Raw genomic sequence first — 261,616 nt, forward strand, 5'->3', positions numbered from 1 at the left:
CAAACATGTCTAAAAACACTCGCACATAAGTCACCTTTAATACAAATAAAACTACATTGAAATCGCTTCATCGGCTCGGGAGCTATGGTGCCACAGGCAGACGGACAGACAGACACTTTAAACTTACAACAACCCTCTTTTTGCGTCAGGAGTTAAAAAGAGACAGATCATCAACAATATTATTTATAACCAACTACAGAACTAGATGGTAACGATCCATTGTAGCGGAGTTGTCACGCGATTGATCCGCTTGGAGCTTCAGCTCTTTGTACCACCAGGTGTAAAAGGATACAAAGAAAAAGACGACAGAGCTAGATCTCCCTCTTTATAAGATCTCTGTTTTTGACAGTGAGTGGTATGCACAATAGACTTACAAGTCGGAGGTCCTGGGTTAAATCCGCGGCGGGGCCGATTAAGGTTTTCTTAATTGGTCCAGGTCTGGCTGGTGGAAGGCTTTGGCTGAGGCTAGTTAAAGACGGTACCGCCAAGCAATTTAGGGTCCCGGTATGAAGTCGTGTAGAAACTGAAAGGGGTGTGGATTTTCATCCTCCTCCTAACAAGACGAGGGGAATCTCGTAGATAGTGGTGTAGCTGCCCCAGAAGGGGGAGAAAGCGCAATAAGGGACAAGGACGAAGATTAAAGAATTTGTAGGGAGTCAAGAAGGCGGCCCGGGAACACGCGAAGAGCAAGTACCGGGCCCGCCCTCCCACTGATTCGGCCCGAATGACTGCGAAGTCGGTGGGGCCATGGGAGGTGATGGGTTGTCCCTCCTCCTAACAAGTTAGCCCGCTTCCATCTTAGATTGCATCATCAATTACCATCAGGTAAGATTATAGTCAAGGGCTAACTTGTCAAAAATAAAAAAAAGTTTATTCGTAGTGACCACAATTACAGGCGAGTGATGCCATTAGTGTCGATATTACCGTTGTTAAGTAATACTGAATCCTTTCTAGATCTTTCGGATGTATATAGCGGTAGTGTTCCTCTTCAGTAGCCTTCAGCATTTCGACTTTTTGCACATCGGGGTCGCGCGGCAGTTCAAATTCCAATTTCGCCAAATGTCTGAAACGTGGTGATTTCATATTTATCAATCGTATAGTATAAATTAAGAAATACTGAAATAGGAAAACAGCTAAATGTTATTGTTGTCTCACTAGTTTTGAACCTAAACGGGGCCCTTAGTCATAAGTTAATTTCATCCATTTTTCATTTCAATGTTATGGAAAACACACACAATAGTTGGTATTCTACCCGTCCATACAATGTTACCATTACATATTATTACGATAGATAAATACAATGTTTATCCTACTTCTTATTTTCTTATATTCTTTGTTACCTTGCTTTGTGGTGTACAATCTTAATATATAAATAGAGAGAGTAGAGGTAATTCGTAGGTAGTAGACATCTACTAAAAACGGATTTTGCGAAAGGGCCGTATTAAGGAGGTCTAATGGCGGACGAAGTCGCGGGCGTCCGATAGTAAAGTGTATAAATAATTGTTTTAATTTTACTAATGTTACCTTTTTAACGCCTCTTTGGCAGCTAACTCTGCTTCAGCCTTTTCTCTCCGCCTTTTCTCAATTCTCCTCCTTTTTGCCTCAGCTTCAGCTGCTTTTCGTCTCTCGTAAGCACCAGACACCAAATCTCCTAATAGTACTAAGCCTATAAAGAGAATATCTTTAGTACCTACTACTAAACTAAAAATATAATTAATCCTCGGGACTTTACCTCCGACAATTGCCCTATTGCATGCTTATTTCATTAAAAAAAACTACAAAGACAACTAAAGATCTACCTATATATCTATCTATCTCAAGATTTACTAAAGATCCAGTTTACATTATACCTCTGACTCAGTATTTATATTTGTACCTTTAGGCAACTTATTCTTTTCTTTTTCTTTCTTTATAGCTTCTAATCGTTCTTTCTCTCTCTCGGCATAGGTTTTCACAGGTGGAAATTGTAGTTCCCCGTTAGGCCCCAAGGGTCCGTACAGCTGCGGCGGCGGTCGTCTCTTGGGTGGCATATTGATCGCCCTTATGGTTTTAGCAGTTCTTGTGTAACAGTTGCCTGAAATTAAATATCATTTTCAACAACAACACAAAAATTTACAGTTCTCAAAACAGTTCTCAAAGAGATTGTGTCATATTCCTTTTAAGATGTTTATTGCAAACTAATGATAGCAAATAGAATATAATGTACTTATGTGTCTTTAATAAGGTTATTGGTATTTAAGCTAATAAAACTGAGGCTTAGTAAGATTTGATACTTCAATTGTTCATTTTATCTTACTGATAATCACGTCATGTTAATCGATCCACCTGCACTTAGGGTTAATAAGTATTAGAACAAATAGCGATTCTACGCATCCGAAGTAATAAGCATTAAAATATAGGTAGATAATACAGTTTGTTACTTGCCTATAGAATCTGTAGGTTTGACATGGTTATAGCTATCTCTGTACGGAATCCCTCTCGTCCAAGATTTGGCCTGCATCAGAGGAGGGAATTCGCTGCAGGCACCTTCACATTCACCTTTAAATACCATGAATGAATGAAATTATTTAAGTTGGCACTTTTTTATGGGAAAACTTGTTTAGAATGAAACGAACTTTGAGGGTATTTCGTCAGACTCAACCAAATATGCCAAAACATAGCCGTCGACATTTACTTTATACTAACGCTGTATGTTTATATGTATACCGCTGTATGTATGTATGTATGTATAACGCTGTATGAATACATTAAAGCTTTACGTTTTACCAAAGTATACGTTAAAGCTTACCAAGGTTAACCAGTCCTTTCTTCTCCTTGCAACAAAAAAGAATATAAGGATATAGGTTTTATAGACAAACGAAAAAGTAGGAAAAAATTAGATAGTGTTGTTAGTGTGTTGTGATCAGATCTATAACCAACAAGTGCGAGTAGGTATCCTCCTCATCCATCCATTCTCCTATCCTTTTCCTTCTATAGTATCGTGTTAGAGAAAAAAAGGTTCGTAAACTCACACTTTTGACTTGTACAAAATATCGTTACAGCTTAGCCCTGACTATGCTTGGAAGCAAATCAACAGAGTCCATATTTAAGGCCTGCTTGATAATGCCACTAACCTTCAGGATAGTAATTTTTCGCAGCTCGCAATAGCGCACTGTCTCTGTCCAGCTCATCATCATAGCCGGCCCTGGGCAGCCAGGGTAGAGTGGGTTGTTTCTTGGCAGGCGCGGGCACGAAGCGCGACGGACACTTGGCCGCCCTGCTGCCTGAGATCGAGGGAGACGGCCGCTTCCTGTCGCCGCTTGCCATTGTTCTACTTAGAGGGTTGTACTATAAAACAATTTGTCTGTCTATTCATTGTTTCAAGATTCAAAACTAAGTGAAAACTAAATATCCATCTACTAGTGAATTCGTTTTCATATGGCTGTAATTTCACAGTGTTTTCATCAGACAGTAATGCTAGGCAGAATAAATAAGAATGGCAGAAGTATGTAGATAATAACTAACTGCTGACTGGACCATGGGAACGCTTATGCATGCAATCATAACCCAGCCAATAAACCCCACGAAGCAAACTTAGTGCAAAAGTTTTTGAAAGCCTCCGTGGCACAGTGGTAGATATGTGCGGCAGATTTACAAGACAGAGTTCCTGGGTTCGATCCCTGATTGAGGTTTACTTCATTGGTCCAGGTCTAGCTGGTAGGAGGCTTCGGCCATGACTAATTACCACCCTACCAGCAAAGACATACAGCAAAGCTATTTAGCGCTCCAGTACGATGTCGTGTAGAAACCGAAAGGGGTGTGGATTTTCATCCTCCTCCTAACACGTTAGCCCGTTTCCATCTTAGATTGCATCATCACTTATCAACAGGTGAGATTGTACCCAGGGGCTAACTTGTAAAGATTAAAAAAAAACACAGCGTGGTCGTACCAAACAAACTTCGTCCTTTCTGAAACACGAATACACGCGCAGTAAACGAAGAACTATCCCAGCCGGGTTATAATATCAGAAAGGACTGGAAGTTTGGCGCGATCTATACCTATATCGAAGTGTTTTCGTGTTGGTTTGCTTTCGGAATATAAGAGAAAGAGAATAGAGAGTGGACCTAATGGGCATACAATTGAGATTATATCTCTTGCGTAGATGGCTAATCTCGACATGAGATTGTCCGGGAAGGAAACTATTATTATAAAATAGACCGAATTCGAAATCAGTATACTTTATCCTCAACGTTATCGATATAATATGTTAAACACTACTTACATATTGCACCTATATACATAGTTTATTGTCGCTTGGCTCTAATGCAAATAGATCTTAATTACTTACCTATTTTAGATATTTTCTCCAAAATGCACACAATTAATGGTTATTAAACATTAATGTAATGTGTACATACATTTCTCTATTTTAGAGAAAACACCTTTACATGAACTTATCAGGAAAATATCTACACAAGTCACAACAAACGACGCGTTGTCATAGCAACTGGGCGCCATGGAAATAATCTGTTTCAGCCAGTTTCAGTCGCTATTATAGATACTGTATTACCAGGTATTACCTCATTTAAAATCTCGCGCGAGCGGCGAGACGGCCGCGGAACCACAGAACAGACAACGCTAAAAACTAACGCTTTTAGCAATAGAAGTAACAAGGGGGCGTGGCCCGCGTACACCCGGGTGTGCGGAACATCGCAAGCGTTTCCGCGTGTATACTAGCAGTCTTGTTTTGTTTTGTTCTGTGACAAAAGGAATAAATAATATTCAAGTCTAAAGTAAGGGTGACATATTTCATTTTTCACTAAATATTAAAGAGCTATTTAGGCCACGCCACTGGGTACGCTGGTTTCAATACAAAGAATTGGCACTTTATAAATCTAGTTACCTCTTATATCTCTGCGCGGGTCGAAGTACGGGGCGAGTGTGTAAACAGTGCGCTCGTAGTTCGTCTCGCGGCGCTCGCGTTTAGAGCGGTTACTATTAGGTCTCCCACGGGTCACAACCACAAAACGCCGCTACCGGTATATTACCTGTAGTTTTCATACATTTTATAGTTGACGCCGTCAACCGTCGCTGCTCGCTTCTTGTGACCCGCACCGGCCACTAAACGCCACCACACGCCACTCACGCAATTATGATACTGCATGTATGGTATGGGTTAAAAAAATAGCAGCCACCGATCACAAGTGTCGACCACCGGCCACAAGTGGCTGTCGCGCGCTTCAGCTACTTTATGGCCCCTTCTTGCTTCTTGTAGCGGCGTATGTGGCTGTCGCGTGTAGTGTGCGGCGACACTTTAGCACGCGAGGTGAGAACGCATCGAGGTACTGAACTAAGAGTATAGCGCTTTTCAACCGACGAAAAACGGAGAAGGTTAACAATTTGACGTGTATATTTTTTTTATGTATGAACACGTGTATCTTTTTACTGAGTAGTCTAAATTTGATATTTTTTTTAATTGGAATTTTGAATTAGGTCCCATATAAATTTGGAAAAAAAATCCAAATTACAAATAAAGGTAGGAAAACATGGGATGATTGATTGCATACCCATCTCGTACCTACTATAAGTATTAAACGGATTTTAATAAAAATTGCACAATACTTTTCAATTGCAGAACAAAAATACAATGGAGTCGAATTTGAAATAAAAGAATTAAAATTATCGAATAATATAATTTATTGTTGTATAAAAAATATAAATCACACAAAATTACATAATGCCGTATAACATTGTACTTACAATTTTATTATTTTTTTAATTTATTAAATTATTACAAAATATAGAATAGTCTGTAAAATATAGAAAATTATAGGTTATTTTTTGTGAAATTGATCGAAAATTATAGGCTATTTTTTGTGTAATTGATCGAAACTCCTTAAATATAAAAACCACTATTTGAAAATACGTATTTGAAAATACAAAATCCATAACAAGTCGATTTTATAGAAGCAGTCAACATTTTCTTAAAACTATTGTTTATTAAAACTCCTTTTGGCACGTTATTATTGGCACAGTGGTTAGATAGTTAGTATAATGGTCCAGTTCTCTATTTTATAATATGTATATACCACAGTTCATTATTATGCTAAAAACTGATTTTGAATCACAGGAAGACAAATATTGACTTAATTATAGAAGAATTCATATAATTTTCTTATATCATTATGTACTTTATGATTATGCTTAGTTTATTACATTATGTTTTACATAGTCTATATAGTCATAAGAAATATTATAATTAACCTAAATATTAATAAATGTATCAAAGATTTGAATCCGCCAACTTTTGATACAGCAAATACTGTGATTGTTTTTTTTAAGTGAGATCGTAATATAATCGGATGAAATCTCTATGACGTTTAAGAACAATAAGCTACGCAATACAATAATTTAGGTATAAGCGGCAGATCAACATCCCGCGCGCGCCTCCCACACATAAAAGGTTTCATCCGACTGTATCTTTTAAATGTTTATACGAGAAAAATATATTTTTTTTAAATAAATAGTAAATTGTTTATTTTATATCAAAAGTTTTACAAACATAATAATTTATCACTCTTCGATTGTCGTTGTTCTGTCATGGATACTTTAAATGACAAATTCTTGCTGATTGTAGGCGTCGTACTAACCCGCGCTACAGACGTGCAGTTTTAACTGTACAGTTTTATCTAATCGAAATTTAAATCATTAGAAAAACTGTACAGTTATAAAATACTACACAGTCCAAGCTGAAGGTCTGTAGTCCGCATTAGTCTACAATGGTAAAATTGTCGAATATAATAATCATTTATAGCGAATTATAATTAATTGAAATGTATAAAAATTTCAAGGTATTTATTACAAGTTTAATTGACGAAATTCTAAACAATATTCTTTATTAAAGACTAACTAGAGTGTACTTTTGTAAAGTTAATGTAACCATGGACGATAGAGGCAAAATTAAACATCACTGTCTGTGAAAGTACTCGTCAAAAGTGCATGAAATTAATAAAACGAGGGTAGTTATTTTAAACCTTACAGTACTATCCCCACATAAGTTATTTTTCAGAATCTCTATCCTCCATGTCCTTGATTTGGCGTATTTTTATACATTACCCTCATAACTTCTTTTTTATTATCGATCTACCCACATCACTTTAAAGGTTATCTCTTCTCTTCAGCTTCACCCTTCTGGTTCAAATAACTGCTCGAGCCTTGCCAACTAAAGGAACTATCAGTATCACCGTCTTCAAGAGACTTTGGTCTTTCCGTATGGTAGGATGTAGGTCGGTTTTCCTTCACATATGACTTTGGTCTTTCTAGGAACGAATGGCTAAGTCTGGAGCCGTCAAAGTGGAAGCCGGCATTGGAAGGTTTGCGAACTTCATTCAAGTACTTCCATGTGTGACTGTCTTCGCCGTACTCCTCAGCCTTTGGACTGTACAGCCATTCTAAAAGTTCGATTGTTTTCACTATTATAAAACTGTTAAGATGGTGAACGGTTCTGCATGAAGTGGTGAAAATAAAAATTAAGCTTAACCTGTTGGATGCGTTTTAACGTTCTTTGTACAGAAAACTGATAGCGTGTAGCTTGTAAATACAACGAATGATCACTGTGATAAAACACTGATAGTTAAGTATTTTGAGATGATTATCATGGTTTTTAATGACTGTTAATTTTTTGGATGTAATGGTAAAAACAGTCAGTTATTATATATTTGGCTGCGGTTTTATAGACCGTAAAAACAAATACATGACTGATAAATGATAATGTAATCTAAAAATTACCAATTTAATAATGATAATGATGTTGTTATACCCACATTAAATAACAAAGTCTTTGTCTGCACGATGCAGGGGTGCGGGCTCTAACGACAGAGGGGGAACAAAGAAAGAAAGAAAATAAATTTATTCAATTATTGTAAAAGTTACAGACAGTAGCCTAAAGACAGCACGTCTGTCTGTAACGCTTAAAAAGAAAGGGCAGAACGAGCAGCAGTTGTATTAGTATTGTATAGTTATCTTTATTCGTTCATTTACAGATGCGAGTGTTGTGATTGTGCTCTCGCTCCCCTCTGTAGTTAATCCTCGCACCTATGTATTGTGCAGACGAGGACTCAATTATGTACGCCTATTTGTAAAGAACTTACCTCCATTGGACACTTTCTCGATGGCATTAAGCAGGAAGTCCTTATCCTTGGCCTGCAGGCGCAGCATCTGCCGCAAGATGGCCGCCATCGAGCGCTGCGCAGCTGCACGCGCACGCATTATGTACACGCACACACTGACGAGCAAATAGTGTTTATTTATTTATTTATTTAATATCAAGCAATACCATACATTACATTATACAATATAATAATAATAATTACAAGTTACATTTTATTACATAATGCAAGTTATGGATACCCAGTCTGGGTGTAGCCTTAGCCAGTGATAGGGAGACCGATTTTATTTTTTGTTTTTATTTATCATTCAAGTAGTCATTTACCGTGTAATAGCACTTTTCGACCAGAAAGTCCCTTAATTTCTTTTTGAAAGCAATATCTTTCGCCTCATTACGTATACGTGTTTTAGCCCCCACTTCAGAAAATATTAAGTGTGGATATCACAAGAGTGTAAGGATAGTCTATTTATTTATGTCAACTAATCCTGCGTTTAGTCTTGTCGCTAGTCATCATCATCATCATTTTCAGCCGATGGACGTCCACTACTGGACATAGGCCTCTTGCATGGACCTCCAAGCACAACGATCTCGAGCCGCCAGCATTCAGCGATTTCCTGCAATCCGCTTGATGTCCTCGGTCCACCTAGTGTGGGGTCGACCAACACTGCGCTTTCCGGTGCGGGGTCGCCATTCGTAATAAGTTTAGAATCATACATACTGTTACGAACTAGGGTTCGAGGATTTGGAATTAAACACCTGGTTACTCGTATAAGGCTTTATTCCACTCCTTAGTCCAAGTATCAATACACACTTCCAAAAGCAGGCAATTCGTAGTCCAAAATCGTAGCCTAGTTCATTTGTATCGCTGGTAATACTTGATGTTCACTTCACTTCGTTTCGAAGTTAACTGCCACGAGCGTCGTCTCTGTTGCGTATTTATACCCATTCAGACCGCTTCCAGATCGTTCTGGGAACGCCTACACGTGTGTTGTTTATTCCACGAGTTCGAACACGTGCTGTACTGGCGGAGCGGGCCGCACGACACCGACTAGACCTGCCCACGTGTGCTCACCACAGTCCCAGCAGCACGAAGGCGATGGGCCCGGGCCGCACGATGAAGTGCAGCACGGCGCGCAGCGTGTGGTGGCGCGACAGCTGCAGCAGCCCCTCGCTCACTATCGCGAACACGTGCTCGTACTGGCGGAACGGGCCGCACGACACTGACGACGACCTGACAAAGAAAACCATGTTTTATAATAATGGTTTAACGAGAAAAACATTCGTCTTGACGAGTACTTGGATACAAGCAACCAGGGTTTGATGATGGATCTGGAAGGTGGCCATAGAAACTCCGTAATCAAACGACGCAACCCCAACGAGTTTGGGCTCGTTTAATTCGTCTTGACGAGTACTTGGATACAAGATGGTAACCAGGGTTTGATGATGGATCTGGAAGGTGGCCATAGGCACTCTGTAATTAAACGACGCAACCCCGTTGAGTTTGGGCTCGTTTAATTCGTCTTGACGAGTACTTGGATACAAGATGGTAACCAGGGTTTGATGATGGATCTGGAAGGTGGCCATAGGCACTCTGTAATTAAACGACGCAACCCCGTTGAGTTTGGGCTCCTTTAATTCGTCTTGATGAGTACTTTGATACTTGATGATAACCAAGGTCTGATGATGGAGCTGGAAGGAGACCATAGGAACTCCGTAATGAAACGACGAAACCTAATCGAGTTTGGGCTCGTTTGATTCGTCTCAAGAAGTACTTTTATACTAGATAGGAACCAGTTTTTGACTTTTAAGTTCATATTGTTAACAAATAATAAAAACTTGTTTTTAAGAAAGTTGTTTAATGGTAGACTTGTCCTTATGCTAACGCTAAAAGCTATTACTAATTCTGCAGATGATAGAATAACATCAACTTTCACATTTCACATAATCGCCGATCATAATATAGGACCATGGGTACATTATTCAATCCAAAAAGTATCAGATTGAATATGTTAACACAAGCCTGGGTCCGACTTTCTAAAGGATCCGCTTATTGTGATTGAATAGTTATTTGTTATGTTTAGTATGGAAGATGATGTACCTTAAGAATACAGATCCGATGGCGAAGAGCATAGTGAAGAGCGACAGAGTGACCAACATGTACAGGACAGTCTGAGTCTGCGCCGCGCGCCATACCTGTGTGGAAGAAGAATAACAAAATTGAGAGAGAAAACTTTTAACCCCTAGACCTAAGATGCACACCCGGAGATATTTCTTTTTTATCGACTGTGTCGATAAAAGAAAAGTGTCCTACGTATTTTCAATGTTGATTAATGCCCTTTCGGTCAGTAAAAAGAGATCAACCCCCACTAGGTGGCCTGACAACAAGCGAGTCGAGTTTACAAAATGCAGCAGTTTACAAAGTCCATCAGTGGACGTCCATCAGCTGATCTAATGATGAGTAGGGTAAGACCTCAGACCAATCATTATTGTATAGAACCTGCTCGTTAGACGTTACTTTTCTGTCAAAGTATATGATCCACGATCTAATGCGATTATAAAAATGGGTCGGTCGGTCGGTGAAAGTAAAAAAACCTTCATGTGTAAATTGATTGGTGTAAAACGGGTCAAACCTTCTAGTTTAGTATAAGATATATACCAAAAGCCAAGCTCGTTTTCCTCAAAAAATGACAGACAATTTTGTTCGTGAACTTGGGCTCGATACTGGTCTTTCTATAATTTTTTGCATAGAGGCAGTTTAGATGCTTAGAGACTCTAATCACATTTTTATTTGTGAAAATAATCTCGTAATTGTAATATTTTTATAAATCAAAATTGAATTTTTATCACGTCACCGCAAACGCCAATCAAAAACTGTAACGTCATTCGCTGAAAGGCTTGATTTTGTGATTGGCGCTTGCGGTGACGTGATATAATCACATCACTGCATACGCCAATCACGCTGTTATCTCTATGAATTATATCTCTATCTATTTATTGAGGGGACAAAATAAAATATAGCTTATAATACTTCCATAATTCAGTGAAAAGATATACCTTCTTCCCGGTGTGGCACATTCGCAGAGCGCTCTCCCTCTTGACGTAGAACAGCAGCAGGAACTTGGCCGTGACCGCCACGACCAATAGCGGCGAGAACAGCATGCCGAGCCACAGCACTGACTGGTTGTAGATCAGCGTCAGCGAGTTGTACGTGATGTCGAACTCCGGCGCCGCCTCCAGGACCTTCCATCTGGAGGTACAACAATAGGCTGTAGCTTGGCAACTTCGTTCGTAACACTCCCGATGGTCCGCGCAGGCCGGGGGGCGTGTACTTCACTTCCCCGCACGCACGATTCCAGAACCGCGCAGTCTTTCCCCCCGTCGCCCGTATATCATGGGAGTGTCATCAAATAACTTCCCAGACTATAATCAACCCCCATTAAAGTCCCTTCAACGAGAAGATATACCAGACGTAAACAAACCAACTGCCAGGTCAGTCGCCTATGCAGGGTTGCGAAACCTTTTTAACTTACACTTGTAGGAATTTTCGTTTAAGGTTCGCTGCTCAGGAATTCAAGTGAAAGACACGATTCTTTAATCGGAATGTAATAATTTTATTGAATCAGTCTTAGTCTAATATTTACATTTTTGCTTCACAAATAAAGAGACGCGCGCGAGTTGTATCGGTATCAGCTATACGTATTTATAATAAGTTGCCACCGCACAGTTATGATATGTCATTTTTGTCTTTTAAAAAATATTTATTGAAATTATTATTATATAAAAATTATTACTGTGTAAAAGACTTTTTAAATGACAAATTCTGAATGCAACAATAAATGTAATCAGTTATGATTTTCTTATAAATTATTGACAATTTTAATTTTTATTCCTGACATTAATTTTTAATTTTTGACTTCATTTTTTTAATTATATGACATTGATTGATTTAATGTTGCATTACACCTGACATAGCATTTATATTGACATTGTTTAATGGATTCTGATAGTATATTAATTATTTTTATTTGATGTTAAGAATGCTTCGTTAAATTATGCTAATTGTACTTGTATTTTTTTTTTTTTTTATTTAAACCATGTTCACCGATTGAATATTTAATTATTGGAATTATGGAATTATTAGTTAGTATAATATTATTTTTAATATTCATACACCTGTCAAGGTAGAAAGTATGTATGTCTATAGCAAGTTCTGTAAACCTTCTGTACTTTCTTATGAATAAATAAATTATTATTATTATTATTATTATTATTATTGTCGCACAACCATCCATGTACACAGACATGCAAATGGTTTACACACACATATGCGGCAATACGCGCGGAGCGCCTCTCGCGGTCTCGACACCGCTCGCCCGTTCCCTAGCAGTCACAGTCGGCGCGCGGCAGCGAGGGGACGTTCAGTGAAGTGCAGTGCAGACAGTGTGTTTCAAGAACATTCCACGAGCCACGAAGCCACGAATCCACGAAGCCACGAAGATATTCTAGCCATCAACCATGCTATCGTGTAGACCCATCAACATGCATACGTAACCATGTAAGGCTCAGATACATTCCAGTGCATAGTGTATTCTCTGACACAATGCAGGTACGTAACAATAACTATTATTACGTGTTTGCACGTCTTGCGTTTTATTTATCTCTTGTTGATAATAAAGTGCTTTCCTTTTTCCTTTCCTGTGTTCCTGTTTCCTTCTGTAATCGACGGGCAGGCGGACGGCGCCGTGACGTGATAGAACGAGTTCCACGCGGTCGTAAGTATGTAGGTAGGTAAGGTAAGTATAGGTGAGTATTACTAGCACCTATACACTAATTATTCAAATATAAAATAAATTTACATTTCGAAGGCAAGGTATTTGATTTTTTTTAATGATATCTTTTTTTTTTATTATTGATTTACTTAACCAATACCCGGGAAGACATTACAGTTGCCCAATTTGTCTTCCCAGGCTATACATACATCTTGGAACTAAGTAGATTTAATTTGAATTATGAAAAAACCAATTAAAGCGATCAAATAACAAAAAGGCTTTAATATTTTACGAAAACAACCCCCAAGAGTCAAGGGAGTCCCCTAAGGAGAAGTTCCTCACTTGAAAAGCATCCCGCGAACTAACTCCACAGTAGGGATGAGCAGCAGCGACACCAACACGTCGAGTATCACCAGACGGTAGCCTTCCTGACCCACGCGCGTTTCCCAGCACTGCAATCAATCAGTCAGAAAGAAAATATCAATATATGTCTCAGACCAATTATAGAAGGACCTGTATCGCACTCATAGTCACGAACAAAATTGTCTGTCATTTTCTGAGGAAAACGAGCTTAGATTTGGTATATATCTTAAACTAAACTAGAAGTTTTTGCCCGATCGATCGAGTTTTTACATCGATTCTATAGAGACAGTTTTTATAATCGCATTTGATCGTTGATCATATACTTTGACAGAAAATTAACGTCTAGCGAGGCAGGTCCTATACAATATTTGGTAAACTGAGATGTAGATATCAAATGAAACTGTAGCAACTTTGTAACAAAATGTTAGTCGAAAGGAATGAAATGACAAGAGAATAGAACGAACGAACGAATAATAAAACAGAACAAGGAAGAACGTTCCGATATAAAATCATCAATAAACATCTTACTGTGTTGGCTTATTTGATATCTCCAATTTTAGGCCTGTCTGGTTTTCAATAAGAAGAAACTAGACTTTCAGCTGATTTTGAGACTTTAGATGAACTGTGAGAAAAGGAAAATTAAGAAATAGCTTTTATTTCATATAAATAATTCCAATTTGGGAGAATCATCATTTGACCGAAAACTGAACTGAAACGAAACCTCACTATCTCAAATTATGTTTCTGAGGTCCCAAATACTCTGAATATTTTTTTTAAATGTAAGGTAAAATGTTTTATAATTTAAAAGTCCATGTCATTCTGTCTATGTATACAAAGGAAAGCAAAACAGATAAATTTGATGTTATGTCATTAAGGTGTCTCACCTCATCGTCAGAACGAGACCAATAGATAAGCAGGATGACCAATATGCCAATGTCCAACAGCCAAGTCCTGGCCAATGTCACGTAGAAAGCGGTGCGGGCCTCATAGTACTCCAGCCTGTAAATTATATTCTTCGATCATTAAATCCATAAATGTATGTAACTAGCGGACGCCCGCGACTTCGTCAGCGTAAAAATTTATGTAAACTTTTCTACCTCTACCTTACCCTGCTCGTAAACCTACCTAACCCTACCCTACCCTACCCCTACCTTACTCCTACCCTACCGCTAACGCTAACCCTACCCTCCCCCCCACCTTACCCCTACCCTAACCCTACCCGTACCCTACACATACCCTATCCTACCCTACGCCTAATCTACCCCTACCCTACCCCTACCTTACTCCTACCCTCCCCCCCACCTTACCCCTACCCTAACCCTACCCGTACCCTATACATACCCTATCCTACCCTACGCCTAATCTACTCCTACCCTACCCCTACCTTACTCCTACCCTACCGCTATTCCCTAACCCCTCCCTACCCCTACCTTACCTCTACCCTAACCCTACCCTACCCGTACCCTACCCCTACCCTACCTTACCCTACCCTACACTACCCCTACCTTATCCGTACCCTACCCTACCCTACACTTTCCCTAGATTACCCCTACCCTACCCCTTCCCTACCCCTTCCCTACCCCTATCCTATCCCTACCCTCAGCAAAATTGGTCCAGCCTTTTGAACGTGGTGCAATGACCAAAAGACTATAATTTCCCAAGCGACTTCTATGCTAATACTATAAAGAGGTAAAGTTTGTGTGGTTGTCGGGGGTAATCTCTGGATCTACTGGATCGATTTGGAAAATTCTTTTACCAATAGAAAGCTACATTATTTGCGAGTGTCATAGGCTATGTTTGGTCCTCGTATTCACACGGAAACGGGAACCACGTAATTGAAACCGCGGGGCGTCATATAGCGGCATTTCTGCGACTTTCAGAAATTTTGTATTATCTCCGAAACTATATAACTAATTAACATACTGTAAAGGGTAAATCTTATCTCTATAATATCCTTGTGATTATTAAATCATTTATTTTGATAAGGTTTTAAGTTTAGTTGTGTAAATAATGACGTAAACCTTAGTTTAAAATTTAAATCATTTATTAAAGTACTAAAGGTACTATATCTGCTAAAATATAAAAGATAGATATATGGTGTCGCGGACTTTTTTGTAGAACTTTTAAAGGTTCGAAAAGCCTCCATACATTTATTTCAGTTATACGCAATGGTTGAGGCAGCGTATGCGAATAAGTAAGTTTTCGGTCTGACCTGTAAGAGAAAACCCGCGATATCTCAGTAGTTATATATGATAGAAATATAAAATATAGCCTATAGCACTCCCCGATAACGTAGCATTCTACTGGTGAAAGAATTTTTAAAATCGGTCCAGTAGTTCCGAAGATTACCCCATTTCAAAAAATTGTTACAAACTTACAAACTTTACCTCTTTATAATCTATACTAATATTATAAAGAGGTAAAGTTTGTAAGTTTGTAAGTTTGTCACATTTTTTAAATGGGGTAATCTTCGGAACTACTGGTCCGATTTCAAAAATTCTTTCACCAGTAGAATGCTACATTATCGGGGAGTGCTATAGGCTATATTTTATATTAGTATGATATATATTCGCCGAGTTAACACAGTTTTTGTCATACAGGTCGGACCGAAAATCCTCTTAAGCAGACTTATTCGCATGCGCTGCCTTAACCATTGTGTAAAATTGAAATTAATGTATGGAGACTTTATGTATCTTTAAAAGTTCTACAAAAAAGTCCGCGACACCATATATCTATCTCCTATATATTAGCAGATATAGTACCTTTCGTGTTTTAAAAATTATAAATTTTATATACTTAGGTTTGCGTCATTATTTATGCTGCTTAACTTAAATCCTTATCAAAATAAATTATTTAATAATCACAAGGATATTATGGAGATAAGATTTGCCCTTTATAGTATGTTAATTAGCTAAATAGTTTCGGAGATAATACAAAATTTCTAAAAGACGCAGAAATTCCGCTACATGACGCCCCGCGCTTTCAATTACGTAGTTCCCGTTCCTGTGTGAATATGGGAATCAAACATAGCCTATGACACTCGCAAATAACGTAGCTTTCTATTGGTAAAACAATCTTTCAAATCGGTCCAGTAGATCCACAGATTATAATTTTAGCATAGAAGTCTCTATTTTCCTTTGTCATCGCACCACGCTCATAGGGCTGGACCGATTTTGCTAAGGGTAGGGGTAAGGTAGGGATGGTTCAGGGTAGGGTAGGGTAGGCTACAGGTAGGGTAGGGGTTGTGTAAGGGTAGGGTAGGGGTAAAGGTAGGGTAGAGGTAGGGTGGGGTAGGGCAGGGTAGGGGAGTGTACGCCTAGGTTAGGGGTAGGGTAGGGGTAGGGTCTACCCCTATCCTAGGGGTAGGGAAAGGGAAGATTACGGGTAGGGTAGGGGTAGGATACAGTTAGGGTACGGGTAGGGTAGGAGTAGGGTAGAGGTAGGAGATCGATACTGAAGCCTATTTTCTATTTTTTCTCTGTCTGTTTGCCTTTTTTTTGACCGGGCATCACGCTGAAACTACAGAATGAATTCAAATGATACTTAGTCGATTTGAGACCATAATACGTAGAAGGATAATAGGATACTTTTTGTCGCGAAAACAAAATCAGAAATGGGTGAAGTAGGGGTAGAAAGTTTGTACGGAAAGTTCTTAATTTTTCTAGGTACATTTGTAAATGTAAAATGATAAGTGGACTATTTATTAGGTATAAGTTATAAAACTTGCAAAATAGAATGTGAAATAGGGGTTGAAAGTTGACATCGATTTTTACGCGGACGAAGTCGCGGGCGTCCGCTAGTATTAGTATAAGTATACTCGAAATTTACTTAGATGACTTTTTTACACAACAATAATGGCCGACTATGAATCAAAGACAATCAGTAGGGTTGAGAAGTTAACGGCGGGCATCGGAACGATATCAAGTAGGTATCGTTATAACTGAAATACCTAAACTAAAACATGCGTTACTATACTACGTTATCTTAAAAGGGAACGTATAGTAACGTTTGTCGGTTGTGTGCATTTTAAGAAATTAAATATCACGTGTCACAAACGGTGAACGGTGCACGGTTTATGCCTATGAGTACGCGTGGTTAAGAAATGGGGTAATCTTTTTTTATTATTATTATAAATATACTTTAACAATACACATCACTATCTAGCCCCAAAGTAAGCATACAGAGTAGCTTGTGTTATGGGTGCTAAGATAGTTGATATTATAGTATTAATATACAATTATATACTACATATAAATACTTATATACACTCATGCTCATCACACAAATATTTTCCAGTTGTGGGAATCGAACCCACAGCCGTGGATGCAAAAAGCAGGGTCACTACCCACTGCGCCACGCGGCCGTCTCTTTCTTTAATCTTTTGGGGACGTACTAACGTCCAAGATTTGCTTATACTTCAAAAAAGTGTGCACGTATCCACGTACATACTGGGTGTAAGGGACATGATACCGAAAACTGCGTGAAGAGGTTAAATTTAGTTTCCACAACGATATTTTAAATAACAATTACGTGGGAAATGAGAAAATTCAGATTTTGAAAATTTTGAGCACGCAATGTACAGCGAACAATGCGATAACAACGCTCCGCAATCTACTGTGTACGTACGAGTAGGTACGTACGCATCGACAGCAAATCGGCTGGCTACACTTACCTATCTAATACCTATTTTTTATACTTTACAAGTTTTTAACTAGGTACAGGTAATTAACTTACTTCAGGTTGTTTCTCGTTTACGAGACGTTCTGTCGTCATAGTAGGTACAATATTCATGAGTACTGAATTGATTTGATCTAAGCATTTCAAGACTTCTCAGTCAACACACACAAACACACACAATACAAACGACACAATTGTATGAGTATTCGTTACAGAAAATCACTACTAACATAACATAGATCATACACAAAGGTTTTTGAATTTTGGTTTGTTTGTCAACAGACCGCCGAACACGAACTAAAGAAAAAATAGCGTAGCGTCTAGCGAAAGGACCTAAAGTTTCAATATTTTGAAAATACCTATTAACCACGCCGCGCGGCTTAGGTTAGAGAGAGATAGCAATTATTTTCCTCGGCACCGGCGGCTGTCGGCAATACAACGTCGCGCAGTTTGTTTGTGACTTTGTATAGATAGATACCTATTAGTCGTGACCTGCCTATTTGACCTCTTGGAAAACAGCTGATCGCGCGCATTTTGCAAATTAAATTTACATTGCTAGTTTTTGTTAAAATCTTGATTTGACGATTTTTATTAAAAATCGTATTGAGATAATGTTATCCATACCAGTGTTTGAATAATGCTACTATTCGTAAGATATCTTTTACGCTATAGAATAACGTGAGCATATGTATTGTATAACATTTTTATTAAAAAACTATTTTTTAAAATAAAATGATTATAAAATATTTCATTTTCCCATCTTTAAACTAACAACATATCAATTATTAAAGAATTCTTCATTATCATTTATCGATAAGTTAACGCTCGATGTTATTTACCCGTCCTTGCTTTTCAAAGACAATCTAGCGTTACGAAATGTCAAATTGCCGTAATCGTAGTTAAGCTGTGCAAATTAATCTCGTTGTGATTTTGTTTTTCAGAAAATAAATGTGAATAAATCGTAAATTCGGTGTAGTTTTTGGTGTAATTCGTACTGTATGCGTATAATAAAGGATTTAGACACTTTGTTCTTTAGAAATTACGTATAACGTAAGTGAAATATGTGATTTTAGTGACAAGACGGGTTTGTTTTGGTGATAAGACTTCTAAGAAAATTTTCGGTATATAGATATAGATATAAAAAGTATCAAATACATATAATATAACATATAATAAAAAATAACATCACTTAAAATTTGGTACACAATTTATTGTGACCCAAACGCAATGTGAATAAAATAATAATTAATAGTGAATAAAACAGTGAATGTGTAAATAAAATAGAATCTGAATATATGGATAATTTTTGGGGGCAATGTGGAAAATAAAAATTGTAAATTACATCATGTGGCATACCAAATGAAAGAGCTAGCGAAGATCTTAAATATATACTTGTTTTGTAATTTTAAAATAATTAGTTTCCAAGTTATTGTAACGCCAACACCAAAACAATGTATTGCTAAGAATAAGCAAACGAAAATATATTTAAACTGGCACTGCATAAAGAACTGCATAAACGCAAACAAAAGAAAAATACATGACAACTCACTTAACTATAAAATGTAGTAACACAGGACACAGGCTAACCACAGCAGTGATGGCCAAGGATATGTATATCTCTCTGTTCTCCGTCAACTCCTCAACGGCCAGCAGAAGCCACAGGCCGTACAGTATGCCAGCGATGATGGCCAATGCCAACACGGTGACCAACACATTGGCCAAACGCTGCCAAACCCGCACCCAGGCTGAAGTTATCATTTTCTTCCTGTTCTGCTCGTTTAGCAACTCCTGTTTCCAAAACCGTCGAAAAATTGATTAAGTATTTTTAGGCCAGATTAGACAAATTTAGATCATATATTGTGGACTCGTAACAGTCAATTGAAACAAGGACTTTTGCAAATTTAAAAAGCTAAGAACCTGTTCCTAACAATCTGATCCTAAAAACTTAATAGTCCTCTTTTTCATCAGGATCGATTGCGATATTTAAATATTTAGTAAAATATGTTTACTCTAACCATCTACACTTTTGGCGTTGGGGAGACCCATTGAATGGAGTTGACAAGAAGAACAAGAAGAATATTATCTTCTTCTACTTCTTGTCAACTCCCTTACCCATACCTTGAACTCCAGATACAGAGCGTGTGCAGCGAGCGCGGCGCCGGCGGGCGAGGCGATGCCGAAGTCCCAGCCGCAGAACAGCTTGGCGGCCAGCAGCTGTGACAGCGCGCCGGTGCCGCCCGACGGCTCGATGAAGTTGCGCCGGTACGAGTACGCCGTCCTGATACATCATCATCATTAACATCGGATGGGCGTCCACTGCTGGACATAGATCTCTTGGAAGGACTTCCAAACAAAACCGTCGCCAGCTTTCAGCGGCTCCGTGATACACGATACGTTATTAGAGCTCGTAATGCTGGCTCGGAGGCTGCATGACATGTGTCTTAAACAAGTCATAGAAGGGGATCTCCGCTACGCCCTGTGGGAGTACGAGACCCTTCAGCATGAGCTGCTGAATGGAATTGTTCGTAATGCAGATCTAATCTACTTCGTCTTATCTCGTGAGCGAAACAAACTTCGGAGTTTATAAGCCGATGGTACTAGAGAGAAATTCCTAGAGCAATGATCACCCGAAAGTAACGGTGCTGTGAAGTCAAGTGACAAGAAAAGTCATCCAGCTTTAGAATAGTTCGGAGCATGATAAGAGGGCCAGCGACAGTTAGAGAAAACAACTTGAAGGGAGTCAACAGACTTCTAGAGATCCAGATAAGAAAGAGCAAGTAATGGGCGTTTTAGATTCGACGCAAATAAACGAAAGTGGTGAGTTGTCCTGATACAAGGTTTATATTTATCATCTCATTTAAATAGTCCAGTAATAAAATGTTTTCTCATTCAATAGTGATGTGACCAAAATTATGTTGAATAAAGGACATTAGTAAAATTAGTGACAAAAATACACGGTTAAACAATATAGAAGGTGCCAATTGTTTTAGACTCACCTGTAACACAGCACGGCGAAGAACATCAGATAGAGGCAGAACATCGTGTAGAAGTAGGCGAAGGGCATGTAGTAGCGGAGCGGGCCGGGCGACGCTATCTCCGCGTCGTGGTAGTGCCCGTAGAAGAGCAACGTGTGCTCCAAACCACCCTGGGAATTTGAATTCGAGAGCCATTGGCAATGAGGCAATAACAAAGTCTAAACTTCAAATTAGAAATAGAGCATCGCAAAAGGTTGCTTGTCTATCGGTGTTCTACAAAATATATTTCGGGGAGTGCGCTTAGGAGCTGTTCGATGTTGTGCCACCTTCGCCGTTTAACCACAGGACTGCTAGACTGTCACCGTCAATATTCCTCGGACATGTACTAAGCGGTTCAGGTCCTCTTTCCTTATACGCTCTGCAAAGTTATGGAAAGCTCTTCCAGCTTACGATTTCCCCACCACCTACAATATGGGTATCTTGAAGTCAAGTGAATAGGCATCTTCTAAGCAAGCGTGTTCCACCCTAGGCTGCGTCATCGCTTACCATCAGGCGAGATTGCAGCTAAGCGCTTGCTTACACATAAAACCCATACCAATCCTGGTTAGTAGTTTCAATTTAACTTAAAGTGGTCTGCCAGGTCATCTCTGGGCTACAACTGAGAATTTATTGGATGTTTTGCTGAATGACTCATTGTTTAATGGGAGAACAACATACACAATGAAGGTGAGTGCTAGTTCATAACAAACAACTCTTTAAACCTACACCCAAGGTCACAAGTCCCAGGATCTGCTTGAGGATTTTCTCCCTGCCATGTATGATTTTTGTTTGGTTTTTGGTAAGAAATATGAAACCTAGTTAGCTTTTGTTTAGCTATTATGTTTTTGCTTTTAATCTGCTTCTGAGTTTTATTACATTAGTAAAGATTGTAAACACTGGATTTTATCTCATTTATTTATTACTTCTTTTTTTTTAAATTTTTAACAATATAAGTATAAAATACAAAACATTATTAAAAATTTATAAAAAATATTCACCCTCCCGCTGCGGGACATTTCAGTGCCCAAGCAACCGGTGGTCAGGGCTCCAGAGTGAGGAACCTCCTCACAATACGCGCCGTCTCAAGGATTACTGCCTTTTGTATCCGACTCTTGATCCAACAGTTAAGCGAAAGCTTCTTAAGGTGTTGGTCGAAGCTTTTCGCTATAAGACCATTGACTGAAACAACTATCGGAACAATAATAGTTGACTCAACATTCCACATGGCGGTAATCTCGTGAGCAAGGTCCAAGTATTTTGATACTTTTTCCTTTTCGGCTTTAACCAGATTATCGTCATGTGGAACAGTAATATCAACAATTATTGCACGACGCACTGACCGATCGACTAGCACTATATCAGGTCTATTGGCTACAATATACCTGTCAGTGATAATCGTTCGGTCCCAGTAGAGCACTGCTATTTTCAAGAACTGACGCTGGGTCGTACCTATAGTAAGGCATCTCAAAATCGATAAGGTCATATTGAAGAGCAAGCTGTTGGTGGATTATCTTGGCTACTTGATTATGTCTGTGCAAGTATTCGCCGTTAGCAAGGTGAGAACACCCGGACACAATATATACAATCGGTTCAGTAGTATACACTGGATAAACAATGCAGTTTATGTCGAGCAAAATAAGCAGATGATGTTTAATTAGATTTTATAATAAAAGTTTAAACTTACCCTACCACTTATAAAATCTAAAGCTCCCAACTCAGTGGTACCGTTACCAGCTTGGTCGTGCAGAGCTTGAGGCACCACCACGAAACACAGTAGAAATGTAGTCAGCAGCAGATTGAGTCCGAATAGCCACCTCAAGAGATGGAAATAGGATCCCACCGCCGAGCCTAGATGCCCTTCGATATTGCGAATGGCCTCGTACCACAGCTCTATGGAGAATATGAAATCGCGGAATTTGTCGCGAGTCTGTGTGAGAGAAAATAAACGTCTATTTAAAGGCAAAAGCGTCTAAAAGTGCAGGAAGTTAACATAAAGTATTGATCTATTTAATATAATTATTTATATTAACAAATTCACTTTTACTTCTGTCATTAAGTGTATTAATAATGGATTGAACATTTGGACGTTTACTGTTAATGGATAGAATGCCGCATTCTGGTAATATTCCAAAACTTTTAGGTTGGAGAGCATATTATATTTCTGGTGAGCCTCAGGATAAACAGCAGTTAAATCTCCATCCAGAAACTAATACACTTGTAGCTTTTGTGCTATTCTGATAGGTGTACACAAGTACTTTCATTCAACATCATCATCATCATTATCAACCCATATTCGGCTCATTGCTGAGCTCGAGTTTCCTCTCAGAGTGAGAGGGGTTAGGCCAGTAGTTCACCACACTGGCCCAATGCGGATTGGCAGACTTCACACATGCAGAGAATTAAGAAAATTCTCTGGTATGCAGGTTTCCTCACAATGGTTTTCCTTCACTGTTTGAGAAACGTGATATTTAATTTTTAAAACGCATACAACTGAAAAGTTGGAAGAGCATGCCCCGGACTGGATTTGAACCCACACCCTCCAGAATCAGAGGCAGAGGTCATATCCACTGGGCTATCACAGCTATACTTTCATTATTTATTTTAATTACTGTTAGAAGTTAAAGATCAATATCATTTAGATTGTTCAAATCATCATGAAATTGGATGTCTTAAAGATCCAAATGCTGATGAAAGGATGATGTCACTGGCATAAGCTATTAAATTTTGATGATTTGATAAATTAATGAATATTTAATATGATTGTATAAAAAAGTAATGATTAGTAACTCACTCGTTTCCACGCAAAGCTGATCCGATATTTAAGCCTCTTAAGGAAGGAGATGGGTCTTCGTTTGGAGCGTAAACTGACCGAGGCCGACAGCTTGGCGCGCACGTTCCTCTTCATCGTCAAGCACTGGGGGAGGTCGCGCAGCGCTTCCCTGAACATCCATACTTATATTATAAATTCGAAAGTAAGCTTGTCTGTGTATCTGTCTGTTACCATTTCACGGCTAAACCACTGAAACGATCTGGATATTGGTATAGTTAATACGACCTTGGAGCAGAACATGGACTACTTTTTAAACCAGAAATATCCACGGTTTCAGCAGGATTGGTTTCAGGAACGATGTCGCGGCCTGCGATGTTTTCATTTATTTTACTGATTTTTTCATTTATAAAGGTACCCCTTCTCAAGTCTTCAGACACAGGGTTGTCCTCCATCAGCGCTTGATTCTACTCTATCTAGCGCACAATGATGTCCGCCTGTGCGTCCGCAGCATCCGGCGCGCCCAGCAGCGCATTGTGCTCGCTGTTCACTCGCCTCAGTCGGACCGTGTCCAGTTGTATTTACCTCCTCAACTCTTCAGACACAGGGTTGTCCTCCATCAGCGACTGATGCTGCTCCATCTCGCGCACGATGATATCCGCCTGCGCGTCTGCTGCGTCCGGCGCGTCCACCAGCGCGTCCAGCAGCGCATTGTGCTCGCTGTTCACTCGCCTCAGTCGGAGCGTGTCTAATCACAAACAAGATAAAATACATTTAAAAAACGAGTATGCTTTAGATTACACGACTGACTCCCACTCTCTCAACGTCCGTTCGCCTCGTCCGATTACACTTTTCGTAATGCATTAATTTCATTTATATTTAAAGCCTGAAGCTTGTTGCATTCTATATACATATTTATTTGGCACTAGCTGACGCCGCGCGGTTTCACCTGCGTGGTTCCAATACCCGTAGATATACGGAGATAAAATATAGCATAAAGCACTCGATGATAGTATAGATTACCAACAGTAAACGAATTTTTCAAATCGGCTCAATAGTTCCAGAGCCTATTCAAACAAACAATCAAATCTCTCTTCTTTATAATATTAGTATAGAAGTATAGATTATTGAATTGCTTACTTGCTTGCATTGTATTTTAGTATTTTATACCCTTCTTCCTATAAAATCCTTTAATGCAGGAATGAAAACACTATTTATACATTACAACATTGACTTCACTACATGTTTCCACACAGCTAGAAAGCGCAAAACTAAAACACACGCGTGTTCCACAAACTGTAGCGGCAAGTGATTCAGAGTAATTATAATGCTAACTTGATTAGAGCTTGTTAAGGTCTCGGCCACTGCAAGAGCACACTTCACGTGAATTCGTTGCCCGGCTTTGAATAAGCGTTACGCTTTATTGCTTTTCCAAAGGTCATATGTCCATTGGTCTAATCTATCTAGTTCAATTATGGATAATGAGGTCCAGTGTTCGATTCCCTGGTCGTAATAACAAAAAAAAGTTATTCGGTTTTTTTGGATTCTCCAAAAAGAAGGCAGGCAAAACCGTTTCGGAAAACGCCGCCTGCGCCACTGCTGTACCGCTGTTGTTATGTTATTTATTATATTGATCTTGCTAGCCGAAACATGCATAATGCAATACACAAATAAGGATCTTCATTCCCTCTGTCCTAATATTATTTATTAAAATCTGATAGCGATCAATACAAAGTCAAACTTTTCTCCCTGTTTTTCAATCATTACCACCAAGCTTTAAAACCTCTCTTCCATTAAGACCTAGCTATTAATTGAATAGGTCGCAATGATAATCATGAGCATGGCTAAACTGCTAAACAATGCATTTCTGCCTTTCAAAATGATTTACAATGGACTTCCAGTTCTTCTTGAGGTTCACACCACACATTTTGTTGACACAGCATATGTATGGCACATTCTGCTATTCCTAACTATTTTAAGTATCTATTTGAGATACCCTGATATATTAAATTTGTTTTTTGATAAACATTCCTCATCGAGTTTGCCTTTAGCCTATCATCTGCCAACAAGCTGTGGGCAATTAAATGCTCTTTGGACTTGTACCAGACCACTGGTGGTCAGCTTTCAGCAATTGAATAAAAATTTAATTTTGTTAAAGATAGTTTAGTTTTTTGTTACAACTTTTGTCCATTGTAAAATAGATTGTTTTTCTCTATTCATTGTAAGAGCACAGAGGCTCCTTATGTCAAAAATGGAATAGTCTAGGTCTGAGGCACAGAGTAACCAGAGTGAGTCTTTACCAGAAACATACTGAAGCCAGCGAAACTCATTAAAAAAACAAATGTCACGTTTCTCCTTGACAATAGCATATACAAGTATTTAACAATTACGTAAATTAATATAATAATCAATAATTACCAGTAAAAATATGCTTCATCTTATTTCTTTAGTTTTTGTAGAGTTTTTAAAATATTTAAAAACATAAGATGCCATTTTTCTTGAATGAATATATCAAAATTACTGATGTGACGATTGATGTAGTACTGACTTGAGAATGTTTTACTTTTTGAATTTCGTATTTGGAACAGCTACGACACTGTCGTGTTCCATATGCTCTATCTGTATATTATTAATTAATCTGTAGTCTGAGGACAGTGAAAGCATGAAGTAAACTACACAAAAATAGTAATACTCACTGTGTGCAATCTGCCGGGAAGGCATGAAGTTCACAGCAACCTGTCGAGCTACATTGTTCCTCAAAGTGTAAGCTCTGCGGGCACTAGATGTGTTCATTTCTATACTTTCTACTTCTTCTTCCATTTTTGTTTTAATTGTCTGTAACAAAAAAAAATATTTATTTATTTAAACAGCACAGTTTGTTACAGTTGTATTTTACTTGACTAAAAGATATTTAACCGTTTTTATACAGAAATGTTAACCAACTTCCCTGTTAGCTTTGAGTAAAAACATTTCTTAAGGCTACCTGTTTAGAACTACTTGTGTTAAATTGGAAAAAGTATAAATAGATAAACAGTGTACTTCTTTACCGTTCATTGAAGTCAACGCACAATTTCTCTTAATATAATGATTCAGTAATTATCGAAGTATATGGCCGATAATTTACAGCAATGCTGTTGTTAAACAAGTGGACTTCATGTGCTAATATTGACGCTCGTCATTAAGATAATAGAGTGTTTGATAAGATTTCATGAATGTGATTAGATTACTATTTAAATTGCTGGGTTTTTTCATAATCCTAATTCCTAAACACTCACAGCAACAAACAAAAATAAAAATATTTCTTTGACATTGACAATCAACATTGACATTGACAATCGACATGACACGGACCATAGATATATAACTACCAGATGTAGCATTAAAGTGCCTTTGGATTCTAGAGCATGACAGGCTTATGTCACTCGGCTTTAATTAAAAAGGGACACAAGATTTTTTTTTGTCACTTTCAATATGGCCGATTTTTTCTGTTTGGCAAACGCGAGTTTTTGATTGATGCTTGACAAACCAAACACGTATCCAAGTAGATTATTAATTTTTATTAAATTGAGTATTATATGGTACAAATTTGCTGTTACGACATTAATTTATAAGTTATCGTGCTATGGTGGGGTGTTGTATTTTAGGCTGCAAAAGCCGCAGCGAACGGAAAATCGAAGGAATTACATTTCATAAGTAAGTAGGCATAAACTTCATTGTTTGATGGTAAAAAGCCTAGATTTGTTGGATTTTGTAGCAAATTGCATGTGTTAAGCGTTTATTACAGTATCTTCAATGGTAATATTTCGTATTTCGAAATGTTTTAAAACCTAACCTTTCTTTTATATACTTCAAATGATGACATGTCCCACCTATTAAACTGCCACTATTTTATAAAAGAATTAAGAAAATTTTGCTAATACGCTGTAAGTATTTATTATTATAGTAAAGATTACACTGTTTACCACGAGTCTAGTAAATAATTTTTATATAATACTAGAGGACGCCCGCGGATACTCCCATGTAGTTCCCGTTCCCGTAGGAGTTTTGGAATAGCGTATGTGTTATTCCTAGTTATATCTATTTGTATTCCAAATTTCGTCAAAATCTGTTTAGTAGTATTTGCTGAAAGATTAACAAACACCCTCACAAACTTTCATATTTATAATATTACTAGCGGACGCCCGCGACTTCGTCCGCGTAAATTTCGATGTCAACTTTACTACTACCCCTACCCTACCCTACCCCTACCCCCAACCTACCCCTACCCTACCTCAAACCTAGCCCTACCCCCACCCTACCCCTACCCTACCCATACCTTACCTACACCCTACCCCCATCCTACCCCTACCCCCATCCTACCCCTACCCCCATCCTACCCCTACCCTCCCCGTACCCTATCCCTTTCCTACCACTATCCCACCCGTACCCCTATCTCACGCCTATCCTACCCCTACCCTACCACTTCCCTATCCTACCCGTACCTCTACCCTACCACTACCCTACCTCTACCTCTACCCTACCACTACCCTAAACCCGGCCCTAAACCTACCCTACCCCTACACTACCCTTACGCTTCCCTACCCGTACCCTACCCTACCCTGTAACTTCTCTATGTTACTCCTACCCTTAGCAAAATCGGTCTAGTCCTTCGAGAGTGGTGGTATGACCAAGAGAAATAGAGACTTCTATGCTAATAATATAAAGAGGTAAAGTTCGTGTGGTTGTAGGAGGTAATCTCTGGATCTACTGGACCGATTTGGAAAATTGTTTTACAAATAGAAAGCTACTTTATTTGCGAGTGTCATAGGCTATGTTTGATCCCCATATTCACACGGGAACGGGAACTACGGAAATGAAAGCGCCGGGCGTCATATAGCGGAATTTCTGCGTCTTTTAGAAATTTTGTATTATCTCTGAAACTATTTAAGTAATTAACATACTGTAAAGGGCAAATCTTATCTCCATAATATCCTTGTGATTATTAAATAATTTATTTTAATAAGGATTAAAGTTTAGTTGTATAAATAATGACGTAAACCTAAGTATATAAAATTAATAATTTTCAAAACACAAAAGGTACTATATCTGCTAATATATAGAAGATAGATATATGGCGTCGCGGACTTTTTTGTAGAACTTTTAAAGATACATAAAGTCTCCATACATTAATTTCAATTTTACACAATGGTTAAGACAGCGCATGCGAATAAGTCTGTTTAAAAGGTTTTTAGTCCGACCTGTATGACAAAAACTGTGATAACTCGGCTAATATATATGATACCAATATAAAATATAGCCTATAGCACTCCCCGATAATGTAGCATTCTTCTAGTGAAAGAATTTTTAAAATCGGACCAGTAGTTCCGAAGATTACCCCATTTAAAAAATGTGACAAACTTACAAACTTACAAACTTTACCTCTTTATAATATTAGTATAGATGAAAGATCAGCTGAAATTTTAAAAGCCTGTGCTACCTACTATAGGTAAGAATTTTAGTCAACTACGGACTGGTATCATATTATTATGTTAACACTGAAAACATAATTAAATAATACAAAGCTAAGTTTCTGGTGACTGGAGTAATTATTTGTTTTATTATCTGGAAGAAAATATAAAAAACTTAACCATAAATGGATAATTTCCCGAAGCCAGTAAGGTGTAAACTCTTCAATCATTTACCGATTTACCAGTCAAGAAAGGCATGAGCTGACAAACTTTCAGCATTTATGAAAAGACAAATTTCTGGTTATCCAAGATTCGTAAATCTCTAAAAGTAAGATTTATGACTTTGAATATCAAATTCAGTCTTATTTTTATTAAAGTCAAACAGAATTTATTCTGCGTATAAGTGTGGTTATGTGGTCACAGTCAAGACTTCTGAACATCTCATGATTATATTGCATAAAATTATTTGCTGTGCATTGTAGGTATATAGATCAATAATAATTTTGTATTTTTATCATTAGCTTTCCACATGATGACGCTGAAAAAAGGAAGTGGATAGAAGTTACTGGTCGAGTCAATTGGCAACCTACTAAATACTCAAAAATTTGCTCAGAAAATTTTTTACTAGATAGTTTTGTCAAAACAAAAAAAGCTACTCACTTAAAACCTTTTTCTTTTCCAAATAAGCTTGTTCATGTAAGTATATTTTATACATTACTTTTATATTTTATTTAAATGTAGAAAACTTGTGACCTGTTTAGCACAAAAAGTACCCTGCTTAAGAACTTATGCAAGGGTGAATGATGTCCCCCACTATGGTGGATGGATGGATGACATTAAGCAGGAGCCAATGAATCAGGGACTGACAATGAGCCTTTGGAAGTCCATATAATGGGAATTATGAGGATGGTGATTCTTATCAAGTTATTTATTGGTTTTTTATTGTACCAGGTAGTTCGAACAGAGCTGATGAATGAGACAATTCAAAATAGAAATATTACTGAGAGTAATCTACAGTATAACATTACACAAAATAACCAGGTAAGTAAACAGAAGCAATCAACAATATTAATTTCTTACTAAACTATAACAACAAACTTTTTTACCTTAATAGTTACAGTTGTATTAAATATACCCAATCTTAATATTTTCAGTGTTTACTAGTATTCTAATCTAATAGGCCTAGGTTTGTCATAGAAGTAGGTGTATACATTTTCATATTGTGGTTTTAATGCTATTTAAATATTATTAGTTTTTGTAACAGTGTAACCCATACTGTGCTATTCAATTATTTAGCAGTTACAGTATTTATTACATAATACACATTATTTGATGTAACAGCCATTTGGAACCAGTATAAATTTAAAATTATTCAATTCATATAAATTGAATAATTTTAAATTAATTTTATAAATTAATATTGTGAATGATTATTATTGATCATTGGTTAAAAAGAGCAACTGCTGAGTTTCTTGCTGGCTCTGCTCAGTAGGATTTATCTCCTAAGGGGTATTTTTATTCCCCGCTTATGAAGTCCCGGACATCTGTTAGACACAAATAAAGTTAATATGAGAAAAATCTTGTGCTATTCTTTGATAATACTACTGTATAGATTATTTCATTTATACCACCTCAAGATAAATACAATAATTAATGATTTACATCATAATACAAAATGTTATATATACAATCAGAAACCTGACTTTACTACTACTATATTGCAGGAAGACACACATATATTGCAGCAGCCCATTTGCTCCCAAAATATTATAGAATGTGGCACTTCTATGACTTCACAAAGTAAGGATACAACTTTACAAAACAAACAGGCTAAAAGACCATATGAAGTAAGTAAATATTAACAAAAAACGATATGTGCTTTGCACAGAACCATATTAACGTTTTTTCTATTTTGCAGAACATTGGGCCCATTACAGTTTCTCAGAACATTTTACAAGATATACAAAATATACCATGTAAAAGGTTACGCTTGGTAAGTAAATATTAGTGATTAGTATTATAATATAATTTCTTCTCTGTTATTCATAAGTAAATAATAAATCAGAGGCACGACAGTGCCCACGCCAAGTTGAGAAAACGCACTGCCGTTCCACGTTTTCTCGAAATAATGTAGTATAAAGAGGAAAGAATTGTTTGTGTGTTTGTATGTAATGAATAGGCTCCGAAATTGCGAAACCGATTAGAAAAATTCTTTCACTGTTGCGAAGCTCCACAATCCTTGAGTGGTATAGGGCTATATTATATTTAAAAAAAAAAATCCTTCCTAATGCAACCCCTTGGTTTGCATTATTGGAGTTTTAGGAAGTGTACAAAAATTACCTTAAATATTGTTTACATCGCATGCGCTGCAAAAACTATTGATGTTAGAAAAAATAATTTACCACAACTTTGTAGAACAAATAATTTTCTTCAAAAAAATGTTGCGACACCTAACCTAACTATTATAGTCATGATACATTAAGTATTCTTTTATTAAAAAAAAATGGAAATGAAAATAAACTACTTCAGATTCTAGATTGCTTCAATACCTAGGACATTTCAAAGATATCAAAAGTTTAAAAAAGTAAATATTGGAAAAACGGTAGGTGTAGGCTGGGAGTAGAATACCGAACGGATAAAGCGATTTCAATTAAGTATTTTTTGTATCAAAGCGACTTACGGGCGAGTGGTCTTAGATATATTTGATGAAAATCGGTTGAGCCGTTTAAAAGTTATTCAGGTTAAAAGCGGGGAATAACAACCGAGTATCTACAAATATACTCGAGTGGGGCCCCAAATGAAAACGCGCTAAAAGAGAATATCGATGACTAGATTGAGAGTGTAATTAATAATTTCGTGACAATCGGGGGTTTTCAAAATTTTTAATTTTATATTACGTTGAGATTAATATACTTATTTCTTTTGTTTCAGGCTAGTGATGACACAGCTGTAGTTAAACGACTGTTGGCCAGAGAAAAGGCTAAATCTTCACAAAGATTAAAAAAAATACGCGCTTTACGGGAATATAAACGAAGATCCACAAAGAAAGTAGCTCACTTACAAAATATAATCGCAGACTTGAAAAGCAGAATATCTGATGAAGAACTAGAACTACTTAAAACTATAGATACAAAAGATGAAAATTTTTTGAAATATATCCCCAACAAAAAGGGCTTCCCAAGAAAATATTCTGAATCTTTAAGAAAATTTGCTCTCTCTTTACATTTTTTAAGTCCTAAAGCTTATAATTACGTAAGAGATAAATTTAAGACGTCTCTGCCTCATCCGAAAACATTGTATAGATGGTGTACGTCAATTAATTGTGAACCAGGTTTCACAGACGAATCTTTTAAAGCAATCAAATTAATTTCTCAAAAATCACAAAGAAAGATATTGTGTAGCATTTGTCTCGATGAAATGTCAATCCGTCAACATCTTCAATGGGATGGTAAGCAGGCTGTAGGCTATATTAACATAGCGGAAAATTTTGACTCTGATAACTTACCACTTGCAAAAGATGCCTTAGTATTTATGGTGACAGCTGTCAATGATTACTGGAAATTGCCAGTGGGCTATTTTCTCACTGCAGGTGTTAATGGTACGCAGAGAAGCGTATTATTGCGTAATTGTATTAACTTGCTTTTAGAATGTAATGTAGAAATAATTTCGGTAACTTTTGATGGTTGTCCTGCAAATTTTGCCATGGCAAAAATTTTGGGTGCACGTATTGATAACGATATTATAAAATCAGAAATTTGTGTTGCAGGACAATCCATAGTAGTTATACCAGATGCCTGTCACATGTTAAAACTTGTACGAAATACTTTAGCAGATAAAAAAAAAATTATTAATTGTAATAACGAAACAATATCGTGGGAGTATATCGAAAAATTAAATATTTTACAAGAAAATGAAGGCCTACACTTAGCTAATAAATTAAGACGTCGTCATGTTGAACACAAGAAACAAATTATGAAGGTGCATCTTGCAGCTCAAACTTTTAGCAAATCTGTAGCTGATGCTCTAACATTTTGTATGAACGATTTAAATATGGATGATTTTCATAATTCGGGTGCAACTATAGAGTTCATAAATTATTTTAATGACATATTTGACATATTCAACAGCAGGAGATTAACCACATACAGTTTTAAGCAACCTCTTTAAAAAAATAACTTTAATTTAATAAATAGTAAATTGAGTAATTTTGAGGCATTTGTAAAATCTTTAAAGTTTTCTGACGGGGAAATGGTTTTAAAATCAGGGAGAAAAACTGGCTTTCTAGGTTTTTTGATTTGCATCAAGTCAATCAGAGTTATTTATAATAAGTACATTAATATTCAAAATGCCCCTCTTCAGTACATATGTACATATAAAATGAGTCAAGATCACTTGGAAATTTTTTTCAGCGCTATTAGATCAAAGGGGGGTTTTAACAATAATCCGACTGCTTTGCAGTTTAAATCAGCGTATAGGCGTCTTTTGATCCATGGGGAAATAAAAAAATTAGCATCTGGAAATTGTATTCCCTTGGAATCTATAAATATATTAAAATTGAATAAGAACTCATTATGTAGAAAGTTTAATTCAAGAAAAGAAATATTACTATCTATGGAGGCTGATAATTTAGATGAGGATGATTTAAAAATTGTGGATGTACCCGATACTCATGACTATATTGGAAATAATCAAATGACAGAGTACACTAGAGAAGTAACAATATATATAGCTGGTTATATTATTATGAAAATGTTTCGATTAATTAAGTGTACAGAATGTCTGACAGCATTGACATCGAACTACAAATTTAGCAGCTTCATTTCAAGAAAAGATGTTGGTGGATTGCATTATCCAGCAGAAGATGTTATAAAAGTTTGCTTATACGCCGAAAAAATATTAAGAAACGCAGTAAACACCCATGGCCTTTCTTACTTTTCAACAAAAAATTGTATGCCAAATTTAATTTGCACAATTTTTAACCATTTTATATCGACGAATCTATTCGATAATTTAAAAGAGCACATAAAACAACAAAATCCTTTAGATAATCATATAACCTTACTTATTAAAGCTATTTGTTTAAGATATTTAGAGGTGAGAATTCATTTTTTAATGAAAAATATTCAAGCGCAAGAAAAATTATTACAACAAAATAATTTTATTTAAAGGACAATAAAAATTTTTAGATTGAAGGTATTTGAAGTTTTATTTAAAAATAATATAAATGCATGAAATATTGTATTATGTAACTTGAATCAAAAAAAGTGTGTCAGCTCCGACGCACGAATGGAGTTTACTCTTTTCAATAGCAACGCCTGAAAAGTGAAAGGTGCGCAACCGAGGTGCAGCGCTGCGTGCGCGCCCGCCAACAGCGTGCACGTGCGTGCGGACGCGCTAGGCATGTGCACGCTATGGCGGCTACGTACGGTGAAAGGTGCGCAGAATAGGTTGCGCACAAAAAACGTACCGAGGGGTATAAATGAAAAATCGATTCTTAAGGAGTAAACTCCAATAATTATAAAAATAATTGTAATGCTAACTAAGGCTTTATTACTTTACTACCTTTATGTGTACAATTTATTCTACAATCTGTAATGTAAAACAGTTCTTACTATAAATACAGTCTCAAAATAAGTACAGGTACAAAATAATAGCGTTAATAAATTTAAGAGTCCGAGCCCAACAATCTCTTTCAAAATTATTATTGTTGCTCTTGGTGATTAATTGATGGCATATAATATATATTATGAGTAGACATACTAAACTTTATTAAGTTTATAATAGTACGATTATAAAGCATTTATGGCTGACGCTCCTGACCATCCTAATAAGTTATTTGATTAAACGCTAATCCTCTCCTCTTTTCCTTATATTCTGGTTTAATATCAGTAACGAAATATAATTACAAACATTATTATTTAATGGGTTTTATCCTTGAAATACAAGTTTTTTTTCTTAACAATAACAATGTTTTTAATACTGGTAAAAAATAGCTTATATTTAATTCAGGGTATCTCCATTTAAAGTTTCAGACAAATCGGGTCAATTATTGTGACAAGGAGTCACACACACAACGAGTGTAACCTCTATGCTTTATTCGTAAATCTTAATGATGGAGCCTATGTTGGTCAGACGGTCAGACCGTTGTAATTTCATTATCTATTAGTTTGAAAGTTCTACCCACCGTCGTCTTAAACTAGGCTGGGACCCTTAAACAAAAGAATTTAGGCCAAGAAATTGAAAAAAAAATATTAATTAGTAGATACATTAGGAATAGGCGCAGTCATCGACATAATGGCGTAGTATATGCCTTGTAAATGGCTTCTGATAATGCTTCGGATATTTCCGGTAACAATATAATTGGTCAAACTGATCCTAATATTTTATTATTATAGCATTTTATTGTTTGTAGATTACCCCAAAAACATGTAAATAAATATGTATGGCAACATTTTGTTATGTAATTTATGAGTGCAAGTGTAGTGTACATAATAATACAATACACGCGCACACATTTAACTTTATATAAGGCTGTCTCACGTGCGGCCACGCTACGGCTACGTCTAGTTGTTCTAAGTCTATGACACGGACAGTTTGTTATTGGATTTTTTTTGTTAAAATGTCTTTATAGCTGCAAATTCTAGTCTTTTATAGCCTAATTTTAATTTGATTTTTTTGAGCCTTTGTTACTAATTATGAAAATAATTAGTAACAAAGGCTCAAAAAAATCTATATGTTTTGGTTTAATCTGTCTGTGGTTCAACTAGTTTAAAAAAACGAAGTCCGTGTTCTTATACGCATTCATTTGTGGTCTGTGCTTATACGTATTAATCTATGGTGTTCTTTCTGTGTCCTGTGTCAGGGTTCCCAACTTAGGGGTTTTCCCCCCAGATTACAGATAGACACGGGCATAAATTAGTTATTTCTGCGTATCGTCTCCAAAGAGTTACAAAATCTTTTGTAGGTTTGGGTGTACTCTTCTATAACAAGATCCCCAAGACTGTGATGGACTTGCCAATGCACAACTTCAAGCAATGTGTTAAAAAAACATTTACTTAGCCAAGGTTACTACACTATTGATGAGTTCCTTAACGATAAAGGTGCTTGGAGGCCATTGGATCAGCTTCCACCAGCTTACACCACAGGAAGTAAAAGTATAAGAAATTGTAATTGTTATCAATTGTAAATTATAATACTGTATGACTTTTTCATTTCAAAAGAGCAACTGTTGAGTTTCTTGCCGGTATCTTCTCAGCAGAACCTGCCTTCCGAACCGGTGGTAGAATCATATAATGATTTATTTATTTTGCTATCATCCGCGAAAATTCGGCGAACCCATGCGACAACGTCACCCAGGTCCGACAAAATACTCTCTACGTACGTTTCACCCCGAAACCGGAGCATCCTCAGGAGATGTTGACTCTACAACGTGCAATTGCACGTTGTAGAGTCGTTCGGGGTGAAACGTACGTAGAGAGTATTTTGTCGGACCTGGGTGACGTTGTCGCATGGGTTCGCCGAATTTTCGCGGATGATAGCAAAATAAATAAATCATTATATAATCATGATGAACTTCCGCAAAGTAACGCCTGCTTCTATCCGGTGGTAGAATCTTTACAAATAGTCAACTGACGTGTCAAAAGTGCTTGTAAATTGAGCCTACTTGAAATAAATGAATTTTTATTTTGATTTGATTTGATTTAGGGGGCAAATAAGTGAAATGGGATTTTTTAGGAGTATTTTCAGGGATTTTTTGACTCTTTAATATTTTTAAATTGATGATAATTCTAATATTTCTTTATAACGATATATAATACGTTATTCTACAACCACTCTCGAGGCAATTGGCGGCAATTTTCATCGAATAAAAAAAATTGTTAAATTTATTCATTGTCAACATGTATGATTTAAAAAAATCTGAATCTTCAGATAAAGACGTAATATTTTGTCTGTATGAAATATAGACTTTTGAAACATAATATGCTGCAAGCATATTATTTCTAAATTATTATGAATTTATGTTTTTAGGGGGACAACTCAATAATTAAGGCGATTTTAGGGGTTTTTGACACAAATACTTTAGGGAAAAATATTTTGGATAGTTGGTAACACTGGTCTGTGTGACGTAAATCTTGTGTTTTTTTAGCTCAATAATTTTGGTTTACAATTTTTCACAAATGAATCAACAGGATGATTATGAAAGAATAAAAGTAAAGTGAGTTTAACTCAGTCAAGAAATACTTGAAAGTAGATACCGAGCAAGGTAAGATGACGAAGATTCCATTAACCATTCAATCACGAGCATTCGACTCTCGATAGATATTCTTGCTTGAGAGTATTCAGAGTGGTTCAACTTGGGTGATTACCAATTTTGGTAACTGGCTGCACCTTAAATGGCGTTCTGTATCAATACAGCTTATTATTATTGCAGATTTGAGAACATCATCATTAGTAATAATATGGCCTCTCCAAATGTGACTGTTGACCAAGTGAGAGTAATCTTAAACGAAGTTCTCGATTCCCTGGAGTCTCCAGACTACGCGTCGAAGTTGGACGAGGCTAAGGAGGCTGCGGGCAATGAGATGCTGAAGATGATGCAGCTGGTCTTCCCCATGGTGGTACAAATTGAGACAGAGACTATTAAACGACACGGTTTTGCTGGCTCTAGGGAAGGTAAGTCAGTGTTATTGTGAATAAATATGCACTGTCTCTAGAATCACTCCCTTCTGTATCCAACTGTTGATCCAATAGTTAAGCGAAAGCTTCTTTATGGTGTTGGTCAAAGTTTTTTGTGATTAAATTTAAGCAAGAGGAGCATTTATTTAAAACATGGAATCATCTGTTTGAGATATAACAAAATAATGCATGGTAACCGCACTCACAGAATATTCAAGTTTGAATATCATAAATTTGACTTATACTTTGAATTAGTAACAAAAAAATTTTTTTAACCCACTCGTCTTTTTTAGGTCTTCAATTAAGTCAGTCTATTCTGCTACCTCGCATTAAAGCACTATGGTGGGCAATCTCCCTCCTCATATAAGGAGGCAGCCTGTAGTGGGTCATTAAAATAGATTGATAATTTGATAATGATGAAATAAAATCGCATATATCTATCATTTTAGGATAGCTCACTTACTCATTCTATCTTCTAGAACATGGTCCTAAGCAATGAAAGTTTCTACCAATTTGCTTACAGATGATATAATAAAAACATATAAACTTATAAGCTCACATCTGCTACTTTAAAGATTATAGAGATTCCATTACTCATCACACTGTCAATATCTATTTTTAGGTGTGATGCTAAACAGGAAAATGTGTAAATGGAATATGTTTGTTGCACACTACACAGAGTTCTTCCTGTAATTTGTTTTCATAATTACAATAACATAAGTTTGTTTTGTCTTGAAGTACAGAAAAATAGTTGTTGAATTAGTGTTTTTTTTTAGCTTTTCAATATTCATCTTCATTTTATTTATTTATGTATTTTTGTACTGACTATTGATATAAAACTGCTATTATAAATTGTAGTTTGTGAACTAATAAATTCAAAAGGTTCAATTTTAAAGGAGATCATTCATTTTGGGCCCTTTTTGAAAGTGCCGGCCAACGAAAAAAAATAGCACGAATCGTTAGATCTAGTCATTTGGAGTAATAGGTAATATGGCATGAAAGTTGTAGGAGGGCTCTGAACCAAGTTATACAGGTTCGACGATTCGTTATTTTCATACATTTTGTCAATTTTCAAAAGTGCCCTCCAAGAAAAAAAACTGGTACGTATCGTTAGAACTGTCCATTTGGAGCAATAGTTACTACGGCTCAAATGTTGTAGGACTGCACTGAACCAAGTTATATAGGTTCGATGACTCGTCACTTCTATACATTTTACTGAGTTTTGTAAGTACCCGCAAACAAAATAAATCATACGTATCGTTATAACTAGCCATTTGCAGCAATAGTTACTATGGCATAAACATTGTAGTATAGCTTTGTGTCGAGTTATACAGTTTCGATGATTCGTCCAATCCATTTATTTTATTGATTTTTTAAAGTACTGTTTAACAAAAATATGGTACTTATGGTTAAAACTGCCCATTTGGAGTAATAGTTAGTATGGCACAAATGTTTCAAGATTGTTGTGAACCAAGTTATACAGGTTCGATGTCTCATCACTTCAATGTATTTGATGGAGTTTTGTAAGTTACAAAGTAAATGCTATTTATCGTTATAACTAGCCATTTTCAGTAATAGTTACTATGGCATAAACGTTGTAGTATAGATCCGAATCAAGTTATACTGTTTAGATGATTTGTCACATCCATATATTTTACTGATTTTTAAAGTACCGTTCACCTAAAATATGGTACCTAACGTTAAAACTAGTCATTAGGAGCAATAGTTAGTAACACGTTGCACACGCTTAAAAAAAATTCTAGTACTGAAACAAGTTATATAACTTTCATTCATTGATTTCCAAAAAAGTTGGAAAACATAAAAGCAATAATATAAAATATAGAAATAATGATTCTAAGCATTTGCACAAATTCAACATTATGGTGCAAATGTAACTAAAAATTGTGTTATTGTGCATTGAGAGAAAAAAAACGTTTTATTAAGTTCTTCAAGTAATGGTAATTTCGGTTTACAAGCTTGAATAACATAACAAATACACGCACAACGGCGAATCACATGGCCAAGTGCAGAAACGGTCCAGAAGGAAGAACATAACAAATAATGATGACACAGCTCTTACACCATAATGACATTTATTTCATATTATTAGTTAAGTATTCATCATTATTATCTATTTATTGTTCCCCATTACATTCAGATATCAACAAAATCATAAGTGACGAATCATCGAACGCAAATAACTTGGATCAGAGCAATCATACAATGTTTCTGTCATACCTACCTGTATTGCTTAAATCGATAAAATGCATAGAAATTAAGAATCATTAAACTTGTATAACATGGCTCAGAGCAGGCCTACAACGGTTGTTGTACTATACTAACTATTACTGCCCGTTCCTATTACAGCCAGTTCTAATGATACGTACCATTTTAAAGGTTGGCACTTAAAAATCAAGAAAATGTATGGATATTACAAATAGTCATACCTGTATAACTTAGATCAGAGCATTTATACAACGTGTCTGCCATACTAACTGACAAAGTATGTCTAAATGATCAGTTAAAATGATACCTGTAAGAATTTTATTGGCAGAATTTTATTGGCTTTTAAAATTAATAAAATGTATAGAGATGACATGCCATTTAACCTGTATAACTTGGTTTAGAGCAACCCTACAACATTCGTGTTATACTAACTATTGCCACAAATGACCAGTTAAAACGATACGTATCATGAATATTGTCGGTGGGCACTTACAAAACTCATAAAAAGGAATATTAGTGACGAGATATCGAACCTTTATAACTTGGTTCAGACCAAACCTACAGCATTCGTGACATACTAAATATTACTCCAAATGGGCAGTTCTGACGATAAGTGCATTTTTTTGTAAAACGGCACTTTGAAAATCAATAAAACATATGGATTTGACGAATCATCGAAACTGCATAACTAGACACAAAGCTATACTAAAATGTTTATGCCATAGTAACTATTGCTGCAAATGCTAGTTACAACGATACGTATTATTTATATTGTAGGTGGTCACTTACAAAACTCAAAAAATATGTATAGACGTGACAAGTCATTGAACCTGTATAACTTGATTCAGAGCAATCTTACAACATTTGTGCCATACTAACTATTGTTCCAAATGGGCAGTTCTAACGATACGTATCAGTTTTTTTTCTTAGCGGGCACTTTTGAAAATTGACAAAATGTATGGAAATCACGAATCGTCGAACCTGTATAACTTGGTTCAGAGCCACCTGACAACTTTTATGCCATATTAACTATTGCTCCAAATAGCTAATTCTAGCGAGTCGTGCCATTTTTTTTTGTTGGCCGGCACTTTCAAAAAGAGCCCAAAAATGTATGGAGCGTGAATGATCTCCTTTCCTGTAAAGTGTATGAATGTTACACAATAAATTATTTTACCACTAAGTAGAAATGCACATTCATTGTGAATGTCATCATCGTCATCATCGGCTGAGGTACGTCCACTGCTGAACATACACCTCTTGCATGGACTCCAAGCTTAAGAGTCTTGAGCCGCCAGCATCCAGTAGTTTCCTGTGAACCTTGTTGAAGGAGAGTTGAACACTGCACTTTCTGGAGCAGGGTTGCCATTCCAGCACCTTGGGACCCCATCCACGACCATCAGCTCTTTGAACTATTGCCACTTCAACTTCGCGACTTGTTGAGCGACGTCAGTGACTTTAGTTTGCCTGCGGATCTCCTCATTTCTGATTCAATCACTCAGACCCTAAGCAGCTCGCTAGATCACATGTTGACTGATTTTGAGCCTTCTAATAAGGCTCATAGTTAGTGATAGTTAGGATTGTGAATGTCATAGGCTCTATTTTATGCCCATATTCTCACAAGCAAAAAAAAAAAAGCAAAAATCATTTCTTTCAAGTAGGCTCAGTTTACAAGCACTTTTGACACGTCAGTTGACTATTTGTAAAGATTCTACCACTGGTTCGGAAGGTAGGTTCTGCTGAGAAGATACCGGCAAGAAACACAACAGTTGCTCTTTTGAAAAAGTCATACAGTATTATAATTAACAATTGATTCCTGTCAATCAATGTTGTAGTACCCTCGACTAAGTAAATGTTTTTTAACACATTGCTTAAAGCTATGCCCAGGAACAGGAACTATGCAAGTGAAACTGCAGGGCATCAACTAGTTTCTAATATTTGACAATCAGGCATAGTATGTGCCAAACAGTTCCCTTCTACTGAGGCATAGCAGTAGTTGTAGTGTACAAAAATATATTCCAGTATTGAGCATATATCTGCACAGTTCAGCATGTTCCTACTTCAGAGCGGACTAGAAGTTTGATGCATACTCTGATAGAGACATTCTGAGCACTAAAACTACTATGGTTCATTTTTTATTGCTTCTTAGTTACAAGGTTTACTATTGCACATGTAGAACTGTTTTGTATTGTTAGTTTATAACTATGGTGTATGATAAAGAGTTTTTATTTTGTTTAATTATGATAATTTTTATTCCTTTTTATTTGCAGGCATTGTCCAATTCACACAGCTGGTCCGTGACATGGAGAGTCAGGACAATGAAGTAGCTCGTCTGCACAACCAGATCCGCAGTCACTATCTGCCTCCCGTGTCCATCAGTTCCACTGTGGACACTTCTCTGTAAGCTGCAGGTAAGTTTTTGTAAACTGGATCTCGTCAAGGTTGATTTATCATTTTTTTTTTCTATCTCATAAAAATTACTCAATAAAGTTTGTCTGCCTTGCGAATATTACATAAGTGGCGCAAACCAAACAATCATATCTTTTAATTGTCTTGAGCATTGTACATCACTAGTCAACACAGTTAAGTTATGATATTTAGGAATATTGATAGTATGAAGTTTAATTTTTGACAATGTTTAGCTCTGAGAGCTTACAGACCTGAAGATTTGGTATTAATATTAACCCAGCGCCAGCCTTAATGCATTTCTGAAAGAATGAAAGTCTATCTATAGAAACTAAAAACAATCAGGTTGGTTGTATGGGAGACTGCTTAACAACTAGAAGACGCCCGGGCTTCGTCCGCGTGGAATTCAGTTTTTCACAAATCCCGCGGGAACCATGGATTTTCCTGGAATGAAAAGTAGCCTATGTGTTAATCCAGAGTAAAATCTATTTCCATTCCAAATTTCAGTCAAATCACTTCAGTAGCTGGAGCTTAAAAGAGGAATAAACATACTTACACACAAACTTTCGCCTTTATAATATTAATGTAATTTAAAGTGAATACATAACTCAACATTCTGTCAATATTTACAAGCGTCTGTTGCTGTTATCAACACGAGCAAAAACTATAAAAAAAACACGTTTGTTGTATGGGAAATTCCTTAAATATTTATTTTACTCGGTTTTTTAGATTTTATTCTGGTTATTGTAACAGAAATATATCATCTGTGAAAACTATAGTCCAACTATCATGATACAGCTTCGTCCCGTTTTATCCTTTAGGCGCGGAACCCTAAAAAAGATCAAAGTAAACTGGCGAGCCTGACAATGCAAACAAATAAAAGCAGATGATAAGATAACGCAGTTTGTAGGTAAACACTGCAGTGTATTGCAAACATTCCAACTGAGAACTTGGAAAATGTAGCACTTTTAATTATTCATAGTTAATAAAACGTGATTATTATAGAAAACATGAAATTCATGATTAAGTAACATAAAATAGTTCAACGTTTTAAAATTCAATGTAAATAATTAGGTAGGATATTTGGAAATAATCTTTTACTCATTACAATATTTGCAGCAGTTATTTAATTATTTCTGACAGTTGTAGAATAAAGTCTATTCTAATTATATGTTTATCTAAATGGGGATGCCCGAGATTTCGTCTGCCCTTAGACCTCCTTAATCCGGCTCTGTCGCAAAATCCGTTCTTAGCAGGCGTCTACTTACTATAAACTACCTCGATGCCAATTTTTAACTTTCTATGTCCAGCGTTTTTTGACCTTTCGCTTTTTCATATACATATTAATAGATTTTCGTTTTTTTTTATACTCACTATGAGTGTAGTAGAATGTTGTTTTTATGGATAAATGAAAAAAAACACTAATGTAGTATATTTATAATGTAACCAGAATGAAAACTATCTTAGCTAAGTCGAAATTATAATTGAAAGAATTGTAGTCAACCAATGAAAAACCGCCGTTCTGACTTTGGTTCACCATTCTAGCATTTTACCAACACACATTCCACATCCTAGCATTAGTGACATACTTTGCTCATAGCTGAGTTTTTCAACATAACATTAATACAAAAATGTTGCTAGACGACAGTAAAGTACCTTTTTTTTCTCTTTCAGACAGCAGTTACCCCAGTGATATAAGAATCTCAAGTGAAATAGACAATTTAAAACAATGAGGAAAAGAAGAGTCTACTTGTACTGTGTGTGTGCGTGTGTCCTTGTGTATATGTACAACTTCTTAGGTGTGAGTGACTACGTCTTCTCCAAGAGTTACGACGATAATTTCGACTACCCGCTTAATATTGACGTAAGGCCTTTGGTTAATGAAATCCTTAATGGGAAAAAGCCGAGCGTTGCACCGATAAATGTGTATCCGTACAGGTTTTTGACTAATTCCGGAAAATGTTCAACATTGGATAGGTTAGATCTATTCATAGTCGTAAAATCTGCTATGGACAACTTTGGGAAACGGAACGCTGTACGACAAACGTACGGACAAGAGAACCACATACCGGGGAGAATTGTTAGGGTTCTATTCTTTTTGGGCATTGAAGATCCTAAGTCGATCACCCAAGTGAGGGTAGAACGGGAAATGGCTGACCATAAGGACATTATACAAGTTGATTTTCAAGATAGCTACTACAACAATACAATAAAGACAATGATGGCGTTCCGTTGGCTGTACGAACACTGTTCCACTGCTGACTTCTACTTGTTCTCCGATGATGACATGTATGTGTCTGTCAACAATTTGTTAGACTATGTCCACGATAATCCCACTTCTGAAACTACGAATGAGATAGATAAAAGCAAAAATAAAGGGAATGGGAGAGATAGCATCCTGTTTGCCGGCTACGTGTTCAATTCAGCACCTCAGCGTTTTAGTTGGAGCAAATGGAGGGTCTCCTTGCAAGAGTATCCTTGGAACAAGTGGCCACCGTACGTCACTGCAGGTGCTTTTGTCCTTTCAAACCGTTGTATGAAGATGTTTTACGTGGGTAGTTTGTTTGTGAAAAGTTTTAGATTCGACGACATCTATTTGGGTATAGTCGCCAAAAAGTTGGGGGTTACCCCTACACACTGTCCGAAGTTCCATTTCTATAAGAAACACTATAGTCTGAGTGGGTACAAAGATGTGATAGCGTCCCATGGATTTGGTGATCCGGAGGAGTTGTATAGAGTTTGGAATGAACTGAATCCTTATTAGAAAGTAAATTGTCTTTATCTTTATTGATTACCCTGTTGACAGGATTTAGATTTCAAATTAGGCAGCTATTATAAAAAATCAGCTCTGTGTATATTGTTCAATTAGTCAAATACAAAATCCTTTATTACAAGTAGACATAAATGCCAATTTGAATCTGCTTTAGCATTGTAAATATTGTTGTGCTCATATAAAAGCTCATTAAATTACTTAATTACTATAGCTTTATTTATGATTTTTATCCTTAGATTAAATTAAAATCATAATGATTCTTGAAAACCTGGTCAAGTCGGAAACTGAAAACTAATAATACCATTATTAATAGTGAATTTGTGAAAAGTCTATCGAAAGAATTTTGCACTAGTGTCCCTAAATTTACACCATGACATGACCTCGCTGGAAAAAAGTGACAGTAATGATGACAGAGTGAAAAAACATAACCCTTCTTGCTGTCAGGTAATAAAAGGACCTTTCAATTAATGAATAAAGGGACAAAACTCATCGCCTCGGACACAAACCGACTCCGTATCGCCTCGCCGTCCCGCTGCGCTTGCAACTTGACGTTTACTTTACTTATGATATTTCTTGGGGTCCGAGAGAGAGCTGATAAACATTTTTGGATAGGTATTTGAGTCAAATTGAAAACTTGTCGTGTAACGTTCCTGTGCTAACCTAACACAAAATTGGACTCCTAACTGGAGCAGTAGCAAGAATTATTATTTTTGCCTAATGAAAATTTATCCTTGGATATGAAATTTTATACGAAAAACACTGAACGGCTCGAGACTATTCCTATATTGGAGCCGGTCCGTGTCTGTGGTGTTATATTGAGTTTTGAGCTTAAAACATTTAATTTAATCTTCCTCTGTCATATCCCCATGTACCGAACAGACTCAGTTGCCCGACTTCATCTCACTCGCAATCGATATACCTAATTAAAAATAATTTATAAGTAGTTGTTAAGGTGTAACCCGTTATTTTCTTCACTATTTTAATTTTTCAACAATAGTAATATTATATTGTATGTAACTACCTACTTATATTCAAAGGCAAAGTTGTATTAAATATTTTTAAACATTCATAGAGTTTCTTGAAATATGGAAGGCCTAAAATACATATTACCTACATAATACTGATTATTATAACTACTTTAGAATTTAGACATTTTCATAATTACAATTTTGTGATTTATGCAGTGATCTTATTAGTAAGAATAAAACAAAATGATAAAATCTTGTGTTTTATTTATAAAATTTTATACAATATAACAAATATGTATATGGAAATTGCCGCTACAAATTAAGAAACAGTAGGATTTTCTATTCTCTTATTATTGTTTTAATCTTAGAAAATGGATTATGATAAAAATTTAGTAGGTATTAGGTTATACATCAGAATGACACAGGCTACTGTAAAATGTACATTAAGTTCGTAAATGAATTTTAATAGTTATCAAACGAGACATCTGCAATGCAAAACAAGGTCTGTTCTGGTCTGGTCTTCTTAGATTTAAATAATAAATATCGAAAGTTTTACAGTCAAATCTTATATCTAAAACTATAATTCTGGAAGACTAGGATTTTTTTACAGTGGTCCCATATTGTATATACATGTATATAGTTCTAGGTATAGGTACCTATCTACTTAATATAAAAGGTTATCATCCTAATGGCAATACAGGTCCAGGCCTCCCTAGTTCTAGGAGATATGGAGCTTAGACCCACCACGTTGCCCCAATAAAGGTTAGGCTATAAATCTTGTTGTGTTTTTACTTTTTATCATAATTCAAGAATACCGCGCTCTATAACATAAATTCCACCAATACGCATTGAATCGGCGTGGTGGGTCTAATTTCCTATAAGAAGTGAACCCTGGGCCTGTACTAAGCTTTTAAAATAGGTTAATGATGACGAAAATTTACATGGCATATAAAGCTTACTGAACTGGCAGTTAAACGCAGACAATCATAGTCACGGTATTTCATATAAAAAAACAAAACATATCCATTTCAATAACACAATATAAAAATATCACGTCTTGGTTAAAGTAATTTAATTATACTTTAGTAATTTCAAAAATAAAGCTTAAATCGACTTCAGCTTTCAGATTCTCTAAGACAAAATGAGTAAACAGTTCCCGAAACTATACTCCATACCACGCTTTTAATTGTTAGTGAATAGAAATTAGAATGCGTTTTTTAACAATTGGATTCTATGGTGTAAATAAACTGTTAACAATAAAATTGTATAATGTAAATAACAGTTAACAATAAAATTGTATAATGTAAATAACTGTTAAGAATAAAATTGCAAAGTGTAAATTAACTATTATATATTTCTGAAAGGTCAATATAGGACGTCTTACAAGGTCAAACGTGATCACTCCTAAATCTAGGGACTATTCCACCCAATTCCCTCGACAGTTTTCCCCCCTCTAACCTTCCGGTAGCCTTCGTGAACCTGACAATCGCCTATGGTGAGATTCGCCAGGTCTGCTTCATTTAATGTGTCCTACCTAGTAACTCCCATCGTACCAGCGCGAACATGGGACACTTCGCTCCTCCTCACCACAAACATTTAAAACCTACCCTTGAAACTTACCTTTACACAAAAAAAAACACACAATTAACAGTATAATTGCATCATGTAAATTAACTGTTAACAATAAAATTGCAAGACGTAAATTAACTTTTAAAATATGATTGCATGATGTAAATTTTAACTGTAACAATAAGTTTGCACGATGTAAATTAACCGTTAACAATAAAAATGCATTATGTAATTTAACAATACAGTTGCACGATGTAAATTAACTGTTAACAATAAAAATGCATTATGTAAATTAACAATACAGTTGCACGATGTAAATTAACTGTTAACAATAAAAATGCATTATGTAAATTAACAATACAGTTGCACGATGTAAATTAACTGTTAACAATGAGGGTTGCATGATGTAAATTAACTTTTAATAGGATAAGCGGCGTCTAGTTCCTTGAACACGAAGGTGATCTTCATGATGGCGAGCCAGAGGTCTGCGTCCGACACCTCACAGTGCAGCGTGAAGCGCATCGTTTTGTCGTTGAAGCATATCGCCTTCACTATCACGCCCTCGTCGTTGGGCGTTTTGCAGTCTCCCTGACACCATCATTACATTGTTAATTGAAAACGTTTTTAAAACGACCTCTCATATTTTCTATACCTTACTAGTGGATGCCCGCGACTTCGTTCGCGTGAAACTCGATGTAAACTTTCAAATACCTCTACCCTACCCTACCCCTACCCTACCCTACCCCCACCCTACCCCTACCCGTACCCTACCCTACCCTACCTCTACCCTACCCGTACCCTACCCTACCCCTACCCTATCCTACCCCTACCCTACGTCTACCCTAAAATTTCATCATTAGAAGCCATATTATCCATGATTAATATAGGCTATATTTTATCCCCACATTCCCACGAGAAAGGCAACTACGCGGGTGAAACCATAAAGCGTCTGCTAGTAGTAAATAATATGACTGCCTCGTTGATCCAATCCATATTTGGCTCACTGCTGAGCTCGAGTCTCCTCTCAGAATGAGAGGAGTTAGGTCAATAGTCCACCACGCAGGCCCAATGCGGATTGGCAGACTTCATACACACAGGGAATTATGAAAATTCTCAGTTTGAGACATGTGATATTTAATTTTTTTAAATGCACACAACTGAAAAGTAGGAGGTACATGCCCAGGACCTAATTCGAACCCACACCCTGCGGAATCGGAGGCAGAGGTCATATCCACTGGGCTATCACGGCTCGTTAATCCAATTAGCCTAGGATATTACGGGGCATTAGGTCCTTGGAACAATTTACAAGTAGCTACCCGCAGTTTGTTTAATTGAACGCTCCATACCTCGAAGATAAATTTAAGCTGTCGGTCCCGTCAAATACATACGATAATTCTCGTTACAAAACTAAACATTATCTGTAGAGATGTCTAGCCTTGTAGTGGGCTATATAAATGTGTTGATCTTCTATGGGCCAATCCGCATTGGAGTACCGTTGTAAGTTGAAGCTTCATATTTCCTCTCGTGTTAGCCCACTAGTGGCCCGGTGACATGGGCTGATAATGATGATAGCTGACCTGTGTCTCGGCGAGGCTGACCTGTGCCAACCGCGTCAGAACCTGGTCAGCGTTCAGGGAACTGCGCTCCGATATCCGCACCAGGACTATGTTGGTGTGTTGGCTTTCCACGTCCACGGAGAACGTCTTGAGGAACAGCCCTTCGACGACTGCGGATGAATAATAATTTATAATGAATTTTTGGTGGTTTTTAAACGTGACTATTTTTTTCCTGTCACCGCAAACTACGACTATAGTTCGACTTTTAAATTAGAAGCAGTAAACTGATTTCTTAATCATTCTGTGAAAGTTCACAAACACGATGGGTGTCGGTGATCACATCTGGATCTTTTTCTTCTTAATGCAAGTTGCTTTACAGCTTTTTAAGCTGCAGTCCTCATCCTCCTGCAGTCGAAATAAGTTGTTTCTGGTTTATTATTTTTTCTGTTTTGTATATTTTAGCTAATTCTAATTAATTTTGATTAAGTGGTAAGATGACAGACAAAATCGCATTCGTGTGTGTAAATTGAAGGTTTAATCGTTTTCCACAGTTTTACACACCATCACGTTGTCTGTCAACCGTCTATTATCTTGTCCATACGACCACTAGCTCATTTTTCTCACAACATGACTGTTACTCACTCCTCTCACAACATGCCTGTTACTCACCCTTCCCCAGCCGATACGCCCGCTTGTGGTCGAGCCCCAGCTGCGGCGCGATCTCGTCGAGCGCGACGATGGCGGCGGCGGCCAGCACGCCCGCCTGCCGCCAGCCGCCGCCCAACATCTTGCGCATGCGGCGCGCCCTGCATGCATGCATATTAAGTTACTAGACCGACGCTAGTCGCTGCTGGTGACTAAAGAATTGGAAAGTTATGCATTTCCGCGCTGGACAGCCAGGCTGATCCTTTGCGCATAAAATGAGTCAGCCCTCCTGTCACCAGTCGAGGCAACTAGCCGCGGTGAAATAATTATTGACACTGCGACTCCATGGCCCAAGGGTCTCCACGGCAAAAGAATATGTAACTCTCAGTCAGAGAGGCATACTTGTGCCACTTACCAGTTTCAGCTTTTTCTGCTGCTTTGGTCATTATTTCTGTCCAAATACAAATTAATACCTAGTCTTTAGCTAGATTTAAGGATGCTCTCTGTGCTCTAGATTTAAGGATGTATTGCGGAACGGAACCAGGAAGTGCATATTTTACACTTCCTGGTTCCTAAACACACAACTCGACATTATAGATAATATTTAGCTATTATTTGTTTAATTTCTTTCGTTGTTTATTATGCGAACAAATGAAATTAAGAAATTTTTGTTCCTTCGCCTTCCTTCGCCTTTATTCACCTCAGTTTCGACGCGTTAGTGACAGATATCTAATAGTATAGAACATTTGCTACTGACTGCTGTATGAAGTGGTAGGAGCCGACGAGCGCTGAGCCGACGGGCGCCGACAGCCCCTTGCTGAAGCACATCGAGACACTGTCCACGCCGCGCACCAGCCGCTCCGGCGACGCGCTCAGGTACGCTGCAGCGTTCATCAGTCGCGCGCCGTCCAAATGCAATGGGATGGAGTGTCGCTTGCACAGTTCTGACAGATCGTCCACCCACTGCAGTGGTAGTACCTGCAACGATGTTAGTCATTCGCATGATCTACTTGGCACTATGCCACGTCAGAAGGTTCAAAGGCACACCAGCAGGCGTTGAAACATGTAAAGGTATACTTGCTTCATCGCTTGCTCGTGATCAATCAAAAGTAACGAAATCTGCACAACAATCATTTCTAAAAGCCCATTAGAGCACATTGACCGAGACTCCAAAGGTGCTGGAATGACAACCCCGCACCGGAAAGCGCAGTGAAAGTCCAACCTGTACAAGTTAGACTGATGATATCAAACGGCTAAGAGGCTGTGATCGTGGTGTCTGGCTTATTTATGTACTTCGGTGAATATCGGGTGACCATAGTGATGATGACAATAATAATTCACAATATGGGATAAACTGGGCAATGGACCGAATCTCAAATCCCACCCTCATAAAATTCTCAGAAGCATAAGAAGCTAAGCTAAGATAAAAAGTTCGTTTCCCATCTGAATTTGACTTTTGTCGTGCGGCGTGCCCATTCCTTGGACGGGATATTCCTAATTTAACTGATACAAGGAGGAAAGAATACCCCGATGAAATGAAGCCACATAGGCTAATCAATGGACCAACCAGACAGGAAGGAAATAGCATAAAACAGTAATATAATTATTCTTATAATAAAGAAAATAAGGAGATCCGCAGACGAACCAAAGTCACTGACATAGCTGAAGTGGCAATAATGGGCAGTACACATAGTTCGAAGAGCCGATTGACGTTGGGGTTCTAAGGTGCTGGAATTGCGACCGCGCACCAGGAATCGCAGTGTTTGTTAACCCACCCACCACTAGGTGGACCGAGGACATCTAGCAGGTTGCAGGGAGCCGCTGGATGTTGGCGGCTCGAAACCGTTGTGTTTGGAAGTCCATGTAATGGGCCTATGTCCAGAAGTAGACGTCAATTGACTGTTAATGATGATGACGAATATGACCAATCCAAAATGATGAATTTAAGATTTTTTAAAACATGTAAAATGGATAACTGTTAACTGCAATAATAAAACGTATGGATAGAATATTCAAAACTCGTAGGCAACTTTATCTGTAAATGACTGTGTTAGAAATATAATCACAGTCATTTCGCGCTAATGAAACAAATGCCTGGTCAAAGGTGTCTGATATAAGCTTATTTATAAATAAAAAATGATTATTATAACTTTAAGTAGTAAGTATAACAGATAGTGCTATGATTACATGTGTATTATTTTACATAACTGTAAAATACCTAATGATAAATTCAGAATATTCAGAATAAATACTAAATAGTTAAATAGGTAGGCAGTTTTACAAGGTTTTATTTTATTTGCCGTCTGTATGTAGGTATTGGGTAAAGTTTAGACGCTAATAGCATTTTCTGTGACTAGGTATTCTTTAACACCTTGTGGTCAGTGTGACATGACAACAGAAATTCCTCAACTAATTAAGATAAAGCATGATTATTTAATTACCTTCCCACCACACACATTGTGTGTGTTCTCAATGGCTATCATGGATGTGATGGGCTCATGGATGTCTGAGCCACGGATCCTGTTCTCCACTTCTTGCAGGTCGAAGGTGCCGTCGGGCTTGTTCTGGATTGTGCTCAGTAGTACCCCGGCCACATGCGCTGCACCACCTTGGAACACCATAATGGAATGCTATAGACATAATTTAGATCCTGTGTCCATCAACAAGTGGCTCGTTGGTCTCGTGGTCAGCCTATGAGGTTACGGATCATGAGTCCTGGGTTGGAATCCTGGCTATATCATCAAATTTTTATTATTAGTTTGAGCTAATAGTCTCCCTGCCTATCTAAAGTTCACAAGTTGTGATTTGAGCACTTTGTCAGAATTGTCATGTGTATAGTCGATGTCTTCTCGATTCGGAAGAAAAAAACAAGGAATCATGACAAGCTACTTAAAATTTTAAAATAAGCTATCGCTATAAATAAGCTAGCTATAGTGTTAAATATTTGAATAGACTAATAGGTGACTAACCTCCCATGTAAGAGCCTTATAGATGTGGACTAAAAAACAAAAATAAATTGCTTTCAATGCTAGTTAAACTGTAAGTTGATTATGTAGGTACCTAGGAAAGTATCTACTTAATATCTTCTAATCTTAAAAAAATCTAGTCTTAAAAAAACGATTTTTAAAGATCAATAGTTCTGACTGCTACTTTTGATTTGTTAATGAAGATAAAAAGTATTTGCTAAAAGCCATACCGAAGTCGGATCTTAATGAATCTAAATGAATGAACGCATCCAGGCTAGATTACACATTTTAAGTCTGGATTCAAGCAGAGCTATGTCTAAAAGATTCCGTCCTCTGTTGTCAAGGACTCAAGTAGTACTGGACAGCACATGCGGCATGTTGGTGACAGTGACATGTTAGTACCTATATCTACTCGAGAAAGAACTCCTTTAGGTCGGTAATTGTGAATGATTGACTTTATCTCCTATTTGGAGCTACCAAAAGAGCGTTGGAGGTGTAAAGAAGCCCTAGCTACCCTAGCCTTTAATTTCAGTCTTGGCTGAAGACGTCGACGAATAGGCGGTTTCGACAAGCTATCACAGTTAACATTGGCTAGATCGCTGACTTTGTACTGGAAAAAAAGTTTACTTTTGGTGTTCCCATCACCTTGAATGCCCGAAGAGCTACATAAGTAGCATTTATGTAGGCAGCATCTGCAGTCTTCTCATCGCCTATACCACCATAATGTTTAAACACGAAAGTATTTGACCAGTGCATTCTACTTGTATACCTTACGACGCCGAAGCATAGACACTAACAGCGACACTAGTCCAAAGACTCCAAATCGCTCAGCGTGATATGGAGAAAGCTATGCTTGGAATCTTGGCATTGAGGGATAAAATCCAGAACGAAGTGATTCGCCGAAGAACGAAAGTAACCGACATAGCTCTCAGGGCTAATGCATTGAAGTGGCAGTGGGCTGGTCATGTCTGTCGGACGTCCGATGGTCGTTCGAGTATAAGGTTCTTGAGTGGAGACCGCGTCTCGGTAAGCTGACCTCGACCTAAAGAATATGGCTGGCATCAATTGGATGCAAAGAGCCAAAAATAGAGCGGGCTGGCGCTTAATTGTCAATCATTTTGTTTGTTTTTGAAGTATTAGCGTTTGTAGATAGAGAATCGACATGTTACATGGCTAAGGCCTCTGGTAGGCTGCCATCTACATATGTTATACACGTTATACATTCCATCATCTAGAAAGGTCAGCATTAAACACTCCAATTACCAAGGCCACTGGACAGTAATTATACTATGACCTTGGTAATTGGAGTGTAGTCAAATACGCGCCATAAACTTCAGGTATCCAGGAGCTGTCAGAGGTCACACGGACAGTCCACTGCGAATAGCTGACAGCTGACAGGCATCTTAGACTACGGCCATCCCAGCCGGCGCATTGGCCGTCTCTCCAGGTGACGTCACTGACGTCTCAGCCTGTGCACCAGCCACATGGCTATAATTCCAGATGACGTCTTAGTGTTCATTTACACGAGCGGCAGCTGCTACCGACGACTCTCGACGACGGTCGGCGACGCCGTCGCCTGCCGCCGAGACGTCGCCGATTGCCGTTGGCTGCCGCCGTGACATCGCTGACTGCAGTCGTCGGTAGAGTTGCCGCTCGTGTAAATGAACCCTTAGTTGGTGCATCGGCGACGGCATCTAGACGACGTCTCAGACGACGCGTCATCTGCTCATCAGTCAGTAGGTATACTATTTAGCGAGTCTGCCGTCTGAAGAAATTCGTTAAGATGAAAAAGAGAATAAACACTCGTTCAATATACTTAGATCTAAATAGCAAATCTGCCGTCCGAAGAGCGGGTATTCGCAAAGATGAATATCTGTCGGCTATGAATCGCCTGTCAGAAGTGACACGGACCCTCGAAATCGAGCAGCCGATACATAACACTTCAGATGTTTAAGATGGCCACGATTCCATATTCTTTGTCATTCGGCCTTCGACATCTAGGTCTATACAGCAAGTCTGCCCTGGAGAGCGGGCATTCGCTTAGAAATTAAAATAATCTCTCATCAAAAAAGACAGTGGACAAAAATATATCCAAAAGTACACACATACATATTTTAAAATTACCACCCATTAAAAATTAAATAGACAGGTCACTAAAGGCCTCCAAACAGAGGCTTGAGCGCCATCAAACAGCCTGACCATCAGATTGTTAGACGTCAGTTCCACCAGTCAATTCCGCCTGAAAAAGATACAACTGGCCAGGAAAAGGATACAGCAGGACAGGGACGCTGCATCAGTGGATGTGCATCAACATACTATACTGATCAAATACACAAAGAGAGAGAAAAAACATTTAACACTGTTCACTAAACAAAATTTGAAGACCTAGATAAGTGACAGGTTGGGGTGGTGACGTGACTGTTATGTCAAACAACCCCTTGTATCCTATAAAATGTAGGGTAGCAGCCAATGACTTATTTTGTACATATGGAACTCTGTGAATATACAAAGTATAGGGGTGTTATCCCAAAAGAGAGTCAAGCTAAAGCTTGAACACCTAAATGACAAATTTTTATCTTTGTCATTTGACATAAAGTAGCAAAGTGACAAAATTTACTCTGTTTATAAAATTACGCCACGCTGTTTCACCTGCGTGGTTCCCTTTCCTGTAGGAATACGGGAAAGGGAACTACGCTGGTGCGGGATACTGTGCGGAAATATGGGAAAAATTCTTTCAGGTAAATAAACTTGAAAGAATTTTTCAAATCAGACCAGTAGTTCCTGAGATTACCGCGTTCAACCAAATAAACAAACAAACTCTTCAGCCTTATTATATTAGCATAAATAAAAAGAACTCACCCTGCTCATATCTGAATATGTGTGATAAGTTGCCTACCATGGCTTCGGAGCCTCTTTTGTTGCAATGCACCATAACTAAAGAAAATTATACATAATTAATTATAAAACACTCATGTAAAAATTATTGTAAAGAAAATGTGCAATAAATTTTTCATTAACTTGGTTATTTTCATTTAGTTATGTTAATAATGTACGGATAAGGCTGAAAAGATATTTTTAATTTCTGTTACTATATTGTTTTTACAGCAAATCCAAGGATGCCTAAAGCAAATCTTAAAGTCTTAGTGTAGTGCACTTAAATCAAAAACTTTATTTTAAATCATAGCACAACTGTCTTCTTCTTTCCAGGGCATTTTTGCCCTTGGTCATGGTGTTGGTAGTTGTGCGTAGTTAGACTTGCTATCTTTTATTATGTGTAGTACTTTTTAGTATTAGTTAGTTAGTTAGTAATTTGTTGCCGGTTTTTGTCCATTATTACATAATATACATAAATTATGGTATATGATAACACTTACTGGCAATAAGGTTAGCCATTGTGCCGCTGGGAACAAAGAGAGCTGCTTGCTTGCCCAATAAGTTTGCCAGTTTACTTTCAAGAGCGTTCACAGTGGGATCTTCACCAAATACATCGTCACCAACCGCAGAGTTTACCATAGCATGCTTCATAGACTCTGTGGGCTTGGTAACAGTGTCTGAACGCAAATCTACGATGTATGCCATGTCTGATACTCACGATTACTCGGTAGCAACTGAATAAAACTAGTAAACTTCGCTGTGAAAGGAAACTCGACCCCAGTCAATTAATGAAAGAAGTCGTAAACACTTGAGATAATTGCTTTAATCGTTGAAATATGGACACAAAGATTATCGCAATTATTTAAAATGGCTTGTATTAATTATAAACATTGCTTTTTATTTACATATTATTATGAATTAAAAATTCAAATTAGTTTTTTAGGTTATAATTCGATACAATATTATTTTGAATCTAATTTTGAGCTGTATTACTATAATATTTAGGGTTGAAATTTCATTGACGTGCTTATTTTGTAAATCATATGATGTGACAGTGACAGACGACAGTTGACGTCTAATATGTCAGAACCGATAGTCACAGATAAAAAATTATAGATGCATTCCCAAATCGTAATTTTAATACCCGACTTTAAAAAAGGAGGAGGTTAACAAATCGTTGAAATCGTTTTTTATGTTTGTTCTAATTATATTATATCAAATAATAGAAAGAAAGAAATATCACTCCAAAAGTCAGAATAATTAAATTTGGACTAGTATCATCCCCAAATTCGCGAACAAAATAAATGTCGTTTTATGAGGCGGACGACGTAAACTCAGCCATCGAAAGTAGTGAACACCAAAAAATATTTTTTGCATCCTTACAGTACAAAACGCACGCGTGAGCAAAACGCTCACAGTCAGTCTTAATGTCTTATTTTGTGGAAAAAAAATTGTATTACAACTTATGGTATTAATAATAAATTAAAAGTCCCGTTTATTTAACTAAAATATTATATAACAATGAATAAAACTAAAACCTTTGAAAAATTAAATTTTTTATGAACTTTAAAGATATCGGTCTCGCCAAAGGTCTCACCTAATAATAAGTAGCATTTAAATATCACATGCTCGGTTTAGATTAATTTTCTGTACAAAGTGCATGTTTTTTTAGCAGGCCTACTTAATAATCCGGGTTCACAAAAACTTTTTGATCTATCCTTAAGTACGTCATCTACTCACTTCTGGACCTTAACTTCAAGATTTATCGTCTCTCCTTCTAAAGAATCTGATTTTACTAGCTAAAGACTAATTTGAGAGATTGGGATGCTGAAAATATTAAACAACACAATATTAAAACAATAAATATTTATTATATTATATTTATATACGAACAGTATGAATCTATATCTAAACTAATATTGTAAATGGAAAGTAAGCCTTTCTGTCTGTTACCTTTTCACGGCTAAATGGATGAACCGATCAAGATGAATTTTGGTATGACGGTAAATGGAACATAGGCTACTTTTTTTCTCCTTAAAATAAAAAGAGAAGCGGGTGAAATAGGAGTTGAAAGTTTGTATGGAAAGACGTCATTTTTTAGAATTACATGAAAAATATTTTTTTTATCTTTTAGTAAACTAAAAGTTGTTAACGGTTTCGTACGCCATCCAACTTCACAGAAGGCTTTAATTTAAGTCAAATTGGTTCAGTAGTTGCGGCGTTAAAAGAGTAATAATAAATATCCAAACATCCATACAAACTTTCACGTTTTTAATATTAATCAAGGAATAGCCATATCGCATATATATATCGCAGACCATGTAGATTTTTTAGTTGGTATTTTTAATTTTGAACGCGTCTTTCAAAATAGGTACGTTTTCGTTTACAGGTTTTTTAATTGCATTGCGAATAAAGCGGCACATGATTGGTTCTTATTTCTACAGAAATACTTCACCACAACTATCGACCAATCACAGACAAGCATAACGGTCACGGACTCACTGTCACACGCGTCAAATGAAAATTGTGCGACGTTTTCGTTTGACAGAACCAGAAATTGAGGTGTGATTTGAGTTGTGTTTTATCAGCGCTTTTTGCGATAAATATCGCATTTTACTACTGGAATACTTCCTAGAAGTGCGCAAAACAGGATCGTTTAGTGAATAATATAAGTGAAAGAACTTCGCCGTCCGTTTAAACAACGAAAACTCTGTACGTATTTCGGTCAAAACGTGAATTCGGGCGTCGACCGGTCCATCCCTCCTACTCAGCCGCTGTCACTCGTTCGTGGATCGTGGGTCGTCAGTCGCGTTTTATCCTCATTTCGTGTGTATCGTGCAGTCTGCGTGCACGACAACCCCGGTGTTCTCTCGACGTGTGGTGTGTGTCGGTCTTGCGACCGTTTAATGTGGTACTCAGTGCCGGTGGTAGGTTATCGCCAGGGTCGCGCGTGATCTGGCGCGATGGTGGACATGGATAGGAACGACCCGGAGCTCCGGTACCTGTCGGTGGACCGGAACAGCTTCAATGACCCGGCGACGCAGGCGGAGTGGACCCGCAAGCGGCTGGTATGGGTCCCGCACGCCACGCAGGGCTTCGTGGCCGCCGGGATCAAGGGCGAGCATGGCGACGAGGTGGAGGTCGAGATCGCGGAGTCCGGCAAGCGGATGCTGGTCGCCATAGATGACATCCAGAAGATGAACCCGCCCAAGTATGATAAAGTTGAGGACATGGCAGCGTTGACCTGCCTGAACGAAGCCTCCGTGCTGCACAACATCAAGGACAGATATTACTCTGGACTTATCTATGTAAGTATTTCAATCTAAAACTATTTCTTTATTAGAAATTAATAGTTGCTCCCACAAACAATAGACAACAACTTACAATTGCTCTTCTATCTAGATATATTATTAACTTCTACTAATCTAAATTCTATTCAAAACCTCCTTGACTCTATAGAGAGGCATAATAGTGCACACAATTAGTTGACAAACCTGACATCACATTCATGTTGGTATTATTTATGTGTAGGTCTTACAGAAATTTCTGTGGATGCTTCCTTTCAATATTTTGTGTGATTCAAAGGAATAATAAATATTTGATACAGCAAATTCTGCAGGTATCATGAAGGATACCCTACATTTCTTCTCAGACAGCTGCTCCTATACTTTTAAAATACATTGCTTTGTGTTGATACAAATGAGGTTCTCACTTATTATTATGAGGTTTGATATCAACATTATCAACCCATATTCGTCTCACTGCCGAGCTCGAGTCTCCTCTCAGAATAAGAGGGGTTAGGCCAATAGTCCACCACGCTGGCCCAATGCGGATTGGCAGACTTCACACACTTAGAGAATTAAGAAAATTTTCTGGCATGCAGGTATCCTCATGATGTTTTTCCTTCATCGTTTGAGAGACATGATATTTAATTTCTTAAAATGCACACAACTGTAAAATTGGAGGTGCATGCGAACCAGATTTAAACCCACACCCTACACAATCTGAGGCAGAGCTCATATCCACTAAGTTATCACGGCTCTAATGGAGGTTTGATATAGGTACTGGCATTTAATTAATTATTTATTTAGAGTTTAAAAATGCTGAGAAATGTGTTAATAATATGTATCCTGTATGTAATTAAGGAACAAAAAATTATGTTTTTAGATACAAAGAGGCAGACTGGGTGTCTGAAATCTTAAATTTATAATGCTTAGGTAGTACTGGTATACCAGGATTAATAGTGCTCACAACCCAGGAACAACCTATTAATAGGTTCTCATTACTTATTACTAGGTATTTTTAGTTTTTACATTTAGAATCTACAAATTTGTGTATTTAACTAATGTAAGGATCCATAAGTAATCCATTTTAGGATGTCATGGATGGCAAAATGCTGTGTGCCTACTGTCTGAAGGTGCCTTGGGCCCTAGAGATTTTGAGCTTAGAAGTAAGCTAATAAAAAAAATATAGTCCCAGTAAAATGGCCTCGGTTTTTTAGTTATTTCACTATGGTATTTGAAGAGTGGTTATGCAGAGTGAAGTTTTTGGAAAAATGTTAATTGTTTTTGTTAATGAGCCTTTACTCCCGGTAGCTCTTAATCTATAAGTAATTGGGGAAGTAGGATTTTTGGCGGGAATCGAGAAGCGCGCTTTAAAAATTGAAAATTTTAATTTAAAACTTTTTCAGTAATATACGTGTGAAATAAAGTGTACAAATGTAAATTAAATCAGGCAAAATGCCGTCAGACAGTGATGGTGATGCCTACGAAAGGCTAGACAGAAAAAAACGTAAAGTGCATAAGTCTGGTGAGGACGAGAGTTTAAAATATAAACCCTATATAAAGGCAGGTTATAGCAGAGCCTACACGGATAATAGCACTAACGCGGAATTCCCAGTGTTTGTGGAAAGCAGTGAGGCGGAAATTAAATTGGGGAACAAAAACCCATTAGTTGTGTCCAAATACTTTAAACAAGTAAAAGGTATCTATGAGAGCAGGCGCATTAATGCTAACAAAATAATGTTAGTATTCAAACAAGCAACAGCAGCCAATGATTTTCTCAAACATGAATGCCTAACGGTTTACAATCTTCGTGCCTTCATCCCGGCATCTTCTGTGGAGAGGGTGGGGGTTGTCAGGTTTATACCTAAAGAGTCCAGTAACCATGAACTATTTAATAAACTTTCTTCAGAGTGTGAGATTATTGGTGTAAGACGATTCATGAAAAAGGTTGTAGACGATGTTGTTCCTTTGTCAACTATTAGTGTAATTTTTGCAGGAACAACTTTACCACAATATATATATTTAGACAATTGGCGTTATAAGGTCTATACATATATTCCTCCACTAATGCAATGTTTTAAATGTATGAGATTTAATCACTATGGGAAAATATGCAAAAATATACAGGTCTGTTCACGCTGTGCTGGTGAACACCACTACAAAGCATGCACGGCTGATACATTGAAGTGCAGTAATTGTGGTGGAGCTCACTTAGCCATATCCAAAACTTGCCCTATAAAGGCAGCGAGATTAGAAAAAAATAAACAATCTTATGCTAAGGTAATTGAAATTAATAGTGTTAATTTTCCTACTCTCCCGAAGCCTCAACAAATACAGCAAAAATTCCACCAATCTAAACTAGACACACAAGAAAATTTAGATATTTCTTATTCAGATATCATTAATAATAAAAAAATATTATCCGCAATAATTAATACATTAGTTACTATAGGAAACTCAAATGACATAAAAAGCACAAGTAAAATTAAAGAAGCATTTTTGAAACATTTGAATAAAGTTTAATGGCTTCAAAGCTCATTATTGCTCAACATAACATTCAGAGTATTAATAATAAAAAACCCTTAGTAAAAACATTTTTAACACAGGAAAATATTGATATTTTATTATTAAATGAAACTTGGCTTAAAAACTCTAGTAATCTTGTAAAAATCCCAGGCTATAACTTTGTTGGAAAAAATGCAAAGAATGAACATGGTGGTGTAGGTATTTTATTAAGAAATACATTTAAATATAAACTTCTGAAAACAAAATTTTATGAAGATGTTCAATCCATAGCAATTTCTTTAGGAACCAATGTTGGTGACTTATCAATACTTTGTGTTTATTGTCCACCTAAAAATAAAAATAAATGTAAAATCAATAGACTTAAAAGTATCATCAGTGATATGCCAAAGCCCTGTTTAGTAGCAGGAGACTTTAATGCACATCATATTTCTTTTGGTTGCCATAGTACAAATTCAAGGGGTAGAAGCCTATTTGATATTTTTGATGAACAGGATCTGTGCATATTAAATTCTGGTAGGTCTACTACACTTCAGAGACCATATGCAAATAGTTCTGCTATTGACATAACTGGAGTGAGCCCAGTGCTCGCTCCGTTATGTGAATGGACAGTAGGTGTAGACACTTTGGGTAGTTACCACTATCCCACATTCACAAAAATTAACTTAATTCCATCTAAATATTCTGTCAATGATAAAGTAGAGAAATTTTTATATAATAAAGCAGATTGGGATAAATATTTTAAGAAATCCAAGGAGTATTTTGAGTATATGACATTTAATGAACTAGATCCTTTACAGTCATATAACAAATTTTGTGAAATTTTGAACATTTTAAAAAAAGAATGTATTCCGTTTGTTAAATTTGAGGGTCCAAGAACTATTAAAGCTCCCGCTCCTTGGTGGGATGAAAATTGTGCTGTAGCAGTTAAAAATTCCAAAGAGGCTTTACAATTATATAGGCGAGTAGGGTTAATGGTAAATTATATAAATTATAAAAAAATAGATGCACTTAAAAAAATAATCATTAAAAAAGCAAAGAAAGATAGTTGGAATAAACTTTTTTCATCATTTAATAGATACACTCCTATAACTTATATATGGAATTATATGAAAAGATTTAAACGAATAAATAACCAACCGAAACTTAAAAATGATGTATGGATTCCAAATTTCATCTCAAAACTTAAACAGAATAATAATAACACAAACTTAATCAACTCTGTTTTTGAATACAACAATGACAATGAAAATTCCATGTGGCTACTAAATCCATTCACCTATGCAGAATTCAATATAGCACTTCAATCAAGAAAGGAATCTGCACCAGGATTAGACGACATTCCTTATATAATGTTTAAAAAGTTACATAAAGCAGGTCAAATAGCTTTACTTAATATTTTTAACAAGTTATGGCTTTCTCAATGTATTCCAGAGAGTTGGAAGATTCAATGTATAATACCAATTTTGAAACAAGATAAACCTGAAGACGATTGCAATTCTTACAGACCTATATCGCTGACTTCTTGCATAGGAAAATTGTTTGAAGTAATGCTTAAACTAAGATTGGACTACTTTGTAGAAACTAATAATTTATTACCAGGTTTTCAATATGGTTTCCGTAGAGGTAAAAGCGCATCAGAGAGTATAACTTCATTTATATATGATATGAAGAATTGTCAATTGTCTAAATCCACAGCAGTATGTATATTTTTGGATATAGAGGGGGCTTATGATAATGTGGACTTAAACCAGCTCATCAATTGTCTTCATGAAATCGGTATCCCTGGAAAAATGTTAAAATGGCTTTCAAATTTTTTTAATAATAGACACTTTTATGTTAAGTACAATAATATACTCCATGGGATAAACCAAACTAGTAAAGGTCTTATGCAAGGTTCAGCATTGTCACCAATTTTGTATAATTTATACACCTCACAAATTGAAAATTTTTTATTAGGAGATGTTAAAATTTTACAATTTGCGGATGACTTGTTAATGTATAGTGTAAATAGAAATATAGAAATAGCTAAAAATACTATTAATTCTGCACTGTTCCAGTTGCAGTCTTATTATAAAAATTTGTTAAAATTAAATATCAATACTTCCAAAAGTTCATGTGTGATTTTTGGCAGCCCAGTGGGGAATAACATCAAATATAATGGTACAGATATTCCATTTGTAAATCAAAAGAAATTTTTGGGTGTAATTATCGATAATAAATTAAAATTTGACAGACATATTAATTATATTAGCAAAAATGCGTTAAAAGGCATTAATTTATTGAGATGTTTGACTGGAACGTTTTGGGGCTCTGATCCTAAAGTCCTATCTCTATTATATAAAAGCATGGTCAGAAGTCACTTTGATTATAGTTTCCTTGCATATATGCAAGCCAATTCCACATTATTAAAAAAACTTGATGTTATTCAAAACATTGGCTTGCGCATAATAAGTGGGGCTATGCGCTCTACACCTGTTAATTCAATGGAAGTAGAGACTTGTATTTCTCCTTTAATTGTAAGACGCATATATTTAGCTGAAAGATTTTGTTTGAAAGCTCTATCGTCGAGCTCTTCAATAGTGAACAAACTTTTGCTTCCAAATAGTCTACTAACTGTAACTAAATCTACAACTGAATCTTTACAAGCGACTGCAAATTCACTTTTGGCAGGTAAACAACCTACCATATCTATTATTATGACATATATGCATAATATTGCCACTAACATAAATGTTAGTAACGCCTGGCCCATGTACTCTTGCTCCTTTGAGAGCTTGATTATGAAAAATAAAATTCATTTGTTGAATATTACGTCAAACATAGACTTCCGGATGTTTATTGATAAAAATTGTAAATATTATTATAAGTTATATACAGATGGATCTAAAAATCAGCACTTTGTAAGTGCTGCTTTCTATGATCCACAAAAAAAATTTAGTAAAGCGTTTAAGTTAAATTCTCGATGTAGTATTTTTACTGCGGAATCTTTTGCAATTTTAAAAGCAATTTCTTATATAAAAGAGGAAATTTTACATAGTGTAAATAATTGTATTATAGTAACAGATTCCAAAAGTGTTCTTTTAGCTATTAACAATTTCAATTTTAGTTATAAGTCTTCATACATTATTTTTCAAATTAAAAATGTATTACTAGACATAAGAAAAACTGGAATGAACGTAGAATTTGTCTGGGTACCCTCCCACAGAGGTATAGCGGGCAATGAACTGGTTGATTCTGTAGCAAGACAAGGATTGTTTAATGAAGATTGTTCAGACAATATCAAAACTCCATTTACAGACTTTTATCATGAAGTGAAGAAGAGACAGAAGTTGCTTTGGCATGAACTTTGGAAAGAAACTAGTAAAAGTAAAGGATGTTGGTACGCAGACATACAAAATGAAATACCGGTGCAGCCATGGTATAACAAAATGAGTTGGGATTCAAGAAAATTCATATCAATAATAAACCGACTAAGGTTTGGTCACTGTTTAGTGCCAAGCCATTTATTCAAATTAAAAATTTATAAAGATAACAAATGCATGTACTGTAAAAAAGACGACGCAGATATCAATCACATAATTTTCAAGTGCTCAGCTTTTGGTATACAAAGAATAATATTAGCAAGTTCGATAGAGTTAGTAAAGGAAGAAAACGAAATTAAGTGTGATCCCCGCCACATTAAGGAATTGTTGAGGAACCATTTATTTTATAAGCCTGTTTTAGATTTCGTTAGTAACACAATAGAAAAATTGTAAAATACAGTAGTAAATTTATATTTAGACGACGACGACGATAATTTTAAGTGCTTTGTATTATTTTTAAGAAAAATTGTAATATTTAAAGCAGGGCCTATAAGGACTTGTATCCAAGGCCGTTAAATAAATTAAAAAAAAAAAAAAAAAATAAGTAATTGCTATGGATGGTTACAGAAAAATAGTAATTAACAAATATTTCTTATCACTGTAACTAGAAAAAAATGTTTTGTTTATGGTTATCTAAAGCACCCTTATCTAAAATTTCACTTAGTCAACATAATTACCATATAATTATTATTATTTTTAATAATAGTAAGAAGAAGTTAATATATAGTATCAGTTTTAAACTGATATTATACATTAAGTACCTACAGCAGTTATATTAACTACATAATATTATAAAAATAAAAAAGGAAATATACTAAATTTAAAATATATCTAAAGACTCAGGCGTCATAGGATTCGTCCAAATTGATGTTCATTGGTTAAGTGCCCAGAAGGCTGGCAGTATTGTCATATAAATAACATAACTGTAGTGAAGTTTTCATAGATATCTACTGATGGCTGCATTCTTGGTTAAGTTATGATGAATCATTCATTATGACAAACAGGTCACATGCAATGTAAACTTTTTTGGTATGACTATCTATTGTATTGTATTCCATGTTATTATAATCTTCAGTGTGGTCAGAGGATATGTTAAACTGCTCCAACAAGTTAGCCCGCTTCTTGCGCTTAGATTGCATCAGCATTTACCATCAAGTTAGATTGTATTCAAGGGCTAAGTTGTAAAAAATAAAAATATATGGATGGGATACACAATTCTTTTTTTTTTCAACAGAATATTTGCCATATCTTTTTATTAAATATGACCATTGTTCCAATTTCTCCTCCTGGATTTGCCAGAGTGGGGATCGAACCACCACCTTTCCGTGATCAGTCTGAACGCTTTTACCAATGAGCTTCTTCTTCTTCTTTCCTGGTCCTTTTCCTCATTTGGCCATTTGTGGTTGGCCGTTGTACGTAATACCAATACCGTACCAATGAGCTATTGAGACTCTAATTAATAATTCCCCAGTCACTAAAGTGCGCTTAACTTTGAGGTAACCCTTTACTTATGAACCTTAAAGTTATTTTTTTAACAATGTTTTCTAAGGTTTCCTAGAGGAAACTTGTAAAAATTTCCACTTTATACTTACTCTCATACTGAACCTGGATATTTGGAGGCATCACTCTGACTCCAAATAAGGTTTGACCTCCAGATTAGAATAACAATACAACTTGAAACACATTTGTTTATAGTCCTCGGACTCAAATTGGCTGTACAAGACATTAAAAAGCTTCATATGTAAGCTTTTGTGGGTCTGAACTTTTGAAATCTGCTCCAAACTCTATAATTGGCTACCATACTTACTAATGGGAGGGGTATGGGCTGACAGACTTCCATAGAATGATGTATGTCTGGCTATTGTTCTAAAACTAAAATTTAAATAATAGAAAAAATAAAAATAAAAATTAGTAAATAGCAGTTTTATTTTTAGACCTTTTATCAGGCATGTTATTTTAATATTATAGGTAGATGACTAATGTGTAACTAAAATACATGGAATTAAAATTTAATAATGGTATTCTATTTAAGTTGTTGGTCATATTAATCACTTTTTGAAGTATTTCCTTATTAATTTGTAATATTTCTATTAAATTATTAACTACTAGCTTTGCTCAGGAAAATCTAAAAATATATTAAATATAAGTAGTAGTAGGTAGTATTCTAAAGTCATAGTAGTTCTTCACATCAACTGTTTTTATTGCCGGGAAATTCATCAGCATCTGTATCCATTACACTGAGTATACAGCTGTTTCTGTCTTTCCTTGTTCTTCTACCTTCAGTAATAACTCTGGCAGCTCTGCTTGCTAGTTTCTGCACTCGCCTAAACCTCCCAGAAGGTGCTGTCTTATAAAGCAATCAGAACCATTATCTTAATCTGGAGTGCAAGTTACAATAACAATTAACATATGAATTAGAACCTTGCACTTAACTCTATATTGTCACTTACAAGCAATTGATAGTTCTATTTGTGAAATATATTTTTTCATGATCAATGAATTTAATAGTTCTTTTGACAATATGGTTAGTTTGTACACCATTGAAGTGGGTGTGAATGGGTTTCCAGTAAACTCTCTCTAAATTGCTAAAATGCCTAACTGGTATACAAAGCTGCTCTAGTAGGATCTTACCAAGTTTGGCTGGGAGAACAACACAAACAGAGAAGGGGAGTGTTAGTTGAATGTCAAGGATAACCTTACACAGTCGGTCACAAGACTCAAGCTCTCAGATTTGAGAATGAGTCCATCCATTTTATGATGGCCTCTTGGCACAGTGGTATGCATAATAGATTTACAAGATGAAGGTCCTTGGTTGAGCCCTGGCTGGGCAGATTGAGGATTTCGTAATTGGACCAGGTCTGACTAGTAGGAGCCTTTGGCCGTGGCTAGTTACCACCCTACCGGCAAAGATGTACCGCTAAGAGATTTAACATTCCAGTATGATGTAGCGTAGAAACCGAAAGGGGTGTGGATTTTTAACCTCCTCTTAACAAGGTAGCTCGCTTCCATCTAAAATTGCATCATCACTTACCACCAGGTGTGAGGGCTAATCTCTAAAGAATAAAAAATAAAAAAAATCTATGAAGTTATGTTATGTAATGTTAAAATATCGAAAAATTTTGTATAAATATGCCATGGCAGCCCATACTAAGTGTAATTATTAACTATAGTTAAAAATTCAAGTAGTTATTGCTACCTATTTTCAAGTTTCAAGATCATACCCACTTAAACATAGCTCTTTCTTTTGTGTACACAATACAAAGACTAATATAACATGTCCACAGTATTATCAACTGTTGAGTCACACATACCTTTGCATGTTGTCAGTTAGATAATTTTGTTATGTTTTCCCTATATAGCTATTTAGGCTTATCTTTCATGCCATATTTTTAAGTGTTGAGTAATTCCAAACAATTATTCTGATGAGAATTGCCTGTAAAGTGTAATCTATTGAGATTTCCCTACTTACAGTTGAATTTGATTATGAACATATTACCTTGCTAGCTGTGCCTCGCGGTTTCACTCGCGTTTCATATTTGGTGTATACATAGTAGCCTATTGGCTCATTACATTTTTATTTTCATCATAGTCCTAACAGATCTCCCTCTTTATAGAAGGAGAAATAAGGTTCTTAGTAGGTCCATTGCATTGCCCCATTAAATTGTTTAACTACCACTATTTGATGTTATTGATAACTAGCAGACGCCACGCGATTACACCCGCGTATTTCCCGTTCCTGTAAGAAAACGGGGATATAATATAGCTTATGACACTCACAAATAACGTGACTTTCTAGTGGTAAAAGAATTTTCAAATGTGGTTAAGTCCAGAGATTTGCCTCTAAAACACCACAAACTTTACCTCTTTACAATATTAGTATAGATGAATGGGAGTAATGGTTTTCTGAGGCACGGTGGTCTAAGGTATTGTCACAAACTTACCTTGGATTCTTAACTATTTTCATAGATGTTGTAGGGGCATTCCCAGGCTGAGTGTCGAATTTTCAAACGTATAGAGCTTAAATTCGACACTCAGCGATTGAACGATCCCCTGGGGGCGCCCCCACAACGTCTATGAATTCCATTGTTAGTATTCCACATCCGGAAAAGGACTCGAATCCAGGTTCGTGATCTGAAGCCATATAGACACTGGACCATCAAGGCAGTTTTATTATTTATTCATTACCCATAATTATCTTCTGTCAAGTAATGTTTGCTTCTATTCTTTTCGCTTTATCAGAGAGTAACAAATCTTGATTAAATTCTAGACAATCGTTCTCACTCGGTCGTCGATCGCAAATGAATGGTCGGCCACTTTTGTCATTCAAATTAACGGATTTCACGCTCCATTGCTCTGCGCTGATTAATGGCACACCGCTCCATGGGACGGCGCCGGACAAATGTGACCCATTACAATTCATTAGCCAGTGGATGCTTGTTTTACTCGTAGGTCGTGTGTGTACCAATATTGGCACAAAAATATGGTATATAGAAGACCCTCATAGTTACCCCATCCACGTAGTTTCTAGTAGATAGATATGTAACCTTTGTTACTCGCTAATAATGTTTCTTTCTATTGGTGAAATATTTTAAATCTCTTCAATAGTTTCGGAGCCTATTCATAACAAACAAACAAGAAACCAATTCTTTTCTTATTAGATTAGTTTGACATATTCCTCTTTACATATTTATACTACTGCCATACTCAAAGAGTACTGTTTACCAACAAACAAATTAAAATTGAGGGTATAAATCATAATTATTTCACACTTAATAATAATTAACTTGTTCTTTTATTAATGAAAATAAATTATAATAATGAGCTTAAAACAATTACTTAAATACAGAAAACTGTCATCATCATCCCTATTCCCTGTGTGGTTAGATGGTAGTTTTTATTAGTGCTCTGAAACTAATGGGCCGATTTCAAAAACCTTTCACCTATAGAAAGCTACATTGTCAGCGAGTAACACAGACTGTATTGTATTCCCGCATTCTCGCAGGAACAGGAACTTTGCGATGCGTCTGCTTAAGTATACTAGTTAAGTATGTATAGTAGACATATTATACATACTTAACTAAACTTCAGCTCCACTGATATAACTTGGCAGGTTCGTTGATGACATTCCCATGATATGCGGGCGACGGGGGAAAAAATGCGGGTGTGAAGTCGTGCGCGCGGGGCATCGCTACCCTCTCGCGGGCCGCGCGGACCATCGGGAGTGTTACGAACGAACTTACCAAGCTATAACAAGAATATATAAAGAAACAGTATAGAAACAGTATAGCAAAAAACATCAATTCTGACCCGTGGACTTCCCCAGTGTCCTTTGTGTAACGCGTTCTGACTACAGTCATCACAGGTTCAACGAACACACGACATTGTTATGATTTAGTATAGTCGAACGTTTATTTATTGACTCGAGGCATTAGGTAGTCGATGAAAATTGCACTCGAGTTCAGTACGTCCGAATCCGATGATGTCACGCTTCGTTGCATACCAAATTAGCGCTGCAGGTTTTGAAGGAGCGGCCTTTTTGTATATATTTTTTTTAATTTCACGAACTACAACCGTGAAATATGACTCAGTGTGAATAAATTAAATTTATTCGCTAATTTTGAGTTTTGAAAGAAAATATTTTTTTTTATCCCACTTCTGAACTTCAATGATTCATCACGAATTACAAAAAAACAGGGTTGTATATACAACTAGTGGACTATATTGTTATAGCTATCTATTCCGGGAAGTCCGGTAGGCTTTGAATGTAGTGGTAAGATGACAGACAGTGCGTTTGTGTGTATAAATTTAAGGTGAACCGCCGAATACAACTCGGCTAGGCATCTGGGAAACTTTGCAATAAGAATATTATCATTAAAAATATTGGAAAGTTCTCAATATATTCTCGTCCAAAATTCCTGAGTGCCTGTAGACGATAGTCTTCGAACAGTGCCTGTTGTCAGTTCTGACCTATGGTTAAGAGACTTGGTCGCTAACTGTGGACCTCATAAGAAGGCTCAGAGTCACACAGGGGGCGATGGAACGAGCTTTGCTCGGAGTTTCTCTGCTTGATCGAATTAGAAATTAGATAATCCGCAGAAGAACCAAAATCACCGACATAGCTCAACTAGTCGCGAAGCTGAAGTGCCAATGGGCGGGGCAAGTCCTAAGTTTTGTGTCTGAATTTCCAAGGTGCTGGAATGGCGACCCGGCACTGAAAAGCGCGGTGTCGGTCGACCCCTCATCAGATGGACTGCCGACAATAAGGGAGTAGAGATTTAACGAGCGAGCAGGTATTTGCTCGCAAGCGGCTCAGGATAGTGATGTTCTGCAGTGAACGTCTATCGGATGATATGATGATGATGATCAGGTAGGTCAGGGATGAGCCACAGTTGCCGCAGACGAAACTGATGGCATAATTCAGTTATACATAACATTGTTACACTATTTATTACATATTATAACGTGATTTACGAGTCGGAGTCGCCGTGTCGGGCGGCCGCGTAATTTTAACCTCCACAAACGACGTTGCGTAAACACTCGGCTCATTCAACTTTTCAGGGACAAATCTAATTTACGCGGTCATCATTGTGTTGCTAATTTCAGGGACAAATCTAGTTCGCGTGGGTATCGTAATATAGTTGCTAATGTCAGGGTTTGATCTGGTTTACGTGGCTCAATTTGTTTTGTTGCTAATTTCAGTTAGAAAGCTGATTTAACTTTCTATATGCATCATCGAGTTACTTATAGGGGTAAATGTTATTTACGGTCGAATTGAGAAACCTCCTCCTTTTTTTGAAGTCGGTTAAAAATAATTATTGATATTTTGCTATCTTTGACTAAAAAACGACAAATCCAAACGCAACCGACAAATATCGAAAGCGATTAAACATTATAGTCAAATTACAATTAAACATTATAGTCAAATCTCATAAAGGATGCTCCGGTTTTGTGGTGTAATGTATTTATTGTTCATAATGAACTTCCGCAAAGTAAAACCTGCTTCTGTTCTGTAGAATTTGAGTTTCTTAGTTTTATACAAGTAATTTCGCGTATGTGACAAGTAAGGACTAAACAAAGTATACGTCGAGGTACCAGGGCGGCAGAGCGCCTGTGGAGGTTAAACGCGGCGCATATATTCGCGTGGGCAGCCCCCCGCGCCCCGCACCCCGCGCCCGCGCCGCCGGGTCGACGACCGGCGCGGCCGATTCGGCCGACGGAACGCCTCACCTTGACATTCATCTCAAGAGTCGAGTACGTTTTGACCAAACGCTTCAAATTAAATTCTAAGAGCTCCCGCAGATAGGCAATTGTTTGTTGGCCAACGAAATCGTTGAGTATTCTTCTTCTTACTCGTGCATTCTTGGTAACAGATGTGGGTGCTACGATGCGTAGTGCCACTTTTGGCTGGTGGTCGGCTTTTGTGTTTTGGGTTTCCGCCGTTGAGTACACAAGATAACTACGTGTTGACATATACTAGCCCGTATATTTTCTCCAACTAAATCGTACAACTATAAACTAATTAGGCAGACGCCGATCGTATCAGAATCATATTTGATTTAATTGCACAATTAAAAGGTTGTTCTGACCAAATTGTAAAAGACTCCAATTTAGTCGTTCGATAGTCGGTCTTAGTTACAATTGAAAGTCTGTGGGAGCTCTTAGAGCTCATGACCATACACAGAGTTCAGAGTTCAGACTCGAGTTTACTATTCTCGTACTCGCGATCTTTAAAGCACTTAACTTGGCCATAACACGGGACAATGCCAAGTGTTATTTCAACCTGATTATATGGTTATTATCTTATTCAATGCCAGTCACTTTATCGAACTCATAAATCTTATATGCGATTGTAAGTTTATTGGTTTGTTACATACTTATAGCTCAATTGATAAACCGATGGCTTTAGAGATCGATTAGGTTATGGAGAAGTTCGTAGGATTAAAAAAACTCAGAAATCAAAGGCGTTCATTGCTAATTCATAAATGCAAAGCTTACTTAAGTTTAACCACATAGAGAAATAGAACTACCATAAATTTAGGTAATTAACCTTCAAGTCCAATGGATCTAAACAAACTCTTAGTCGTATTATAATAGACATCATTAACTTAGATATCAGATAAAATCCTTTGTAACGTTACGTTTGTCTGTTTGTATATTACTACCACCGTTCTGAAGGTTTACTAAAAAAGCCGACAAGAATTGGCTCCTGAAAAATCGCGTGTTAATAGTTTTTAATTTTTGATATAGGTTGAAATGTAAGTCCTAAAACTCATTTTCAACAGGACTCCATATTCTACAAAAACAAAAGATAAGTGTGACGCCCGCGACGTGAGAATAATAATGATTCCATTTCCAAACCCCTATGGTGAACGCACGTTCATGGTTGTAAACTTGCAACATTGTATTGAAAATGAGTCACAGTTCACAATAAATACGCTATCATGATAGTGTTGAGGAAAATGATGCTACATTTTGGCGTTCAATTACCTACGTAACTTCTAGTTTTAGTAGACTTTGATAAAGCTCGCCTACAGTCATGTTTGTATCCGCTGTTCAGCAACATCGCTGTTCTAGCGAGAAATGTATGAAACATCAGGCTTAACTTTTATGTCTGAGATCTGGGGTGTGATTCCGCTATTTAATACTCGTCGATGTAACATTCGCCTCTAACAAGTTTTATTAGAACTTCAACGTTATTTCTATGGGATGCCAAAACTAAAATGTCACTAAGAACGTAGTTTCCATGGATATGAGCGATGCCACATCGCTGTTACTTTACAGAATGCAGGGGCTGAAATTAATGGACTCGTATAAGATCTTTTAGTCAGATGTACTTCTTAAATGCCCTGTGAAGCAAGGCTCTGATAATAAGCGTTAGTTTCTCATTTGTCATCTGCTGTAAAAAAGCAGAGTCTTAAGCCTCAAAGCCGGCACTCACCTGAGTGATCCTATAGAAGTTAGGTTCCTGTAAAATAATCGATGATTTTGTAGGGACTTACCCTATCTATAGTATAAAATTATCATTGTCTTTACCACCACTCTTATATCCGTGGTTAAAAACCGTAGTGCCAGTAATTGCAAACGCATCCATTGCACTTGAGGATATTGCGTTAGCAGATAGAAATAAACAATCGAGATCTATGTAAATGTTATCTCCTCCATCAGAAATGCCAGGGTTATCGGCGTGACCATCGCTTATCGGCTAGCGGTGACGTCACAACCGGCTGCATACAGAGCCGCTAGCCGGCGCGAACGTTGGCCGGTTCTATTTCTGACGCCCAACGGATCGCACTCCCATTGTGATACGCTGATTAGTTTATAAATAGGGGGTATACATTGCAAAATTTTATTAATCGCCCTTATTCTATTGCATTTTGTAAACTTATCAATAACTTATCACCATGATCTAGGCCTTAGATAAAATTTTCCGCCACAAAAGACTTGCTTCCTATATTTTCTTTACCTTACCTTATCAGCCGATAGACGTCCACTGCTGGACATAGGCCTCTTGCATGGACAACGGTCTCTTAGCCGCCAGCATCTAGCGACTCCCTGCAACCCGCTTGATATCCTCGGTTCACTTAGTGGGGGGGGTCGACCAACACTGCGCTTTCCGGTACAGGGTCGCCATTCCAGCACCTTGGGACCCCAATGTCCATCGGCTCTGCTAACTATGTGGCCTGCCCATTGCCACTTCAGCATCGCAACTCGCTGGACTTTGGTTCGTTTTCGGATCTCCTTATTTTCTTTATTAAAAGAATAATTACTTCTTTGTGTTATTTCCTGCCTGTCTGGTTGTTTCATTGGTTAGCTTATCTTTTCATCTGGGTATTCTTTCCTCCTTGGAATAGTTAAATTATCAAAATCCCGTCCTAGGAATGGGCACGGCAAAAGTCCAATCCAGATGGGAAATGAACTTTTTATCTTAGCTTACCATATGGAGCTTTTGAGAATTTTATGAGAGTAGGATTTGAGTTTCGGTCCGACCATGTCGTTCTAATGCTTGTCCGCGGGTGATAGTTTATATTCAGAAAACTAAAGCCTTTGACCTCAAATTTCATAGGTCGACCCAGGAATGCAACTGAGAACTTAATTCTCCCTTGCCGAATACGGTACATCCTTTATGCTAGCCACTCACCATCCAATAAGTTCACGTGCCTGATCGCTAACAGCATTACAAATGGAGGTACGACTAAAATAAAATGTTTAGGTAGTAATACGAAATCAGAAAATCAAGGAACCTGGGGCATTAAAACCCTCAAAATCATAAGGTGCCTTGACAGACTAAAAATACGTCAATCAGTCTTAATTAAGTCCTTATGGAAATGTACAACGGATATGCTGAAACCCTTATTCTGTAAAGTTAGCTGAACGCACGAGTTTCACTTGAAAAGCATTCAGTTCTTAAAGCTTTATTCCAAGGTTATAAAGTCTATATTTCCATGAACATCTCTCATCCAATTCCTATAAGCACGTTGAGCCTCAGCCCACACGACACATTGTGGTAATATTTTTACAGTATTATGACCTTAATGCCGTTGGGATTAAGTATGCAAATTGCAAACATTTTTTGTTGTCAGCTTCGGAGCGAATATCTCGATAAGTGAAAGAGTTGTAGGGTTGATAGATTCCTCTCGTTCAACAACGAAAGCCGAAAAACATTTTTGATTTTCAAATATTTTCAGAGTTATCCTTTAGTAAGGTGCACTGAAGGTTGCTGAAAATTTAGAAACAAATGTATTAGTTCGAAAAACGAATTTGGAAAATGGTTATTTTTATGAAGTGATACCCCAGTGGATATGAACTCTGCCTTTGATTTGGAGGGCGAAGGTTCGAATCCGATCTGAGGTATGGACCTCCAACTTTTCAGTTAGGTGCAATTTAAGGAATTATATATCACGTGTCTCGATCGGTGAAGGAAAAACTACGTGTGGAAACTAATGACATTTTATAATTAACATCATTGGTGGAATCCTGTATACCTGAGAATTTTCTTGTCTTGTAAAGTCTTGTAAACTCTGCTAATCCTTATTGGGTAGTATGGTGGACTATTAACCCAACCCCTCTGGTTCTGAGAGATAATGATGATGACTCTGTTTATAGACCGTGGATTTCCACTTATCTGGTGAGCCTTTTAGTAACTACAAAAATAAGTGGCAACAAAATCCTACCTTGTTAATAATAATCTTGTCTAAATTCTATAAAAGGTTCCTTCCTTCGCGAAAGAGGTAGTCAAAACTGGAAAGGTTGTCAGCCCTTGGCACCCTCTGCAGTCTAGTCAGTACCCCCGCCTACCCTCGCGGGGGTAGACAGGGCGCAGACGGGGTCAAATGAAAGTTTCAGACGCGAATAGATTGTTTGTATTAACGGATACGTATGACGCATGGGTCCGTTGAGGAGCGAGGGGAAATGGAGGTATCCTCTTTAACTTCACTTGAGAAATTGTTTTCAAGTCGCTCCCCTTTCCCTATTTGCTTGGTTTACAGTTTTTACTGTACTAGTGGGGTATTGCGTGCTAGTACTTCAGAGGGCGTTGGTATTTGTAGCCAATGTTTCATTCAGTTGGTATTGATAAGAGATTTTTTATCTTATCACTTAGATTCTAAAGAATCCTACTTCGCAAGATGACTTTTCAACTTTTCTGATTGTTTTGAAAACTGTTGACTTAACTTGTGTGCTGCTTAAGTGCAAATACACTGTCTATCCTAAGGACTTATTACGAATCTGTACTGAAGAAGAAATTTTCCATTATGTACAATTTCTCCGTAGAGTGCCTACCTTATTTAAAAACTATGTGCACAATCGATTGAATGTTCGACTGAACAAGTCAGTACTACTAGTGCTCTTTCTGATACAGCATCCAAAGTATCATAATGATTAATTTATTTATTTTAACATAGTACCGCTATTCTGTACCGATGTGTTTATAAATTGACAGTGTGAAACTCGAATTTATCTCTATATATGTCTCTTTCTAACATGATACCAGACTAGCCAAAGAGAGATATAGAGATTTGAAAACACCGTCGACAAAAACATCGATACGCAAAGCGTTACAGATCTGGTTCAATTTCCGATGAAGCAAAATAGTTTTCCCGGAGTTAAGTAGCCAGCAAAGAAAACAATTTATCTAGCCACCCCTCTGGCAGTCGATCTCCGCAGCATCCCGTACTTTTATCCGCAGTGCGGTGATCTGCCTGTGCGGTGCAGGTGAGCCAATGCGTCAAGCTCGCCTTTGAATATTACATGCATAGGAAAACTTGCGGCTAGACGTAGTGTATGGAAACCAGGTCACACTACTACATGCAATCAATTAATACAATATACTAGCTGTTTTATAGCGCGCGGTATCACCCGCGTGGTTCCCGTTCCCGTGGATATACAGGTATAACATATAGCCTATAGCCTTCCTCGAAAAATGGGCTATCTAACACTGAAAGAATTTTTCAAATCGGATCAAAAACAAATAGAGAAGACTCTAAGAAAAAAAAGGTACATGGTAGTAAATAAATATTTCAGGCACTCCTAAATGGTCCGCGTATGTATATAATATAGGTATGTGATGTTAACGGCTTTTTTAAATACAATTTATTTTGAGAGGATTCGTCATGCAATCGACGATGGCGGATGTCCTACGCAACACTATTTGTTTGGTATAGTCCAGATCTGAATTATTTTCAGATGGCTGATGTAATGTGTGCCATGTTTTAGATTTGACGGAGATGTTTCACCGACATGTGACTCTTCAAGTGGTAGAAATCACGTTACATACTAATGTATGTAAATAAATAATTAAAAAGCAAGTTAGTAAGTATGTAAATTAATAAATACACATAAACTTTTTTATGTTTTCTTGAATTATCTTAAGTAAAGTTAGTAACTAATATTGGTTAGTATCTTTTAATAATATTTTTTTTTTAAATAAAAGAATAGAATAGAATAGAATATCTTTAAAAAGGTAAAAGGTAATAAGGGTAAATAAAGGCTTCTTCAACAACTCCCTGACTTTGCCAGAATTCATCCATACGCTTCCTGCTAGCGAGTAATGTCACCAGCTCACCGTCTTATTGTCTCGTCTTCCAACATTTCTTCTCCCTGCTACTTACTAATATACCTTACTTAATGTTATTTATTTTATAAAGCCTACTCGTACATCAATTTTCAGGGGGCCGGCCGGCCGGCCATGGTTATCGGACATACCGAAGTCTTGGAATGAAAACAGCCTACCACCCTGTTTTGCATCGTTCATAGTTTTGTCTGACTGGCCATGAATATCACATCACTAAGTTTGAGCACTATGGTCATGAATAAATATTTTGTTTTGTGTTGTTTGTTGTTTATCAGTATGAAAATTAATTATGTACTTTACATTCTCAAGTCATCCCAAATATGAAACATTTTACACGAAACTTCAGTACATGTTCAAGTTGCATGACAGTGTAATTTGTAACTGTCAGGAAACGAGAGTACTAATAATATTTGTGGTCATTAATCCCCCATCACGTTCAATCTTGAGTGTCCGAATTGTAAATGAATGAATCGCTTGTAGTACGTCGCTGGGTTACATGGCGCATGGTTATATTGGTGCTATTTCCATCTGCAGTTTAAACGTTTCCATTATCTCGTTTAACTGACGCCCGTGTTTTATAAACGTCGTCTATCTGAACTCCAAAAATTTAGAATAGCGGAAACACTATTTTTCTGTTAGTTAAAATTGTATTACGTTTCCGTCAACGAAGTCACGGGTGTACGATAGTATTTTCTAATATCGGATCGTATAATGAAGAAACCCCCAGCAACTAACTAACTTCGTATCTTTTTCGTTCACAATTAACGTAAAAAACTTGCGGATTTCATCCAGACTGGATCTTATTAAATCCGTTTTTCATTCCTTTCACGACTGGAGATCTCATCCCGATTTAACAAAACCGCTTTTTCTATCTCTGCAGTTATTCCGCTCTGCATTGTCCTTTATTCTTTAAAAGTAACTGAAAAGTAATTAGGCCACAGAAGTAAATTGTCTTCCGTTGCTAGAATGCCACAATGCAACATGAAGTATAGAAATTTAGACTTAATAATAATTTATGTAAGTATTATGAGGCTTATATTTGGAATAAGGAGGTTCTAGACCTTTGTTTCCCTGCTACAATTACCTAGCAAAACCTTAATTGTAATGTTTATCGGAAAATCGTTATGACTTCCCCATTGAACCTGGAGTCAATAACTTCTAAAGATGCTTCGGTTTCAGAAAGAAACGTACGTCGAAAAATTTCTATCGGACGTTGTCGATTGGAGTCGGTCGTCAGTTTTTCCGTGGATAATATAATAAATCAATTAATAACTGTACTAAACAAGTAGAAAAAGTATCTCCAACTACACCAGTATTATGGGACATCGCAAAAATTCTCCGTTCCACGACTATTTTCATTTACTTTCATCAAAATCAGCACAATAGTCAATAACTCATCCGGAGTCGCCATTTCACCAAGTTACCAAGAGGAGCTATTCATTCTGAAACTTCATTCGTAACTTTGTGGAGTGCTTTTGAATTATTTATTTGACATTTCGTTGAAAGTAGCTGTATTAGCTCTGGGTTTCCGAGTTACGAGTTACAGTTGTTATGTTGTCCCGTTTCTTGTCCTTTGACTTGTTGGAAGTCCTATTATATTAACTTTCTATTAGTCAGTAGCATTGTCAAGACTTGGTAGTTTATCTTCTTAGTAATTCTGTTGTTAATAATGGTACAAATTGCTTTAAGAATTTCCACTTTTCAGAGACAGTTGCTTTTGTAATTGAATTTGTAAATTATTCTTGAAATAAAGTACTTTAACGACCACAATTATTTATGGTGTGGTAGTCAACAGAGAGGTCCTGGGTAGGATTCTCAGCTTGAGTTAATTTAGAGTCTGGTGATGGGCATCGATCGTGGCCAGTTGCCACCCTTTCTTTCAACATTTTAGCTCTTACATTATTGTTGTTAAAAAGAAACGTATAAAAACTAGCCTTTTCCCATTAAATAGAGTGCATAGTAAACGTGTCCGAGCCACTATTGCATCACGGTTACACACCGTTTTACGTTGTCTAGACGGCAAACCTTCTACTTCCCCTTTCGGCATTACCGAAAGCTTATGACCAGCCATAACCACTTGCTCAATATCTTGTACTTTATTGTGGCCGTTAAATACGCGATATATTAAGGTCGAAACGGATTTTAAAACGACAGGATCAATAAAGTTCGCATCAATTTAAATAAACCGTCAAGGTTTCGTTATGTATGCACATCCTTTGTCTGATTACATTGGGCACCAAGATGTTTAACTTAGCTTGAGGTTATTAATGCTCATGAACTTTTACTCGCACAATTTTGTTGAAGACGGTAAATATAAATATCAATGTTTAATGGAAGTTATATCATTTTGTTGAAGTAAACGTTATAAAATGTTCAGTGGAAGTCATAACATTTGGAAATAATCTAAAAACATTCATATACATTATCAGTTTCCTTGTAACCATTTTTTTGTCATTTAATAATCACAATAAAATGTATAAAAGTAAACGGTTGAATAGAGAGTCTTGTGGGGTTCTTATATGAGGACTTCATTAGCTCAAGCCTAAACAGATCTTTAACTTATTTTCATGATGTTTTTGATTTATGAGGAAGCATAATTTATTCGTAAGCTTCAATGTGCGAGTCCTACTCGCATTTATCCGTTTATTTCCTTTAGACGTACGGAACCCAAAAAATAAGTTTGTCAATTTGCGGCGTAAGGTAAATAATAACTAATATAGCAATGGCTTCATAATTCGGGTCTTTGAAAACAGTCGACATAGTGTATTGCTCAATCAACTTGAAATGTATGATTTCTGTCAGACGAGAACGTTAATGATCACAACACACTTTTTTACCGTTCCATTATTCGCATTTATTATATGGCGAGCTCCTTATAAGCTGTTTTTATGATGACCACATTTGGCACATACATAACATAGTGGACCGAGAACCTGAGACAGCCAGACACACCTCATTTTAGGGAGGCTGAAAGTTTGTCCGCCTGTGCTCCTACCGTCTGTCGCGTATACTTCACATATGCAAAAATTAAAGTTACAGTTTTAATTTTTTGTTTATAAATCATAAAAAATACGTAATATAATGTAATTCAAGATTTTTTATATTCAACCCCTAAAGTGGTGAAATAGGGGTCGAAAGTTTACATTGATTTCCACGCGGAAGAAGTAGCAGGCGTCCGCTAGTATACATATAAAACGATATTTTTAAATATTGACCTTGGCATAATATGAGAAACCATGTCCCCAGTCGCCAGTAGCTACGCGACAAGCCTTCAAATAACACCGTTGATTCTTTTTTTTAAATAAGAACATCAAAGGAGTCTAGTGAAAGGTTGCTACGAATTTCTGCCGGCTAGATACACAAATCCTCATAATATCTAAAAAACTTACTCTTGGATATTTGAGGGTCTGGAGTCTAGAAACCTGCTACCTGCCACAGTCACAACAGTTCAAACTCTATAATAAGCTACCGTACTTACTTATAGTGTTGAATACTGTACTTACCTATGTTGTTGGCCATAGTCTATGGCAGAGTGTAAGAGTGTATGTAAGAGCCATATATGGCGCACATTCTGCCTTCCTAAAATGTGGTAAGTCTGGCTATGTCAGGCTGTCGGTCTAGAGCTGTCGCGTAAGAGAGAGGCAACGAGCCAGTCGATCAGATTCTGCACAACTGGTATTTTGTAGGATCACGACTTTTGTACGCAACACCCACGCTAATATTGTTTGAGTTCTCGGTACGGTAACATTTTGTGTTCACTTGCGAGTGTGTTTTGTAGAAGGGATTGTAGTTTTGGCCCACCACGCTGCGGCATTGCGAGTTGGCGGGTGATAATATTTGATATTGTTTCGATAGCTATCAGATGTTAATGACAATGACCAGCAGTTGACGTATGTTAGTTGACATGTACGAAATTGAGATTTTATGTGACAAATATCATCCTGACAACCCTTCGTGGATATCAGACAGTAGGTAGATTACAATTATCAGTCGATTTGATGTTTATTTTAATAGGTTGTTAATAAAACCAAATTAGTGAATATTCAGGATTGACGGTTTAACGTAGTCGCGGCACGGGGGTGTAAAATTAGCAACTTCTTAACCCCAGACAGAAAATTTCTAAGAAGAAGGAAAATCTCATCATTTTATAGCGCGGCCCAGAACTCCCCAGAACTCGAGTCCAGGGGTGTGATTCCACTATTTTATACTCGTCGATGTAACATTCGCCTATGACAACTTTTATTAGAATTTGAACTTTATTTTTATAGGATGTCAAAAATATTTTTTGCCAATTTGGCATCAAGTTACCATGGAAATGAGCGATGTCACAACACTGTAACTCTACAGAATGCAGCGGCAGGATTTCGATATCCTTTAAGATCATCGGCCAACCACTGAACTTATCGAAGCGGTTGTAGATGTCTGTTATAATAGATATATTACTTAATTGACTTGTTATATTACAATTTAGCTCCAATATACAGCTCCTTGTGTTTTTATAATTAATTGAACGTATGAAACCAGATACAAGCACTCAGTGTATCATTATTATTAAATGGTTTGATACGGCGTCCGATGACTGGTCTTTTTAATTAAGTAGGTCTATGAGGTAATTCATTGTAAGGAGTCGAATCAATGGAAGTTCTTTGTGACTCTGTATGGTGACTTTCTTCCTGAGTATAAAAAGTGTGTCATCGAGGGGTGGTGGTTCGATCCTCGCCCCGTTGGGTGTCGTACCCACTCCTAATACAGTCTTTCCCGACTAGTTGGAGGGGATTGGGAATATTGGTCATGTTTAAAAGATATGGCAAATATTCTTTTAAAAAAAATTCGCATTCAATTTTTAATTTTCGAAGCGTTAGCGTTTGTAGAAAGAGAATTGACGTGTTACATGGCTACAGGCTCAAGGGCAGTGCAATTATTTGACTACTTCTCTGGTTCAGCTAGCCCAAGCCCTCAACAATGAAGTTCGATTCCGGAAATACGTACCGCCAAGCGATTTGTTTTAACCATGTGTAAACAGTCAGATATATGGGTATAGAATAAACTTTGATCTCTATCAAGTAAGCCCGCTTTTAATATAAACGACATCTTCACCAACCTCTGTTAAAATAGCAATCAAGGGCTAACTTGTCGTTAAATAAAAAAAACTGCTAAAAAGCATTATATACTACTAGCGGATGCTCGCGACTTCGTCCGCTTAGAATTCAGTTTTTCACATATCTCGCGGGAACCATTTGTTTCCTATCCATCCTATGTGTCTATCTATTTAGAGTAAAATCTATATGCCCTCCAAATTTAAGCCAAATCTCTTCAGTAGCCACAGCGTAATGGAGGAACAAACATCCACACTTACACACATTTACACACACACTTGAACACAAACTTTCGCCTTTATAATATAAGTGTGATTTAATATTTGTTCCAATAATGATCGTAAAATATTCTCAGCTATGCAACATGCCAATGCAACGACCAGAGGCGTGTCAGCAAAAATGTCTGAACAATTTCAAGACTAACTACTTTGCTGACGCGTTTTTGGGTCAACTGTGTAACATACTAAACCCGCATGTATGGCGTGATACCGAACCGAACAGACATTCCTTACTGATTGTCCATATAAGTATACGTAATCTATATTATATATATGTAAAAAAATATATACAGGTTGTCCCGTAAATAACACTTCATACTCTACGCTTCTACAGGATGAAAGCTGGACATCAAGGCCTTGTTAAATAACGGAACATTATTGTTAGCCGAAATTTTGCGGTTTTTAAGTGATATTGATTTCTACAAAATGTAATAATTTTTACATTCAGAGAAATATTACAACTATATTTCTCTGAATGTGAATGTGTCGGGATTTTTTTACTGTTTTACGATTTTATACTGTATAATAAAACCTGGTGGTAAATAATTTAGCTAGAATGAGTAATACAGTTTTGTGTTAGTAAGTAAATTCGTTTCGTCTAAATGAAAAAATGCTGACATTTTCGGAATGGCTTGAGTTTTCAGAGGCTTCAATTCATAGACGCAAAAACGCACTGCTTTACCTTGAGGACGAATTACAAATCTGTATTGGATAATGGATGAGGAATTTTCCATTTTATATAATTTATAAGTATACTCGTAGAGCTTACCTTAGTACAACATTGTGCACGCCATTGGTAGAGATGTATACGGTAGAGTCCTAATGCACACATGTAAAACGAAAATACATGCACTTCTTGGTAATCTCCTCATTGTGAGAATCGAAAAATAAAATAACACAAGGTAATACCACGGACTGCATGCTCGTGCCAACATAAAGGCTTTTGATTCAAAGTCCTCTGAAAAGTGAAACATGTACGGGATACTATGAATAGGACATTCAAACGGCCGTCGTTTGTCACGGTATCACACCATTGTCCTATAAAAAGTCGCCATTATGCCGTGTATGGCTTAATTTGTCAAACAATCTATCAGCATGACTCGCCCCCATATGCGCACACCATATATGGTCACGTTTTAGCCGCCATATGTCAGATTGCTTGTACAACTGGCCGGAACGGTTCTACTGCATTAAGAAACCAAGCGATTATAACACTTAACGTTTATCATATTAAGCTCTATAATCCTGTGGGTGGTCTCCGCATTTTGTGAGTGCGTACAGGTGATAGCCAAGAAACCGCGTTACAGATGGTGCAGCATTGATTAACTGTAAACGGCTTTGGTCGGCAATCAGCATTCACATTCAGACCTTTGCCTTTTTGGGAATCTACAGACGTACCGACAAACTCTGAAATGTTTTACTGATTTGGGAGCTAAATCCATCTAACACAGAAACAGTTTGCTGTTGAAATTTTAGAATTTTGAAATAATTATTTAATAACCACGTTATGCTTAAAATCGCGCTTCTGCTTTTTATCTTCGTAATCTGCTACTTTTCTGATATTCTATTAGTCTGATATTCTACTAGTCTGTCTCACTTTTTAAATAACTCTAAAGTATTTAGCAGATGCAGTTATCATTTTATTTGGTAAAGTTATATAAGTACGTAGAGATGTTTCCACGCCAAGTCTTCCAATTCGAGAGCCACTTAAAGAAATTATTTGCCAACATAAGTCGGGAGTTGCAAGTCAGGATGTCTGTAGCCGCTGTTGGTTCGAGCACGGCTTGGAACTCGTTTGGTGCTTAAAAATCTTGTCGGCGACCTTACGAGAGATAAATGATTGGCGCCATTGTGATTTTCTGTAAAGTTTGCCGTGTTATGCAATTGGGTCACTTGGGATTGGCGATTTTCTGGTTTTGTATGCAAAGTGCAATAATTTTCGGCAATCATTCCACTGTAAGGTCAGGACATAAGGTCATGATATGGTTGATAGGCTTTAAAAATGCAAGATGCTCTTTTATGTGTTTAACGATGTCGCTTTGCTTATCTTTTTCATGTTTCTAAGAGGAAATAAGTCTTGCGATATAGCAGGGTGTGTTTGATGTGTGATTGTATTTGCACAATACAACTCATCAGGATTTTCAGATCTCCCTGACGGTACAACTGTGAATGTCTTTATTCCTGTAGAGCATTTTCTCTTTAAAGAAATCGTGATACAATCTGTAAGCGAACGGTATACTCTAATGGGTCTTACCAACCCTAAATGTAAAAACGAAGGGTCAACCTTTAAAATTTAAAGTACAATTTAAATTCAACAGTTAAGTACAGGCTTTCATCAAGCTTAGAAAGCGTTGCCTCTTGTATTCGTCGGTTTATTGAGGAGAATAACAAAATAAAGTAAAAACTAACTAACAATTAATTGCTTAGGTCATACCCAACGATGTTGCTGATATGCTAATATAAGGCCAATGACATTAAAAAAAAACTGGCATTAAATTACCAAGGTAACACGTTAAATGTGCCGTCACTACGGGTTTGTACGATATTACATAGTTTGCGATAAAAATAAAAACGTTCGCTAAGTTGCGTAACCCTGCAGAGCCTTAAAAGGGCACCGGTCGGACCTTCGCGAAGTGGGTCGGCTCGATACCATCTGGTCGCTGGACTCTGATGTAACGGCACATGCTGCGTAAGCGTGTACTACAATATCCTTAATTACTACGATCTACCCTCGTAATTTATAATAGCATGATAATACAATTTTGGTCTTAATTACTGGTATCATTAAGTAAAAAAAACGGCTAAGAAAGGTCCAAGATATCCTGCATTTTCCGTCATCTTGAAAAAGGGGTTGAATTCAGTTTTTTTTTACAATAACTCGGTTCTCCGATGAGATATGAAAATTTAGACTTATTGCTTTTTTGTTGCCCTTTATAAGCTCTACAATTAAGGTCCTTTACATTGTTTACCTATTGAGAATTTGTATATGTCATCATCATCATCATCATTACCAACCCATATTCGGCTCACTGCTGAGCTCGAGTCTCCTCTCAGAATGAGAGGGATTAGGCCAATAGTCCACCACGCTGGCCCAATGCGGATTGGCAGACTTCACACACGCAGAGAATTACGAAAATTCTCTGGTATGCAGGTTTCCTCACGATGTTTTCCTTCACCGTCTGAGATACGTGATATTTAATTTCTTATAAAATGCACACAACTGAAATTTTGGAGGTGCATGCCCCGGAACGGATCGAACCCACACCCTCCGGAATTGGAGGCAGAGGTCATATCCACTGGGCTATCACGGCTTTTGTATATGTATAATAAGATAAAGATAAGATAAATATACTTTATTTGCACACCACAAAGACAAAAACAAGTGAAATAAAAAACAAATTAGGAAAAGATCAGCATACAAAAGGCGGCCTAATCGCTAAGTAGCGATTTCCTTCAGGCAACCTTCGGTTTAGGAAAACTTAAGGACATCAGCAGGTGGCGTAAAACAAAAATAACCATAGTATTAGTAATACACATACAATAATAACTGGACTAAGAATATTTCCTACAAAAAAGCCCCAATAGGTCAATGGTAAAGCGGCCGGATTCGTATCATCGAGTGCCCCGAGTATGGTATTGATCCCCGTCAATTGGACTATTGTCATACCCACTCCTAACACAATCTTTTCCTGACTAGTTGGATGGGAATTTAAATATTGATTAAGATATGGAAAATTAAACGCTTATTTATATTACGCTAGAAAAAAATTCTATAATAATTTTATAGATGTCACTCCTTAAGCGAATGAATTATGAAATGATGGAAACATCTGAATCATTCCAGCAATTTATCATCTATCGGTTTAATTGACACACTGATATTATCTGTGGTTGTAATTTAATTAGCTATATTTGGCAGAGTATCCCATATATAGCGTATGTATCTTAATACATAAATCGAGTGTCTCGATTTATTGAGAGTCTGTTTTTACTCTTTCATTCCAGACCAGTGGTTAACCTATGGACCCTGGAATCAAGTGGTCCTGGTTCAGGTTAAGGAATATGAGAAATTCTCTATAGCAGTCTGTTTCTGCACCACGAATGCTCAGTTCCAAACCAGATTTAGAAACATACCCTTGTTCTTGGCGGGTATGAAATGCGAAGATATTTCCAAGTCTTCTGTGAGACTAGGACCACAAGGGCTGTTTGGGAATAGTATTGTGGCCTAACTTTATCAGTCTTGACGCCTCTGCAATCGTGTCTCTAAACAGCATATTATATCGTCCTTAAGTTTTGCTACTCGTAGTTTGTTTAAAAAGCAGATGGGAGGTAGAGTCTGCGATATTTGAGAAATCCATGTCTCCAGTCGCCATTCACTTAGCTTTGCGGCAACCCTTTGATACCGTTAATGTTTAACCTTTAGGGGTCTCTAATGAAGGGTTGTCTCGAAGGTAAGGATCTAGGAACTGAAGATTTCTCATGTTATTCCGTAGAAAACCCTTGAAATCTCCTATCTACCAAAGCCAACACGATCCAAACTACTTCATTGTTGTAGGTACTTAAGTACCTATCGTTGGAGTATGAGCTGACGAACTTTCAGCCTATGTATGTATGTCTCAAACAGTGAAGGAACAACATCGTGAGGACACCGACATACCTGAGAGTTTTCTGAATACTTTACGTGTGTGAAGTCTGCCAATCCGTATTAGGCAAGCGTGGTTGATTATTGGCCTAACCCTTCTCATTCTGCGAGAAGACTCGTGCTTAACAGTTAGCTGAAAATGGGTTGCTAATGATGATGATGTTTGGCTACCGTAGACTCTTCTTCAATAATATGAAAAAAACAACGTATCACAGTTAATCGTCGCGTGCAAGACATCGATACACTCGTCGCTTCCCATTTATAATTTACAATAGTTATGGTGATATGACATCACACGTTACGTTGTTATGTGCATTGATCTCGTTCCCAGCATTGTGGCGCGGGCACACGGTGCTTAGAATTTTTGTTCGTTACCATCACGCATTATCACTATCATCACATCGCTATCTAATTCCAGATCTATAGTTAGCTGAAGATTTATTATGTTTTAGTGAGTGAGAAATCTCTACCGCTACTAAATTAATATTCATATATTGTAAACGGTTGTAAGGTTTTAAATGTGCTCATAAAATTAGACAGTGAAGGTACAAATGTGCGCGGCATGATGCCTTGCCATTACAGAACACTATCTAAAAAAACATTTATTTTGAGAAGTGGCTGTTTTTTGTTTTTAGTTATAAAAACGCTATTAGTTTCTAGTTTAATATTAAGGATATTAATACATTGGAAATGGTATTTTCAAGTCCATTTTTTTTAATGACAGAATTATGATAACGAGTGTGTGCGAGGAACTCATTCGCGCAAGGCAGAGGTTAAGGCAAATCGGTTTGTAGTACCTAACTAAACTTTATGCGTGAACATGTAGGAATCATGTATAGAACATAAAACAATATAGAAACTGCGTGATCCAAACGACCTTCGTGTTAGACCGAGAATAGCCGGCGCGTCCGCAAACATGCTAATACGGACATTTCTTATGTGATCGGCGTAAGTTCCGAGAACAAAGGCTAAATTAATAGCACCCGCTTAGAATTTTAAAAAGGCTTCTTGGCTAATGGATGTTAATTGTAGATTTGATCATATAAGAAGACAAGACAAACACGAGAAAATAAATTAAAAGCTAAACCAGTAAAAATATTTAGCTCCACTTAAATCTAAACATTGACAAGTGTTGTAAAGAAATCCGCAATATCTTGAATAGTAAATCAAAAGACAAGTAACGAAAAATTCTTTCATGGGTACACAGTCAACATACGAGTTACTAACTAGCAGTTAACTGGAGAAGGAATTTTGGAAATTATATTTTTTAGGGAGAAAACAAGAGTAGAAAGTTTGTGTGAAAGTCCAAGTTCGGTTTAATTCGAAATTGGAATGCTTTTAAGTTGAATATACATACATTTACTATGGAGCACGCATCGTAATAATTTAGTAAAAGCAAATACTGTAAAAATAATAAAGCTTGTTATTGAAGCTTTACTACTCGTAGAGATGAGAAAATGTTTTTTGAAGTTTTTGACAATGGTAAATATTATTAAACTATGAATTTCAAATAACGTTTACTTTGAGATAATGAAAGTAAACGAAGTTATCCTAGAATAAGTACTGCACAGAAAAATTATCTCTGGTATAACTGTTATAATCAAGAATAGGATATAATTGAAATTGTACCTTACACTTAAGCTTTATAGAAAACCATACCTGTTGTAATGCGGGTTGGTGAACGAACTCTTATCAGTAATGATTATTGTCAAGGTGTTGGTGATAATGGCCTCACCGACCTCTTTAAGCGCACTTGAATTCTGGTGTACCATTTGGAAGGGAAATATTAACACTGTATTTAATATTATAATTTTGTTTTTCAGGTAAGTAGCTGTAAAACACAACATTGCCGCCTTAATTTTACTGGAAATGGGTGTAATTTGTAAGTCTGTAAGTTTTAAGTTTTATTATTTATAACAATTCAGACATTTAGATAATCTATGCATCAGATGACAAAAAATGAAATCTCAAATTGTAAAAATAGTATGTCTTTAATTACATATCGTCGGTCTAGATGTGATAGCCCGTAAGTGCAAGCTGATAAAAGAGACAAGAGACAATAAACATCTTTTAGGTATCACTAAAAGTCGTTTTATGCGACCAAAAACGTTTTTAATGTACGTACTACAAGATATTTACGGGCTACCACCGGAAAAACTGTTTGAAGCTTTCTGCATCAAAATTAATTTTTACCAAAAATTGTTAGGTATCACATCTAGACCGACGATAAAGAGTCTGTAATTTCGTGCAATTGTCGTTTTTTTAATTCCATTTGCAACATTTTCACAAAAAATGGTTTACATAAATTTCATTTTAACTCTATTTATGATTAATTGCTATTGGTATAAAACCATTTCCCCTTCATAGATTAGTAGGAGTTGACGCTTTTTGTTTTCCATTATCGTCCTCTATGGGGTATCGTCAGCCGGTCATTGTCGTCCGGCCAAGTGATACGGAACGGGTCGGAGGTTGACTTGTCTTGTCCGGCCTTTTTTGTTCTTTGTTTTCATTTTTTTCCACCGTCAGCTTAAAAAGGGTATGACGTAAGCGCATTTACGGGTCAAGCTCTCTCTTGAACGAACACAATGCCATCATTAACGTGTTACATTAGTTTTTTGGACCCCTACAATATCTTATGTACGCTGAAGTTTGCTTATTGTTTGGTTAAATATTTGCTTGTTTTATAATGTACTAGCAGACGTCTCGCGGTTTGCCGTACCCATAATTATAGGAATAAAACATAGCACCCGGGTATAGTGTAGCTTCCCAACAGTGACAGAATTTTTTAAATCGGTTAAATAGTTTCGGAGCCTCGTCAATGCAAACAAACAATCAAATTTGTCCTCTTTATAATATTAGTATAGATTTATTAGTACCGCTTATTCTTTTTATTTTTTTCGACGTCTTATTTGTCTGTGCTCTTTGTTCTCTCCTCATTGCAGAAAGTACTTTCGTATTAAGCTGAAGCACTCTCCTAATGGAACTGTCCAAATAGAAGATCCTAATATTTAAAACACATTAGTAGTTGTACATAATTATCATTACTTACAGTCAAGTAAAAGTTTTCCAGCCAAACATAACTTTATAGAGGGTACTAGAAGACGATTATGAGAATAGGTGTTCTTAGGAATTCAACAAGTTAGTAAACGATGGACATCTGTTAGTAAGGACATGTGATGCACAGGTCAAGCATTTAACGCAAAAGACATTTTGTAACGCTCACTTTAATGCTTAAAGCCAGTTTACCTTAAACTTACTCGTAATTGTGAAACTCTTACAAAAATGCCACACAACACCTTTTAGGATAACCCGATTGCTAAGATGGCATACATTTTAAGTGCTACGTTTACACGGTTATGTACTTTTTAGTGACTACTTACAGCGACTACAGTAATACTTTTCCAGAGCGATGCTGAAATCGTAAAACGGATTTTTTACATTTAATGCAATTTAAGTGGGATTTTCTGTTTGCGTATTGACACTTGATTGTGAATATGCTTTCTGCGGTGGCTTACGAAACATTTTCGTGGCTCATTCATTAGGTGACTGACCCACGTTAGAACACCGTGGGGTTTTAGTAGATTGAAGACTGACATAAACCTTCTTGCCTCTCCATGGTGAGGGGATATATACATACCTTATCCATGAGTATTTCCCCACGCAAAGAAGGCTTGATTGTGTATTTACCGTATTTTCATTAATGGGTCAGTAGCAGCGTTACTGAGGGAATTGGGCGAGCACAGAAGCTCAGCCAAAGTTGCGCTCAAGGACTAGAGGAAAGTCTAAGAAAGTCTCGTTTGAGACAGTTACCTTACCTTACGTTATAATACTTTGGATTTTTGGCATTATTAAGATCTGTCCTGAAGCTCCGTGTGGTTGGAAGCAACTTCCGAGTAATGTAACAAGTCGGGGATGGGTTTACTTTATATTTATGTTTTTATATTTTAATGTCCTGACCAATTAAATTTAAGACACCATATTTATTTCACAATATCAGATTGAGGTTTATAGTTACACCTTTAAGTGACACGAGTAACTTTCCATAAAATATTATAGACCTTAAGGTTTAGGAATAAGGCTTTAGGATTAGTGGCGATTATGATCTAGGTGGAGTTGTAACTTGGCACGTCAAGGACGTCTTTGGGCGTGCCTGTTGTTTTAATGATTTGGAGTTCCTTGTAGCAATTACCTAGGACTCGCTAAAGCTGCCTTTTGTTAGATAAATTTGACGTTTATTTTATTTCCCTATTTTCTTTCTTCCTTATTGATTAATTATGACAATCACTCCTCAGAAATTTTACAATAAAAAATGACACGCGTTTGCCTTAAAAGTAAAGTAATCATACTTTTATGTGTTCCTTGCCCAAACCGCAGGAAACGCTGCTGCAGTCCCAATAAGAAAGAAGAAGCCTACTAGTAAATACACACAGAAAATCTAAATAGAAACACTTGTTACTTTGCAGAAAACTATCATGAACAGTGATGATTGATTGATTTATTTTACTATTTTCCGGAAAAACCGAATCCCATCCTGGCCTGATACAAATCCTGTTGTATCGGAGGCTCGTTCTTTTCGATTGGCGAATAAAGAAAACTCTGTGTTTCACAGCTCGACCCAGGACCGTGTGATCAGAAATCACTAAGGCTAACGTAACACTCCGTAGACCCCCTTTAGTGGTTCATAAAAGGTTTTAAAAAGTAACGGTACAGGGTACAGATAACACACTCCAGCGTATTCGTGAGTGGTACGTCTTATCATTTCGGTGAGCCCCGTCGGAATCCTGTCGGCTCAATCTTGACCGGTTCTTCGACCAGTTCGACCCCGTGCCCCCCTCCCCACTACGGGACGCCCTCACAGAGCGAAGGTCGTCGCTCGCGCACGTACGAGTATACAGTGTGTGTGACAATATGGCAGTTTCGGTACCGGATGTTGGGCCGCGAATAAATTTTATTGATGGGCTGTATTGGTATTGGTTACATTTTTTCTTTTTTTCAATCCAATCGGGAAGAGTTTTGGCCCAGAACTGAAGGTCTGGTGTGCTCTCGGAGGTACATAGTCAATCAACTACCGAGAATTTCTAGAGAGTTTTAAAATATTATTTCTTTTAGTAATTCCATTAGTTGGTTGTGCCATTGCAATTGCTAACTAATTATAATTGCTCAAGGATCGTTATCAACTCTATACAAATAATATGCACGAAAAGGTCGTCCGAAGGTCACTGACCCGTGATCATTCCCTTATCTAACACTAATTGAATAACATGTCTGTATATAGTAATTAGTCGTAACGGAATATTGGGTGGCGCTGATTACGACTCATCGAGCAATTATTGTCACTACTGCTTTCGTAATTCAGGTCAAATTCCATTGGCAGTGTCGTGGTACCTTCGTCGAATGTTTTCCTTGTAACAATTGGGCTCTGTATGATTGATGTTGAATAATAGTTTATTTCTGTGTGTATAGAAACGAGTGTGAACTAACAATTAGGTCTTGTATAGAATCAATAACTCAAAGGTTAACCGAAATCCGAAAGGTCCTGTATCATCGCCGCCTTTCGCACTATTGTGTGTTGCCGTACCAATTTCTAGCGTAAACTGCAATAAATAGGTCGACTGACGACCCATATTCGGCTCACTGTCGAGCACGAGACTCCTCTCAGAATGAGAGGGGTTAGACTAATAGTCCTCCACGCTGGTCCTATGCGGATTGGTAGACACACAATATTTTTCCGTTACCGTTTGAGGCACGTGATATTTAATTTCTTATAATGCACACAACTGAAAAGTTGGAGGTACATGCCCCAGACCTACGGCCGCCGAATCTTTTTTTTTTGTTTATGAAATACTAGCGGACGCCCGCGACTTCGTCCGCGTGGAATTCAGTTTTTCAAAAATCCCGCGGGAACCATGGATTTTTCCGGGATGAAAAGTAGCCTATGTGTTAATCCAGAGTAAAATCTATTTCCATTCCAAATTTTAGCCAAATCGCTTCAGTAGCCGCAGCGCAAAAGAGGAATAAACATACTTACACACTTTCACACTTATACACTTACACACTAATTTTCGCCTTTATAATATTAGTGTGATAGTCTTGAGCTTGACTACAATTAAGCGTGATGGAAAGCATTAATGTAGTCTAACTTGGAGCACGCTTATCTAGAAGATGCCTGTTCTTTCTTGTTTTGAAGATGGCAGGGTAATTGTAATACGGTATTATCATTAGTTGTGATGCAATTGATTAGTTGGCTTGAGGCGTTAGTGTTATCAATTTACTAATACATCTAAATGCAAACTGTCCTTCTAGAACAGAAGAAGTATAAAGTATTCTAGTACGTGAGCCTACATATTTTATAGCTCAGTCAAATCGATAATGCTAATTCGAAATGGCATCTAAATGAGATTCAATTAATTCCGTCGGCACTTAACTACAATAATGGCTGATCTTGCCAATAGTATTGAAGGTTGTCTGTTATTGACTGGTTTCCAGTTTTAATACTCTACGTTAGGCTGTTTAGTTTCTATTTCGTAGGGCTGCCAATGTTCATTTACTAGGTAATTGTTTTAAATTCACAAGTTATAAATGTTTGAAATGTAGGCAATGGTACAGAAGAATGTTAAAGATATCATCTATATAAAGAAAAGGGTGGAACAATGGAAAATTTGAAGTACTATTAAAACAGATCATGGTTTTTTATATTTTTAAATTGAAAAAAACCGAATTCGTGAAAAATTAAAAAAAATTCAAACTACTTCAAAAACAGAAATATGTACCGTACCTATCCACTAAATTAAAAAGCGTAAAGTATTTTTCTGATTTCATCAATCAATTTGAAGCCGGTGCCAAGCCAGTGAGATTTTAAACAACTATTAGAAAGAATCGTGTATGAAAAAACAAAATCCTTATGATTTTTCAATTGACTAAAGGAATTTCTGACATATATCTTTGTTGTTAAATTGTTGATTGTTAATTCGACTTCTTACAAAAAGTAATAGCTATAAAATTTAATTTAAAAAAAAAGAACGTAATTCGTGTTGTGACAAGCGACAACCCTATTAGTACGGCAGTGGCAGGAGCTCCGCGGTGGGTAGCAGGAATATTACAATTGAATTATTGAAATGGCGCCAGCTTCTTATCGGATGGGGTCGAAACTCTGAATTGAATCCGCTTATAGGCTTGTCGGTTGCGTAGAGATGTCCAGATAGATCTCTGGGTAGACTGACAGTAAAATACACATATCCGCCTATCTACGGAGATATTGTAATCATCACTATCAGCCTATTTTAAAGACCCCCACAGGCCAGGTCTCCTTCGTTGTAATCGTTAGTAAGAGGATAAGCAGAACACAGTAACACTCCAGACTTATTTTACTCTGGCTGGTTACTATTGCCAAGGTTACTTAAACTACATTTTGATTTTATTGTCAACGTCCATACCATGTTGAATACACCGGTTCTCGTCCGATCACCGAAGTTAAGCAACATCGGGTGCGGTCAGTACTTGGATGTGTGACCGCTTGGGAAAACCGCGTGATGTTGGCCTTTTTCCCCTGGTGATGCCGCTGAGGTCCCATCAAAGAGCCTACGGTATTTATACAATCAGAAACAAGAATTGATATTTTCCGTAGTCAGGTTACAGTTTACTATATGCTAGTTTTTAATAAGTAATTATTTGAGGGAATGCGATTGATGCTTACTATTCGTCTAGACACTTCTCTGTCTACGCTAGAATGCCTATCAATTGACGTAAGCGTCATTCAATGTGTTCGTATCGTAATGATTTGGTGGAGCCCACCGCGTGTGCCTCGACTGCCTTCGCTCCGACATTCGCGCAGCCGTGACTCATAATAACGGTCTCATCGGCCGGTTTTTACGAACAAACACAATAACGATTGTGTCCTTAATGTTTTTTTAAATTTTGGCCGCTTCGAAAACCTTTTTAAACGCCTATCCGCGTTTCTTAATGTACATAACAGTAGATGGAACAAGGATCTTATGAGAGTGTAATGGAATTGCTGTAACAGAATAATAGTTTTACAGTCCTAGTCTCAAAGGAGACTAGATAGTCCTAGCTTTAGAGAGTCGTTCCGCCCATCACTACTTTCCAATTCCTTCGGGCCCCATCATACGATTCTTCTGTGCTCGCCTCGCCTCGCATTTAAGGTGGCACTTACACTATCAGAATAAGAGGAAATAAAGCAATATGGTTCACAGCAATATATTACTGACAATGCGTTGCCCTACGCCTGTCAAACTGCTACCATATGCGTCAGCAACACTGTACACACTACACATGCATCAGGGAGGACATGGAATATAAAAGAAACATGAAATATATTATGAATAAAAATGCCTATAGTGAGGATATCTTCAAGGCAAGAGTGAATGAGCACTTTCTAGGCAATCGTGTTCCACCGTAGGCTGCTTCTCCAAGGGTGATCCTGCTTCATATAACATAAAAATACCCAGTAGCCTAATATAACGTATAAAACATATTACAAATCTTTTGTTTTTAGTTTTTGAAAATTCTTAGCAAGAAGGGATCAAAAGCGATGTTGAGAGTTATTGTCTCTGAAAATATTTTTTATTCGGAATATTGTTTTCGCGTGGATGAGGGCATTGTTTAATGCAAATAAGCAGCAACAGCGGGGTCGACGACCGGAGGCGTTCAGGGTTGGTAACTGACAAAGATCTCAGGATATAATACTCAATTGGGTCCTATTCGTCATCAACCCATATTCGGCTCACTGCTGAGCTCGAGTCTCCTCTCAGAATGAGAGGGGTTAGGCCAATAGTCCACCACGCTGGCCCAATGCGGATTGGCAGACTTCACTATAATTAAGATAATTCTCTGGTATGTAGGTTTTCCTGACGATGTTTTCCTTCACCGTTTGAGACACGTGATATTCAATTTCTTAAAATGCACACAACTGAAAAGTTGGAGGTGCATGCCCCGGACCGGATTCGAACCCACACCCTCCGGAATCGGAGGCAGAGGTCATTTCCACTGGGCTATCACGGCTCTTCATTGGGTCCTAGAACCAGAACTAAATTTAACGAAAAAAAAATGTTCCTAAAAAACTTAATCTACTTTTCTATAAGAATATTTTTTATGCATCATATCAAAAGAAGGCCTTGTCAGCCTTGTCTTAGTTTCACTTAACTTATAGGTAAAGCCTTGGCTTAGTAAAAAGACATACTTATTAATTATAGCATCACTTTAAGCTAGACCTTTATAACAGACTCTAGCTTTACCTTAATGGCGTCCACGAATCCGCATTATACGCATCGGTCGCATCGCATCAAATGGATTTTAGTATTCTTTGTATAGAAAGTCATACAAGATGCGTCCACTGATCCGCATCGAACGGATTTTATCTACTGTAAAATTAAAAATCCGTTTGATGCGATGCGTTAAGATAGAGCTCGTCCTGGGAAGTAATAGTCTCATAGTTATTTAATTTTCATCGCCAAGTATTTCTTTCTTCTGTATTCCCGGTTTCGTCCTGAAAGTTTTTGTAATTTTGCTCTGTTATTGGCGACGGTTTTACACTCGCTAAGTGAAAAACCTTAGTAAAAATGATCTTATTGCGTTAACTTGAAAAAAAATAGAAGATGATTAGATGTCACACAAATACACATTTAAAACATACCAAAAGTCGAATTGAGAAAACGTGATCATGCTGAGATAATCTTTATATAAACTTGTAATTAAAACACACATTTAATGTAAACGTTATGATTCATGCGATTGCGACAATTTGACCCACATACCTGGTTGATGACCTAGTACAGCTGACAGCTGACGACTTGGTAGTTGGCGACATAGAATATTTAATATTAACCATTTTCGACCTAATGTATGGGTAATTTTAAATGGGTAGTAAAAGTAAAACACCTTTAAAAATATTGCTTATTTTTTCTCTATGAGCTGATGAACGATGCTTTTTTTGCATGTATTTGGGATGCAGCCTGCTAACCTGCATTTTAGCAGCGTGGTGGACTTAAGCTCTATATCTTCTCTTTTGTTTGGAGACAGGCCTGGCTCTGTAGTGGGTCGTTGAAATTGGCTAATAATGATTATTCAGGATTGCGGAAACACCGGTTTGTGGTGAATTTTCGATTGCTTTTTTTCCACGTCATTATAAGTATCTGCCTGTATTTCAGCTCAATCCGGTCAATGGTTTGAGCTGTGTTTTGATAGATCTGTAAGAAACAATAACCTTGACCTTTTATGATATACAGTTTTTGACGGCCTCCGTGGCGCAGTGGTATGCGCGGTGGATTTACATGACGGAGGTCCTGGATTCGATCACCGGCTGGGCCGATTGAGGTTTTCTTAATTGGTCCAAGTCTGGCTGGTGGGAGGCTTCGGCCGTGGCTAGTTACCACCCTACCGACAAAGTCGTATCGCCTAGCGATTTAGCGTTCCGGTACGATGTCCTGTAGAAACCGAAAGGAGCGTGGACTTTCATCCTCCTCCTAACAAGTTAGCCCACTTCCACCTTAGACTGCATCATCACTTACCATCAGGTGAGATTGAAGTCAAGGGCTAACTTGTAAAGAATAAAAAAAAAAAGATTTTACAATAATTTTCTGGATCGATATTAGTATTGTTTTTTGGTTGTTGGCATATTTCTTTTCACCGATTTTCCTTGCATTATTCACAACATATACAACTATTTTTGGTAACCCTTGTTACCGACTTCTGGAGGTCATTCACTCGTCTTCGCACAATAAACAATCGGCCAAAACTAAAATATTCTTACCAACTCAAATCATTCGAGATGGAAAGTTTAACTAATTTATACTACTTATCGGCTTGGATCATGTGATACCCACTACATTGCTAAGATCCTTTTATGAAAACGACACTTCTCGTACTGCCTCGTTGGTCCAGTGGTTACGCTATGGATTCAGAGGTCCTGGGTTCGAATTAATAAGTTCTAATCATTAGCAGCAGTTGAGTCGTGCTATGATTACACCTATGTGTATGTCTCGGAGAGCAATTTAAGCCGTCGGTAACCAGTCATTTAACGTATCCAGTCATTAAATCGTATAATCTAGGAGTCGGTTTGTCACTTAGATTAAGTCATCATTTGCTTGTGCCATCCTTTAGTAGGTAGGTATAGCTTTTAGATTTTTATTACTATTAAATAAAACAAAGACCTCCAACGCAACGATCGATTACGTTTAGCTGTGGTATCATTACAAAGAAATTACCGAAGCGGCCTTGGCTACGACAGTATTACGTATGTCTTTGTCTCGAGCCTCCGCAACGTCTCCATGTCTATTGCCTATTAACCTCGGCAGGTCCTTTGGAACGAGTCCAAATTGAGGTTTGTGTTACAAAGAACCTAAACAGGAATAATTCATACTTGAATACTAGTCATAAATGTTGTTTTTCTCGACGCGAATGCGAATAATTTCAACAGCTTGTTTTGGGTCGAATTCTAGGTCGGGTTTGAAGTTATTGGAAAATACCATTACAGCATTTTTTATAGTAGGGCAAGCAGAGGTGTGCATAAGGTTTTTGGCTAGGGTAGGCATTATACAAACAACCTGCATAATGAAAAAAATTTTCTACAATACAGGTTCGTAATGAGTCCTCAATGAAGGCAGTGCATTTTTACATCTATAATTTACTCTAACTAATCAACTACTACTACCCTCAGTAGTTGTAGTAGTAGATTGGGTGATTAAACCAATAGATAGCCAAACTGGATCATCATCATCATTACCATTATAAGCCGAATATGGGTACATATATTCAGCTCACTGTTTAGCAATAGTTCCCTCTCATATTGAGAATAAAGAAGGGTTAGGTTAAAAGTCCACCTAGCTGGCCCAATGCGGATTTATAGACTTCACACACGTAGAGAACTAAGAAAATATATACGGTCGAATTAAGAAACCTCTTACTTTTTTTAAAGCCAATTAAACATTCTCAGGTGTGCAGTTTTCCTCACAATATTTTTCCTTCATCGTTTGAGAAATTTGATGTTTAATTTCTTAAAATGCACATAGCACAAAAGTTGGAGGTGCATGCCCTGGGCCAAATTTGAACCTAAGTTAGCCCTTACGATCTCACCTGATGGTAAGTGATGATGCAATCTAAGATAGAAGCGGGCTAACTTGTTAGGATTAGGGTGAAATCTTTCGGTTTCTACACAACATCGTACGGTACGTCTTTGTCGGTAGGGTGGTAACTGGCCACATCCGAAGCCTCCTACCAGCCAGACCTGGACCAACTAAGAAAACCTCACTCGGCTCAGCCGGTGATTGAACCGAGGACCTCCGTCTTGTAAATCCACCGCGCATACCACTGTGCCACGGAGGCCGTCAAAAAAGCTATATTATAAAGGTTAAGTATAGGATCAACGAGGCAGCGACCTACTCGTAGATGAGAAAACAAATTAATTACGGGGAAGCATTGCTAACACGTTTCTTGCACGGTGTACGTACGCAAAACACCTTATTTCGGCATTATCGCACGATACGTAGAACTTTGTGCCAGTATTTATTGAGGTCGATGACTAACGAAGCTATTCGTGAATATTAGCACGTTAATGTACATTAAGCAGATAGCGTTATGGCGTTTATTATATTAATAACCAGTTTTTGTTTTGATGTGTTTTGTTTAATAGTAGGAGAGCTGGCAAGAATTTTTGGGTAGGTATTTGAGGCAAGCTGAAAACTTGTCCTGTACCTCTCCTATTATATCCCAATACGAAACTGCAGACCTGGCTGGTGAGTAGCGGGGCTAAATCAACCCCCAAATTTTTAAAAATATTTTTTTTTTTTATCCAAAAATATACTTGAGGCAATTTGCAATTTTTATATGTTGTAGTTTAATATTTATAGAATATAAAAAAAAATAAGCCAGACGATTCAGTCGGGGTTTTAACATTGCCAGGCGCGTTCAAAAATATTTTGCAAAAAAATATAAAAAATGTATTTGAGGCAACTTGAAATTTTAATAGAGTATTATTTATAACTAAAAAATAAGACTCTCAAAAAGACAGATCATTTCGGTGGGACTTTTTACCTGCCAGGTGATCTTATAAAGTAATGATTACAAAAATATAAAATTACAAAATCAGATTTATTGAAATAGAAAAATTATATACTAATAATACAGCTGCAGAATTATTATGAGTATACAAATATCAATGTAATTAATTCCCTGTCATATCAGAAAGAAATTGTCATTCTTCTTCTGTAGATGCTCCTTCATCAGAGCTATCAGAATCAACTTCAGATTCATCTGTGTCTAATTCGGATACCCCTGAATTATCTGCGAAAAGTAATATATATGGATTGATTAAATAAATCATAGTAATTAAAATACAGCAGTTAAAAAAAAAAACTATGTATACGCACCTGTAGTATCATTTCCAATATTATTTTGTTTATTGTTTTCATGAACAATAGCGTCGAATACTGATTGCGGCATACAATCTCCGTCGAACCAGTGGAAATGTAGCGTATCCTCATGAAGTGTCCATCCGTTTCTATTCGGTGTCAAACTGCTGGGGAATCGCAAATATGCATTTCGCCAAATACTCGTTATATATTGCGTTCTTAAAAGATGTTGTTGTAATTCAGCTTTGCACGGAGGTAAAGTAGAGGGATCACAATTTTTTAAAGTTTTTTTGAAAGGTTCATCTTCAGTGTTAGCTTTGTAAGTTACACAAAATTTTTGAAACCGTGCTGCATTTATATTTGATATATTTTTATATCCATAAATTTCACAAATAAATGCTTCCAAAATTGGCAAAATTTCTTCACGTGACCCGGTAATATGTGCAACTCCAAGATCTGTTAAAGCTTTTTGATAATTTTGATTTTTTATCAATATTTTATATGGCCTTATTTTTCCTTTTTGGAAAAATGATGGATTATAATCGCATCCTGTTAATGCATGAAAACCAGGTAAACTTGCACATAAAGATGGCCCTAATTCCATGTATAATTTTGTTACATTGATGTACCTTTTAGAGTTCCCAGTGCAATTTGTATGATATTGCATCCAATTTGTATGATAACCGTCTGTAAGGTTAGGAATCACTGGCAAAACAATATTATTATATTTTAATCCATGATGTTTACGGATCTCTAATACTTCGTGACTTTTTTTTAAAGTTTTCTCTACAAACGCAATCACTTTATCATCGTCTTTTTTGCAAATGACACAAACTAATTTTCCACTAGACATTTTAAAATAATTTAACTTATAAATCGTGTAGCACAAATATTAGAATACGACTGAGAATAACAACTCCGAAATTCCAACTAAAAATCACATGGTAGTATGGCTGTAGTAAGTCACGTGACCTCGCCAGAGCCAATAGTAACGCAGCTAGCAAGAACGCAGACAGCTGCCGATAAACGCTCTATCTCACTCTACAGTTTGTCTATAGCGCTTCGCACTCGCACCCATACAAAATTTGTTAGATCACCTGGCAGGTAAAAAGTCCCACCGAAATGATCTGTCTTTTTGAGAGTCTTATTTTTTAGTTATAAATAATACTCTATTAAAATTTCAAGTTGCCTCAAATACATTTTTTATATTTTTTTGCAAAATATTTTTGAACGCGCCTGGCAATGTTAAAACCCCGACTGAATCGTCTGGCTTATTTTTTTTTATATTCTATAAATATTAAACTACAACATATAAAAATTGCAAATTGCCTCAAGTATATTTTTGGATAAAAAAAAAAATATTTTTAAAAATTTGGGGGTTGATTTAGCCCCGCTACTCACCAGCCAGGTCTGCAGTTTCGCATTGGGATATAATAGGAGAGGTACAGGACAAGTTTTCAGCTTGCCTCAAATACCTACCCAAAAATTCTTACCAGCTCTTGGACTATAATAAATGTGTTTTTAATTAAACTGCGGTTAATTATGTAAATAATTTTCAGCTCTTGTTAACTTAGCGTTTAGGCGTCTATAAATAAAAGGCTCTTTTGTCGATTACTTGGAAAACCTGGACTATTGACTGAGAAAACGAATATTTTACTCGTAAACACAGAACAAAGTTGCATCCGCTAGAAGACGGCTAGAGTCTAGTCTACCGAACAAACGTACGCGTACAATATTTTCACTTCGGCACGTCCCACCGATCACAAATTTCATTATGCATTATGAAAAAAAAGTGAAGTCTATGCCGAGCGTTTAAAATTAAATGTCATCTACCTGCAGCAAAAGAAGTCATAGTGATTTTATTTCGAGTTAAACTAAGCGTATAATTTGCAAAATTTTTGTTAAACAAAAAAGTCGTAAACAAAGGAGTTTTGAGTTGATATAGTTGTTGATTTATTGTTAGTTGTATTCCATTAATCACAAAATTAAAATAATTTAATGGCTTGACTTCACAAAACATTTCTTTAGCAACCGATCGGACTCGGTCAAGCTTCGTTTTGATTTATGTGCACTTCTTCCCTGTCCCCTACCTTACCCTACTGTTTTTAGTCATAAATAATCTGGATACCAATTAGTAGTACAATAATAAAGTAGCCATGTCACTCTCCAATCTTACAACTATTTAAACTTAAAATCACGTCAATTCGTCGCTCCGTTTTGCCTTGAAAGACGGACAAACAAACAGACAGACAGATACACACACACACTTTCACACTTATAATTTTTGTATTATGGATAAGGTTCACCGAGGGAAATACGAGCCGCTCTTTATCTCCGTCGTGATTCAATCGGTGAGCTTCAATGTGATTTAAGGCCGTTGGATCGAGCTGAGTGTTTTTTTTTTATTTCGCTCGTACTTCGTAGATAGCGCACGGTGGCCGATGATGAATCAATCTGTGTGCGTTTAGGAGAAATGTGCGTAATTGCGGTCCGTGAGTCAATGTCTTGGAAAGACATTTACGGTTATGTTTTGCTTAATTAGTCAGTATGGCTTTTTTACAGCTTGTCCTATGCCACTGTGGTGTGTGCAGTGGTTTGCATAGGGCAACTGCTGGCCAATTCACTATTTTGGTCTTTGTCATCAACCTATTAAAATAACCATAGCTGGGCATTAACTCGTTAACCCGTTAATCGTTAATTAACGAAGTTAACATTTTGATTAACGGATTAACTTTTAAGTTCATTTATAAAAATGTTAACGGACACGTTAACTTCCGTTAATATGCAGAAGTCCGTTAATCGTTAATCTAATGCCTACTATTTACCGCGCGATGCGAAAAACAGGTTCAGAGAAGTAAGAAATGATGAATGTTTTTTTTCTTCAAAGAAATCAACAAATTACTATATTTATTTAACATATAGATAAAATCAACAAAAAACAAATTATGGCACTTTTCCCCAGTGCTCATCCTTATTTTTCCAATGGTGATCACATACAATGATATAAAAATGTAATGTTACACAGTCATGTTAACGGATTAACGATTAACGGTAACTTTCGTTAATTCTTCCGGAATGTAACTTTAACGTTTAACGAAGCTAACTTTTTCTGTAGCGGATTAACGATTAACGAAGTTAACTATTTGATTAACGGTGCCCAGCTATGAAAATAACCATCAAATCAATTGACAAACTGTCATTTACCGACTGTGTGATAACCACCAGTAAGCACCGGATGACATATTTACATCAAATCTCCATTTCGTATATGTCAACTTGCGTATGTCAAAGATAGTGACTAAGCCTGCTGAACCGTTCTGAAGACAGACGTCACTAAGTTGTTACCACCATTTTTTCATTAAAATATTTCAGGTGTTATAATCTATACTGATTTTGTAAAGCTGAAGAGTTTGTTTGTTTGAATGAACGCGCTAATCTCAGGAACTACTGGTCCGACTTGAAAAATTCTTTCAGTGTTAGACAGTCCATTTATCGAGGAAGGCTATAGGCTACATATTATCCCCGTATTCCTATGGGAACGGGAACCAAGCGGGTGAAACCGCGCGGCGTCAGCTAGTTACTTATGATACTCAATAGCTCGGTGGTTAGGAGGTGTACTATAAATCCTACACGTCCTAACTTCCACACCTAATGTTGTAGATTCGGTCCTTACGCTTAGCACAAGGCAAACATTAACTTTCTGGGTGCCCGTTAACGATCAAACATGTTTGTCAAACTTGACTTTTTTTTTTTTACAAAACGCTTTAAACAAAGCCGCAGATGGTCAAATTGTTTGACAAACTTGCTTAGTTTGAAGTTTACGGGGTCTCTGCAAACAAAAATTGTAAATGAAAGTTATTATAAAAATATTTTAAACGTCTTTAAAATCATTCAGCGTTCATTCGTCATCGAAAAATTCCAAATAAATTGTTTTTCGTTTTGTTGAGGTTTTAGGGGAAAGGCTGCCGACTGAATCATGCGCCGCGAATGCCTCCCTGCCCGGATGCATCGCCTCATGTGTGAGTCACACACTGCTTTGGAATACATTTTGCTAAAAAAAAATGACAATATGTGAAATTCTGCTTACATTGTTCTATTGACGATGGACAAATGCCGCATCGTTTTGGCCTGTTTGATTTTACTAGAGTAAACCAGTACGGCTGCGTTGTGATTAGTCCAACTTTTATTATATACTAGCTGACGCTGTGTGGTTTCACCAGTGTGGTTCCTGTTCCCGTAGGAATACGGGAATAATATATAGCCTATAGTCTTCCTCGATAAATGGGCTGTCTAACACTGAAAGAATTTTTCAAATATGACCAGTAGTTCCTGAGATTAGAGCGTTCAATCAAACAAACAAACTCTTCAGCTTTATAATATTAGTATAGATTATGTACTTAGTTCAATTCGCGAACTGTTCCAAATTGTGGATTTACAATCCAAAATACTTGGCTTTATTGTAGTAATTGTTCTAAACTTCTTTGTTTTTATGAATACAATAGGAAACTACATGCATACATTTTACATGTATCGAATAAGGTAGGTATAACATTTTTATTCCTTCCTATCTATTTGTGCTGTACAAAAATTGGACCAAATGCTTTTAACTCTTAAGATTTTTTTTAATTAATGGCAAGTTGACCCTTGACTGTTACCTTTACCTACCGCCTAACTAGCGCCTTTCTAACAACATTTTTAAAATTTTACTTATAAGATAATTAATTCGATCGTCTGCGGCTTTGCGTTTATTAAACATTGGTTAATGAAAATAATCATGTTTGACAAACAATTTTGTCAAACATGTTTAATCTCCCTAAGAACCCTGTTTGACAAGTATGATTTGACGAAAAGTTTAATCGTTTACGGTGTCCCTAAGACGTTACTCCTCCTTCATAAACTATATTATTATGGTGTTAATATCACTTTGTACGTTGAGCAATCGTACCTATTAAGAGCAACATTATTAAAGCCATCAACAGGGCATGTCGCACGGCTGAAATAGGGTTGCCGACTATACTGTTTTTCACTAAATTATACTTTAACTGTTGAACAAAAATGAAGTATACAAAATACTGTTTTCAGCATCAAAATTCAGGCACATTATTATCATTTTCAGTAATTAATGATAAGTGGCGGGAGGATAGAAATAGAGCCACTATCAATTTAATAAAATTGGGCTCCTCATTTATTTAAATTTTCGTATGAAGTTTTTAAAAAAATTGTAAATTAGTAAGTTGTGCGAGAAGCTCTAAAAATATATATATAAATAAATAAATAAAATACCGTTTGTTTTTTTTTTAAATACTGTTTAATAATCTTCATAGTCTGAATATACTTAATTTTTGGAAAATAGTTGGCAACCCTAGGCTGAAACGAAGTTACAATAATTAAATCCCACCCGTCGCAGTGTTGTCGTCGAACAATTTTCCAGTCTAATGCGGAGCTCCACGCTCCTATATCCCACTTTGGGTTTGAAACGTCGAGTAAAGCTGCCAGCTGTAGCCCAGTCAAATAAGGATTTCACCTCGGATTGAGACATATATATATATATATATATATATATTAATCTGGTATTTAATTTTGGAGTTCTAAAAGTTGTATTAAAAGTCTCATAAAATATCGTTTTTGACGCCGTTCTCTGTCCTCTATCTCAAAAATGGTTGGGCGTATAAAAAGTTCTTCAAAAGAAACATTTGTTGTAAGTTTCATTCCCTACAATTTAAAATATAAATTTTAACATTATTGCAGCTATAGAAGCTCCGAGATAATCACGAAAAGATGATTGTTGTGACCTCTTAAGTTGATTAAACTACGGCGCTTATAAGACACGATATACTCGTATGTGACATTTTTAGACGGCTATTAGAACATGGATACTTTTGTACGTCTAATGTGCGGTGAAATAATGTTTCAAATCGGTCCAGTAGTTTCACAGTCTAGCCAATGAATCTATGCAAATAAATAAACAATCAGACCTTTCCCCCTTTATAATATTAGTATAGAAAAGAAGACTTACCGTTGAATCAAATTCGAAATAGCAACTTTTGATAGTGTATTTTAAGTCCCTCCGCCGTGCCCTCGGGAGGCAGGTGGCACTCTCCCCTCCGTGAGGCCCAGCAGGTGCATGCGCCTCACTGTAGCGATTTTGTAAATCTTTAATAGCCACTTGCTGTTGCTTTCCAAATACTTTATTTTTAGACACTCTTCGCTAAACTAAAATTCGATGTTTGATGCCGCTGAATATTAAAAAAAGTAGACAGTGTCCCGTATACTGTGCAATCGGTTAATCTGAAATTTTGCATGTACTACTACAATCATGCGTGATGGATAGAAATTACGGTCGGAAGTTTCTTGCCTTGGAGGTTAGATTGCAATTACATTTGTAGGTCTTTACAAATGTAATTGCAGGACATTAGTAAGTAATTTTAGCCGTAATATATAAAAATATGGCATTAAATTTGAATGAAAAAGCATACCTAAGTCAGTGACGTCATTCTAAATCCACTATGGCGTCTCACTCCCAAAAAGAAGACTAGTCACTTATATAGCATGCACCCTAACAAAAATGTGTATCTAAGAAGCTAATAATTACGAAAATTTAATGACGTCACTCGAAAAGCTTTAAATACAATTTGGAATCTATGACATGCCTTCGAGCAAAGCAAACGAAAAAGTACAAGATGATGATGTAATACAAGATTCATAAGGTCTATTTATACGCCAATATAATTAATTCTCAGTGTAGTAAACACGTTACTGGCTGTCAAAACCTTACGCACAACGCGCTATTATGTCATATGACGGATATGACGTCACTGTTCTATCTAATCTCTGCCCATATCTGTTATCAGTAAACACGCCAGATTTAAGATCGTGTTACATGACAGAATTAGGCTAATCCGTCCGACTAAACTTAATGCGAGTGATCGTTGCTGTAGGTTTGTTAGACTGACGAATGTAGTCATAGTTCAGAACATACGAGTAGACGGAGTAGATGCATATGCATAAATGATTTTATATCGTAATATTTTCAATTTTAAACCTTAAACCATATAACAAAACTATTCATTCCTACTGGTCGTTTGGTAATGTTCATTACCACCCTGCTACAATGATTTTTTGTAAATACATAGTTCCATGACATTAGCTACAAAAATTCAGGCATAAATAAGAGACGAAATAAAGGAGGCCACGCCGACCAAAACGCCAACTATATTATTATTTACCAATTTTTTTGCTAATTCTTTTATTTCTTTTTTCATTGTCGTAGAAAATAATTGTATGCCATTTCACGTAATTAGCCATTGTAGCACTCGCGTCATTTGGCTTTGTCCACAAAAGTCACTCGTGCTACAGTGACAGTGATATAAATAACTATTGGATTTTTAACAACACCTTGTTATTCAATCACAAGAGCACCCTTGGCTGCGATCTTGATCATGAGCTAGTTTATGCTGCTTCAATCTAACTAGACGTAGGACTTCCTGGGGTGTGATTCCGCTATTCTAAACCCGTCGATGTATTCGTCTATAACAAGTTTTATTAGAATTTGAACTTTATTTCTATGGGTTACCAAAAATAAAATGTTACTAACAACGAAGTTGCCATGGAGATGAGCGATGTCACATCGCTGTAACTTTACAGAATACAGGCTGGTTTTTGTAGCAATGAAGAAATGAGCAATAGAGGTCGTCAATAAACCTCGAGATATCTTGTAAACCCAAACAATGTAAACTACGAGTAAGTATCCCGATCACTAAGTCTACTACTACTTGTACTATCAGCGGATGGTGATAGGGACGAAATTGTATCCTGCAGCGGGTTTAATGACCCGTGGAGAGACACTTTGCCCTGACAGTTACCGGGGGATGTGATGCAAGCATTGCGTTGCAGTACCTACTACTTTTGATGGTAGATTTGTATGACAGCAGCGACAGTGATTGTACCATCATTTTGTGATAGAGGAAACACATCGAGCAGGTCCCAGGACTTGTGATCTTCATTTTGTGGTAGAGGAAACACATCGAGCATGTCCCCGGACTTGTGACCTAGGGAGTAGACCTATTACTATTTATGATAGGTTTGTATGACGTGACGGATAGCAACGACAGTGATTGTACCATCATTTTGTGATAAAGGAAACACCTCAATCAGGTCCCAGCACTTGTGTCCTTGGGTGTAGGTTTAAGTGGCGGGAAACGACGACAGATTGTTTGTTTAGCCGATTTGAAAGAGCGTGGGTGCGAACTAAACCCTGCTTCTCAGTGCACCCGCAGACATGCAACTATAAGCGGGAGCACACTATGCGTTGCGGCGCCGGAGCGGTGTCGCTGCGTCGGCCTACGTAGAAATATCTGTGGCATGTCACACAATGAGCTCCGGCGCCGCACCGGACTTGCAACCACCGAGACGAGGTGCGGAGGGGTAAATGCGTTGCGACGTCGGAGCGGCACCGCTCAGTTGTTTATGCGCCAAGGATTTACAGACTGACCAACGTTGCTACGACGCCGCTGCGATATAACAACGTTGCGGCGCCGCACCGCTCTTGTGCCGGTGATACGGTAAAATCTTTGCAATGCCAAGTTTGACTACAATCTCACCTTATGCTAAGTGATGATGCAATCTAAGATGGCTAACTTGGTCGGAGGGGCGTGAAGATTCACACCCCTTTCAGTTTCTACACGGCATCGTACCGGAACGCTAAATCGCTTGGCGGTACGTCTTTGCCGGTAGGGTGGTAACTGGCTACCTCTGAAGCCTCCCACTGGCCAGACCTGCGCCAGTTAAGAAAACCTCAATCGTTCCAGCCGGGGTTCAAACCCAACTCCATCTTGCAAATTCACCGCGCATACCACTGCGCCACGAAGGCCGTCAAAAATTATACGATTAGGTATAGAATAGATGCATAATATACTATCCCGCACATCTCCGATTGCACCCTGATCGTATCACAATCGAGATTCATTGTGCAACTAAATTATAAAACTACGGAATTTAGTCGTCCGATACACTTTAAAATTGTACGTCTGCGGGAGCTCTAATCCAATTGCGCAAAGCCGATTATACGCGGAGTTGTTCGTCAATCCGCTCCTAAGCCGAATATTGGGGAGACTAATTAACTCCTGCTCCATATCATTAGTGCATGTCTCGTGGATGAATGCTATTATAAGCTCTCGTCGTATATGTAGTGTATGTTTTAGCCGCCAACTCACATTTTTGTAGCGTGGTGGGTAATGTACGTATCGAGTAATGATGATAATTGACTAAGAGGAACTCTCAGCTGGCCTATTCACTGATTTGGTTTTCATTAACAACCTAATAAAATAAACATCAAATCAACTGAGAAATGTCATCTACCTATTGTATGATATCCACGAAGAATTGTCAGTTGGCACCGGATGACATTTTTTACATAGAATCGCAATTTCGTATATTTGTCAACGTTAGTGAATTAGCCTGCAGGACTTTCCAATTCTAGTCATGTATACCTACTGAGAATTTCTTATAAGAAAGAAAATCCCAATAATTCATTGCCCATGAACTGCCCAAGAAGTGGACCTTCTACCTATTGATCCGATGCGGCATCTACCAACCACGAGACCAACTGTTATGTAGTATTATGTATTTGTGTCTTATATATTCAATTCACTTATAAGACCTATTGCTCGTACATTGCACAAATCAAGTTGGCATATTTTGAGCACGACACTAAATAACCAAATATGGGTAACTACACAAGTCACGTACTTTAAACCTTCGGTTGTACCCATAAATGTCGAATATGACTCACATTTAGCGAAGGCAAGGGAAATTCAACTTAATTCTTATATATTTAAAGCTTATGGAAGTGCTACAGAAACAATATGGTATGTAGGCGATAGATAAGGATTACCTCGTCTGCCGTCAGTTAGTCTAAAAGCACACTAGAGACTTTTTGTTTTAAATACATACTTCTGCCCTACGTCCTTAGAACTTCTGCAACAAACAAACAAACACAATTGAGTAGTAACGATTCTAATAAAAAAAGTAATAAGTTTGACAATGTATTTCAAATGGTTAATCCGTTTTACAGTGACCATACATGATGATGATGATGTTGGAAACTGGGTTTTCACTTTTGGGTAATCTGGGCGACAGACAAATCCAAATGGGAAAAATAACTTGCATTAGTTAATGATAATATTTATTCATACATGTAATATTATGTAATTACTACGTGAAACTTTTAGTCGATAGTCCAAGTCGCCAGTGTGGTGTAGACGGTAGCTTGTCGACGTTTTCCCTCTGTTTATTTTCCGTTGCTACTTCAATTTGTTGTTGTTGATTGTGGTGCAGTTTTTTAGCGGGTATAATATCGATACGTGGTAAAATTACTTTTGTCAAAATTATAGCTTTCGGATTTGACATAAAAGCATACTTTTCATTAAATGGAGCCAAGGGTGGTCATCTATGCAGAAAAAATTATTAACGTTTAATTTTTTTTTATCAGGTATGCCGGTTATGATCATGTAAAAGCTCTGTTAAGGTGACTCTCATTAACATTCTTTTAAAAACCCCGTCTGAATAGGTCCTTCCGTTTAGTAGCCACGAGGTCACATAGTTGTCACAAATCTGTCAGAAGCAGCCTTACTTTCGAAGGGGTACAAGTTTAACTAAACTGACGCGAGTTGGGAATCAAACCCCGGACACACTACAAAATGCACCACAGAGGTCGTCATAAGATGCCAATGAAGCAAAAACGCAGCAGAAACTTACTTACAAATGACTGCTTGTTTAGTTACAATCAACAATTCACACTCTCACGTAACACGTTACTATCCGCGCGCTCGCTGACTCAGCAGGAAACAATTATGCACGCTCCGTATTCTAGGACGTGTCGGATATTAGCCGCATTGGCATTTCTGCGCCTCATTATAACTCTGCGATGGATTCTTAGATGCACATTTGCATTGAAACCTTGCAATAGGCGCCATACATGACTCAGTTTCATGGAAGCAATGTGCTTTGTTTTCTTCTGCACACAAGAGAAGATGACTTTAAAATTGTAACAGATATATATTTTTTAAGAGAAACTGCGCAATTCCTAGTTCCTCGGTAGAATCAGCTTGTATGGAAATCTACTTGAAATAGACAATGCGTTGTCCTGTAAGGTTAAGGCACAGTAGTGGTTAAGGTGTTGAGTCTTAATATGTGTCTGTAATTTTACTTTCAACCGAAACACAGTAATGCTGATGGTAGAATAAATAACTGGGTAAACTCGTTGGTTTTTTTGTTGGTTGTAGATTCGAGTATTGGGTTAATCCGACTAAGAAAGAGAGAAGACTAAAACGATTTTAATAATAAACTCCTTTCTTTCCTCTTTCCACTTTGAAATTGAAGATGGATGTTTACTATTTTTATTATTATTTATTCATGTAAGAAATACAGTTACTCTTAACTGTTATCTATTGCGGAATGTTCTAATATTTATTTAACAGAAAAGTTAATCGCAGATCTGCCAATAGGTACGCCAGTAAGTATCGACTAATGAGTATTCTATGAATTTTTTGTCCGTTATGTGCCAAGGCCTTCTGCGATCACGACTCACTCGGTCGGTCTTGTTTTTCCAGATTTCTTAATGCTTTTACATAACGTGACTCATACGTTACATGTAACAATGGTGTACCGCATGGGCGTGGCCTTTGAGTTGTTGTCATTTTATCTGAGCTCAAAATATGTGGAGTTTTAATTATTCAATTACAGAATTATGGAGTTTTAAGTTTTTCTTCAATTTCTATTGAAGTTCCATAGTCGTATCTTGATCTGTTATTTGATCTCGATAAATATTTTCTGTGTTTGATGATACGAAAAGCGTAAAATTTGTAGCTGAAGTGGGTTTTCCGTAAAAAATCTCATATTTCACCGTCTACCGTTATGCTACAAAAAATAATAACATTCGTCTCTTGAGTTCCTAATAATCAGCTCATCATTCATCATTATCAACCCATATTTGGCTCACTGCTGAGCTCGAGTCTCCTCTCAGGATGAGAAGGAATAGGCCAATAGTCCACCACGCCAATGCGGATTGGCAGACTTCACGCACGCAGAGAATCGAGTAAATTCTCTGGTATGTAAGTTTCTTCATCATGTTTTTCCTTCGCCGTTCGAGACACGTGATATTTAATTTCTTAAAATGCACAGAATTATCAGCTCATGTCTCTATAATTCACAGTTTCCTCACAAGTTTTTATTTAGTATTCCTTTGGAATTGTTTTTCTTTTTTGTCATTTATTACATTAGTATTTATATCTGACTTAAGCCTGCATCAAGCGAGTCGCAGGGAATCGTTGAATGCAGCTGGCTCAAGACTAGTGTTTGGGTGTCTCTACAAAATGTCCTGCATTGACGTTGATGATGAGTTTTAATTCAGAAAACATTAATATTGTAATATTGATTGTTTAGTGCTGCTTTGCACTGTGATGAAGATGAAAATAAATCAAGGTTTTCACAAATCGAGTTCTTCAAAATATTCTGTATTACCATATTTTAAACGGCCATCATTACGTTTGCGGAGCGGAATTCCGACCTCGTGACTCATCACAAACGTGCCGGCGCCGCGCTTTTCTTTTGTGAACGCATATTTTGTTTAACAACTGTTTACACAATGGTCATACAGACGTTTCTGGGGTACTCGCCTCTGTGGATGTTTTCCTCTTTGGAGAATTTTCATAGATTCAACCGGCATTATTCTTCCTGTAAGGTACAGATGATGTAAATGATCTGGCAACTCACCCAATATTGATTGAAGAGGTTACCTATTTCGGCTTTGGATTAGTTACTGTTTAATTTGGTTCACATTCGCACGACAGCTTTTTTAACGGACGTTAAAAAGCGTTCAAACAAATACATTCCCAAGTATATTTTCACACGCCAGCATTTTTAAAACACGACCCTTTATTTCGAGCAGTGTTGCTTTTTCAATTTTAGGCGTTTAAATAGACCTTTATTTAATTTCATACTATATTTGAGCGCGTTTTTAACTTTTTAACGTCTGTTAAAAAATCTCTCGAGCGATTAAGGGCTTATTTTATTACGTAATAAATTGACATTGCTTTGTTCTTGATTTATAAAACTGGATTAACTTCGATGCCGTTGCATCGAAAGGAGATGTTGATTCGGCAATATTCACTTTGCAATTTAATTTTGTATTAGTGTGAAATAAACGGAATTTGCCGAAACTGGGCCATTTTTTTTTAGCAGAAAACAGTTAAAAATTTTCATTAATTGCCTACCCAATGTACCCTATTTGTAAGGTTTTTTGGTTGATATATTTTTTGAAATTTTTATATTAATTAGATTTTATGGCATTTTCTATAAAATCACGTAAACTCTCTCAACGAGTGAGTACATCGGATGCAAGTTAAAGCTCACAATTATCTGAGGTCGTGGTCTTGCTGTTACATTGTAATGACTGATGACTCGACGATGTACTTTTACCATGACCTACATGGTACAGAAGGTTACCATGCTCAACCGAATACGGTAACTTATAGCCCAGATCTTTTTAAAAACAGAGCAAATGGATGTTTTTTGATATTTTGTCCTAAATCCCTCATTTTCATTTCAATTTTCATAAAAAGTAACTATCATCCCTCTTATCGCAATAATTGCAATGATTCATGAAAAAAAATCGAATAAGATTATTTTTTCATTTTGTCAGTGAAACTCAACGATATTTTATACTGAAAAAAAAAAAAAAATACCGACCGAATTGAGAACCTCCTCCTTTTTGAAGTCGGTTAAAAATTGTTGTTTTATACATAAATTACCTGTACCAGTAGTAGATTCACTACAAAACCGATCCGGCTTTTGAAAAGTGCTTGTAAAAAAACGGCACCCAAGCTGCTAAAGCAGCTCCATACATACAACAACCAGAGTGTATCTACTATGGTTCTTTGAGACAATTACGCAAAGGCGACCAAGCCAAAGCCTCAGCGAAGCCGTCCACAATCCGTCAACAGCGATTACTGATGCAAGGCACAGGCCGGCGCGCCATAAGCACAGCGCGGCACAGTTTCCACGGCACGCCTTCCTAATTTGGGCTCTGGCTTAATGGACTTGTACAAGTATAACATGTCAACTGTTGAGACTTGACTCACTTTGGTGTGTAGTAATATCTCAGTTTTTAGGTGAACTAAGTAATATCTCGTTTTTATAGGACACAGTTCAGAGATTCATCGTAGGTACTAGAATGCTGTTAGTAAGCAGCCTTGAAATAAATTTTCTTCTTGCCATATCTTTTAAGACTGTCCGTGTGTGTGACGATCATAGGCGTATACCTATAGGAGGGACGGGGGGATTATGGACCGTGCCCACCCTAGAATTTTAAGGCTACAGATATGAAATTATATTAAGATAATAGACTTCATGTCGACCCCCTTCCCCCCTCCCCCCTCCCCCCTCCCCTCCAGGAAATAATCCTAGATACGCCAATGGCGATTTGTGGGAATTATGTCTTTCTGTGTATATGTATGTATTCTTACAATTTACGCTAATGGTGTAATTCGCCATATGATGATGCTTTTGAAGCGTAAACTATATTGTATTTACAGAAAGTAATAGTGGTAGGTATGTGAATTCTGTAAACCTCCTCCCAGTTAAATAAAACACTTTGTATAAATATTTATCATATTCTAATTAATTTTATTCATCGAATTCTAACATACCTAATTAATGTTTATTGGCGAATGTATGCAAATGCAGCTCGTCTCACTGTTTACATAACTTTACTCTGCCCTCCAGACGCTGGGTCAGATCGCAAATTGATTCGCAATAACAATCGCCCCGCCCGCTATCGGTCACTGATAAAGCGCTGCCGCTTTGATGTTGCCGCCCTGTCGAGATTGTTAGTTTCTAATACGTTAAGGGTTTCCTTATTTGACTAAGGGCCTGTGTCTGCCAAACATACTTCATTCTATGAAGGCTGAAAGTTCCTCACCCTATGCTCTTACCACAGGTAAGTGCGGTTGACAATTATGGAGCCAAGGATGGTGAATAATTTATACACTTTGTAACAAGAAAAAGCTACTTACTGAGCAATATAAGTAAATATTTAGTCTAGTGTAAGGAAGTACTTTTTGTTTTTGGTCAGATCATCATCAAAAAAAAAAAGATGAGTAAAAAGATGAGTTTGCACTGAGAAGTTATTAATCTAGAAATTGATCTTGATTGATTATTTTGACATTTTCCAGTAGGTAATAGTTTATCTAATTTAAGTACATAATATTTGAGACAAGTGTTAAAAATATTATAAGCTATGTGGAACACAAATTAATTTATCGAATTGTCGTTTTTATCTCACTTAGCTTTTAGTACTTACCTATGTTAGTAGTATTCATAAAAATGTGGTAGGTATGGGTATCGCAGGCTCTAATTATAACTATATTTCCTAAACAATAGACCAATGTGACAAGTGTATTTAAACAATATGATAATAATTTAATTTGAATCGGCAGCTTTACATTCGGCATAAATCTATTTCATTCAAATAACTATTGCAGAAATGTACGCGGTTTGTGGTTCAGCACAATTACCATGGCTATTAGAATTTAGTATAATTCTGAATTTGAATTTGAATTGAATACTTAATTTAAATAGACTTTTAGAAATGCAGCTATTTTATAGTCTGTTGTTAGTTGTGATTGATACGAGTAGATCTATTCTAAAATCTAGTAATAAATTATTTATTTTAGAACATAGACTCTTGAATCTTTTACTTTCTGCATGCTCTACATATCCATTAGCTTTGGATACCTATATGCTTATGTATCCTGGGATACATAAGCATATAGGATATAAATCTTGCTCCTGTCAGGCGCAAATGCCGGATTGAGTATAAACGTTTAAACTAAGTTGATGGGGCCAAAGGTTTTTTTTTTCAATGACAAGTTAACCTTTCGCTGCGATCTCATCTGATGTCACGTGACAATGCATTCTAAAGCAGATTTCTACATCGTACTGGAACGCTTAATCGCTTGGCAGTAGGCACGACTTTGCCGGTAGGATCGTAACAATCCACCAATCACCCAACCAGACCAGAGCTAATTTAGATAATATAAATTCTACATTGACCTGAGCTGGGAATCCCTGGACCTCTCTGTTGAATGGTTGTGGGTTTTGAAACTAACTGACGTCGTGCGGTTTCACCCGCGTGGTTCTCGTTCCCGTAGGATAATATATAGCCTTCCTCGATAAATAGGCTATCTAACACTGAACACGACTTTTTCAAATCGGAGGAGTAGTTCCTGAGATTAGCGCGTTCAAACAAACAAACAAACTCTTCAGCTTTATAATATTAGTATAGATTTGTATATATGATAAAGAATGCCCGATTCTCGACAATCGTCTTGTGAAAATTATAAACGATATTAAACGATTTCTAGTAATATCATCATTCATTATCATTCATATAAAAATACCCTCTTTGTTATCACGCCTCTCATTGACTAGTGAGGCTCATAATAAAATACTTTAGTCTATTACTATGGTCACATATTACATAATAGTACAAGCTATGGTCACCATACGAACGTGCGTCGTTCCAACAAGCGTGACTTATCGACCGTGACCAATTCCATTGAAGTAGTCCCGGCGTCCTTTGCGGGCGCTGTCCAAACAATCGACTGACACTGAACCACTTTAAGAACTCATAGACAATTTATTTTATAGAGTAGTTTGATGAATCTACTATCCTAAATAATTCCGATTTCAAAAACAACAATGCGTTAAAGAATGTTTAGTGAGTATCTCAAGTGTGTCATTAAGGTTGTCAATATTTTGACTACGATAATCCTATCCACTGCTAGTATCTCGGTTTAGGCCAAAAAATGATGTTATTAGGATATGTTTGGCTGCAGTTGAAAAGTCGGCGGATTTGGTACATAACTTGGCGGATAACAAGTAAAGCTGTCAATCATGTACCTTGTAGCTATCCCGAAGGCGTCATGTCGATTTGCCGTTTCATCGAACGATCAGAGTATCTACTTGTGTTCGCGCAAAATCTGAGTTATAATATTTCCTGTAAATGTCATGCCGTCAAAAACAGAACTTGTAAGAAAACCAAGTCTCGCAACTCTGTTCTTTTCCGTAAAAAGTTGTGAGATCCATGTAATACCAAGTCGGTAAATTTATTCAGCCTTTGTCTAAGGACCTTTCTGTTTAAAGTTATTATGTAATTAGCTTAACAACATCTTTTAATGACCATAATATGAATAATAAAAGATTTTTATATTTTAATTAATGTTTATTGACTTGGCACTCCTACTAGCTGGAGAAGAATTTGAATATTGGTGATATTACTATAATAGCTTTTTTGTTTGGTTGCAGACATACTCGGGGCTGTTCTGCGTGGTGGTGAACCCATACAAGAAGCTGCCCATCTACACGGAGGCCATCATGGAGCGCTACAAAGGCATCAAGCGCCACGAGCTGCCACCGCACGTCTTCGCAATCACAGACACTGCGTATCGGAGCATGCTGCAAGGTACACTACTTTCTCCTTTGTTTCTTTTATCCATATATTTTCTTTGAGTTTGTTTTGGCTCTTCTCGGACCAAGGCGCTTTGGAACCCTTGTAACTTTAATTTTAAGTTTTCGACGAATTATTATCACCATTATCTACTAATACCTGACGTTTCGAAAGTGCTTGTAAACTAAGCCTAATTAAAATAAATGATCTTTGACTTTTGTTACTGGACTAAGTCGGCCGCGGCTAGTTACTTCCCTACCGACAAAGACGTTCGGCCAACCTTTAGCGTTCCGGTATGATGCTGCGTACAACTAAAACCGTCAGAAGTAATAGATAAAAGAATAAACTTGTACTAGTATATCTTCCAACTTCATTTGATGCATACTTGCATCAAACGGATTGTTACATTCTATGTTAGATAAAATCCGTTCGATGCGATCCGTACGATGCGGATCAGTGGACGCACTTGTATTATTTTCTATATACAAACGTACGATGCGGTTCTGTGGACGCCTACCATTATACTTGTCATTGAGAATTGAGATTTGTGGGAGTGAGAATTGAGAATTGAAAGAACAGAGATTAATTGCTTGTCTTGCGCGGTTGTTCGTAGTCCGTAGTTGTTATGTGCGGAGACGCACCTGGTCGCATCATTAGTATGTGCGGTGCAACTTCCGCCTCGTAAGTCGTGTAAGCCGCGCATTACGAAACGTAAACAAGTTGCACAGTGGGCGGTTTCCATACTGTGATAATAGGCTGCGCTAGTGGTGCGCCTTGACTGAACTAATTAGCTAAAACTATCGATACTTTGACAGACCTAATTAACAAAATCTGTCGATACATTGAGCGGCCTAATTAGCTGAATCTATCGATACAATACTCAGAATACACTAGAAACTACGTTCAGCCGTCGTTATAAAGCACGCACTGTGTCCAAAAATTGATATTGAACATCACACAACACGGCATACACAAAATGACTAATCGCTTGTTTATGAAATTACACTAAAAAAGATTAATTTGAATGGCTTAATTCCTATGCGCCATCATACCTTCTGGAGCTTTCTATGTGTAATTTGTATAGAACGAGAGCCAGCAATGGTTACATATAGGGAAATATTTCATATTTTTATGTTATTATCATTATGTGTGAGGCTCTCTCATATACATATTTTGTTGAGGTACATATCACAAGTAATTATTATTCTAACTAGAGGTTAAACTTAATTGCTACTTACCTGAATTTTATAGATTAGCATTGAAAATACGTTAAAAAGACTTGTAATTAATTATGGACCTATTTGAGGTCAATTGCTGTAGTTCTACGATAAAGATACTTAATAATTATTTATGAGCTCAATAAATAATGATAGGCAAATGCCATTGCATAGATATGCGTATAGAATTGAATACGTTTACGTTTTTAATGCTGTCAAATTCTTATTGTGGAACTATTTTTGGAAACTATAACAAATACCGCCCGGAGGTCGTATCTACTATTTTATGGTATCAACTACGAAATAGAAAAGTCATAAAGGTTAATTGTGGTTATAAATATTTGTTCAACTATTTTTGCACGATGTATAAAAATTATTCATTTATTTTGTAAAATAAATGAATAATTTTTTCATAAAATTACTTTTTTCATTCAAGTTAATAAAATTACTGTTATTCGATGAGTTCTTGTTAGATGTCGTTGATCTATTTGTTATTTTACTAGCTTAAAACTACATACATTTATCCTATTAATAAAACAGTATAAATACATTAAGTACGAATATGACGTAGTGGAGTCCACGTCAATAAATTCTTTGCAGAATGTTTTTTTTTATTCTTTACAATTTAGCCGGTGATTACAATCTCACCTGATGGTAACTGATGATGCAATCTACGATGGAAACGGGCTAACTTGTTAGGTGGAGGATGAAAATCCACACCCCTTTCGATTTCTACACGACATCGTACCGGAACGCTAAATCGTACGTCTTTGTCGGTAGGGTGGTAACTAGCCACGGCCGAAGCCCTCCACCAGACAGACCTGGACCAATTAAAAAAAACCTCAATCCGGGGATCGAGCCCAGGACCTCCGTCTTGTAAATCCACTGCGCTTACCATTGCGCCACGGAGGCCGACAAAACTATGTCCTACTATAGTTCACTTAAAATGGTTCTCACCACTATGGTTACAAAGTGTAAGTTGTCGATGTTTCACACAGGCATCCCTAGCCGGTGGTGGAGGCGACAAGTTGGAAGCAGGCCATTTGTCTAATTGTGCACTAATGGCGTGGGCACGGCCGATAGGGGAGTAGGAATTTACTGAGGGCGTAATTAGAACGATTATCTTTACTTTTTGTGAAAACTCTCCTTAAGAATAGTTTTTATTTTATTTTATTCATTGACAAGTAAGCTCTTGATCACATTGTCACCTGATGATATATTATGATGATGATGCAGTCTAAGATAGAAGCGGGCTAAACCACCCATTTCGGTTTCTATACGAGATCCTACCGGAACGCTAAATCGCTTGGCGGTACGTCTTTACCAGTAGGGTGGTAACTAGCCACGTCCGAAGCCGAACCAGCCGAAATTAAATCTTAAATCCACTTCGGTGTTGCATTGCTGGTTGGCGAGCTAGGGGTGACAATGTTTATTTGTCTAGACGACCTCCGTGGTGCAGTTGTATGCGTAGTGGAATTGCAAGACGGAGGTCCTGGGTTCGATCGCCTGCTGGACCGATTGAAGTTTTCTTAATTGGTCCAAGTCTGGCTGGTGGGAGGCTTTGGCCGTGGCTAGTTACCTACCGACAAAGACGTACCGTCGTAGCGTTCCGGTACGATGTCGTGTAGAAACCGAAAGGGGTGTGGATTTTCATCCTCCTCCTAACAAGTTCCATCTTAGATTGCATCATCACTTATCATCAGATGATATTGTAGTCAAGGGCTAACTTGTAAAGAATAAAAAAAGATTTAAAAAATTGTGTTGCGACCACTATCAGTTAATGATAATGATCGAAAGCGACGGCTTAACATGCTCTCTGAGGGTGTAACTGTAATACTATTAGCTTTCCATCACGGGATGAACATTTTTACTGAAAATTTCTTAGAAGAAAAAGAAATTCAGTATTTTTTAACCCAGTCCAAAACTAAATCCACTACCTAATCGCTGTGAAGATCACTTTAACACGTCTAAATTCCATACCTCTTCTGTAAAATAGACCCTGTGGTCCTGTAAATTAGGCCGCTAATGATGACGACAATTGCTTCCAGACCGCGAGGACCAGTCCATCCTCTGCACGGGCGAGTCCGGTGCGGGCAAGACTGAGAACACAAAGAAAGTGATACAGTATCTCGCGTACGTCGCCGCTTCTAAACCTAAAGGCTCTGGCGCGGTAAGTTTACACCACAATCACATTCGTATTAAACAAATTGCACTTCCATTGGCATACGTTGTAAAGAAAATTTTAAATCCTTTATACATAAAATAAATCTGTAGAGAGGTAAATTCTATACATGAAATATATTTCCAAAATAACTATCAGGGGGTGATTAGTGATCGATACTGATGCCAAAAATACAATCAGTAAAATTTTCGTCTGTCTGTCTGTCTGTATGTTCGTTATAGAAAAAAAAAACTACTCGACGGATTTTAACGAAACTCGGTACAATTATTTTTCATACTCCTGGGCAGGTTATAGTATACTTTTCATCACGCTACGATAAATAGGAGCAGAGCAGTGAAGGGAAATGTTGGGAAAACGGGGGTTTACTCCATTTTTACAGCGATACAGTAAGGGCTTGATTAAAGAGGTCTAAGGGCTGACGAAGTCACGAGCGTCCGCTAGTTTTTAATAAACTAGTAATGGATATACGTACATAATAGTCTGCGTCAAACAATTAAGCTATGATTTCTAAAGTTGCAACATGGCTACATATGCAGAGCCTGACTGAGAACTCGGATTTCAGAGTAGACTAGAAGTTTGGCGTGAAGTTTTGTTATTCAAATAATTAATTTACATTTATTTAATGTCATTGTTGTTGTTACACATTTATTAATGTAAAGAAAAATTGTTGACTTGAAAATCTCTAAGGGCCCACGTATATCTGGCGTTACTATTAAACTGTCATTGAGATTGCTTGTGTTGAAATAAGGTCGTACAAAAATTTATTGACAGTTATAGTAAATCTTTACCTTAAAGAATCAGTATCAGGTTTAGGTTTCTATAGTATTTATACTAAATAGGCATTGTTTTATAGTATTTAATACTGAATTGGCATGATTTAAGCACTTCACTTTTTTGTTCTCAAAGAAGAATTCGAAAGATATTGTTGTATTCTTATATAACAAGTTATTATTCTCTTTAGAGATATTAGTTTATAAGATGCTCTTAGTATTTTGAATAGGAATAGGTTAGGAACTGTTACTGATTATTATTTTTGTTTTAACAAAGCGCGTTCAACGTTACTGGTTCGATTATAGGATTCGGGTAAGGAATACAGTTATTGTTTTTCCCTGAACATCGCTTTAGGCATACCTTTTCCATGTGTTGTACATAATATTCATTTTAGAACACTATATCAAGGAAAACTCATATACATTACGCTGAAATAATTAGCAAATGGAATACATTAATGCATCAGTAAATTAATGAGTTGTAAAATGTATATTTTTTTGTTGAAATAAGTAGGTCACCTCATCACGCTAGATGGACGTAATATTTGCTAAATAATGGCAGGTGTACAACAAATGTCACGTCATCAACCCATATTCGGCTCACTGCTGAGCTCGAGTCTCCTCTCAGAATGAGAGGGGTTAGGCCAATAGTCCACCACGCTGGCCCAATGCGGATTGGCAGACTTCACACACGCAGAGAATTAAGATAATTCTCTGGTATGCAGGTTTCCTTACAATGTTTTCCTTCACCGATTGAGACACGTGATATTTAATTTCTTAAAATGCACACAACTGAAAAGTTGGAGGTGCATGCTCCGGACCGGATTCGAACCCACACCCTCCGGAATCGGAGGCAGAGGTCATATCCACTGGGCTATCACAGCTCTCAACAAATGTCAGCATATAATTAAATATCTACATTGTATGTTAAGGTAAAAAGTAATTCAGTTTGAAAAATTATAAAACTTACCTACTGTACTGGAACTAGTTTCCTGTTACTTGAATCTTAAAGTATTTAAACTACAATTTATATAATTACAATTGTTTCCGATATAAGCGATTCCCACTTCCAATACGTTTGACATAGATACTCATAGTTTAGGGATAATAACGTTGTTTAAATGAATAATTTTATTAGGCTATTTTATTACTAAATAAACTAAATAAGGTGTCTGGGGGACCTGACATGAGGCCTATGTCTAGTACATGACATCCATCGGCTTAAATTGATAATCATGAAATAAAACAAAAGAACAAATCTTGGAAGCGTTCTCTTTCAAGACGACCTTAGGCTTATTAAACTAAGATTCAAAACGATTTAAAAATACTAAGTTAAATAAAATAAAATAACTAAAATGTCTTTTAGTAATTAGTTTGTGATCCTCCGCCATCGTTGTAGGCTACAGTTTTTGCTTCCTCGGTAACTTTTTGATACGGTAGTTTATAAAGCATAACGAATTCGAATTGTAGAGCCGTTACATTTAAATAGTATAACTGCTTCGCTTGACGGTGAGACGACATAAACAACGGCTGAAGTTTAGGACCACCGGGTCTTTTATCTATTCACCGGTGTGTTCATAAATTGTTCTATTTACGGTTAGATAAAGAATTATTAAAACATTTTTTCCAAATTGATACAAAACAGTTTAATTAAACAGTGTAGTAACCGATTAAACAAATTGTATTTGTTTTTTACAGCTGATGTCAGAATAAAGCATTTACACTGTACTCATAAAGGACAGTATAAATTCTCATTTATAAAATGAAAAGGCGCATTGTAGACCGCGTTCCTGTAGAGTAAGCTCTATAAGTTGATCTTTTGTTAGAAAGGATGGTTTTCCAATTAAGATATAGTGTATCACCAGTTGTTCAGTCAATCATTGCTACAAACAAATCGACTTCCTCTCATAAAGTTAGAACTGATGAATTTAAACATTATCATTTACTTACTTAAATTAGTTCCACCAGGGCAACCAATGCTTTTCTACTTATAATAAGATGAACTATGAGTTTGTTCTGTCAAGTATTAGTATATTTCTATGTCTTCTCTCAAAGTCGCTTGTTGACAGTTAGAACTGATGGACCTCAGAATTTTCAATTATCTCGCCTAAATTAGTTCCACGGACGCGACAGATGTATTGTTCTTAGAATCTTAATTTAGCTGTTAGTTAGACGAGATAAGAACCTTTTACAATAACACTTTGTTTTTACTTTTTAGAGATACTTGTTAGATTAACAAATTTCAGTGGAAACTTGAAGTATTCTGTTTTTATTATTTACTAGCATTGATCGTGCTTATAAACGGTAATAAGTATTGTTCTGGGGAGAAGAGCCATAGACTTTCACACAAGCATCCAACGGCCAAATACAGCATTATATGAGTACCCTACACAGGCGTGCTGCCTGTCTGACATCTTGAAAATAATTAAAAGAAAACCACAACACTGTTTATTTAGATCTGTCTACGTTAGAACTTTCCAGCACTCTATCAGCACACTGTGTAATATATTTTCTCTATTTTCTATCTTCTGCGGGAACCGGACCTTCGACAACAGGGGCCTACGCCACAATTGATAATAGTAAGTGAAATTTTACCCAAAACATAAACAATGGGGCATTTTGGAGTGTTATCATAACTTGGTTTCACAAGGTTCATGGCTCAAATAACATTTTTCGAAAATCATTTTATTTTCATCTGCTTTCGATGTTGTAAAAGAGTTTTCGACGGCAAGTTAGCTTTCAAATGCAATTATTGTATGTGACTATGCAGCCTAAGATGTAATAGTAGAAATGGTAACTTGGAATATCATAACTATGTATACAAACCCTTTAAGGGTTTAGATATGGTTAACGCACTTCCATCTTAGACCGCATGGTTAAAAAAGAATGTAAATATAAAATAGGTATCATGAAACCTATTTGACAACAATATTGGCAACAATCGAATCTAGAACCTCTAGGATTTCAATCCAACCCCTTTTCTATTGAGCCATACGTTTATGAGGTATGTAATTTAAATAAACCTTCAAAATGAAAATTTTATCAGTCACAAGTCAGGTTTTCCAATTTATATGCTAATATTATGTCTGGTTAATCTTGCTCATGTGCTAACCGTGCTTGCTAAAACGCTAACTGGGTCTCCATTTTAATTAGTAAATTCATTTCACGCTGCTCTTTGTATCTGATCACAGAGCAATGGACCAACCCTTGCGACTTTTGAGGTAAAATGCTTCATATAAATAGTATTAATGTTATAACAGAACCACTTTAGTAAGAAACAACACAATCCATCTATCAGTAGTATTATAAATATGATGAAATTATGGAATGCACTTCCAGATATCTTTTTCCACCACCTACAATGTGGGTATACTCGTATACTGCGAAGCTGTAAGCGCAAAGGCTGTATTTTGTTTTTTAAACAATATTTTAATTATGACCAATATTACTATTGCCATCCAAATAATCGGAAAAGACAGTGTTAGGAGTGGGTACTACAATAGACGGGGATCGACCTACCATCTCTTGGTCATGCATCCATGTCCTCCATTGTCCTCCTCCATTCCTTTGCCTCTGAACTATTGAGGCTTTTAATTTTAATGACCCCAGCCAAGAGCTACGAAAAAAACCTACATTGAATGAAACCATCAGAATTTACATGGGACAGTAAAAAAAAATTTGTCAAAACAAAAATCCACCGTGTTTCGTTGTTAAATGTTGTGTCATATTAACGTGGTTCTAATTAACTATTACATACTTCCAATCATCAATTCCATTAACTCAAAAGTAAGCTAACTGTACTGTAACATAACTAATAACTAATCCTGAATACCTGTTTGTGTAACTAAACTGTTTGTGTTGACAATATGCCTTGTGTAGTCTAGTCGATGATTAAAAATTTGGTGACTTTTGCAGGGAGAACTAGAACAACAGTTGCTACAAGCGAACCCGATACTAGAAGCTTTCGGTAACGCGAAAACAGTGAAGAACGACAACTCTTCTCGATTCGTGAGTAATTACGATAACTTACTGTTTCAAATAATATCTTTTAATAGTAAAATATTGTGTTCTGTAAAATATCTTGTCTTGTTATTAAGTACACAACAACGAATTTACATGTAAGAAATACGCAAGCGAAAGAATCCTAGAAACTACATTGTTCAAATCCATATTTACAGTTCAGAAATAACCTTCAAAAGTTCAAAAAATATGAATAATTTCTTTCATTCTAGGGTAAATTCATCAGAATAAACTTCGACGCGTCCGGATACATCGCCGGTGCGAACATCGAAACGTACTTACTCGAGAAATCGAGAGCAATCCGACAGGCCAAAGATGAGCGGACATTCCACATCTTCTACCAACTTCTGTCCGGAGCGACGACGCAGCAGAAAGCTGAATACATTTTAGAAGACCCTAAAAGTTACCCCTTCCTTTCAAACGCGGCTCTGCCGGTGCCGGGCATCGACGACGCTGCAGAGTTTCAGGCGACGATCAAATCAATGAACATCATGGGAATGAACAACGAAGACTTTAACTCGATATTCAGAATAGTGTCAGCGGTACTTCTGTTTGGATCGATGCAATTCAAACAGGAGAGAAATTCGGATCAGGCCACGTTACCCGATAACACCGTTGCACAGAAAATTGCACATTTGCTTGGTAAGATAATAGATAAGACAATTGTAGTTATTATTCGATATACCGAGAGTTAGCTTCGTGACTTACAATTCTTTAATGTTTCTTTTTCCAGGTCTTTCTGTAACGGAAATGACGAAAGCTTTCTTAAAACCTAGAATAAAAGTCGGTCGGGACTTTGTAACGAAAGCACAAACCAAGGAACAGGTAGAGTTCTCAGTGGAAGCCATAGGCAAAGCTTGCTACGAACGGATGTTCAGGTGGCTGGTCAACAGAATAAATAGATCGCTGGACAGGACAAAGCGACAAGGTGCATCTTTTATAGGAATACTCGATATGGCCGGTTTCGAAATCTTCGAATTGAACTCCTTCGAACAGCTCTGCATTAACTACACTAACGAGAAATTGCAGCAACTCTTCAATCACACTATGTTCATCCTTGAACAGGAAGAGTATCAAAGGGAAGGAATAGAGTGGAAATTTATCGACTTCGGATTAGATTTACAACCAACGATCGATCTCATCGATAAACCAATGGGTATTATGGCGTTACTGGACGAAGAGTGTTGGTTCCCTAAGGCGACAGATAAGACTTTCGTCGAAAAGCTTGTGGCGTCACACTCTGTCCATCCCAAATTTATGAAGACTGATTTCCGTGGCGTCGCTGATTTCGCCATTATTCACTACGCCGGCAAAGTCGACTATTCCGCAGCCCAATGGTTGATGAAGAATATGGACCCTCTGAATGAGAACGTAGTGTCATGTCTCCAGTCTTCACAAGATCCATTCGTCTGCCACATTTGGAAAGACGCAGAAATTGTTGGCATGGCGCAGCAAGCTTTGACCGATACGCAATTTGGTGCCCGAACGAGAAAGGGAATGTTCAGAACCGTGTCCCAACTGTACAAAGAGCAGTTGACAAAGCTGATGGCAACGTTAAGGAACACGAACCCCAACTTCGTCAGATGTATAATTCCCAATCACGAAAAGAGGGCGGGGAAGATCGAGGCGCCTCTAGTGCTAGACCAGCTTCGTTGTAATGGTGTTTTGGAAGGTATCAGGATTTGCCGACAAGGTTTCCCGAACAGGATACCGTTCCAAGAATTCAGACAGCGTTACGAATTGCTCACGCCCAACATCATAACACCCAAAGGATTCATGGACGGAAAGAAAGCTTGCGAGCAGATGATCAAGGCGTTGGAACTCGACCACAATTTGTATTGCGTGGGACAGTCGAAGATCTTTTTCAGAGCGGGAGTGTTGGCGCATTTGGAGGAAGAGAGAGATTACAAGATCACAGATTTAATCGTGAACTTCCAGGCCTTCTGTCGAGGATACCTCGCGAGAAGGAACTACCAGAAGAGACTGCAGCAGTTAAATGCTATTAGAATCATCCAGAGAAATTGTGCCGCATATCTCAAACTCAGAAATTGGCAGTGGTGGAGACTTTATATTAAGGTGAGATTTATTAAAATAAACCATTTTCCTGAAACATGTAAAGCTGAAGTTAATCACCAAGTACATGTGTTCTCACATTGAAGCTGAATTTAACATCTACTGTTAGCACTTGGCATTAAAGTACTCAGTAACATGTGCCTCGCTTTGTTTAGAAAACATTCCAGTGGTATTATTATAGAAATTTCTATTATAATGCCCATTGACTAAACAGAGAATTGTACAAGGCTCGTCACGTAATATGGAGCTTGTTTTTGTTAGGAGGCCCATTGTTATTGGAAGTATGAGTGTTATTATTATAGAGTAACATGACATATGAATACTGTAATATTTTTGATATTTTGATAAGTTTAAACTGAATAATATATACAATATTGATTTATTAACTAAACTGAATTTGGATTGTCAGTTTTGTGTTCTTTGGCATAATCGAAATGATTGTTAAAAGTTCTTAATCAAAATTTGTGTATAGGCTAAAGAAAGTAAGCTTAGTTTACAAGCACTTTGAAACTTTAAGTTTTGACTACTACCATTTCAAAAGGCTGTTCTACTAATTCTGAATTCATTAAAATTAGATTCTTCTTTTACTGTGTGAGATTAAATAACTGTTTTATTGTAGGTCAAACCTCTGCTAGAGGTTACGAAACAAGAAGAGAAGCTGACACAGAAGGAGGATGAACTGAGAACGATAAGAGAGCGATTGGATACTCAATTGAAGCGCTGCCAAGAGTTTGAGGCCAAATACCAGCAAGCCAGCGCTGAGAAGACCCAACTTGCAGAGCAATTGCAGGTGAGACCGGTTTTAAACCATTTCAGACAACAGGATCTTTAGGGTTTCTTTGACTTTCTGGATTAACATCATTAATGTGTATGAAGGCTGTTTTTGGGACTTGCAGAAGAATATAAATAGTTCAACATTGCAATCCAGTCAATTTTCATAAATCACCTCTTCAAGGTGTAATCTAAATTTGACTCGATTATTTACTATTATCATAAGACTACAGAACGCGAAAATCTTGAGTCGTGTAATCGAGAATCGTTGCTTACTGTATTTTATATTTTCACAACTATTGTATCATCATTAGCCAATGTTACAGGCCAATGTTCGGCTCTATCTTTCTCTTACTATTGTATTGTGTTAGACAGTGAGAGAGAGAGAGAGATATATAGGTGACATCGCCCCAATCAATAATGATCAGAACCGACCGTGACCGGCTTAAAGAGCGCTCCAAGGTACAGCAGTATCATCATCAGTATCAATCCATATTCGGCTCACTGCTGAGCTCGAGTATCGTCTCAGAATGAGAGGGGTTAGACCAACAGTCCACCACGCTGGCCCAATGCGAATTGGCAGACTTCACACACGCAGAGAATTAAGAAAATTCTCTGGTATGCAGGTTTCCTCACGATGTATTTCCTTTACCGTTTGATACACGTGATATTTAATTTCTTAAAATGCACACAACTGAAAAGTTGGAGGTGCATGTCCCACCCTCCGGAATCGGAGGCAGTGGTCATATCCACTGGGCTATCACTGCTCTACAGCGGTATGACCACCACCAAATTTCCAGCTATTGGATAACCACATAATATTATTAATTGCTTTCAATTCCAGGCGGAACTAGAACTGTGCGCGGAGGCGGAGGAGAGTCGCGCGCGCGCCGCGGCCCGCAAGCAGGAGCTGGAGGAGCTGCTGCACGACCTGGAGGGACGCATCGAGGAGGAGGAAGAGCGCTGCAACGCGCTGCAGCAGGAGAAGAAGCGGCTGCAGCTCAACATACAGGTGGCTGATCTAGCATCATCTCTATACATATTTTATTAGCCCTCTAATCTTACCTGATGGTAAGTGATGATGCAATCTAACATGGAAGCGGGCTAACTTGGTAGAAGAAGGATGAAAATCCACCACATCGTACCGGGACGCTAAATCGCTTGGCGGTACGCCGAAATCTCCCAGACCTGAATCAATTGTTGAAGGGGAATGGAAATATTGGTTATATTTAAAAAGATATGGCAAATATAAAAAAATATATAAAAATAAATAAATAAATAAACCTCAGACGGCTCTTGTAAATCCACTGCGCCACGGAGGCCGTCTAATGGTTGTTTGTATGACTTAGAGCGAAGGCTATTATACTTGGAAATAATCCTCCGTGGCGCAGTGGTATGCGCGATGGATTTACAAAACGGAGGTCCTGGGTTCGATCCCCGGTTGGGCCGATTGAGATTTCTTAATTGGTCCAGTTCTGGCTGGTGGGAGGCTTTGGTCGCGGTTAGTACCGCCAAGCGATTTAGCGTTCCGATGTCGTGTAGAAACCAAAAGAAGTGTGGATTTTCATCCTTCTCCCCTATCAAATTAGCCCGCTTCCATCTTAAATTGCATCATCACTTACCATCAGGTGAGATTGTAGTCAAGGGCTAATTTGTAAATAATAAAAAAAAGTTATTTGACAAGCTGTTGCAAGCCTATAAAACGAGGCTCACTGTTAATAAGTCATTAATTGGAAATTCCTCCTGTTTTCTAGCTTATGACATATAAAACTCTTTGTTGTCCAGGATCTGGAAGAACAATTGGAGGAAGAGGAGGCGGCGCGCCAGAAGCTGCAGCTGGAGCGAGTCCAGTGCGACTCCAAACTGAAGAAGTTGGAGGAAGACCTGGCCCTCAGCGACGACACCAACCAGAAGCTGCTCAAAGAGAAGAAGGTAAAAACAGCGTTGTCTGGAACTTAGTTTCATTTTTAACTAGCGGACCCCGCGATTTCGTCCGCGTAGAATTTAGTTTTTCACAAGTCCCGCGGGAACCTTGGATTTTTTTGGGATGAAAAGTAGCATGTGTTAATCTAAAGCAAAATCTATTTTCATTCCAAGTTTCAGCCAAATTGCTTCAGTAGCCGCAACGCAAAAGAGGAAGAAACTAAACAAAGATAAACTCTATATCTATAGCTTAGGACTTGAACCCAGGAATTATGATCCGAAGCTCAACCACTGAACCAATGAGGTAGTTGATGTAATGATCAAATTGTGTTTAATTCTTTCAGATATTAGAAGAGCGAGCGAATGATCTGTCCCAAGCGTTGGCGGAGGAAGAGGAGAAGGCCAAACATTTGAGCAAACTGAAAACTAAACAAGAGTCTGCTATCGCCGAACTCGAAGAGAAACTACTGAAGGTACAGATTTATTTTAAACTATTTATAAATATAGAATAAAAAATACTTTAAAAGACAGTTTACAATAAACATGTACATTTGCAAATTAAGTTTGAAATGACAGTAATTTGGGGAATTTACAGAAAAGAAACTTAATTATACCGTTTCTGTATACTTTCAAGAGTAGTCTGTTAGAGAGATATCCTTTGGTTACACTAAAATCAAGCAATATTGTTTTTTCTTGAGACATATCCAGAAAATGACCTATATTTTATTTATTATCGGTATGGTATTTATCAATTTTTATTTCTCCAATCTTAGCTAAGTGATAGTTTAAATCATGTGATACTTATAGACGGTTTATTAATTGTATAGGATCACCAATTAAGACAAGAAGCAGACAGAGCGAAGAGAAAGTTGGAGACAGAGCTGCAAGATGTGAAGGAACAGCTGTCAGAGAGGAAAGCTCAAGTCGAGGAGTTGCAGATTGTATTGAGTAAGTTTTGATGATTTCAAGACATTCACAATATTTGCCACTGTCATACAATGAGGGTCATTGTAGCACGAGTAATTTTTGTGATAATAGACAGCACGAGTGCTACAATGGCTAATTACGTTCAGTGGCATACAATATCAGTCTTCAAATAAAAGATGTCCAATGGTAAATGATATAATGAAATCTCCTATTCTAACCATGCATCTCTTTGCTTACAGCAAAACGCGAAGAAGAGCTAGCAGCCGCCATGGGCCGCGTTGACGAGGAGAGCGCCCAGCGTGCCGCCGCACAGAAGGCCGCGCGCGAGGCCGAAGCCGCTCTGGCCGAGGCGCACGAGGACCTTGAGGTGGAGCGCGCCGCGAGGACCAAAGCGGAGAAACTCAGGAGAGATCTCAACGAGGAGCTGGAGGCGTTGAAGAGCGAACTGCTGGACTCCCTCGATACTACCGCTGGTGAGTCTGTCTATACATAAGTTACATATTATTATAAAAAGGTGTTATTTGTATGAAGTTTTTGAAACATTGATGGTATAAGTAAGTGGATATTTGATGCTTTGAGTTCAGTTCTTTGTTAGGCAGCGTGCACACCGTTACGCTGCTAGTCGCGTTAGTGATTTTGTAATGATTTGTGTCGTAATTATTGAATTTGTTTTATATTGTAAATGCTCATGCCCACACTAAACAATTTGTAATCAATAAATTATAAATTGTTTAGTGTGGGCATGTAGAACATGTTGGGTGTTATTGTCCTTAATCTAAGATGACTTCCTCAAAAAACGACAGACAACTTTCTTCGTGAATTTGAAAGTAATACTAGTCCTTATGTAATTAGTCCGAGTGTTGTGCAGCTGAAATAAAATTGTAATAAGACCTTATTAAAAATTAGTTATAGTTGTCTTTAGTGCTCCACTGTTTGAGTGGACAGTTAAGCCGTAATTATGTTATAATTTAGATTTAATGTGATATGTGGCATTACTTAAAAATAAATATCTTTTCTTTCTTATCTATTTCTTTCTTCTTTCTTTTCTTGTCTAATCGTCTAATAAATATATAATTTCTGTTTCCAGCGCAACAGGAGCTGCGGTCGAAGCGCGAGCAGGAGGTGGCGGTGCTGAAGCGCAGCCTGGAGGAGGAGGCCAGCTCGCACGAGGCCACGCTGGCCGAGCAGCGCCACAAGCACTCGCAGGAGCTGCAGCTGCTCAACGAGCAGCACGACCAGCTCAAGAAGGCTAAAGCCGGTGAGCGCATTCCGCTACCATTTATTTATTTCTTTAATAAGGACAACCAACAGCTGATACAATGTCACATGTCAATAATTTACATTAATATATTAGTTATTGCACAGCTAATTACAGGTTATCACAGCATTCACTAATTAAAATAACTTATGTCAAAACTACAGTTGTCAGCAATGAAATGTCAAAATATACAATGCAAATCAATAAAACCATGCTACCAAACCCTTTCTAAACATTCTCCTAAGGCAAAGATCAACAATCCGAATAACTGTATGTATGTTTTGTGTTGTTGACTCTTGAAATGACAACAAGATCCAGGGTATGAATCCCGGTCAGGAAAAAAAAACATGTTATTAAGATTTTTCTTAGAAGAAAAATTTTAATAGCAACCTGGAGTTGTTGAAGTTGACAGTGTTGGTACACCTTGGATTTACGCTCTAAGCAATGTTATTGAATATAATATGTATTAATTGTGAGATGTATTGAGTATTCATGCAATGGTCTATCTATGTTATTTAAAACTAGCTGAGCTAGTTTTACTCGCGTGGTTCCCGTTTCCGTAGGAGCCGGGATAATATATTTCCTCCTTTCTCGATAAATGGGTTATCTAACACTGAAAGAATTTTTCAAATTGGACTACTAGTTCCTGAGACTAGCGTGTTCAATCGAACAAACAAACAAACAAACTCTTCAGCTTTATAATATAATTTGTGGTATAGATATAATATAATATGGTCACTATAAGATGTCGTTAGGTTAGCTAATTACGTAATAACATGAGACAGAAGATCCCTTAATTACGTCTTAGAAGTATTACATGGATCTCACAACTTTTTATGGTAGAACAACTTGTTTTTGATGGCATAGTTATTTACGCCATTGATGTCTACGACAATAGCAAACCTCTATATTTTATATTACTGGCACGACAACAAAAATTCCAAATTTCAAATCCAATATTGACATACCTATCATCAATCAGTCACCCTTCAAACTTTTAGAAAATTATCACATACACAACTTTTATGCAATTTTTTACTGGAAATTTTTAATGTATTTTGTTATCGTTTGATATCTCAACAATGGCTAACATTAGGGAGCGCGGCAAGAACGTAAAATTTGGTTTCTCCAAGGATGATAACTTTGATGTAGAGAATGCTGCTCCCAACGAAGACAGCTTCAGTTCCATGCGCGATTATTGGCAGCACATGTCAGCACATAATACTACGCCGCGGCAGCAAAAACAAGATATCGAGTATAAATGTTAGTCCGGATCTCTAGATGTTAGGCCTTTTTAATGGAAGTAATAACTAGCGGACGCCCGCGATTTCGTCCGCGTGGAATTTAGTTTTTCACAAACCCCTCGGGAACTATGGATTATTCCGGGATAAAAAGTAGTCTATGTGTTAATCCAGGCTATAATATATCTTAATATCAAATTTCAGCTAATTCGGTTTAAAAAATTTAAAGAGTAACAAACATTCAAATCATCAAAATCATCAGTTTTCGCAAATCTCGGGAAACCATGGATTTTTTCGGGATAAAAAAGTAGCCTATGTTTTAATCCAGAGTAAAATTTATTTCCATTCGAAATTTCAGCTGAATCGTTTTAGTAGTAGCGGCGTTATAGAGTAACAAACATCCAAACATTCATACAAACTTTCGCATTTATAATATTAGTAGAATAGGAAGTAGGATGTATTGTGAGTGCTCTTATGGAATAAAAAGCTAATAATGCGACACTTCTCGCCTAAAGGGTTCTTAACGTTCTTCAGAATGATTCGCATGTCGGAAAGGATCTGTCGGACTATAGTACAGGAGATGACTTTAATTTTAGTGTTTTAGCAAAATAGTGTTTTTGTGATATACATCTAAGCATAGGCATTGAAATAAAATAATGATAAATATATGTTCGTTCCAGCTTTGGAGAAGGCAAAGCAAGCTTTGGAAGCGGAGAACGCAGATCTGGCCACGGAGCTGAAGTCGGCCAGTGCGGCCAGGGCGGAGGGCGAGCGCAGGCGGAAGCAGACGGAGGCGCAGCTGCAAGAGGTCACCGCTAAGCTGCAGGATGTGGATCGTGCTCGGTGAGTCGAACGCTGCCTGGCCACGGAGCTGAAGTCGGCCAGTACGGCCAGGGCGGAGGGCGAGCGCAGGAGGAAGTAGACGGAGGCGCAGCTGCAAGAGGTCACCGCTAAGCTGCAGGATGTGGATCGTGCTCGGTGAGTCGAACGCTGCCTGGCCACGGAGCTGAAGTCGGCCAGTGCGGCCAGGGCAGAGGGCGAGCGCAGGCGGAAGCAGACGGAGGCGCAGCTGCAAGAGGTCACCGCTAAGCTGCAGGATGTGGATCGTGCTCGGTGAGTCGAACGCTGCCTGGCCACGGAGCTGAAGTGGCCAGTACGGGGGCGGTTAAGACTACGAGTATGTTCAAATGGCCAAGCACTAGTCGCGCGTTCAACTGTTCAGATTGAAGAGCAATGTCAATCCAAACTTCGACGTAGCGGCGGTGCATCCGCTCGCAATGCCTTGAATGTTATCTTCTTGTAAGCAAATCGAGCTAACACTACCTATAGTCAGATCGGGTAGGTATTTTAAACAATGTAAATAAACAAAAACAGCTGACTCAGGGGTGCTCAACATTTTACTACAGCATTATTTACGAATATTGTCATGAAATAAAACTTCCTTTGATAACCAATATTTTTTCTATATTCCTATATCCTGTTATTTATCTAACAGATAATGTTTCACTTATATTCAGGGTTCCGTAGTCAATAAAGAACCCTTATAGTTTTGTTTTTTATTATGTATAAGCAAGCATAAGGTATCCTCGACATATTTAAACACATTAATCAAAACGGTTTTCTCGGAGGACGATAAGGGTGCTAGCTTCGTACGTTTCTTTTTTGGTGACGGAAACGATAGCAATGCGGAATAACTGCTCCGGCTAGTACCAGGCTCCGCTTCACTCATTTTCGTACTAAACTAAATAAAATTAATAAATTAATTAATTAAACAAATAAAATACCCGACTGCCTATATGATACAAAAACTGAAAAGAAAAAAAACAAGCTCAGTCCAGAAGTGTAGAAAAAAATTAGAAAACAGTCGGGACCTATTATATTGAATATAATGATTTACGTCTACATTTTTTAATAGGTCCCCACTTTAGTTTAATCAGTTTTTGTATCATTTATGCAGTCGGGTTATTCGTTTATTTAATTATTTTATTTCATAATTTTTAGTTAGATAGATGGTGAATTTCGGATTTATTTGTTACGTTTGTTACAACGTACGATAGTGTATACCATACATACGATATATACCATACGTCCAACCGAGGATAAGTAAATATTCAAAAAAATCTACGGAACCCTCGGTGGGCGAATCCGACTCGCACATGTCGAGTTTTATAATCAATATATTTAATTTAGTCTATTTAAGGTATTTTATAACTACACTTCATAAACCTTATAGTCGTCCGCCTCGCGTATTATGTATATACAATTAATAAATAACGTTTTTCTAATTGTAGTTTTTTGTTGGCCATTATATACCATTTTGAAATTCTCACAAAAAGCCCTTGAATTTGATTCCCTTGTTGCAATATTTAAAAAAAAATCACCTCGATTCTATAGCATCTCACAGTCGTCTTGTTGGTTTTTTTTTAATTTCACCTATCTAAGAACACTTGGGTTATTAAAACAAATCTAAGGATATCTGAATTACGTAAATCCGTTCAGCGGTTTCGAAGATATGAGGTAATAAATAATACATACAAGATACGCGCGAAAAACAAACAACAAATAAACAATAATTAACAACAACAACGAAACGAGAACAAAACGAAATAATAAAAATTACAAAGGAAGAAAATACGCACAACAGTCTGGATTTAGTTAACGAATACTGTGAGGTAGGAGTATTAGTCACAGACAACAAATAAAGTAGTGTTTTGTGCTGTGAAGTGTGTGTGTGTGAAATGTCAAATCTTCTTTCACTTAATAACACAAAATCAAAAAAATAATCATAGTATAGGGTATTTCTGCAATAAATGAAAGGTAAAATTCACATTAAAATAAAAGAAAACATCTTCTTTTGATATGAAAATACGACATTTATAAAAATTATTAAAGTTATTATTTAATTTTATAAATGCACATTTAATACCCATAAAACTCAATATCTTTATTTTTCATAATGGTTTGTGACTCATGTCTGCTTGGGTTCTTTTTATGTCGTTTGTATTGTTTTTGTGCAAACTCTATATATTTAACATAGAGGAATTAGAAATGGAAATGCATCGCACCCAAATGCAGCAACAAAATTGTCTGTCGTTTTTTGAAAGGGACGAGGTAAACTCAGTCATCGAAAATATTTAACAAGAATAAATAATAAAATATTTAACAAGAATAATATAATCTGTACACAGAACGTTAAATTAATGGATCGATGTTCTGTTCGTTCGTTCGTTAGAAGAATAGAATCGATTTTTCTTTTAGATATTGTTTTTATTACAAATTTATTATAAATTATAATTATGTTTTTGACGACCTCCGTGGCGCACTGGTACGCGCGGTGGATTTACAAGACGGAGGACCTAGGTTCGATCCCCGGCTGGGCCGATTGAGAATTTCTTAATTGTGCCAGGTCTGGCTGGTTACCACCCTACCTACAAAACGTACCGCTAAGCGATTTAGCGTTCCGGTATGATGTCGTGTAGAAATCATACCGTCCATCTTAGATTGCATCATCACTTACCATCAGGTGAGACTGAAATCAAGGGCTAACATGTAAAGAATAACAAAAATAAAATAGAAATATTTTCAAATTGAACGTCACGTCATCTTTTACTGAATTAGAAGTTGTTGGCCGTTTTTCATGCCATTGAACTACTTACTACACAAACCGGAATATTTAGGGAGTTTTTTAGACGACGAAAACGATTACAACAATGAAACATCGATACAATCGAACAATCTAACGCGTTTGTTAGTTTTTTTACACGCGTTAGCCGCTCAACTATCCCAGTCGATTTTACAAACACTTCTAAATGCCCCGCTTTATATAGATAGATCGTTGATTCTTTGACAGAGAGGTAACGTCTTGCGAGGTAGGTCCTTCTATTATTGGTCCGAGATAATTAATTTATTGTTTGTGAATCCGGGCTCAAAAGGGCTAGAACCCAGAGCCGTAAAGCTTATTATTAAAAATACAATGTATGTGAATCGAAACGAAAAGTGTCGCCCTAAAAGAACCTTTTTGAGAAGTGATATTGTTGTGTAAAAAGCCTAAAGTTGTGGACTATAGCTCCAAGTTTGTTATTTGTGACATAGAATGAACGGCAGCACCCACCCATGATCACGATTTTTTTTTTCTTGTGACTATGTTAGTAGAAGATCTAATTAAGGAACGACCTACACCCATTTGTTAAAATGTCTCCCTAAAAATGGTTGATAAATAATGATAAGGCCAGGAGACACCTGTTACTTGTTTCCGAGATATCATAAATATTGCTGGCTATTATACATCAAAGCTGTGATAGCCCAGTGGATATGACCTCTGCCTCCGATTCCGGAGAGTGTGGGTTCGAATCCGGTCCGGGCCATGCACCTCCAACTTTTCAGTTGTGTGCATTTTAAGAAATTAAATATCAGGTGTCTCAATCGGTGAAGGAAAACATCGTGAGGAAACCTGCATACCAGATAATTATCTTAATTCTCTGCGTGTGTGAAGTCTGCCAATCCGCATTGGGCCAGCGTGGTAGACTATTGGCCTTACCCCACTCATTCTGAGAGGAGACTCGAGCTCAGCAGTGAGCCGAATATGGGTTGATGACGACGATTATACATCAGAAACCTCCAAAAACGCCTTATTCTATTATTTTGTACATTCCAGATCGGAGCTGGCGGACAAGTGCATCCGTCTGCAAAGCGAGGCTGAGCAAGCGCTACAACAGTTGGAGCAGGCCGAGCTCAAGGCGTCCGCCGCCGCCAAGCAAGCGGCCACTGCGGGCGCGCATCACACCGAGTTACAGGTGACCATCATATGATAAACCTCCTTAATCCGGCCCTGTCGTAAAATCCGTTCTTAGCACGCGTCTGCTGACTATAAATTACCAGCCTGCCAAATTTCATCTTTGTACTTCGCTTTTATACAGGTTGTCCCGTAATTGATGGATAAAACGCAAATGGTAGATACACCACCTAATTATCTAAAACTAATTTGAATAGTTTTGAAAAAATCCTTAGGGTGACCAAGTTATAATTTCTTTATGGATTTTTCAAAGTTTTCTATACTGAATCAGCTTTTTTAATGCGCGCATCTTAGACCTATTGATGAAAAACAGAGTCCATCAGAATATCCAATATATATAATTTTTACCAAGAAAGCTATAGTAGTTCAACGCACAAATAGACTATAATTAATATTTATTTGTTGTTATAGTTTTATTAATATTCGTTTGTTCATATTTAATGCGTTGCCATATTATTCATCCGATTGTGATGAGATTTTGGTGAGTTGTATTTTAATTAATACATGAAGGTTCCTGAGTTAGTGTAACCACTAGATGGCGTGCTAGTCTTATTTTAACTGACATTACTGTGTTCGTTATGTATATGTGTTCATAAATAAATAGATACATTCATAAACATTATAAACATTATTAAATAGATATATAATAAATACATACATTCATACAAGTAAATACTGGTTGCAATACATAACATTTTCATTTCATTTTATTTATTATTTTATAAAATAATACATAATATTGAAATTAAGCCTAACCATAGTGCAACATTAACCACAGTTGGTTTATGTTGTTTTCTTATCAGTATTAATAAAATTAAATATCACATGTCTCAAAAGATGAAGGAAAAACATTGTAAGGATACCTGCATACCTGGAAATTTTCTTAATTCTCTATGTGTGTGAAGTCTGCTAATCCGCATTGGGCCAACATGGTGGACCACGGCCTGATCCCTCTCATTCTGAGAGGAGACTCGTGCTCACCAGTAAAGCGATTAAGTATGGGTTGTTAATGATGATTAATAAAATAAGTTTAATTTGGCACATTTATTATTATTTAGTTGTAATTTGTCAGGCGCTGTTGGAAGAGGAAACCAAACAGAAGCTGGCGCTGCAGTCGCGGCTGCGCAACGTGGAGCAGCAGCTGGAGCAGGCCAGAGACCAGCTCGAGGAAGAGGAGGAGGCTAAGAAGAACCTCGACAAGCAGGTACACCATTTGTCCATTTGTCTTTTGATTCTCGTCGCTGGGAAATGCGCTCACACATCACACTGAGGACGAGTCTGTGATGTCTTACGTAAGGCAAACTAGACAATTATCTCTTGACACACATCCTAGGTCTTCTTCAGAGCGGGTGAGTCGGCCTCGTGCTCTCTCTTGGCTATACAGGGTGCTCGGGAGTATTTCCCATAACATCAAGGTGTTGACAAGTCCACTTATAGGAGCCGAACTGCATAACTAATATTTTTTTAACTAAAAAAATAAAAACTTATGTTTTCATATGTAATCTTATGTAACAAACGCCTTTGTGTATCCTTGCATTTTAAAATACGTAAAACTTGACTACGTCACTTCTAAGAATGGGTTTATTATCTTAAAATGTATCTCACATTTTAAGATCTATTTACAAAAGAAATAATATTTACCCAGACAATATTAATTTTAACATGTTCCTTGAACATATTAAAAATAATTTTCGGTAAAAAATATAACCTAGAGTCATGTGAAATGCTCCCCAGCAACCTGTATAATATAAACTATATTTGGTTATTTTTTTTTATAAAGAAATCTCGAATCACTCTTTAAGAATATCTTAGTAGCGGGTACACCAATACAACAATGTCTGTTCATCGGACCCATTACCTCTCGATTATTCTGTTCTGCCTCTTTACAATATTTTCGAGTTGTTCTTTCGTTTATGAAGCTCAAACTGTAAAGTGTGTTCAAAGTAGTTTTATACTAGCGGACGCCCGCGACTTCGTCCGCGTGACATTCAGTTTTTTACAAATCCCGCGGGAACCAAGGTTTTTCCGGGATGAAAAGTAACCTATGTGTTAATCCAGAGTAAAATCTATTTCTAGTCCAAATTTCAGCTAAATAGGTTCAGTAACCGCAGCGCAAAGGAGGAACAAACATATACACTTACACACACACTTACACACTCACACACAAACTTTCGCCTTAGGAGGAGGATGAAAATCCACACCGCATTCGGTTTCTACACGGCATCGTACCGGAACGCTCAATCGCTTGGCGGTACGTCTTTGCCGGTAGGGTGGTAACTATCCACGGCCGAAGCCTCCCACCAGCCAGACCTGGACAAATTAAGAAAATCTCAATCTGCCCAGCCGGGGATCGAACCCAGGACCTCTGTCTTGTTATATCCACCACGCATACCACTGCGCACCGGAGGCCGCCTTTATTATATTATTGTGATTTCTATTTATCAGGTGACAGCCCTCACCCAACAAGTGGCTGACGCTAAGAAGAAGGCGGAGGAGGAGGCCGAGGTGGCCGCAGCGCTGGAGGAGCAGCGCAAGAAGCTCAGCAAGGACATGGAGGGCCTGCACCGACAGCTGGACGAGCTCAAACAAGCCAACGATAAGCTGGACAAGAGTGAGTTCTACATACTAAGAATAACTGTACTATCGCTAATAAGATACGCCACTTAATCATCTAAAACTAATTTGAATAGTTTTGAAAAACTCTAGGGTGACCAAGTCATATTTGTATACTCAGGGATCCGTAATTCGTAAGTGTTGCTTAATTAATAGTTATACAACTTAACAACCACAATGTCCTACAAATTTCGTAGTACATTATCTCGTTCCGACGCTCAGAAATTTTCATTTATATTAGCTACCAAAATTAAGAATTTTTGTAAATAAAAATGTTGTTCGTCTCATCGAGATGAAGCTACTCACGAAAACGTAATCAGTTGTAAAAAATATTCTACGGATTCCGGACTATCAGCTATTGATCGACAATATTATGTCTCGCGATAAGTTGATGAAGCATACCTATTGTGCGCGCTTACAATGGTTATCGCTCTGACCTGAAGCACTGTTCTGTAACATTTCGAAGCAAGTTTCGAATACACTTCTATCTTTCTCCGTCTAACATGATACTGTAGAAAAAGAAAGCTAGAGATGAATTTGAAAATCGCACTTGTGAGTTATAAAAACATTGATAAAAAAAAAACATACATACAGCCGAACGTAGAACCTCCTCCTTTTTGGAAGTCGGTTAATAAAATAGCACTACTTAACTGACCGGACGACTTCGCTGATCATTATCTCAAAGTGCAATTTATTTGTAGGTAAAAAGAAAGTTCAAGAAGAGTTGGAAGACACGAACATCGAGCTGAAAGCACAACAGGCCAAAGTGCAGGAACTGGAGAAGAAACAGAAGAACTTCGATAAGGTACTTACTTATCATTGCTTCTACTGCCCAATTTACTCTGCAACTTTGGGCAGCTAGTGATAATTATGTAGAAGAAGAAAATACTTTGATTTTCTGAATCTAGTACAGCTTGTGCCAGGATCTTATGATTGTGGACAAACAAGATGATCTAATAGGTGTAAGAAATGGGGCCACCAGTGCGTTCTGAGAAAAGCCATTGAAGGGGCCATCCATCAAAATCCCTGTCAAAAGCTACTTAATGAGTTTCTGAGTAGAAAGTCTTCCTAATCCCCTATAGTTATGTCTTGAGATGGAGATTTCTAAAGGAATAATAGCCATAGCACTAGTAAGCGCAGTGTTGGCCGACCCCCCACCAGGTGGCCTGACGACATCAAGCGAGTCGCAGGGATTCGCTGGATGCAGGTGGCTCAGCATCGTGATGTTTGGAAGTCCCTACAAAAGGCCTATTACCTGCAGTGGACGTCCATTGGTTGATATGATGATAATGATGATGAAGGTAGATAGCTGATTTAGTATTCATAAGTATTAAAAGAATGTTAATTTGTTGAGGTGGTGGCGGAAGAGCGCGCAGTGGCGGAGCGGAACGCGGCGGAGCGCGACGCGGCGGAGCGGGACGCGCGCGACAAGGAGACGCGCCTGCTGTCGCTCACCAGGGAGCTGGACTCCGCTGCCGAGAGGGTGAGTCACACAGCGAGATCAGTGGCGTGCATAAGGTTTTTAACTAGGGTAATCCTAGTCACTGTACATTCATTCAGTACACATTGTACTGATGAACGGTCCTTTATTCAATTCAATAGACGTAGGTAAGTTTGTAATGAGACCTAAGGGTAGCCAATGCATTGGCAGTTATGAAGTGCACGCCACTGCACGAAATAGTATGTCTTCAACAAATCTAGACTAGCAATAATAGTGCGAAAAAAAACAATTCATTCGGTTTTTCTAAATTATTCATTAAGACAATTCATGGAATCGCCTACCGAGACCGCGTGCGTTCGCTTTCACGTGACAACGCGAGATAAATTGCAATGATAGATTACTGTCGATTCTTCTGCCTTGTATCAACTGAATTTAAATATTATACTACTCTGAATAGTATGATTTTTACGAAGTCTGATATAAGTAGTTGTGTTTAATCTTAATTCTTCTTCTTAATTCTAGTTCTTTAATAATTTCTAGCAGTTAAATTGCAATATATGTGACCTTAGTTCTAAACCAAAAGATGGGGGGAAATGTTCTATGATAATGCTCAAAAAGACAAAAAAATAGTGTGACAAAATGTATGAATGGCCCCTAACCGTGTTTCTATTTCCAGATCGAGGACTTGGAGCGCTCGAAGCGCGTGCTGCAGTCGGAGCTGGACGAGCTGGTGAACTCGCAGGGCACCGCCGACAAGAGCGTGCACGAGCTGGAGAAGGCCAAGCGCGCGCTGGAGTCGCAGCTGGCCGAGCTGAAGGCGCAGAACGAGGAGATCGAGGACGACCTGCAGCTCACCGAGGACGCCAAGCTGCGCCTCGAGGTCAACATGCAGGCCATGAGGGCGCAGTTCGAGAGGGATCTGCAGGTGAGGACTTGCAGTAGTTATATACGAGTAAAGGCAACTGAAAGTAAAGTATTTCTTTTTGTTTATGTTTAGAAATGCAGAATGTTCACTTTCACAGAAAAAAAAACAAAAACAATCAAATATATTCACAATAAAAAAAATCATATTTCTTGTATTTCAGGTGTTAATGCATAGTTAATGCATAGTTAATTTAAACAATAATAATAATCTAACCCAAACTTGAAGGTAAACTAAAAATATATTCAATAGGTTTCAAAATTCTGCAACTACATTAGGACATAGCTAGAGTTTTCTTAGTTAAAATACTTGGGATTTATGGTACAGAAACTTGGGAGGATGTTACTAACTTTAATAAAGATCCTCGCATTGATTTACCGAATTCTAGCAAGAGTTTTTTGACCCAAATTACCATATAGTCTGGGATCATAGAACATTTTGTATACCTGATTACTAACAAGCAAATTTTTCGTGAGTAGCTTCATCTCGATGAGACGATCAACTTTTTTATTTACGAAAATTCTTGATTCTGGTAGCTAACTGAGATACCGGGAAATGAAAATTTCGAGTGTTGGAAGGAGAGGTAGTTTATCGCTGATTAGAATACTAGTGTTGTGGCATGTTCTCAAGTGTTTTTTTTGTTTTTAGGCGAAGGAAGAAGCCGGCGAAGAGAAACGGCGAGGCATCGTCAAGCAACTACGAGAACTCGAGAGCGAACTGGAGGAGGAGAGAAAGCAGCGCGCCGCCGCCGTCGCCGCGAGGAAAAAGCTTGAAGCTGAGCTCAAAGACAACGAACAGGCGCTACATCTCAACAATAAGGTAACTAATTTATAACTATGGTTATAAAACTATGGATATCTGGGGGCACGGGAGTGCCCCCGCAAGTCGAATAAAACATAAAGTCAAAAGTCAAAGTCAAAATTCATTTATTTCAAATAGGCTTAGTTTACAAGCTCTTTCGAAACGTCAGGTAATAATATTAAACTTAGGATAAAGGTGATAATAATTATTCGAAAACTTAAAATTAAAGTTACGAGGGTTCCAAAAGCGCCTTGGTCCGAGAAGAGCCCACAACAAACTCAGCCAGGTTTATAAAAAAAATTCATAAAAAAGGAGCACGGCCGTACTATACTTTTCTCGAAGCCATTTTCGACCCCCTATAACTTTGTTGTAGAAGAAATCAGAAGCCTGAATTTTCAGTATTTATAATTATATTATAATTGATGTGGCCACTTTAAGATGTTGTTGGGTTAGCTAATTACGTAATAACTTGAAACAAAGATCCCTTAATTCCGGACAAAATAAAGTAATCGATTTTGTATTACATGGATCTCACAACTTTTTACGGTAGAATGACTGATTGCGAGATTTGCTACATTTTACAAATGTTGTTTTAATAACCTACCGAAACATATCAGAAATGAACGAAATGTTAAGGTATTTTATAAAATAATTACTTTCAATTTATTAAAAATAATACTTGGTTGAAAAGTGCTACTACGCGATAAACGAATATTTAAATAACGCAGAAAATAAAAAATAAATCGTTTTCCCTGCCACCTACACTGACAATAAAGACTGCGCCCATGTTTCACATTGTAAATACTAAATACATTTCATCTGATCTGAACCTCATAAAGATCCAAAGTCCAAAACAGTTATAGTGCTAGAACCGAATCGTGTCCCTAATTCGTTAATATCGTCTCCTTCCCTCTTGCAAAGGAGATGGTCTAAAATTGTATGGAGCCAAGAATCAGTCATTGTACCCTGGTGGAAATAAAAATTTTTTTTTTAACTATTTTTGATTAATCATATCGACGAATTTACTTTAATTCTTTCGAAATAATATTTATTCTCTCCCAAGAAATGCAACACTGCTATGGGTAATAATGGCGGATTGATGACGTTTTCAACGCAGTAGTCGATTTGATGTTTGCTGTCAATTGTCATGTCATAGTTGCTTTAAGGGCGCCATCTTGTTAAAATTCAAAAACTTGGGTTTTAATTTTATTTACATTTATTCACATATTTAGATTTTAATAAAATCCTTGTATTTTTTAAATTATAATGATACGGGGTACAAGAGTGGACCTACTAGGACCATCTACTTTTCATGTATTTTTTAATTTGACATAAAACTTTATCAGTAATGTTTCGTTACACAGTTAAAGGAAGACGCCATCAAGCAAGCAAAGAAAGCGGCCGCACAGCTCAAAGAGGCGGTGCGCGAGGCGGAAGAGGCACGCAGCGGCAAGGAAGAGGCTGTCGCGTTGGCACGCGAGGCGGAGCGGCGCGTCAAGGCGCTGGAGGCCGAAGCGTTGCAGCACGCCGAGGAGCTGGCCGCGGCCGAACGCGCGCGCCGGCACGCTGAGGCGGAGAGGGACGACCGGGACGACGAGCTCACCGCTGCAGCTGCCAAAGTAAGTCGTGAGATCAAACAAACTTAAGGCTATTACATAGACATGATATTATTACTTGATATTATATTATTGTGATGGTTTTTTTATATGGTGAGAAACTTGAATCTTAATGAAGACCTAAAAGGTCAAAATCATAGTTACTCACTCTCTAGCATATCATCATTACCAACCCATATTCGGCTCACTGTTGGCTCGTGTTTCCTCGTGAGGGGTTAGTCCACCACGCTGGCCCAATGTGGATTGGCGGATTTCACGACACGCAGAGAATAATTATAATAACTTGGTTACAGTAGATAAACTATAATAACTTGGTTTAAAGTGACATGTTTTTAACATGTACAAAAAACTAGGGTACGCTAAATGTTGTGCTAAAGTTCAATTACAATAAAACATACCTATCAAATTGAGAACCTCCTTCTTTTTGAAGTCGGTTAACAAATGGAAAAAGTACGAGACAGTTTGTAGTATGAGTCGTGTTTGTTCCCAGGTGACTCTGCTGGTGGACGAGAAGAAACGTCTGGAGGCGCGGATAGCGGCGCTCGAGGAGGATCTGGACGAGGAGCAGTCCAACAACGAGATCATCAACGACCGCCTGCGGAAGTCACAGGTATTGGAACGACTTCTTCTTCTATTGTAACTCGTTGAACTGCCCAGCTAAGTACATGGCTGGGATATGTTTCCCTTACAAAACTTCGCAAGTGACTACTGCTAGACTAGAAGAAGCTGCTAAAGTCGAGGATAGCAACGCTCGAGGGTAATATATTGGAGGATTGATGGCTAAAGAGGATACAGTATAAAACACTCTTAAATAAAAATGATTAACTTTCCATTTCCTAATCCTTTGAAAACGATGTATCGCATAAAATTTGAAGTCAATCATTAAGATTAAGACCAATTCGACATTTCTGTAAGCCTAACATCCGTCACAAGAGATCTCGTAATGACAAATTGACCAAAACCGGCATGAAAGTATCGCTCTTTCTTTTTTTGCGTTGACACGAAAGACACGTATATTTCCGATACGGCTGTAATTGGTCGTTGTGTCTTTACGAGATATGTGTTAGGTTTACTGGGCATCATAACTATGACTGTTTTATACTTAGTTCTATGCGTTTGTCTGCAGAACCAGATCGACCAGCTGACGATGGAGCTGGGCACGGAGAAGGCGGCCACACAGAAGCTGGAGAGCAGCAAGCTGGTGCTGGAGAGACAGAACAAGGAGCTGAAGGCCAAGCTCGCGGAACTGGAGACCGCCGGACGCGCCAAGACGAAGGTATCGTATCCCTGCTCCTGACCAACATGACATGTTGTCTTCTGCCATTCACTAGTCATACGTTAACTTGTCATCTACTTCTCTTGCACATTCTCTTATTTCCCATTCTCTTCATTTGTTCTTCCTCTCTTTTTTTAATTTTCCACAAATTTAATATTTCTTTAGTAATGTTACTTACATCCCCCCTGGCAATGGTACTTGAAAAGTTTTACCAAAGCCTCATTTGAGGAGTTGCTTTATAGGTGGTCTACAATTACACTGTTGAAAAAAGTTCTTTGTAGACGGTGTTTTTTGAATGCATTCTAATCGCTTTCTCAGTGATTTAATCCAAGACAATTTTTCTAAGGAACAATTTTTATAATGACATCCAAGCATCGTCGTGAAATATTTGCAAAAAATTGATTTTCGTGACCTTTTGACCTTTGTTACTTTTTTAGTCGGCACGATATCGATGTTGATTTTTCACATCTTCATAGTAACACCGTAATAAAGGTGTATACAAAAATTCAGCTCATTAGGAATTATTCCCCAGATAAAACCTTATATCACTGGACTAGTGGCTGTATGTATACTTTCAAAACGAGAAAGTTAAATAAAATAAACACTTGCAACGTTATTCCAGGGCGTGATAACATCGCTGGAGTTGAAGGTGTCGAACCTGGAGGAGCAGCTGGAGGCGGAGTCCCGCGAGCGGCTGGCGCAGCAGAAGGCGTCGCGCAAGTTGGACAAGAAGATGAAGGAGCTGGCGCTGCAGCTGGACGAGGAGCGCCGCCACGCCGACCAGTACAAGGAGCAGATCGAGAAGGTGACGGCTCTACGCTTAATTAGAACTAGCAGAAAAATTCTCGTGAAAATATGTGGAAGAGTTTTTCTAACTGTTTCAGTGGTTTTTGAGCAGAGTTTGAATGGTGATTGTGGCAAAAACAAGAAATATTGTTCCTTCTGAGATATTTCTTGCGTGCGCTGCGTAAACGGTTAAAATTACCGACAAATGAATAACGGAGTAGGTCCCCTTTAAAAGTTTAAAAGCGTTTTCCGCTAGTCTTCTAAATACAAAAAGTGATTGATAACTGACTGATTGACATATTAATATGCCCGGTAGCTGAAACTACTGAAGTTTCTATGATATAAGACTGGATTTTCGAAAATTTCAATTTAAAAACTTGGAATGGAAAGGGAACAAGGCAAAAGGTTATTGTTCGAAGTAAGTTTTCTTAGTTGTTACTGTAGACGATTCCGTCAGTTGATAGCATGGTATGGTACAGATGAACGCGCGCGTGAAGGCGCTGAAGCGCGCCGTGGACGAGGCGGAGGAGGAGGTGCAGCGCGAGAAGGTCGGCAAGCGCAAGGCGCAGCGCGAGCTCGAGGACCTGCTGGAGACGCACGAGACCCTGGCGCGCGAGTGCTCCAACCTGCGCAACAAGCTCAGGTAATACTTGACATCAATACCTAGGCGTTCCTGGCTACACCGTTTCAGAGGCGAGCCCATCGTATGGCGTGTGACTCACGATCCAATAAGCTCACGTCCTGCCGTTAGTAGGTCAACCGATAAAACTGTTTTTGGTTACCTACAAAATCCTACGTGTGTTTGGGCCGATAGAGCAAACCTTTGTGGCCCATCTGCTGCTGCTGACTGCTGGAGCCTACTGTCGGATTGCCAATAAGTGTTCTGTAGTATTCCAGCAGCACGCCCGAGGGCAGAAGCGAGACATGCACATTGCACACGCTAAATAGGTCGAGTGCGAAGGGGGTTAAGAGAATCGCCATCAGAAACAATAGTTTTAAGCTCACTGGTAATATTTCTTAGAATGTGCTGCTCTGCGCTCATCAATTTGAGGCATATGTGGAGAGCCGATTCAGAGACTTGTGTCACGCGTCTAGGTTTAAAGAACTCCTTTAAGACATCAACGTTGACTATCTCTGCTCGTGTTCTATGTCCCAAATTTGGTGGGATCCTACAAGAGCAGATTTTGGTGGTATGCCTTTGCAACCCCGTGTATTGTTTCACCTCTTTTCGAAATGTGTGCAAATGTAAATTTCCAGGAAACTTTGCGTATGAGACTGTCGGAAATGAGACTCGCTTCTCGAAATGCTTGACACTTTGTATCTCGAGAATTGCTCACCGAAATTCGGACAACTTCATGCTTTTTTTCATGTTACAAGAGGGACAGGCTATGAAAATCTAATGCCAAAACTCGCACAATTATTTAAACAAACATCAACCAATGATTTTTAGGAAAGGGATATTGAGATGCTGTTTTCATTAGGTAATAATAGAAGCATCTGGTTATATTTTGAGAAATTCTTCTTGTGTAACTTAGCCTTTAATAAAATTATAATAGCAGTGCTTTATTTAAAAGAAATGTATTTCAATGATATTTTAGTTGTGTTATGATTGTCCAGGCCGACAGTCTCGGACGACAGCGAATAGCTGCAAGACGAGAGAGGTAACTGAACTGATGGTTTGAGGTCTGACCGCTTTGCAAGTTCGCAACACCAGTATAGTTTAACATTATTAAAATTTAGAAAACTAAAACTTGCTCTTTCATTCTTGTAATAAAATAAAACAAAAACTTCTGCCGAAAGGTGTTTTTTGAAGATTTAAAATATTTAATTGTAAAGTCTGGTAATAAGCGAAGATGGGATTGCTTTTAAATTTCACATTGGACCATTCGAAATTGATCATTTAGAAACCATTTATTCATAGAGATTGGAATTAAAAGCCTGTCATTTTTGAAAATGTGTATATTGTCTTAAAAATAGCAAAGCGCTGGGTGTAACGTATTCGTTTGATTTGATGAGCTTTTTGTGTTGTCTCTTTCAATATTCTTATCGCTGTATCATTTACTTCATTTTACTCTGCTGCAACTGGCCTTAATTTTCTTTATCTACAATAACTTTAATAAATTTTTAACTTGTTTTTAAATGTTGAGTATGTTTACCTAGGTTATAAAACGGGACCTACTCGTATAAAAGAATACAAACGAGGATAAGTCTAAAAATGGTTTAAATAATGATCCACAATTTTTTGCAAAATATTTACTCTTGCCCATAATAATTATAAGTCGATTATATTTTTTTTTCAATTGATAGAAAAATGTTTTGTAAATAATTAGTAGTCTTTGACAGGTGTGAAATAATGTTCATCGGGTAGATACGACACGACAGGAAGGGTCGGCGCATATCTGCCTGTACGGCGTGGCATAGAGAAACGCATTTGTTAATACTATAATTTAAATTTATGTTATTTTAAGTCAAAAACTAATTAATTCTACAAATAATCGTCGAGATGCTACAAGAGTATAGTTTTTGATTGATTTTCGACTTTATTGCCAGCCAGCAATGTCAGACATGCGTCGGCCCCAAATTATACGCTTGAGACTGAATCAAGCATATATTTATCAAAAAATTAATCATATCTAGACCCAGTATGTGTCAACAACATATCTCATTACGAGAGACATATTGACGACGACATAGCGCGCAATCGAAAATATCGCATGCTTTCATCTCATCGCAACAAAACAGTTGATATCGATAATATGTCTCTCGATACGAGATCTCGTGGTGCTCATCACAAGCCTAATGGGGTTACATGGGCGAAATCAATGTCTTTGGGATACCCTGCTACAGTGATACGATTAGATAATGTTACGTTGTTTGTACCCACAGGCGGCAAGGCGGTCCCATAGGCCTCTCGGGCGCGTCGTCTTCGTCGCGCGTCAAGCGATCGTCGCTAGCGCCGGGCGCCGCGGGCGCCGCGTCCGGCGACGAGTCCTTCGACGACGGCACGGATGCTGCGAATTCGCTCGAATGATCCACACACTTCGCTTGAAGCCTCAAATACACTACTCGCTTGCTCTACTCGATGCTTCGACAAATCGCGAAGTTAGCTGAGTAGTGTAGCGCGGCGCTTCGTGTTCGAACCACGAAACGCTTCGAGTCCTTTGACTCGATCGTTTTACCGATGCCGATCGAAAGGAGGCGAGACGAGGTTGCTCGAAGCGAGTTCGTGTCTATTCGGTTAACGTCGATCAACTTCTAGAGTAGTGTATTGGGGGTGTAAGACATTGTGGATTAATGTGAACGATTCAGTACGTTGTTTTTTATTATTAATTACAATTATTGTATTGTGTAATATATTCTGTTGTATTTAATCTAATTGGTATGTTTAAAATTTGAAGAATACATCTTTTTGTCTTGTCTTGTATGTGAATGTTTATTATAGTGAGCTTTTGTTATTCATGGTAGTCAAAAATAAATAGTTAGTCGCGGTTTACGGAATCTAATTATAACATTTTGATACTGTTGTATTTTGGGGTTCTCATCAACACATGTCACAATAACAGAGCCACAACGAATTGAAACATTTCTAGTTGTTTTAGATTCTGAATTCTCGATAAATCTAACAAGATCTTCTAAGAAGCCTTTTGGCATTTGAAGTCAATTTGAAAATCAAAATTTCGCACTGAATCGGCCATTGAAATCCCATTAGATTAGAGCAAACTGAAAACAATTTCGATGCCACTATGAGACATACATCATCATCACGTTTCGCCTTTTTAATCACCTTTAACAACCTACAGGACCAGGGCTCCCTCCATATAGGGAAAAGGGGCATTGAGCTGATCCATCACGCTGTTAGTCCAATGTGGATCTACTGGCATTTAGCAAACAATATAATATAACTCATAAATTGAAATTGTAACTTGTGTGTCATATATTTGCTGGCCTTCTGAAAATCCTTTATTCGTAGCGCATCCTATGGACTATTGTCGTAAATCGTTTAGTACCAGCTTTTTTAGATGGCAAAGAAAACCCCAATTTTTTTAACCTATACTACAGATGTTGTCTCGAGGTGGCGTTGAATATTTTTTTTCCGTTTGGTCTGCTTTAGTCGTTGTGTAAATCTCGTACATTTATTGTCGTTAATTATAAGTGAATCCGGACTCCTGATTCTGTATCTACGATTGAAATTGCGTTTAACGAAATAGATGAAACTCTTTGTATACACTTTTCCAAAAGTCTTGTACAATGTTCTATACATATATTATGTGATTTTACGAAATTGTCTTATATTATTATAATATGCATAAGATCGATCGCAATAACGATTGTACATACATTATAAGGTTTTTGTAATAACGATATTTTGTACTAGGTATTTTAAAATAGAATGAAATACTGCACTGATATATAAAACTGTTTACAAACACTTGACGACTGCTGATTGGTGCTCATTTTTGAAATGCATTTAATGTGATGTGATGCGATGGAATAGCCATTTTACTTGCTATAAATTTACTGTTTTTCTTTTCTTTTATACATTATAATTATTATTATCTGTATGACCGTATCTTATTTTTGAAGTTTCTATTCCATCGTTTTGACGTCACAGTGTAAAAACAATTTTAAATCCTTTTCCATTCAGTTTATTTATTTGCTTTAGAAACATCATTGTGCTAAAACAACCGTGATTCTTAGACTCAGGAGGACTACCTTGTGTATTAATTTCAGATAATGGTACTCATTTCGTAGGAAAATAATGGCCCAATTAAATCTCCAAGAAACGCAAGACGTTAAATTATTTAGTAGAGTGATGTTTCTGAAGCGACTCACGGCAATTAGATACAACCCCAACCAGTATTGAATATAACATTCCTCTAACAATCGCGTTTTGTTCACCCACTAGAACCTAGTTCAATGGGTGAAAGTTAAGAAATAATTTACTCAATTGGGTGATATTATAATGAAATTTAAACCAAACACTGCCCTTTTATATTATGATAACTTCACAATTTCAATTTCAATTTGCCATCATGAATAGTACTGAATAGGTGTTCTAAATCTATAGAGATTTTTCAGCAAAGAGTTGTAGTTGCTATGTGTGTGTATACAAAAGTTTCATAATATGAAAAGGCTACAAAAAAAATAAGTATTATATTTTGTGGCAAATTAGATTCGGTATTTGCATTTATCGCGAATGGGTTAAAAAGACTGCCGTTGCGACAATATTTTATACTTTGACGTTATACACTTTTAGCCCTCTCCTTCTGTTTGATTTCTATTCTATGGGACATTTCTATACTTCTGAATGGGACCTGTGCTTTTCACTACTTTATTTGATGAAAAAATGTTACTGAAACCTAATAACATTTTAAAGGACTTTTCATTATTGTACTTAACTTTAATATTATGTAAATCTTAAGCATATTTTATTCAAGAAGACCTATTGCTTAGCATTCTTCTGACTATAAAAGTCTTAGCGGACTTTCAGACTGTCAGATTTAATTATATTTTAGTGAAAAAAAATTTCAATGGAGTTTGATGTAAATTAGAAAGTTTGTCTGACTGTAAACCATAATATTGTTCGTCCATTTTACATGATTTTAAGTTTTGTTATAGAATTAAATAGTACGTCGTTTATACTATACAGTGCTCACTAATATAATCTTTAGTGGAATCAAGGCTACGTTTCGATTTTGACGTTTCTTAGTTCCAGTGTTACCATGCTTAAAAATTTCAAAGTCTATAGAAGTGTCCCCGTCATACCAGGTGTAAATAAATGTCAGTGAAGGTGCACTGAGCGCTTAGTTGCCATAAAAAAATAATCCTAGATTAAGTAATGGTTAGCTGAACCGGCTAACGTCCCTCGACGTGTCGTCACATTCGATGTGTTCCGAGACGATTTGTACTTATTTTGATGTACCTTTGCTACGAGATTGGAGACTTCCTTTGTTTGCATAAATAACCGAAATCAGTTGACCTAACGTCTCTTGTAATAAAGCTCAATTTCTTTTAACAACTGACAGTCCTTGCGGTTAACTTTAATCAGACTGAATGAGTAATTGGAATTAGGTTTAATTTTATTTGGTTTTGATACACGATTGAGGTGTCCAGTCTAGTAATAAGGGACATAAAAGATTTATTTTTGGTATATTTTTTTATTTACTAGATTGTGTAAAAAATCTTCAATTTAATGTAAATTCAACGATTCACCTATCGGTCTATCGATTCTTTATCGACACGTCTTTAGAAAAAAACAAATTTTAATAATTTCCCCTCCCTTCCTCTCCTCTATTTACTAATTCGTCGGCGAAATGTACATACGCGCTGACGAAAGTGTAACTTTTACACTAGCTTTTTGGTATTATTATGAAGTTACGCGCTAGATCGCCGCTTGGTTTATTCTAGATTTAGGTAAGACTTAGTAATAAAATGTGGCCTTAGGTTTTTTATCGTGGGACGCGTTACAATACGCTGTTGATTTACACGTATCTTGCATCTTGTGAATGTTCTTTTATTGTACCCAAGTCTTAATGAATGTAACGAATTCTTTTTTTATAATTATTATTATATAATAGTTTTGTTTCTGAATAATAATATAAAATTTAAATGTAAGTAAACCATTGAAGCATAAACATATTTTACATAAATATTATATTTAATTATTATTAACAATATTGATATAATTGTAAAATTGGCCATAGGTTGTAACAAGTTATCAGTTGGTATGCCAATTAAACAATTTTTCATGATTTTTAAATATCACGTCTTTTATTTACTTTCTTCTGCCCAATTTAATTTATTCATGACGTCCTTTTAAAGAACTTATTAGATAATAAGTGCTCGGAGTGGTTTTTAGAAATGCCAAAGTTTACTAATTGGACAAACTGCCTGCTTCCTTCCAAAACTACCACAGTCCAAACTCCTTAATAGCCACTTAGGGTAAGTACAGTATAGGCTACGAAGAAGCAGGGGCTGACAAACTTTCAGCCTTCGTAAAATGAAGTATGAGTAATTGAGTATATACAAAGTGGTGCCAGGAATACGACCTTAAATGAATACACGATCGCTAACAGTCAATCAAAATACGTTTGTGATTAAATTAATTATTATATAATAAATAAAAAAAACTAAATTTTCAAACAAAATAAATTCGGAAATAATTTAAAAACTTCACAACAACCTTTAATAAATATAAAACTAACCTCGAGTGACCTGTAATTTAATGGTCTAAGCCTGTAGGTAAAAGCGGCAACATCGCTTATAAAACTGACGACATTTGCTCAAGCCATATTGGCTTATAAAAAATTTTGAAAATATAAATTGTTTAGCGACAAATCTGGCGATTTTTATTGTACAAATTACATTACAATTACAGCTCTATCTTTAATTATTGATCAACATTTCCCCCGACAAAATCAAAGGTATTCTCCAAGACAACATCACGGATCCGCTATGTTGGAGTTATAGTTTTAGCGACTTTCTACGAATTTTGGAGTTGGCAACACTGAGTCTGAGTCAAAGTCATGTCATTGTCATTGTCAATGTCAATTTTATTGCACTTGAAAAGGTTTGTGGTTGTGGACTGTGGAGTTGCATTTATTTAATTTTATTATTGTTTCAACTTTCAAATTAAACAGGACAACAGAATATTTAATAAGCAGTATTCAAGTTGTGACTTTGCGTAACAGACCGCAACATCTTGTCGTATATTTATCATATAAAATGTCTGACGCAATCGACGAATATTTCGATGCCGCCTTGGAGCTCGTGAAAAGCGCCGGAAACCTTATAACTGAGTTCACAACTGGCTGCAAGGAGTACAAACTGAAGTCTTCCGATATTGATTTAGTTACGGAAATAGATAAAAAGGTGGAGGACACATTGATCAGTGGGTTATCGACAAGGTTTCCTTCACACAAGTTTATCGGCGAAGAATCAGTAGCTGACGGCGCAAAATGTGTTCTAACCGACGACCCAACGTGGATTATCGACCCTATAGACGGCACACTCAACTTCATCCACGGCTACCCAAGCAGCTGTATATCTCTCGGATTGACGATCAACAAAGAGGCGGTCGCAGGTATAATATACAATCCTATCGTTAACCAACTGTTTACGGCTAAACAAGGTCAAGGAGCTTTCCTAAATGGGCAGCCCATACATGTATCGCAAGTTAAAGACATGCGTAATGCTATTATATCATTTGAAGCTGGGACTAGTAGGGACAAGGACAAACAACATGCTGTATTAGAAAATTTCAAGTTGATTGTTATTAAAGGGCAGGGTGTGAGGACTGTTGGGTCTGCTGCCTTGAACATGGCAATGGTAGCATTAGGGGGTGCTGATGCCTATTTTGAATTTGGAATCCACGCTTGGGATATTGCAGCAGGGGATATAATTGTTAGAGAAGCGGGAGGGGTGTGTATTGATCCAGCAGGCGGGGCCTTTGATATACTTTCTCGGCGGGTACTCTGTGCTAGTAGTATGGAACTGGCTCAGGAGATGTCTACCGTGTTACATCAATATTACCCTGAGAGAGATTAATTTATGGAATAATTTATACCTATTTATGCAAGACTGTAATTACTTAAATGTTTACAACAGTAAGCCTAGGATGCCTCAAAAACATATCACATGACAAAAAAGACATGTTCCAATAGTGACTGTAATAGTTGAGATGCTCTATTTTATTCTAAGATAATGAAAGAGAAATATTATCACACGTTGACATTTGTCTATCTCTCGCCTCAAGATAATAAGTTGTGGTGCACATCTTAGGCTACTGGTGTTTAAAAAATTTCTTTTTGAAAGTTGATTGCACATTGGTTAATGTTTCAAAGAAACTAATTCAAGTGAATAAGATTTTATGAATTAATGTCCTGTTTCCTAATTTTAACAAGTGATTACAGCATTTGATTTTTATTTATTGTATAAGATAATAAGCTGTATTTGTCAGCGTCATTGTGTGCCATCTTCAAACCATAGTTTGGTGTGTGAAGCCTCAATATGTGAGAAGCCTTCCTATTTTTAGCTGTGGTTAGCTTAGCCTAGTGTATTCTGTTTTATCATTCAACCATTGTTATCTTTGATGGCCAGGAGCTCTTTTGCCCCATATTTTCCATTGCAATATTATTTTCGGATTAGAATATTGGGCTCCTCTCTGCCCAAAGAAGTCTTTCGTCACATAATGGTGGATATGAGTATTATGTCTTGGACTATCATATTTGTATATTTCTGTTTTTGTCCATAATTATCTATAGTTTTATCTATTTATGATTGCTGAATAAGGATCTATCTATACAGTAGTGATCAGTGTGCAATCAGCTTGAACTTTAACATGACATGCAAACTAATGACTTCAAGTTATTTTTTTTATTATAGTTCACACTCTCTGTTTGTTTCTATAGTCTGAGAAACTGGATAGATATACTATGATCTGTCATTACCAGTGTTGTGTTTAGAATTAGATAAATTTTCCATTTTATTTAGTAATAATACTATTTTAATTAATTAATTGTTGTACTTAATTGAATTATTACATTGTTTTTAAATTATATATACAACATGTTACCAAAAAATATTTGTATCAATCAAGGAATAATATTCAAAATATTATGATGCCAAAATGAATTTGAGTAAATAAAGTTCTAATTTATTTATTTAAGGTGCTACATACTTTCAGTATGTTAGAATCTCTGTTTTTTATTTTAGTTTAAACTAGTCATATTAGGTTTTATTATACATAGAACAAATTACTATATACACATTTTATTTAACACAATAAATGGTTAAACAGGAAATAAAACCAAGTGATGTTTCACAAAAATATATTAACTTAAATTTATCTATTTACTTTAATTTTAAAATAATTAAGTTGTCATGTATTTGTAAGGTATGTTTATAACCAACCATATGAGGATAATAACTAAAGTTGTAGGTACTTAAATGTGTACCTAAATAAATGTTGTACACAGAATAGCAGGAGTTTTATTCAACAATCATCACAACTTAGAATATGTCAGTGGTTTTTATTAGTATTTTTCAAAAAATATTATAACAGTAAGTAAATGACTTTAAATTACATAAATTAAATTACAATTGGTTTGCAATGCATGTACATTGCAATTGGAAAAAGATACACATGTACAGAATATAAACTGACTGTGTCTCTGAACCTAAGTCAGCTGGCTGACCATATTGGGGTAAAATACTTTGTTGCTGTCTTATAAAGGGGTAATATTGAAGGGTTGCACTCAAGTCTTTGGCTATTCATGCTGTCTTAATAAGTCAGTTTGTCTAGTTATTTTATGGTAATTTATGTGCTCAGTAGTGTATGTGTAAGGTAGTTAGTAAGTATACACTTACTAACTATCTTAGTACCCATAACACAAGCTACTCTGTATGCTTACTTTGGGGCTAGATAGTGATGTGCATTGTTTAAGTATACAGTAAAACAGTCAGTATAGTTTGTTTAAAAGCTAAAGAGGTAATAATATTAAACTGTCGATAAATAAATTGTCAGTTACACTAGTAAGTAATATATCAGTCAATCAGTAGGTAAATGTAAGTAGTTAGTAGTTGCGTCGATAATTAATAGTCGTATGTTAAACGGTAATCAGTTGCGTCGGTAATTAATAGTCGTATGTTAAACGGTAATCAGTCAAGTCCATTCACAAAATCTATCAAGTTTTGTAATATCAGTCATGAGTCAAGTTCAGAAAGAGTTATCAAATAATGTTTTTTTTTCGAGACAGTCTAAATCAGTCATTCTTAAGTGTCAGTTATCATGCGGCAATGATCTCGGAGTTCAATTATCGGTAATATTTCAAAGTCAGGTAGGTAGCTAGAAAATTACCCATTATCAAATGGCAATATGTTAGAGTACGATGGTAATTAGTCAAGTTGAGTCACAAATCGAGTTAGTAACTACTCTAGGTGTGTCTGACGTGAGTCAAGTTCATAAAGTGTTATCAAATAGCAATTTTTGTTCGAGTCTGTCGTAATCAGTCATTCTTAAAAAGTAAATTATCCAAGTGGGAATAATATGTCAGAGTAGAAAGGTCGGTTTTTACATCGTATGTAAGTAGGTAGTTCGAAAAAATTGTGAAACTGTCATAAAAGCTATATGAAATTAAATTTGCTTATGTGCGATATTAAGCGGTGAATGAATTTGAATTTACGCAATTGAGCAGAAGTTGTTATAGTCCAAAAGCAAAAAACAAACAACGTTAAGTATGTAACGTAAGAAAAAAAATAAGCGAAAATACAATAAAATGTTGTATCAAGCGATAATGCCATGTCAATGTCTTCGATAAGCTTTCAGTTGATGAAGTGATAATTTATGAATGTCGAATAAAATATGAATACCAGTTGTGTAGTTTGTCACTAAAGTTGTGAGTCACTTTAACAGTAGGTAAGTTAATCAACAAAGTTAAGTCATGTCAATTTTAAAGACATTATGAGAAGTCTCGGTCAAATGGTCCGAGGAATAAGCGGTAGCGGTAGGTCAGAACCGTCATACAGTATTAGTCGTACAGTAATTAAATGTAAAGTCGAGCCACCAGAAAGTTGTCAATTTGTCAAGCGATCACGTTTTCAATGTCGTTAAGCAGTCGAGCGTTTGTCACAAAAGCAATGAATAAAATGATTGTATGAGTGATAAATGACACATATAGTTAGAAATAATGAATAGATAAATTATTATGGTCAATGTTGTGTGTCAAGGGTCAAAAGTCCAATGCTGTTTAGTCTCATTAACGTATTCAAACAGTAGCTAATCAGTCTTAGTTCTGTTTCTGTTTAGTCTCAGTAATTAGTCAAACAGTAGCTAGTCAGTTTTTAGTTCTGTTTCTGTTTAGTTTCATTAAGTAATCAAACAGTAGCTAGTCAGCCTGTATTTCTGTTACTGTTTAGTCTCATTAAGTAGTCAAACAGTAGCTAGTCAGTCTTTAGTTCTGTTACTGTTTAGTCTCATTAAGTAGTCAAACTGTAGCTGGTCAGTCTTTAGTTCTGTTGCTGTTTAGTCTCATTGAGTAGTCAAACTGTAGATATTCACCCTGTATTGTTGTTGACTATTAGTCTCATTAAATAGTCAAACAGTAGCTAATCAGATGGTATTTTTAATTATGTCATCATATCTTTATCGATCAGTAAGTACCTAGTTACCTAATTGACTGAGCTATCGTTCTAATTCTTAAAGTAAAAGAAATGTCCATCAGTAATTTATCAGACCCCTCAAATAATTCATCAGTCTAATTTTTAAAAAGTCATGTTTGAGTAGACAACAGTGATTTAGCATTCAGAGTTTTCAGAGTTGTCATACTGTCAAGCGGTAATTTAACAGAGACATGCGGTAATCATTTGATTACTCCATATCATTCAGTACGTACTTAATTGTCAAACAGTTGTGTCAAAGAATTAATTAATTGATTAAAAATTAAAATACAGGTATTTTTTTATCAATAAATTAAACCTTAGTAGTGCCGGTAGTGCCGATCTTCGATTAGTCAGAGTAATGTCCATCAGTAATTTATCAGACATGTCAAACAGTTAATCAGTATTTTTAAAAAGTAGTGTCGCAATGTCGAACTGTGATTTAGCATTCAGTGAAATTTTCAGAGTCATATTGTCAATGTAATGTGTTTGAGTAGACAACAGTGATTTAGCATTCAGAGTTTTCAGAGTTGTCATACTGTCAAGCGGTAATTTAACAGAGACATGCGGTAATCATTTGATTACTCCATATCATTCAGTACGTACTTAATTGTCAAACAGTTGTGTCAAAGAATTAATTAATTGATTAAAAATTAAAATACAGGTATTTTTTTATCAATAAATTAAACCTTAGTAGTGCCGGTAGTGCCGATCTTCGATTAGTCAGAGTAATGTCCATCAGTAATTTATCAGACATGTCAAACAGTTAATCAGTATTTTTAAAAAGTAGTGTCGCAATGTCGAACTGTGATTTAGCATTCAGTGAAATTTTCAGAGTCATATTGTCAATGTAATGTCGATAAATTTTCAGAGATAAGTGGTAATCACTCGATTACTCCTTAATATTTATCAGTAATTGTCATACAGTCGAGTCAGTTAAATAATAATCAATCAAAATCAAACCTGTCAAACAGTTGATCAGTAGATATTTTATTAAAAAGTAGTGTCGGAATTGTCGAACAGTGATTTAGAATTCAGTGAGGTTTCAGAGTTGTCATTCTGTCAAGCGATAACTTAACAGAGATAAGCGGTAATCACCGCTTATCTCTGATTACCTGGTCCTTAAGATGTCAATCAGTAATTGTCATACAGTGGAGTCGAGATAATCAATCAAAATCCTATTGGTAATTTAGGTCGGCCAGCTTTTGTTATTTAAGGTAATATTGTAATTATTTAGCAAACGTATCTAATTATAGGTTCTACATTATTATAATTAGGCATACAATTTGCTTATATACAGCGAGATAAATGTGGGCACTTATTTATGCATGTAGGTTCATGTACCCTTGTATGAAGGACATTGTACCCTAAATAATTATGCCAATAATTTAAGTTACATAGATAAGCACTTACTTTTACACAAGTACCTACCTAATTTAAACTGAAAAACAATTAAAAACAATTCGAAAGAGGTTTGTACATTTCGTACTGAAATAATATGTATCGCTAACAGTTATACAGTTATCATTAGGTATTAAAAATATAATTACAATTTAATCAGTCGAATTAATTGACAATTGCAAAATAAATTAATTTTTTGCTTTTAGCACTGACTTGGAAAATATTTCATTGCAAAAAAGGTGAACAGTTTATTTTACCTACCTAATCAATGCTTATGAAAATAAAATGCAATTATTTTATCTTTGTTTAAGAAACATTTTATATAGGTAAACTGTGTAGGTAGGTATTTTGTGAGATTTGTGTATTTGAATAAATCTGATCACCGCTTAACAAGTCGCAATGCAATATCTCCCAATTATTTTGTCTATTGCGAATATTCTTTAAATTAATTAAACTACTGAATTATGTACGACGTCGTCCAGGTCGCCGTCTTAATGAGTTGAAGTCTATGGGTCGGGGGATTTCCCTCAACGCGTATGGGTCGAGTTTGATGGGGGGCATGCGCTGTGGCAAGCTCTCGGGGAGGTCTTCCTTCTCCTCGTACACTGCCCATTGAGAAGGACTGAAAGGAAAAAGACACTGTATTATCTATCTATATACATCTACTTAATTGTCTTGGTCAAATAGTTAGATGAGGGTAGTTCACTCTACAACACAACTTCATTTATCTTGTATTTCGTAATCAATAACTTAAACTTTTCTATTGACAGTGCAATGTCGATACAATTTGTTAGTAAATACAGTTAATGTGTAATTGAAATGCACTTGCGTTCAAGCAATTAAGTACCATTATTGAAAATGTTCCAATGCCCATCAGTGGACGATACAGTCAGATGACGAACAGTCATGTAATCATGAAGATTATAATGTAGGAACTTACTTGTTTTCACTCGGTATAACTTGGAACGCCACCGAAGGTGTTTTAGCAGAGCTTGATGGTTTCCTTAAATTCAATCTGGGCTTATCAATACGCGATGGTTTTATAATTTCAGTATTTTCGATTTGATCACTTCCAGATCTTTCTTGGATGCCCTCCAAATTTTTGTATGTACTAGTTAAGGGGTCATTAGAGTTTTTAGGTTCATTTGTCTTTTGGGCGTTATTGTCAAGTTTTTTATCTGTCGTGTCAGGATATTTACGTAATTCATTGTGTATGTAATAATATTTATCTTTAATATCCGAAGTCAAGGTCTCGTCGTCATTACGTCTTGTCGGTCGTTGTGAATTGTAAGGTTTCGTAGCTGTCTCGTATACCATAAAGGTCGATAATTTTCCGTGATTCAAGTCATTAGTACTGGGAGTTATGTCGGATTTGTCAGTTTCTTCAGTCGAGAAGTCTTTGCTTATAGGTTTAGTTTTGTCAGTGATAGTCTTGTCATTAGTCATGCTACCTTTATAAGTACCTACATATCCAAAAGTCAGTAGTTTGTAAATGTTTTCAGTAGTCGGGTCAACTTTATCTGTAGTCTTGTCGGTAAGAGGTCTTGGTCTACTAGTCATTATAAACATTTCAGTTGAAAGTTTATCATTGGATGTTGATACATTATCATCATTCGATCTAGCTGACGATCGAGAATTTTCAGTAACTGGTATGTTTATTCTGGATTCAAAGTTATTGTCCATGTCATGTCTATTAAAGTAAGGTCTGTTCGGTCTTCTGTATGTATCGTCATAGCTTTGGTATGTAACTTTAACTACATCTCTATCATTCTTGTCTCTGTCGTAGTTGTATCGTCTTGTAGTTTGTCGCCATGTTTGGGTCGGTCTTGGTACGTAATTTATCAGATAAGTGTATTTGTCAATGTTTTCAGTCACAGATATGTATGGTCGACTGTTAGGTCTTTTATGTGGTAGATTGTTTACTACCACTGATTGAACGCTTTGTACATCGTCATAGTAGTCGTTGTTATTATACTGTCTAATGTCCGGGTCAGAGTCGCTGTAACGTCGTGTCTTGATTTTAAAGTCTAGTTTATCATCTATAACTTGTACTACAGGAATTGGTTTCGTCTTTTCAGTTGTAGTCTTGTTAGTGTCTATTTGAGTCGTGTCTGTCTTATTATGTCTATGATTTTGCTTCTGAGGTTTCTTTGAATCAAGTGCTGCATTTAGTTTATTTTGATCCGGCAATTTAGTCGCTTTTTGGGGTTTCCTTGTGGTTTTAGGTTTTGCCGTAGTTGGTCGCGGTTTTCCTGGTCTAAGTGTCGTAGAATCCTCTACTTCTGATTTCTTAATGTCATTGCTAGAATCTGAATTTAATTCAACCCAAGGAGATAGATCAAAGTTATTTAGATGTCCGTTGCGGCAAGATATTCTGTCGTTATCAGGATTACTTGGTGATAGAAATACAAATGGTTGAATACTGTCAATGCTGTCTAAGGTGCGGCAGAGAACTTGAGCGAGAGATATTCGGCGTATTTGTTGGAGTTGCGCTGGTGTAAGAGAGGATTCTAAGCCTCCATTTTCGTACCTGTAAATGATAAGAGCCAATTAACACCAGGACCGAACGTTTTTATACTTTCTTTACATAGTTACGAATGTTAAAGTAGCTTACCAAAATCGATCCCCTTTTCTCAAGTTAGTGAACTGTTGTGCAATGATGCAGGCGAATGTTGGTCCCACTAAACCTCCCACAACTGGACGTTCTGCCATTCCTCCAGTGAACAAATCAATATCGTCCACGTGTCTGAAAAAAGTTAGTGTAAAATGGTTTGAGATGTTTTTATACATTTAGTTATTAATACGTCTAAAACAAATGGAAATTTTACTTATTACCGGTAAAATCATTAGTATAAAGTGTCTTACATACTTGTACAAAACCTTCACTTTTCTGACAGCCCGTGCTGGCATAACCCTGAACAGATCATCGAAGCTGGTAATCGCTGTCAAACCACAAGGTTCTCTCCAAGATGTATAAGGAGGAACACCATGGTCTCTTCCCCTTTGTATATTGATCGCCGCTAAATCCATACCGAAGTTGAAGTGTGGCGTTTGGAACAGGTGATTGGTAAGTTCTTCGGTGATGAATTCGTCACGTTTCTGTATGGGTTGGTTGACCATGCCCAGTAGCAAGCGGTCGACGGCGCCCATGCTCCAAATGTTGGACGGGTTTGTTAGCTCATTGTGGAGAGATACGTCTGTTACAAAGAAACAATAATGTCGTTGATTTTATATTTAGATTAAATAGGAAAATACGACTAAAAATAATGTTGAAGTATTAAGAAAGTAGTAATAAGTAGTTGCATTTGTTTATATTTTTAGATTCTAAACAAAAAACCAAAACAAAATTTCTTAATTTCACTTATTCCTCATAATTTAAAATAATAGCATATGGTGATAAATATAAATGAGGTAAACAGTAAGCTCCAAAAATCCTCCTTGTAGAACCCCTGCACATTTTATTGAAGTAAATACTCGTTCAGTCCCGTGGTTAGCCCAAGTTACTTTCGATCATGGATTTGAGTCCTGGTTTTGGCTTATGTAATATTAATTTTTTTTTCCAAACAATTCTTAGTACAAAATCTCCGAAGTTGGAAAGTTTGTTTCACACTCCGTCCTTCGCATAGCACGTTGTTCCATCGGTTTGCCAGACAACTTTAAAGCAGAGTTGTGGCTGCCTAAAGGCCCGTGGGTCGTTCAAAATGGCCTAATAATGATTAATAATGATCACTTTCGTTAAAGCTGATTATTTTTTTAATTTTTTGGGTAAAAATAAGGGCACTTACTGTTAGCAATGGGGCGGTGGAACCTATCGAAGCGCACCAAGGACGGCTGCACGAGGCTGTGGCCGAAGCGGAAGGCGGCTGAGCCGAAAGAGCTGGCTGGACTTGCGTTGATCTTTGGACTGTAGCCGCGGTAGAAGCCTTTCTGTTGGAGTTCCAGCTCGAATAGTCTCATAACTTCTGAACCTAGAACACATGGACAACGATTGTGAGAAATGTTATTATTTAGGTAGTATGAAGGGATGAAGTCGCGAAGCTGAAATGGCAATGGGCGGGGCACATAGTTCGAAGAGCCGATGGACGTTGGGGTCCCAAGGTGCTGGAATACACTACAAAGCGCAGTGTTTGTCGACCCCCCATCAGGTGGACTGACGACATCAAACGAGTCGCAGGGATTCGCTGGACGCAGGCGGTTCAGGATCGTGATGTTTGGAAGTCTCTACAAAAGGTTTATGTCCTGCAGCGGACGTCTGTTGGCTGATATTATGATGATGACGATGATGATGATGAAGGGATGCTTAGTAACTAATAGTATTTAACTCATTAGAGGAATTAATTCTTTTTTTGATCGATCGATTTACCGATATTTTAAAAACTATTTTCGGTGCTGGTACTTACCTAAAACGATAGGCAGAAATTCCCTGTAGGTGATGTGCTGTATCATCGCGCCGACTATTTTCCGCGTCTCCTGGTAGATTTTCTCGTCGCTCCAGTGCGGGTTGAGGTGCGCCAGCTCTTGAGCCATTCTGTGAAATTACTTCATTTGAGTAACCAAGAAATGAGTCATTGAAGGCACAACACAATACAACTAAGTGTAAAATAAATAAATAGGCAGAAAGTAAAGTCTAATATTGTTGCGAAACTGTAAAATAAAACTTACTTTATACCAGTTTTTAAGAGTACCTGTGCCTCTTTGTTCTGTTCTTCTTCTTCTTCTGTTGGCTTTGAGGATCTTTGAGGGTTTCCATTAGATAAGTAGGTACCCACTGCGCCCATAATATTGTGTTAAAGACCGTATTAGAGCATACCTGTTGTGCTGCCTGAGCCACACGATGTGCGCCGCGACGAGGCCGGGGTGCTCGTTGACCCGCGCGTCGCCCGACTTGAAGCAGTCGGTGGACACGGCGCCGCCGCGGCACAGCTCGTCGCGGTCCGTTGGCAGCAGGGGGCGCCGCTGCTGCACGCGACCGTACTGGAGCATACCTGACAATAACTCTCATAGTGAGTGCTGAGAAGATTTACAAAGCAGGTAACTAGTGGACGCCCACGAATTCGTCTGCGTTCTAATTTAAAGAAAAGATTTTCATCCAATGTTTTCACTCCCTGTTGCTTGGTTTCAGATACAAAATCAGGCAGTAGATAATCGTAATTAATATTATCCTATATATATAGGTGCGTATTTTTTTCTATGACTAAGTTAGCTCTTGACTGCGATCTCACCTGATGTTAATAATCGCTTTGGTACCTACCGCTAAATGCAAAGACGTATCTTTGCAAGTAGTCACCAGAGCCAGAATTTTAGAAAATATAAAATCCTAAAATGACCCATGCTTGGAATTGAACCCAGGAACTCCAACCTATTGAGAAGCACAACGATAGCAACTGCGCCAGAGAAGTCGTCAAATTATTGTGAGAAAAATTCTTTTAACCTTTGTTGTTAACAGTAACATTAGCCTTTCAGCCCCAGAAACATGAGATTGGATTTTGTTTCTAACCTAGATACCTACTGTTAAAAGTGTTTGAAAATTTAATCGTTAAAAATTTAAAAACCCTCGCACTAAAATGTTGCGGCATTTTAGTGCGAGGGTTTTTAAATTTTGAGGGTTTTAAAATGGATCCAACAGACACTTACCATTCCTGAACAACCGAAGTTTATCAGACTGTCTCGCTGAGCTGGCGTACAGCGGAGATCCGTCGATGTAGGCGGACACTTGGTTGAACTGCTCCCGCCAGCCCAGCGCGCAGTCGTCCCGAGGGGCGGGGGATGATCGCACGAAGTCCAGGCAACGCACGCCGCGCGGCCCGTAGAAAGGGTCTGAAGGTGGTACGGCTATTGGCATACATTCTGGGTGCTGTAATTGAGAAAAAAATGTAACAAACGTGACTGACACCTTGTCAAAGATGTCACCATTTAGTAGTGAAATAAAAATTCCCAAATATACCAATATCAAGCGATTGAGTCAGCCTCGCTTGATATTGGGAGAGTGAAATACAGAATTCCCAAATATATTGTCTGGCGAACACCTACGACTTGATTTGCGTGGAATGTCTATAAGCCTTAATGCATCTGAAAGTCAACCTTACACCGGGGACATAATACATGTAAATTTTTTAGAACTTTTAAAGGGGAACAACTCTGAAGGTTCGAACGTATAGGATCGGTATAAACATAATAAATGGTTATATATATCTAAGGTGCTATGCTATAGGTACACACCATTAATTCCTTGGGGATGAAATCCCTTCCACCATCCTTGCAGCATCTTGGCACAGAACCGTTGAAACCTCTTGATTGCGAAGACGCTGTTATATCGTGGTCTAAAAACTGCCCCCATTGCATCAACAGATGTGTTATCCCAGGGTTCTCTGCGTTTTTATCTTCATGGACGAGCGCGCTTATTTCTCTAGCTGAGGGTAGTTTTGATCCGAATATTGATCGTCTAGGAGCCTGTATGCCGTCGGAGTAGACGGGTTGAATGAAGCGCTGGACCGGGGTCATTGTGGCACCCCATCGGGGACGGTTTAGGTTGTTGCAGGTGCCATCGTGGGTGCGGTACCTAAGGGTCAGGTTAAATAAATTGGTACTGTACAAAAATTAAATTAACATTATTGATGCGAAATTCGCTGTTAGTTGGATAATGTGTTTATTTCAGGATAAACACCCATTTTTAAATATACAATCGCCATGTTGCGGAAAACATAGAAACTAAATGCTCTCTAACTATTTGGGGTAATATTTGACCTTATAAACATACAAAAAAATGGTTTTAAACTAACCGCTTAGAAGCTGGAGGGCACTTCGGTGGACCTTTAAGGGGGCATTGCTCCAACAGTGGAGATTGGCGTAAGGCGCTTGCTTCTGGGAGCTGGCTTTCTTCTGTCCTGCCTTCCAGGGTATCTCCATTCTCTATGCTGTAATTAAAACGTTTTAAGATTATTAGCAGCCATGAGCCATGATCAATTTTCAAGGTTGTCCAAGCTGTTTTAGTGGCAAGCACTTCGCAGCGATCATGCCTGATGCTAAAGGAAGATGCAGCTTAACGATGGAACATGCCTGCTTATAAGGTTTCACTCGTGACCTTCGCAATGTCTTTCGCTTTGTACGCGTAAATGGGATATCGACTTCGTAAGGGCCCAGACTACTAGGTACGATGCCATGGGTCCTACGGTAAAATGGTGAAGGAGGAACTAGATCGAAAAGTTCCTGAAATATATCCCATAGACAACTGAATACCTATTGTAATGAATTTCTTTCAAAGTTTAGGATATGTTGCAAATATAATAAAAATTAAATGTTAGTTTACTAAGTAGTATGAAGCTTTTGGGCCTAGCCTAGTTCAACCATAACAATTTATAGTTGGGAATAACCGCCATGGCGTCATTCTACGCTTTAGCATTGTGGAAATTATCGTAGGAGTGTGAATGTAGATGAAATGATTGAGTGAACGGCGAATGTATATTTATGAGATGACAACTCAACTTTCGATCGGTGAGATATTCAAATGAGATAGAATTAGAAATAAAACTTTCGTGCATAATAAAAGCGGATGTTACATAATAATCAGCTCATTTATGAAAAAGAGACAGTTTTTTTAAAAAGTTATCGTAGTGAAGAGGGGGCTCCGTCACAAAACCGACAAATTAAGAAGCAGTGGGCAATACGAGGAGTAAGAAATGTAGCAGGATGAGTACAGTGGCTACAATACGTCTCTGCCTCCTTCCCTCGCTGCTTCCCATGCGGCTCGTGAAGTGTGTGGCAGACCCGTATAAGAGTTATATATTACTCATTAAGCCACTTAACCATGAATTAAGTATTCAATCTCCGAACCGTAAAAATATGTTTAGGTATAGTACATTGCGCAACAGTCGAAATATAATATTCGTTTGAGCAATAACACTAAAGTGTTATTAGTATGCAAGCCGTAATGTGTTAAATAAAATATTACGTGCCGCGACTAGAGATTAGATGGTATTATAATAAGTATAAGTAAATATTATGTAAATGAAAGTGACCCGAAACCTTATTTAGATATAAAAGTTATTGTATTATTATATAACGTGCATAATGTACGTAACTTTCTAATAACATAGCAGGTAGGTACCTACTTTCAAACTGCTCCTAAGTATAGGTACATATACAAACAACTAGGTACCTATATCCATTTCTCTGCTTTCTTCTTGAACTGTCTTGTGTAGTCGAAAAAATTGTTTATTCAGGTACACCAATAATGATTTAGAAGCGTGATTGATGATTTTGTTTTCGCGCTTAATTTAAGTAACTGTCTGACTCTATTAGTATAAAATGAATTTATCAAGAAAACTCTGCCAATTAAATTTTTCCTTCTCTCTTTTTTTTACTCTCTACGTAAAGTATATTTCTTCTTCTTCTTCTTCTACGTCTACAAGTTAGCCCTTGAGTTACAATATCACCTGATGGTAAGTGATGATGCAATCTAAGATGGAAGCGGGCTAACTTGTTAGGAGTAGGATGAAATCCACACCCCTTTCGGTTTCTACACGACATCGTATCGGAACACTAAATTGCTTAGCGGTACGTCTTTGTCGATAGGGTGATAATTAGTCACGGCCGATGCCTTCCACCAGTCAGACCTCGACCAATTAAGAAAACCTCAATAGGCCCAGCCGGGGCTCGAACCCAGGACTTCGTCATGTAAATCCACCGCGCATACCACTGCTCCACGGAGGCCGTCAAAATTTTGACGGAAATTATCTTTAAAATTATGAACAACAACAAACCCACTAAGAAAAACAATAGTTAATGGTCCGGGAACTCATCCAAGAGCTTTTAGAGCTATTATAGTTTTCTTTTTCATCTTTTAAACTTTTTTACGGAATCAGTTAACTTTGATTAACGAGTGTTTAAATGATAACAAATAGTGAATCCATAAATTGCTAATGAATAGTAATTAGCATATGTCCACATAATTAGCAAATTTCTCTTCGATGTTTGTTTAACATGTAGTAGACATGATAACACAGGGTTGTCGCAAGAAGATACGATTTATGTATTTTACGATATCGCATGAGACGGGCCAGAAAGGTCGATGCAAAAATTGTTATCTTCGTTGTTTAAGGAGATGTGCTCTTCCTGTTCCTGCCTGTGCTTATCGAAGGCGGCTTCCAACTACTATTCTTAGGATCATTAGGAAAAATCATTAGGCGCACTTGACTGGGGAGTAAGCTACTGAATGCATTACGAAAAAGTGTAATCGGACGAACGGACATTGAAAGGGAGATCTAAAGAAGTTTCACTTCTTTCATGTATACCTGAACTCCACAGAGAGGGGCCAACGCCCCGATCACTGTTACCCCGTGACCCGTGAGGGTTACCGAGGAAGACCCGGTCGTAACTTCTTTCATGTGGTCTAAAGCACACTTTGCCGCAGATTTTTAGTATGTCTTACATATCTGGTATTACTCTAACAATAACCTATAGTCTTTTAAATGCACAAGAAACTCTGAAATATTTGGAACCTTGAAAATTTTAACAACATAATATTTTATGAAAGATTTTTTTCTATGAGCAAAATGAATTTGAATTTGAAACTAAGTTGTTAGTCAACAATTTATGCGAAAGTTGACAACCCTAGCGGCGTCGATGACCTCCAGTGAAAGCGAAACCACTTTCGCTCGGCGGAAGCGGTTGCGTATGCGAGCGATATATGGCCAATGGGCATAGATAACTTTGTTTTTATGATTTTTCCGAACCGAATTCAAAAAAGAGGTTCTGATTTTGATCCGTATGTAGGTATGTTTACATATCCGCGATTTTCTCTAAAACTTACTGGTTCGATTTTGGATTTGGATTTCTTTATTTAATGCATACGTCTCAGGAAAGGTTTTAGAAAACATATCATTTAGTGTTTTGTTTATTTGATAACTAAAATATAATATCACTTGCTGACGCCGCGGTTTTACCCGCGTGGTTCCCGTTCCCGTAGGAAAACGGGGATAATCTATTAGCCTTCCTCGATAAATTGGCTATCTAACACCGAAATATTTTTTTAAAATCGGACCTGTAGTTCCTGAGATTAGCGCGTTCAACCAATCAAATAAACAAACAAACTCTTCAGCTTTATAATATTAGTATAGATATCTGTAAGATGTCAATGGCCATATCCTAACTAACATCATACCATATCTGAGTCAATTTAGATAAAAAAATCCAACGATGTTGATTAGCCAGGCATTTGCAACTGCACCAAAGACGTCCCAAAAATAGCTTTTTGTATTAAAAGGGAATCCTTCAAATATGCCTCAAATGCCAAATCTAACCTATAGGAATGAAAGCCTAATTTTTTTAAAGGATCTTTTAAACCGACGTTGTGAGTATGAAAAAATAAAAAACAGTGTCTGTGTAAATTAAAAAAAAAAAACAAAACTGTGCCTACATTAAGCTACGTAGACGCAAGTTACAGACAGACGCCGTATTTATGTGTCTGTTTGTCGTAGCTTTTTTGAAATTTAATATGTACAAACCCGAAATCTATAATATTATTTTTTTTAATTTGTACATTTTAAATTAAAAAAGTTTGTGAGAGAGTTCTTATCGTTGAATGAAAATCAGCTATGCCCATCTGAAGATATCAGATTTCTTCCTTTGTGGTGTAAGAAACTTCAGACACTAGTCATTCTCGGTAAACTATTAATTGACTAGGATTTACAAACCACAAATATTTTTTTTTTAATTAGTAGATAATATTAAATATACCTAATCAACAAAATTAACATACCTTCGCGTTGAATTTGCCGATCTCCCGTAAGTCCAGTCAGTCAATCCACAGTCAAGTCGAGTCACAGTCACATTCACTGTCACTGTCAACAGTAAGTACAGTCATGTAAATTCAGTCACTTAGCATACTACGTAATCTTAAAGTCTAATATTTTTAATCTATGTTTTGTATATACATAAGCTGTATAGTCTGCAGTCATGGTCTATCAGTCTTCAAAAATTAAAAAAAATAAATTGACTAGAGTCTAGAGCGCGTTCCAAGTTTGAATTTGACGCGTGATCGCGCGTGCACCGCCATTGCGGCCGCGCGGTACTGCCGCGAGGGAGAGGGTTGCGCGCGCTCAAATACTTCCACTTCTACCCATCGTTTCGTAAATTACTTGGGTGTGTTTGTCAACAAGCCTTCGGAGGCTTTAGCCGGGTGTCAGAACCAAGACACCTCGAGCGTCTCTTGAATTGAAGACAAAATGTTGCTCCACGATTGCAGTGTCTCATCGTAGGGATTTTATATTCTTGTCAAAGAGTTAGTCATGAGAAGATAAAGAAGGTCTGCGAGATTAATAATATGAACCCAATATTAATTATTTTTATACATTGACCTCTCAAAGAAGTCGATAGCATAAATCGATCGATAGAACTTTCCGTTCTCGAAATGTTCGTTAGTATTTTGACTTCTTAAGCTTCTAATAAAATTATTATAAAGAAACTTAGCTAACACAATTATGTGCGTGTCTATTACTGCTTAAATACTAATTCTGCACAAGTACTGAACTAAGCTAAGACTGTTTGTTACATTTTCACGCTCAAATCTCTGAATTACTTTAGGTAATTTCTTGAATTCAGTGGCTACCTTTTGAAACGAAAAATAAAACTTATAGGGGGTGAAATAGCGAATAAGAGTTCGTTTAAAAAAACTACTAACTTTCAATGGTAGTTTTTTAAACGAAACTAACGAAAATTTACTGAAAAACCTTTAGGGATCAGGGATAACACGCTGATAGCGTGTGCTGCCGTCAATTATACCAATTAAAATTCAAAATAGGTACTTGTTCTATTAAAAAGTACGGTAGGTCTAGGTATAGCATATTTATATCAAACAACAAGTCTCAAGTGTGTTTTTCGTGATGGTCTTAAAAACGATTGCCCATGGAAATTCGATGAACTTCTTACACCGAGTTGAAGAGGTTTTTCTCTGTTTTGTCGACGTTTTTTGGAAAACGCTGCCGCTCTTTTTCGCAGCTTGCGAAAAGTATTTTAAATCACTCGGTGTGGTAAACAGATTTTTTACATGTCTTTCTTTTTTGGGAACGTTTTTGAAATAATAATTAAATTGATGCAAACGTTGCGTCAATATTTTAAACGGCTTCTTAGAAACTGGTTAGTTGTTAGGGTCATATCTTCTCCTTGATTCATTTGAATCCCAGTCAAGCAAAATACATTCTCAATCTCGAAATAAGTCTTAATAATTATTTGGTATTTAGATCCATATGATTTATTATATTTTTTTCCCCAAGGAGGGTAAACCATTAAAATATGCCAAAACAAAAGACTGACATATTTTTCCGACCCCACACAAGTGGGATAAGGAAAAGGAGGTGATGACGATTTATAATTCTTATAATATAAATTACTTTTTACAATTCCATGTCTTTAAAGTCAGTATTGTTAAGTATAATGATGATTGAATTTACAAAAGAACAATTTTTGCTCAGTTTTGTCAAAACAAATTAGACATTAGGCAAAGTGTCGGAATGTTCTGCAATGAGACGTTTATCTTGGACAATCTTTTCACACCTGAATGGATTGATTCAACGATTTGCGAAATTATTTAGGTCAATTGGTTTTTGAGGTTTTTTCACTCAATTTCATGGAGATTTGATGAAACGGTGGTGAAAGCCTCAGGAGAAGTTTAACATTTTTATACAGAAAAGATTCGATTAATTGAGTTAAGCCTGGACACTAACGCAAGTGATGTGTAGTAAGCTTGAGGCATTTGAGATGTGGGTTTACAGACGGATACTGCGAATATCATGGAGGGATCGTGTGCAATACTACTGTGCTGCAAAAAAAGGGAAAGCCAACAGAAGTTCTGCAACAAGTCTAAAGGAGGAAGCTCGAATACCTGGGTCATGTAATGCGAAACTCCAAATATCACCTCCTCCAGCTTATTATCCAGGGAAGTATAAAGGGGAAACGAAGGCCTGGTCGGTGGTAGACATACATCTTAGCTCAAGAGCTTACGCCAATAGTTTAATATGAGTACCAGATCACTATCTCGGGCATCAGTGAACAAAGTAAAATTAGCCTTAATGATTACTGACCTCCGATATGAGATGGCACTATCAGAAGAAGAAGATGATATTGGAATTGAAAATAATCAATGTGTTATGTATTCATTTTCAGGATCTGAAATGCTTCCGCAAGACGTTGTAGACCGCTACCTAAATAAGATTGACAATTCAGCTAATCGCGAATACATGTATAGGAAGTCATCAGTATAATCCATTAAATCAGCAAGAATGGTATTTTTTTCTGTATCTAGATACTTATATCTAGTTAACGAACAAAAGGGCTAGCTAATTTTTTGCATAAAAGAGCTTAAAGCTTGGCTGTCCTACTGGTAATCTAGATATAGGGCATGGTCTTAGGATAAGTGTATTAGGTATTAGGATAAGCTAGCTTAAATATCATTATTTTCTTTCTCATTAGGATAACAATTGACAATTAAATACCTACTGTAGAAATGTTTGCAATAGCAATATTTTGAGTGTGTGTAAAAATTATAATTATTTAGGTAATAATAATTTCATAAAAATAAAGAAATACGTATAAAGAATGTGGGAAAAGTTCATATGTTTACAGTGAAGTTGCTTGACAGTGTCGACCTCGCTCTAGTAGAGTGTAAGACATCTATTGCGAGTGTCATCGGTGTCGGAGTCCCTAGACACGTAACGCTAACGCAAAAACAATGCATTACTTCAGGCCTACGGTCTCAAGTATTTGCGACACGGCTCGGGATTACATCTATTACGGCGGTCAATATTGTACAATGCTCCATTGCCCGTGAATTACGTAAATGTTGTAAAAATATACGACTTACGACTGATACTGCATTGGCACCGTTACACAGAGATTTTAGTATTACGACTTATGTTTAAAATCCAATTAACAAATCTGTATTAAAAAAAGGGAGCCATATCAATTTTATCAGCAAAAAACATTTGATCGATCGAATCCTTTGATTGGTTTGATTGATTGAATTGATTTGACGGCCTCCGTGGCGCAGTGGTATGCGCAGTGTATTTACAAGGCGGAGGTCCTGGGTTCGATCCCCGGCTGGGCGGATTGAGGTTTTCTTAATTGGTCCAGGTCTGGCTGGTGGGAGGCTTCGGCCGTGACTAGTTATCACCCTACCGACAAAGACGTTCCGCCAAGCGATTTAGCGTTCCGGTACGATGTCGTGTAGAAACCGAAAGGGGTGTGGATTCTCATCCTCCTCCTAACAAGTTAGCCCGCTTCCATCTTACATCAGGTGTGATTGTAGTCAAGGGCTAACTTGTAAGGAATAATAAAAAAAAATCTGCGAAGTCTTAGCTAAAAGAATCAACTCAACCCATAGGGATGTGAAATGAGTCTCATTCGACTACATTGTCCTAAAACGATCGTGATCAAAGTGTGGTTGAAGTGAACCGGAAGAAAATGGAAAGGAAGAAACGGGTAGATTCCGTTGTAAGTAGGTACATTTGATGGAACTGGAAATAAATCATCTATTGTGAGTTGCTTCCATACTGTCGAAACATTAAATTCATACTGTTAAACTAATGATTGGACCGTTTGAAGCTAGCAACAGAACCAGACTCAAAGAACTTACCGTTTGTCATTTAGCCAAACATTAGATAGGTTCAACAACTAAACCGTTTGAAGCATTTGGCCAGAAACGCCTAGAATTGACTGACTACGCGAACGTTGCTTGCACTTTATTGTGCTTATTGATAACTTACTAGCTGACGTCACCCGGACCACCCGTTCTACTTCCGGTAGGAACACGATTATAATAATAGCCTTTTAATCTAACTGAAAGAATTTTCAAATTGGACCAGTAGTTCCTGAGATTACCAAACAAACTTTTCAGCTTTATAATATTTAAATAACTTATAATATGTTTTGCTTTGTTAATATCAGATAGGTTGATTGTTCCGTCAACTATGAACAATCTTCCCCTTTTATTGAGATAGCGTGTACAGTTGTGTACGGAAGTGGTTAACTAAAACCATTGCACTTTATCATCGTCTCATTAGTCACACATGATGTGGTTGCCGCCGGTCACACAACCTCGCGTGTGCTCTAGCTTCCTCTATCGTTTGAAAGTGAAACCATTGAGTGTTGCGAAAAATATACCTGCATTTGTTAAATTGTATCGTGCTGGCGAGCATGTTTACGTTTGCCTCGGGTGTTGGTCGTTTATGGTCTAAACAGAGGCTTACTTGGAGAGGAAAGAGGAAATATTGGCCATGTTACTGACGATAAAGCTCACAGAACAAACTAAAACTCAACAAAGCGTTGATCATTTTTTTGTTTTAATTTTGCTTGCACTAACGCAGCGGTGTTTTTAAAATTGGAGGATTAGGAATGCTCAAAGCAAATGTGACGATAAAGTTGTTATTTTGTGGGTTGCCTGTTGAACCATTTAAAAATATTCTAAATGTTTTCAGTCCCTGAAAAATCCAACAACAAACTCCGCTTGACACACCATTTCTGATTTTCAAGTTGAGTTGTTTAAAGACAAGGCTCATAATTTGATGATCGACAGACTGATATCTCTTGATCATCATTAACAACCCATTTTCGGCTCACTGAGCACGAGTCTTCTTTCAGAATAAGAGGGATTAGGCCTTAGTCCACCACGCTGGCCAAATGCGGATTGGCAGACTTCAGACACGTAGAGAAAATTCCTGCATACCTGCATACCTGAGGTTTCCTTAGGACGTTTTTCCTTCACCGTTTGAGACACGTGGTATTTAATTTCTTAAAATGCACATGTATGCCCGACGGAAAAGTTGGAGTTACATGCCCCGCACCGGATTCGAACCTACGCCCTCTATCTGTCCACTGGGCTTCACGTAACTCGTTCATATTACAAATATTCAGTTTTTCGGAACATTTGTGAAACTACCAAACCATAAACTATAGACCGGTTCTGCGTTTTTACGCTTCTTCGTTTGTTTAGGAGAAAGTATGCATCGCCTCATAAATGTTATGATTGTTGATAGATCGCTAATAGATATAGCTTCCAAGTTCCAAACAACGTACAATAGATCACCAGCCTATTGAAAGGAACTTCCTTTATATTTCTGTTTATCTAATAGGTAGGTAAATTAGCAATGTCAATGTGTTTGGTCTCTAGACCACTCTTACCTTTTGTCCAATCCGAGGAAATGTTTTCTTTTTCAAGAAATTGCCTGTGATTGTGCACATGCAACTCAGACTGGTGCACTCCCATAGTCCGATGGGACGACAGACTGACATGATTGAAAAAGATAAGGATAAGGATAGGCTTTAAGTATGGCACAGGGGTGTACAACGACTTCACAACTCCCGGCTGCTATTGACATTTTAACTTATTTTTGAAGCTAAAACTTGATCCCTGGACGCACCTGAACTTGCTAACCAATATACATAGATAGCCATATCATTACAAATAAAGGCACACCCTCCTAGTATATACTTACCCATAAAGGTATACTAGTATAACAATATTACAGTGAAATCGTAATTTACCCAAACTGGTTGCAAGCAAAAGCGATGCAACCTGTTTTTAAGCCTCACTATCACATTAACATCGCGGTGAAAACCTGCAGCCTGCGGAGAGAGCAGTCGAAGCTTGGAGCATTTCAAATAACCACTAAGTAAGTGGTGTATGTAATGATAGCGCGATGAAATTGTAAGGTGATAATTGATAGGTTAGCTGGAGTTTGTTATGAGCTACTTTTTAGTCATAACAGTGGAAGAGAAAATTCTCAAGAACATAGGGGGTTTTATAATAACTAAACAATTTTATAAACGCCCACCAAATAACTTCCATTTAAGGAAATCATGTGAAGAACGGCAACTTTTATTAAGAATATCTAAACTTTTATGTGAAATAATTGAAAATCCGCGCACTTTTTTGAACTCTTACCCTTACTAGCAATCTGCGGTTTTCAGTGCTGAGTTCCTTTAGAGTGAGGAAAGTCCTCACAGTACGCACCGTCTCAAGGACACTTTCTGTCTGTATCCGATTCTTAATACAAGCGTCAAGCGAAAGCTTTTTAAGCTTTTCACAATAAAACCATAACCAGTTGAGTCATTATCAAACATACTTATTACCGAAATGGGTTTTTTTCAAAAATCATTAGCGCTTGGTTTCGATATTACTGTAAATTAAGTAACGTGCATTCTAAGATGACAGCAATTGTAGATCGAATAGAATCGATTGTAGATCTAATTGAATCAGGAATGAGGAGATCCGCAGACGATCCAAAGTCACTGACATAGCTCAGCGAGTCGCAAAGCTGAAGATGGCAATGGGCAGGCCACATAGTTCGTGAACGTTCATCGGATGATAGGATAGGACGAATCCACGGTCACGAGGGCGTCAAAGCTTTTAAAATGCTTTCAAGGCATCACGGAATTAATAAGCTAAATTGTTTCGAGGTACGTCTTTTACGGTAAATTCCACTGTGCCACAAAGGTTGTGAACAACGTAATAGTAATGATCAAATAAATTTCATGGTTCGAGATAGCGTGAGCAACTTTAAGACACGAAAGAGGTTTTTGTCGTCATTATTCGTAAGTAATAAAACTACTAATGGTTTCGTAACACCCATGTAAACTCTGCCCCCACTGGCCTTTGAATTTCTAATAAAAATGCGGCAAATAATTTAGAGAAAGTTTCGTTGGTTGTATAAGTTTATAACTAGTCTTGACGTCAGGTCACTGAACTATGCACATTTTCAATTTACACTTCACTGTTAGTGGTCAATGAATCTTTTGAGAGGTCTTTTGCTAAAAAATGTAGGCGAAAGTACAAAAAAGATACTCATACTTATATTAAAATAAATTTCAGAATTACAGATTAGTATCCATTATTATATACATATGCATTTAGAGCCTCAATAGCTCAACGGCAAGAGCGGTCGGACTCATCACTGAGGGGTGGTGGTTCGATAATACAGTCTTTTCCGACTAGTTGGAGGGGAATGGGAATATTGGTCATATAAGATATGGCAGATATAATTTAAAAAAATGCTTAATTTTTATTTCATAATACATGAAATAAAAATGTCATAGTATTGGTTTTCCTAAGAAGACGTTTCTATAAAAAAAAACTATTTTACAGACATAACTAATTTTTAATTTTAAGTTGTTATTCACCCTGGTCACTTCTGGTCACAAACCAGACCATTATATAGACTACTCGTATGACTAAACTAGGACTAAAGACTTATCCAGTGTGCGATAGGTCTGGTTTATAGTCTCTCTAGGCTATAACCACAGAACATAAAGCACTTATGCTGTGGCTATAACTATGTAAGCGAGTTCACAATGTGTCAGCAAATTACGAAGAGCATAAATGAACGAGTAATGAACTTTCACTGCGATGCGAGAAAATAAAGACTGTGGTACATCGAGCATGTACCTATGTTTAACAAATAGGACTTAGTAGGTACGTTTTATTAATTTTCAATATTTCACTGACATACTTAGTTAATGTATAGTGTAAATGTAAGAAGAATGTGGATATACTTTATTTTCTGACTCCTTCAATATTTTTTAATAGCTGACACCCCGCGGTTTCACCCGTGTGATACCCTTCCCCGTAGGAATACTGAAATAAATAGACGTCCTCGATTAATGGGCTATCTAACACTGAAAGAATTTTCCGAATCGGACCAGTAGTTCCTGAGATTAGCACGTTCAACCAAACACACAAACTCTTCAGCTTTATAACATTAGTATAGATTCCTGACTCCTGTCTCATTAATCAATGTTGAAAAGGTTATAATAACGTGTAGAGCTTTGAAACTTTCAACATAAAATGTAATTTTTTCAAAACTATAATCTACATGAGGTAGGTTTAGCTATTTGTCTCTCTAGCACTTTTTAGTGACTTTCTTTTTTACCTTTTGTTTAAGTATGTTAACTTAATTTACTTTCGATTTTTTCAAATTAGTAAATTAAATAGATAAAAAATTTAAAAGATCAAGTTTATCGACATTGTTATAGGTGTTAGCACCAAGTGTGCCACCAGCCGATTTACTTAGTAAGAAACCGCGAACGTAGAACCATTTTATACATAACATAACATAATATAGCATCATATTGTTATATAATTCCATAAGTTTCATAATATATCTATACAAAATTACGTCAGAGATTTTTAAGAGAAAAAGACTCCGTTGCGGATTTGCGGGCAAGGTGACCATTTCTGTCTCTTCGATACTAAGCTTATTCCTTGATGATTACAATTAGCGTTAATTAAAGAGATTGGGGTAAGTATGTGCTTGTATCTTACTCTGAGAGGTAAGTAACATTAACGACTTGCAAATGGCAGGCTTATATGATAATGTTCTACTTTATAATGATAACAATCAGATATTAATGATAGTAACCAGCCCCTGCAAACGCTTCGAAAACTAGAAAAATCTATGGGGATGATCTTGATCATGTAACCATGGCAGTCCCATAAATTTTTGTAGTTTTCGAAACGTTTGCGATCGTAGAAAGAGAATCTCTGAGGTACGGGAGTAAAACATCACCAACTTCCCACCTCTTGGTGGCTATTGAGATTTTGTTTAAAAGGAAAGCTCAATATTTCATAGCACGACTCAAGACTCGTATCCAGGACCTGTTTATCCAAAACTTCACAGGCTTCCTGACCCCAGCGAAACAGTTTCTGTTTGTAAGTATGTCGTAAGTCTTAATAGAATGTACGTAAGCAAAATCGTGGTAAATATATCAGCGCCTAAGACTGGATTTAACACATAACAATAGAGATTTGGATCGACAAAAACACGTTTTCTGATATCGTTCCAATTTCCGACAGACGAAGCAAAAAGCTGAGCCTAGTTATTGTTTTAGCGCTAAGCGAACAATGCTGGGAGCTTGAAACGTAATAAATTCCCGCCGAGCGAAAGCGCTGGTTTGTGGGTAGACGCACAAACAATAAATTGTAGTCAGTGCTTGTAACCATTTGTTGTTAACATATTAAATTACTCTATTTAAAGCATATTGCCAAACCTTCTACACCGCGAGCCTGTGGGTTAATTTTTTTTTTTCGTGTTGAGTAAGTGCCGATGGCTCCATGTGGGACCACTACGACGTCACCGGGGGGGTTTGGGCGAGCGCAGAAGCATCGCCTGATGAGACCCGAAGGCTGAAATAAAGATAGAGGACGGAACGGCTCTCTAAGGGCGTCTCCTATGAGACTCGGACCTCGGCTCAGGGCCATTCGGGAAGGTGTAACCGTGACCTGAGTGAATCAGTCCGGACGCCCCCGAGATCGTGAGTTAGAAAACCCACGTCCGGGTGACGTTAGATATCAGGGACCTCAAGCAACACAGCGTCTTCGCCGGCGAAGACGCTGTGTTGCTTGTGATTGTGTTGCCCGGGAAACTGTGGGTTAACTACACACAGAAGTGTATGGACACCCTAAGGGTGCAATATAACAATGGGTTCAGGATGCTGTTGGGCTTGCCGAGGTTTTGCTAAGCGTCAGGTATATTTGCGCAGGAGCGGACAGACGATTTTTATGCAATAATTAGAAAACGGAAGTCATCCCTCCTAGCAAGACTGCGGGCGAGCCCCAATAGGATCTTGAACATGTTAGCAAGCAAGACTGACTCGCCGATCTTGCAGAAATTTATTTCTGTTTTGGTGCGGTGAGATAGTTTATTAGTTATTTTTATTTTCTTAAATGTAATTTGTGTACCTACTAACATAATTTTTAAGATTGTAACTAACCAATGGGCCTTTGTAGCCACAAATAAAGAAAACTATTATTATTATTATTAAATGAGGGCTGTGTATTCGATTTTATAAAAACCAAAGGAAGTTTTAGATGAAAATTCAAAATGTCGAGGGCATAAAATTACCAATTTCAAGACAAAGATTCCTGGAATCAATCGACTACACTTTCTTCTGCACGAGATAAAATATCATGAGTTGTAAAATTAAACAAATAAAAAAAAAAACATTAAAGCAAGAAACATTGTTTTTTCTTTTTAAAAGGCAACTCTTAAAACTCTTCTTGGCAGAGTATGCTACTTTTCTTCGTTTCTTTAAGTATATAAAGCTCTATCTATTGGGTGAAGCTCAATCGAATAAAAACATTTTTTAAAATACATTTACATAGTATTCGAAGAGAATTACCTTGTAAAATTAAAGAATAGTTAAATAATAGTTGTTTTCAGATAGAAAGCGTAAGATAACGCACACTGTAATGAATGATATCTTTAGATGATTTTCCACGAAGCCGACTATCGGCGGGTAGGCGGTGGAAGCATTGTTGTAACACAATAGAGAGAGTTATACTTTTTGTCGTTATATTAATAATTCGTAATTGGTTTGCGGTGGCTTGGGTAACTACTAACTAGGTATGTATTTTTAAACCTGGTATGTAATGTTAAGTGTACAATAGTTAAGTAGGTAATTTTTTATAAATTTTTAATAGTGTTTCGTATTATATAGCAATAAAAATTAAAGAAACACGTAGCATTGTTAAAAATTAAAAATAAATAAACAAATAAATGACAGTAAAAAAAGTAGTTAGGTACATTAATTAATGTCGCTCGATGTTAAGCGTAATGTAATACGTTGGGGATTATTTTTTGTATTTGATAGGTACATTTACGGAAAAAATATAAAATATAAAAAAAATACATTAGTTACACAATTACTTGATTTTTTGTAAGCATTAACAAAGATATTGTCATACGTATACCATATCATATCATATGTACATAGTTTGCTTAGTTATGTTTGTGAAAGCAAAAACTTGCAAAATATAATTTGCAATCTGGTGCTTTCCAGAAAAAAACTGCTTGAAAAAAACTGGGTTTCACTTCAGAAATGACAAAAATCAAAGAAATCTCTTTTTTCCCGGGTTAAGGGTGCGGCCACAAGTTGGAAACATCCTACATTACAATAGTGGCTGGTGGAAGGCGTCGGCCGTGGCTAGTTACCACCCTACCGACAAAGACGTATCGCCAAGCGATTTAGCGTTCCGGTACGATATCGTGTAGAAACCGAAAGGGGTGTGGATTTTCATCCTCTTCCTAACAAGTTAGCCCGCTTCCATCTTCGATTGCATCATCACTTACCATCAGGTGAGATTGTAGTCAAAGACTAACTTGTAAAGATTAAAAAAAAAACAAGTTTTTCATTACAGCCAATAGGTGCGACCACGTACCATCAGGTGAGATTGTAATCAAGGGTATCATATAATCATTTAATCATAGGTCAAGTCACTGTCATACTTATTTTAAGCAAGCATTTTTGTACAAATATTTAACCTTCATTTGGGCCCCAAAAACTAATAGATAATTTCGATCCAAGGCACACTACGCCACTGGATATTGTTAATGCGTATAATATTTTTTATTTTTAATCAGTATCGTAATCATAGTACAATATGTCCATGAAAGGGAATACATCCACAACACTAGACCGTTTCCCGCAGTTGTCACTGCGCCGCTCGTGTGTATAAAATCGAAAGTGCAGTGAAAGTCGAACCTTGCACTTGAAAGCGAAAGCTAAGGCCAGTCGCCGACCCGACCAGCAAGCGATGCAACCATTACGATACTCTGTGAGGAAATCCTTTTGAATGGAACCTAAGAAAGGTTATTGTTTTGGAGCGTAGGTATATATGTGTTCATGAATATATCTCACTCTTTGGATTTCTCTACAGCCTAAGTCATTCCAGGGGCGTAGCTACCGTCGTATCAACGATACGGGGTCCCCCGACTACAGGGGTCCCTTTCGTGTGCTACCAAAAAATAGTAAAATGTATTCTACAATCTCACGTATTCTGGTGCTTCCCGGAGAAAATATCAAAAAATCTGTCGAGTTTTCACTTCAGAAATGGCAAAAGTACAAAAAAAAAACCGTTTCTTCCCGGGTTAAGCTTGCGCCAATCAATAAACGCCGTAAAAGTTGGAAATATTCTACATAATAGGTTAAGTCACTGTCATATTTATTATAAGCGAATATTTTTGTTTCTTTTGTAAGAAATCTTTAACCTTCATTTGGGCCCCCAACTAATTTTGATATAGGGCCCCTCAAGGGGCTTTTCCTAAGCTACATAATAAACTTATGTTTTCTTGTTCACAGACTTTCTGTTATAAATGCAACAAAGTAAGTAATTGTAAATTATTCAAGTGTGATAGGCGGATTTCGTTTCACAGGAAAACATCATTTAGTACCGGATGTTGGTGCCTGCAGAAATGTTCGAGACAACTTCGCTGCAGGATTTGAAAGCGGACTGCAAACTTTAACTTTACGATTATTTGCTAAATAAACAAGTATTTATCTTGAGATTGTTGCAATGACGGCGTGATTATTTACCTATAGATACTTAATTGTTTATTTTACGAAGTTTTAATCTACAAGCATTAAAAAAACGATTTCATGAAAATATACCAATCGAGTCCTTCTCCGCTCTCTGTGCAAGATTTAATTAAGAACTACTACCAACATTCCTATTTGTATAGCATGCCGGAAGGGTCAAGCCAGTAACTTCTTTTCTTTTAAAAGAATACTTGCCGTATCTATTTTTTCAATATGACCAATAAACAGACGCTCGCGTAGACGTAGAATTCAGTTTATGACAAATCCCGCGGTAACCATGTATTTTTCCGGGCTGAAAGTTAGCTCATGTGTTAATCCAGACAAAAACCTATTTCAATAACCGCAGCGCAAAGGAGGAACACATTAGCAAAAAAATAACAGAAATACACATTAACAAAACAAACTTATTTAACCGACTTCCAAAAAGGAGGAGGTTCTACGTTCGGCTGTATGTATGTTTTTTTTTTATGTATGTCCAGCGATAATTTCGTCATTTATAGACCGATTTTAAAAATTCTTTTTTTGTTTTGAAGGGTTTTTCAGTGTTAGATAGCCCTCTTATCTAGGAAGGCCGTATTGCCACGGGAACGGGAATATATTAAGATAGGGATTTTTCTTACAAGAAAAATCTTAATAGCAGCCTGATGGATTGGGAAGTTGGCGGTGTTGGTAGACCACCGTGAGACGGAGAGTACGTAAAGCCGTCGGTCTTGCGCTCGGGTCTGTAGCCAAGTGGCATGTCGATTCTCTTTCTACGATCGCGAACGCTTCGAAAATTCAAAAATGTACTAGAACGAAATTTGCTACCGGCAGATCACGTGATCAAGTTGTCGATCGGATCTGTCATTCCCATACATTTTTCCAATTTTCTTCTTTCTTGGCCCTAATCTTTCAAGTGTGCACTATAATATATTCTGCGTATACATAAACTTAATCTCAACATAAAATCTGGCCGCCGTGGCCGAAAAAAACTTCTGTCGGGAGCATATTATTCAGTTCCATTACTCGTAATTGCTAAGAAAAGTGGTTAGACAGCGTCAGGTTGATAATGACTTGTTTGTCATGCCGGTGGATTCAATTATACATTCCCGAGGAAAGTTCCTTAATAGCGGAGTGGTATCGAAAGCCGTAGAAAGCTCATGCGACCGGTTCGTTTCTAGACTTGTTGGTTTTAACTTTTACGTCGAAAGCAAAAAATGTCCCCGCAATGCATTCTGCAAGATAACTTGATCATCAAATAACATTGAAAAAGAATACAATAAGAAACTTACGTAATTCTCCCTAATAGTCTTTATTATAAATAGTATTCTTTATTATTTGTAATACCCACGAGTGGTGGTAAGATTACTAGCCTTAAATTAAAGAGTAAAGTAAGTACATATGTTCAAATAGTGGATTTATTCACAGCTAAAATACTATATAATGTAGAATTTTTCAAATTGATCTAGTAGTTACAGAACCTAGTCATACAAACAAACATATAAATCTTTCTTTCTTATAAGCACTATCAATAACATTTTGCCCATAGTAAAATATATCTAGAGAATGCTTCTCTGCAGAAATTTGTAGGTCCAATGATTTGGCCTGTCCTGAGACGGCCTTAGGTCTTATATTCCTAGGGTATAAAAAAAATTATATCCGTATGAATAATTATGTATAATTCGTACGGTTTACGTACAACTACCTTCTTCCAAATAAGCATCAGTGATATTACACTTTAGAGCTACTCGTAATTTGTTGAATAAATAAGTATGTATAATAGATAAACGTGAGATGATGATAACAAATCTGACCTAAAACAGGTCAAACGAATGAGATAATAAGTATAATAGCTGCTTGATGAGATTTGCCATTGTTCGAGTTGAACTAACTTAATTGTTCTTAAAATTAAATTTATTGCATTTGGTTAGGGAATGGTGGCGCGGCCTTGTGCATTCTTTTTAAATATTTTTTGCAGTAAATAGTTTTGTCGTAGGTACAAATAAAAAAAAATATAAATCTTTTATTTCAACCACAGTACGTACGCAGTAGTATTCATTACGTATAACTATAAGAGTACTCGTATCTAGGCGTTAGTGAAAATCTTAGACCATTCCCTTAAATCTATGACAGGACCGACTTATCTGTACATATTAGTTGCCTCTTTAAAGACTTCAAGTACCTACAGTGTAGTTTCAGTTTTCAGTTTCGTCCACACATTCCTTTATAATAATCCTCTTAGTGAATTATCTTATCTCTTATTCAATTAGGCTTAGTTTACAAGCACTTTTGAAATGTCAGGATTATGTCATAATTTAATTTATTCTAATGGTGGTAATAATAGTCCAAAACTTAAAATTAAAGTTACGAGGTAAAAAGGCGCCTTGGTCCGAGAAGAGCCCACAACAAACTTTTTTTTTGTTTACCATCATTTTACAAACTTATTTAAAACTAAGCACACAGTCGTATATTACAGTTTAACACCAAGCTTTTTTATCATTTATATAATCATTAACACTATAATAAAACTTTCCTAAAAGCTTGCGTTTAATAAACACTTTGAACTTTTTGAGACATCTAATTGTTTTTGTCATGAATGTTTTATGCATAAATCTATACTTAATATAGGTACATAAAATAACTGTAATAATTGCTTGTACTTGTGATAAAAATGTACCAACTTGTTTCCTGTTCACTGCATAATCAAGCGCGCCCCTCGCACTTTCCCCGGAGAAAGTGAAAACTCGATCGCTTATATTTGCACAAAATGTAGTCTTCCTTATATGTACTTATCTACATCCTACTCGGTAATGGCTTTGCTCAAATTTGGCAGAACATGTAGTTAACGCTAATTACATAAATCTCAAATTGGATATCTGGAAACCTGTATGTGTTTAGCATTCCGAAGTCAACAACGAATCCTTAAGGCTTATTCGGTCTACTTTAATCCGGTCCGAATAAGCCTTTATTGTCGAGTAGCGTAAAATTTATCTGCTAAACGAGTCAGCAGGATTACCGTGTAACTCGGTGTACCATTCAAATAATAAGTCACTACATCATTTTTCATCGTATTTTCGTAATTGTGATCTTCTAACATAGTTAATTCAACGAAATTGAGATTAATTGAGATTGACTGACCAAGAAATTGACCTCTTCTGTACCTCGGCTACCACTGCCCGTAAATCACTGGCCACAGAGTACTTTAACTTGTATATGTTAAGCTAGCTTGTTTACTTATCAATTTAGTTTTGTTGTTTCTGTTTTCTCTTTCGTCTTTTATATTATTGTATCTCTATTATTTTTATCATTATCTCTTTTTTTTTTATATATATGATTATGTTTTATTGAAGTATGTTTTCCTTGCGAGCTTGCTATATAATATGTAAAATTTATTTGCGAAAACTTGTAATTGGCTAAAATCTGTTTTCTATGTTGTTACTTTTATTATCTTTGTATTTAGCTGTAAGTTTTCCTTTCTAAATAAATAAATAAATAAATAATCTTGACTTCGCCATTTTATATCAAGTAGCGGTGATTTCTTTTTGTTTCACGATCATCTGACATGATTATTTCAACGAAATAACGAAAATAACGGTTTTTCGTTAACATAATGTTTCTAATACCTCTACTATATTACTGCCACTTTACGTAAAATACTTATGTCATTTCGTTGAAAATATGATGTTAGATGATTGCATAAACGAAAACAAGAAGAAAAACGATGTAGTGACTAATTGTTTGAATGGCACACCGAGGTGTTCCCAATCTCAGAGGAGATGCCCTTAGAGAGTCGTTCCGCCCATCTACCCTGCTTCTGCCTTCGGGCCCCATCAGGCGATGCTTTTGCGCTCGACCAAACCCCCTGGTGACGCTGCTGAGGTCCCATAAGGAGGACAAACTAGTCATAGTACACAACAAATAATGAGCTAAAGAGTCAAATGCGCTGGCACTCTCTGGATTTCAAGTCTTTGTTTTAGACAGATAGACAAATAGATAGATATGATCCATTTGATGTTGCAACAAACGACAATGGTTTGTATGAATGAGCATTGTAATGCAAGTGGCACCCTGCGCTGCTGTTCGCACATCGCAATGTCAAATTGCGCAAACTGACAATGAAATTCTGCGCTTTATTCTCGGCTCGCGATGGAACGGCGCCCCATCAGCATTCTGTGGAGTGTATACTCAGTGTCAATGCAATAAAAATAGCATTATATTCACGCCATACAATGTACCATAGCATTCTGGTGTAAAGGTTTATCTATCGTGATGTAAGTATTTCGAGAGATAGAGATTTGGTAATGTTACTCTAATTTTCAATGGTCCTTGTGACACTTCGTAGAGCATTCCAGGAATATCCTACAATGCGCTATTCTGCATACTTCGAAGATCATTTGAAAGACACGTCCTACAATACCTTTATTTTGTATACTTCGTAGAATACTTATTCTAGAATAACGTATTACGATGCGCTATTTTGCAGACTTCGTAGAGTACTTATCCTAGAATAACGTTCTACAATGCGCTATTTTGCAGACTTCGTACAGTACTTATCCTAGAATAACGTCCTAATGCGGTATTTTGCTGACTTCATAGAGTACTTATCCTAGAATAACGTCCTACAATGCGCTATTTTGCATACTTCGTAGAGTACTTATTCTAGAAACGTCCTACAATGCGCTATTTAGCATACTTCGTAGAGTACTTATTCTAGAATGCGCTATTTTATTAATCAACTTCAAAAAAGGATGAGGTTTTCAATTCGTATGTATGTTCGATTACTCGAAGACGCCGGAACCGATTTGGAAAATACTTTTATTGTTTGAAAGGGTTACTCTTACTTTCCAGAAGATCTCATTGTCACCATGTCAGGATCTGATGATGGAATCTTGAAGAAATCAAGGGGAAAGTTCAAAAATTGTAGGGGCGGCTAGTCTCTTTGGAAATTTTTCCGATAAGTATTTTAAAGTACTACAATGTGATGAGACACAGTTGAGGGAACTCCCTTCATTACCGTGCTAGCACCGCTTTCAATCCGATTAGCTGAAGATAGCCATATCGCAATTTTGTCTAAAACAGTTAGATAATAAACTATCAACCATTATTTCCAATATAATATGTAGGTATAGACTCCGGTGAGTTAGTGGAACTGGCGGTCATCTAGGCAAGTACAATAATTTTATAAACCAAAAAATATTAAGCGCGTGCTCCGTGTACATTATATGTCAAATAATTGAAGTGCGACTATATTGTCATCAAGGTGTTGTCAAGGTTACTTGTCTTTACGTCGCTACAATCCGATAATCTCTGCGAAAATAGATCAAGTTGGTCGACCGGTCGTTAGATGTTCCGAGGACATCAAGCGGGTTGCAGGGAGCCGCTGGATGCTGGCGGCTCGAGACCGTTTTGTTTGGATGTCCGTGCAAGCGGCTTGTGTTCAGCAGTAGACGTCCATAGGCTGATTATGATGATGATACCTACTTGTATCATCATCATCATATCAGCCGATGGACGTCCACTGCAGGACATAGGCCTTTTGTAGGGACTTCCAAACATCACGATATTGAGCCACCTGCATCCAGCGAATCCCTGTGACTACTTGTATATATTCTTTTAAATAAACTTATCAACAGAATGGCATTTAGAATGATGTTACATTAATTTGATGATGTGAAATCATGAAATGTAATGAAATATGTTGTATTTGTGTCCGTTAATGACAGTTTTTACAGCGGCGGTGGCGCAAATAATGAAGCGGTATAAATTGAAACATTCATTTGGAATGATTTCATCATTTATTGTAATCTCGGTTTTTGTGAAATTCAATTTAAATGACTAGATGACTTCATATCACTATCGAATTGCTTTTAGGATTCCTTCAAATTAGTTGGATTTTAGGAATTCCGTCATTGCTTTTGTATAATTATGGTTTTAATAGACTAGCGGAATTCCCACGACTTTATCCGCGCGGAAAACCTTTACCTTTCGATCAAAGATCAGTCTTTCATGAAAAGTTTGCTCATCTACTCATACACCAGGCTAACGGACGCCGTAAAATTCCGTTTTTCGTTTTTAAATAGAGGCCAGAAGTTCACTGATCATCATTCATCATCATTATCAACCTATATATGCTGAGCTCGAGTCTCCTCTCAGAATAAGAGGGGTTAGGCCAATAGTCCACCACGCTAAGCCAATGCGGATTGGCAGACTTTACACACGCAGATAATTAAGAAAATTCTCTGGTATGCAGGTTTCTTTGCGATGTTTTTCCTTCACCGTTTGAGACACGTGAAATTTCTTAAAATGCACACAACTGAAAAGTTGTAGGTGCATGTCCCGGACCGGATTTGAGAACCCACAGTCCACACCCTCCGAAATCGGAGGCAGAGGTCATATCCACTGGGCTATCACGACTCTATCACTGTTTTCAATTCACTGATATCCGTTTGGGAACTTGAATTACTGTCCTTGTACTCGTACTACGACAATTTGCGTTTAAAATTTCGTCATGTGACATTTGATGGGTAATTTTAGAGATGTTTAGCTTGGCTTGTTCACCTAGGGCATTTGGTCTTGTGTAACGTTTTCCTGTCCCGAGAATAATTTGACTTTATAATTACTTAATACGAGGCTGCACTGAGGATGCCACTTATAAATATGTTAATACTTAATAAGGTTAAGTGTCCAGTTAACCAAGGATGTCTTCTATGGCTATAAATGATGACACGGTCTTATTACACGCTTTTAATGGCTTAAGATAAGAACAGACGGACGATATTGAGGAGTCAGAAGTATAGCAATATAGTGGCCCCCGGTAATCCGACCCCTGACTAATTCAGCCCCCCTGTAAACCGTCATGCCCATCACGAGTAGACGTTCTTAAACACATCTCTGGGAAATCTTTACTAATAGACCGTGGACGTCATAAATTAATATGAAATATGATTTTTAGTGCAGATGAATCTTTTAATCATAATCTGTAATTTATCGAATTACAAGATCCTCTTTTTCCAGTCCTGGGCAGATCTCTACAATCCGACAAATTCAATAGTCCGACACAGCCCTGCTATACGTTTGTTGGATTACCGGGGGTCCACTGTTTAATTATATATATTTCAGAATTCATTTATATGTATGAATAGGCTTAGTTTATAAGCACTTTTGAAACGCCAAGTTTGACTATTTTGTAAATGCTCTAAGGGTTCGGAAGGCAGGTTCTGCTGAGCAGAGTCAACAAGAGATTCACCAGTTGCTGTTTTAAAAAATCTTGCTAACATCATTACAATTGCTTACAGTTTTACTTCCTGTGTAAAGGTCGAAAGATTTTCCTGCATTCTCACAGAATTACTACGGGTCTTCTATCTATATATCTACTAATTTATGAAGTTGAAGATTTTGTTTGTTTGTTTGATTGAACGCGCTAATCTCAGGAACTACTGGTCCGATTTGAAAAATCATTTCAGTGTTAGACAGCCCATGTAGCGAGGAAGGTTAAAGGCTATATATTATCCCCGTATTCCTACGGGAACCACGCGGGTGAAACTGCGCGGCGTCAGCTAGTTGACTGGTATATACAAAACCCTTCATAGAGTCGCGTAGTCTTATAAAAACTTATAAGTAGATAATGTCCAATCACCAATCAGTAACTTCCCAGTTACAAGAACCGTTACAACTATCAAGTTATCCAACGGGTTATAAACATATAAGAAATACCTGATTTTATTGCTGCTGCACTATACAGTAAGCAATTTGTTTGGCCCGATTAGGAAGTTGATAACTTACCTTATAAGCTGTTTTAGCTTGGCAGCGGCTTGCAGGGACGCGTAGCCATATTTGGCGTATCGCGCTATATCTTCGGAGGGTGCGTTGAATGCTGCCACGTAGCGCGCTGGGTCCCTCTCGTCTAGCACTAGACCTAGAAGTAAACGATGACGTCATTGAATAAGTTTCTATTACATAAGATCTCTTTGTCCCTAGAGGAACACATTATACCTACATATAAGTCGTCGGTTATATATTTATTTATTTATTAAGACAACCGGGATCCGCGTCAATTTCAGTTTTTTACGGTTCCTGAGATAAAAATTAGCTGTTTATGTTAACGTAATATAACTTCACTCTCTCACTTCACAAATAACGTCTTCAATTTCCCAACATTCCCATAAAATGGATTGGTAATTCGGTTTTGAAATTGTCTTGAAAAAAACTTGTAGCAGGCTTTTATCTACGTTTAAAAATAGAAACAAACTGTATTTTTGATTGTACTCTACACTGACTGTACGCCACATACCCAATCTATACATATACAATATTATAAATACGAAATTAAGTCTATCTGTTAACTTTTTACTTTTTCACTGATAAGCCGCTGAACCGATTTGTACAAAATTTGGTATAGAAATAAATTGAACCTTTGAGCAGAACATAGGCTACTTTTTACACCGGAAATTTCTAATTTCTTGGCATTTGTAAAATATAGAATTTCACACGAACTGCAGAAACTACGCGTAAACATAGCGCATTCTTTCAGTTAGGTGAATTTGAATAAGTGTCTGTGTAATAAAACTTGGGATAGGTATTGCAAAGTGTAAACTTACCCATTGAATATAATTTAGGCTCCAAAACTCCGTACAACTCGTGCATCATTTTCATTCCGTATTCAGCTGCTTCTAACACTTCTTTCCGGCTTTCGATCGTAATATTTGTCATTTTATCTCGATCGCTGTCTTCATAATCAACATCATCATCAGTATTGTAGTCATCGTAGTCCTCATTCACAGAAATACCCTTCACGTCTTCCGCAGGTTCTTTTGTGTCAGTGACATTAACTATAGTTAGGTTTTCCTTATCGCAATACTTAACTATAATAGTAGATATGTTTTTAGTTTCCGAAAACGAATGGTTTTTATTCTGATTCCTTTCAATTATTGTTATACTGTGCAGGTCTTTCGTTACAGATGTATTTAGCATAGGCATTATGTTTTTTAATACCTCCAAAATGCTGTTAGAAGATTTATTGATATTTGTATTATTAGGTTCCACTGTCAGTATTTCTACGTAATTAGGTCTATAGTCACTTGGTTTTGTTTCTTCAATAACTGCATGGCTAAAAAGTTTCATTGGTTTTTCAAAATCGTTTTGGTCATCTAATTTATATTTGTCATTTGTTTTGGATGTTGTTGTGATATGTACATCTACTTTATCTTCGATACCGCTTTTTATTGTACTTGATTTTTTATCTGTAGTTTTTTTAGTATTAATTTGTTCGTTTCCATCTTTAGGTACGTTAAGTATTATCGCTTCGTTTAACTTATTTTTGCTATATGTTAGATTTGCTTTAATTCTTTGTATAGATGCAATAATATCATTCACTAATTCATCTTGTATAGTTTTACTTATGTTTGAATTAGTGTTTAGTGCATTATTATTTGTGGAATTGAAATAACCTTTATCGTCTTTCCAGTTTGCTTGACTGGTTTTGTTGTCCATTTTAAAGATGTCTTCGATTATTCTTGTGAATGGACAGTTATGTGTTGTATTTTCAATTTTTTGCTCATTCGATGCTGATGATCTTCCATCGGTGGAGTGAATAAGTATTGTTATAATAATTAAAAGTCGTTTATCTCTGTAAATAAAAAATATGTAATCATAAATCTTTAAAAATATGTAATGCATCTAATGAATCTTGGGACTGTGTTTGTCTACTTCGATCGCTTTGAGAATATGAAAGCCAATATCCGTTTCTTAATGTTGTGTTAAAGAATAATATCGTCATCAACCCATATTCGGCTCACTGCTGAGCTCGAGTCTCCTCTCAGAATGAGAGGGGTTAGGCCAATAGTCCACCACGCTGGCCCAAATGCGGATTGGCAGACTTCACACACGCAGAGAATGAAGATAATTATCTGGTATGCAGGTTTCCTCACGATGTTTTCCTTCACCGATTGAGACACGTGATATTTAATTTCTTAAAATGCACACAACTGAAAAGTTGGAGGTGCATGCCCCGGACCGGATTCGAACCCACACCCTCCGGAATCGGAGGCAGAGGTCATATCCACTGGGCTATCACTGCTCGAAAGAATAATATGCTACGAAATAATTATTAAGTATTTTTGTATCACTCAATGAAGTTTTAATCTGCAACTTACTATTATTAAACATTGGTTCACTTTATCCTTCTAAAATCATAGAGCAGAGCAGAGCATAGCTTTGATTTTATGACTATGCCATTTGTTTTATGCAAATCTGACGCATATAACATTCGTCTCACCTTTTGTTCTTCAATATAGAGATGATTGTCTATCTAATCTTTAACCATAATAAATGTATTGGCACTTCGCCATCCTCTCAAACATCGGCGTGCATAAGGTTTTTAACTAGGGTATGCACTATAAGTGAAAATTGGTAAATTCCTTGTCCAACTATATTTTCTGTGGTCCAACATAGGTTTGTATTGAGTCCTTAAAGTAGGCAGTGAATTTTGGCTTCTATGAAGTGCAAAAGTTCTCAAAGTAAGCGTAGTTTATGTTATGGATACTTAATACTTGATGATTGTGCATAAATAATATTATATTAATTTATATAAATACTTATTACACCAGATAAACACCCACACAGACACGCCCATACTCATCACACAAAGATTTTTCCATGTGGGAATCGAACCCACGGTTGCAGAAAGCAGGGCTATTATCTACTGCGCTATTCGGACGTCTATCTAGTAAATAGATAAACATTATTTAGAAATCAAGTATCAAGGTAGTTTAGCTAGTTCTTGAACTTTAAATGATAGTGTCACATTTTACGTAATAAATAAATAATTACTTAAATTAAATTATGTAGCTATGTTTTCATACCCTAGTGTCTTGAAGTTATTTTTGTAGCTTATGATTATTAAATTATTGTGATTATAACAACTTGAACTATCGACATATCTAAATAAAACATTATCCTATAAATTGCTATAATTATAATCGTACCATTAACAGATTTGCGCCTCTGCATCGTCACTTACTGTCAGGTGACACCTCAGTTAAGCGATAATTTAGCATTCGCTTGGCAATATGAAATTGCAATGAATGTCTTAAAAGCTCAATCACAACACTCCACAAAACGTAAACAAAAATGTCACTGACCTTAATAAATCCATAGTGGTAATCCAAGCTATGACGACATCATAACACTCAAACCATAATTAGTTAAATTAACAAATAAATTTTATTACTCCGATTAAAATATACTTTTCTCCTTCGCAAAAGGTGAACACAGTTTGACCGGAGTCACTGATCTCGTGGAAAAAAAAGAGGAACTGGTTTTGAATTTCGGACGTAACTGTTCCTGTGATTTGTGTTATTTAGTTATAGGTGTTTTATGGTGGCTCTTTGCGGTGTTTTCCTCTATTGTTGTTCCCGGAGGTGCGTGGTATGGGGAAGGCTACCGTGGTGGGACTAGTTACGTAAGATCGGGAGTCTGGGGTACAGTTATGAGACCTCGGCGCGAGCGATGATCTCGACTGCTTGCTTGTTTTGTAGCGAAATGAGCTTTCTTGACCGCTGCTTACACCGTCGCGAGCGAGCTTCCACTAGCAATATACTATCAGTATGGTTGCGAATATACTCACTAGTGACGTGCACAAGGTTCTTAACTTAGGTATGCAGTATACCTTGAAATTATAAAATTCCTTCTCCAACATAAGTTCGTGACTAGTCCGAGTCGTCATACAGTTCATTTATGCATCTATGAAGAGTATGCTACTGAGACTCATCAACGTAGAACATCTATTTTTTATTACAGATTGTTTTACCGGTTATTTTTTGAATAATATCATATCCTATCCGACTATTGAGAGCCTTACGACTTTGTTTTGTAGTTTCGACAGAATGTCTGTTAGTTTATTAGGCATGTCTAATTCTTGGGCACACTTTACAGCCTAATTTGTTTGTTTAAATAATTTCAATATAATCTGATGTCTTTATTTAGATTCGGCGCTGTACAGGGTAAATTATTTTCTGGACTTGTCTGGTTTTTCAATAACAGAAAAGTTGAAGGAACAGACGATCCATCTGATTTTAAGTCGGAAATCAGCCAATTATAATTTAACACTTAATTACATGGACAAAAGATATATTAAGACGAATTATTACCTCGCTTGTAATTTCACCCTTCAGAAGTGAATACAGGACTACTGATTTTTTACAAAGAGCTAATATAAATAATTAATTTTATGTTATTAAATACGAAAATGGACGTACGGTGTAAGCGGCGGCCGGGCGTCCGAAGGCTCAATCATTAGATATCCATTCTCGGAGCGGACGTAAGCGATTTGGAGCCCCGAGCCCCGGTTAAAGACCCTCGCGCCGGACGCCGCAAAAAACACACAATCACAAACATTCACAATTACTGTCATTGTGTCAGCTTTTTATGTGACTTCGCATTTCGATCGACACTTAGGGTGTGATCACTGTTGCGCCTATAAATGTGCGGTCCGAACCTTTATTTGGTCCAACGATCTGATGGCAAAAGCCACTTATTACACTTTAGGCAACCTTACTCTACAATATACTATCGATAATGACATTATTAATGCAGACCATACAGACTTTAGGCAGTCTTGACCAACAATATTGTCGATATTGACAATATTATTGACGCAGACAATGCAGACTTTAGGGCAATCTTGAACAATCAATAAAATAATATTTATTGACGCGGACAATACAGATTTTAGGTAGATACATATGTATTCTGTACTTTAGGCAACCTTACCGTAAATATTGACAATATGCATCTGTCCTTGTACCTGCCTACTGTCTCATCTGACCAAGCGTTTGTCTTATTTATTTCTTACTAGCAGACGCCGCGCAGTTTCACCCGCGTGATTCCTGTTCCCGTAGGAAAACAGGAATAAAATATAGCCTATAGCACTCAGAGATAGTGTAGCTTCCCAACAGAGAAAGAATTTTTCAAATCGGTTCAGTAGTTAGGGCTTATTCAATGCATGCAAACTAACAATCAAATCTAATATTAGTATAGATACCTACCTAACCTACCTACTCATGAAAGACTGACACAGCAGTGCTTTTTGTTTTGTGGTAGACCCTATCCTACTTCAGAACATAACGTGGCCTGGAAATACATTTTGAAGTCCTTATTCCTTGAGCATCATACAAGAATAAATAGGCATATTCTAGGCAAGCGTCTCCTTAACGAGACTTTCTACACTCATCATTAGGACCGATCTTGTACAAACGCACTACTTTTTGTTTCCAAAAAAGACATCTTAGACTAAACAGCGTCTATGTAAACGAGCCTAATGCAAGAATGACGAACACGTCTTGAGAAACCTTTCATAGATGTGATCGTTCAAGATGTTAATACATTTTTAAATGATTTTGATTCAGTAAATACAAAGATAATATCATAAGATTGTCGATAAAAGCCTCTAGATGGCTCTGAGACGTTCAGCAGGCGATGGAGCAGGCTATTCTCGGAGAATCTCTGCACGATTTAATAAGGAGATATGCAGGATAACTAAAGTTACCGACATACACGTAGTTCAGCTAGTTGCAAAGCTAATGTTCAAAAGGTTGGGACACGTAGTTCGAAGAGCCGATGGACATTCGGTCAGGTCTGTGTCCAGCCATGGGTACCTATCTTTATTGATCATCATCATCATTAACAGCCGACGGACGTCCACTGCTGGACATAGTAGCCCTCTTGCATGAACTTCCAAACAAAACGGTCTCGAGCCGCGAGTATCCAGCGGCTCCCTGCAACCCGCTTGATGTCCTCAGTTCACCTAGTGGGGGGGTCGACCAACAATTCGCTTTCCGGCGCGGTGTCGCCATTCCAGAACCTTGGGACCCGTCCATCGGCACTTCAACTATATAAGTGACTTTGGTTCTTCTGCGGATCTCCTCATTTCTGATTCGATCACGCAGAGAAACCCCAAGCATAGCTGGCTCCATCGCCCGCTGAGTGGCTTTGAACCTTTTTATGAGGGCCACAGTTAGCGACCAGGTTTCGGATCCGTATGTCATCACTGGCAACACGCACTGTTCGAACAGTCGTCTTCAGGCACTGAGGAATTTTGGACGAAATCTTTTGGAGATCTTTATTGATGTTGGTCATAAAATCCAGGTTTTTGGTCTTGGTTGTTGGTTCTTCATCGTTCTATCAAAGTTTTGCCAGACATACTCAATAGGTTTCTATGGGATGTATATTATGGGGTACACTGCAAGGATCTGATGTGCTGGAAGGCTTTTCCCCTTTTCTTTATGGACGGAGTAGTTTGCGGAGTAGTTTGTGTCTATGTGTCATGTTTGTAAATCCTTCACGCCACATCTACTAAACCGATTTGGCAAAAATTTTGGAGAAATAATTTATTTCTATATATATTATTCGTTTGTTTTGCGAGACCCAAACGAATATTAATAGAAATAATCTATTTCTCCATTCGGTTTCTCAATTCGGTAACGAGGCGTTAACTAATGCAATATTGCAATCGTTGAAGCATCGCCGGAAAGTTGCCTGTGTGTTGGTGTTCTACAGGATTTATTGCGGAGAGTGCGCTCAGGAACTTTTCGATTTAGTTCCCCCTTCACCTTTTTACCATAGAACTGCCAGGAATCGCAGAAGTCTGTATCCATACGTACTTAATGTCCCTTGGGCGCGTACGAAGCGTTTCGGTTCTTTTTTCCTGATCCGCACTACAAAATTATGGAATGCCCTTCCAGCTTTCCTTGTCCCTACCACCTACAACATGGGTAGATTCAAGTCAAGAGTGAATAGGCATCTTCTAGGCAAGCGCGTTCCATCATAGGCTGCATCATCGCTTACTGTGAAGCATGATTGCAGCCAAGCGCTCGCCTATACAATTTATAAGAAAACCCATGATTTTTTCAGGATAATTGGGAAAATGGGTTCAGCGAAACAAAAATATATCAAAGAAACACAGAGCGCAGCAATTTAATAGCACTTATATTAATATTAGATAGGTTTATATATTTGACGGCCTCCGTGGCGCAGTGGTATGCGCGGTGGATTTAATGACGGAGGTCCTGGGTTCGATCCCCGGTTGGGCCGATTGAGGTTTTCTTAATTGGTCCAGGTCTGGCTGGTGGGAGGCTTCGGCCAAGGCTAGTTACCACCCTACCGACAAAGACGTACCGCCAAGCGATTTAGCGTTCCGGTACGATGCCGTGTAGAAACCGAAAGGGGAGTGGATTTTTATCATCCTCCTAACAAGTTAGCCCGCTTCCATCTTAGACTGCATCATCATTTACCATCACTATCACCATCAGGTGAGATTGTAGTCAAGGGCTAACTTGTAAAGAATAGAAAAAAATACCTATCTTGTGAGATAGATGTGAGCGTAAATAATTTGTAAATTATTAAATCTTCTACGAAATAGTAAATTAAAGTGGTAATAGTTGTTAAAGAGTGATATAACGTCAGTAAAGTCCCCCGCGGCGGCGCGTAGCGTTGACCAAAGCTCTGGTTAACTGTTCATTTAATTGCTGTTACAGTTTGTACGTGACTTGGTGACGCATGGTAGTAGCAAGTAGCGTATCCACCGATATATCCAACGATGGGCATATCCACATATTCCGCTCACTATTGAGCACGAGTCTTCTCTCAGAATGAGACGACCATCACGCTGCGCTGGCCCAAAACCGATTGGCAGACTTCAACCGTTCTGATATAGAATTTGCTGCAGTTCTATCAAAGCCAAGTTATTTAAGGTTATAGAGAAATGATGGTAAATATTACCGCGTACCAGCGACGAAGAGTTCATGTCAATTCCCTCAAGTCGATTCCCTCCGAGTTACCTCTAAAAATCCATGCATATTCATTGTTGTACTGTATCTAGATACTTATATGAGAAACCAGAGTGTGTGTGTATGAATTTCCTTCTCTTTGGGACGGCTTACCTTCATCTAAATTCCATCCTTTGCGACTGCCGCGTAGTTCACCTTTCCTGAGAATACAGGGATAAAATAAAGCCCATGTTAGCCGGGGATTAATGTAAAATTCTAGTGGTGAAAAGCTTTTTAAATCGGTCTTTAAATAAAGTTTGTTTGGCTTATTTATTAGGCTCTGAAACTACTTCAGAGCCTAATAAATAAGCCAAACAAACTAACAAGCATTGACATCTTTCCACTTTACAATATTAATATCATCATCGATGGTCCCTTATACGACTCACAGTTGAGCAAGAGTCTCCTCTCAGAATGAAAGGGGTTAGGCTAAACTTCACACAATGAAAATTCTCAGGTACATACGTATTCAGGTTTCCTCACGATTCCTACAGTATTTCCTTTACCATTTGATACTCGTGATATTTAATTTCTTACAAAGCACATAACTCAAGAATGGGGATGATGACTAGGTTATATGCTGATTTTTATGATACATTCGGGTAAATAAGGTCAATGTTAACTAATTTATACATAAAAAGCAAAGATTGACTGGATATTTGCAAAATAAATAAGATTATAAAATTTCAAAATCTATTAATTTTTTTTTTATCGTTATTAGATGAAAAATCATACAGTTTTAGCTTCCTTACATTATATGTGACATTTTTCAATAATTGAACTATAAACATAAACGCATAAATAACAAAGATATTAGTAATTTTGTTTGAACGCCCATACAAACCTAACGATCAGCGAGCCAACGACGTCACCAAAGATTACAATGTATTATGGACGTCACTAAATCGTGCCATTTTGTAGGGAGCGGTTTTAAGGGATCCGCGACAGCGCCGCAAATCTGTCCCTTTAAATCCCTGTAGCTCCGAAAGTAATGATCGCAGATACCCTGTTACTTTTACAAAATTATACTCTTAATTCATATACAATTTAAAAAACTGTCATCATCCCTATTGAAGAACTGAAGGCAGAGGTCTTATTATTTATCAATTTATAAATTTTCGGGTGACTAGTACCACACTCGCAACCTTATTAGATAACTGGGCGCACGTGGGCTGTAGTACTTCTAGTTCTACGAACTGTGGAATTCTGAACTTTCGTTCGAAAATACATCAATGGTATTGAAAACAAAGATTATCCCAGATAGGAAGCTATCCTCGGTCTTTTAATTTGTTATAGAATAGGTAACAGGGTGACCTAAGTGTATATGGTACTGCCAAGGTCTGTTGCGATTTGCACTCTACGTGACAAGTGAAGACCTTCAGTGCACGACGTGACGACTGCCCGGCTAGTGTGTAACCTACTTGTCTATGATGCATAAGCCAAACCGGGCACAGCCTCAGTAGCTCGATGGTAAAATGACCGGCATAACACGGAAAGGTCATTGGTTCGATTCAGGGATGATCACAGTTTTTTAAATTGTATATGATATTAAGAGTATGCGAATAGTAAAGCAATTTTGTAAAAGTAACAGGGTATCTGCGATCATTACTTTCGGAGCTACAGGGATTTAAAGGGTCAGATTTGCGGCACTGTCGCGGATCCCTGAAAAACGCCCCATACAAAATGGTACGATTTAATGACGTCGTAGGTACATAACGATCGTTAGATTTGTATGGGCGTTCAAACAAAATCCCTAATATCTTTGTTATTTGTGCGTTTATGTTTATAGTTCATATTCTATTAAAAAATGTCACATTTAATGTAAGAAAGCTAAAACTGTATAAATTTTCATCTAATTACGATAAAAAAAATTAATAGATTTTGAAATTTTATATTCTTATTTATTCTGCAAATATCCAGACAATCTTTGCTTTTTATGTATAAATTAGTTAACATTGACCATAATTACCCGAATTTATTATAAAAATCAATGTATTCAAACCTAGTCATCATCGCCATCGGAGAAATAGATAATATGTGAAAATTTCAACAACAATAAGGTCCCGCAGTGGTATGCGCGGTGGGTTTACAGTACGGAGGTCTTGGGTTCGATCCCCGGCTGCGCAAATTGAGGTTTCCTTAATTGGTTCAGGTCTTGCTGGTGGGAGGCTTCGGCTGTGGCTAGTTACCACCCCACCGGCAAAGACAAGACAGACAAGCGATTTAGCGTTCCGGTCCGATTAAATGGATTTTCATCCTCCTCCAAACAAGTTAGCCCGCTTCCATCTTTGATTGCGTGATCACTTACCATCAGGTGAGATTGAAGTCAAACGCTAACTTGTAAAAGAATAGAATAAAAAATCCTTTAGGAAGGAACCCTAAAAACGTCAACCCAGCGAGTAGAGATACTGTAGGCCTATTTGGCACGGAACACGAAGTCCGGGGTTCGAGTTTTGGATACAGTATGATCGTTGAAGTATGATATCTCATAAGGAACGATTTCTGTCCTCTGTTCAGTAGTAAATCTCCACAAGCAGTTATTAATCATTAATTAGGCGTATTGTTTTTTTAGTTTTTTTTGTATAGGGCGATCCAAAGACAAGGTTGTGTTGGTATAAAAAGAGGTAATTACAAAAATAATGAATTAAGTGCTTTTTTTTTGTAAAAATGTAACTTATAAAATATTATTTATTAAATTTTATCTCATAAAATATTCAAGTATTTCAACTAAATCTAGAAAATTATACAAAATAATATATATTTTTATGAATAATAAAACTCTGTCTTTTCCGAGATCACACCTTAGCTTCCATCATTTTTCTTCTTATCACAATCAGTACCTGTGAATAATACAATAAATAATATCAAATATTATTGTTAATAATTCACTATTATACTCTTATCTTTAGTTTTAAATAATACAAAAAAATATTTCAAACTAACAATTCCATTAAATGGCAAGTTTTTATTAAAATTAAACTTATTAGCGCCATCTAGTAAACTAATATTGTACTTTTATGCTATATTACTAACAATTCATGCTAAAAGCGTCACCTAGCAAATATGCTTAGAATTACATAGCTTTTCGTACAGCGCCATCTACTTTGTAAACAAAACATTACATAAAAAAGTTGTACGGTTTTGTCACCTGTCACAAGATGTCGCTAGTGCGTCCGCCGCTCGTCTCGTCCCGTCTTCTGCTGCTTGAGGTCATTGATCGCAGTGACGCTGCCGAATAACACTTTCGCTGTCACTTGCTGGAAAAACGTGCGTGGTTAGATCGACATTAATTTAATAACATTAATTATAGTACGAAATTATGGTCATAAGCAACTGCCAACTGCCTTAATAAGCAAACCAACTAGGTACCATAGTACTAGTAGATACTATATCTACTGCTAACTTAATTCGTTGCGGTAAGACTATGTCTGGGTCTTTTCAAACAAAATGTTATTTACTTAGAGGGTGGACAAAGACCAGAGCTCATCTGTGATAGGCTTATGGCTTGTTTTTCAAGTAGTATCTATTTGTTGTAATTACAGGCAAATTAGCTTTAATTTTTCACTGCTTCTTATACTTAGTCGTACTTGATTGTTTATCGGTTTGTTGTATGTTGTTGGGTGGGGTAGGGATCGAGTCGGGCAATGAAATAGTGAGCTTTTCTGTAAAAAAAACCTCAGCCTGGAATTCAAAAGTTGATGGTCTTACACCGAGACTCGGAGAACACTTTACCATCGCATTCGGTGACTATCTTTAACATTTGATAGTGGTGACTGATAGTAGTTGTTAGAGTTTACTAACTGAGCCCTTATCCCGCATTAGAGCAGCTTGGTGGGTTTAGGCTCAAGCCAAGCGATTTAGCGTTCCGGTACGATGTCGTGTAGAAACTGAAAGGGAGTGTGGATTTTTCATCCTCCTCCTAACAAATTAGCCCGCCTCCACCTTAGATTGCATCATCACTTGGTGAGATTGTAGGCAAGGGTTAACTTGTTAACTAATGTTAGGCTAGGCTGATAATGAAGATATTTTACCTGAAATCTAACTCGGAATACAAAGATACTTCTTCCTCTTCTCCCGAGTTAGATTACTTTTTTGCAACCATACTTTTGACTAGTGTCAACTCAGCATGATACCTGAACGCATGCAATTGGAGTTGATACTGGGTTGTAACGAAATGGGAATTAAAATAAGAACCTCCTACTTATGGAGGAATCTCCATTTGGGCCACGAGGTCATGGAAACCTTTACCTATGGTCGTTGGGCATGAAACTGCAGCGAAAAACTAGTGATAAATAAAAAGAAAACATTCATTTGAAAAAGACTTCTTCACAAGACCTTGTTCACTTCCAATCTGGCAGCAAACACGGAATTGTATTTAGTTAGATGCCGTTTTAATATTTGATAGGCAATAGCCATCTAGATATTGTTATCATTTACAAATTATGTTGAATTAGCGTTTCAACATAATCTTAAAATTATTTCTTCTTAATTAAAATTCTGTTTTTCATAAAACCCACGAGAGCCATAGATTTATTCGAATTAAAAAGTAGTCTACTCCAAGGTGAAATTTATCTCTATACGAAATTTCATCCAAATCGGTCCGGTAGTTTTGCCGTGAAAACGTAACAGACAGACTTACAATATACAATAGCTCACTGGAGTTTGCAGGCCTCATATAAGCCAGAAAGGGAGATTTGAAGCTTTGAGTCACCACACACTGTTTGAAGGCGTGTTTGTGAATATTGTTTGATTCTACAACGATCGTAATCAATTATAGTGTGTGATAATGGTCAAAACCAATAGCGTACTCGCCGGGTTGTAGCACAACCAACTTTCCAACTACGGTCTTAAAAGAAAGACATTCCAATATGTGATAAGCCGACTCTGGACATGCATGCTCTTCGCTTCTTAGTAGAATCTGCCTTCTGAATACACTTTTCCGTAATAAAGGCACTACAGAGAACGAACTTGTATATTTAATTTCTTTACACGTGCATTAAGTTAAAGTTGAGCGGCGATGTGGTATCTAGTGAAATCCAAGTCCGCGGTGACAAGATATCTGAATTCTGAACCACCTGCCTAGTTCGCGATCCGACACACGAGTAGCTAACGAGGGGCAATTAGAAAATAAAAAAAAAAGCGCTGAAAGCCAGTTTTCTCGGCGACCGGCGTGACAATTTTATATCTTTGAAAAGAAAACTCGAATTACCCGCATTTTTCAGCGAGCCAGTTGGAAAAATGGGTCAGAGAACGGCAATTTAGTTGAGAAAGCAAAAAACTTTTTGGCGGTGCTCTTTTTAAAATCGCTTGCATGTGCGTCAGGTGACCATGATTGTGTTACAGCTGACAGATGAGTTATAGTCCTCATTTTTACAAAGCTTTAATTTAAGCTTTGCTGTGAAAGACCTTTATGTAACTGCCTCGTTGCCTTACGGATAATCAATACAGGTTATGATCAATAGGTCTTAAGTTGAGACGTGATAGCCCAGTGGAAATGACCTCTGCCTTCGATTCGCGGTAAGCGTAGGTTCGAATCCGATCCGGGACATGCATCAAAAATGTTTCAGTTACGTGCATTTTAAGAAATTAAATATCACGTGTCTTAAAAAAATGAAGGAAAAATGTCATGAGAAAACCTGCACACCTAAAATTTTTTTTTTACTTGGGTGAAGTCTGCCAATCCACATTGGGACACCGTGGTGGAATCAACCCCGCACTGTAAGATAGTGTTAGCCAATCCCCCACTAGGTGAACTGATGACCTACGCGTATGTCTAGCAGATATATAAAAATCTCGTCATAGATTCTATCAATCGATTTTCGTGATTTTTTATAGTTTATGCAATAGTCACGCAATCATCATCATCATATCAGCCGATGGACGTCCACTGCAGGACGTAGGCTTTTTGTAGGGCCTTCCAAACATCACGATACTGAGCCACCTGCATCCAGCGAATCCCTGCGACTCGCTTGATGTCGTCAGTCCACCTGGTGGTGGGTCGACCAACACTGCGCTTACTAGTGCGGGGTCGCCATTCCAACACTTTGGGATCCATCGGCTCTTCGATAGTCATGAAAATTGGTTGTAAATTACTCTTTTTTTTAAATAGCAAAAATGTTTTGCCGGATAAGCTAGTATTACGAGTATATAAAAAATATAAGAGACGTAATTTTAATTATAAAAAAATAGGCGGACATTTTTATTCGATTAAAAAAATCTCAGTTCGAATAGGCTTTTGTAGTAAAAGCCTGTGCTTTGTTATCCAATAGAGAACCTTTGTGGGGTTGGAGCCGTTTGAACGGATGTGTTTACAGTGAAAAGTCATGAATGAAAATAAATGAAAAACCCGTCGGTTGCTTTGTACGGATTTTGTGGGATGCTAAAGATATATTTTTTATCAATCATCTGTCTCTGTGGGATAAACACTTTTATCTTTTTATTTCCCGATTTTATTAGGACGAAGACTGAAGATCCAGATATACTAAATTTTTAACCGACTTCAAAAAAAGGACGAGATTCTCAATTCAAAACGTATGTTTTTTTAATGTTTGCATCATAAGTTCGTTATTTTTTAACCAATTTTGAAATTTTTGAAGGTAGCAAGTTTCAATGATTCCAGATCCTTAGTTATCCAAGTATCACCATCATTTGATTCACTGTTGAGAATGAGTCTCTTCTCAGGTCAGGATAATAGTCCATCACGCTGGCCCAATGCGGAATGGCAGACTTCAGATACAGATGCATGATGATTAGCTGGTAGGGGGGTAACTAGCCACAGCCGAAGCCTCCCACCAGCCAGACCTCGACCAATCAAAAAAACCCACCTACTAAACTAAAAAGCGAAAAATAGCATCGTATGTGCTACCTTCTAAACAGTTTGAAGGCGGTCTCCAATTAAAGCCGTTTCTGAACGAACCGCAGCAATTTTGTAATTTAAACGGCTTGAATTAAATCACTGGCTTGGCATCGCCTTCAAACTGACCAGAGCACACACATCTTTATCCCCTCTCCTTTGAGGGAGGCTCCAAGGAGGAGGTGAATATATCTATAGTTGCTGTTAAAATAGGCTAGTAATTAATTAAATTAAATTGGGACTGTCCTGCAATGACCTCAAATGACGGCCACCTAACAAGTTAGGTAGTAAAAAAATACATTGGTCTCTCTCCACCTTGGCCCGCGTTCAAAGCATCGAGAGTTCTGAGGTCATTAGGCTACTGAGTGCCACCTCCGCAGTGCTCATCGACCTCCCTAATAACGGGCTGCCTAATTCTGTTACCTACGTTTTTCTTCCGTTATTTTTCTCTGCGCCAAATACGCCAGATGATTGTAGGTATATTATTCGAGCATTTACTTTGCTCTTACAGGGAGAATTATGAGGCGAAACAATATGATATAGAAGTTGAAAAATTGGACTGTAACAAAAATCAAAATTGATTTAATAATTAATTTATTAACTGATTCATATTCATATTCATTTTGCCTGGTGGGAGGCTTTGGTCCGTGGCTAGTTACCACCATACCGGCAAAGACGTACCGCCAAGCGATTTAGTGTTCAATTTTCATTCTCCTCCTAACAAGTTAGCCCGCTTCTATCTTAAATTACATCATCACTTACCATCAGGTGAGACTGCAGTCAAGGGTTAACTTGTAAAGAATAAAAAAAAAAACTGAATATTATGCGTCAGGTAGGGTTGACCAGAGTAGTGAGGAAGAAACGTTGAATATAATGAAATCGAAGCTTTCACACACCAACAGCCGTTACTGAGGTTGGAAAAGTGGATAGTTATAAAAAGAGTGTCTTCTCACTTAAATTTAAGTTTTAAAATCAAAATTGATTTAATAATTAGCTTATTAATTAATTAACAGATTCATAAATCTGAATATTATGCGTCTGGCAGGGTTGAACAGGGTGGAAGGGAAGGAGTATTAAATAGAATGAAATCAGCGCTTTTAACACAGACCAACACAGACATCCGGTTTTCCGGTCCGTTTTTTTTCTCTTGTGTTAAATTCGAACTCAGTTGATTTGGTTACGTAACGTAATGTAATGTTCTGAGGGCATAGTGCCAGTTTGATACTGATATTGTCACGTAACGTAAACGCGAATTTCTAAGGAATTGAAACAGCGCCATCTAGTGGCATTACTGCACAACTGTTTCAATTCCATATAAATTTGCGTTCATGTCAAAGTGACAGTAACAGTATGAAAATATTGAAAACTCCCACTAGGCACACAGTTTTCAGTCCAATTGTAGTTAAAGTTATTCTTTGTAAAAGTAAATAGTTAAGACTAAACATACAAAACTGGGCCAGAGAGGTCGTTTATAAAGATCAGCCGAGTTTATAAAGGTAGCGATGAGAAAGAAATTTTATTTTTGTTGTTGGTATTGTATGCCGTGGTACAGTGTGTTGTTGTTGGCGTCGCGCACCGTGACATTGTGTTTTGCTGTTGGCGTCACGCACCGTGGTAAAGTCTGTTGTTGTTGGCGTCGCGCACCGTGGTAAAGTCTGTTGTTGTTGGCGTCGCGCACCGTGACATTGTGTTTTGCTGTTGGCGTCGCGCACCGTGGTAAAGTCTGTTGTTGTTGGCGTCGCGCACCGTGACATTGTGTTTTGCTGTTGGCGTCGCGCACCGTAGTAAAGTCTGTTGTTGTTGGCGTCGCGCACCGTGGTACAGCGTGTTGTTGTTGGCGTCGCGCGTCGTGGCGCGAGTGTTCAGATGTGGCCTGGTGGAGGAGCAGTACCTGATAGTTGCCGGTGCTCTTGACGCTGGGCGGCGTGTACCCGCGGCCGCCGTACGCCGGCGACGCGGCGCCGTGGTACAGCGTGTTGTTGTTGGCGTCGCGCGTCGTCGCCGCGGTGTAAGTGGTCTTGCAATTCTGCGACATTGTGCTCTGAAATTGAGAACAAACTGAATTATTTATTTGTTTTAAATAATTCAATCTCTGAGAGGACATTTCTCCGTCCCGGTCAAAGTAAAAATTTATTTATTTCAAATTCGCTTAGTTTACAAGCACTTTGAAATTAAGACTGACTAAATATTATTAGTATATACATATTTAGTCAACTATAAAATAAATTTATTTTCCTGTAAGGAGAAAGATAGCTGGTAATGATGATGGATGATGAATTTGGCATTTAAGAATGAAACTTGTATACCTAAAGTAGCTGAGAGATTTGTTTCGTAAAAAGGGAAAATTGGTAAGATCTCTTCTCTACAATGTAATTACTTTTTATAAGTGTCTTTTAGATATAAAAGATATATTGGATCGAATTCACCCCAGGGGACGATTCACCCTCTGAATGACAAATTTTCAAACGTATAGAGTTTAAATTCGACACTCAGCGGATGAACTGCGGAGAACTACCCTGGGGGTGCCCCCACAACGTCTATGAATTCCACTGTAAGACAACAGACCCTGTAACTGACTGACGAATAGCAAAATGGCGGCGCAAAATTATTTTGATTTCAAAAATTAACGGTAGAATAAACAAAAACATCAAACATCCTTTGTTAATTTGAATGTTTTTTTTTAATAAAGCAGTCTCGTTGTAAATGATCATTCGCGACGGATCCGCCAGTTCAGAGCGTAAAGGCCTTTAATCAAAGGCTTTTAATGAAAAGTCTGTTTTGCATTTTCGGAATCAAGTTGCGCCAAATTCGAGCGTAGGCGTAGGGTTGCCACGCTTTGAGTAAAACACGAGCTAGCTATTGATGTTAATGCCCCGTTGGTCCAGTGGTTAAACTATGTATATATTCCTATCACGAGTTTTTTGGGTTCGAATCCTCGGTGGAGATATGAAAGTTATTCTTTTTTGTATAAATTTTCAATCATCATGAATAAGTAAAAGATATCATTATCTTCTATTGCAATGCAACGAGACAACTTTTGCCATAGATAGAGATACAGCGTTTATTCAAATGATCACTGGCTACACACATTTTTTTTGTATTTGTTGTAGACTTATTGGGACCGTAGCAACGTAGCAACGTCAAGCGAACGAGTAAATCTCTACCTGTAACGAAGTTTTAAAAACTCGACAATGTGAGCGTCGAAGTCATATCTAAGTATCTCGGTCTAATACCATACTAAAGACAGACAGAGAGAGAAAGAGATAACGAATTCGAAGCTCACACTGTTGAATTATAAAAAATATATAATATAGCGTTACAGTACTTTACTTTTTAACAGTGTGTCAGTCTGAGTTTCAAATTCGTCTCTATATCTCTCTTTCTATAGTGTCGTACTAGACAGAGAAATATACTGTTCCATCCGAGACTCACAGTCAAGTTACAAAAACATAATTGCAAAACAGTGATACCAGAATCAAGTTCGGACGGAATGTTTCTCTGACGTGAGGGCCGCCGTCCAAAATGACACGTTACATATTTATTCACAACTACGACAAATTTGAAATCCAAGATGGCCGCTACTACAATAATATGGCGAATTAATTTTTTTTTTAATTTATACTGTTACACGTGTAGCAGCCCTGAGCCGAGTGTAGGTAGACGAACTACAAAAGCATCATCGAATTGCAAATCGCGATAGTTGGGCCGCGTCTAGACGTGAGTGCCCGCCCTCTGCTGCGAATTAAACTTTCAGTGATTTCAGATCTAATTGTTTTACTAATTAGTTTACGAAATTGCTTCGTTTGTGAACGTATAAACGCCTCGTTGGCCCAGCCTATACGGATACGGTTCATGAAGTCTTGAGTTCGAAAGTTGAGATCCTGTGTCGGATAGAATTTTCCTTTTCCTGATAGACTGGAACTGAGAATTTATTAGTTTCATCTTAAGGCAGGCGTCAACGGATCCACGTCGTACACATCAAACTAATTTTAGTATTCTTTGTATAGAAAGTCAATCAAGTGCGTCCACTGATCCGTATAGTACGGATTGCATGAAACGGATTTTATCTACGGAATAATTTTAAATCCGTTTCATGCAATGCAACCGATACGTACGATGTGGATCTGTGGACGCCTACCTTTACACCCCATGCTTCGGACGCTCATGACTATGACCACGTAAAGATAATTTGTGCCAGTAACATAAAAACGATGGATTTTTATACAAACTTTCTTTCCATGATTCACTATATAAGGAGACGTGATAGTCCAGTGGATATGACCTCTGCCTTCGATTTGGAGGGCGTAGGTTTGAATTAAATCCGGGGCATGCATTCCAATTTTTCAGTTATGTGCATTTAAATTTTTTATTATGAAATGAAATATGAGGTCTCAAAAGTGAAGGAAAACAACGTAAGGAAACATACCTGAGAATTTTCTTTATTCTTTACGTATGTGAAGACTGCCAATTTGCATTGGGCCAGTGTGGCCAAGCTTTATTTTTCGAAAATATGCCATAGATTGCCCTTCCCCATTCAAGTTTTATTTTTAAAAATGCAGATACGGGAATTAGACTATACGCTAGACAAACTCTCGTAAAGTAAGTACTAAAATAAAAACCCAGTAACAAAAAGGTAGTGAGTAAATAAAAAAAAAAACATGTAGCTACCGGTAATCCGTCAGTTCACACCGCAGGCGGCAATTAACAAAAACTGGGCCTGTCCGAAAGTGTAGCGTGTGGCGTTTGGCAGTACAGTTATTAACAGTAACGAAACTCGAGATGTGCAATTAACTGATTGGCGCAAAGCATAAGCGGTAGCGGAAATCTGGAATGTCAATAATCTAATTTTTTTTTTAAAGTAATAACTTTAGGGAGTATAAACCGCTTTGCAACGTAACGCATTACGGCGTCCCTCTATCTGGCTTCTTTTTCTCTCACGCAAACGGCAGGGGGTTTCAGTTATCACTTCTGTAGAGCTTCCTGAGACGCACACGTTTTTTTATACAATGCGTAAAGATGGTGTGGTGTGATGGTGCCGCGTGGCGCAGTAGGCAGTGATCCTGCTTTCTGCATCCACGACCGTGGGTTCGATTCCCACAACTGGAAAATATTTGTGTGATGAGCATGGGTATTTCCAGTGTCTGTGTGTATTTATACATTGTACAAGTATTTGCATGTAGTATATAATTGTATATTAATATTATAATATTATAATATCAACTGTCTTAGTACCCATATCACAAGCTACTCAGTATGCTTACTTTGGAACAAGATAGTGATGTGTATTGTTTAAGTATATTTATATAAAAAAAAGAAAAAAGGACTCTCCTCACTGTAATAGAAGCAAATCACTGGCTCATTCTATCACTCGTATCGCATGTAGCACACGTCTGTCCTCGACCAGAGACACTGACAGACTGCCTGCTTGTCCGCACTACCAGTGTACATGAGACAATGTATATAGGTATCTATTTAGTATACACAAACACTACACATGGAAACTCAATAATCTCGATTTTTTTAATCAATTAATAAAAAAGAATACAATAAGAAACTTATAGCTATGTTTTAACACAAATTATGCCCACTTGGAATGGTGGCAAGAATCCTGGCTGCATTTCCTCGTTGGTTCCAGATTGATCCTTTGCGCAAATGAGCCAGCTTTTCTGATACCAGTGGATGAATATTTGTACAAAAATAAGCTCAACCAGTCGAGGCAGTTAGCCACAGTGATGATGATAGAAAATTCGAATTTTTCATTTAATTAAAATTTTGCTTTTGACTGCACTTTCACCTGATGCTAAGTGACAATGAAATGTAATATGGTATTATTTGATACTACTATACTTCTAAGAGCCGTGATAGATAGGATATGAACTCTGCCTTTGTTTTGGAGGGCGTATTTTCGAATCTGTTCCGTTGCATGCATCTCCAACTTTTCAGTTATGTGTATTTAAAAAAATTAAATATAACGTGTCTTAAACGGTGAAGGGAAACATCGTGAGTAAACCTGCATACCTTAGAATTTTCTCAAATGTCTAAGTGTGTGAAGTCTGCCAATCCGCATTGGGCCAGCGCGGTGGACTATTGTTCTAACCTCTTTCATCCTGAGAGGCGACTCGTGCTCAATAGTGAGTTGAATATGGGTTGCTTATGGTGATGACTATACTTCTACTCGCTTTGCGGAAATATAAAATCCTAAATTGATCCATCCAACCTGCGTACCGTAACTAGGAGCTCTCTGCTGAAAATCAATTACGTAAGTCAAAAATTCTACTATAACGTAAAGGATAAAATAAGTTTGGGAATGAATGGCAGGTACAGTAATTAACAGTAACGAAAGAAGAGATGCTCAATTAACTGATCAGTACAAAACACAGGAGCTAGCGGGACGGAAATATTGGATCTCATTATGCTCAAAATGATTTTTTTCAATGAAATTGTCGATTTAAATGAAATACTCTTTCACGCAAAAGTACTAAACGAATTTGGCCAAAGGAATGAAGATATACAACAACATTAACTAAAGAGACGAATATCTTATTCGTAGATACTCGATTCACCAGGAACATCGTGTTTTAGAGAGAAAAACTAAGACAAAGGCTACTTTTATCCCGTAATTATAAACTCCATGATTCTCGCGGTCGAAGTCACCGGAGTTCTTTAGTAAATAGACAATTTCTTAAATAATAATAGACGTTATCATTGAGAACAGTGACACGCGCGTGTGACAGAACTCCCTTGAGCTGTCACTGCCACGACCAGCGCTGCAGCTCGCCGAGATGTCCTTACAAAAGCATATTCACCTATACTGGCAATACTTAAAAAGTAATTCAATACATACAAAAGAAACGTATAAAATATCTAGACTTTTAATAAATCTGCAGAGAGGTCAATTCTGTACATATATTTCTAAAATAACCATCAGGGGGTGCTTAGCGGTCGATACTGATGCCAAAAATGCAATCAGTTTAATTTTTGTGTCTGTCTGTATGTTTGTTATAGAAACAAAAACTACTCGACGGATTTTTACGAAATTATTCTTTATACTCCTGGGCAGGTTACAATATACTTTTCATCATGCTACGATCAATAAGAGCAGAGCAGTGAAGGGAAATGTTGAGAAGTTACTCCATTTTTACAGCGATACAAATACAGTAAGGGCTGGATTAAAGAGGTCTAAGAGCAGACGAAGTCGCGTGCGTACGCTACTACTGCTAAAGTTGATAGTTCTTTTTCATGACAGTACTTTGACTTTGAATGATAAAGTTTAATAAAATGATTAACTTTCTAGAAAATAAACTATTATGGATGGCTTTGATGTAGCTACTATGTATCAGTTTGTTAAATTACATAATTTTTTTTTTTTCATGTTTTCATGTTTTCCTCTGAAAGTACTGGTTTATTAGCTCAGTGGTTAGTGTATGGGACTTGGGTTTACCAGGGTCTTGAGTTCGAATATTAGATAGATTTTTTTCTTAAAAATTCTTAGCCCGGAGTTGAGAAACCGAACTCAGTCATGATTCGATGAATGGTTGTTCATTCATTCATAGAGTCCATTATTTAAAACTAGCTCACGCCGCGTGGTTTCACCCGCGTGGTTTCCGTTCCCGTAACAATATGGGGATAATATATAACTAACTTGAAGTCTTCCTCGATAAATGGGCTATCTAACACTGAAAGAATTTTTCAAATCGGACCAGTAATTCCTGAGATTAGCTCGTTCAATGAAACAAACAAACTCTTCAGCTTTTTAATATTAGTATAGATGTTATAATTAAAATATTCGGTAAGGCTTCCTCGTTCAAGGCAATGTCTTCGTCCAGGAAACTACCAAGTACTCAGTAATGTATGCAGGCAAAGATTATGTAAAACTAACCTAGATAATCTCAATAATGTCTAGACTAGACGTATTAGCGGTGTATATTTTAATGTCTATTATCATATCGAATGACTGATAAGGCTGTATGGGACCTGGCAATCTGCATAATATATGAGAATAAACAATGTAAGGCCCGATCGCATGGAAATATCCACATCATAAATATAATTTAACTAGTAGACGCCGCGCGGTTATACTCGCGGGATTCCTTTTCCCCTAAGAATATGAGAATAAAATAGCCTATAGCCTTCCTCGATAAATAGGCTATCTAATACTGAAAGAACTTTTCAAATAGGACCAGTAGTTCCTGAGATTAGCGGGTTCAAACAAACAAACTCTTCAGCTTTATAATATTAGCATAGATATTAAACTCGTTATCTTTTTATCTCATCTTTATGTTTTTTTCTGAGTATGTATGTTCTTTATGGATCTATAACAAAGCTTTCTTATAAAGCAAAGGAGCTTTTCCCTAGTAGCAGAGCTTTTTGTGACAAAGCTCATCCAAGAAACCATTACCGCCATGCTTTTGATGCCAAGCAACTGGCTTAAATGCATTGCGAACTTAAGGGTATGGTTTGTTGTGATTCCAGTCACATAATAGTAATATAACGGAGGTCCTGGGTTCGATCCCCGGTTGGGCCGATTGGTGAGAATAAAGGACTATAAAATATTTTTAACAAAAAAATTGAACCGATTTCAAAATCACAAAAATAAACTAAAAAGCGGAAAAATAACATCGTAAGTGCTACCCTCTGATCACTTTGAAGGCGGTTTGAAGAAGGTTTAATTTTTTGTTAAAAAATTTTTATTTTGTTTTTCCGTTTTTAGTGTGACCTTCCTAGCAATTAATTTTCATAGAAATCGGCTTAGCCTATGACACTCACAAGTAACGTAGTCATCTATTGGTAAAAGAATTTTCAAAATTTAAAATCCTAGCGTAAGGCTTTGGTATTACATTGATTATTGCGATTTATATTTAAAATTTTTGTGCACATAAAAACAAGCTATCACAACAATTATGCAGATTGGAATAATTTACAAACTTCAACAAGCAGCAGTTCAATCAGCTGCAGTTGATCGTAATTTTATAACACGCGGAATAAACATGTTATTTATACGTAATTGTCTGTAAAGATAATTATAGTTTTCGATAAACGATGTTTAAAATGTTAATATTAGTCAATGTTGTTCGGATCAGGGTTCCGTAGACAGCTTGTAAAACGAATCATTTAAGTGATAATTATTTTTCTCAAGCTTTATATTCTTTATCAATTGTAGCTTGATGTGCTTCATCACAAAAACAAAGTCGCTTTCGCTGTCTCTATGTATGCTTAAATCTTTAAAACTACGCAACGGATTTTGATGCGGATTTTTAGTATATAGTGTAGAGCGCATCGTGTGACATGTCACAGATATTTCTATGTAAGACTCAACGCATCGTGTGACCCTGCCCTTAATTTCTAGTGGCAAGTCTGATGAACATTGCATCACCTGTCCTAACTAAGTTCAAGAACAAACTCAGAACTGAATTCGATAAAAAAATCAACAAAAAATCTGAAAATCACTTAGTCTTCCTCAGGTTCTGATTGTTGCGAAAACGTCACTTTATAGAGAGTATAAAGAAAAACCCAAGGAAATGGTGCCTTCATTTTTTACTTCATTGATTCGTGTTAAGTTTTTGTTGTCAATGACAAAAATAGTTGTACAAGAATTTAATTGCTAATGTGTTAAAGAAAATCTCTCCTAATAGGAGATCGTATTATGTACGTATTTTACACTCACAAATAATGTAACTTTCTAGTGGTAAAAGTATTTCCAAAATCGATTCAGTAGATCCTGAGATTACCCGTTATATAATACCACAAACTTTAGCTCTTTTTTAAAATAGTCTAATAATACTAGATTTTTCTTCTTTAATATTCTTTCTTATAAGAAGTACAGTACCTGAATGTAATACTTACGTTCACCACCCTGGAGCCCATCGACCCACATTTGAGAAGCGTGGTGGATCTAAACTCCAAATACTTTGAATGATGATTTGAAGCTAGTAAGGAATTTGTGAAAACATTTTGACGGATGGCAGTGTAAGAACTCGTAAGCAACATATTACGGTCTTAAATCGAAGTCTCAAATTAACCAGTTTTTTAATAACCCTGCACTTAGCAACTGTATATTGCCTTGAAAGGGCTAACTGGTTCGCTCTTAATATGTAGCAATTATAAATGCATTCTTTTGGCACAATTGACAATCGAATTTAAACTCTATCCCGTTGGTACATAATTGTATTTTGTGTGGACGCTGATACTGTGATTTTTTAATATGTTAGCAAGTTTCGGAGTATTTAGGCAGGTTTGCCTTTTCTGAGGCGAGGCGATAAATATTGAAAGATTAAAGCTGAATCTCAACTTTGAATTTTAGTTATACGAGTTATGCATCATCTCAAGATTGTTACATCATAAAGAATGTTTTGTTTAGCTAGAATTAAAATTATTTAGACTTCAAAATTACAAAAATGTTTCTACTAAACCAAAAAGTGAAAAATCATCGTATGTGCTACCTTCTGATCAGTATGAAGGCGGTACCAAGTTAGTGCTGTGTTAATTAAAGCCGTTACTAAATCTTTATGGTTTAAACGGCTTGACCGGATAAAAAATTTCACAAGAATTATGAAATTTTTTATCCATATTCAGTAAGTCTGAGAATCGGCTAATATTTATTTTTCAAACCCCTAAAAGAGAGTCCACCTTAACATATTTTTCTATACTTTCATAGAAACGATTCATAATAATACTTAAAAGGCAATTTGAACTTTAATACCATAAAGTGAAAAAATACTGGGAAAGCAAGTTTAGGGGTAGGTAGGGCTATTATGGTTAGATAGGGTAGGTGTAGTAGTGTTCGTGAGTGTTTACATAAAAGAGAAGCAAGTTTTTTTTAATCAGGTTATTGTGGTAATGCGTCGTACAATCCAACCGGCGTCTTGCATCGCATCGCATCTCGCCGCCTGGCGCACAATCCTAATCGATCTACATACATAATGCGAACTCTTTCATTAACATTAAAGTATCCGAACAATTTGGGAGTTCTTGCATTTTTAAATCGATACCACAAATGGCCATATTTGGTGGTAACGACCATTTCGCGGAACGACAATTTTGGCCAGTGATGGCCGCTCGTAATATGCAATCATTACTTTTGCTCCAAGTTTGAGATAATAAACATTTTTTTTTCTTTGAATTGTTCTTTTTCAGTGACAACATGCACGCTAATGGACTAAGAGCTAGACATTCGGCATTAAAGAAAAGCTAAAAGTTTGTCAGTTCATGCGCCTTAGGTAAGTAAGGAAGGTATACTAGACGATTTTGAGGATTTTGCGACAAGGCCGGATTAAGATTTTATATTTATTTGTTAAGACCTTGTAAACTGTATCAGCAAATAAAGGATTTGATTTCATTTGAAGGAGGTCAAAGGGCAAACGAATGCAAGCGCCTGCTGGTATATGTATAGGTGACTAGCTGACGCCGTTCAGTTTCACCCGCGTGGTTCCCGTTCAGTGGTTCCTGACATTAGCGTTATCAAGTAAACAATCAAACAAACTCTAGGCTAGAACTAGGGAAAATTGCAAGCTCAGTATTTCACAGCTCGAATCCTAAACCTCATAATCTGAAGCCACATAAGTTAACCACTGCACCAACTGGCAGATAATTCGACTAACCGTATATCTAATTAGATAATCGGGGCGCTTAACAATTAGACGTTGACACCCGGATCACTGGAGGATGTCCGGGTGGGTTTTCCTTGCTCACAGATTATATTACGAGTGATTTATGTCTCGGTTAGATTAGTTGGTTATTTAGTGGTTGATAAGAACCCGGGCTTGAGCCGAATGTTTTTTTAGTCTTAACTAATATTACAAAGATGTAAGATTAGATTTTCTGTAACTTTGTTGTCAATAGGATTCGAAATTACAGGACTGGATTTTAAAAATTCTTACACCAATAAAAAGCTACTATATCAACGAGTAACATAAGCTGTATTTTATCCCCGTATTCTCACCAGAAACTACAGGGTTTACTAGTACCCTAATAAATAATTGATGGACACGTCCTACGCAATGGCAGCTTGTGTGCCTGTAGTTAAAGACTAAACCCTGCATTCTGTAAATTTACAGCGATGAGACATCGTTCGTTTCCATGGCAACTTCGTTGTTAGTGACGTTTTAATTTTAACACATATCAAATCGATGTCCTATAAACATAATACTGCCGCCAAGTAGGTACATCAATGTTGCTTTGCGGCAGACATACGCATACGCTAACTATGTTCGTCGTACGTACTATGTATGTGTATTTATACATTATATAAGTATTTATATGTAGTATATAAATGTATATGAATATTATGATATCAACTATCTTAGTACCCATAACACAAGTTACTCTGTATCCTTATTTTGGGACTAGATAGTGATGTGTATTGTTTAAGTATATTTATATTTATATTTATTTATTTATGTACGGGAGCAGATATTTCTTTAATGAACTGTACCTTTCTGGCAGCATAACGTCAGGATTCTACACTGTCATCATCATTATCAACCCATATTCGGCTCACTGCTGAGCTCGAGTGTCCCTATGTGGATTGTCAGACTTCCCACACGCAGTGAATTAAAAAAAATCTCCAGCGATTCCGTTGTTTCACGATGTTTCTCCTTCACCGTTTGAGACACGTGATATTTAATTTCTTAAAATGCACACAACTGAAAAGTTGGAGGTGCATGCCCCGGACCGGATGCGAACCCACACCCTCCGGAATCGGAGGCAGAGGTCATATCCACTGGGCTATCACGGCTCTACACTGTATCGTCACTAAACATCATGTGAAATTACAGTCATACATAAAAAGAGAGCAATTACATACTAAAGTACTCGAAACTCAGCCTGTAATCTCATTACCTAGATGCCTTGATAATTTTTGTCATCTGACGTTATGCCTTTCACTTTCATGCCTTGGGTATTTATAAAATGAACTGAATACCAGTTTTTTTCTACCTAGTATGTTTCAGTTGTTTGCATTTTAGGGTTCCGCGCAGTTTATAAGAAACGGCAACCTCATTGTAAGATCCTTATATAGTGTAATGGTGAGGAGATTTTTATATACTATATTTGCACACCACAATGACAAAAACAAGAGAAAAAAACCTATTTCAAAGAGATCAGCACACAAAAGGCAGCCTTATCGTTAAGCAACGATTTCTTCCTGGCAACCAGTTTCATTTCATTTCTTTCAGTTTAGGAAAACGTAATAACATTAAATGTGACATTTTTTAATGAATGAACATAAACCCACAAATAATAAAGATATTAGTAATTATATTTGAACGCCCATACAAATCTAACGATCACTAAGACGTCATTAAATCGCACCATTTTGTATGGGGCGTCTTTTAGGGATCCACGGCAAATATGACCCTTTAAATCCCTGTAGCTCCAAAAGTAATGATCGCAAAGGATCAGCCTGGCTGTACAGCGCGGAAATACAGCCAGTATTCTTGCCACCATTCCACGTGGGCATGATTTGTATAGTTATTAGAATAAGTTAGCTTAAGTTCCTTATTGTATTCTTTCTCAATTTCAGACCAATTATAGAAGGACCTGTATCGCACTCATAGTCACGAACAAAATTATCTGTCATTTTCTGAGGAAAACGAGCTTCGATTTTGTATACATCTTATACTAAACTAGAAGTTTTTGTCCGTTTTTTTCACAATTCAATTACACAAAAAGGTGTTTTTACGGAGCTCTTTAACCGACGAACACGATTACAACTATTTAACATCGATTCTATAGAGACAGTTTTTATAATCGCATTAGATCGTTGATCATACACTTTGACAGAAAAGTAACGTCTAGCGAGGCAGGTCCTATACAATAATTGGTCTGAGTTCTCAATAAAAAAACAGTATATAGATTAGTAATGTAGGATAATCAGATAGATGATATCTGTCGCATACTGGAGCACAGCCGGATGTCTGTGACCCACTGTAGCCGGCGCTTCGAACCGGACTGCGGGCAGTTTATCACCAATCTTGGACAATTACTGATCGAATCGTTAGACAAGCGACGTGTGGTACAAGAATAAGTAATGCAACCCACTTGTGATGTGTTTGGGCTTAGACTACGGCAGTGCACATCATTGTCAAGCTGTTTTAATGGCATAATTGAAAAGATCAATTTTGGTATTACACTTCACACTAATAATAAAAGTGAAAGTTTGTGTGTATGTTTGTTCCTCCTTAACGCTGTGGCTACAGAAGCGATTTCTCTGAAATTTGGAATGAAAATAGATTTTACTCTGGATTAAAATACAATCATTTTCATCCTGTTCAGTTTTTCAAAAATCCTGCGGGATTTGTGAAAAATGAATTCCACGGGGTCAAAGTCGCTATTCCTTAAAAAGTGAAACAGTATTTCACGCCACACCAATTGCTAACATATACTAATTATTTGCCCTCTTTAATATGACGCGAGTATATTCAAGTGGGCGGATAATTGCGCCTCTGAGTATAATATCAAGCTCAATCCGGTCAGAGTGTAGCAGTCACCTTTTGGACACACATCTACACTTACCATCAGTAAGATCTGCTTGGTTCATACTATATTATTATTTTTTTTCTCTCATTTATTTATTACTTCTTTTTTTTTAAATTTTTAACAATATAAGTATAAAATACAAAACATTATTAAAAATTTATAAAAAAAATTTGGGTCCCGTACCACAAACAAAGGAAAAAACGGAACCCTTAAACGATCACTTATCAAAATTCAAAAAATATTTTGGGAATACGTGGAGGAATCAATTTACGCATATTTCAACACCCTCAAAAGAATCAAAACTAATATATATATATATATTAGTTTTTATAATTTTTTGATAATTTAATATATATATATATATATAATTTAATATATATATATATATATTTAATTCATGAACCATTTATAATGATCATACCTACGGAATCATACCCTGTCCGGTTTTTTAATGACTAATTGCCATATCTTTTTAAATATACCCAATATTCCCATTCTACTCCGATTACTCAGGAGAAGATACGTTAATAGCCCAACCGGTGGGTATAGAACTCATGACGGCATGACACGTTTCGAGTAGGCTGGTGGGAGGAGTGTGGATTTTCATACTCCTCCTAGCAAGTTAGCCCGCTTCCATCTTAGACTGCATCATCACTTACCATCAGGTGAGATTGTAGTCAAGGGCTAACTTGTAAAATAATAAAAAAATACCTTACGGCTACAGGATACAGCTTAGTTTACTATTATATAACAATATATTAAAATAACAAATCAGTAAAAGTCAATTTCGTTTATGGAAAACGATTTACAAATTTCGTTTGGAACGATGTTCAAAGTTAAATAACACCTATTATCGGATCGAGGGGTGAGAAACATGCGGTGCAAAGTTATACAATTACTACTCACATGGTGTTTTTGCGGCGAACGGTGGCGGAGTTTCACACCTTCTGTGTGAGCACTTGCAAATTATAAACAAATAACTCGATCCACAGTTAATTACTTATTATTCCACTGTTCCTTTCCGGTGTTTTTGTTAACCGAAACAAAAGACTGTTTTCTATACCCTATATAACACTTTAATGAGTAATTAAATGATCATATACTATTTAAAAACAGTTCCGTTAGTTTATTAGACACTTGATTAATATTTTTTAAATAATTTTGCAATTGTCAATGAATAAACTTTTCTTGTACACTAAAACAACTGCACTGCATCAAAGTACAACAACAAATTGATTGTACTACATTTAATATAATTGAAACAGTTGACGAGACGTTATTTATTTTTTGTTATTCAATATTTTTTTTGTTAACACAAAAAAATGGCGCCGATCGAATTCCGCGTCTGGGAGTACGAAAGTGATCGAATTAAAATCGATTTAATCAATGTTATCAGCTTCTTTGATTGAATTAAAAAAAATCGAATACCGGTGGCGCCACCGCGGACTGCGAGATCAAAATAAGAGCTCGCTTGTGATACACGTATTTATATATATTTATTGACTAAATGCTCTATGAGAAGTAACGGTAGCGTTTCGGAGATATTAAAACTTAAACTGATGATAGTTAGGACAAAAGACGAGTTGCGAAAAGAAGCCATTTTGACTGCTTATTTATTGCCAATTGGCACCTTTTTATTTAACGATGACTTATGGGTTATCTTATGCAACTTAGTAGTTTCTGCGCATCATTTCAGCGTTACAACAAATCTTTTGGGGGTTACCTATATAAATATATTCCAATGAAGACATAGTACACAGAATTCATTTTGGATAACAGAATGAAGTTGCAGGATGAATTTATCTCCTGAAAGACACCGAGTTACATAAGAGTGAATTGTCAGATTTTTGAGGGAATAATTATAGTTTATTTCAAATTCTTGTGCAAAACGAAAAAGTTATAACGTATTTTAGTATCTACCTATGTCTACTAGGTACTTATTACTAGTATTTTTTTTATTACCAGCTATTTCGATTTTTTAAATGTACCGAATTGGCGCTCTGGCTTTTAGTTAATAACTATATTATATCTCTTCGTAGCAACCACATCCGGGTTCGTGAAAAATATTCGGGACAAGAGTGGGGGAAACCCGGCACGAAATTAATAAACGCCTATAAAATTGCCTATTCGTCCTAAGTCCTGTTTGTTGTTTTTTCTTATGAATACCTTTGTTAGTTTCCATTAACGTTTCTATCATAATGTGACATATTATGATTGATATGATAACCAGAAAAGTTTATATTTTTAACTGACTTTCCAACACTATGTAGTAATATTTAGGTAACATGATTTGGATGAGGTTTCCGTTGAATGCATCTTTATTCCTTTTTTTGTATTTCCGTGAAAAAAAAACACTTCACATAATAGGTTTGGTAGTTGGTCTAGTGGTATATGATTATTAGCCTATTTATAGGGCAGATTTCAGGACTAGGCCACCTTACATCAGACTAATCACAAATGGACCAGTATTGCACCCAAATTCACCCACAAAATTGTCTGACATTTTTTGAGGGGGACGAAGTATGTGTGAGTGTATATCGAAAATATATAACATAAATATATCCTGTGTACACAACTATATTAATCGTAATACACACACGTGTAATTTTAATACAATGAAACATCGATTATATAGACGCAGTTTGTATAAGCACGTTAGATCGTGATCATATTCTTTTGACAGACGGGTAACGTCTAGCGAGACAGGTCCTGTGGTAATTGGTCTGAGCTCAAAAGATAAAGATAAAGGAGATACAGGTAGACACACAACAAAAAATATAAAAAAGTACCTAAAAAATATTATCACACATAAGCACGTGCTTAAAGGCACAAGGCTTTCGAGGAGACTTTACTTGCCTAGCGATCTTGACATTTAATCCATCCCTGGATGTTATAGTTCTTCCCCAGCTGAGATTTGAAAAAAAAAGTCCTACCGATACTAAGTTTTAGTTCCGGTCCATTATCTAGGAATTTGAGTACTCTTGAAGGGAATGCCAATGTGACAATTAATAAGTCAAGCATCAATATTCAATACCTATCAATAATTCCAAGAACACTAACAGTATGTAGGGTACCGGACACGATGTCACTTTGATGTCGGCTAAGATAAAAGGATTTGTATTGCGGATTATGCCAGCCTATATTTCATGTTACACCGAGTACAGAAGAATACCATGCATACATATGTTAAACAAAATACTGAAGCATGACACCCAGAGGCCCCCCCATATAAAATAATTAGTAACAATGAAAGCAATATAAAACAAACCCAAACACCTTCTCCAATACGACCGGTCATCGTGGAGAAGTATGACCACCACCCCCCGAATAACTCTACATCATATCTTAACCGAGCTCAAAACATAAAATCTTCGAATGTCGAACAATCTTCTCTCTATATCGCGGCAATTAACGTGCGTACCTTGCTTGAAGAAAGTAGAATCACAGAACTAGAGTTAGCAATTGAAAATTTAAACTGGGATATAATAGGCTTAAGTGAGATAAGACGTGATAAAGAGGCCATAGAAGAATACTCGGATTATATCCTTTATCGCACCTCAGCTAGCAAAGGAAGAAATGGCGTCGGTTTTTTGATCAAAAAAGCACTTAAAAATAACATCTTAAGTTTTATAACTCTATCGGATAGAGTCGCAGCTATGGAGATACAGACATTTGATAACCGGATTTGGTCAATAGTCCAAGTGTATGCCCCCACTGAACGCTGTGAAGAAGAGGAAATACTATGCTTTTATACGTCGGTAGAGTCTGTTTTAGATCGATTAAACTGTAAAAATCTGATAATATTAGGTGATTTTAATGCGCAAATTGGCAAAATCCAACAAGGTGAAGATAAAGTATTTGGTAAATATTCACATGGAAAAAGAAGTATTCGAGGACAAAGACTAGTAGAGTTCGCATTAGAACGTAATTTAAAAATATTGAATAGTGCATACAAACGAAAACCACATAATAAGTGGACTTGGCAATCTCCAGATGGTAAATACCGAAATGAGATTGATTATATTCTAACAAATCAATCATCCCAAATACAAAACTTCGATATAATAAATAACTTGAACTTTTTTACTGATCATCGTATGATAAGGTGCAAAATTGGCATAAAAGCAAAGAAAAGCAGGAGGTTCGTCCAACCCTCAATAAATAGTCATATATTCCAAAAACTACCCATTGATTGTGAAAAATACTGGCAAAATAAACTTGTAGAGTCTTTAAAACCAGCGGAGAATATACAAGAACAATATGATGGTGTATTGGATGAGATGAAACTGTTAATAAGTCAACTACCTAAAAAAGCAAAAGGGAAAAGAATTTATGCAACTCAGGAAACCAAGGATCTTTTACTAGAGCGGAAGTTACTATACAAACAAAAGAGATCTAAGGATGTTCGTATCAAAATAACCAAAGTAAGTAAACAGATAAACAGGAACATATCACGAGAAAAGAAAAGGCAAAGGCGACAAATATTTGAGAATTTTATATCAAGAACAGGGGCCATACGTAAAGCATACAAAGAACTGAGCGATAGCTTTCAGTGGGCTGCTAACCTAAAGGATAAGACTAAAAATATACTGTCAAAAAGACCAGATATAATAAATGAAGCTACAAAATTCTATAAGAGTCTATATACAGCTAACCAGTCAAACTTATACACACGACCAGAGATTATCGATAAAGACAATGATAAATTACCACAGATAACGTACTCGGAAATTAAATATGCTATTGAAACCCAAAAAAATGGTAAAACTCCAGGAAAGGACAACATTTCAAACGAAATACTAAAACTATTTTTAGATATACTTCTTAGACCACTACATATCCTTTTCAATCGAATACTTGACACAGAAATGACACCGGAACAATGGTCCGAATCTATTATTATACTCCTTCACAAGAAAGGTGACCGAGCAGAGTTGAGTAATTATCGACCCATAAGTCTAATGTCAAATATATACAAGATCTTTGCCAAAGTGTTATTGAACCGAATATCGAAAACACTTGACGAATGCCAACCACGTGAGCAGGCTGGGTTTAGAAAACACTTCTCTACAATAGATCACATTCAAGTAGTGACACAATTAATAGAAAAGACGAACGAATATGGCATGGAGCTCTACATGTGTTTCATAGATTACACAAAAGCGTTCGATTCCATACACCACAATATAATATGGTCTTCTTTATTAGAACAGGGTATTCATACAAGATATGTCAATCTAATCAAAAGTATATACTCCAAGTGTCAAGCAAGAGTAAGATTAGAAAAGGAAGGTGATAGTTTTGAAATAAGTAGAGGCTTAAGGCAAGGGGACCCCCCTCTCCCCTAAAATCTTTACAACAGTCCTCGAAACTGTATTCCAGAACCTGGAGTGGGAGGATAAAGGCATACGAATAGACGGTGAACATCTCAGTCACTTACGTTTCGCGGACGATATCGTTGTCTTTGCAGAAAGCGCCGCAGACTTGGAAACTATGCTACAAGAACTAACAAAAGAAAGTAAGAAAGCTGGCCTGTCCTTAAACACCTGCAAAACCAAAATAATTACAAATGCAGTAGAGAGAGAAATTACGGTTCAGGGGGAAATCATCGAATATGTAGAAGATTATGTATATCTGGGTCAATTAGTCTCTTTCGAAAATTGCACAGCAAAAGAAATACAGCGAAGAATTGCTATTGCTTGGAAAAAATATTGGAGCTTCAAAGAGATAATGAAAAATAAAGACATAGACATGAGTATAAAAAGGAAACTGTTCGAAGTTGCAATATTACCATGCCTAACGTACGGATGCCAAACATGGTCACTAAGAAAAGAAGAGGAGGATAAACTTTCTATCTGCCAGAGGAAAATGGAAAGAAGCATACTGGGCGTAAAAATAAAGGACCGAGTAAGAAACCAAACCATAAGGAAAAGAACACAACTGACGGATATAATAAAAAGGATCCGATCCTTAAAGTGGAAATGGGCTGGGCATATTTGTAGACTGCAGAACGATAGATGGACCAAAAGGGTGACGGAATGGGTACCAAGGGGCGAAAAAAGAAAAAGAGGTCGTCAGAAAAGGAGATGGAGAGACGTCTTCTCACAAACGAGTGGCACGGCCTGGATGCGTACAGCCCGAAACAGGAAAATATGGAAAGATTTGGGGGAGGCCTACGCCGCACAGGCGACTTGTATCTAGTGTATTATTTCTTTTTTATTAATGTTAGATTGTAAGTTAAAATTGTAAATGGATACTAGAATAAAGGCTTTTTTATTTATTTATTTATTTATTTATATTTCATGTTACTTTGTTTAACTGCTATGTTGGTCCGATGGTTAGTTGGTCAGCTACGGATAATATGTTCCATTGTTCTAATCCCGGGTCAGGCCAACAAAAAGATGGGGTTTTTTTACAAGAAAAATCATAATAGCAACCTGGAATTAGGAAGTTGGCGGTTTTAGTACACCCCGTGCCTCGAAGAGCACGTATCAACGGCCGTGTCGGTCTGCCGTCCCATCGGACTGAGAGGGAAAAGAGAGTGCACCTGTGCTTGCGCATACGCGTGTGCACTATAATACCTCTTGCGTAGGTACATGGTTAATCTCACAATGAGATTGGATGGCCGTGCCGACAAAAGAAAAAAAAAATCGGTCGGGAGCATAATATTATGTTGGTCCGGTGGATAGATAGATGGATGTGATGCTTACCTATCCGAAATAGCGTAGCGTTGGGGTCTAATCTACCTTATTTTTTAAAAGAAGGCATATTTGTCCCTTTTGTGGTTTAAATTAGGTTGATAATTAAAAATTACATGGTTAATGTAACCTTATGCTTGCTACTTGATTTTTACTGAGAAAGACAATACATGATACATGATACAATAAGGAACTTAAGCTAACTTATTCTAATAACTATACAAATCATGCCCACGTGGAATGGTGGCAAGAATACTGGCTGCATCTCCGAGCTGGACAGCCAGGCTGATCCTTTGCGCAAAAAATGAACCAGCCCTTCTGTCACCAGTCGAGGCAACAAGCCGCGGTGAAATGATTCGGTAAAATTTTTTGGCACTGCGACTCCATGGCCCAAGAGTCTCCACGGCAAAAGGTACAAATATGTAACTCTCTTCCTTTCCTTCTTCCCAGGGAACCAGCGTCAATTCATCAGGTCTCTTGCCATTATCCCGACTTATCCCTGACGACTCGATTAGCGCAGGAATATTTATGGTGCCAAGAGCCCTTTTTATTATATCATTTAGAGAGCCGTGCCGAAATGGCCCACCGCCATTCATTTAGCATGAAAGCCCGTGGATTCCAATTACTTTTCGAAGCGTTAGAGTTTGTAGAAACAGAATCCACATGTCACATGGCTAACGTCCCAGGTAGTGCAGAAGAACTGGTAAGGCATACGAGATGAGAACACGTTTCGCAGTCAGACAGGTAGCCGTATAAAGAAAGTAAGAGGTCGATGAGTAAGGCAGAAGACCGTCTGTAGGGGCGCGCATTCGAAAAGACTAGCAATACAGCAGTAGAATAGGCCGGTGATAAAGATGATGATGATGAAGTTTCGTATACCCGGTATAGTAGGAGGCGAAGGATCTTGTGTATTGGCACGCTTTCGAAAGCACTAGCACTAAATGGTGCAGTGCAATGAGTACAGACTGATTATAATGATAATGACGATGGGCAGTGAAATTTCGTATACCAGGTATAGTGGAGTAAAACTGGTAAGATACACGAGATGGGAGCGCGTTTCGCAACGGCGTCAGGTAGACAGGTAGCCGTCTATTTACTATTGCGAGTGCACTAGACGGTCCACTAAACTTGTGTGCCAATTCTTGACGACGCGGCGGGCCAGGAGCGAGGCGGATACTGGAATTTAATCAAGCTGGAATTTACTCAAATAGCAGACGCCCCGCGATTTCAATCGCGTAGTTCACGATAGAATTCGAGGCACCTGCCTTTTCTGGAGGTATCATCATCATCATAATTATCAGCCGATGGTCGTTCATTGCTGGACATAGACCTCTTGCATAGACCTCCAAACACAACGGTCTCGAGCCGCCAGCATCCAGCGGCTCCCTGCAATCCTCTTGATATCCTCGGTCCACCTAGTGGGGGGTCGGCCAACACTGCACTGTCCGGTGAGGGGTCGCCATTCCAGCACCTTGGGACCCCAAAACGTCCATCGGCTCTTCGAACTATGTGGCCTGCCCATTGCCACTTTAGCTTCGCGACCTTTCAAGTTTGTCGGATTATAGCGACTAAATAACCGATTTAGAAGGTTGTATCTGCTCAATAAGAAGAGCCAGCAAGACTCAACAGTTACTCTTTTTAACAATCACTTATTGTCATAGTTTACAAAAAATATTTTCATTTTATTTTACCTACAATTTTTTTTACAAAAAAATTCTTCCTGACGGTGAAAGCTGATTCAATGGCCTCCAAACATCTATGTCATTTATGAATTCATCAATCAAGCAACAATCAATTCAAAGTTCCTGCGATTGCCAGATTAACCTAATTTTATGCAAACTCAAAGTTTACTTATAAGCTCACTAGCAGACGCCGCGCGGTTTGACCCGCGTGGTTCCCATTCCCGTAGGTATTCCCAGTATTCCCATTCCCATACATAGGTAATATATAGCCTATAACCTTCCTCAATAAATGGGCTATTTAACACTACAAGAATTTTTCAAATCAGACCAGTAGTTCCTGAGATTAGCGCGTTCAAGCAAATAAACAAACTCTTCAGCTTTATAATATTAGTATAGATATAAAGGTACGTTAGCCAATTAAATATTCAGGAATTTGCAGGCTATTGCTGGCATTTAAATTATCACTTAAAGTTGGTAACATCTGTGTAAAAAACAAATGGCAATATATAACGGAAGAAAGTTTAAAGATGACGGTAGGTACACTTAAAAAGCGTAATTTAGATAGAAACACATCACGGTTAATGAAGTTAATCAAAAAAATATTACCCCCGTTTCTACTGGTAATATATTTTTGATTCGATAGAGAGGAATGAGTGTACGGTTATGGCCGCGGTTCTAATGGCCTGCCACTAACTGGGGGGCGTTGAACCGTGCAAGTCGAACATCCGGCGATCATAGAAAAACTTATATCTACCAGTCGTTCGCCATCCGGTTTGGAAATGTACTTCTTGCGTGTGATTTGTTAGTTTTTTCCCAATATTTTTGGAGATGTATCTCTTTGTGTGCAGATAAATGTCCGTCTGTCCGTTAGTCCAGGGTTTCTCAAACTTTCGACTCCATGAGTCCCTGTTAAAATTTCCAAGTGACAGCGAACCTTTTACTAACTCCCCGGTATCTCTTATCAAGCCGCCACAAGCTGTCGTCAAATGGCGAACCCCTTGGGGTTCGCGTTCCTCACTTTGAGCAACCCTGCGTTAGTCCATCTGTCTATGGCTTATCGTAGAGATTATTAGTGGGAACTAAAAACTCCGAAGCGAGTGAAACCACGAAGATTCCAAGGGACATTCTACAGAAAATTTCTTGTAAAGAAGAAAAACTCAATAGCCTGATATAGGACTCGAACCTTGACGTCGTGATCCCTAGCCACATAGACTGACCAATGGAACTTAATGTATTTATCTTTACCATATATTAGGAAGGTAATTAATCAAAATCTGCAGTCGCATTAAGCTTCCTCTTAGTTTCAAGTTAATTTAGTTTTAATTAATCTTGTTTCAGTCTTTAGTTGAAGAAATGAGTTACATTATTAGTATTAAACTAGCGGACGCCCGCGACTTTATCCGCGTGATATTTAGTTTTTCACAAATCCCTCGGGAACCATGGATTTTTCCGTTATAAAAAGTAGCCTTTAAGTAGAGTAAAATCTAATTCCATTCCAAATTTCAGGCAAATAGCTTCAGTAGTTGCGTTGATAAGGAATAGCAAACATCCATAAAAACATTCATACAAACTTTCGTGTTTATAATATTAGTAGGATTATGAATGAGTGAGATAATTTTTAAAATTTTTCTATTATTATCGGTGGTGGGCAGAAACTTAACGCTAAATGTTAGTTACAAGTATAATCTAAGTTAATGAATGTGTTTGTCAACATGTCGTACTAGACACCCGAGGCTATCTTGTAATAACGTATACTTTCATAAGAAACGAATGCAAAAAGAGATCTTCTAAAGTCTGTAAAAACAATAATCTTGCCTATTACTTATGTAAATGTTATGTATGTTCAGGTACTTAAGATATCTATCGATCTATAAATCGAGATTAGAATTTTAGCATCACATGATTTTAAATGATTTAGAAATAGCTATGTAATAGGTTGCTTAAGTTTAATAAAAAAAATGTTGCTATGCCATCAGATAAAGCAGAAAGGTACATAGCTTGTTATATATTATTAAATTTTCGTGTTTCTATTATAAAACTCAACGTTGTTTTTATAAAATACAGTATTTTTAATACCTTTATTGTGAATTTAATACCTTTATTTCATAAAGAAATCTTATAGTAATCTTTAAGACTGACGTAGACGTAATCATACTTCCAAATTAGAAGCTAAACGCAAACTAACAGGCTTTGTTTGTATTATCCTGTCTACACTGCTCTGTCTAAAAGCCTTAACTGGCCAAATGTCAGGAGACAACGTCACAAAGGCATGTCATCCCCGAGCAATAAACAGGGATGTGTATCAATCCTAGGGGGTTGGTACGTCCCCGTTATTGTGGCGTGTATTGTAATTCATCCCCAAGATGAGAACATGACGCGTATGAACCTCTGAGACTCGAACAAACGAAGCAAAGTATCCTTTAAGACCCTCATTAATATAAACTGGAGGCTTTTGGCAGCAGTATGGTATTAAAGGACTATATCGGCTTACGGGTAGGATTATTGTTTCCAAATATTATGAAACTGCGGTAAGGCTTATTTGAATATTCATCATTATTAGTCTACTGGCACACTCCCGTGACTTTGTCTGCATGAAATTCAGGCACAAATACCGTGGGAACTATAGCTGTTGCTCAGTAACCGCCTCTATCTTTTAGTGAAAGTTCCATCGAAATTTGATCAGTCTTTACAATTTGCTCAAAGAAACAAGAAAATAAAGCAATAGACAAACATTTTGATAAAAAGATTTCAACCGACTTCCAAAACAAAATTAACCTACTACACTAAACCAAAAATCGTATATGCTACCTTCTGATCAATTATAAGGCGGGGCCATCAAATCCTGATATTAAAAAATGGAAGCAACCTGGAAGTATACCCGTCCAAACAAAACCAGGAATTTCAAAAATCGGTCTACAAATGACTAAATATCGCTGGACATACGTAAAACATACATACAACCGAACGTAGAACCTCCTTCTTTTTCAAAGTCGGTTAAAAATACATTGAAATCACAGATAGTCACGAATATTATTCATACGTATTGGGCATTGAGTATTGATTTTAATGGCCCGTTGCAGGACCAAGTCTCCCTCCTCATACAAGAGAAAGTATGGAAACCAATTTTCCGACTTCATGCTTTTTATTGGAAGAAAGACAATTTTAATATTTATTAGCCCAAATCAGGACTTTTATGATCCAAAACCATATATATACTAATAATATAAATGCGAAAGTAAATCTGTCTGTCTGTAACCTTCTCAAGGCTAAACGGCTGAACCGATCAAAATAAATTTTAGTATATTCATAAATGGACCTTGGAGCAAACCAAGGGGTACTTTTGACCCTAAAATAAAAATAGAAGGGGGTGAAATAGGGGTTTAAAGTTTTTATATCGAAAGGCCTTCATTTTCAGAGCTACAGTTTTTAAAAATATAATGTGTGTGATTCAAGAATTTTTAAAATTCCACCTCAAAAGTGGTGAAATAGGAGTAAAAGCTTACATTGATTTCCACGCGCATGAAGTCGCTGGCGTCTGCTAGTATTAATAAAGCGTCAGGTTTAGTTATCTATGTTATGTAGCTTTATAGTTTTATAACACATTTGGTCGTAAAGTACCTCTTATTTCAACAATTTCAATATTGTAATGTATCTCATTACACACATGTGCCGTAATGTAAAGTAAAATGCACATGAGCCATAATGTAATATTAAACCTTTATCATCCATCTAAAAACGAACGGTACTTTTCTAAACCACAAAAGTTTTTTATGAATAAAATTAAGTTTGTGAGATAAAATATAATAAATAAACATTTAATTCTTTCATTTATATAATTTTGTCAATAAACAACAATTTATCTGCAATAGAAACACAAAAGTATTAATTTACTTCATGAGTAATGCTGGCTTTTGCTATCTGTGTAAAAATGACAAGAGTGTCAAAATGTCATCATATGGAAAACAGGCAAAGATGCAAATTCATTTTCAGAAAGTGTGTTCAAAGTGTGTTTCTTCGCAAATGTGTTATAAAACGTCCTATGACATACGTGCGCTTCGATAATTACAGCCTCTGCTTCCTTCTCGCCTACGGCTCGAGCTGCAATATCGCCTCGGCTGTAATTTTCAACTTACCCCACTTATATCATAATGTACTAATACCAATCATCGAGACCGTTATTTTATAAACAGTAGGTATTAGGAAACATTTAATATCGTTATAATCCCAACAGAGAGTGTATCAAGTTACAAATACGCCGTTATAAAATTGGTAATCTTCCGTAGAACAATAGCGATCTTAATCTCTTTGGAACAACGAAATGAATGGAGTCTTAGACGATGTATGTAAATGTACTTTGCGTATTGTAAAATATTTTGGTATAACGTGTACCGTCGGCTTTGCTTGTGTGAAACTTGCGTCAAAATTTTAGAGATAAAAGTGTTAATGAGCTTTGTAAGAAAGCTCAGTTATAGCAAAGGATATATAGAGTTATTTTGATAAAATCGTTTTAGAGTAGGAAATAATAGACATACATTTTTTTCTGCTAGCCAAAATCCCACCAGTTGTATAACAAGAAATTTTCTCAGCTTTTTATCTCAAATACGGTACATAATATTGTATTATCTCACTGCTGAGCTCGAGTCTCCTCTCAGAATGAGACGGGTTAGGCCAATAGTCCATCACGCTGACCTAATGCGGATTGGCACACTTCACACACGCAGAGAATTATGAAAACTCGCAGGTTTCCTCACGATGTTTTCCTTCACCGTTAGGAACACGTGATATATAATTTCTTAAAATGCACACAACTGAAAAGTTGGAGGTACATGCCCCGGACCGGATGCGATCCCACACCCTCCGGAATCGGAGGCAGAGGTCCACTGTGCTATCACGGCTCAGTTATCTTTTTATTTTTATTATTAACCCTGTTAAGTTTTTAAAAAAGTCACGATTTTTTTTTCTGTAATGACCACTTTCCACATTTTTTATTGTATTGCATTGGTTTTTGCATTAAAGAAAAATTTGCTTTTAGAAAACAAGTCTCTTAATAATATTTCCTGTCAAATGAGCTAGATTACGTATTATTTTTTTTAATTAAAGTAATATATTAATTCAAAATTATATAAAACAGTTTAAAATAAAAGTAGGAATTAATGAAAAAATGTGGGAGATATGTCACTCCCACAACTATATAGGGCCAAACAATGAATCATACTCGTACATACAGACAAACAAATACAACTTTATGAGATTAGTGAAGCTGAATTATGAATGAAGTAGATAACAATAGCACTAAATTAGCCCGCGTGGGAATAGCGGCAAGTTTTTGTCTTGCGTGTAATTGTGTGTGTACGTGTACAGAGATTTAGATATTCTTGTATGTGTGTGTAATTACTTCATCTACTTACATACTGTCTACTGCAATATTATATCAACCATTGTTCTAATTATGACACTATACAGGTCACAGCCGTGATACCCCAGTGGATATGAGCTTTGTATCCAATTCCGGAGGATGTGAGTTCGAATCCAGTCTGGAGCATGCACCTCTAATTTTTCGGTTGTGTGCATTTCAAGAAATTGAATAGCAAACAGTGAAGGGAAAACATTGTGAGAAAACCTGCACACCAGAGAATTTTCTTAATTCTTTGCGTGTGTGAAGTCTGCCAATCCGCATTGGGCCAGCGTGGTGTACTATTGGCCTAACCTCTCTCATTCTGAGAGGAGACTCGAGCTTAGTAGTTAGCCAAATAGAGGCTGATAACAGGTCACAGTACTTGCTCGTATAGGAGAAGAGAGTTAGGGGCGTAGACTCACTACGCTTTAAGTTGGGAAGTTAATGGTTTTTAAGCCCCTCGTAAGCACGTCGAGCCATCGTTCCCTTCCATAAGTCCATCACGTTATTAGATCGTTACAAATTCAACGATTAACGTGCCCGACAACCCGCGTATGAGCAGCATAGTGGGTTTGAGCCCTTATCCTAACCTGACTCTATAATCATCTATCAACTCCACCACTATTTTTACACACATATCTTTTTAACCCCCGACGAAAAAAGAGGGGTGTTTTAAATTTGACGTGTCTGTCTGTGGCACCAGCTCCACCATAACTCCTGAACGGATGGAGCGATTTCAATTTAGTTTTTTTTGAATCAAAGGTGACGTTACGGGTTGAGCCGTTTAAAAGTTGTGGGGGTGAAAGTGGGGAAGGACAACCGAATGTCTGCAAATATACTCGAGTGGGAAATACACCTGAATGAGAATATTGATGACTTGATCGAGAATGTAATTAATAATTTCATGACATTCGGGGGTTTTACAAAATTTCAATTCTATGTTATAAAGCGATTTGGCTCATAGTACCTAGTAGTAGATTTCTGTTGATTTTTCCAGTAAAAGCTTCTTTAAGTCATTTTATCTTTATACATTCCAAACGTCGAGTCAATAGTTGAGCATCACGTGATATTAATAATATGAGAGAAAAAATTTCCGCTCGGCAACTGACAAAATTAATTACAGTATATTATACTTGTAATGAAGGAATAGTAACTTGTCTCTACATACTAATATTATAAATAGAAAATAATGAATTCGTTTGTGTGTCACGCTTTCAAATTAAATCGAATATTTGTCTCTATTTGCAAGTAAATAAAGGATTCGATGCTAGATTATTGTCGTACCCACTCCTAACGCAGTTTTTTCCGACTGGAAGGGGAATATTTGTCATAAAATAAAATATGGAAAATATTCTTAAAAAAATATAGCATTTCAATACAAAACATACATTTCACACCATATTTCACACCGTATCCATTCGTCATTAAAAGGTATACAAAAATAAGAAACAAGCTATAGGGATTATTATCCTTATTGCTTCTTCTTTATTTTTTTTTAATTTAGGCGTACGAAAGGCCATGGGAATATGTAGGGAAATATTTAAAAATGAATAGAAAATAATGCGAAAGTGGTTAATGACAAAATTAATACGGTTTTCATATAAGAACATTTAGTTTTACTTGAAAAGACAGATTATATGCTTGTTTTGAATAAATATGATTTAAAATAATAATAATAATAATAATAATCATTTATTTGCAAGAATTATTGTTCTTTATAATATTCAACTAAAGAATAAAAGTAATCGATAGACGAAATCACAAGCGTTTACAAGTTTCAAAATGGCACAAACTTTAATGAAGGAATGCGTGTACATTTTTTTTTGGATGAATTATTTATTCAAATTAAACAAGTTATACAAATAAGATATAAGTACAGTAATTATGTTGTCCTTTTTTATTTGTAGAGAAATAATAATTATAATGTTGTCATTTTGTATTTATTTTACTAATATTATAAGGCTTAAGAGTTTGTTTGTTTGATTGAACGCGAAAATCTCAGGAACTACTGGTCCGATTTGAAACTTTCTTTCAGTGTTAGTTAGCCCATTTATCGAAGAAGGCTATAGACTATTATTATATATAATGTAATACAATGATTTTCCTTCTTTGTGCTCGTAAGTGCTTGTTGGTTTTCAAAGATCAAAGTACATATAATCTCAGGAACTGCTGGTCCGATTTGAAAAATTCTTTCAGTGTTAGTTAGTCCATTTATCGAGGAAGACTATAGACTATTATTATATATAATGTAATACAATAATTTTCCTTCTCGCTCATGCTCGTAAGCGCTTGTAGGTTTTCAAAGATCAAAGCACATATAGGGAATAAAAGTTTGCCGGTAAAGGGATGTAAATTCTTTTCGAGAGTTACACCCTAATACATGTGAAGCCTCGGGCAAAAGCTATGTGCATATAAATTGGAATTACGTATAGCCTTTTACGGTTAGCCAAAACAAAAAAAGGGTTTCTTCCGTACATTCCCGTTGGCCCGGCTCCAGGAAGGCTTCTGCTATCAATCACTGCGCACCGATATGCGGAATTGTGCTTAATTCCAAAATATACGGTTCTGCGTTGTTACATCTATGACATTATTAATAGTTGCGTAATTTCATTTATTAGGTCCAATATTTGTAGTTTAATAGCTCTAGGGCTTTGGTGAATCACACGTGGTTTTAATTTGAATATATATATATATATACAAACAAACATATATATATATATATATATATATATGTTTGTTTTTGTTTGTTTGATTGATTGAACGCGCTATTCTCAGGAACTACTGGTCCGATTTATAAAATTCCTTAAGTGTTAGATAGCACATTTATCGAGGAAGGCTATAGGGTATATAGTATCCCCGTTTTCCTACGGGAACGGGAACCACGTGGGTAAAACCGCGCGGAGTATATTTTTGTGCAACGGGAGCAAGTGATTGCCAGACTTACCTCATTTTATGTAGGCTGAAAATTTGTCAGCCTATGCTCCTACTATAATAGGTAAATAAGTCAGATGGAGTTTGTTAGATGGTGACTTAGGAAGGTAACCGGTCACAAGGGTCCAGATACAATCATATCTCTAGTCGCTAGACTGTTTTCCGAGAGTAGTTGCCGCGAAGCCAAGTGACTGGCCCCTGAAGATATGATTTTATGACACCATTGAAAAAAATTTAACAAACCTTTCACTGATTTTCTATATGTACGGTCAGCTGGGAAATGTTTGAAGGAGTAACAAACTTACACACTTACATGAGTTCATTATAACCTATACTAATATTAAAAAGCTGAAGAGTTTGTTTGTTTGAACGCACTAATAACAAGAACTACTGGTCCGATTTGAAAAAAAATTTCAGTGTTAGATAGCCCATTTATTGAGGAAGGCTATAGGCTATATATTATCCCCGTTTTCCTACGGGTACGTGAACCACGCGGGTGAAACCGCGCGACGTCAGCTAGTATTGGTATAATTTTCTTCATATATAGTCATTTCCGCAGAACAGCATGAAATACCGACTTATGTACTACCTCAATTAACAATTCAAGTTTCGCTATCAAAGGTATGCAATGCATGTTTAAATTATATATAAAATTAATATTTTTAATACTAATGTATGCAAAACAAGTTTTACGACTATTAACAATATAATAAAATTTCCAACAGAGTTAAATGTGGTTTTGCATATAAAGCTGAATGATGAATGTTTGATTTGTTGTAATTTATTGGCTTTTAATTTAAATAAAACATTTCTTTTACAAGTTTATATAGTTATATATTTTCGATTTTATACGTTTTTAAATAATTTTTGGAACTCTTATAGGGGAGCAATTCCGTGATTTATTATTTTAGTGTAATTTTGACCTAGCGCAACTGAATATATTTTTTAGCTTTTGCCCCATTTTTCATTAATACCCCGCTCCTATTGTTTGAAGCGTGATATTATTATAACTTTCTTCGATAAATGGACTATCAAAAAATATATATTTTTTGCGTCTGTAACTAAGAGTTGCTACGAGACTAAATGTCTGCCAACAGGAAATAATATTTAAAATGATATCCCATAGAAAATGTAAATAGATTACTAAACCGATTTTCGTGAAAATTGAATTGGACCAATCTTGAAGTATAAGTCTTTCAAACAATACATTATTTTAATATGAGATGATGATTGATTACTTTCTTTTTTTTTGAAGTCGGTGAAAATACGTTTTAAACTTGGACGGTAGATAAACTTTGATGATAAAGCAATTTTGTAGAAGTTACCTACAACCGTTTTTTTTTTTTTTTTGTTTTTTTTTTTTTTTTTTTTATTCTTTACAATTTAGCCGTTGATTGCAATCTCTCCTGATGGTAAGTGATGATGCAATCTGAGACGGAAGCGGACTAACTTGTTAGGAGGAGAATGAACTTGTACATTTTATAAAATGTCGAAGGTGTAGCCACCGCAGTCTCCAAGTCCGTAATGTAACAACAACTAGATTGCCATGTTAAACTTGTAACTATTATCAAGTAAGGATTATGACATTCATAATATAACATCGTCCGCTTTGATTAATTTATTAACTTTTTTTAAGATGGAAACACACACATAACACGCGACGCAGCCATGATTCAACGTTATCAAAATAATTACTATATTATAAGCCCATCAGAATATCGAACCGAAGGAATATCGAAATAAAAATTAAGTTCATCCTTATAATATCAGCTATCAGCTAGGTAAGGTCACGTGGAAATTGATCTAGCTGTGAAGGATACTAAACGGAATACGAATTAACAAAATTTATTGTTTTAATTTAGAACCTATACAGGTACTTTCATAATATTCGTAAGCATGCAGTTAATCTGGTAATTTAAACTGACACACACCTAAATACTGCGAAATGGTGGTTAAGAACTGACGAAGTTATGCGGTAACAAACATAAAAAAAACATACGCGATGAATTGAGAACCTCCTCCTTTTTTTGAAGTCGGTTAAAAATAAAGAGTTTTCATTATCTAGTATGGTAGTATAATTGGCAGGAATATACATATTTACTTAGTGGACAATCGCTACTATTATTCTAAAACTTGAGACTAAATGCTAATCTCAGGAACTATCGCTTGAATAAAAAAAACCTTTTAGTGTTTGATAGTCCTTTTGAGGAAAGTTAGAAATAATGTGATTCTTTATTGATATCTCTACTAATATTACAAAGAGGAAAGATTTGTTTGTTTGCCTTGGATAGACCCTGAAACTAATCTTTACTAATAGAAAGCTACATTTTGAACAGGGAATTTTGTAAATATCCGACTACACTTACGTATTATTATCTTCTTATTATAGTTTTAGTGAACCTACTTCATACATAAACTAAACTAATAGTATAAAGAGGTAGACTTTATAATATTAGTTATGGTAGGGTGTAATCTCTGGATCTCATGAACCGATTTTGAAATTATTGTGCCACTAGAAAGCCACGTTATTTGTGAGTCTCATAGGCTATATTTTATCCCCATATTCTCACGGAAACGGGAACTACGTGGGTGTCACTGCGAGGTTCTACAAGTAGGAGATACTTGTAATTGTACACGAGTGAAATAGATCGATAAATTATACACGAGTGAAACTGCAGTGCTCATCCGTTCGACGCGACATTGGAGTTAGTGTGCTTCTGGTCGCACCCGTTTTCTGATCAACTTTTCATCGGGTGTAGTCGGTGTACCAAGTGTGTCACTGCCTTAAATGGCTTGTAGAAGTCGGCCAGTAATTTCAATAATTTATTAAAATATTATAAATTAAAATAGAATATTATTTATTTATTTTACATAAGATACGATTATTGATTCATTCCTATGTAATAGGCATATTTTGTAATAATACATAATATATTACTGGTAATTTGAATATGAATGCTGTATGGAAAATATTTAAGGTAATTAGAAACATGTACAACTTTTTTCATTTCAATATAATAAGTCTATGGGCTAACATAACTTAAACGCTGTTTTCCTCTAACTTCATTAGTCATCATTATCAGTCTGAGAAAAATATGGAGCTTAGACCCGCGTTGTTGCGGCAAAGCAGGTGAGTGGGCTTAAGATCACTAACTGACGCTACGCGGTTTTACCCGCGTGGTTCCTATTCCCGTAGGAAAACGGGGATAATATAGCCTTTCGCGATAAATGGGCTATTTAACTTATCTATACTTATATGTAATGGTGTAAAAAGATTGCAGGTCATCCATTCAGTTAATTAGAACATTTTCCCGATTTTCCCGAAGGCTTTATCTGAAAAATGTCGGGAAATGTATGGAGTTGAATTTAATCGCCATTAATTTAATGGGGTTAGCCCTTCATCGGCTTATTTGAAGCGAAATGTATATATCTATAGTAAGACTAGCGGACTCGCTCAAGCTTCGTTTTGACTTATTAATTTATTTATTTGCACTTCTTCCCTATCCCTACCTTACACTACCATACTCCTACCCCTACCCCTACCCTACCCCTACCCTACCTCTACTCTACCCCTACCCTACCCTACCCTACAACTACCCTACCACTACCCTACCCCTACCCTATCCCTATACCATAAACCTACCCTACCACTACCCTACCCTACCCTACCCCTACCCTACCCCTACCCTACCCCTACCCTACCCCTACCCTACCGCTACCCTATCCTAGGATTTAGGGGTTTGAAAAATAGATGTTGGCCGATTCTCAGACCTAATGAATATGCACAAAAAATTTCATCAAAATCGGTCGAGCCGTTTCGGAGGAGTTCAAGTTCGAACACCGCGACACGAGAATTTTATATATTAGAAGTTAATAAGGTAAAGTGTATTACAACAAAAGGCGAATAAAACGTATATTCCCCTATTAAAAATTCCCACCGACCCATTCTTTGTAGAAATATTTCACTTGTAAAAGAATTTGACCTTCAATAAATACTTAAACAATTGATTTTAACCAGTTTTGTGTTAAAAAGCGGTTTTTTTAATTGGAGGAATTTTGTAGAAATGAATATGAAGAGAATAGGGGTTTTCACGCGGATGAAGTCGCGGGCGATCTGTTAGTATTATAGAGCGAGTAAGTGTGACGGCCAGACCTTCGTCTTTTTATAAAATCTGATTGTTTTTAACCGACTTCCAAAAAGGAGGAGGTTTTACGTTTAGTTATATATGTATGTTTTTTTTTTTCAGGACAAGCTCATAACATGATCGTAATTATATGCCTACTATCAGTGGCGAAGGATGAAATTCAGATGAAGGTAAGCCGTCCTCAAGAAAAGGAAATTCATAAAGCGTGATACTAACTCCGGTTTCTCATATATCTATGTACAGTACAACAATGAATATGCATGGATTTTTAAAGGTAACCCGGTGGGAATCGGCTTGCATGAACTCTTCGCCGCTGCCTACTATAGATAAGTATAGTAAACAAATAAGTACTTTGGCACGTAGTGGTTTTGGGAGGTAGTAAAGATTTATCCTCCAAGTACAAATTATATTGATACTCGATCTCATCTTCTTAATATATTAATGCTAAAGGTTCATCACGAAAACTCGAAAGCCGCCTGACGTACAAAGATGGCAGGGAGGTAGTTTATAGTTAGAATGTATCCGGTAAGAAGGGATTTTTAGATTAAGGAGGTCTAAGGGCGGATGAAATCGCGAGCGTCTGCTAGTATGACTAGCGGACACCCTCCACTTCGTATGCGTGAAATTCATTTTATAACAAGTCCCGCGGGAACCATGGGATCTCCGGGATAAAAAGTAGTCAAAATGTTGCTCAAAAGTCTTCTCTATCTACTAGTATAACTCCCGTAAACATCAGTCCAGCTGTTTCAGAGCCTGGACAAACAGACAAAAAACCCATGTTACTCCATAGGCTGACAAACAATCAGCTTTCATAAAATGAGGTATGTCTGGCTGTCGCAGGCTTTCAGACCAATATATTTGTAGCGAACCCGTAAACTCGCCCGGAGTGCAGTCTCTCACAACACAGTTGAGTGACACTGGACTCAACGTCACACTGGGGTGACGTCATGGATATTTCCTTTAGCCTTTGAAGTTTGAACGCGCGACTAAATTCCTCATCATCCAGTCACTTTCTTTGTTGCGGAAGGTCGTGCAACCGCAGTGATTCAGTGACTGATTTGTCACAAACACGCATGCACATGCGGTTTTGCCTGTATACCTATACTCTCTCATATATTTATTCTTTTTGACGTGACAATGTCTTATAATTCGATGGAGCCGGCTGTACACTCGAAAAAATTACGTCATGCGTCGTTCCCTCGTTCTAGGGTTGCCAATTTTTTTACAAGAAATTAAGTATATTCTGGTCTATAAAGATTATTAAACATCAACAATTATATTTTAGAAAAGACGCACGTTTTCTTTTGAAAAATGCAACCATTCCATCATTACTATCTTATGACGTTGGCACGTTCAATTATCGTCTGTAAACCGACTTTACAGACAACCATTTTTTTTTCTTTACAAGCTACTTTGACTACAAACTCACGTGATGGTAAGTGATGATGCAATCTAAAATGGAAGCGGGCTAACTTGTTAGGAGGAGGATGAAAATCCACACCCCCTTCGGTTTTTATACGACATCGTAGCAGAACGCTAAAAATTGGCGGTACGTCTTTGTCGGTAACTAGACACGGCTGAAGCCTATTACCAGCCGGACCTGGACCAATTAAGAAAACTTCAATCAACCCAGCTAGAGATCGAACCCAGGACCTCCGTCTATTAAATCTACCGCGCATACCACTGCGCCACGGAGGCCGTCAAACCGGCCTCGATCTTTTTAAATTTTTTTTAACAATACTTATAAAGTAATAGTAGATTTCACCCCGCAGTTTTACCCACGTAGTTCCAGTTTCCGTGGAACTACGGGCATGAAATATAGCCTGTTACTCCCCTATAATGTAGCTTTCTATTAGTGAAATAATTTTTGAAATAGATCCAGTAGTGTCAGAGCCTATTCAAAGGTACAAACAAACTATCAAAAAGTCAAATTATTCCTCTCTAAAATATAAGTAAGTCTAGACAACAGTAATATAAAACACTATCAAAAGTTTATAAAAAAATCCAGCCCTTCCGTTGCGAGACATTTTAGTGCCCAAGCAACCGGTGGTCAGGGCTCCAGAGTGAGGGACCTCCTAACGATACGCGCCATCTCAAAAATGCCTCAGAGTCTGTATCTGACCCTTCTATCTAAGCCTACTTGAAATAAACGACTTTGGACTTTGACTTTGACTTTTGACTTTTGACTTTTAAATAAAAAAAACCAACATTTACAAACGTACAGCTTACTTTTGTGTATTAAACGTAATATTTAAAGCATCTCACGTACGTCAATAAAAATACTTGTGTTAATTCAATAAAAATAACTCAGATATTTGAAACACTTTGTTAGCTATTAGCTCGTTGATTGAACCGACTGATATATTTAATGGTTTTGTCAATAACTAAGGATTTATTAGGAATTCTTAATCAATTATCGCAAAGTTGATGTGGCAATGGACGTTCACATAGTCCGAAGAGTCGACGGTTCAGACACAGCGAAAAATCTTGTATACGTACCAGTGGCGAAGGACGGAGATTTGGCGAAAGTAAGCCGTCTCAGAGAATAGGAAATTCATACCGTTTGATACAAACTCCGATTTCTCATAGGTACATCCATACATATTCGTTACAAAAAATAATGAGATCACGAAGTCTTGGAGTCAAGGCCTGGGTTGGGCTATGAAATATTAAGGTTACTTGTATGAAATACTAGCTGACGCCGCGCGGTTTGACCCGCGCGGTTCTCATCCCCGTAGGAGTACGTAGATAATATGTAGCCTATAACCTTCCTCGATAAATGGGCTATCTAACACAGAAAGATTTTTTCTAATCGGACTAGTAGTTCGATAGTAGTTTTATAATATTAGTACAGATGATACACTTCTATGAAATATCCTGTATCAATCACATTTTTTAATGTACACATTTGGCAATAAGATACTAAATCATAATTTATTTGTTTTATAAAGATGGAAAACGAACCATTTCGAAAACACACAACACAAATAGTTCCCACCAAAATTATTTATTTCGTTCATAATATGCAAATTCCTGGCCATGGGATGCATATAATTATAAGCAAAGAGTCACGAATTAGAATGTCACTCGTAAATTACACTCATAACTATCGCAGATACCTATCTGTGATAGCTATGTATAGTACGAAATTGTAAGAAACTGATACGGATAGGCAGGACTGTTACCTGTTACTTGTCCGTTACTGTGACCGCAGCTTCCGTCTGTGTTATTGGAGTAATTAGGTGCATTCCGAGTATACTAAAAGGATAAATAAATCGGCCAAGTGCGAGTCGCACTTCACGCAGTCATCATCATCATATCAGCCAATGGACGTCCACTGCAGGACATAGGCCTTTTGTAGGGACTTTCAAACATCACGATACTGAGCCACCTGCATCCAGCGAATCCCTGCGACTTGCTTGATGTCGTCAGTCCACCTAGTGGGGGGTAGTCCAACATTGCGTTTTCTAGTGGGGGTTCGCCATTCCAGCACCTTGACACGTCACATGTACGACTATTTTTATCAAGAATATTTGATCATATATTTTAACGAAGTTTCACTATAACATGCAACAATAATGGAAAAGTTTCTTTAAGTCCAAGGTGGTAGGTTCGAAATAGCTTACCACCTTAGAGTGTATGCCCACCTAACACTTGGTGTGTTAAGCCACAGAATATATAAGGTTAAGCGAACTTATTAAATAAAAAAGCCAATCAAAGAAATTAATCTCTGCAGCCAAATTTATCGTCGCATTGCATCTTGTTAACATCACTTATCATCAGGTGAGATCGTGGTCAAACGTAATAAAAGAGAAACACAAGAAATATGTTATTTTAAATGTATTTAAATCTATACTAATATTATAAAGATGAAGAGTTTGTTTGAACGCGCTAATCTCAGGAACTACTGCTCCGATTTGAAAAATTCTTTCAGTATTAGATAGCCCATTTACAAAGACGTACCGCCAAGCGATTTAACGTTCCGGTACGATGGCGTGTAGAAACCGAAAGGTGTATTTTCATCCTCCTCCTATCAAGTTAGCCCGCTTCCATCGTAGATCCCATCATCACTTACCATCAGGCGAGATTGTAGTTAAGGGCTAACTTGTAAAGAATAAAAAAAAAGCTACATTATCCCCGAGTGTTATAAGCTATATTTTATAGCCGTGTTCCTACGGTAACGAGAACTACGCGGATGAATTAAAATAAAAAAAGTTTACTTATTATTGCAGAAACTTTATTAATGTTTCAAAGTTTTGATATTTTATCCTCAAAAGTGATTCAGAATCGAAATGATTACTTAAAAGTGCATAAAGATAACCAAATCGGGGCAGCAATTATCGGCATCTCGCCTCGTATCAATGCGTCTCAATCGGGGTTTGAACCAGTTACCCACTTTCTAAATGCTCGCAACATAACCCGTGTAGCATGCAGGCCGTTGCGTCTACATCGCCTAAAAGATATGACTTACATATGCAACGGCGCGCACAGTCATTCTGACTGGGGTAAGCAATAAAATGAAATCCAACAAACATACATACAAACATCTTTTAGCTGATGGGAGGCTTTGGCCGTGACTAGCTACCACCCTACCGACAAAATAGTACCTTCAAGCGACTTTCCGATACGACTTCGTCTAGAAACCGAAAGGGGTGTGGATTTTCATCCTCCTCCTAATAATTTAGCCCGCTTCCATCTTAGATTGCATCTTCACTTACCATCAGGTGAGATTGTAGTCACGGGCTGTAAAGAATAAAAAAAAAACTTTCGCGTTTATATTATTAGTAGGATATATAAAATACAAGGCTGTTCTTGTTACCTATTGAAAAATACATCAGAATACTATAACAACAAGTCATTTAAAAATATCGAACTGCAAGCGGAAAAAGAAAACAAAAACAAGTAGACACGGTAAAACATAAATTTTGTTAAAAGCGTCATTGTACGACTGCGTTATCCCGTATTGGCTATTATGATTCATTTCAACGAATCATCGTAATCGATACAGCTTAAATACATTAAGCTACCTGTGTGTCCAAGGCATAAGCGCGAGCTACTAGCTATTTAATTAAAACTACTTCGTTAATAAATTAAATACATCTTTAAGTAGAAATTAATATTTTTAGTCATAATTACCTTATTAATCAAGACTATAAAAAATGCTGAGAAGATTAACCATTAACTAAAAAAGCTTTAACTTTTAAAACATATTCCTTCTATTTGAAATGCCCATTACAGTAAGCACTAGGAAAGTAGATAATAAATCTTCTTTATAAGAAAAATATACCTTACAAGAAAGTGGATCCGAGACACAAGGGTGCCACACAACCAATTTCCCAACTCCGGGCTAAAAATTCACATATTTTTTAAAGAAAGGAGGAAAGGAAAGAACACCCCAACATTAAAAAAAAACACTTTTAGTAATACGAGGGTTCTCGTTAAAAACATTGTCAATAACTTGTTGAGGAATAAATTTAATAATAAAATTTTCGAGTAAAACTAGGGTTTTAGGTTTTCCTAATTGGCTTAGGTCTACTGGTGAGCTTCGTGGCTTGTGTGATTTAACGTATCGCGTAGAGGTCGTCAGAGGTATCAGTAGAACAAATTTGCGTCTCAGACATTCAATTACTAGTTTTGTTCGTAATTTCAACTGACCAGTGGGGTAGTTACGGTCAGACAGAATCAGATATAAATAAATAAATATGCTTAAAAATATACTCGTATGGCTTTAGGACTCAGACTGCCAGTATTCTAGACACCATTCCACGTGGGCATGATTTGTATAGTTATTAGGATAAGTTGCTTAGGTTGTATTGTATTATTTCTCAATAAAAAAGAACTTAAAAAATATAAAAGAACTACTACTACACACATCACAATCTAGTCCCAAAGATTAATATAAAACATACTTCATATATAAAAATAGTTATATTATTTCACACCGCAACCGCTTCCACATTGCACCATCGATTTGAACGCGGATTACAATTCACAGTGTATCATTGAACGAAACATCGTTGCTCGTAAAGTTGAAAACTTTTGAGAATGTCAAATACCTTCCGGCCGATTGTCTCAAGGCTGCTCTTAATGAACCAAATACCAAAAACAAGCTACTGCACGTAACCGCTCTATTAGTTGCATTAGGAAGACTGCAATGCCAACATTTCCTTTAACAACATTTTGCCGTATCGCCCCTATCCAAAAATAACTAACTAATTATGTTTTAGTGCAAGTACTCTCAGGGCCACCAGGCGGTCTTTTTATAGGTCTAAAAAGACCATATTCTAACATTATTTTACACGGATCAGTAAAAATATTCTTCACTAGCTGACACCGCGTAGTTTCACCCGCGTGGTTCTAGTTTCCGTGGGAATACGGGGATAAAATTTAGCCTATAGCCTTCCTCGATAAATGGGCTATCTAACACTGAAAGAATTTTTCAAATCGGACCAGTAGTTCCCGAGATCTCAATTCGATGCGTATATTTTTTTTAATGTTTGTTACCTCATAACTTTATAATTTTCTAACAAATTTTAAAAATCCTTTTTTGTTTGAAAGAGTGTACTTCTAGATTGGTTCCATTTCATTTTCATAAAAATCGGTTTAATAATTTTGTGTTAAAATCAAAATAATTGAAATACGTCTTTAAACTCAGTTCCATTTTTACACGTTTTATACGCTTCACTTGTAACTATGTAAGAAAGATAAATCTTGGAATCTGAATTTGAACCGCTTTCCGGTTTTCGATCAGGATGAAATTTTGCACACGCTCTGAGTTCCGATGACAATACATGAATAGCTAAGAAACGTCATTACTAATCCAATATGGCGGCCTCCCCAATCACTTGTAACTATGTAAGAAAGACAAATCTTGGAATCTTAAATAGACCCACTTCCCGGTCTTCGATTAGGATGAAATTTTGCACACGCTCTGAGTTCCGATGACAATACATACAAGTGTCATTACAAAACCAATATGGTGGTCTCATAAAGTTAAAAAGTAATAAGATTTCAAACGCGCCTTTTAAAAATATGTAATAAATGAGAAAATATGATTATTGAACATAATCCAACGACTCAAACCTTGTAACGTCCACTTCCTAGTTAATTACTCAGTTTACAGTTAACCTAAGATTAAACTTTGACCCATGCTTTAACTGCTGATTAGTTTTTGAAAGGCTATCATTATAAACTTCATTTACTTCACAGTGGAAATATTTATAGGATACGACGTCCAAGGCGCGTTTGGAACACTCGTAACTTTAATTTTGACTTTGTAATGTACTCGTTGCGAATGATAATAAAAGCTCAAAATATACAGACAATAATATTTTTTTTTGTTTGTTTTTTTTTTCTTTACAAGTTAGCCCTTGACTAAAATCTCACCTGATGGTAAGTGATGATGTAATTTAAGATGGAAGCGGGCTAACTTGTTAGGAGGAGGATGTGTGATGAAATCCACACTCCTTTCGGTTTCTACACGACATCGTACCGGAACGCTAAATCGCTTGGCGGTACGCCTTTGTCGGTAGGGTGGTAACTAGCCACGGCCGAAGCCTCCCAAAAGCTAGTTTGTTACGCTATATTAATATAATAATTCAAAAAATCAGTTTGAAGGCGGTGATAAACTGGTGTTGTGTTAATGTAAGCCGTTTCTGAAAGAATCACATGAAAGAACACTGTCTTAAAACCCTAAATCTTTATGATATTCTTACATGGCATGAATTAATACATCATTGGACTAGCACTGCCTTCAAACTGATCATCAGTTAGAACATAATATGATAGATAGAACTTAGTATGATGTTATTTTTCGCTTTTTAGTTTAGTCAGTATGTTTTATGTTTTTGTAGTCGGTTAATTTTTTTTTATTAAAATTTTTTCGTTTTAGGTCCAAATGTGGATTTTCATCCTCCTCCTAACATGTTATCCCGCTTCCATCTTAGACTGCATCATCACTTACCATCAGGTGAGATTATAGTCAAGGGCTAACTTGTAAAGAATAAAAAAAAATACCAAATTAGTAAACAGGCCAGCTGAACTAGTACACATTTTGCGTATCATACATCGTGGCCGGGTTTAATTTAGAATATCTAGTGGCAGTCAATAGATAGTAGGCACATTTGGAAATTATAATTTTGCTAATCCGGGTCACAATACACTCGGGCTACGTCTGATAGCTCATCAAATTTCCCTTAATCATATATAGCTAATGGTCTAGGAGCCAGTGATCGAAAGTACTTCGTCACTAAAGTTGTAAGCTTTCTATCACAGCTTCAGACGTATTATGTAGACCTCGCTACAATAGTATAAAATCAACGGTTTAACGCGTTTATAAAAAACTAGGGTGTGATTCCGCTATGTTATACTCGTCGATGTAATTCGCCTATAACAAGTTTTATTACAAATTGAACTTCATTTCTATGGGATTCCAGAAATAAAATATTAATAGCAACGAAGTTGTCACGAAAATAAGCGATGTCACATCGCTGTAACTTGACAGATTGCAGGGGCTGTTTCTATAGAGTCGATGTTTCATTGTTGTAATCGCTATCGTAAACAGCTTTCTAAAAATGTTGGTTTGTGTCCATCGGCTCTTCGAACTATGTGCTCTGCCCACGGCCACTTCAGCTTCGTGATTCGGTGACTTCGGTTTTTCTGCGGACCTCATCATTTCTGATTCGATCACGCAGAGAAACTCCAAGCATAGCTCGCTTCATCGGCCTCTGAGCTTTTTTATGAGGGCCACAATTAGCAACCAAGTCTCGGTCTTTCCCATATAACTACTGCTAAATATATAAAATTTAAACTGTCCTGTTCTAAAGTACCTACTCATACGTACCTATCGCAGGACTATGGGCTGACAAACTTAGAGCTTTTATACAATGACAAAGTTCTGGCAACCACTGGCTCTTGTTCTATACTGGTGTGTTAGTTGACCTTTCATTTTATGGGCTTTTGCTAAATATTTCATTTTCGATTACCGCCCGGTGCTTTAGTGGGCACAGTGGATAATTTATCGAAGTACAATATTGTTAAATTGGTACAGCCAGCAACAAAAGTGACTTATTGAAATTAATTAAAATTAAAATAAATTATATTCTTCTAAAGGTGTAGGTTCGGATCCGGTCCGGGGCATGCACTGGCAATTATCAGTGATAAGCATTTTAAGAAATTACATATCACGTGTCTCAAACGGTGAAGGAAAAACATCGTAAGGAAACCTTCATACCAGAGAATTTTCTTAATTCTCTGCGTGTGTGAAGTCTGCCAATCCGCATTAGGCCAGCGTGGTGGATTATTGGAATAACCCCTTTGATTCAGAGAGAAGACTCGAGCTTAGCAGTGAGCCGAATATGGGCTGATAGTGATGATGACGATGAAATCCTCTAATGGCTTCATGGTTTAGATTCTAATCGGAGAAGTTTACAGTTGAAGTTTTTATTTTTATTTTCTGAAGTTTATATTAATTAAGGGCAAACCGATTTCCATTACTTTCAACCCAATCGGCTTATTTGATATTTTTTAAAGGAATAACATCCTTACATATATTTTCGTTTGAGTTAATGCCATTTATATACGTGTATAGTCGTACAATAGTACAAAGAAGTAGAATACAAAGGCGGCCCTATCGTCTAGCGATCTCTGTCAACGTTGAGTTAGACCTGCAGGCAGTGTGTACAACACAAAAGGTTTGTTTATCGTATCTCCTCTAAAAAAAATATGATATACGAAAACAACTTATTTAAAAAGAAATCTGATTTAAAAAACTAAATAATGACTATTGCAAAATAGCGCTCTTAAAAAGTAGAAACAAGAATTCTGATTCTAAATTCAAGAAAAGAAAATTATTTTAAACTAATTATTAAATATAATTTAATTAAGATGAATTATTAATATCACTAGTTTAGAAGTTACGAGGCAGACTTCACACACGTAGAGAATTAAGAAAATTCTCAGGTTTGAAGGTTTCCTCAGAATGTTTTCCTTCACCGTTTGAGATTCTTGATATTTAATTTCTTAAAATTCACATAACTGAAAAGTTGGAGGTGCATACCTCGGGCTGGATGCAAACCTAGGGTCTCCTAATCGAAGAAAGAGGTCATTTCCACTGGGTTATCACGCATAAACATTTAGTTACACAACATTAGGGTATTAAATTGAAGTTTTTGTGGCTAGTACCAAACAAACATCTAAAGTAAATACTATTCACATTCCTGATTTACGGGATATTGCAAAGGATATTGTTATATTATTATTTTGGAACCCGTTCAACCCTTTCTTGACGACACAGGCGTAATTAAGGGCTACAGAACAATATATCAAAAGTCCCTTGTCGAATAAAGTTGCTCCGAACTTTGGAAATAGTAAAATAATTTATGAAGGGTCGATATATTACTAGGTTTCGATTCAAATACTCGTTTATTACGTTCCTATTCTACATATTACATTTTAACTGAGGGGTTGTGGATTCGAAACCCATCACCAATAAATTTTGGACGTTTTCTCTTAACTAGCTAATTAATATATTAATAATAGCATAATGTTACCACAATACTGGCAAATGACGTTAAAAAACTTTGATTTTATCAATTTTTACTGCCCAGTGCAGGGTCAAGACTCCAAGGGTCAACTCTTTTTAACGGCCTCTGTGGCGCAGTAGTATGCGCGGTGGATTTACAAGACGGAGGTCCTGGGTTCGATCCCCGGCTGGGCTGATTGAGATTTTCTTAATATTGGTCCAGGTCTGGCTGGTGAGAGGCTTCGGTCGTGGCTAGTTATCGCCCTTCCGACAAAGACGTAAGGATTTTCATCCTCCTTCTAACAAGTTAGTCCGCTCCATCTTAGATTGCATCATCACTTACCATCAGGTGAGATTGTAGTCTCTAGTAGTATTAGCAGAGGAGATTTTGGAACCTAGACTCAACACACTGCACCAATGCGAATTGGCGAGTCTAGCGTAATAATGTTTCACTGGAACTGCTCTTCGAGGTACAGGGGTGTATTTCACAACTCCAGGTTTCTGTTTAAAATTTATTCGTAAAAATAAGAACTTAATATTTCACAGTCCGACCCAGACCCAGTCGAATTTTATGCGAACTATTTATTTTATTTATTTATAAAAATCTGGATAAATAAAAAACATCGATATACGAGATTAATACCAAAAGTAAGGCCGCTGATAGGGTTGCCAATATTTCTTCAGCGAAACACGTATAAATGGAAAAAGCAGAATTTTAATGAATTGTTGCCTACTTATTTAAAAAAAAAATTATCTACCTGTAGTCATGCCGTGTAGGAGCCCAATGGATATTTGATGCTACTATACTTCTAAGAGCCGTGATAGATAGAATATGACCTCTTCTTTCGATTTGGAGAGCGTTGGTTTGAATCCGCTCCTGGGCATGCACCAACTTTTCAGATTGTGCATTTTAAGATATTAATTATCACGTGTCCCAAACGGTGAAGGATAAACCATAGTAAGATACTTAAGAATTTTCTGAATTCTCTACGTGTGTGAAGTCTGCCAATCCGTATTGGACCAGCGTGGTGGACTATTAGCCCAACCTCTGTCGTTCTGAGAGGAAACTCGTGCAATGAGCCGAATATGGGTTACTAATTATGATTATTTTATATTATATATAATATTTTCGGTTTTAAAAAAATGCTTATGTTCTGCTCCAAGGTTCTATTTATCTATATACCCAATTTTATTCAAATTGGTTCCCCAGTTCAGCTATGTAAAGGTAACACACAGGCAGACTTACTATTCTCATTTATAATATTAGTTTTGGATAATACGGGTGGCAACCCTAACCGTTGATGTATTTAAAAATATATGCGTGACGTACATTTGCAGGCTGAACAGAAAATGCTCGTACTATTTATTGTGCGATCTATATTTGCATCCACATCACAATGGCAAGTCGATCCGATTCACTATCAAATGCCAGTAAGAATTTTCAAGGATGTCCCCATCTGTGTATTAGGGCCAGCGTATACAAAGTACTGTTAGCAGTAGACAGAACAGTAATATTTTACATTGTTTGTGACAGATTTTTCACACAATTTTCCGGAATATTACCATGCATTATAAAGTCTGCACGTACTTCATTTTAGGAACGCCGAAAGTTTCTCAGTCTATGGTATGGACTGGGCTAGTTATAAACGGTAGCAGGTTTCTAGAATCAGAGTCAGAACTGTCGAAGTATAGAGCGTATTTTCTTATAATTTCCTCGTCATAATGTGAGAATTCATGTACCTAATTATCATCATTATCATCATTAACAGCCGATGGACGTCTACTGCAGGACATTGGACGTAAATGGACGTGGAATAAAACGGTCTCGAGCCGACAGCATCCAGCGGCTCCCTGCAACCCCCTTGATGTCCTCCGCACCCTAGTGAACATATGCGAAAACTGCATTACAGTCTGAAGGTTAATTTTTCTTTTATTATGGAAACTCGGAAAGTAAGACTTTCTGTCTGTCGGTTACCTTTTCACGGGAAAACCACAGAACCAATTTAAATGCAATTTGGTACTTTTCATCCCGGCAAAATCCATTTGTAAGCAACAGAACTTCATGAGAATGGAGTCGCGACAGTCTGATGGTATGTAGATAAAAACAATGTTTATGAAAATATCACTAGGGAGGGATTTAAACCTATACCTTAGTATCACGATGAGAGTGCTTGGTTAATTTTTAACCTCCTCCGTCGATGTCTGTCTGTGTGTGTTTTTCTGTGACATCGTAACTCTCATATTGATGGACCTATTTCGATGCGGTTTTTTAATTTCAAAGCTAGTTTCCTTGTGGTGTTTTGGTTAATATCGTTTCAGCAGTCAACTATCAGCTCTTTCCCAGAATGATGGAAGGAATTTTTAAACCCCGACGCAACAAAAAGAGGGGTGTTATAAGTTTGCCTTCAATGTATGTCTGTGTGTGTCTGCCTGTAACGTCGTAGCTCGCAAACGCATGGACCGATTTTGATGCGGTTTTCTTACACAATTAGAACTTTTCTGTTATGATGAAAATAATTTATAGCATAAAAGTCATTATTCTAGTTAATTTCAAGACCTTCGGTGTTTACAAAATTTAAATTTAACTTGTACCTAAGTACTACTGCTACTAGGTACCTGTAGATACCGAAAAAAACAGTTAAAAGACGCGGGAGGTAATTGACTTCGAATAATTTGGTCTCCCTATCTATTCTGTAATACCTACATAAAAAACAATCTTACTCAATTTATGTTAAATTATACCATCAATCATACACGTGGTCGAGATACATACAAAAAACGAGCATATTAAAAATTGCGACGAAGATGAATTATGTATATGGCACTACAGTTATATCTTAGGTTTTTTAATAAGTGAAAATAAGAAATGTTTAAAATGCATATGTAAAAACGCCTGAAAAACAAATTAAAAAACAAATAATAGAAAGAATGCAACTCACCCTTGTCCTCAAAAAGCAATCAACATGAAAAACCAAACACAGGCAAAAAATAACTAATAATCACAAAACAAAAAAAATATGGCGCGCGAAATGACAGCTCCGCAAAAAGGGGATAGGCTGTCAAAACGGAAAAGGCGCGCGGTTGAAAAAAAAGTTTTTTAAATTTGGAACGGCTAGTGCGGCGACTGCATCGCGATTGTGGGCAAAGACAAAATGAATGGTAGTGAGGTGCCCGTTCAACGGCTTTGTCGGTATTACTCGCTAAATGTGTAAGCATCTACAGAAGATGCCGACTTCCGTGTCCAATTTACGGCTCCAACTTGTTAGACATATTAATTTTATTGAGAGGGTATCCGTAAAACAGAAAATACTCTAGTTATAACAGCCAGTTTATGATGTTAAATTAATATAACTTTATTTTTAATTTCACATTGTTGGTGTGTTCCATATGTAAATAATCTATAAGTATTTTCTAAAGGTTTAGGGGCATAACAAATTGCGCTTTTTTGTTCCAACTCGTTCTTACATGTACATTTAAGTCTATGATAATAAACATAGATGAAATATTATGAACTTAAAGTGATAATGTCTAATAGATTTTAGCACAAATTTACTTATGGTTATTTATTATTTCCTTATCAAATTTTTACATAGAGAAATACACCTAACATATAAATTAAAATGAATTTAGATTTGAAAAACTGCGTGAAAACATATATTTGTTGCTAAAAAGTGTGTGTATTTGACGCCATACATTTTACGTATAATTGACGTAAAAACGCTTTTCCTCAGTATTTACATGTTACATGATTTTCAATAGGTACTATAATGCAATATTTATTTGATTCCCATAAAAGAATTTCCTATTTTTACATAATTGCCAAGCGATATTGGAATATATCAAAAGGACCTAGTAGAACCTAGCAGAAGGAATCTCTACTTTCTTAAGATACAAAAAGCCCATGTTTAAAAGTGGGACCTGATATTGACGATTTTCTTTTTAATTAAGGTTTGAATGCAAGTCGGGTTCCCAAGTCGGACGAGTGTGTAGTTGTTTTATAAATTGTGGCGGGAGTAATGACTGTTGATGCTTTCATTAGCGATTTTATTTTGCTCTCGATTTTAATGATCGAGTTCCGCGCAATTTGATGAAACGAAAGCGGAGCTTGTGATTACTTAACCCGCCTCGAGTGTACGTAAATATTTTCAGAATTAAATTCTTCACTTGACTTGAAAATTGTATATTCGATTTATTTTTACGTGGCACCAGTTTAACGGATTGTTCTTCTGTTTTGTCTATTGAAGGTAAGATGTAGTTTTGAGAAACTCTTGATAAAAACATTTTAGTGACGTCACGTCTTAAAGTCAAAAAAGTCAAAATTCATTTATTTCAATTAAGCTTAGTTTACAAGCACTTTTGAAAGGTCAAGATTATGTCATAATTTAATTTAATCTAATGGTGGTAATAATAGTCGAAAACTTAAAATTAAAGTTACGAGGATTCCAAACTCGCCTTGATCCGAGAAGTGCCCACAACAAACTCAGCCAAGATATTTTTTTGTTTACGACCATTTTACAAACTTTTTTAAAACTAAGCACACAGTCGTTTATTACAGTTTAGCACCAAGCTTTTTTATCATTAATTTAATCATTAACACTTAAGCCTTTCCCAAAAGCTTGCGTTTAATAAACACTTTGAATAAACACTTACACATCATATATCTATCATAGGTTAGTGTAGTACACAACTATAGTCAGGACGTACCGGCAAAGACGTACCGCCAAGCGATTTAGCGTTCCGGTACGATGCCGTGTAGAAACCGAAAGGGGTGTGGATTTTCATCCTCCTCCTAACAAGTTAGCCCGCTTCCATCTTAGACTGCATCATCACTTACCATCAGGTGAGATTGTAGTCAAGGGCTAACTTGTAAAGAATAAAAAAAAAAAAAAGGACCCTTCAAACCTGCCTCTCAAAGTGACCACGGACCAAACTTCATATTTGCGTACCGTATTTACTAAAATAACTTACCTATGGTAAGAGCTTGAGCTGACACTTTCTGCTTTTTGAGAATGAGGAAGCTCGGGCTCCTGTTCTCAGTGGCGTTTATAAGCGCTTTTATCTAGGGTAGGCACAAATAGTACAAAAGTGGATTTTGTTTCTCCAATTCAGATTTGTAACGAGTCGTCAAGGTAGGCAGTGCATTAATGCATGTATGAATCTATAGATCTCTGTAGCACTGTGTGTGAATGGAATACAAACATATAGGCATAATTTTGATATAATCATGCCTATTTGTTGTCAGAAATAAGTGGAATATCAAGCTTCACACAGGTTTATTATTTTGAAAAGCCAGTTTTTAGACACAGAACCTTAAGCCATTTGGCCCAGAATTTATCAATTACACCAGATTCTTTCTTCACCTTTAACCAGCCAACCCAGCGTTGTTGCGACTAAGCTTCAAATTCTCTTCTCTGGGTTAATTTTTATTACCATACGTTTTGTTTAATATGAATCCAACTAAACGACAGGGCCATTGACACAAATTGCCCTTTAGTCAAACGATTTCTAAATCCGTTTGTTTACCAACATCAAGACCATTCGTTCCCACTATAGTAGATTCACATAGATTCTTATAGCTTGACATTTCAGCAGACAAATGCTAAAATGTAATGGAATTACCATTAATACAAGCGATGTACGCGGCCGATAGAATTCAGATTGTAATTAGTCTATTCTCAGTTTATTACTAGACGTTGCATCTTGTCTATGGTTGAGTTTTATTAATGTTGTAAAGGTGTTTATATACGGAAACATGCACAAGCTATTCACTCATGTAACTTGATTGAAGTTGTTGATATTTCTGATGCAGTTATGTAATCTAATGGTTTGCTTATAGTTCGTTGTTTAATGTAATTAGTAAATTCGTGTCTATGTCTCTCTATCGAACACAATAGGTACAATAGCTCGCTATTGCGTTGTGTTAAACAGAGAGAGAGATAGACTTATTCTTTAATTAGTGCTACTGCTCTGGTTGATGTTTTGTGGTTGGACAAAATATTCTTCTCTTTGCCAAGTCACCAAGCGAGTTTGAACCCCATGAGGTTTAGGGGGGTATGACTCAGAATCTGTACTAATATTATATTATAAAGCTGAAGAGTTTGTTTGTTTGATTGAACGCGCTAATCTCAGGAACTACTGGTCCGATTTGAAAAATTATTTCAGTGTTAGATAGCCGTATTACTACGGAAACGGGAATCACGCGTGTGCACCCGCGCAGCGTCAGCTAGTTCCGATATAACGACCGGACCTCCCCTTGACGAGTAATCCATCAAGATTTTCTCATATTAAGTAAAGGTTTGTTTGTGTTGTGTGATTCGCCTGTAGTGAGTTTATAGTCTTTGGATTACAATATTTTTTATACCACATCGATATATTTCGATGATTTCGCTCAACGAGTTGCGAAGCTGAAGTAGAAAGGCGGGGCACATAGTTCGAAGAGCCGATGGACGTTGGGGGTCCCAAAGTGCTCGAATGGCGACCCCGCACTAGTAAGCGCAGTGTTGGTCGACTCCCCACCAGGATATCAAGCGAGTCGCAGGGATTCGCTGGATGCAGGCGGCTCAGTATATTGATGTTTGGAAGTCCGAACAAAAGGCCTATGTCCT

The 261,616-nt window shown here is 37.0% G+C and overlaps 6 protein-coding genes and 1 non-coding gene across 8 annotated transcripts; 4 read left to right on the top strand and 3 right to left on the bottom strand.

The window, feature by feature from the left end:
- Positions 1-5,658: 5,658 nt before the first annotated feature.
- Positions 5,659-27,041, bottom strand: LOC112046554 (transmembrane channel-like protein 6). The gene is made up of 15 exons (XM_024083219.2): positions 26,784-27,041; positions 26,433-26,571; positions 24,322-24,484; positions 23,761-23,908; positions 22,654-22,896; positions 20,952-21,100; positions 20,074-20,233; positions 19,505-19,743; positions 14,163-14,277; positions 13,258-13,367; positions 11,201-11,393; positions 10,245-10,339; positions 9,219-9,377; positions 8,130-8,263; positions 5,659-7,430 (listed from the first exon to the last, which is right to left on the bottom strand). Exons 2-15 carry the CDS (start codon positions 26,554-26,556, stop codon positions 7,144-7,146), a joined length of 2,319 nt encoding a protein of 772 aa, XP_023938987.1. The 5' UTR covers positions 26,557-26,571; positions 26,784-27,041; the 3' UTR covers positions 5,659-7,143.
- A 10,253-nt stretch (positions 27,042-37,294) lies between these two features.
- On the top strand, positions 37,295-46,481 carry LOC112046556 (protein C10). 2 transcript variants are annotated; one of them, XM_024083226.2, is made up of 4 exons: positions 37,295-37,446; positions 37,615-37,856; positions 42,353-42,493; positions 44,163-44,304. In XM_024083226.2, exons 2-3 carry the CDS (start codon positions 37,643-37,645, stop codon positions 42,484-42,486), a joined length of 348 nt encoding a protein of 115 aa, XP_023938994.1. In that variant the 5' UTR covers positions 37,295-37,446; positions 37,615-37,642; the 3' UTR covers positions 42,487-42,493; positions 44,163-44,304. The 2 variants fall into 2 exon arrangements, with proteins under 2 accessions (XP_023938994.1, XP_052740347.1); XM_052884387.1 differs by lacking the exons at positions 37,295-37,446; positions 37,615-37,856 and having other exon boundaries at positions 44,163-46,481.
- Positions 46,477-56,804, bottom strand: LOC112046555 (uncharacterized). The gene is made up of 7 exons (XM_024083224.2): positions 56,340-56,804; positions 55,825-55,899; positions 52,441-52,607; positions 50,757-50,977; positions 50,024-50,160; positions 49,376-49,524; positions 46,477-48,386 (listed from the first exon to the last, which is right to left on the bottom strand). The coding sequence occupies exons 1-7, from the start codon at positions 56,542-56,544 to the stop codon at positions 48,210-48,212; spliced, it is 1,131 nt and encodes a 376-aa protein (XP_023938992.1). The 5' UTR covers positions 56,545-56,804; the 3' UTR covers positions 46,477-48,209.
- A 1,565-nt stretch (positions 56,805-58,369) lies between these two features.
- On the top strand, positions 58,370-156,352 carry LOC112046562 (myosin heavy chain, non-muscle). Its single transcript, XM_024083247.2, has 28 exons — positions 58,370-59,147; positions 118,822-118,978; positions 122,229-122,350; positions 125,688-125,711; positions 127,048-127,140; positions 127,365-127,794; positions 127,886-129,228; positions 129,845-130,015; positions 130,841-131,008; positions 131,782-131,928; positions 132,264-132,392; positions 132,747-132,867; positions 133,086-133,319; positions 133,934-134,104; positions 136,026-136,188; positions 140,000-140,138; positions 141,210-141,341; positions 142,583-142,748; positions 143,452-143,555; positions 144,105-144,233; positions 144,868-145,116; positions 145,762-145,932; positions 147,279-147,533; positions 148,021-148,140; positions 148,657-148,806; positions 149,429-149,611; positions 150,072-150,235; positions 152,479-156,352. The coding sequence occupies exons 1-28, from the start codon at positions 58,803-58,805 to the stop codon at positions 152,621-152,623; spliced, it is 5,925 nt and encodes a 1,974-aa protein (XP_023939015.2). The 5' UTR covers positions 58,370-58,802; the 3' UTR covers positions 152,624-156,352.
- On the top strand, positions 95,516-95,634 carry LOC112046567 (5S ribosomal RNA). Its single transcript, XR_002886896.1, has one exon. It is a non-coding gene; the product is annotated as a 5S ribosomal RNA (ribosomal RNA).
- A 776-nt stretch (positions 156,353-157,128) lies between the features above and the next one.
- Positions 157,129-159,571, top strand: LOC112046565 (inositol monophosphatase 1). The gene has a single exon (XM_024083251.2). It carries the CDS (start codon positions 157,318-157,320, stop codon positions 158,137-158,139), a length of 822 nt encoding a protein of 273 aa, XP_023939019.1. The 5' UTR covers positions 157,129-157,317; the 3' UTR covers positions 158,140-159,571.
- LOC112046564 (uncharacterized) lies at positions 159,409-197,986 on the bottom strand. Its single transcript, XM_052884315.1, has 13 exons — positions 197,628-197,986; positions 195,087-196,114; positions 194,272-194,404; positions 169,929-170,063; positions 169,369-169,708; positions 168,784-169,003; positions 167,960-168,134; positions 167,550-167,677; positions 166,935-167,117; positions 166,019-166,346; positions 165,764-165,895; positions 164,090-165,679; positions 159,409-163,771 (listed from the first exon to the last, which is right to left on the bottom strand). Exons 1-13 carry the CDS (start codon positions 197,639-197,641, stop codon positions 163,612-163,614), a joined length of 4,566 nt encoding a protein of 1,521 aa, XP_052740275.1. The 5' UTR covers positions 197,642-197,986; the 3' UTR covers positions 159,409-163,611.
- Positions 197,987-261,616: the final 63,630 nt, after the last annotated feature.

The sequence above is a fragment of the Bicyclus anynana genome, chromosome 11 (genome assembly GCF_947172395.1).
Source record: "Bicyclus anynana chromosome 11, ilBicAnyn1.1, whole genome shotgun sequence".
Classification (NCBI taxonomy): domain Eukaryota; kingdom Metazoa; phylum Arthropoda; class Insecta; order Lepidoptera; family Nymphalidae; genus Bicyclus; species Bicyclus anynana.

What these genes read in the sequence shown, in the direction of transcription:
- LOC112046554 (XM_024083219.2), bottom strand. Translation starts at nt 26,556, where the DNA reads ATGGAAGAAGAAGTAGAAAGTATAGAAATGAACACATCTAGTGCCCGC. An exon ending in CTCTGTATCTGGAGTTCAAG is followed by an intron (nt 19,744 to 20,073) that starts GTATGGGTAAGG and finishes TTTTGGAAACAG; the next exon opens with GAGTTGCTAAACGAGCAGAA. An exon ending in TGTGCCACACCGGGAAGAAG is followed by an intron (nt 10,340 to 11,200) that starts GTATATCTTTTC and finishes TCTTCCACACAG; the next exon opens with GTATGGCGCGCGGCGCAGAC.
- LOC112046556 (XM_052884387.1), top strand. Translation starts at nt 44,218, where the DNA reads ATGAGGAAAAGAAGAGTCTACTTGTACTGTGTGTGTGCGTGTGTCCTT.
- LOC112046555 (XM_024083224.2), bottom strand. Translation starts at nt 56,544, where the DNA reads ATGGCATACATCGTAGATTTGCGTTCAGACACTGTTACCAAGCCCACA. An exon ending in ACAATGTGTGTGGTGGGAAG is followed by an intron (nt 50,978 to 52,440) that starts GTAATTAAATAA and finishes ACATCGTTGCAG; the next exon opens with GTACTACCACTGCAGTGGGT. An exon ending in GGCGTATCGGCTGGGGAAGG is followed by an intron (nt 49,525 to 50,023) that starts GTGAGTAACAGG and finishes ATTCATCCGCAG; the next exon opens with TCGTCGAAGGGCTGTTCCTC.
- LOC112046562 (XM_024083247.2), top strand. Translation starts at nt 58,803, where the DNA reads ATGGTGGACATGGATAGGAACGACCCGGAGCTCCGGTACCTGTCGGTG. An exon ending in TCACCGCTGCAGCTGCCAAA is followed by an intron (nt 147,534 to 148,020) that starts GTAAGTCGTGAG and finishes GTTTGTTCCCAG; the next exon opens with GTGACTCTGCTGGTGGACGA. An exon ending in ACAAGGAGCAGATCGAGAAG is followed by an intron (nt 149,612 to 150,071) that starts GTGACGGCTCTA and finishes GGTATGGTACAG; the next exon opens with ATGAACGCGCGCGTGAAGGC.
- LOC112046565 (XM_024083251.2), top strand. Translation starts at nt 157,318, where the DNA reads ATGTCTGACGCAATCGACGAATATTTCGATGCCGCCTTGGAGCTCGTG.
- LOC112046564 (XM_052884315.1), bottom strand. An exon ending in TCATCCCCAAGGAATTAATG is followed by an intron (nt 169,004 to 169,368) that starts GTGTGTACCTAT and finishes TCTCAATTACAG; the next exon opens with CACCCAGAATGTATGCCAAT. An exon ending in GTTATACCGAGTGAAAACAA is followed by an intron (nt 163,772 to 164,089) that starts GTAAGTTCCTAC and finishes TTTTCCTTTCAG; the next exon opens with TCCTTCTCAATGGGCAGTGT.